This window comes from Hemitrygon akajei, chromosome 15, assembly GCF_048418815.1.
Source record: "Hemitrygon akajei chromosome 15, sHemAka1.3, whole genome shotgun sequence".
Classification (NCBI taxonomy): Eukaryota; Metazoa; Chordata; class Chondrichthyes; order Myliobatiformes; family Dasyatidae; genus Hemitrygon; species Hemitrygon akajei.
This window is the reverse complement of record NC_133138.1, coordinates 2,584,046-2,832,949: the sequence shown is the minus strand read 5'-3', so window position 1 is coordinate 2,832,949 and position 248,904 is coordinate 2,584,046. Positions and strand designations below refer to the sequence as shown.

The following is a 248,904-nucleotide window of genomic DNA, read 5'->3' as shown; positions in this document are numbered from 1 at the left end:
TTCATTACATAACACCCAATCCAATGTAGCTGATCAGCTAGCAGGCTCAATGACAAACTGCTGTAAAAACCCATCTCTTAAGCCATCAACAAACTCACTCTCTTGAGTTCCATTACCAACCTGATTTTCCCAATCGACCTGCATGTTAAAATCTCCCTTGACTATCATTGCCCTTTTGACACACCTTTTCTATTTCCTGTAGTAATCTGTGATCCACCTCCCAGTCACTATTGGGAGACCTATATTTAACTGCCATCAATGTCCTTTTACCCCTGCCTTTTCTTAACTCAAGCCACAAGGATTCAACATCTTTCAATCCTATGCCATGTCTTTCTACTGATTTGATGCCATGGAGGCAGGGCCTCCAGGATTGTGATCTCAGGTTTGCTATCCATGCCACGTGCTAGTGAGGCCAGAACTAGGAAGATTATACAGTTTAATACGTGGCTAAGGAGTTGGCGTCGGAACGAGGGCATAAGATTTCTGGATCCTTGGGCTTTCTTCCAGGAAAGGTGGGACCTGTACGTAGGGGACAGTTTGCATCTGAACTGGAGGGGGACCAATATCCTAGTGAGATGATTTGTTAATGCTGCAATGTGCGGTTTGAACTAGAGTTGCAGGGGGATGGGAAACAGAGTACCGGAACAGATAGTGGAGAGGTTATGGAGACATGTTATTAACCCTAGATACAAGGTCAGGAATCAAACGTTTGAGCATGGTGCGAATAATGTCCTCAGCTGCCGATATTTCAATGCAGGAAGTATTGTTGGAAAGGCAGAGGAGCTCAGATCTTGGATCAATACATGGAATCATGATATTGCAGCCATTGGTGAGACTTGGTTACAGGAGGGGCAGGACTGGCAGCTCAGTACTCTGGCATTCTAGACATGACAGAGCAGGAGGGAGGCACTACTAGTTGTGGAAAATGACACGACTGTGCTCATTCAGGACAGACTGGAGATCTCGTCTAGGGTGGTGTTATGGGTGAAACTGAGGAATAAGAAAGGTATGACCACGTTAGTGGGGCTATATTATAGACCTCCCAACAGTAGGAGGGATTTAGAGGAACAAATTTGTAGACAGATCTTAGACTGTTGCAGGAAACATAAGGTTGTGATAGGTGATTTTAACTTTCCACATATTGACTGGGACTCACATACTTTAAAACAGCTTAATCAGTACGTAGGAATCCCAGTAGAGAGAGTATGATTTTTCTCTGGTGAGGAAGTCCACCCCTCCTCCAAAAGACCAGGTGCTGTGTCTCACCGTGGCCGATGTGAGGAGAACCCTGTGCAGGGTCAACCCACGGAAGGCTGCTGGACCAGACAACATCCCTGGTAGAGTGCTTGGAGAATGTGCAGACCAGCTAGCAGATGTTCTCACTGACATCTTCAACATCTCCCTGAGCAGCGCCACCGTTCCAACGTGCTTCAAGGCCGCCACCATCATCCCCGTGTTGAAGAAGTCTTCAGTGTCCTGCCTGAATGACTACTGTCCCGTTGCACTCACATCCATCATCATGAAGTGTTTCGAGAGGCTCGTCATGAGGCATATCAAGACTCTGCTGCCCCACTCACTGGACCCTCTGCAGTTCGCATACCATCCCAACCTTTCAATAGACGACACCATTGCCATCACCTTCCACCTGGCCCTAACCCACCTGGACAAAAAAGACACGTACATTCGGATGCTGTTCATAGACTTCAGTTCAGCATTCAACACAATCATCCCCCAGAAACTGATTGGAAAGCTGAGCCTACTGGGCCTGAACACCTCCCTCTGCAACTGGATCCTAGACTTCCTGACTGGGAAACCTCAGTCAGTCCGGATCGGGAGCAGCATCTCCAACACCATCAGACTGAGCACGGGGGCTCCCCAGGGCTGCGTGCTCAGTCCACTGCCGTTCACTCTGCTGACCCACGACTGTACTGCAACACACAGCTCGAACCACATCATCAAGTTTGCCGATGACACGACCGTGGTGGGTCTCATCAGCAAGAACGACGAGTCAGCTTACAGAGAGGAGGTGCAACGGCTAACGGACTGGTGCAGAGCCAACAACCTGTCTCTTAATATGAACAAAACAAAAGAGATGGTTGTTGACTTCAGGAGGGCACGGAGCGACCACTCCCCGCTGAACATCGACGGTTCCTCAGTAGAGATCGTTAAGAGCACCAAATTTCTTGGTGTTCACCTGGCAGAGAATCTCACCTGGTCCCTCAACACCAGCTCCATAGCAAAGAAAGCCCAGCAGCGTCTCTACTTTCTGCGAAGGCTGAGGAGAGTCCATCTCCCAACCCCCCCATCCTCATCACATTCTACAGGGGTTGTATTGAGAGCATCCTGAGCAGCTGCATCACTGCCTGGTTCGGAAATTGCACCATCTTGTAGACTTGACTTGATAGAATGACTGATTGTTTGAGTAAGCTCGGGCTCTCTCTCTCTGGAGTGAAGGAGGATGAGTGGTGACTTGATAAAGGTGTACAAGATGATAAGAGGCAGAGATCGAGTGGACAGCCAGAGATGTTTTCCTGGGGTGGAAGTGGCTAATCTGAGGGTGATTGGAGGAAAGTACAGGAGTATGTCAGAGGTATGTAACTTCACACAGGGTGGTGGGAGTGTGAAACACCCACCGGGGTGCTGGTAGAGGCAGGTATATTAGGGACACTTAAGAGACTGTTAACTAGGCAGATGGGCGATAGAAGAATGGAGGGCTATGTGGATGGGAAGGGTTAGATTGATTTTCGAGTAGGTTAAAAGTTCCGAACAACATTGTGGGCGGAATGGCCTTTGCCATGCTGTTATGTTCTTTGCTTATTCTCTGGGAGGGATTACTCCGTTCAGAGTGACTTTGTTATGTGTAGACACGAGGAAATCTGCAGGTGCTGGAAACTCAAGCAACACACACAAAATGCTGGTGGAACACAGCAGGCCAGGCAGCATCCATATTAGTCCTGACGAAGGGTCTCGGCCCGAAACGTCGACAGTGCTTCTCCCTATAGATGCTGCCTGGCCTGCTGCGTTCCACCAGCATTTTGTGTGTGTTGCTTGTTATGTGTAGGATGGATTGTGAGTTTTCACTCAAGGCCCCATTCAGAGTTCATCGTTGTCAACTAGTAATGTCCTCGTCGTGCTTCGCTGGCCTGTGGAATAGACTGTCCCAGTGTGTGAGTCACTGATAGAATCCGAATCCGAATACTGTGTCTGTGTGCAAAACCAAGTCTTGCAAAACGAGAGCAAAATAAGAGAGAGAGTGAGGTTTTCTCTCTCCTTTTCCCCTTGCCTGCCTGCTGCCTCCTTCTGGTGCTCCTCCCCCCTCCCCCCTCCCCATACGTGTTTGGCACAGCTTTGTGGGCCGTTTCTATGTTTTCTTTCTTTCCCCTTCTCCATTCCTGTACCTCTTGCACCAATCAACTTCCCAGCTCTTCACTTCATCCCTCCCCCTCCTGGTTTCACCTCTCACCTGGTGTTCCTCTCTCCCCCCCCCCCCCCGCCCCACCACCTTTTAAATCTACTCCAGCTTTTTTTCTCCAGTCCTGCTGAAGGGTTTCAGCCCGAAACATCGACTGTACTTTTTTCCACAGATGCTGCCTGGCCTGCTGAGATCCTCCAGCATTTTGTGTGTGTTGCTTAGATGTCGAGCAGACTTTCTTGTTAGTGAGGTAGTGTTCATGGGTTCATTGTCCATTCAGAAATCTGATGGTGGGGGGGGGGGGAAGAAGCTGATCCTGAAATGTAGGGTGAGTGCCTTCAGGCTCCTGTACCCCCTCCCTGATGGTAGTAATGAGAAGAGGGGCCTTCAGGCTCCTGTACCCCCTCCCTGATGGTAGTAATGAGAGGAGGGGCCTTCAGGCTCCTGTACCCCCTCCCTGATGGTAGTAATGAGAGGAGGGGCCTTCAGGCTCCTGTACCCCCTCCCTGATGGTAGTAATGAGAGGAGGGGCCTTCAGGCTCCTGTACCCCCTCCCTGATGGTAGTAATGAGAGGAGGGGCCTTCAGGCTCCTGTACCCCCTCCCTGATGGTAGTAATGAGAGGAGGGGTCTTCAGGCTCCTGTACCCCCTCCCTGATGGTAGTAATGAGAGGAGGGGTCTTCAGGCTCCTGTACCTCCTCCTTGATGGTAGTAATGAGAAGAGGGGTCTTCAGGCTCCTATTCCTCCTCCCTGGTGGTAGCAATGGGAAGAGGGGTCTTCAGGCTCCTGTCCCTCCTCCTTGATGGTAGCAATGGGAAGAGGGGCCTTCAGACTCCTGTACCTCCTCCCTGATGGTAGCGATGGGAAGAGGGGTCTTCAGGCTCCTGTACCTCCTTCTTGATGGTAGCAATGGGAAGAGGGGTCTTCAGGCTCCTGTACCTCCTTCTTGATGGTAGCAATGGGAAGAGGGGTCTTCAGGCTCCTGTACCTCCTCCCTGATGGTAGCAATGAGAGGAGGGGTCTTCAGGCTCCTATACCTCCTCCCTGGTGGTAGCAATGGGAAGAGGGGTCTTCAGGCTCCTGTACCTCCTCCCTGATGGTAGCAATGAGAGGAGGGGTCTTCAGGCTCCTATACCTCCTCCCTGGTGGTAGCAATGGGAAGAGGGGTCTTCAGGCTCCTGTACCTCCTCCCTGATGGTAGCAATGAGAGGAGGGGTCTTCAGGCTCCTATACCTCCTCCCTGGTGGTAGCAATGGGAAGAGGGGTCTTCAGGCTCCTGTACCTCCTCCCTGATGGTAGCAATGAGAGGAGGGGTCTTCAAGCTCCTATACCTCCTCCCTGGTGGTAGCAATGGGAAGAGGGGTCTTCAGGCTCCTGTCCCTCCTCCTTGATGGTAGCAATGGGAAGAGGGGCCTTCAGGCTCCTGTACCTCCTCCCTGATGGTAGCGATGGGAAGAGGGGTCTTCAGGCTCCTGTACCTCCTCCTTGATGGTAGCAATGAGAGGAGGGGTTTTCAGGCTCCTATACCTCCTCCCTGGTGGTAGCGATGGGAAGAGGGGTCTTCAGACTCCTGTACCTCCTCCCTGATGGTAGCAGTGGGAAGAGGGGTCTTCAGGCTCCTGTACCTCCTCCCTGATGGTAGCAATGAGAGGAGGGGTCTTCAGGCTCCTGTACCCCCTCCCTGATGGTAGCAATGAGAGGAGGGGTCTTCAGGCTCCTGTACCTCCTCCCCGATGGTAGCAATGAGAAGAGGGGTCTTCAGGCTCCTGTACCTCCTCCTTGATGGTAGCGATGAGAAGAGGGCGTGTCCTGGGTGATGGGATCCTTGCTGATGGATGCCATCTTTTTGAGTCATCGACTTTTGAAGGTGTCCTGGATGCTGGGGAAGCGAGTGTCTATGATGGAGCTGACTGAGTTTACAACTTTCTGCAGCTTTATCTGATCCTGTACAGATGCACCCAGTTAAAATGCTCTCTGTGGTACATCTATTAAAATTTGTGAGAGTCTTTGGTGACATACCAGTCTTCTCAGTGTGTGTTGGTGTACCTCGCTCAGCCATACACCTATAGCCTGTGGAAGAGACTGTGTGAATATCTGACTGCTCTGTTACAGGATAAACAAGGAGCGTTCATGGTGAGGGACTCGCGACAGCCTGGGATGTACACCGTTTCCGTGTTCACCAAAGCCAGCAGGTGAGGCCACGGCACCAGCGGTTCACCCACTGTCTCTCGGGCAGGGACTGTAACCCCGCATGCCGAGGTGACCAGACCCTTGAAGGATGATTCCTTAAGACCATAGGACATAGGAGCAGAATGAGACCATTCAGCCCATTGAGTCTGCTTCACCATTCCATCATGGCTGATTTATTATCCCTCTCAATCCCATTTTCCTGCCTTCTCTCTGTAACCTGTCTTCCCGATAGGTTTCAATGAGATCACCCCTCATTCTTCTAAACTCCAGCAAGTTTTGATGTCCCTCTTTTCTGAGGCTGTTCTCTCTGCTTCAAGACTCACCTACTATAGGAAACATCCTCTCCATATCCACTTGTCAGTCTCTCTATATTTGATAGGTTTCAATGAGATCCCCCCCCCCCATTCTTCTAAACTCCAGGAGATTCAGGCTCAGGTCCATCAAACACTCCTCATATGTTAACCCTTTCATTCCCCGAATAATCCTCGTGAATCTCCCCTAGACCCTCTCCAATGTCAGCACATCCTTTCCTAGATAAGGGGCCCAAAACTGCTGACAATGCAAGTGTGGTCCGAGCGATGCCTCATAAAGCCTCAGCATTAAATCCTTGCTTTTATATCCTAATCCGCTCAAACAGAATGCTAACATCACATCTGCCGTCCTCACCACTGACTCAATCTACAAGTTAACCTTCAGGGAATCCTGCACAAGGACTCACAAATCTCTTTGCAGCTCAGAGTTTTCAAACTTCTCCCCATTTAGAAAATAGTCTACGCCTTTATTCACTCTGCCACATTGCATGACCACACACTGTATTCCATCTGTCACATCTTTGCCTGTTCTCTCGATCTGTCTAAGGCCTCCTGCAGACGCCGAGCAAGAAAGTGAAACTCTAGGAAGTACGTGGTGGAGCTAGCAGAATATGATGATAATCACAGCGGCAGTGAGGGGTCCCCAGTCATCTGACATTCCATGCCACTGGACCCTGACCCTGATCTGTTAAGGGTTGTGTGATGGCTCCCCATGTTAATCAAAGTTACGCACGGGCATTCTCCATTAAGGGAATCCACCCCAACAGCTCATCAGCTAGCAATGGACAACTCCTTCGGAGAACATCGACTCAACTCAAGTGATCACACAACTACATCTTTGATAATAAATTAACTTTGACTTTGAGAAGGACTGGAATCAGAATCAGGTTGAATATCACTGGCATATTTCATGAAGTTTGTTCTTTAATGATGGCAGAACATTGAGATGCATAATAAAAAACTAAAAATTACAACATGAAATACTAAATACATGTACATAGGAACATAAGAAATAGGAGCAGGAGTCGGCCATCGAGCCTGCTCCACCATTCAATAAGATCATGGCTGATCTGGCCATGGACTCATCTCCACCTGCCTGGTCCTTCCCCAAAACCCTTAATTCTCCTACTATGCAGAAATCTACCCAACCTTGCCTTAAAGGTATTTACTGAGGTAACTTCCACTGTTTCATTGGGCAGAGAATTCCACAGATTCACCATCCTCTGGGAAAAGCAGTTCCTCCTCATCTCCTCTCTAAATCTACTCCCCCAAATCTTGAGACTATGTAAAAAAAGTTAATCAAATAAGGTGTGTGGTGAACTACATATACCTGTCTGGACTGCTCCTGTGGCTCCTCCCACAGACCCCTGTATAAAGGCGATTGAGGCCTGAGCCCGGCCTCATTCTCCAGGATGTAGTGTTGTTCATTCTTCCAGTCAATAAAAGCCGATATCTCGCTTCTTAAGGTGTACAAAAAGGGAGCAAAAAAAGAAAAAAATACATAGTAAGGTAGGCCTCGGGGGGGGGGGGGGGGGACGACGACTGGTGTCTGTTCCTTTGACTTCTCCTTCCTGAAATCCATAATCAATTCCTTGGTCTTACTGATGTTGAATGGAGAGCGTGTCCCAAGACCCCCCCCCCCCCCCCCCCCAATTCAAACCATGTCTGTACCCAAGATCCATCTAATCTTTATTTCTGGTTTCTGCTCTCTTCCTTTCCAATTGAAGGGACTCGGCCAAATCATCAACTGTTGATTCCTCCCTGTAGAATCTGCCCGAGTTGCTGAGTTCCTCCAGCATTTTGTGTGTGTTTCTCTGGATTTCCAGCATCTGCGGAATCTCTGGGGTTTATGATTCTTTATTTTACCCCTGACAGTGAGTGCAATGCCGGAGTCAAGCATTACCACATCAAGGAAATCATGGACACCCACAAACGCTATTACCTGGCCGAGAAGCACATCTTCGACACCATTCCAGAGCTTATCACCTACCACCAGCACAACGCAGCAGGTATGTCCCACACGTGACACCCTAACCCTAAACCTCTGGGTTAGGGTGAACCCAGTGAGTACTGCTTCCCACCGTCAGTTCCTCGGCCCTCCCCCACCCATACCTCCACATACCAGCCCTATCCCACCGCCATTCCGCTGGGGATGGTAGTGCTGAGCTCCGGGGCTGGTGTGCTGTAGAAACCATCTGGTCCCCCCTCAGAAAAATCAGAATCAGGTTTGATATCACTGACGTATGTTGTGAAATCTGTTGTTTTAAATTAAATTAAAACTGTTAATTACAATAAAATTTACACACACACACACACACACACACACACACACACACACACACACACACACACACACACACACACACACACACACACACACACACACACACACACACACACACACACACACACACACCTATATAGTAAAATTTATACATATATAAAGTAAATTAAAGTAGTTCAAAAAGAGAGGAACAAAAATAGTGTGGTGGAGTAAGTGGGCTGATTGTCCATTCAGAAATCTGATGGCAGAGGGGCAGAAGCTGTTCCTGAAATGTTGAGTGTGTGTCTTCAGGCTCCTGTACTCCTCGCTGATGGCAGAGGGGATGTCCTGGGTGATGGAGTCATTAATGATGGACGCTGTTTTTTGGGGCACCACTTTTTGGGGATGTCCCCGATGCTGGGAGGCTGGTGTCCATGATGGAGAAACTGAGTTTGCAACTTTCTGCAGCTTTGTCTGATCCTGGGCAGTGATCCGTCCTGTGCAGTTGCCCCTCCTGGGCAGTCCCCTCTCCTGGTCCGTATCAGGCCAGCGACTCACCCCCTCCACAGCCATATTCCTGACTCCCAGTCCCAAACTGTAGATCCTGGTCCTGTTCGCATTGAAAATGCTGGGGGTTTCATTCACCGCCTTCCCAGCCTGAAATCAACTTCTATTGGACAAATTAATCTCAAGGATCAAAGATCAACTTATTGGGCATAATCATTTCCGTGTATCAGGGTTTGCTGTGGTGTGTCGGTCAGAGTGCATCGAGCAACAAAATACAACATTCAACAATTATCCTGAATAAAGAATTCTATAAATTAAAGTGAGAAGATTCTTAAAAGGTAAAAGATTATCTTTATTGTCACATATATAATTGAAACACAGTGAAATGCATTGTTTGTCAACAACTGGGACAGTCCAAGGCTGTGCTGGGGGCAGCCCACAAGTGTCACCATGCTTCAAGCCCCAACATAGCACGCCCACAACCCACTAACCCCAACTCGTACGTCTTTGGAATGTGTGAGGAAACCAGAGCACCCGGAGGAAAAGCATGCGGTCATGGGGAGAACACACAAACTCCTTACAGACAGTGACAGGAACTGAACCCAGATCGCTGGTGCTGTAAAGCATTACACTAACTGCTACATTACTCTGTTGCCAGGCATTGCTATCTCTCTTGCTGCAGTAGGCAATGCATATAATCCCTCCTGGCAGGAGTAGACACCGTCTTGGTCGTCTGGATATTGACTAATTCAGTTCTTGTTTGTTGTAGGTCTGGTCACACGCTTGAGGTACCCTGTGTCTTCCTGGAGAGAAACAGCCCCCTCCACAGCAGGATTTAGTTACGGTACGTGTGTGTGCTCTGCTCTTACCCATTCCTCCCGCCACACTACCAGGGATAGGGTTCCTCTTGTCCTCACCTACCACCCCACCAGCCTCCGCGTCCAACATGCAATTCTCCGCAACTTCCGCCACCTCCAATGGAATCCCGCCACCAAACACATCTTTCCCTCTCTCCCCCCCTTTCTGCTTTCTGCAGGGATTGCTCCCTATGCAACTCCCTTATCCATTCGTCCCTCCCCACTGATCTCCCTCCTGTCACTTATCCTTGCACACAGGACAAGTGGTACTTCTCCCTCACTACCATTTAGGGCCCAAACAGCCCTTCCAGGTGAGGCGATACTTCACCTGTGAGTCTGTTGGGGTCATATACTGTGTTCGGTGCTCTCGGTATACCTCCTGTATATCAGTGAGACCTGACATAGATTGGGAGATCGCTTCACCGAGCACCTGCGTTCCGTACACCAGAAAACGCGGGATCTCCCACTGGCCACCCACTTTAATTCCACTACCCGTTCCCATTCCCATATGACCATCCATGGCTTCTTCCACTGTCGTGATGAGGTCACACTCAGGTTGGAGAAGCAACACCTTGTATTCCATCTGGGTAGCCTCCAACCTGATGGCATGAACATTGATTCCTCGAACTTCCCACCATTACACATCCCCTTTTCCCTCTCTCACCTTACCTGCTTGCCTGCGTATCTCCGCCTCCTGATGCTCCTCCCCCTTTTCTTTTTCCCATGGCCTTCTGTCTGCTTCTATCAGACTCCCCCCTTTCCAGCCCTGTATCTCTTCCACTAATCAACTTCCTAGCTCTTTACTTCATTCCTCCTCCTTCAGGTTTCACCTTGTGTTTCTCTCTTCCCTGTCCCCACCTTTTAAATCTACTCCTCAGCTTTTTTTCTCCAGTCCTGCCGAAGGATTACAGCCTGAATGTCAACTGTACTCTTTTCCACAGATGCTCCCTGGCCTGCTGAGTTCCTTCAGCATTTTGTGTGTGTGGCTTGGATTTCCAGCATCTGCAGATTTTCTCTTCTTTGTGAATGTATTTCACTGTATATTTCAAGGTTTCGATGTACATTGTGACATATAAAGCTCATCTTCTGACTGTTTCCTTATTTTCATGTGCCGGCTCGAGCCAGTGTATCCAGCTGGCCTCTGAGAGCTGTGCCGGCTCGAGCCAGTCTGACCAGTGTATCCAGCTGGCCTCTGAGATCCGTGCCGGCTCGAGCCAGTGTATCCAGCTGGCCTCTGAGAGCCAGTGTATCCAGCTGGCCTCTGAGAGCCAGTGTATCCAGCTGGCCTCTGAGAGCTGTGCTGGCTCGAGCCAGTCTGACCAGTGTATCCAGCTGGCCTCTGAGAGCTGTGCCGGCTCGAGCCAGTGTATCCAGCTGGCCTCTGAGATCCGTGCCGGCTCGAGCCAGTGTATCCAGCTGGCCTCTGAGAGCTGTGCCGGCTCGAGCCAGTGTATCCAGCTGGCCTCTGAGAGCTGTGCCGGCTCGAGCCAGTCTGACCAGTGTATCCAGCTGGCCTCTGAGATCCGTGCCGGCTCGAGCCAGTGTATCCAGCTGGCCTCTGAGAGCTGTGCCGGCTCGAGCCAGTGTATCCAGCTGGCCTCTGAGAGCCAGTGTATCCAGCTGGCCTCTGAGATCCGTGCCGGCTCGAGCCAGTGTATCCAGCTGGCCTCTGAGAGCCGTGCCGGCTCGAGCCAGTGTATCCAACTGGCCTCTGAGATCCGTGCCGGCTCGAGCCAGTGTATCCAGCTGGCCTCTGAGAGCCGTGCCGGCTCGAGCCAGTGTATCCAGCTGGCCTCTGAGATCCGTGCCGGCTCGAGCCAGTGTATCCAGCTGGCCTCTGAGAGCCGTGCCGGCTCGAGCCAGTGTATCCAGCTGGCCTCTGAGATCCGTGCCGGCTCGAGCCAGTGTATCCAGCTGGCCTCTGAGAGCCGTGCCGGCTCGAGCCAGTGTATCCAGCTGGCCTCTGAGATCCGTGCCGGCTCGAGCCAGTGTATCCAGCTGGCCTCTGAGAGCCGTGCCGGCTCGAGCCAGTGTATCCAGCTGGCCTCTGAGATCCGTGCCGGTTCGAGCCAGTGTATCCAGCTGGCCTCTGAGAGCCGTGCCGGATCGAGCCAGTGTATCCAGCTGGCCTCTGAGAGCTGTGCCGGCTCGAGCCAGTGTATCCAGCTGGCCTCTGAGAGCCAGTGTATCCAGCTGGCCTCTGAGATCCGTGCCGGCTCGAGCCAGTGTATCCAGCTGGCCTCTGAGATCCGTGCCGGCTCGAGCCAGTGTATCCAGCTGGCCTCTGAGAGCCGTGCCAGCTCGAGCCAGTGTATCCAGCTGGCCTCTGAGAGCCGTGCCGGCTCGAGCCAGTGTATCCAGCTGGCCTCTGAGATCCGTGCCGGCTCAAGCCAGTGTATCCAGCTGGCCTCTGAGATCCGTGCCGGCTTGAGCCAGTGTATCCAGCTGGCCTCTGAGATCCGTGCCGGCTCGAGCCAGTGTATCCAGCTGGCCTCTGAGATCCGTGCCGGCTCAAGCCAGTGTATCCAGCTGGCCTCTGAGATCCGTGCCGGCTTGAGCCAGTGTATCCAGCTGGCCTCTGAGATCCGTGCCGGCTCGAGCCAGTGTATCCAGCTGGCCTCTGAGATCCGTGCCGGCTCAAGCCAGTGTATCCAGCTGGCCTCTGAGAGCCGTGCCGGCTCGAGCCAGTGTATCCAGCTGGCCTCTGAGATCCGTGCCGGCTCAAGCCAGTGTATCCAGCTGGCCTCTGAGATCCGTGCCGGCTCGAGCCAGTGTATCCAGCTGGCCTCTGAGATCTGCAGCAAGAAATTGCATTTACCTGCCTGCTGTGAAACGCACCCAGGGACCCACAGAGGGTACTCTCGGACATGGTGGGACAGGACAAGTGACCAGGGAGGGGGTTTCAGAGAGGAGAGAGTTATTTATTTATTTGGAGATACAGTGTGGCCCAATGAGCCACACTGCATCTCACTGATTTAACCCCAGTCTAATCACAGGACAGTTTACAAAGACCAATTAACTGACTAACCGGTACGTCTTTGGGCTGTGGGAGGAAACCAGAGCACCCAGAGGAAACCTACCCACACATGGGAAACTTGCCAACACTGACACTGGAATTGAACTCTGAACTTTGACACCCCAAGCTGGAACTGTATCACACTATCTGCTGCATTACCATGGCACCCCAGTGAGGAGGGGTGACGGGTGCGTGGGTCTCGGAGGGATGGGTGGGGAGCTGGACTATCCATTGGGTCACCACAATTAACCGTTTGGTCTCTTCCATCCATCAGAGATATTTATCCAGAGTGCTGCACACACAGGCATTTGGCATTGTCACTGATCCCTCCCATTTGTCCAACAGTCTCTTTGGCCTCCTACCATCGTGCAGGAGATACCATAACATTGGGACAAAGACTGTTAGGGTGGGAAACAGTTTCGTCCCCCAGGCTGTGAGACTACTGAACTGCCAGTCACCACCCTGGTCTCATCACGTGTGGAGTGCCAGTAGCGTTATACCAATGACTTTTTAACTTCTGTTGGAAATGTACCTTATTATTTGTTACTTTATTTTAGGTGATATTACATTATGTCTTATGTATGTGAGTTATATATACTGTGTTGTGCACCCTGGTCCAGAGGAACATTGTTTCGTCCGGTGATACAGTATAGTGTGTACAATTGTGAGTTATATGTACTGTGTTGTGCACCCTGGTCCAGAGGAACATTGTTTTGTCCGGTGATACAGTATAGTGTGTACAATTGTGAGTTATATGTACTGAATTGTGCACCCTGGTCCAGAGGAACATTGTTTTGTCCGGTGATACAGTATAGTGTGTACAATTGTGAGTTATATGTACTGAATTGTGCACCCTGGTCCAGAGGAACATTGTTTTGTCCGGTGATACAGTATAGTGTGTACAATTGTGAGTTATATGTACTGAATTGTGCACCCTGGTCCAGAGGAACATTGTTTTGTCCGGTGATACAGTATAGTGTGTACAATTGTGAGTTATATGTACTGAATTGTGCACCCTGGTCCGGAGGAACATTGTTTCATTTGGTGATACAGTATAGTGTGTACAATTGTGAGTTATATGTACTGAATTGTGCACCCTGGTCCGGAGGAACATTGTTTCGTCCGGTGATACAGTATAGTGTGTACAATTGTGAGTTATATGTACTGTGTTGTGCACCCTGGTCCGGAGGAACATTGTTTCGTCCGGTGATACAGTATAGTGTGTACAATTGTGAGTTATATGTACTGTGTTGTGCACCCTGGTCCAGAGGAACATTGTTTCGTCCGGTGATACAGTATAGTGTGTACAATTGTGAGTTATATGTACTGTGTTGTGCACCCTGGTCCAGAGGAACATTGTTTCGTCCGGTGATACAGTATAGTGTGTACAATTGTGAGTTATATGTACTGTGTTGTGCACCCTGGTCCAGAGGAACATTGTTTCATCCGGTGATACAGTATAGTGTGTACAATTGTGAGTTATAAGTACTGTGTTGTGCACCCTGGTCCGGAGGAACATTGTTTCGTCCGGTGATACAGTATAGTGTGTACAATTGTGAGTTATATGTACTGAGTTGTGCACCCTGGTCCAGAGGAACATTGTTTCATCTGGTGATACAGTATAGTGTGTACAATTGTGAGTTATATGTACTGTGTTGTGCACCCTGGTCCAGAGGAACATTGTTTCATCCGGTGATACAGTATAGTGTGTACAATTGTGAGTTATAAGTACTGTGTTGTGCACCCTGGTCCGGAGGAACATTGTTTCGTCCGGTGATACAGTATAGTGTGTACAATTGTGAGTTATATGTACTGAGTTGTGCACCCTGGTCCAGAGGAACATTGTTTCATCCGGTGATACAGTATAGTGTGTACAATTGTGAGTTATATGTACTGTGTTGTGCACCCTGGTCCAGAGGAACATTGTTTCATCCGGTGATACAGTATAGTGTGTACAATTGTGAGTTATAAGTACTGTGTTGTGCACCCTGGTCCGGAGGAACATTGTTTCGTCCGGTGATACAGTATAGTGTGTACAATTGTGAGTTATATGTACTGAGTTGTGCACCCTGGTCCAGAGGAACATTGTTTCATCCGGTGATACAGTATAGTGTGTACAATTGTGAGTTATATGTACTGTGTTGTGCACCCTGGTCCAGAGGAACATTGTTTCATCCGGTGATACAGTATAGTGTGTACAATTGTGAGTTATAAGTACTGTGTTGTGCACCCTGGTCCGGAGGAACATTGTTTCGTCCGGTGATACAGTATAGTGTGTACAATTGTGAGTTATATGTACTGAGTTGTGCACCCTGGTCCAGAGGAACATTGTTTTATTTGGCGGTATACATGCATTCAGTTAAGTGACAAGGAACTGAACTTGTTTGCTGTGTCTTAGGGGCCTGGGAGATCTCAGCCACTGCCCTGACGTTCATGGAGGAGGTGGGTTGTGGTCAGTTCGGAGTGGTGCACATGGGCTACTGGAGGAATCAACACAAAGTGGCCATCAAGACCATCCGTGAGGGAGCCATGTCTGAGGAGGACTTCATCGAGGAAGCTCAGATCATGATGTGAGTTACTGGGGTGGGGCGGAGGGTGGAGAATGGGGGCTTCATTCTGCTACATTCCCTGAAAACCCAGAACTGTGGGAGGGAGAGCAGCAGAGTGGGCTCAAACACTGCCTTCTCTGGGGAGGGCAGGTCACCAGCTGCAACAGGGGGAATCCTGACATCTGGCCAGAGACATTGACACCTGCCCACATACACTGACATCTGGCCTCATCTGACCATCAGCATAGTCACCAGCATCTGGCCAGAGACATTGGCATCAGCTCACTGGCCACAGGGACATCTGGCTATGGGTTTTGTGGTGGGGCGGCATGATAGAGTAGTGGTTAATGTAATGCTATTACAGTGCCAGTGACCCATGTTCAATTCCTGCTGCTGTCCGTAAGGAGTTTATATGTTCTCCCCATGATACCTGGCCGTATGCACTCACAATTGGGCACATCTGGCCAGCTGTGTGTCTTACCTTGTCTCCTTCCTCCATCGCCCCCCACTCTGTCACCTCCTCATCAGTCCGAGTGTAGCCATCACCCCCTGCCCTGGCACGGCGTGTTTGGTGAAGCTGACCATTAGGATTTGGATTCACGTTTATCAATCACGTGTATGTTGAAACGTTCAGGGAAATACGTGGTTTGTTTTAACAACCAACACACGGGAGGATGTCCTGGGGGAAGTCCACAAGTGTTGCCACACGTTCCGATGCCAATGTAGCACGTTCCCAACGTTCAGCAGAACGACACAAACAGCACCAAGGTGGTTAGGGTGCCACTGCTATTGCTCAGGGTACTGGAGTTCGGAGTCTGTTTCCAGTATGCCCTGGAAGGAGCTTGTACGTTCCTTCCTGTGTTTGTGTGTGGGTTCCCTCCCACAGTCCAAGCATGAACTAGTTAGTAGGTTAATTAGTCATTATAAGTTGTCCAGTGATTAGGCTGGAGTTTAGTCGGTGGGTTGCTGGGTGGTGAGGCTCGGTGAGCTGAAAGGGGCTGTTCTGTGATGTATCTCCAAATAAAACAAAACACAACACAGAACAGAAAGCAACACAAGCAGCAACAACAGCGAAATAAAGCCCCAAAACACACTCTCACACACACACTCACGCACTCACACTCGTGCATACTCACATGCACACTCACATGCGCACACACTCATGCATACTCACACACACACACTCACTCATTCACACACTCACACACATACACACACTCATACACACTCACACACGCATACTCACATGTGCGCACTCACACACTCACTTGCCCACTCACTCACACACTGTCACACACGTACACACACTTGTACACACTCACACACATGCTTATGCATGCACACTCACACATGCACACACTCTCACACATGCACTCATGCACAGACACACAGACACACTCACACACACTCACGCACTCACACTCGTGCATACTCAAATGCACACACACACACACACACACACACACACACACACACACACACACACACACACACACACACACACACACACACACACACACACACACACACACACACACACACACACACACACACACACACACACACACCAGCTCTGGGCCTGCAGTCCTCAACCCCTCACAGATACTGGACATCCGAGCTCAGCCTCTGGGCTGTTCAGAAACTGGCCGCGGCAGTTCTGACATTCCAGCTGTGACCGGGCCGGGCCGGGCCGCCCGAATCGGGGCTGTGTGCTGCGGGTGACGTTGCTCTCTGCTTTTCTGCAGGAAGCTTTCTCATGAGAAGCTGGTGCAGTTGTACGGCGTGTGCAACCAGGACAGCTCCATCTTCCTGGTCTTCGAGTACATGGAGCATGGCTGCCTGTCGGAGTACCTGAGGAACAACCGGGGCTCGTTCAGTCGGCACACGCTGCTGGGGATGTGCCAGGACGTGTGTGAAGGCATGGAGTATCTGGAGCACAACAAGTTCATTCACAGGGACCTGGTAACGACTCTCCTCTGCCTCTCTGCTCAAAGGCTGTGTTGTGCGATGTCTGAGCTGCTTCTACTGCGATCCAGCTCAGGACATCGCAGCAGAATTAGGCCTTTCGGCCCGTTGAGTTTGCTCCACCATTCCACTGTGGCTAATTTATTCTCCCTCTCAACCCCATTCCCCTGTCTTGTCCCTGTAACCTTTGACACCCTGACTAATCAAGAACCTAAATATACTCAAATATATACTAAATATACTCAATTACTTGGCCTCCACAGCCCTCTGTGGCAATGAATTCCACAGATTCACCTCCTCCGGCTCAAGAAATTCCTCCTCATTTCTGTTCTAAATGGACGTCCCTCTATTCTGAGGCTGTGCCCTCTGACCCTAGACTTCCTCTGTCTAGGAAACTTCCTATCCTTATCCAGTCTATCTAGGCCTTTCACCATTCAATAGGTTTCACCTCATGATCCCACCTCATTCGTCTAAATTCCAGTGTGTACACTCCTCTTGTTAACCCTTTCACGCCTTGGATCATTCTCAGGAACCTCTAGACCGTCTCCAATGAGATTACGTCCCTCATTGACCCTTGGGTGTTGGGTTTGAAGAGTTCAGTTACTGGAGGGGGCACGTTTTGTTTTCTCTGCAGAGAATGATAAAACCATGAGAGGGATAGATGAGACAGATGGTCAAAACATTTTTCCCATCAAGAAATAGGCGCCTCTGTGGTGGTTCAGTCTGCCTGATTTCCACCTCTCCTGTCCATGTATCTATCGAGACAGCTTTTAAACTTTGCTAATGTGCCCATCTCAATCACTATTTCTGGCAGCTCATTGCAAATATGCACCTTTGTATGAATAAGCTGCCCCCTGATGTCCTTTTAAATCTCTCACCTCTGACCTTAAATCTCCACTATGGGGAAAAACGATGTGCTTCACCCTGTCTATGCCACCCATAACCCTGTAGGGATCCTCCATGGTGGTGGCGTCTAAGGGGAGATTTAAGGATAGAGAGAGGGAGATGGAATGTAGAACACAAACAGGAAACAATCCTCCTAATGAGCAAATTAAACTAGTAATTAAATCTCTAACTAAACTAATCCCTTCCTCCTACACAAAGTCCATATCTCCTCATTCCCTACACATCCAAGTGCCTGTAGATTTGAAAACCATCTGCTATTCTTCCTTGTATCGGAGTAGAGGTTGGACTCGGTATTCTGGTGGGAAGCAGCTGGCCTCCTCTCTGGCCAATACCAGGGTGTGTTTCAGTTACATACCAGGCTTTAAAATGCTGAAGAGTTCTCTATTTGGGCGACCTTATCGTTTTCTATCAAGGCATTGAGCATCACAGTAGCGTAGCAGATAGTGTAACACTATTACAGCACCAGTGATTCCCACACCAGACTGTCAGGAGTTTGTACGTTCTCCCTGTGACCGCGTGGGATTCCCCCGGGTTCAATTCCCACACCAGACTGTCAGGAGTTTGTACGTTCTCCCTGTGACCGCGTGGGTTTCCCCCGGGTTCAATTCCCACACCAGACTGTCAGGAGTTTGTACGTTCTCCCTGTGGCCGCAGTTTCCCCCGGGTTCAATTCCCACACCAGACTGTCAGGAGTTTGTATGTTCTCCCTGTGACCGCGTGGGTTTCTCCCGAGTTCAATTCCCACACCAGACTGTCAGGAGTTTGTACGTTCTCCCTGTGACCGCGTGGGTTTCCCCCGGGTTCAATTCCCACACCAGACTGTCAGGAGTTTGTATGTTCTCCCTGTGACCGCGTGGGTTTCCCCCGGGTTCAATTCCCACACCAGACTGTCAGGACTTTGTACGTTCTCCCTGTGGCCGCAGTTTCCCCCGGGTTCAATTCCCACACCAGACTGTCAGGAGTTTGTACGTTCTCCCTGTGACCGCGTGGGATTCCCCCGGGTTCAATTCCCACACCAGACTGTCAGGAGTTTGTACGTTCTCCCTGTGACCGCGTGGGTTTCTCCCGAGTTCAATTCCCACACCAGACTGTCAGGAGTTTGTACGTTCTCCCTGTGACCGCGTGGGATTCCCCCGGGTTCAATTCCCACACCAGACTGTCGGGAGTTTGTACGTTCTCCCTGTGACCGCGTGGGTTTCTCCCGAGTTCAATTCCCACACCAGACTGTCAGGAGTTTGTATGTTCTCCCTGTGGCCGCGTGGGTTTCTCCCGAGTTCAATTCCCACACCAGACTGTCAGGAGTTTGTATGTTCTCCCTGTGGCCGCGTGGGTTTCTCCCGAGTTCAATTCCCACACCAGACTGTCAGGAGTTTGTATGTTCTCCCTGTGGCCGCGTGGGTTTCTCCCGAGTTCAATTCCCACACCAGACTGTCAGGAGTTTGTACGTTCTCCCTGTGGCCGCAGTTTCCCCCGGGTTCAATTCCCACACCAGACTGTCAGGAGTTTGTATGTTCTCCCTGTGGCCGCGTGGGTTTCTCCCGAGTTCAATTCCCACACCAGACTGTCAGGAGTTTGTACGTTCTCCCTGTGACCGCGTGGGATTCCCCCGGGTTCAATTCCCACACCAGACTGTCGGGAGTTTGTACGTTCTCCCTGTGACCGCGTGGGTTTCTCCCGAGTTCAATTCCCACACCAGACTGTCAGGAGTTTGTACGTTCTCCCTGTGGCCGCGGTTTCCCCCGGGTTCAATTCCCACACCAGACTGTCAGGAGTTTGTACGTTCTCCCTGTGACCGCGTGGGTTTCTCCCGGGTTCAATTCCCACACCAGACTGTCAGGAGTTTGTACGTTCTCCCTGTGGCTGCGGTTTCTCCCGGGTTCAATTCCCACACCAGACTGTCAGGAGTTTGTACATTCTCCCTGTGGCCGCAGTTTCCCCCGGGTTCAATTCCCACACCAGACTGTCAGGAGTTTGTATGTTCTCCCTGTGGCCGCGTGGGTTTCTCCCGAGTTCAATTCCCACACCAGACTGTCAGGAGTTTGTACGTTCTCCCTGTGGCCGCGTGGGTTTCTCCCGAGTTCAATTCCCACACCAGACTGTCAGGAGTTTGTACGTTCTCCCTGTGACCGCGTGGGTTTCTCCCGGGTTCAATTCCCACACCAGACTGTCAGGAGTTTGTACGTTCTCCCTGTGGCTGCGGTTTCTCCCGGGTTCAATTCCCACACCAGACTGTCAGGAGTTTGTACATTCTCCCTGTGGCCGCAGTTTCCCCCGGGTTCAATTCCCACACCAGACTGTCAGGAGTTTGTATGTTCTCCCTGTGGCCGCGTGGGTTTCTCCCGAGTTCAATTCCCACACCAGACTGTCAGGAGTTTGTACGTTCTCCCTGTGGCCGCGTGGGTTTCTCCCGAGTTCAATTCCCACACCAGACTGTCAGGAGTTTGTACGTTCTCCCTGTGGCCGCGTGGGTTTCTCCCGAGTTCAATTCCCACACCAGACTGTCAGGAGTTTGTATGTTCTCCCTGTGACCACGTGGGTTTCCCCCGGGTTCAAATCCCACACCAGACTGTCAGGAGTTTGTATGTTCTCCCTGTGGCCGCGGTTTCCCCCGGGTTCAATTCCCACACCAGACTGTCAGGAGTTTGTACGTTCTCCCTGTGACCGCGTGGGTTTCTCCCGAGTTCAATTCCCACACCAGACTGTCAGGAGTTTGTATGTTCTCCCTGTGACCGCGTGGGTTTCCCCCGGGTTCAATTCCCACACCAGACTGTCAGGAGTTTGTATGTTCTCCCTGTGACCGCGTGGGTTTCCCCCGAGTTCAATTCCCACACCAAACTGTCAGGACTTTGTACGTTCTCCCTGTGGCCGCAGTTTCCCCCGGGTTCAATTCCCACACCAGACTGTCAGGAGTTTGTATGTTCTCCCTGTGGCCGCAGTTTCCCCCGGGTTCAATTCCCACACCAGACTGTCAGGAGTTTGTATGTTCTCCCTGTGGCCGCAGTTTCCCCCGGGTTCAATTCCCACACCAGACTGTCAGGAGTTTGTATGTTCTCCCTGTGGCCGCAGTTTCCCCCGGGTTCAATTCCCACACCAGACTGTCAGGAGTTTGTATGTTCTCCCTGTGACCGCGTGGGTTTCCCCCGGGTTCAATTCCCACACCAGACTAGCAGGACTTTGTACATTCTCCCTGTGGCCGCGGTTTCCCCCGGTTGCTAAGGTTTCCTCCCACAGTCGAAAGACGGGCAGATTAGGGTCAGTAAGTTGTGGGCATGCTGTGTTGGCCCTGGAAACATAGTGACCCTCGTGGGCTGCCCCAGCACATCCTTGGAGGGTGTTGGTCGTTGACATAAACAGCATGCTCCACTGTATGTTTGATTTACATGAGACAAATAAAGGAAATCTTTGTCTCTCTTTTCTCTTATCTAAGAGCCTTTCAAACACCTCTGTCATACCACCTGGGCGGTATATTCCAGGCTCCTACCACTCTCTATGTAAAAAAAACTCGCCCCTCACATCTCCTTTGAAATGCACGCCCTCTGGTATTAGGCATTCCAATCCTGTGGAAAAGATTCTGTCTGTCTACTCGATCGATGTCTCCTTACAATCTTATAAACCTCTATCAGATCTTCCCTCAACTTCCACCACTCCAGAGAAAACAACCCACGTTTGTCCATCCTCTTGTTATAGTTCATGCCCTCTAAACGAGGCAGAATCCTGAATCTGTGGTGGAGTTCCCCCCCCCTTCCACCAAGGGCATGGAATCAACAATGCACTGCCTGAGGGGCATTATTGTAAGATGTATCTGGATGAGAACTTGAATCAGCCCAGAAGTCTTGGTAAGGTAAATGGGAAAAGTACAGTAGGGATTTGATGGGCTGAAAGGTCTATGCTGTGTGACCATGGACAAAACCCTGAGACACCAGCATTAATCTTACCAGGGTCTGACTATGTCCAGCTCAGCTGGAAGGGGTCTGAGTTTAAACCCCTGACCCCTCCTTGCAGGAGGTGGGAGTAAGGGATTCCATTTCCTTATGCCCAGGGTCTGACACCTGCAGTATACACAGCCCCCACTGTCCCAGTGAGAGCAGCCAGGACCCTACACTGAACCCGCACTCCATGAGGCCCTGTCCTCTGTTCCCACCGTACTCCGTCAGCTATTTCCTCCAGACAGAACATAGAACTTGGAACATACTGTAGAACAGTACAGGCCCTTCGGCCCACAATGTTGTGCTGACCTTTCAGCCTATTCTGAGATTGGTCTAACCCTTCCCTCCCACACAACCTCCATTTCTCTATCATTCACGTCAAAATCAAATTATCAAAGTGCACATATGTCAAAGTGCAGTTTTGTTAAATATGTAAATTTATCAAAGTGTATATATGTCAAATATTTAAATCTATCAAAGTGCAGATTTGATTTCTAGTATGCATTTACAGGAAAATAGAGTATAATAGAATTTATGAAAAACTATACATAAACTTTGACCCTGATGTACCTGCCTCTACCACCACCCCTGGCAGGGTGTTCCACACACCCACCACTCTGTGTGTAAAAAACCCACCTCTGGTGTCCCCCACATATTCTCCTCCAATCACCTTAAAATTATGTCCCCTGATATTAGGCATTTTTGCCCTGGGGAAAGATGTGGGATGGGTTGGGTTTCGTAAGTAGGGTTATAGAGAGCGTAGAGCACATGGAGTGGGGAGAGAGGGTGGTTAGGATTCCATCACAACCAGAACCCGGTTTAATGACACTGGCAGACATATGTATATGGTGAAAGTTGCTAGCAGTACACTGTAAAACTATGAATTACAACAAGAAATAAGAATCTATATATTTAATTAAGTAGGTAGTGCAGAAAAAGAGGGAAAATAGTGAGGTGGTGTTCATGGGGTCATAGACCATTCAGAAATCCGATGGTGGAGGGGAAGAAGCTGTTCCTAAATCATTGAGTGTGGGTCTTCAGGCTCCGGTACCTCCTCCCCAGTGGCAGCAACAACAGGGCATGTTCTGGGTGATGGGATCCTTCATGATGGATGCCACCTTTTTGAAGGTGTCCATGATGCTGGTGAAACCATTGCCCATGATGGAGCTGGCTGGGTTTACAACTTTCTGCAGTTTTTTCTGATCCTGTGCAGTGGACCTTCCACACCAGACGGTGATGCCAGCGGTTACCAGTTGCTGGGTTCTGACTCACAACCATTTGAGTTTACAAACGGCTCTCAGGACAGGACCTGGGGAAGACGGGCACCCCCTCTCCACCCCTGACACACTGCATGCTATTGGGATGTGAGAGCAAACAGGAGTCACAGGTTCATAGACTCTACAGGCTCTTCAGCCCACCTGGATCATACTGAACTGTTAATCTGCCTAATCCCATCGTCTGCACCCAGACTGTAAGCTCTCCATACCTTCCCATCCATGTACCTACCCAAACTTCTCTTAAATATTGAAATCAACCATTTCCACTGGCAGCTCGTTCCACACTGTCACCACCCTCTGAGTGAATAAGTTTGCCCTCATCTTCCCCTTAAACATTTAACTTTTCACCCTTGACCCATGACCTCTGGTTGCAGTCTCACCCAACCTCAGTGGGAAAAGCCTCCCTGTCTATACCCCTCATAATAGAATAGTAAAGCACAGTGCAGGCCCTTCAGCCCACAATGTTGTGCTGACCCTTAAACCCTGCCTCCCACCTTAAATTCCTCCATACACCTGCCTAGTAGCCTCTTAAATTTCAGTAGTGTACCTGCCTCCACGACTGACTCAGGCAGTGCATTCCATGCACCAACCACTCTCTGAGTAAAAAACCTTCCTCTAATATCCCCCTTGAACTTCCCTCCCCTTACCTCAAAGCCATGTCCTCTTGTACTGAGCAGTGGCGCCCTGGGGAAGAGGTGCTGGCTGTCCACTCTGTCTATTCCTCTTAATATCTTGTATACCTCTATCATGTCTCCTCTCATCCTCCTTCTCTCCAAAGAGTAAAGCCCTAGCTCCCTTAATCTCTGATCATAATCCATACTCTCTAAACCAGGCAGCATCCTGGTAAATCTCCTCTGTACTCTTTCCAATGCTTCCACATCCTTCCTATAGTGAGACGACCAGAACTGGACACAGTACTCTAAGTGTGGCCTAACCAGAGTTTTATAGAGCTGCATCATTACCTCTTAAACTCTATCCCTTGACTTCTGAAAGCTAACACCCCATAAGCTTTCTTAACTACTTATCTACCTGTGAGGCAACTTTCAGGGATCTGTGGACATGTACCCCCAGATACCTCTGCTTCTCCACACTACCAAGTATCCTGCCATTTACTTTCTGCTCTGCCTTAGAGTTTGGCCTTCCAAAGTGTACCACCTCACACTTCTCCCGGTTGAACTCCATCTGCCACTTCTCAGCCCACTTCTGCATCCTATCAATGTCTCTCTGCAATCTTCAACAATCCTCTACACTATCCACAACACCACCAACCTTTGTGTTGTCTGCAAACTTGTCAACCCACCCTTTTACCCCCACATCCAGGTTGTTAATAAAAATCACAAAAAGTAGAGGTCCCAGAACTGATCTTTGTGGGACACCACTAGTCACAACCCTCCAATCCGAATGTACTTCCTCCACCATGGCCCTCTGCCTTCTGCAGGCAAGCCAATTCTGAATCCACCTGGCCAAACTTCCCTGGATCCCATGCCTTCTGACTTTCTGAATAAGCCTACTGTCTATAATTTTGTGTACGTCATTCAAATCTCCCCTCAGTCTTCTACATTCCTGGAAATTGAGTTCTAACCTATTCCACCTTTCCCTATAACTCAGGACCTCAAATTCTGGCAACATCCTTGTAAATTTTCTCTGCTCTCTTTCAAATTGTATTGATACCTTTCCTATGGGTAGGTTACCAGAACCACACACAGTACTGCAATACCCAGGGGAAACCCACACAGTCACGGGGAGAGCATGTAGCTTCACCCAGTCAGTGCTGGAGGTCGGAATTTGACCCAGGTCTCTGGTGCTGGGTGCAGCACGTCTACACACTGCACCACTGGACTGCCTGGTTGACCAGTGTTTTCTGTCCGTTGTTGAAGACCATTGCAAGCGTTGGGGATCTGGAATTGTGAACCATTCAGGGAGTGCACAATGGAGAAGTAACCTCTCTCTGCTGTCGTTACAGGCAGCTCGGAACTGTCTCGTTGGAGATTCGCTCATCATCAAAGTATCAGATTTTGGAATGACAAGGTAATGAGAGATTCACAGTGGGTAAGGTCGTCTGCTTCTTTAGCCAAGGGATGGGAAATATCGTTAGACAGAGAATTCATGGATCTACACAAGATTCATATTTATTTGCATCAACAAAACAACAGCAACACAAGTTGAGATTGTTTAACGTCCCGTTCATGGGTTCATTGTCCATTCAGAAATCTGACCACGGAGGGAATAGTGTAGCAGTGCTCATGGGTTCATTGTTTATTCAGAAATCTGATGGTGGAGGGGAAGAAGCTGTTCCTGAATCATTGCGTGTGTTTCTTCAGGCTCCTGTACCTCCTCTCTGCTGGTGGCAATGAGCAGAGGGCATGTCCTGGGTGATGCGGGTCTGTAATGATGGATGCCACCTTTATGAGGCATCGCCTTTTGAGGATATCCTTGATGCTGGGGAGTCTAGTGTCCATGACGGTGCTGGCTGAGTTTATAACTTTCTGTAGCTTTTTCTGACCCTGTGCAGTGGCCCCTCCATACCAGACACGGAGACAACTAGTCAGTGCTGACCAATCATGCACCCTCCCCTCTGCCTCTGTATCTCCCCTTACCCCTCAGTGTACCACTGAGCCACCAGTGTGGGGGGAGAACAGGAGCATCTGGGGAAACCCCACTGTAACAGGGAGAACGTGCAAACTTCACACAGAGGATGGGATCAAAACCGGCTCCCTGTCACTGAGGTACCCTGATTCTACAGCTGGAGGTTCCTGACCCATGGGCCAGAGTGCTCGTTCTTGGCCAACGTTCCACCTGGTGGTGTGGCCTCAGGGGAAAGCAGGTGATACAGTTATTGCTGTGTTGCGGTCTGTGGGATCTTTACATTCCCTGTCGCAGGCTGGCCCAGGAGTGTAGTGCTTAGCATAACTCTATTACAGAGCTAGCGACCCGTGTTGACAGATCAGCAATACAGGCCCTTTGGCCCACAATGTTGTGCTAGCCTTTTATCCTACTCCAAGCCCTTCCCTCCCACTCAGCCCTCCATTTTTCCATCATCCTTGTGCCTATCTGAGTTTCTCAAGGGTGCCATGGTGGTGTAGCGGGTAGCATGATACTACTGCGTCTCAGGGCTTCGGAGCTCGAAGATCAATCATGGCATCCTCTGTAAGGAGTTTGTACGTTCCTCTCAGTTTCCTCCCACAGCCCAAACATTCAGTAGGTTTGTATGTTGCTGTAAACTGTCCTGTGACTAGTGTAGGCCTGTATCAGTGGCTGCTGTATGGGCCGGAAGGGCCTGCTCCACACTTTATCTCAATGAATACATTTGTAAGAAGATGTCCCTAATGTATCTGCTTCGACCGCCACCCCTGGCAGAGCATTCCCACACCCGCCACTCTCTGTTAAAAACCTACCTCTGACATCCCCTCTACACTTTCCTCCAATCACCTTAAAGTTATGTCCCTGTGTGTTAGACATTTCTGCCCTGGGAAGAGGTTTCTGCAGCCCACTGCCCCTCACTCTCTAGGTTTGACCATAACATACAGGAGCAGAATTAGGCCATTCAGCCCATCAAATCTACTCTGCTATTCTATCATGGCTGATTTATTATCCCTCTCAACCTCATTCTCCTGCATTCTCCCCGTAACCATTGACACCCTGACTAAGCAAGAACCTATCAACCTCTGCTTTAAATATACCCAGTGATTTGGCATCCACAGCCATCTGTGGCAATGAATTCCACAGATTCACCACCCTCTGGCTACAAAAATTCCTTCTCATCTCTGTTCTAAATGGACGTCCCTCTATTCCGAGGCTGTGCTGTCTGGTCCCAGACTCTCCATAGCCATCTATCTCGGCCTTTCGATATTTGACAAGTTTCAATTAGATTCCCCGTCACTGTTCTAAACTCCAGTGAATACAGGCCCAGAGACATCAGACGCTCCTCATACGTTAACCTTTCATTCCTGGAATTGTTTGTTTGCCTGAAGGTTTGTCCTGGATGACCAGTACACCAGCTCCTCTGGCTCCAAATTCCCCGTCAAGTGGTCAGCTCCTGAAGTTTTCCGGTATTCCAAGTTCAGCAGCAAGTCCGACATCTGGTCATTTGGTGAGAAGCTCCTGGACCCGGATGGGGGATGTGCAGTGTTGAAGAGGATGTGGGACTTGCGGACAGATTAGGAGAATGGGCAAGAGAGGGCAGATGGAATGCAACATTGGCAGGTGTATGGTCATGCACTCTGTAGAGGGAATAAAAGTGAGAAATGAGGAGAAAATTCAGTATTTAAACCTGAAATTGATAGGTTGTTGATTAGTCAGGGTGTCAAAAGTTAAGGGAGGAGGCAGGAGAATGGGATTGAGAGGGATAATAAATTAGCTGTGATGGAATGGTGGAGCAGACTTGATGGGCCAAATGGCCTAATTCTGCTCCTATGTGGGCATGGGGGGAGGGAGTGGGGCTGGGATGTAGGCAGTGGAGGGGATGAGAAAAGGTTTGAAGGGGAGGGGGAACAGAATTGAGAGGGAGGATGAGGAGGGTGCAAGAAGCTGATGGAGGGGTGTGTAATGGAGCAATGGAGGGGTGTGTAATGGGGCAGTGGAGGGGTGTGTAATGGAGCGATGGAGGGGTGTGTAATGGGGCAGTGGAGGGGTGTGTAAAGGGGCGATGGAGGGGGTGTAATGGGGCGATGGAGGGGGGTGTAATGGGGCGATGGAGGGGGGTGTAGTGGGGCGATGGAGGGGGGTGTAGTGGGGCAGTGGAGGGGTGTGTAATGGGGCGATGGAGGGGGTGTAATGGGGCGATGGAGGGGGGTGTAATGGGGCGATGGAGGGGGGTGTAGTGGGGCGATGGAGGGGGGTGTAGTGCTCTCAGCGGTGGGAGAGCTGCTATTTACCCTCTGGGTGTCTGTCTACAGGGGTACTGATGTGGGAGGTATTCACTGAGGGGAAGATGCCTTACGATAATTGCTCCAACGCAGAGCTGGTGGAGGAAATCGCGGCTGGATTTCGTCTTCACAAGCCGAAGCTGGCCTCCTGCTCTGTCTACAACATGATGACCTGCTGCTGGTTTGAGGTTCATATTGTTTCACTTATTTATTCACAAATGCAACCTTCGGCCCATCCACCTGTACTCTCCAGAAGCCCCGATTTAACCTGAGTCTAGTGACAGGACAGTTTATAATCAGCACATCTTTGGACTGTGGGAGGAAACTGGAGCACCTGGAGGAAACCCACATATACATGGGAAGGAACATAAAAACTTGTTTATACGGGACACTAGATTTGAACTCCGAACTCTGATGTGCAGAGATGTAATAGTGTTGTGCTCAGCACTATGTTACTGTGGTGCCCTGGTGTTGTGAGCAGTAACTCCCTGTCTCCGGGCAGGGAGCAGAGACTCTGTCCTGGGCGTCAGTAGGTGAGACTGAATCTCACATGGTTCACAATTTAGCACTTGGAACATGGAACTTGGGGCAGACTATAGGACAGGATGTACTATAGGACATAATATTACAGCACAGTGCAGGCTCTTTGACCTACAATGTTGTGCCAAACTTTTTAACCTACTCTAAGATCAATCAAACCCTTCCCTCCCACATAACCTCCATTTTTCTATCATCTGTGTACTTATCTAAGAGTTTCTTAAATGTCAATAATGTATCTGCCTCTACCACCTGGCGGGGTGTTTCACACACCCACCACTGTCTGTGTGAAAAAAAAACCTACCTCTGACATCCCCCTAGACTTTCCTCCATTTCCACCCCGGGAAGATGTCTCTGATCTTTGCCTCTTACCATCTTGTACACCTCTAGCCAGTCACCTCATCCTCCTTTGCTCCAAAGAGAAAGCCCTAGCTCGCTAAACCTTTCCTTTGTGTCTGGCATCTTCTCCCTTCCTTTCCAGTCCTGAAGAAGGGTCTCAGCCCGAAACATTGTCTGTTCATTCCCTTCCATAGACGATCCTCTAGCATTGTGTGTGTTGCTCTGGATTTCCAGCATCGGCAGAACCCCTTGTGTTTATGAGCAGAGTTTTCTTCGCCTTTCTCTGATGCCCACCGCCAGGTTAAAGGAACCAGTGCCCGAGGAGGTGCCCTCTCATCCCCACGCATGCTGCAATGCAGCCTGGCCCAGTGCAGCAAGAGTCTGCAAGGCTGCAATGTGAAGTTAATGGGCGGTTCCAGGTGATGAGGGGGTTTTGCTGTGCGCTCTGATGTTTCCTGTGGTTTTGTGCTCTGCTCACACGTAAGCTTTTCACACAGGAAGGCCACTCATTTGGTGAGCAGTGGAAAGTCCCACAGAGTGCGGCGCGACACCCGAAGGTGACAGCGGTGAATAGCGCCTCTCCCTGGTGCGTCAGGCAATGGGTGTGGGAACAGATCCAGAGCGAACGCCTCAGCACCAGGATCCCTGCCCAGTGTGCTCACCCCTCCCTGGCCCAGAGCCTTGCTTTATTTCAGACAGCCATAAAATTTAACTTGAGACTGTCTGCAGAGAGGCTGCCCAGACCACTGATAAAGTCATTGTTCCAAATTTACAGCACCTGCAGTGCCATTTCGTCGCCACCAGCAGGGTCCCTGCTCCCTTCCTCCCACCACTGGGGTGGGGGTGTAGGTGTCATGGTCAGCTGCTCCCATCATAGGAGGTCGCCACGGTCTGGTCCTCCCACCAGAGTGGGCACCACGGTCTGGTCCTCCTACCAGAGTGGGCACCACAGTCTGGTCCTCCCACCAGAGTGGGCACCACAGTCTGGTCCTGCCACCATATGGGTGGAGCTGACACAGCTCCCAGTCCTCCCATCATGGGGGCACTGTGGACCCCCGCCCTGCTGAGGATAGTCTGGGAGGGGGAGGTGAGGGTGGCTAGAGAGGACCCGATTGGGATAAACAGCATTAGGGCAGAGAATGGGAATTTCATACCCCACACACCCAGAGTGGAGGTATCTGTGAAGCAGAGTGAGGATACTTGGTGTGTGATAGAATGATAGAACACTACAGGCCCTTCAGTCCATCTAGTCTGTGCTGAACTGTTATTTTGCCTAGTCCCGTTGACCTGGACCTAGGACCTTCACAACCCATCCATGTACCTATCCAAACCTCTCTGAAATCAAACTCACATCCACCAGTTCCACAGGCAGCTCGTTTCACATTTCACACCCACTGGTGAAGATGTACCCCTCAGATTCCCCTTAACCATTTCACCTTTCACCCTTAGCCCATGACCTCTTGTTCTAGTCTCACCCAAACTCAGTGAAAAGGCCTTCTTGTATTTACCCTATCGACACCTCTCATAATTTTACCCATCACGGGTCTCGGCCTGAAACATTGACTGTACTCTTTCCCATAGATGCTGCCTGGCCTGCTGAGTTCCTCCAGCATTCTGTGCGCTTGTTGTTTAGATTTCCAGCATCTGCAGAATTTCTTGTCCCCCTCATAATTTTGTATACCTCTATGAAATCTCCCCACATTCTCAGAAATAAAGTCCTCACCCATTCAACTTTTCCCTGTAACTCAAGTCCTGGCAACATCCTTGTAAATCTCTGCATTCTTTCCATCTTCTGGCAGCTTTCCTGTAGGTAGGTGACTAGAACTGCACACAGTACTCAAAATTTGGTTTCAATTGAGGATCTGAGAAGGAATGCTTTCATTGGGGGACGGGCTGGTATCCTGAACACACAGCCTGTGGGGTGGGGTGGCTGAGACTCCCACAATATTTGTATCTGCATGAACGTTTGGAGACCTTGTGTAGATTCTGCAAGATGACAAACGTGTCCATGTGGTGTGAGCCTGTCACCTCCAGGACACTGTGACCCACCAGTACATCTAATCTTTCATTTTATCTCCTCGCTCAGAGACCTGAAGAGCGGCCATCGTTCTATGAACTGCTGAATGAGATAAGGGAGCTCTCTGAACGCGAGGACTTGTAAGCAGACAGCGGAGATGGCCTGGCCGCAGAATGGACAGCGCAGTTTGGCTACAGGAACACTCTGAATTCTGGGCGACAGTTACTAAATATTTATTTATTATGTATTAAAATAATTTTGACTTGGGGAATGCTCTCCCGTGGAGGTAGAGCTCTCTGGAGATTTCGGACACAATATCGGTAATGGCGATTGGTAATCTTGGTAGATATCCCATTTGTTACTGAACCTGACTGGTACTGAGGCCAATTGCAGACCCAGAGTGTCCACCAGAGCTGAGCATCGGGAATAAGACCATAAAACATAGAAGCAGAATGAGGCCATTCAGCCCACTGAGTCTGTTGTACCGTTCCATGATGGATGATTCATTCTCCCTCTCCACCCCATTCTCCTGCCTCCTCCCTGTAACCTTTGTTGCTCTGACTAATCAAGAACATATCAAGCCCCATTTTAAATATTCCCAATGAGTTGTCTGTGGTAATGAACTCCAGATTCACTACCCTCTGGCTAAAGAAATTCCGCCTCATCTATTCTAAGGCCGGGCCCTCTGGTCCATTCTCTTCATATCCACTCTATCAAGCCTTTCAATATCTGGTAGGTTTCAACAAGATTCCCCCAAATTTTTCTAAACTCCAGCGAGTACAGGGCCAGAGACATCAAATGCTACTCATACATTAACCCTTTCATTCCCAGAGTCATTCTCAAGAACCTCCTCTGGACCCTTTCCATATTCTCTTAGATAAAGGGCCCAAAATTGCTCCACAATACTCCAAAAGCAAGCAAGTGGACATACTCTGAATCAATTGACAGCCAGACAAAGCAGAAATGATTGCTGACCATTTCCATCCCAGTGACTACATTCCACCCTCCGACTGTAGTGACCAAATGTTCACACTTTGAATAATAAACAGGCCAGTAGATAGAAGTTTGCTTCTGTCGGTCCAGGCATTGAGTATGTGTCCAGTTCTGGGTGGCCCACTATAGGAAGGATGTTGGATAGATTTTTGCACAGTAGGGGAATTAAGGGTTATGGGGACAAGGCAGGTAGTTGGAGATGAGTCCATGGCCAGATCAGCCATGATCTTATTGAATGGCAGAGCAGGCTCAACAGCCAGATGGCTGACTATAGTAGTGATTAACGGGTCCCTTTTGGAATGGCAGGCTGTGATCAGTGGGGTACCGCAAGGTTCGGTGCTGGGACTGTAGCTGTTTACATTATACATTAATGATTTAGATGAAGGGATTAAAAGTAACATTAGCAAATTTGCTGATGACACAAAGCTGGGTGGCAGTGTGAAATGTCAGGAGGATGTTATGAGAATGCAGGGTGACTTGGACAGGTTGGGTGAGTGGGCAAATGTATGGCAGATGCAGTTTAATGTGGATAAATGTGAGGTTATCCACTTTGGTGGCAAGAACAGGAAGGCAGATTACTATCTAAATGGAGTCAAGTTAGGAAAAGGGGAAGTACAATGAGATCTAGGTGTTCTTGTACATCAGTCAATGAAAGCAAGCATGCAGGTACAGCAGGCAGTGAAGAAAGCTAATGGCATGCTGGCTTTTATAACAAGAGGAATTGAGTATAGGAGTAAAGAGGTCCTTCTGCAGCTGTACAGGGCCCTGGTGAGACCCCACCTGGAGTATCGTGTGCAGTTTTGGTCTCCAAATTTGAGGAAGGACATTCTTGCTATTGAGGGAGTACAGCGTAGGTTCACAAGGTTAATTCCCGGAATGGCGGGACTGTCATATGTTGAAAGATTGGAGCGACTGGGTTTGTATACACTGGAATTTAGAAGGATGAGAGGGGATCTGATTGAAACATATAAGATTATTAAGGGATTGGACACACTGGAGGCAGGAAGCATGTTCCCGCTGATGGGTGAGTCCAGAACTAGAGGCCACATTTAAGAATAAGGGGTAGGCCATTTAGAACAGAGATGCGGGAAAACTGTTTCACCCAGAGAGTGGTGGATATGTGGAATACTCTGCCCCAGAAGGCAGTGGAGGCCAAGTCTCTGGATGCATTCAAAAGAGATTTAGATAGAGCTCTTGTAGATAGCAGGGTCAAGGGATATGGGGAGAGGGCAGGAACGGGGTACTGATTGTGTATGATCAGCCATGATCACAGTGAATGGTGGTGCTGGCTAGAAACCTGCACCTATTGTCTATTGTCCTGCTCCTATTTCTTATGTTGAGGATTTGGAGAGGGTGCAGAGGAGGTTTACCTGGCTGCTGCCTGGGTTAGAGGGCAGGTGCTATACCAAGTTGTTTTCTCTGGAGCAGCAGAGGCTGAGGGGACATCTGACAGAGGGTTATAAGATTGCGAGGCATAGATAGAGTAGACAGGCAGTATCTTTTTCCCAGGGTGAAAATGTCTAATACCAGAGGGCATGTAATTAAGATGAGAGGGGGTAATTTCACAGGAGATACGAGAGGCAAGTTTTTTTTTACACAGATAATGTGAAGGCAGAAGAGATTTAGTCTAATTTGGCATAGTGTATAGTACAGTGATTGTGGGCTGAAGGGCCTTTCTGTTCTGTTCTATTCTGTGTACCTGAGCTCCCAGAGATGAACCATACAGTGAACCCCCATCATTATTGGAATGAACAAAGTCTATCTGAGATTTTTTTAAACTAGACTATTTTTCAGATTTCCATAACATCTTGAGTAGGAACTTCTTCACTCGGGGTGGTGAGAGTGTGGAACGAGCTGCCAGTGGAAGTGGTGGATACAGATTCTATTTCAACATTTAAGATTAGTTTGGATAAGTACATGGATGGGAGGGGTTTGGACGGCTATGGTCCAGGATTGGGTCGATGGGACAAGGCAGAATAAGAGTTTGGCACAAATCAGCTGCAGCAGGGAGGTCAGACAACACTGACAGGACTCGGTGAGCTGGGTGACGCTAAGCAGCTCTGCAGTAAATCCAGAGATAACTCCAATCGTGTACGGAGTGACCCACAGCTACAGGGCAACAATGATCAAAGCTTGACATCTCCCAGCAGTGTCCAGGGGAAGAGAGATCCCAAAGCAAGGTTAAAATTTACAATTCTGCAGCGCAACAGGACCCTAAGACCATAGCAGCAGATTAGTCCATTCAGCCCATTGAGTCTGGTCCACCATTCCATCATGGCTGATTTATTATCCCACTCAACCTCATTCTCCTTCTTCTCTCTGTGATCTTTGATACCCTAACTAATTAAGAACCTATCACCTCCACATTAAATATACCCAATGACTTGGCCTCCACAGCTGTCTGTGGCAATGAATTCCACAGATTCACCACTCTCTGGCTAAAGAAATTCCTGCTCACTCCAGCCTTGACTCCCCCACTATAGGAAACATCCTCTTCACACCCACTCTATCCAGACCCTTCAATATCAGTTGGTTTCACTGAAATCCTACTCATTCATCTAAACTCCAGTGTGTACAGGCCCAGAGCCATCAAATGCTCTTCGTACATTAACTCTTTCATTCTCAGTTTAATTCTCGTGAACTCTCTCACACCTTCTCGTGAACGCCAGCACACCTTCTCTTAAAGAGCCCAGAATTACTGTTCAATGTCCTATAGGCTGTATTGGGATGGGAGGGGGCCAAAGACATCCAACAGTGGATTGACCAGACTAATGGTGAAATTGATCAAATCAGTGGACAGGTGGGTGAAAATTTTGGTGCTGATGCAGCATGGGAACTGAACATGGAGTTGGTTAAACAAGGGCAAACCCATCAACACAAGAGATTCTGCCGATGCTGGAAATCCAGAGCAACACACACAAAATGCTGGAGGAACTCAGCAGGTCAGGCAACATCTAGGGAAATGAATAAACAGTTGATGTTTCGGGCCGAGACTGGAAAGGAAGGGGGATGAAACCCAAATAAGGTGGAGTGTGCAGGAGCTGGTGGGTGAGAGCTGAGACCGGGGGAGGAGAGTGAGAGGTGAGACCAGGTGAGGGGGAAGGTGGGTGGGTGGGGGAGAGGGGGGGATGAAGTGAGACACTGGGAGGTGATAGGTGAGACCAGGTGAGGGGTAAGGTGGGTGGGGAGGAGGATGAAGTGAGACACTGGGAGGTGATAGGTGAGACCAGGTGAGGGGTAAGGTGGGTGGGGAGGAGGATGAAGTGAGACACTGGGAGGTGATAGGTGAGACCAGGTGAAGGGGAAGGGTGGGGAGGAGGATGAAGTGAGACACTGGGAGGTGATAGGTGAGACCAGGTGAAGGGGAAGGTGGGTGTGTGGGGAGGGGATGAAGTGAGACACTGGGAAGTGATAGGTGAGACCAGGTGAGGGAGAAGTTGGGTGGGTGGGAGGGGGATGAAGTGAGACACTGGGAGGTGATAGGTGAGACCAGGTGAGGGGTAAGGTGGGTGGGGAGGAGGATGAAGTGAGACACTGGGAGGTGATAGGTGAGACCAGGTGAGGGGGAAGGTGGGTGTGTGGGGAGGGGATGAAGTGAGACACTGGGAAGTGATAGGTGAGACCAGGTGAGGGAGAAGTTGGGTGGGTGGGAGGGGGATGAAGTGAGACACTGGGAGGTGATAGGTGAGACCAGGTGAGGGGGAAGGTGATGAAGTGAGACACTGGGAGGTGATAGGTGAGACCAGGTGAAGGGGAAGGGGATGAAGTGAGACACCGAGAGGTGATGGGTGAGACCAGGTGAGGGAGAAGTTGGGTGGGTGGGAGGGGATGAAGTGAGACACCGGGAGGTGATAGGTGAGACCAGGTGAAGGGGAAGGTGGGTGGGTGGGAGGGGATGAAGTGAGACACTGGGAAGTGATAGGTGAGACCAGGTGAGGGGGAAGATGATGAAGTGAGACACTGGGAGGTGATAGGTGAGACCAGGTGAAGGGGAAGGTGGGTGGGTGGGAGGGGGATGAAGTGAGACACTGAGAGGTGATGGGTGAGACCAGGTGAGGGAGAAGTTGGGTGGGTGGGAGGGGGATGAAGTGAGACACCGGGAGGTGATAGGTGAGACCAGGTGAAGGGGAAGGTGGGTGGGTGGGAGGGGGGATGAAGTGAGACACTGGGAGGTGAGAGGTGGATGAGGTAAACAGCTGAAGTAGAAGGAATCTGATAGGAGGGGACAGTGAACCATGGGAGAAAGGGAAAAGAGGAGGGGAGCCAGTGGGAGGTAATGGACAGGTGAAGAGAAGACGAGGGTTGAAAGGGGAACTAGAATGGGGAATGGAAAAAGGAGGGATGGAGGCCGAAATTACCTTAAGTTGGAGGAACCGATGCCGTCAGGTTGGAGACTAGTCAGACAGATATGAGGCACTGCTCCTGCAACCTGAAAGTGGCCTCATTGTGGCACGAGGAACTGTGGACAGATGTGCTGGAATGGGAATGGGGAGTGGAATTGAAGTGGGAAGCCACCGGGCTTCCTGCCTAAGCTGTCTGAGAAGGGTCTAGGGAGGGGTGGGAAGTCTACAGTTCTGTGTTACCACCCTTTGTACTAATGGAGCCTTTCATGCTTGAGAGAGAGGGACAGCAGAGAAAGCCTCGTGTCTGAGGTGGGAAGATCAGACCAGGGTAGTTGAACATTCTGCATCTACAGAAGTCAGTCACCTGGTACAGGAAATATCCAACTATCCTGTAACTGTTACTATTTCAAATGTCTTCTATTATTAATGAAAGTATTTGTGTATTAAGAGATGAATGAAAAAGTTTGTAAAATGTTTTACGCATTCTGTTCACATTGAAGCATACAGTGAAATGTGTCATTTGCATTAACAGCCAACATTCTGGCACCATGCCGGAGGTTACCCCCAGGACACGAAACACTGTCTAACACTGTTGGGTGTACAGAATGGTGCCCCTGCAGACGTTGCCAGGAGCCTGCGTCCAAAAATCTTTCCTTATAACTCAGGTCCTTCAGTCCTGGCAACATGCTTGTAAATTTTCTCTGTACTCTTTCAAACTTGGTTACATCTTTCCTGTGGGCTGGTGAACAAAACTGCACACAGTACTCCAAATTCAACCTCAACAACTGTGGGAGGGGCTGTCAACCAACCTGCACAGCAAGATCCAGGAGGCAATCATCCTCAGGGTGGTAATCGTGGTCTTTCCTCAACCTAGTGTCTTCACCACTGCCCCTCCTATAGTGACCTTACCTCAGTACTGCCCCTCTTAAAGTACTACCGGCCCTCAGTAACGCCCCTTCCACAGTGCGACCCTACCTCAGTACCTCCCCTCTTAAAGTACTACCCTCCCTCAGTACCGCCCTCCCACAGTGTGACCCTCCCTCAGTACCACCCCTCCCACAGTGCGACCCTCCCTCGGTACCACCCCCACCACAGTGTGACCCTCCCTCAGTACCAAACCCCACAGTGTGACCCACCCTCAGTAGCACCCCTCCCACAGTGAGACCCTCCCTCAGTACCGCCCCTCCCACAGTGTGACCCTCCCTCAGGCCTACCCCTCCCTCAGTCCCGCCCCTCCCACAGTGTGACCCTCCCTCAGGCCTACCCCTCCCACAGTGTGACCCTCCCTCAGGCCTACCCCTCCCTCAGTCCCGCCCCTCCCACAGTGTGACCCTCCCTCAGGCCTACCCCTCCCTCAGTCCCGCCCTCCCACGGTGTGACCCTCCCTCAGGCCTACCCCTCCCTCAGTCCCGCCCCTCCCACGGTGCGACCCTCCCTCAGTCCCGCCCCTCCCACAGTGTGACCCTCCCTCAGGCCTACCCCTCCCTCAGTCCCGCCCTCCCACGGCGCCGCGCAGCGCTCCCTCAGTGCGGGGGTTGTCTGGCCGCCCGGGCCCCGGGTCGAGGGGAGGGAGCGCGTTCCGGAGACGCTTCGCTCGGCGCTGCGGCTGCGGAGCGGGGCGGGGCGGCCATCTTTGGCTTTGTGTGAAGCGGCGGAGAGTGGCAGATCCGCGGGACAGAGGTGAGCCCGCAGCCCGGTACCCGGGCATCCGGAGACCCGCATCCGTACCGCAACCTACCCGCTTACCGTTTGCCCCGGTTCGCATCCCATCCGCAGCGGTCCTGCAACAGCTCCGCGTCCCGATCAACCTGCACCTGACCCATCCGCATCCGCAGCCGCAACCCTCTTGTTTACGCAGTCAATGCGGTTCCCTACATCCCCGGGAAACGGACCGATACTGCGTCCCCAGCACATCAACATCTCGGCACCCCCCATCCACATTCACTTGCATTCCCGTCCTCTCACCTCTCCTGTCATGTGCTTCATCTCATTCCCTCCTACCCCGACCACCTCCCCTATCCCGTCCCCAGTCTCCCTTCTCCTCCACCCCTCCCTCCTCCTGGTGTAGGGTCCAGAGGGGGGCTCACAGAGACGGGGAGGGGTGTAGGGTCCAGAGGGGAGCTCACAGAGACGGGGAGGGTGTAGGGTCCGGAGGGGGCTCACAGAGACGGGGAGGGGTGTTGGGGCCAGTGGGGGGTCACAGAGATGGGGAGGGGTGTAGCGTCCGGAGGGGGCTCACAGAGATGGGGAGGGGTGTTGGGGCCAGTGGGGGCTCACAGAGACGGGAAGGGGTGTAGGGTCCGGAGGGGGCTCACAGAGACGGGGAGGGGTGTAGGGTCCAGAGGGGAGCTCACAGAGACGGGGAGGGGTGTAGGGTCCGGAGGGGGCTCACAGAGACGGGGAGGGGTGTTGGGGCCAGTGGGGGCTCACAGAGACGGGGAGGGGTGTAGGGTCCAGAGGGGAGCTCACAGAGACGGGGAGGGGTGTAGGGTCCGGAGGGGGGCTCACAGAGATGGGGAGGGGTGTAGGGTCCGGAGGGGGCTCACAGAGACGGGAAGGGGTGTAGGGTCCAGAGGGGAGCTCACAGAGACGGGGAGGGGTGTAGGGTCCGGAGGGGGGCTCACAGAGACGGGGAGGGGTGTAGGGTCCGGAGGGGGCTCACAGAGACGGGGAGGGGTGTAGGGTCCGGAGGGGGCTCACAGAGACGGGGAGGGGTGTAGGGTCCAGAGGGGAGCTCACAGAGATGAGGAGGGGTGTAGGGTCCGGAGGGGGCTCACAGAGACGGGGAAGGGTGCAGGGGTTACAGGGACAGGGTGGGGTGTAGGGGCTGGGGATGTGGGGTCATAGAGACAAGGAGAGTTTAAGGGGCCAGAAAAGAAAGGAAACTATAGGCCAGTTCCACTGACCTCAGTGGTGGGGAAGATGCTGGAGTCGATTATAAATGATGTGGTTTTGTGTTTCTTGGAGGCACCTAGTCAGCCGTAGTCAGCATGGTTTCTTCAGGGAAAAATCTGCCTTGACAAATCTGTTGGATTCCTTTGAAGAAATAACAAGCAGGATAGACAAAGGAGAATCATTAGATGTGCTGTACTTGGATTTTCAGAAGGCCTTTGACAAGGTGCCACACATGAGGCTGTTTAGCAAACTGTGAGCCCATGGGATTACAGGAAGGATTCTAGCAAGGATTAAGCAGTGGCTGATTGGCAGGAGGCAAGGAGTGGGAATAATGGGAGCCTTATCTGGTTGGCTGCCAGTGACTATTGGCATTCCACTGGGGTCTGTGTTTGCGACTGGTTCGTTTTACATTGTGTCAGTGATTTCAGTTTTTGAGAAATTGCAGAGGCTACTGAAGGATTTAGACAGTTTAGGAGAATGGGCATAGAAGAGGCAGATGGAACACAGTGTGGGGAAGTGTACGGTCATGCACTTTGGTAGAAGTTAAAAGGTTGATCATTTTCTAAATGGAGAGAACATTCAAAAAAACTGAAGTGCAAAGGGACTTGGGAGTCCTTGTGCAGGATTCTAAAGGTTAATTTGCAGGTTGAGTCTGTGATGAGGAAGGCAAATTAAATGTTAGCATTCATTTCAAGAGGACTAGAATATAAAAGCAAGGATGTAATGTTGAGACTTTACAAAGCACTGGTGAAGCCTTTCTTGGAGTATTGTAGGCAGATTTGAGCCCCTTTTCTTATAAAGGATATGCTGAAATAGAGAGGGTTCAAAGAGGTTCACGAAAATGATTCCAGGATTGAATGGCTTGTCATATGAAGAACGTTTGATGGTTCTGGGCCTGTATTCACTGGAATTTAGAAGAATGAAAGATGACCTCATTGAAACCTATTGAACAGTGAAAGGACTTGATAGAGTGGATGAGGAGAGGATGTTTCCTATGGTGGGGAGTCTAGGACCAGAGGACACAGACAGAGTGGATGTGGAGAGGATGTTTCCTATAGTGGGGAGTCTAGGACCAGAGGACACAGATAGAGTGGATGTGGAGAGGATGTTTCCTATAGTGGGGGAGTCTAGGACCAGAGGACACAGATAGAGTGGATGTGGAGAGGATGTTTCCTGTAGTGGGGGAGTCTAGGACCAGAGGACACAGATAGAGTGGATGTGGAGAGGATGTTTCCTGTAGTGGGGGAGTCTAGGACCAGTGGACACAGATAGAGTGGATGTAGAGAGGATGTTTCCTATGGTGGGGAGTCTAGGACCAGAGGACACAGATAGAGTGGATGTGGAGAGGATGTTTCCTATAGTGGGGGAGTCTAGGACCAGAGGACACAGATAGAGTGGATGAGGAGAGGATGTTTCCTATTGTGGGGGAGTCTAGGACCAGAGGACACAGATAGAGTGGATGTGGGGAGGATGTTTCCTATAGTGGGGGAGTCTAGGACCACAGATAGAGTGGATGTGGAGAGGATGTTTCCTATAGTGGGGGAGTCTAGGACCAGAGGACACAGATAGAGTGGATGTGGAGAGGATGTTTCCTATAGTGGGGGAGTCTAGGACCAGAGGACACAGATAGAGTGGATGTGGAGAGGATGTTTCCTATAGTGGGGGAGTCTAGGACCAGAGGACACAGATAGAGTGGATGTGGGGAGGATGTTTCCTATAGTGGGGGAGTCTAGGACCAGAGGACACAGGTAGAGTGGATGAGGAGAGGATGTTTCCTATAGTGGGGGAGTCTAGGACCACAGATAGAGCGGATGTGGAGAGGATGTTTCCTATGGTGGGGGAGTCTAGGACCAGAGGACACAGGTAGAGTGGATGAGGAGAGGATGTTTCCTATAGTAGGGGAGTCTAGGACCAGAGGACACAGATAGAGTGGATGAGGAGAGGATGTTTCCTATAGTGGGGGAGTCTAGGACCAGAGGACACAGATAGAGTGGATGTGGAGAGGATGTTTCCTATAGTGGGGGAGTCTAGGACCAGAGGACACAGATAGAGTGGTTGTGGAGAAGATGTTTCCTATAGTGGGGGAGTCTAGGACCAGAGGACACAGATAGAGTGGATGTGGAGAGGATGTTTCCTATAGTGGGGGAGTCTAGGACCAGAGGACACAGATAGAGTGGATGTGGAGAGGATGTTTCCTATAGTGGGGGAGTCTAGGACCAGAGGACACAGATAGAGTGGATGTGGAGAGGATGTTTCCTATAGTGGGGGAGTCTAGGACCAGAGGACACAGATAGAGTGGTTGTGGGGAGGATGTTTCCTATGGTGGGGGAGTCTAGGACCAGAGACACAGCCTCAACATAGAGGGGTGCCCTTTCAGAACAGACAAATCTCTTTAGCCAGAGAGTGGTGAATCTGTGGAATTCATTGCCACAGAAAGCCATGGAGGCCAAGTCCTTATGTATATTTAAGACAGTGGTTCTTAATTGGTCAGAGGAGGAGTGTTAGGACCGGAGAGGATTACAGAGGTGGGTAGGGATGTAGGGACTGGAAAGGATTACAGAGACAGGGAGGGGCGGAGGGGTTGGGGGGGTTACAGAGACAGGGAAGGGTGTTGGGGTCAGGGGGGTTACAATGAGAGGGGTGTAGAGGTGAGAGGGGGTGTAGGGGTCAGAGGGGTTACAGTGAGAGGGGTTCTAGAGAAGATGAGAGGGTAGAGGAGTCAGAGGGGGTTACAGAGAAGATGAAAGGGTGAAGGAGACAGAGGTGCTTATAGAGAGGGAGGAGTACAGGGGTTATAGGGACATGAGGGTTTTGATTGGTTTTTACTGATATGGAGGGTTGTAGGAGAGGGAAGGGTATCACAGTTTGGGACAAGCTACAGAATGATTTGAAAGCATCAATATTCTGGGGTGAATCGAGCAGTGGTGGGGGGTGGTTGAAAGGGGAAGTGTTGACTTGAGTTTTCTCAAAATAACCATATGATGGTTTATTTCTGCCGATTAAACCCTGAGCAACTTCGTCACATGTCAGTGTCAGAGCAGTGGAGCTGCCGGCAATGATCACTCTGTCTCTAATGGTCAGTCACTGGTCTGACCAGTCAGGCGACGGACTGGTCTCACCATCTCCCAGCTGTTGCTGATGTGGGGGTCAGTTTAGATTTAGGGTTAGATTTCCCTTCGTCTTCCCCCTTCTCCCACGGTCACTCTTCCTCCGGTCAGATTCCTTCCTCTCCAGCCCTTTACCTTTTCCACCTGTCACCTCCCAGTGTCTCACTTCATCCTCCCTCTCCCCCACCAAACCACCTTCCCCCTCACCTGGTCTCACCTGTCACCTCCCAGTGTCTCACTTCATCCTCCCTCTCCCCCACCAACCCACCTTCCCCCTCACCTGGTCTCACCTAGCACCTCCCAGTGTCTCACTTCATCCTCCCTCTCCCCCACCCACCCACCTTCCCCCTCACCTGGTCTCACCTATCACCTCCCAGTGTCTCACTTCATCCCCCTCCCCACCCACCCACCTTCCCCCTCACCTGGTCTCACCTATCACCTCCCAGTGTCTCACTTCATCCTCCCTCTCCCCCACCCACCCACCTTCCCCCTCACCTGGTCTCACCTATCACCTCCCAGTGTCTCACTTCATCCCCCTCACCTGGTCCAACCTATCACCTCCCAGTGTCTCACTTCATCCCCCTCACCTGGTCCAACCTATCACCTCCCAGTGTCACACTTCATCCACCTTCCCCCTCACCTGGTCTCACCTATCACCTCCCAGTGTCTCACTTCATCTCCCTCCCCCACCCACCCACCTTCCCCCTCACCTGGTCTCACCTATCACCTCCCAGTGTCTCACTTCATCCCCCTCCCCCACCCACCCACCTTCCCCCTCACCTGGTCTCACCTATCACCTCCCAGTGTCTCACTTCATCCCCCTCCCCCACCCACCCACCTTCCCCCTCACCTGGTCTCACCTATCACCTCCCAGTGTCTCACTTCATCCCCCTCCCCCACCCACCCACCTTCCCCCTCACCTGGTCTCACCTATCACCTCCCAGTGTCTCACTTCATCCACCTTCCCCCTCACCTGGTCTCACCTATCACCTCCCAGTGTCTCACTTCATCTCCCTCCCCCACCCACCCACCTTCCCCCTCACCTGGTCTCACCTATCACCTCCCAGTGTCTCACTTCATCCCCCCTCGCCCACCAACCCACATTCCCCCTCACCTGGTCTCACCTATCACCTCCCAGTGTCTCACTTCATCCCCTCCCCACCCACCCACCTTCCCCCTCACCTGGTCTCACCTATCACCTCCCAGTGTCTCACTTCATCACCCACCCACCCACCTTCCCCCTCACCTGGTCTCACCTATCACCTCCCAGTGTCTCACTTCATCCCCCCTCGCCCACCAACCCACATTCCCCCTCACCTGGTCTCACCTATCACCTCCCAGTGTCTCACTTCATCCCCTCCCCACCCACCCACCTTCCCCCTCACCTGGTCTCACCTATCACCTCCCAGTGTCTCACTTCATCACCCACCCACCCACCTTCCCCCTCACCTGGTCTCACCTATCACCTCCCAGTGTCTCACTTCATCCTCCTTCTCCACCCACCCACCTTCCCCCTCACCTGGTCTCACCTATCAACTCCCAGTGTCTCACTTCATCCCCCTCCCCACCCACCCACCTTCCCCCTCACCTGGTCTCACCTATCACCTCCCAGTGTCTCACTTCATCCCCTTCCCCCTCAACTGGTCTCACCTATCACCTCCCAGTGTCTCACTTCATCCTCCTTCTCCACCCACCCACCTTCCCCCTCACCTGGTCTCACCTATCACCTCCCAGTGTCTCACTTCATCCTCCTCCCCACCCACCCACCTTCCCCCTCACCTGGTCTCACCTATCACCTCCCAGTGTCTCACTTCATCCTCCTTCTCCACCCACCCACCTTTCCCCTCACCTGGTCTCACCTATCACCTCCCAGTGTCTCACTTCATCCCCCTCCCCACCCACCCACCTTCCCCCTCAACTGGTCTCACCTATCACCTCCCAGTGTCTCACTTCATCCCCTCCCCACACACCCACCTTCCCCCTCACCTGGTCTCACCTATCACCTCCCAGTGTCTCACTTCATCCTCCTCCCCACCCACCCACCTTCCCCCTCACCTGGTCTCACCTATCACCTCCCAGTGTCTCACTTCATCCTCCTTCTCCACCCACCCACCTTTCCCCTCACCTGGTCTCACCTATCACCTCCCAGTGTCTCACTTCATCCTCCTTCTCCACCCACCCACCTTTCCCCTCACCTGGTCTCACCTATCACCTCCCAGTGTCTCACTTCATCCCCCTCCCCACCCACCCACCTTCCCCCTCAACTGGTCTCACCTATCACCTCCCAGTGTCTCACTTCATCCACCTTCCCCCTCACCTGGTCTCACCTATCACCTCCCAGTGTCTCACTTCATCCCCCTCCCCCACCCACCCACCCATCTTCCCCCTCACCTGTTCTCATCTATCCCCTCCTAGTGTCTCACTTCACCCCCTCCTTCACTTTCTTGTTCTGTCTCCTGCCAACTTCCTTTCCAGGTCTGAAGAAGGGTCTCATTTTGAAATGTCGACTGTTTATTCATTCCCATAGATGCCGCCTGACCTGTTGAGTTCCTGTGGCATTTTGTGTGTGTTGCTCTGGATTGCCAGCATCTTGTGTGTTATCGATGTTTATTTAACTTGTTAGTGGGATCTTGCTGTGCATGGTTGCCTCCCATTTGTCAGCAGACTTTCTTGCCTGGGGTCGAGTGATGCTGGACAAGGTGTGGTGTCCAGGTTAACCCTACTCCTGTCCCTGAGCCGTGCTTCCTCACAGTACCTACCCTTGCTCTCATGTCAGGTACCCTGGAGTTGAGCAGCTAGTCCACAGCCCATCCCTGACACTCTCAGGTTTACCCGCATGTTGTCTGGACTCCTGAGGCCTGTCACCCTTACTGGGGCATAGGCTGCTGGTAGCAGCTCGCCAGAGTCCTCTGTCCTGGGCCGAAGGTGACCAGACCCACGGCTTCTGCTTTCTCCACACCACTGTTCATGCTTTCTGAGTGAAGATCCTTCCTGTCCCAGGGAGCTTCAGTAGCTCTGGATTGTTACGGGATGGGGTTGCAAGCCCCACGTCCAACCCTCTACCTTTCAGAGCTGGCCTTGGGACTGTCCATGTCAGAGTTACAGATTGCCACATCAACAGAACTTGTTCCTCACGAGTGACGGAGTTGAAGTTTTCAATTTGTTGTGTCTGGATCTTCTCCCTGCCTTTTCCATGGAGCTGTCACATAGTAAAGATCCGGCCTTCAGCTGGAGCCTGGGATGAGGAACATGAATTGGTTGTCAGGGTGGTTATCACTGACATATGTCCTGAAATGTGTTCTCTTTTTTGCAGCTGGGATTTGGACTGTCCATGGCGTTTCCCTTGGACTTTAGGGGTCTGATTTACAAGGAGACGCTACATAAGCTAGGAATTTATTTGCTGGAGTGTAGGAGATTGAGGGGTGACCTGACAGATCACAAGGGGTACAGAGTCTTTTTCCCAGGGAGGGGTGCTAAAAACAAGAAGACATCCTGTAGATTTAAGATCAGATGAGAGATTTGCCTCTCTAGTGTTAGGATGGCACAATAACGCAGGGGTCACCAACCTTTTTTGACACAGTGGACCGGTTTAATATTGACAATATTCTTGCTGACAGGCCAACGGGGGGTGTTAAACACAACTAGAATACAGCGATACTCGAAGCAGGTTCCTTATGTTCAGTCTATTCCGCAATTTAGTTTTCGTGGCTATCAGCTCTTGCTTCTGTCCCACTTGCTCATAAAACTCAACAACGGGTTTGTCTGTAAGTTCAGGGTGCTTGGACTCAAGGTATCAAAGCAGCTTTGAGGCAATGAGGCTTCATTACCTTATTAGTCAGCCTCCGGGCCCGAACTCCAGCCTCCCGCCCGCCTGCTCGCCACCAGACGCCTTGGCCAGGTGTGGCTGGTCATGGGTGGGGTGAGAGGACAAGGTCAGGGCTGGACATCCCCGTACCGGGGCCGCGGCGGTCGCAGTCCAGAGAGCGACCAACTAAGCAAGGAGTGCGACAGGGTGCCCCCCCCGCCCCCGTAGGTAGGTAGGATCTATCGGCCAACAAAAGTTTGGCTCGAGGGATGACTTTCAGTAGATCGCAGTGAGGTAGCTGCTCTGCTACTTACGAAACCCTGAGCCTGAATTAGGTCGTCTGCGAATATTTTAGCACCGGGTTCCCCACAAACATTCGGTGTGCTAAACAGGTTTAGAGGCGGCGCCGATCTGTCCGCGCTCCAGGCCAGTAGCAACGGCACTTCTCACCGGCCACCTGAGGCCAACCAGTGATCCCTGGCGCGAGGGTATCACTGTGTTTAGGTGACTGATGACCTCGTGTACGTTCAAGTTCAACAGTGGGCATGACAGGGAATGAGGAAAGGTGCAGCGGACTCATATCGTTTCATATCGCCAAATCATATCGTTTCCTCACGGCCTGGTGGCACATGCTTTGCGGCCCGGTCTTTGGGGACCGCTGTGATAACGTAGCGGTTAGCGTGCCTCTTTACACCGCTAGCGACCGGGGCTCCATTCCATCTCCTGTCTGTAAGGAGCTTGTGCACTCTTCCCGTGACTGCATTTCCTCCCACATTCCAAAGGGTTAGTAGGTTCATCGGCCACATGGGTGTAACTGGGTGGCAGGGGTTTGTTACTATGCGCTATCTCTAAACAAAATAAAGTTAAAAATTTCAAAGGGGGTATTGGGTGCTGTATATTTGGAATGAGCTGTCAGAAACACTGGCTGTGGTGTACGTGTTGGCAATGTTTAAAACCCATCTTAATAGCTATAGGTAGTCTCCAACCTGATAGCATCTACCTTGGTTTTTCCTTTGGGTAATTTTTCTTCCTCTTCCTTCCCTTTTCTTCAATTCCCCACTCTGAACTCTTCTTCTCACCTGCCTGTCACCTCCCCCAGGTCCCCTTCTCCTTCCTTTTCTCTCATGGTCCACATTCCTCTCCTATCAGATACCTTCCTCTCCATCCCTGACCTGTCCCACCCACCTGGCTTCACCTATCACTTTCCAGCTAATCTTCCATCCCTTCCCCCACTTTCTTATTCTGGTGTCTTCTCCCTTCTGTTCTGGTCCTGAAGAAGGGTATTGGCCAGAAACATTGACTGTTCCTTTCCATAGATGCTGCCTGACCTGTTGAGTTCCTCCAGCATTTTATGTGTTGATCTGGATTTCCAGCATCTGCAGAGTCTCTGTTATAGATAACTGGGTGGATGGGGAAGGGGTGGGGGTTTCAAGGGACTTTGGGCCAAATGCATGCAGATGGGACCGACTGACAGGGCAGCACAGTCAGCATGGATGAGATGGGCTGAATGGCCTGTTTTTGTGCTGTGTAACTCGTTAACTACTCCACACTTCTGCCCCTCAAACCATCTCGACCTGTCCCATTGATCTCGCTGGCCTCAGCAGATATTGCTTGACTTGCTTGTTTTCTTACCTATCAGTCACTCCTCATTGAATCTGTTCATTATTTTCCATCTTCCCGTCCACTGTCTGCCGACCTCCCCCACTCTCTGTGTCCCCCGCACCCAGTACTGTAAATATATTTCTCCCTGTGCTGAGATAGTGACCCTGCGTAAACCTCTGGACACTGACCTCCCCCCCCCCACCCAAGCCGAGGACCACCAGTCCCTGATGGTCAGTTTTCCATCTGGTCACCAACGCCTAAACTAACAAATTACCTACTGTCCCCCCCCCCCCCCCCAATGTTGTGTCACAGAGTGGGATAGCACAGTTACAGGCCCTTCAGCCACCACGTCCCACTACGCCCATCTTATTTGCAGACATTAGGACCGTATCTCTTTACACCTAATAAATGTAGAGTACTACAAATTAGTACGGGCCCTTCGGCCCACAATGTTGTACCAACCCTTTAACCTGCTCTAAGATCTAACCCTTCCCTTCCACGTAACCCTTCATTTTTCTATCAGGCATGTGTCTGTCTAAGAATTTCGTAAATATCCCTAATTTTCTGCCTCTACCACCATCCCTGGCAGGGCATTCCACACACCTACCACTCGGTGTAAAAACAAAGCTACCACTGATATCCCCCTATACTTTCCTCCAATCACCTTAAAATTATGCCCCCTCATATCAGCCATTTATACTCTGGGAAAAAGTCTCTGACTGTCCACTTGATCAGTGCCTCTTATCATCTCAACTCTATCAAGTCACCTTCATGCTCCTTTGCTCCAAAGAGAAAAGTCCTGGCTTGCTTACCCTATCCTCATAAGATGGGCTGTCTAATCCATGCAGAAGCTTGGTAAATCTCCTTTGCAGCTTCTCTAAAGCTTAGCTATTTTGATGTCTGTCTAAATGTGTCTGTATGTATCTGATTGCACCAGCTCCTCTGGCAGTGAGTTTCAGATAACGCCCTCTCTCTGTGTGGAAAAACTCACTCTTCAGATCCCCTTTAAACCTTCTTCCTCTCACCTTAAACCCACACCCTCCTGTTTTTGGTAAACCTCACCTGCACCCACCTTACAGTGTGCTGGTCAGAAATGCACACAACTCTGCACGTCTGGCATAATCATAAGACATAGGCACAGAATGAGGCCATTCAATCCGTTGAGTCTGCTCCACCATTCCATCACCACGGCTGATTTATTATCCCTCTCAACCCCATTCTCCTGCCTTCTCCCTGTAACCTTTGACACCCTGATTAATCAAGATTTTATCAACCTCCACTTTAAGTTACCCAATGACTTGGCCTCCACAGCCATTTGTGGCAATTATTTCCACAGATTCTCTTCCCTCTGGCTAAAGAAATTTCTCCTCATTTCCTAAATGGATGTTTCTCTATTTTGGGGCTGTGCCCTCTGGTCCTAGATTCCCCCACTATAGGAAACATCCTCTCCACGTCCACTCTATAGAGGTCTTTCAATATTTGATAGGTTTCAGTGAGATCCCCCTCATTCTCCAATGAGAACAGGCCCAGAGCCATCAAACACCCCTCATATGTTAACCCTTTCATTCCTGGAATCATTCTCATGAACGTCTTCTGGACCCTCTCCAACGTCAGCACATTCTTTCTTAGAAGAGGGGCCCAAGATTGATCACAATATTCCCAATGCCTTATAGAGCCTCAGCACTACGTCCTTGCTTTTACATTCTAGCCCTTTGGAAATGAATGCTAACGCTGCATTGCCTTTGTGACACCTGACTGAACCTGTAATTTAACCTTTAGGGAATCCTGCACAAGGACTTCCACACCCCTTTGTACCTCCGTTTTTAAAATTGTTTTGAAGTTGCAACATGATGTCCCAAGTCTTATATTCTGTGCCTGAATCTATAAAGGAAAACATGTCACGTGCATTCACCACCTGCTCCACCGGTTTCATCTCCAGGGATTGAGGGGTTTTCATGTGGTCAACATTCCTCTGTGTTCACACCGCCCTGACTGCCTGAAATGCATCGTCTTGTACAGATCAGATTATATCTCACCCACCAATGCTGCATCTGATCTACATCCTGCTGAGGTCTTGGTCAACCTTCACATTCAGAATCACTGGCATATGTCATGAAATATGTTGTTTTGTGCCAGCAGTACATTATATATAAAGAAATAAATTAAATATGTCATGCAAAAATAAAGAAAACAAACAGGAAGTGTTCATGGGTTCATTGTCCATACAGAAATCGGATGGCAGAGAGGAAGAAGCTGTTCTGGAATCATTAAGTCTGTGTTTTCAGGCTCCTGTACCTCCTCCCTGATGGTAGTAATGAGAAGAGGGCATGTCCTGGGTGAGGAGGTCCTTGATGATGGATGCTGCCATTTTAAGGCATCACCTTTTGAAGGAGTCCTCAGTGCTGGGGAGGCCAGTGCCCGTGATGGAGCTGGCTGAGTTTACAACTTTCTGCAGCATTTTTCAATCTTGTGCAGTGGCCTCTCCATAGCAGACGGTGATGCACCCATTTAAAATGCTCTCCATAGTAGAAATTTGTGAGCGTCTTTGGTGACATACCAAGTTTCCGCAAACTCCTAATGAAATATATCCTCAATGTGTTGGGCCCAGGATAGATCCTCAGAAATGTTGATACCCATGAACTTGAAACTGATGGTGACCCTTCAATGAGGATGGTGTGTGTTCCCTTGACTTCCCCTCCCTGAAGAACACAGTCAATCCCTTGGTCTTACTGACGTTGAATGCAAGGCTGTTGTTGGGAATGACTCACCCAGCTGATCTATCTCACTCCTTGTCACCATCTGATATCCTACCAATGATAGTTGTGTCATAGAACAGTACAGCACAGGAACACCATTCGGCCCATAAGGTGCAAACGGTTAAAAAGCAAATCAAAAACATTAATCCCTCCTACCTCCACCACGTCCATCTCCCTTTGTCTTCCATGTGCTTCTCCAAATGCAACTTAAAAGTCTCTATTTGCCTCTACCACCTTACCAAGTAGCGCATTCCAGGTATCCACCACTCTCTGAGTAAAATACTTGCCCCCCCCACAACCCCCTTGAACTACTCCCTTCCACCTTCAATGCATGTCCTCTGGTAAGAGACATTTTAGCCTTGGGAAACAGATACTCCCTGTCGACTATCGATGCCTCTTATAATCTTATAAATCTTGATCAGATCTCCCCTCGGCCTCTGGTGCTCCGGGAGGGAAAGATGCCCCTTGTCCTCACCTACCACCCCACCAGCCTCCAGGTCCAACGTATAATTCTCCGTAACTTCCACCACCTCCAACGGGATCCCACTACCAAGCACATCTTTCCCTCCCCCCCTCTTTCTGCTTTCTGCAGGGATCACTACCTACGCGACTCCCTTGTCCACTCGTCCCCCCCCCATCCCTTCCCACCGATCTCCCTCCTGGCACTTATCCTTGTAAGCGGAACAAGTGCTACACCTGCCCTTACACTTCCTCCCTCACCACCATTCAGGGCCCCAGGCAGTCCTTCCAGGTGAGGCGACACTTCACCTGTGAGTCGGCTGGTGTGGTATACTGCATCCAATGCTCCCAGTGTGGCCTTTTATATATTGGTGAGACCCGACGCAGACTGGGAGACACTGAACACTTAACGCTCGGTCCGTCAGAGAAAGCAGGATCTACCAGTGGCCACACATTTTAATTCCACATCCCATTCCCATTCTGATATGTCTATCCATGGCCTCCTCTACTGTCAAGATGAATGCAAACTCAGGTTGGAGGAACAACACCTTATATACCAGCTTGGTAGCCTCCAACCTGATGGCATGAACATTGACTTCTCTAACTTCTGTTATTGCCCCTCCTCCCCTTCTTACCCCATCCCTGACATATTTAGTTGTTTGCCTGTTCTCCATTTCCCTCTGGTGCTTACCGCCCCCCCCCCCTTTCTTTCTCCTGAGGCCTCCCGTCCCATGATCCTTTCCCTTCTCCAGCTCTGTATCACTTTCGCCAATCACCTTTCCAGCTCTTAGCTTCATCCCACCCCCTCCGGTCTTCTCCTATCATTTCGCATTTCCCCCTCCCCCCACTACTTTCAAATCTCTTACTATCTTTCCTTTCAGTTAGTCCTGACGAAGGGTCTCGGCCCGAAACATCGACAGTGCTTCTCCTTATAGATGCTGCCTGGCCTGCTGTGTTCCACCAGCATTTTGTGTGTTGTGTGACAAATTTATAGATGGTGTTTGAGTTGTGTTGTGGGTTTAGTGGGGGAAGAGCAATGGTTAAGGAGTGTGATCAGTAAAATAACTTTTATGTTATTAATGTATACCACAGACAGCAAGGTTTTAGCACTCTATGGCATACCACTGGTCACTTTCAACCGGAAATCACCCTTCCACCATCTCCTCTCACCAGCGGCCCAGTTTACCAACCTGCCTTGGATAACAAATGCCTTAACGCCTCAGGACCATCAACACAAGAGATTCTGTGGATGCTGGAAATCCACAGCAACACACACAAAGTGCTGGAGGAACTCAGCAGGTCAGGCAGCATCTCTGGAGAGGAATGAACAGTAGATGATTCAGGCCAAGTCCCTTCATCAGGACTGGAACGGAAGGGGAAGAAGCCAGAATAAGGAGTGGGGCAATGGGAGGAGTACATTTGGCATGTGATAGGTGAGACCAGGTGAGGGGGACGTTGGGGAGGTGAGAAAGGGGGATGATTGGTGGAAAGGGTAAAGTGCTGAAGAAGAAGGAATCTGGTTGGAGAGGAGAGTGGACCATGGGAGAAGAGGAAGGACGAAGAGAACTTGAGGAAGGTGATGAGAAAGTGAGGAGAAGAGAATGGGTAATAGGAGAACCAGAATGGGGAATGGAAAAAGAGAGAAGGAGAAATTACCAGCTGAGAGTTTGGGTCACCAACCTTTCATACAGGATTTAGTGTTTTTAAAGTCGTCGCAGACAATGTCTACCACTGTCACCATCAATCTTTCTTACTTCCTCAAAAAATCTCGTGCAGTCAGTAAGATATAATTTCTCACACACAAAGCCGTGTTGACAATACCCAAAACTCAACTTTCCAAAATCTCGTGTGGTAATTTATCTAAAGTCCAGACACACCACATTCACTGCACTCTCTTATCTATTCTGTCAGTTACAACCTCAGAAACTTTTGGCAATTTGTCAAGCACAACTTCACTTCCGAATGTCCACGTTGACACTTCTACCACATTCTTATCATCAATTCTCTCCTGCTGACGCCAGCTCCTTTCTCTCTCCCTCAGTTCTGGGTTCCCCCAACTCCACCAACACCTCAAGCTCCAAGGATTCAGCTCACCTAGACCCGGGAATTAATCTGATTTCCCCATTACTGCTTCTTGGAGCTTCTCATTCACTGCCTCAAGACAGCCAATCCGGACCTGGGCCAGCCCGAGGGCCACCAATCAGGACCCGGGCCAGCCCGAGGGCCACCAATCAGGACCCGGGCCAGCCCGAGGGTCACCAATCCGGACCCGGGCCAGCCCGAGGGTCACCAATCCGGACCCGGGCCAGCCCGAGGGCCTCCAATCAGGACCCGGGCCAGCCCGAGGGCCACCAATCCGGACCCGGGCCAGCCCGAGGGCCACCAATCAGGACCCGGGCCAGCCCGAGGGTCACCAATCAGGACCCGGGCCAGCCCGAGGGCCTCCAATCAGGACCCGGGCCAGCCCGAGGGCCACCAATCCGGACCCGGGCCAGCCCGAGGGCCACCAATCAGGACCCGGGCCAGCCCGAGGGTCACCAATCAGGACCCGGGCCAGCCCGAGGGTCACCAATCAGGACCCGGGCCATCCCGAGGGCCACCAATCCGGACCCGGGCCAGCCCGAGGGCCACCAATCAGGACCCGGGCCATCCCGAGGGCCACCAATCAGGACCCGGGCCATCCCGAGGGTCACCAATCAGGACCCGGGCCAGCCCGAGGGTCACCAATCAGGACCCGGGCCAGCCCGAGGGCCACCAATCCGGACCCGGGCCAGCCCGAGGGTCACCAATCAGGACCCGGGCCAGCCCGAGGGCCTCCAATCAGGACCCGGGCCAGCCCGAGGGCCACCAATCCGGACCCGGGCCAGCCCGAGGGTCACCAATCCGGACCCGGGCCAGCCCGAGGGTCACCAATCCGGACCCGGGCCAGCCCGAGGGTCACCAATCAGGACCCGGGCCAGCCCGAGGGTCACCAATCCGGACCCGGGCCAGCCCGAGGGTCACCAATCAGGACCCGGGCCAGCCCGAGGGTCACCAATCCGGACCCGGGCCAGCCCGCGGGTCACCAATCAGGACCCGGGCCAGCCCGAGGGTCACCAATCCGGACCCGGGCCAGCCCGAGGGTCACCAATCAGGACCCGGGCCAGCCCGAGGGTCACCAATCCGGACCCGGGCCAGCCCGAGGGCCACCAATCAGGACCCGGGCCAGCCCGAGGGCCACCAATCCGGACCCGGGCCAGCCCGAGGGCCACCAATCAGGACCCGGGCCAGCCCGAGGGCAGCACACCTGGAGGGATGAGGCTCAAAACGACCAAATGGAATGTGAGCTGACACACAAGACCAATGTCAAAGTAAAATTTATTATCAGAGTACTGTACGTACGAGTCTTTTTCTGCAGGCATACTTAGCAAATCTATAGAACAGTAAGTAACTGAACTGGATCAATGGACTGTACAAATGCAGATATAAATAACTAGTAATAAATAACAAACATGAAATAACACGATGAGTGTAGCTTATCCCCTTTTGTTCAAGAGCCTGGTGGCTGAGGGGTAGTAACTGTACTTGAACCCGGTGGGGTGAGTCCTGAGGCTCCTCTACCTTCCACCTGATGGCCACAGCAAGTACAGAGCGTGGCCTGGGTCGGGTTGGCTTCTGTAGACTGAGGTCAGTCCTGGTGCAGTGCCTGTGCAACCCTGAGTTTCCTGCCTCATTCTCTCAGTGATAGGATTCATTGGCCCTCAACACCGACTTCACCCCCACCCCCACCCCATCCTCCACCCTCCCCATCCCCCACCCCATCCTCCACAAACCCATCCCCCACTTCACCCCCACCCCATCCCTTTCTTCCTCATCCCCATCCCCCACCACCCCACCCCATCCTCCACAATCCCCATCCCCCACCACCCCCACCCCATCCTCCACAAACCCATCCCCCACTTCACCCCCACCCCATCCCTTTCTTCCTCATCCCCATCCCCCACCACCCCACCCCATCCTCCACAAACCCATCCCCCACTTCACCCCCACCCCATCCTCCACAAACCCATCCCCCATTTCACCCCCACCCCATCCCTTTCTTCCTCATCCCCATCCCCCACCACCCCACCCCATCCTCCACAATCCCCATCCCCCACCACTCCACCCCATCCTCCACAAACCCACCCCCCACTTCACCCCCACCCCATCCCTTTCTTCCTCATCCCCATCCCCCACCACCCTCCCCATCCTCCACAATCACCATCCCCCACCACCCCACCCCATCCTCCACAATCCCCATCCCCCACCACTCCCACCCCATCCTCCACAAACCCATCCCCCACTTCACCCCCACCCCATCCCTTTCTTCCTCATCCCCATCCCCCAACACCCTCACCCCATCCTCCACAATCCCCATCTGCCACTTCACACCCCATCCCCCACTTCACCCCATCCCTTTCTTCCTCATCCACATCACCACCCTCCCCATCCCCCACCACCCCCACCCCATCCTCCACAATCCCCATCCCCCACCACCCCTCCCCATCCTCCACTTCATCCCTTCCCATCCCGCACTTCATCCCCACCCCATCCCTTCCACACCTCAACCCCATCCCCCATCCCACTCCAACGCCACCACCTCCACCCCACCCCAGGGTGAGCTTGGTATTGCACCCAGTGCTGGCTGTACCCAGTTCACTGACAGGTTGTGGTGTTACACCCAGTGCTGACTGTACCCAGTTCACTGACAGGTTGTGGTGTTACCCCCAGTGCTGGCTGTACCCAGTTCACTGACAGGTTGTGGTGTTACACCCAGTGCTGGCTGTACTCAGTTCACTGACAGGTTGTGGTGTTACCCCCCAGTGCTGACTGTACCCAGTTCACTGACAGGTTGTGGTGTTACCCCCAGTGCTGGCTGTACCCAGTTCACTGACAGGTTGTGGTGTTACCCCCAGTGCTGACCGTACCCAGTTCACTGACAGGTTGTGGTGTTACCCCCAGTGCTGACCGTACCCAGTTCACTGACAGGTTGTGGTGTTACCCCCAGTGCTGACCGTACCCAGTTCACTGACAGGTTGTGGTATACACTACCATTTACCTATTGCCACAGGAGGTTTATGGTGGATGGGTTTCTCAATGGCTGTCCACTCGGCCTTGGATGACCTGGACAGTAGAAATACCAGTGTAAGGATGCCGTTTATTGATTACAGCTCAGCATTTAACATTGTCATTCTGACAGTTCAGCTTGAAAGGTCCCAGAACGTGGGCCTCTGTACCCCCCCCCCCCCTCTGCTATTGGATCCTTGTCTTCCTCGCCAGAAGACCACAATCTATGGATTGGTGATATCTCCTCGCAGACAATCAACACTGGACCACCTCGGGTGTGTGCTTAGTCCAACTGCTCTGCTCTCTCCACACCCACGAATGTGTAGAGGTTACCATCCATAAATCTGCTGATGATACAGCCATTGTTGGCAGAATTTCAGATGGTGACGTGGGTGTACAGGAGCGAGATTTGTCAGCTAGTTGAGTGGTGTCGCCGAAACAACCTTTTGTACTCAATATCTGTAAAAGGCCAAAGAGCTAGTCGTGGGCTTCAGAAAGTGTAAGATGAGGGAACACACACCAGTCCTCATAGAGGGATCAGAAATGGAGAGAGTGAGCAATTTGAAGTATCAGGGTGTAAATATCTCTGAGGATTTAAACTGGACTCAACATGTTGATGCAATTACACAGAGGGCACATCAGCAGCTCGATTTCATCCGGAGTCTGAGGACACACACGTTTCCGGTGGGAATATTCAAACCGGCTACATCACGTTCTGGTATGCGGAGGGCTACTGCACACCATTGAAGGAAGTTGCAGAAAGCTGTGAACTTTGTCCTTTCCATCATGGCAACTAGCCTCTGTGGTATCCAGAATATCTTCAAGTAGCGATGCCTCGGAGAAGTGGCATCGATCTAGAAGACCCCCATCTCCCAGGACCTGTCCTCTTCATATTGTTACTGTCCCGAAGGAGGGATCCTGCAGGCTGAAGGCGATTCTTCACCTCTCACCTCCGAATTCTGAATGGGCAATGAACCCATTAACACAAACTCCTGGCTCTCCTTGTTCAATTTAACAAAAATATACAAATACTTCCAGTTATGATGTACTGCATTCCACTGCTGACGCAAAGTGAGCCAATTTCACCACATGCCAGTGATGTGAAACATGATTTGATTATGGTGAGGGTGGGACTGGTAACCGGTTGGTGACTGGGTGGGACTGGTAACCGGTTGGTGACTGGGCGGGACTGGTAACCGGTTGGTGACTGGGTGGGACTGGTAACCGGTTGGTGACTGGGCGGGACTGGTAACCGGTTGGTGACTGGGCGGGACTGGTAACTGATTGGGGCTGCTGCCTGATCTACTTATGGGATCTCTGGTGTGGTGACTGATCGGTTCTCCCAGAGTGTCTAACAGCAGCCAGGGGACGATGGATGATCGGGGTGGGGGGTGATGAGGTGAGTGAATATGATGGAGTAAAGGGTTGTCAGACAGGGTGACAATGAAGAGATAATGTATGAAGAGCATTTGATCGTTCTGACCTATTTTCACTGAAGTTTAGAGGAATGAGTAGGGAATCTCATTGAAACGTACTGAATATTAAAAGATGTCAATAGAGTGTACGTGAAGAGGATGTTTCCTGTAGTGCGAGAGTCTAGAAACATTGGGTACAGCCTTAGAATAAAGAGACGTCCATTTAATAGAGGTGGAGGAATTTTTTTAGCCACCGGGTGGTGAATCTGGGGAATTCATTGCCACAGACAGCTGTGGAGGCCAAGTCATTGGGTATATTTAAAACAGAGGTTGATAGGTTCCTGATTCGACAGGGGGTCAAAATTTACGGGGTGAAAGCAGGAGAATAAGGTTGAGATGGAAAATAAGTCAACTATGATGGAGTGATGGAGCAGACTGAAAGCCCTAATTCTGCTCCTATTTCCCATGGGTGTTGCTGGGGAAGGAGAGGATTCGTCAAAGGCTGAAATGTGGAGGAGGAAGGGGGAGCCAAGGCCCCGGGCTCTGGGGAGTGAGCAAAGCGTGAGTATGGTGGTGTGGCTGATCTTGGCTGTGACGGGGAGCGGAGGTACGACCCCCCCTCCCCTCCACCTCCACTTGATGGCAGAGGGCTTTTACCTCAGTACTTGCCCCCTCTCACTCATGTTTGAGTTTCTGCTGGAGGTTACAGCTCGGAAATGCTTTGTCAAGCATCTTTGCTCTATCCGCAAAAAGCTGAATTTCCCAGTGGGCAAACACTTTAATTCCTATTCCCGTCCCACCATGTCCGTCTGTGGTCTTTGATGTCACAATGAGACCACCCATAGGTTGGAAGAGCAACACCTCGTATTCTGACTGTGTGGCGCGAACATCAATTTCTCCAACCTGGTTAGTTTTCTCCCCTCTTCAATTCCCCACTCTGGTGTTTTACTTCTCTCCTCAACTGCCTATCACCTCTCCCTGGTTCCCCTCCTCCTTCCCTTTTCCCCATGGTCCACTCTCCTTCCCATCACATTCCTCCTCCTCCTTACCTATCACCTGCCAGTTTCTTACTTCATTTCCATCGCCACTCACCTACCTTTCCCCTCACCTATCGCCTGCCAGCTTGTCCTTCCTCCCCCTCCCTTTCTGTCCGGTCCTGATGAAGGGTCTCGGCCCGGAACTCCGACTGTTATGCTCCTGACCTGCTGAGCTCCTCCAGCTGTTTGAGTTTGCAGCTCGGAGACTTCCTCTCTTCGAACCCCACCCACCCCAGTGATGGCACCTGTGGTGCTAAGACTTCCTTCCTCCTTCCAACGGTTCAGATCACTGCCTGGCCCCTCGTGAGCCTACATCTGAACGAAGGGGAGTGCTGGAGTCTCTCTGTGGATGAGGGTCCCAGCTGTTGCTGTCTTCCCCCTTCACCCTCCCGCTGTTAGACTTCGCCACCCTCTGTCACCCAGCAGCCTCCTCCTACTTCCTGCCCTCCCTCTGGTTTCCTGTTGCTGTTTGTCGGCAGGTCGATCTGAGATCCGGAGTGAGTTCCATCGCTGTATACCTCTCTCCTCGCCTCCCCCTGGCAAAACACCCCCCTCCTTCTCCTTGTCTGTCTGGAATGGGGTGAGAAGAATGGGATGTGTCAGGGACAGCAGCACAGAACAGAGGGGCTGAATTACCTTGTTTTAGAGTGGTTCAGTGAGGCCTAGACATGCTGAGAGAGAGGGACGGGGAAGGAGGATGACAGAGAGGGCGAGAGAAAGAGGAAGAGAGGGGTGTGGGAGAGGGGGAGGGGAGGATGGGATAGGTGGAGGGAGTGAATCTGAGGAGAGATCAGTGAGAGGGAGAGGGAGGGGAGCTGGAAGAGATAAGTACTGCAAGTTGGAGAGGGGAGGGAGAGGAAGGAGACTAGGGGGTGTATTGCAGCAGATGTTTCCTGGTTGGTTCTGGGACAACCTGGTTCCTTACTTTCCCCCTCCTTTTCTCCATCTCTACCTGACCACAACTTTCCACCTGATGCCCTCTTCGACGCCCATCTCCACAAGAGGAGATAGGCTTGCAGTTTGCTCTGGGGATCTGCACACTTACCGGCCAGTGATATGTCCGAGTAGAGGGAGATTCCCTGTGGGCGGAGCCTGTGTAAAGGCGGGGTGGGTGGGAGTGGAGCCCAGCCGTGGTGAGGTGATCCGGACAGTGGAAGGAAGATGTGGGGGTGGGTGTGCCTCCCATCCTCTGATGGTTGTATCTCTCCTCCCTCAGGGATCTCTCCGTCTGACAAGGACCCGTCTCCTCAGCGCGGGGATTCGGACCGCAGCCATGACCACACACGTCACGCTGGAGGATGCCCTGTCCAATGTGGACCTGCTGGAGGAGCTGCCCCTCCCGGACCAGCAGCCCTGCATTGAACCTCCACCCTCCTCAATCATGTACCAGGTACTGTACATCCAGCTGGGGGTGGGGGGGGCGTGTCCTCGGGGATCTTCATTATACCCCACTCGCTGCCAGTGGACCCAACATGTTTGAAGGGTCTGTCCCAAATCATGGAATTTAACGTCCCCCCACAGCACTAAGTTGTTGATCTGTGTCTGTCTGGGGAATGGCATATCCCCGGATTAAACTCCCACCGTACGGGATGGGCTGGGAAGGGTCAGACTCCCACTGTACGGGATGGGCTGGGAAGGGTCAGATTCCCACTGTACAGGATGGGCTGGGAAGGGTCAGATTCCCACCATACGGGATGGGCTGGGAGGGGTCAGATTCCCACTGTACAGGATGGGCTGGGAAGGGTCAGATTCCCACCATACGGGATGGGCTGGGAAGGGTCAGATTCCCACTGTACGGGATGGTCTGGGAGGGGTCAGATTCCCACCGTACGGGATGGGCTGGGAAGGGTCAGATTCCCACCGTACGGGATGGGCTGGGAGGGGTCAGATTCCCACCGTACACAATGGGCTGAGAGGGGTCAGATTCCCACCGTACACAATGGGCTGGGAAGTGTCAGATTCCCACATTACACAATGGGCTGAGAGGGGTCAGATTCCCACCGTACACAATGGGCTGGGAAGGGTCAGATTCCCACATTACACAATGGGCTGAGAGGGGTCAGATTCCCACCGTACACAATGGGCTGGGAAGGGTCAGATTCCCACATTACACAATGGGCTGGGAGGGGTCAGATTCCCACCGTACAGGATGGGCTGGGAAGGGTCAGATTCCCACCGTACGGGATGGTCTGGGAAGGGTCAGATTCCCACCGTACACAATGGGCTGGGAAGGGTCAGATTCCCACCATACGGGATGGGCTGGGAGGGGACAGATTCCCACTGTACAGGATGGTCTGGGAAGGGTCAGATTCCCACCGTACGGGATGGTCTGGGAAGGGTCAGATTCCCACCATACGGGATGGGCTGGGAGGGGTCAGATTCCCACCGTACACAATGGGCTGGGAGGGGCTTCATTTCTTTCAGGAAGCTTCTCACTTGTCATTTGTTGTTAGGCGAACTTTGACACCAACTTTGAGGATCGAAATGCATTTGTAACTGGGATCGCCAGGTACATCGAGCAAGCCACCGTCCATTCTAGCATGGTGAGTATTCTTGTTTGGAGAGGCAATGCTCTAGTGGGCAGGTGAACTTCCTGACCACCACGGGGTGTCCATGTGGAAATGGTGAGTGTCCTGGAGTCTGTGGAGAGATCTTGTTATGGTCACAAAGCGAGGACCTAAAGGAATCTAGTTATGCCTGTTGGTCTCCAAGGCAGTGAAGGCTGAGTGGCTGGTCCTGGTCCTGGTCCTGGTCCTGGTCCTGGTCCTGGTCACTAGGGTTGGTGCAGATGGTAATAATGTTTAGTCTGGAATTGCTTTGTGCTTTACAACCCAGTACCAATCTGGGGCACAAGCTTGTACCAGGCAGCTGTCTGGTCATCCTCTCCCTGGGTTTCCCGGTAAGATTGATCACAGGGAGAAGTGAACAGAGTACAGAAAGAAGCCACTCAGACCTCAAGGCCATCCTGTCTTTTAGAGGCCGTGCCTGACCCCTTGCACCCACCATTACTTAGACCCAGTCACACCATTGCTTGACCAACTCCAATGTTCCCAGATTTCCTCAGCTCCTGCCTGAGGGTCGTGGAGATGCCTTCTTCAGTCCATTGCCCCTATCGGGGCATCGGCCGCCACAGCAGATCGCCAGAGTCCTCTGTCCTCTGGTCTCCTTCAGTCCATCGCCCCTACCGGGGCATCGGCCACCACAGCAGATCACCAGAGTCCTCTGTCCTGTGGTCTTCTGCTTACACCTCACCACTTCAGATGATTTCAAGACAAAGATCCTTCCTCTTTCAGGGATGAGGTCTTTGGAGCTTCTGTTGGCATTTCTGTAGCTCTGGGATGGAGTTGCTAGCCCTATGCCCAACCCATCTCCTTTCGCAGACGGGTTTGTGGCTGCCCATGGTGGAGGTATGGAGAAGTCTGCCCTTGTCCACCCCTCTCTCACTCCCAGTGGGTCAAACTAGACTAGCTCAGGGAGACATGAATGAGTTGGGCCGAAGGGCCTATTCTCACACTGTGGGGCTCACTGACTCCATCCTTCTGGGATCCTTCCAGGAGAGAAGCACTTCACTGTACCCTCGACAGTTTGAAGTCGGAGGCCCTGCACTGGTCAGGTGTCTCTGTGATATGCAGGGTAACATGATGCGGAGGGCAAGCTGTTGCCCGCACAGCTGATGAAGCGAAGGAACAGCAGAGACTGATACCGTTTGGCACCAGCGGCATCAGATGAGTTGCCAGTCAGTTTTGAACTCAATGTAGGACTGGCTTAGGGACTCCAGCTCTGAATTTTTCCCTCGGGGTTTACTCCCAAAGCCTTCCCCGTGAATGGGTGTAGCCACAAAGCAGTGGAGGTCTGAGATCAGTTTTCCTTCTTCGAGGTGAGCTGCCAACCAGGGCTGACGAGCCCCATCTACCTGGTCAATTTAAACCCCTCCCAACATTGAAAAGGTCTGTGGGTGAGCTGCTGGGGCTACGGGCCAGGTGCAGGTTGATGGGAGTAGGCAGTTTAAATGGTTTTGGCATGGACTGCTGAGAAATTTGGGCTACGGGCCAGGTGCTGGTAAACAGTTGCTGATGGTGGGTCTGCAATATATTCTGGGTGTGCTGGGTATTAACGGTCTGTCTCTTGCTTCAGAATGAGATGCTGGACGAAGGTCACGAGTACGCAGTGATGCTTTACACGTGGAGGAGCTGTTCACGGGCCATCCCTCAGGTAAGTCTGGTCCCAGCACTGACCCCTGTCACAGTCACTCAGACAAACACATTCATTCCCTCGACTTCTGTTCTGCCTGTTGGCTCCCTGACCCTGTCAGCCCCTCCCCTCCAACCCACTGTGTAACAATTCCGAGTACTAATCTCTGACTGTACATATATACAAACAAATGGAATATGTTCCTCTGGACTTTGAAACATACAGTATGTCACACACAGCACATAAGCTGAAATATTATCATAAATATGTTGTTAAAATAGATTTCAAAATGTATGTAGTGCACAGCACTGTAAATGGTAAACAGTGAGGCTTGGTTCAAGAGAAATGTCAGCATGAAACACTGTTGTGTCACTCTGACTGAGAGTGGTGTGTAACACTTGTGACACTGATTGAGGCTGTCAACACTGTAAAATGCTGTTGTGTCACTCTGAATGATGCTCCTGACGCTGAGAAACACTGTCGTGTCACTGACTGAGACCGATGACACTGTGAAATGCTGTCGTGACATTCTGACTGAGACAGTTGACACTGTGAAACGCTGTTATGTCACTCTGACTGAGACAGTTGACACTGTGAAACGCTGTTGTGTCTCTGTGGCTATCAACACTGTGAAATGCTGTTGTGTCACTCTGACTCAGACAGTTGACACTGAGAAACACTGTTGTGTCACTCTGACTGAGACAGTTGACACTGTGAAACACTGTTGTGTCACTCTGACTGAGACAGTTGACACTGAGAAACACTGTTGTGTCACTCTGACTGAGACAGTTGACACTGTGAAACGCTGTTGTGTCTCTGTGGCTATCAACACTGTGAAATGCTGTTGTGTCACTCTGACTCAGACAGTTGACACTGAGAAACACTGTTGTGTCACTCTGACTGAGACAGTTGACACTGAGAAACACTGTTGTGTCACTCTGACTGAGACAATTGACACTGTGAAAAGCTGTTGTGTCACTCTGTGGCTATCAACACTGTGAAATGTTGTTGTGTCACTCTGACTGAGACAGTTGACACTGTGTAACACTGTTGTGTCACTGACTGAGACAGTTGACACTGTGAAATGCTGTTGTGTCACTCTGACTGAGACAGTTGACACAGAGAAACACTGTTGTGTCACTCTGACTGAGACAGTTGACACTGTGAAAAGCTGTTGTGTCACTGTGGCTATCAACACTGTGAAATGTTGCTGTGTTACTCTGACTGAGACTGTTGACACTGTGAAACACTGTTGTGTCACTGACTGAGACAGTTGACACTGTAAAATGCTGTTGTGTCACTGACTGAGACAGTTGACACTGTGAAATGCTGTTGTGTCACTGACTGAGACAGTTGACACTGTGCAACACTGTTGTGTCACTGACTGAGACAGTTCACACTGTGAAACACTGTTGTGTCACTCTGACTGAGACAGTTGACACTGTGAAACACTGTTGTGACACTCTGACTGAGACAGTTGACACTGTGAAAAGCTGTTGTGTCACTCTGTGGCTATCAACACTGTGAAATGTTGTTGTGACACTGACTGAGACAGTTGACACTGTGAAACACTGTTGTGTCACTCTGACTGAGACAGTTGACACTGTGAAACACTGTTTTGTCACTGACTGAGACAGATGACACTGTGAAACACTTGTGTCACTCTGACTGAGACAGTTGACACTGTGAAAAGCTGTTGTGTCACTCTGTGGCTATCAACACTGTGAAATGTTGTTGTGTCACTCTGACTGAGACAGTTGACACTGTGAAACACTGTTGTGTCACTGACCGAGAAAGTTGACACTGTGAAATGCTGTTGTGTCACTCTGACTGAGACAGTTGACACTGAGAAACACTGTTGAGTCACTCTGACTGAGACAGTTGACACTGTGAAAAGCTGTTGTGTCACTCTGTGGCTATCAACACTGTGAAATGTTGTTGTGTCACTCTGACTGAGACAGTTGACACTGTGAAACACTGTTGTGTCACTGACCGAGAAAGTTGACACTGTGAAATGCTGTTGTGTCACTCTGACTGAGACAGTTGACACTGAGAAACACTGTTGTGTCACTCTGACTGAGACAGTTGACACTGTGAAAAGCTGTTGTGTCACTGTGGCTATCAACACTGTGAAATGTTGTTGTGTCACTCTGACTGAGACAGTTGACACTGTGAAACACTGTTGTGTCACTGACTGAGACAGTTGACACTGAGAAACACTGTTGTGTCACTCTGACTGAGACAGTTGACACTGTGAAAAGCTGTTGTGTCACTCTGTGGCTATCAACACTGTGAAATGTTGTTGTGACACTCTGACTGAGACAGTTGACACTGTGAAACACTGTTGTGTCACTCTGACTGAGACAGTTGACACTGTGAAACACTGTTGTGACACTGTCTGAGACAGTTGACACTGTAAAATGCTGTTGTGTCACTGACTGAGACAGTTGACACTGTGAAACGCTGTTGTGTCACTGACTGAGACAGTTGACACTGTGCAACACTGTTGTGTCACTGACTGAGACAGTTGACATTGTGAAACACTGTTGTGTCACTGACTGAGACAGTTGACACTGAGAAACACTGTTGTGTCACTCTGACTGAGACAGTTGACACTGTGAAAAGCTGTTGTGTCACTCTGTGGCTATCAACACTGTGAAATGTTGTTGTGACACTCTGACTGAGACAGTTGACACTGTGAAACACTGTTGTGACACTCTGACTGAGACAGTTGACACTGTGAAACACTGTTGTGTCACTGACTGAGACAGTTGACACTGTGAAACACTTGTGTCACTCTGACTGAGACAGTTGACACTGTGAAACACTTGTGTCACTCTGACTGAGACAGTTGACACTGTGAAACAGTTGTGTCACTCTGACTGAGACAGTTGACACTGTCAAACTCTGTTGTGTCACTGACTGAGACAGTTGACACTGTCAAACACTGTTGTGTCACTCTGACTGAGACTGTTGACACTGTGAAACACTGTTGTGTCACTCTGACTGAGGCCATTGACACTGAAACACTGTTGTGTCACTCTGAGGCCATTGACACTGAAACACTGTTGTGTCACTCCGACTGAGACAGTTGACACTGTCAAACGCTGTTGTGTCACTCTGACTGAGACAGTTGACACTGTGAAACACTGTTGTGACACTCTGACTGAGACAGTTGACACTGTGAAACGCTGTTGTGTCACTCTGACTGAAACAGTTGACACTGTGAAAAGCTGTTGTGTCACTGACTGAGACAGTTGACACTGTGAAACACTGTTGTGTCACTGACTGAGACAGTTGACACTGAAACACTGTTGTGTCACTCTGACTGAGACAGTTGACACTGTGAAACACTGTTGTGTCACTGACTGAGGCCATTGACACTGAAACACTGTTGTGTCACTCTGACTGAGACAGTTGACACTGTCAAACACTGTTGTGTCACTCTGACTGAGACAGTTGACACTGTGAAACACTGTTGTGACACTCTGACTGAGGCCATTGACACTGTGAAAAGCTGTTGTGTCACTGTGGCTATCAACACTGTGAAATGTTGTTGTGTTACTCTGACTGAGACTGTTGACACTGTGAAACACTGTTGTGTCACTGACTGAGACAGTTGTCACTGTAAAATGATGTTGTGTCACTGACTGAGACAGTTGACACTGTGAAATGCTGTTGTGTCACTGACTGAGACAGTTGACACTGAGAAACACTGTTGTGTCACTCTGACTGAGACAGTTGACACTGTGAAACACGTGTCACTGACTGAGACAGTTGACACTGTGCAACACTGTTGTGTCACTGACTGAGACAGTTCACACTGTGAAACACTGTTGTGTCACTCTGACTGAGACAGTTGACACTGTGAAACACTGTTGTGTCACTCTGACTGAGACAGTTGACACTGTCAAACGCTGTTGTGTCACACTGACTGAGACAGTTGACACTGTGAAAAGCTGTTGTGTCACTCTGTGGCTATCAATACTGTGAAATGTTGTTGTGACACTGACTGAGACAGTTGACACTGTGAAACACTGTTGTGTCACTCTGACTGAGACAGTTGACACTGTGAAATGCTGTTGTGTCACTGACTGAGACAGTTGATACTGTGCAACACTGTTGTGTCACTGACTGAGACAGTTCACACTGTGAAACACTGTTGTGTCACTGACTGAGACAGTTGACACTGAGAAACACTGTTGTGTCACTCTGACTGAGACAGTTGACACTGTGAAACGCTGTTGTGTCACTCTGACTGAGACAGTTGACACTGTCAAACGCTGTTGTGTCACTCTGACTGAGACAGTTGACACTGTGAAAAGCTGTTGTGTCACTGACTGAGACAGTTGATACTGTGCAACACTGTTGTGTCACTGACTGAGACAGTTCACACTGTGAAACACTGTTGTGTCACTGACTGAGACAGTTGACACTGAGAAACACTGTTGTGTCACTGACTGAGACAGTTGACACTGTGAAATGCTGTTGTGTCACTGACTGAGACAGTTGATACTGTGCAACACTGTTGTGTCACTGACTGAGACAGTTCACACTGTGAAACACTGTTGTGTCACTGACTGAGACAGTTGACACTGAGAAACACTGTTGTGTCACTCTGACTGAGACAGTTGACACTGTGAAACGCTGTTGTGTCACTCTGACTGAGACAGTTGACACTGTCAAACGCTGTTGTGTCACTCTGACTGAGACAGTTGACACTGTGAAAAGCTGTTGTGTCACTCTGTGGCTATCAACACTGTGAAATGTTGTTGTGACACTGACTGAGACAGTTGACACTGTGAAACACTGTTGTGTCACTCTGACTGAGACAGTTGACACTGTGAAACACTGTTGTGACACTCTGACTGATTCAGTTGACACTGTGAAAAGCTGTTGTGTCACTCTGTGGCTATCAACACTGTGAAATGTTGTTGTGACACTGACTGAGACAGTTGACACTGTGAAACACTGTTGTGTCACTCTGACTGAGACAGTTGACACTGTGAAACACTGTTTTGTCACTGACTGAGACAGTTGACACTGTGAAACACTTGTGTCACTCTGACTGAGACAGTTGACACTGTGAAAAGCTGTTGTGTCACTCTGTGGCTATCAACACTGTGAAATGTTGTTGTGTCACTCTGACTGAGACAGTTGACACTGTGAAACACTGTTGTGTCACTGACCGAGAAAGTTGACACTGTGAAATGCTGTTGTGTCACTCTGACTGAGACAGTTGACACTGAGAAACACTGTTGTGTCACTCTGACTGAGACAGTTGACACTGTGAAAAGCTGTTGTGTCAATGTGGCTATCAACACTGTGAAATGTTGTTGTGTCACTCTGACTGAGACAGTTGACACTGTGAAACACTGTTGTGTCACTGACTGAGACAGTTGACACTGTGAAACGCTGTTGTGTCACTCTGACTGAGACAGTTGACACTGTCAAACACTGTTGTGTCACTGACTGAGACAGTTGACACTGTGAAACACTGTTGTGTCACTCTGACTGAGACAGTTGACACTGTCAAACACTGTTGTGTCACTCTGACTGAGACAGTTGACACTGTGAAACACTGTTGTGACACTCTGACTGAGGCCATTGACACTGTGAAAAGCTGTTGTGTCACTGTGGCTATCAACACTGTGAAATGTTGTTGTGACACTCTGACTGAGACAGTTGACACTGTGAAACACTGTTGTGTCACTCTGACTGAGACAGTTGACACTGTGAAACACTGTTGTGACACTCTGACTGAGACAGTTGACACTGTGAAACACTGTTGTGTCACTGACTGAGACAGTTGACACTGTGAAACACTTGTGTCACTCTGACTGAGACAGTTGACACTGTGAAACACTGTTGTGTCACTCTGACTGAGACAGTTGACACTGTGAAACAGTTGTGTCACTCTGACTGAGACAGTTGACACTGTCAAACTCTGTTGTGTCACTGACTGAGACAGTTGACACTGTCAAACACTGTTGTGTCACTCTGACTGAGACTGTTGACACTGTGAAACACTGTTGTGTCACTCTGACTGAGGCCATTGACACTGAAACACTGTTGTGTCACTCTGAGGCCATTGACACTGAAACACTGTTGTGTCACTCCGACTGAGACAGTTGACACTGTCAAACGCTGTTGTGTCACTCTGACTGAGACAGTTGACACTGTGAAACACTGTTGTGTCACTCTGACTGAGACAGTTGACACTGTGAAACACTGTTGTGACACTCTGACTGAGACAGTTGACACTGTGAAACGCTGTTGTGTCACTCTGACTGAAACAGTTGACACTGTGAAAAGCTGTTGTGTCACTGACTGAGACAGTTGACACTGTGAAACACTTGTGTCACTCTGACTGAGACAGTTGACACTGTGAAACACTGTTGTGTCACTCTGACTGAGACAGTTGACACTGTGAAACACTGTTGTGTCACTGACTGAGGCCATTGACACTGAAACGCTGTTGTGTCACTCTGACTGAGACAGTTGACACTGTGAAACACTGTTGTGTCACTCTGACTGAGGCCATTGACACTGAAACACTGTTGTGTCACTCTGAGGCCATTGACACTGAAACACTGTTGTGTCACTCTGACTGAGACAGTTGACACTGTGAAACACTGTTGTGTCACTCTGACTGAGGCCGTTGACACTGTCAAACACTGTTGTGTCACTCTGACTGAGACAGTTGACACTGTCAAACACTGTTGTGTCACTGACTGAGGCCATTGACACTGAAACGCTGTTGTGTCACTCTGACTGAGACAGTTGACACTGTGAAACACTGTTGTGTCACTCTGACTGAGACAGTTGACACTGTGAAACACTGTTGTGTCACTGACTGAGACAGTTGACACTGTGAAACACTGTTGTGTCACTCTGACTGAGATAGTTGGCACTGTGAAACACTGTTGTGTCACTGACTGAGACAGTTGACACTGTGAAACACTGTTGTGTCACTCTGACTGAGACAGTTGACACTGTGAAACACTGTTGTGTCACTGACTGAGACAGTTGACACTGTGAAACACTGTTGTGTCACTCTGACTGAGACAGTTGACACTGTCAAACACTGTTGTGTCACTCTGACTGAGACAGTTGACACTGTGAAACACTGTTGTGACACTCTGACTGAGGCCATTGACACTGTGAAACACTGTTGTGTCACTCTGACTGTGACAGTTGACACTGTCAAACACTGTTGTGTCACTCTGACTGAGACAGTTGACACTGTCAAACACTGTTGTGTCACTCTGACTGAGGCTGTTGACATTGTTCACGGTGAGGGTCTGTGGAAGGTCGTGGTGAAGTGCGGATACCCACGGAAATTAATCACCAAGGTTCAGCAGTTCCACGATGGCATTGCAAGCTGGAGATAAAGTAAATCTATTGTCAAACTACTTCTAATGTCACCGTGTACAACCCTGATACAAACAGGAGAGAATCTACAGGAGCTGGAAATCCGAGCAACACACACAAAATGCTAGAGGAACTCAGCAGGCCAGGCAGCATCTATGGAAAAAAGTACACAGCTCCCCCTCCCACACTGGCAAAAATAAGCATTGGCACCCCCCACCGAGCACTGAAGTGTGCAGCAAAGCATCAATAAAGACACAGGCTTGTGGTATCCCAAAGACTACTCGTTCACCCCGTATTCAACGTACCACAAACTCTCTCTTCCTAGTAAGGGAGAAGGAGGTGCCTCGGTTTCACAGTGAGAGGGGAGACGTAACAAACAACTCACTGATTTACGATGTTAAAAGTCCGCTGCATCACTTTTTCCTATCACACAGCCGGAGATCTTCCATCTCCCACAACACACTGATTTCCTGCTGGGACACCAACCTTCAGTCCGCCCGTCTCCAGAACCCCGAGATCCTGGAACTCCGAAGGCGGGCTGAGTTCTTAGGCATGTCGGATAACAGCCAGTCGTGACACCCCGAGAGCGGGTCACCTTCCCGCAAAGATCTGAAGTCAGGCCAGGGTTTCCATCAGGATTGGAAAGAAAGTACAAGCTGGCAGGTGATAGGTGAGACCAGGTGAGGGGTGTGGGTGGAGATGAGGTAAGAAGCTAGCAGGTGATAGGTGAGACCAGGTGAGGGGTGTGGGTGGAGATGAGGTAAGAAGCTAGCAGGTGATAGGTGAGGGGTGTGGGTGGAGATGAGGTAAGAAGCTAGCAGGTGATAGGTGAGGGGTGTGGGTGGAGATGAGGTAAGAAGCTGGCAGGTGATAGGTGAGGGGTGTGGGTGGAGATGAGGTAAGAAGCTGGCAGGTGATAGGTGAGACCAGGTGAGGGGTGTGGGTGGAGATGAGGTAAGAAGCTAGCAGGTGATAGGTGAGACCAGGTGAGGGGATGAAATAAGAAGCTAGGTGGTGATTGATCGAGAGAAGAGGGAATCTGAACGGTGAAGGGAGTGGGCCATGGGAGAAAGGGAGGGGCACCACAGGGAGTGATAAGTAAGAAAACAGAAGGGAAGGGGTAAGATGACAGCTAAAAATGGGGAATGGAAAAGGAGAGAAAGGGAGGTGGAGAAATTACCTCAATTTGAGGAAATCTGTGTCCAAGCTGTTACGTTGGAGACTACCCAGAACTGTTGCTGCTTCACCCTGGGTGTGGCTGCAGAAGAAGAGGCCGTGGAATGATTTGTCGGAATGGGAATGGGAATGGTTGGCCACTGGAAAATCTTCCCTGCTGCGGATGGAGGCCTTCTTCTGAGCATACCTCTGATTTAATGATTCGCACAATCCCCTGATTCAGCACATTGTTTAGGGTTGATGTACAGCCCCACAAGTGATTCTGCCCCAGGAGGACCTTACACTTGCTGTACTCATCAGTTTCTGGAGCTAATTGCTTTCCCTATGTGCTACCCAGGTCAAGTGTAACGAGCAGCCAAACCGGGTGGAGATCTACGAGAAGACGGTGGAGGTGCTGGAGCCTGAGGTCACCAAGCTAATGAAATTCATGTACTTCCAGGTAAAGGGAACCAGGGGAGCCTCACCCCTCCAACAGAACCGCCCCTCCCTCAGTACCGCCCGCCCACAGTGTGACCCTCCCACAGTACCGCCCCTCCCACAGTGTGACCCTCCTTCAGTCCTACCCCTCCCACAGTGTGACCCCTCCCTCAGTACCACCCTCCCACAGTGACTCTCCCTCAGTAGCACCCCTCCCTCAGTGTGACCCACCTTCAGTACCGCCCCTCCCACAGGTTGATCCTCCCTCAATATCGCCCCCCCACAGTGCGACCCTCCCTCAGTCCCACCCCTCCCACAGTGTGACCCTCCCTCAGTACTGCCCCCCCACAGTGTGACCCTCCCTCAGTACCACCCCCCCACAGTGACTCTCCCTCAGTAGCACCCCCCCCACAGTGCGACCCTCCCTCAGTCCCGCCCCTCCCACAGTGCGACCCTCCCTCAGTCCTGCCCCTCCCACAGTGCGACCCTCCCTCAGTAATGCCCCTCCCACAGTGTGACCCTCCCTCAGTACCGCCCCCCACAGTGCGACCCTCCCTCAGTCCCGCCCCTCCCACAGTGTGACCCTCCCTCAGTACCGCCCCCCCCACAGTGCGACCCTCCCTCAGTCCCGCCCCTCCCACAGTGTGACCCTCCCTCAGTACTGCCCCCCACTCAGTGTGACTCCCTTACTGCCCACCTCTACATGTAGCCCTGGTGTGGTTCTGTATGTGTCCATTGGGGTGAACCGTGACCTGTGTTTCCTCCTGACCCCAGCGCAAGGCGATCGAGAGATTCTGCAGCGAGGTGAAGCGTTTGTGTCATGCTGAGCGTCGAAAGGATTTTGTCTCCGAGGCGTACTTGCTGACCCTCGGCAAGTTCATCAACATGTTCGCCGTGCTGGACGAGCTGAAGAACATGAAATGCAGTGTCAAGAATGACCACTCTGCTTACAAACGGTCAGTCAGCAGCCCCAGGGCCACTCAGCCTGTCAACACTCACACAGATATAGATGGAGGCTTTTCAGCCCATTGCCCATCACATTGACCGCGAGTCCATAAGACATAGGAGCAGAATTAGGCCATTCAGCCCATCGAGTCTGTTCTGCCATTCCATTTTGGCTGATTTATTTCCCCTGTCAACCCCATTCTCCTGATTTCTCCCGTAACCTTTGACTAACCAAGAACCTATCAACCTCTGCTTTAAATATACTCAATGACAAGGTCTCTACAGCCATCTGTGGCAGTGAATTCCACAGATTCACCATCCTCTGGCTAAAGAAATTCTCATCTCTTGTGTAAACAGATGCTTCTCTATTTTGAGGCTGTGCCCTCTGGTCCTCATCTCCTTCACTATTGGAAACATGCTCTCCACATCCACTCTACTGAGTGCTTTCAATATTCAGTAAGTTATCAGGCCAGTGAGTACAGGCTCAAAGCCATGAAATGCTCCCGGGATCGTTCTCGTGAACCTCTTGTAGACCCTCTCCAATGCCAGAACATCTTCTGTTAGATAAGGGGCCCAAAACTGCTCACAACTTCTATACATCCAACACAAAATCCGAAATGCCTATGGCATTCCCAGCTCTTCTGTGAGAAGAGATTCCCAGGCAGACAGAGGAAACGTGTGCTCAAAGACTGACAGCATCCCCACTGGGAATGTGCGTCCTTCACCCCCTCTCAGTGGAGGCGTGATTAGGGATCCTGGAGGCTGGGCGACTAGAGTCGAGGCCAGTGAGTGAGCCACAATATTCCAACTAATGAAGGGCAACTCATCTCTGCACCGTCTCCTCATCCTCCTTATAATGAGGTGACCAGACTGAACACGACACTCCTAGTGTGGTCTGGCCGGTGTGTTGTAGTGCCAAGTCGAGCAAAGTTTAGCTATATACGTGTGTATATATATATAAAATGTTTATAACCATATAGCGTATGTAGAGACAAGTCAACGATTCTTCAAACCAGGTGTAAAGCACAGTAGTACACATGACACACATAACACAGGATAACTTATGAAGGCAAGGATAAAATCTACAGGTGAATCGCACAGAAATACCAAACTAAAGTGCATTAATGTTAAATACTGTAAGTTACGGAACAGATAAACCAGTGACATTTCAAATACGATGCAACCGGGAGTTCAGAAGCCTAATGGCCTGAGGTAAGAAACTGTTTCCCATCCTGACCGTTCTTGTCTTTCTGCATCGGAGTCTCCTGCCTGATAGTAGAAAGTCGAAGAGGATGCTGGATGGATGGGTGGGATCCTTAATAATAATAGAGCTGCAACATTACCCTGTAGCTCTTGAACTCAATCCCCTGACTAATGAAGCCAACACACCATCCACTTTCTTAATCGCCCTGTCAATGCATGCAAACTTTGAGGTATCTATGGATGTGGACCCTAGATTCCTCTGTTCTCCCACACTGCCAAGTCTCTTGCGTTTAGCCTTGTATTCTACCTTGAAATTAGACTGTTCAAAGTAAATCACTTCACACTTTTCTGGATTTAACTCCATCTGCCACATCTCAGCCCAGCTCTGCATCCTCTCAATGTTCTGTTGTAAACTACAACAACCTTCTACACGATCCACAATCACACAAACCTTCATGTGATCTGCAAATTTACTAACCCACCCTTCCACTTCCTCATCCTGGTTATTTATAAAAACCACAAAGAGCAGGGGTCCCAGAACAGATCCCTGCAGAACACCAGTGGTCACCAACCTCCAGAATACACTCCATCTACCACCAGCCTCTGCCTTCTGTGGGCAGTCAGTTTTGAAGATGCTGCCAATTAGGTCCCTCTGAAACCTTTCCCCTCTCACCCCAAATCTATGTCCTCTGGTTTTCTGTCGTCTCCATGGTGTACTCACACACAGCACATCAACTAAGATATTACCATCATTAAGCTAAAAAAATATAATTCAAAATGCATACAGGTAAACAGTAAACCAGTGACCAGACCCTGGTGATGACAGCCTGGGGGAAGAAGCTGTTTCCCAGTCTGGCAGCCCTAGTCCTGATGCTCCTGTACCTCCTTCCTGACAGTGGTGGGTCAGAGAGATTGTGGGATGGGTGGTAGGGATGCTTCAGGTTCTTCACCTGCAATGCTCTTGGGGAATGTGACAAATAGTGAGTGGGGGCTGGGGTAGATCCTGGTGATCTGCCATCCTCTGCGGGATCCTGTGGTCCGATTCCTTGCAGCTTGCGTTCCACACATCGATGCTCATCCCTGCTCGTTTCCATCGGTCAGGTGTAAATATCCAAAAGTTTGCAGCTCACCCTCAGACTCAAACACACCAGTGAATAACGACCAAGTCTGCCAAACCTCTCCCGAGAACTCCATCGAATCCCAGCAACATCCTCAGAAATCCTTCCAAATTCATGATGTCCTTCCTGATGATGAGAAACACAGACCAGGAACAGGCCCTTCAGCCCTGAATGCTGTGTTGAGCCAATTAAATTAGTCATCAAATGGCCAACTAAACTAATCCCTCTGCCTACACAATGTCCACATCCCTCCATTTTCCTCACATTCATCTGCCCATCTAAACTTCTTTGGAAAGTTTCTAATTTATCTGTCTCCACCACACCCCAGGCAGCATGTTCCAGACACCCATCACTCTCTGTGTAAAACAACTTGCCCTTCACTCCTCCTTTGAAATTACCCGCCTCACCTTAAATTCAAGTCCTCTGGTATTAGACATTTGAACCCTGGGAAAAAGCTATTGATTGTCTACTCTAGCCATGCCTCTTATAAACCTCTATCTGATCTCCCCTCAGCCTCTGCTATTCCACAGAAAACAACCCCAGTTTGCCCAACTTCTCCTTACAACACATGCCATCTAACCCTGGCAACATCCTGGTGAACCTCTCCTGTAATGGGGTGACTAGACTAACTGTGTACAACACTCCAGGTGTGGACTAAGTAAAATTTTATAATGCTGCAAGATAACTTCCTGACTTTTGAACTCAATGCCTGAATAATAAAAGTATGCGTTCCATAAGCCTTAACCACCCCATCGACCTGTGCCACCAATTTCAGGGAGCTGTGACCCTCTGCTCATCGGTACTGTTAAGGGTCCTGTGTTTGTCTCGGGGAGGGGGTGTGCGTGACCACTGCGAGATGTACTGTGGGTGGTGCCCGCACACTGACTGACCAGCTTGCCCTCCAACTCCTCAGGGCCGCTCAGTTCCTGCGGAAAATGGCCGACCCTCAGTCGATTCAGGAATCTCAGAATCTCTCCATGTTCCTTGCCAACCACAACCGCATCACCCAGGTGGGCAGGGAGGGAGGGGCTGAGAGGGTGGGGGATATGGTGAGGGTGGGGCTGGCGGGGAGGGTAAGGGAGATGGAGAGGAAGGGGAGGATGGGGAAAACAGGAGAGGGAGAAGAAGGGGCTGACGGGCAGGGTGGGGCTGATGGTTAGGGTGGGGGCAGAAAGGGTAGGGGTAATGGGTGAGGGGTGGGGGCAGTGACAGTGGGAATGGTAGTGGTTTATCCTGAAGTCAGGTGTTGTAGAAGAATGACTCTCTTTGGCAGGAGACAGTGAGGGTCTGAGGAGGTGACAGTGAGGGTGGGGTCCCACCGATCTCCCCCTTCCTCAGTGTGTGAGAGTGGGGGAGATGGGGAATGTGGGTTTGACAGTGTGGGTAGGGGAGACAGGGAGTGTGGGGGTGACAGTGTGGGCGGGGGAGACCGGGAGTGTGGGGGTGACAGTGTGGGCGGGGGAGACGGTGAGTGTGGGGGGTGACAGTGTGGGCGGTGGAGACGGGGAGTGTGGGGGTGACGGTGTGGGCGGGGGAGACGGGGAGTGTGGGGGGTGACGGTGTGGGCAGGGGAGACGGGGGGTGTGGGGGTGACGGTGTGGGCGGGGGAGACGGGGAGTGTGGGGGTGACAGTGTGGGCAGGGGAGACCGGGAGTGTGGGGGTGACAGTGTGGATGGGGGAGACGGGGAGTGTGGGGGTGACGGTGTGGGCGGGGGAGACGGGGGGTGTGGGGGTGACGGTGTGGGCGGGGGAGACAGGGGGTGTGGGGGTGACAGTGTGGGTGGGGGAGACCAGGAGTGTGGGGGTGACAGTGTGGATGGGGGAGACGGGGAGTGTGGGGGTGACAGTGTGGGTGGGGGAGACGGGGAGTGTGGGGGTGACGGTGTGGGCAGGGGAGACAGGGAGTGTGGGGGTGACGGTGTGGGCGGGGGAGATGGGGAGTGTGGGGGTGACGGTGTGGGCGGGGGAGACGGTGAGTGTGGGGGTGACAGTGTGGATGGGGGAGACCAGGAGTGTGGGGGTGACAGTGTGGGTGGGGGAGATGGGGAGTGTGGATGTGGGAGACGGGGAGTGTGGGGGTGACGGTGTGAGTGGGGGAGACGGGGAGTGTGGTGGTGACAGTGTGGATGGGGGAGATGGGGAGTGTAGGGGTGACAGTGTGGGTGGGGGAGACCAGGAGTGTGGGGGTGACGGTGTGGATGGGGGAGACGGGGAGTGTGGGGGTGACGGTGTGGATGGGGGAGACGGGGAGTGTGGGGGTGACAGTGTGGGCGGGGGAGATGGGGAGTGTGGGGGTGACAGTGTGGGCGGGGGAGACGGGGAGTGTGGGGGAGACGGGGAGTGTGGGGGTGACGGTGTGGATGGGGGAGACGGGGAGTGTGGGGGTGACAGTGTGGGCGGGGGAGATGGGGAGTGTGGGGGTGACAGTGTGGGCGGGGGAGACGGGGAGTGTGGGGGTGACAGTGTGGGCGGGGGAGACGGGGAGTGGGGGGGGTGACAGTGTGGGTGGGGGAGACGGGGTGTGGGGGTGACGGTGTGGATGGGGGAGACGGGGAGTGTGGGGGTGACAGTGTGGGCGGGGGAGACGGGGAGTGTGGGGGTGACGGTGTGGGTGGGGGAGATGGGGAGTGTGGGGGGTGACGGTGTGGATGGGGGAGACGGGGAGTGTGGGGGTGACAGTGTGGGCGGGGGAGACGGGGAGTGTGGGGGTGACGGTGTGGGTGGGGGAGACGGGGAGTGTGGGGGTGACGGTGTGGATGGGGGAGACGGGGAGTGTGGGGGTGACAGTGTGGGCGGGGGAGATGGGGAGTGTGGGGGTGACAGTGTGGGCAGGGGAGACGGGGAGTGTGGGGGTGACAGTGTGGGTGGGGGAGACGGGGAGTGGGAGGGTGACAGTGTGGGTGGGGGAGATGGGGAGTGTGGATGGGGGAGGCGGGGAGTGTGGGGGTGACGGTGTGAGTGGGGGAGACGGGGAGTGTGGGGGTGACGGTGTGAGTGGGGGAGATGGGGAGTGGGGGGGTGACAGTGTGGATGGGGGAGATGGGGAGTGTGGGGGTGACAGTGTGGATGGGGGAGACGGGGAGTGTGGGGGTGACAGTGTGGGTGGGGGAGACCAGGAGTGTGGGGGTGACAGTGTGGGTGGGGGAGATGGGGAGTGTGGGGGTGACGGTGTGAGTGGGGGAGACGGGGAGTGTGGGGGTGACGGTGTGGATGGGGGAGACGGGGAGTGTGGGGGTGACGGTGTGAGTGGGGGAGACGGGGAGTGTGGGGGTGACAGTGTGGATGGGGGAGATGGGGAGTGTGGGGGTGACAGTGTGGATGGGGGAGGCGGGGAGTGTGGGGGTGACAGTGTGGATGGGGGAGACGGGGAGTGTGGGGGTGACAGTGTGGGTGGGGGAGACCAGGAGTGTGGGGGGTGACGGTGTGAGTGGGGGAGACGGGGAGTGTGGGGGTGACGGTGTGGATGGGGGAGACGGGGAGTGTGGATGTGGGAGATGGGGAGTGTGGGGGTGACGGTGTGGGTGGGGGAGACGGTGAGTGTGGGGGTGACGGTGTGGGTGGGGGAGACGGTGAGTGTGGGGGTGACGGTGTGGGCGGGGGAGACGGGGAGTGTGGGGGGTGACAGTGTGGGCAGGGGAGATGGGGAGTGTGGATGGGGGAGATGGGGAGTGTGGATGGGGGAGACAGAGAGTGTGGATGGGGGAGACCAGGAGTGTGGGGGTGACGGTGTGGGTGGGGGAGACGGGGAGTGTGGATGGGGGAGATGGGGAGTGTGGGGGTGACGGTGTGGGTGGGGGAGACGGGGAGTGTGGGGGTGACAGTGTGGGCAGGGGAGACGGGGAGTGTGGGGGTGACAGTGTGGATGGGGGAGACGGGGAGTGTGGGGGTGACAGTGTGGGTGGGGGAGACGGGGAGTGTGGGGGTGATGGTGTGGATGGGGGAGACCGGGAGTGTGGGGGTGACAGTGTGGATGGGGGAGACGGGGAGTGTGGGGGTGACGGTGTGGGCGGGGGAGACGGGAGTGTGGGGGTGACAGTGTGGGCGGGGGAGACGGGGAGTGTGGGGGGTGACGGTGTGGATGGGGGAGACGGGGAGTGTGGGGGTGAAGGTGTGGGCGGGGGAGACGGGGAGTGTGGGGGTGACAGTGTGGATGGGGAGACAGGGAGTGTGGGGGTGACAGTGTGGGCGGGGGAGACGGGGAGTGTGGGGGTGACGGTGTGGGTGGGGGAGACGGGGAGTGTGGGGGTGACAGTGTGGGCGGGGGAGACGGGGAGTGTGGGGGTGACAGTGTGGATGGGGGAGACGGGGAGTGTGGGGGTGACAGTGTGGATGGGGGAGACGGGAGTGTGGGGGTGACAGTGTGGGCAGGGGAGACGGGAGTGTGGGGGTGACAGTGTGGGCAGGGGAGACGGGAGTGTGGGGGTGACGGTGTGGGCAGGGGAGACGGGAGTGTGGGGGTGACGGTGTGGGCAGGGGAGACGGGGAGTGTGGGGGTGACAGTGTGGATGGGGGAGACGGGGAGTGTGGGGGTGACAGTGTGGGTGGGGGAGACGGGAGTGTGGGGGTGACTGTGTGGGCAGGGGAGACGGGGAGTGTGGGGGTGACAGTGTGGATGGGGGAGACGGGGAGTGTGGGGGTGACAGTGTGGGTGGGTGAGATGGGGAGTGTGGGGGTGACGGTGTGGGTGGGTGAGACGGGGAGTGTGGGGGTGACAGTGTGGATGTGGGAGACGGGGAGTGTGGGGGTGACAGTGTGGGTGGGGGAGACAGGGAGTGTGGGGGTGACGGTGTGGATGGGGGAGACGGGGAGTGTGGGGGTGACGGTGTGGGCAGGGGAGACGGGGAGTGTGGGGGTGACAGTGTGGGTGGGGGAGACCAGGAGTGTGGGGGTGACGGTGTGGATGGGGGAGATGGGGAGTGTGGGGGGTGACGGTGTGGATGGGGGAGACGGGGAGTGTGGGGGGTGACGGTGTGAGTGGGGGAGATGGGGAGTGTGGGGGTGACAGTGTGGGCAGGGGAGACGGGGAGTGTGGGGGTGACAGTGTGGATGGGGGAGACGGGGAGTGTGGGGGTGACGGTGTGGGCAGGGGAGACGGGGAGTGTGGGGGTGACGGTGTGGATGGGGGAGACGGGGAGTGTGGGGGTGACGGTGTGGGCGGGGGAGACAGGGAGTGTGGGGGTGACGGTGTGGGCAGGGGAGACGGGGAGTGTGGGGGGTGACGGTGTGGGCGGGGGAGACAGGGAGTGTGGGGGTGACAGTGTGGGCAGGGGAGACAGGGAGTGTGGGGGTGACAGTGTGGATGGGGGAGATGGGAATATGGATGGGGGAGACGGGGAGTGTGGGTGGGGGAGACAGGGAGTGTGGATGGGGGAGATGGGGAGTGTGGATGGGGAGACGGGGAGTGTGGGGGGACGGTGTGAGTGGGGGAGATGGGGAGTGTGGATGGGGGAGATGGGGAGTGTGGATGGGGGAGACAGAGAGTGTGGATGGGGGAGACCAGGAGTGTGGGGGTGACGGTGTGGGTGGGGGAGACGGGGAGTGTGGATGGGGGAGATGGGGAGTGTGGGGGTGACGGTGTGGGTGGGGGAGACGGGGAGTGTGGGGGTGACAGTGTGGGCAGGGGAGACGGGGAGTGTGGGGGTGACAGTGTGGATGGGGGAGACGGGGAGTGTGGGGGTGACAGTGTGGGTGGGGGAGACCGGGAGTGTGGGGGTGACAGTGTGGGCAGGGGAGACGGGGAGTGTGGGCGGGGGAGACAGGGAGTGTGGGGGTGACAGTGTGGGTGGGGGAGATGGGGAGTGTGGGTGGGGGAGATGGGGAGTGTGGGGGTGACGGTGTGGATGGGGGAGACGGGGAGTGTGGGGGTGACAGTGTGGGTGGGGGAGATGGGGAGTGTGGGGGTGACGGTGTGGATGGGGGAGACGGGGAGTGTGGGGGTGACAGTGTGGATGGGGGAGACGGGGAGTGTGGGGGTGACAGTGTGGGCAGGGGAGACAGGGAGTGTGGGGGTGACGGTGTGGATGGGGGAGATGGGGAGTGTGGGGGTGATGGTGTGGATGGGGGTGACGGGGAGTGTGGGGTTGACGGTGTGGGTGGGGGAGACAGGGAGTGTGGGGTTGACGGTGTGAGTGGGGGAGGCAGGGAGTGTGGGGGTGACGGTGTGGGTGGGGGAGACGGGGAGTGTGGGGGTGACGGTGTGAGTGGGGGAGATGGGGAGTGTGGGGGTGACAGTGTGGGTGGGGGAGACGGGGAGTGTGGGGGTGACAGTGTGGGCAGGGGAGACGGGGAGTGTGGGGGTGACGGTGTGGGTGGGGGAGACAGGGAGTGTGGGGTTGACGGTGTGAGTGGGGGAGGCAGGGAGTGTGGGGTTGACGGTGTGGGCGGGGGAGACGGGGAGTGTGGATGGGGGAGACGGGGAGTGTAGGTTTGACGGTGTGGGTGGGGGAGATGGGGAGGGGGTGAGGGAGATGGGGAGGGGGTGAGGTGATAGTGTGACTGCTGCCCCACTCCTTCCCTAGTGCCTGCACCAGCAGCTGGAGGTGATTCCTGGGTACGAGGAGCTGCTTGCCGACATCGTCAACATCTGCGTCGATTATTATGAGAACAAAATGTACCTCACGCCCAGTGAGAAACACATGCTACTCAAGGTCAGCCATGGCGAATGAGGGTGCTGGTGGCAGGGGTCGCAACAAAGAACGTGCTCGGGATGCACTGGGGGGGGTGTGGGGATTTGCTGTGTAGGTGTGGGGATTCACTGGGGTGGTGTGGGGATTTGCAGTGTGGGTGTGGATTCACTGGGTGGTGTGGGGATTTGCTGTGTGGAGGGTGGGATGTGTGGATCGCTGGGTTCGGGGGTATGACGATTCGCTGGGTGGATGTGGCGATTCACTGGGTGGTATGACGATTCGCTGGGTGGGTGTGGAGATTCACTGGGTGGGTGTGGGGATTTGCAGTGTGGGTGTGGATTCACTGGGTGGTGTGGGGATTTGCTGTGTGGAGGGTGGGATGTGTGGATCACTGGGCTCGGGGGTATGACGATTCGCTGGGTGGGTGTGGGGATTCACTGGGTGGTGTGGAGATTCACTGGGTGGTATGACGATTCGCTGTGTGGGTGTGGGGATTCACTGGGTGGGTGTGGGGATTCACTGGGTGGTATGACGATTCGCTGTGTGGGTGTGGGGATTCACTGGGTGGTGTGGGGATTCACTGTGTAGGTGTGGGGATTTGCTGTGTGGAGGGTGGGAGGTGTGGATTGCTGGGTTGGAGGGTGTGACGATTTGCTGTGTAGGTGTGGAGATTCACTGTGTGGGTGTGGGGATTTGCTGTGTGGGTGTGGATTCACTGGGTGGTGTGGGAATTTGCTGTGTGGAGGGTGGGATGTGTGGATCGCTGGGTTGGGGGGGTGTGATGATTTACTGGGCAGGTCTGGGGATTCATTGGGGAATGTTTTGAGGTCAGTTGTATCCAGGGGGTCTGTGAGTGGACAGGTTGAGTGGGGAGTTCCCACTGCCCTCACCGAACCCTAGGGACAGAAGCAAGGAAGTGCATAGGTAGGGAGAGAGAGAGACGGAGGAAGAGGAATGGATGAAGAGGAAGACACATGGAGTGCGGAGGAGAGAGGGAGGGAGGGACAGATGGGTGGAGGGAGAAGTTCCATGAGTGGAACTGATGGTGGAGGGTGGGGGGGTGTCTCCAGACGGGTGCTAACTCTGCCCCTCCCTCTTGCCAGGTGATGGGTTTTGGCCTCTACCTCATGGACGGCAACATCAGCAATATCTACAAACTGGACGCCAAACGTCGCATCAACTTGAGCAAAATTGACAAGTTCTTCCGGGTGAGGCAGGGGGCAGCTGACACCCTCCGGACGCAGGCATTCCAAGGCCCAGGCACCCACAAGAAGAGATTCCTCCCCCCACCACCCGAATCTCCCTCTCTCCCCCACCACTCTCCTCCTCCACTCCCACCAGGGTTCACTGCTTGATAATCGGGGACAGCAAGATCCCATTGTTGTTCACTGACCCTGTGGTGGGTGGGAGCAGTAGGGGAGGTAAATTCCAGGAGTCCCCACCCCCTTTCAAGGGACTGAGGGTTCTGACCCAGGGGTGGAGGGAGTGGGAGGGCTTCTTCAGGAGCTTGAGGCAATTTGGTATGTCACCAAAGACTTCTGCAAATTTCGACAGGTGTACCGTGGAGAGCATTCTGACTGGCTGCATCCCTGTCTGGTATGGAGGGGCCACTGCACAGGATCGGAAAAAGCTGCAGAAATTGTAAACTCAGTCAGCACCATCATGGGCACTAGCCTCCCCAGCACTGAGGACATCCTCAAAAGGCGATGCCTCAGAGAGGCTGCATCTATCATTAAGGACCCCTCCACCCAGGACGTGCCCTCTCTGCTGCCATCAGAGAGGAGGTACAGGAGCCTGAAGACATACATTCAGAGTTTCAGGAACAGCTTCTTCCCCTCCACCTTTCTGAATGGACAGTGAAACCACGAACACCACCTTACTACTTTTTTCCTCTCTGCATTACCATTTAATTTAATTTGTTATGTCTAGTGTTTCTTATTGTAATTTGTAGTTTATTATCGCAATGTACTGCTGCCACAAAACAACTATTTGACAACATCTGCCAGTGATACGAAACCTGATTCAGATTTGAAGGGGACAAGCGGGTGGGTGGGAGGGAGAGTGGAACGCCTGACGAAGAAGAGGACAGTGAGTTAAATCCCCAACACCTCGCTCACTGCCAGCTTGGCAGACCAAGTTTCCGGACTGGTTAATGTCATTTCCAGTGCACACGTGTAAACTGTTACTCTGGATCTAAAGGGGCACAAAAACACCTGATAAGATAAAGAACACAATGGTAAAAAAAACCACAGTAAATATAAAAATATAAGATAGCTTATATACACAGATTGTATGTCTATAAAGTGACACTAGGCTCAGGAGTGTCTGACAGGAAATGATAAAGTAGTGGTGTTTGGGTGGGTTAGTGGGTGGAGGTGTTGATCAGCCTCACTGCTTGGGGAGAGTCACTGATTTTGAGTCTGTTGGTCCTGATGTGGATGCTATGTGGCCTCCTCCCTGATGGGAGTGGGGCAAACAGTCCATGAGCAGGGTGGGTGCAATCCTTCATGATGTTACTGGCCCCTTTCTCTACATTTGACCTTGAAGGCAGGTAAGCTGGTGCTGGTGATGCGTTGGGGAGTTTTGACAGCCACGTTGCAGTTTCTGTCCCCTGTGGTGTGTTTGGATGTGTGCATTCACTGGGTGGGAGGTGGATGGAACTGGCGGCAGCTGAAGCGAAGAAACACTCAAGGGGCCGAGTTGCCTCATTTGAGTGGTCTGCGACAACAGGCCTGGAGACTGAGACCAGGGGGTCTGCGATCCATCCAGAGTTTGGGGAAGCCTTCCTCTGCCGGTCAGAATCGGGTTTATTAACGCTGTCCGACAGCTCATGAAATTTGTTATTTGGTGGCAACAGTACAGTGCAAAGACTTAAAAATCATTAAAAGTCACAAAAATTAATAAATAGCACTAAAAAGGAACAATGTGATCCAATGACGAAGGGAGGATGCTGTTCCTAAAACAATGAGTGTGATTTCAGAATCAGAATCAAAATTCAGTCTTGGATTTCAAATTCAGAAATCAGGTTCAAAATCAAAATCAGGTTTATTGTCATTGACAAATGTAAAAATTTGTTGTTTTACGGCATCAGTACTGTGTAGTACGTGCAAAAGTACTATAAGTTGCAATTAGAAATATAAAGAATTAAATAAGTGGTGCAAAAAGGGAGCAAAGTAATGAGGACGTGTTCGTGGGTTCATTGTCCATTTAGAAAGCTGATGGCCGAGGGGAAGAAGCTGTTCCTGAATCGTTGAGTGTGCGTCTTCAGGCTCTTGTACCTCCTCCTCAATGGTAGTAATGAGAAGAGGACACGTCCTGGTTAATGGGGGTCCTTAATGCTGGGTGCTGCCTTTTTGAGGCATCTCCTTTTGAAGGTGTCCCTGATGCTGGGGAGGCCAGTGCCCAATGAAAGAGCTGGCTGAGTTTACAACTTTCTGCAACTGTTTCTGATCTTGTGCAGTAACCTCACCGTATGAGACAGGAATGTAGCCAGTCAGACTGCTCTCCACAGTACGTCTGCAGACATTTACGAGAGTCTTTGGTGACATACAAAATCCCCTCAGACTCCTGACTGCGCTTTGCTGGGGTGTTCGGTGAGGTACAAACGAATTGGTTTTGAACACAGCAGGTTGTGCAGACGGGAGAGATGAGGAAAACCCTCTGCGAGGGAGGAGGCAAGATCCCGTGGAGTGGAGTTTAGGGGAGCCGGTGGGAAGGGGGAGCGTAGCCTGGTTTGTGCCGGTCCCCGGTGTGACGAGTCGGGGGATCCCTCGGGGGTGGTACAGGGCTCTGTGGGGGCCGAGGTCGGTGCGTTTCACCCCCTCCCCTCTCTCCTCTGTTGTAGCAGTTGCAGGTGGTGCCGCTGTTTGGAGACATGCAGATAGAGCTGGCCAGATACATTAAGACCAGTGCTCACTATGAGGAGAACAGGTCCAAGTGAGTGCAAGCCCTAATGTACCCTGTGCCTCAGCCCTCGCCGCCGCGCCAAGGAGGGGGGAGGAGCAAAAGCCCTAATGTACCCTGTGCTGCTGCACCGAGGCCCCCATCCTACTCCATCTCACCCACTCACACGATTCCCAGTGGGAGGCCTTTTGGAGCAGGAAGGGGCCGAGGTCGGACTCCCTCCTTCAGCTGAGCGTCTTGTCTGTCCTGTTGCTGAGATGTTGGAGCGAGGTACCGCAGATGAGAAGGTGTGTCAACGAGTGGGTCAGACCAAGGGCTTCTGAAGGGCCCCAGTGCCCTCCTCAACTGGGGTGGGAACTCCCCACCTCAATCCTCCCCGCAGACATTCGGCTCCCAACAGTCAAAACATTCCTCACATTCGCAAGTCTCACAGCCCACAGACATTCTCCCCCCACCCACTGAATCCCCTCCCACAACCCATGGAAACTCTCCCCATCACTGACTCTCCCCACCCACTGAATCCCCTCCCACAACCCACAGACACTCTCCCCATCACTGACTCCCCCCACCCACTGAATCCCCTCCCACAACCCACAGACACTCTCCCCATCACTGACTCCCCCCACCCACTGAGTCCCCTCCCACAGCCCACGAAAACTCTCCCCATCACTGACTCTCCCCTCCCACAGCCCATGGAAACTCTCCCCATCACTGACTCTCCCCACCCACTGAATCCCCTCCCACAGCCCATGGAAACTCTCCCCATCACTGACTCCCACCACCCACTGAATCCCCTCCCACAGACACGAGAACTCTCCACCGTCACCGACTCCCCCTTTCACAGCTCATGGACACTCTCCCCCATCATTGACTCGCCCCACCCACTGAATCCCCTCTCACAGCCACGGACACTCTCCCCCTTTCACAGCCCATGGACACTCTCCCCCATCACCGAGTCTCCCCAACCCCCTGAATCCCCTCCCACAGCCCGTGGATATGTGCCGCATCTGCCAAAACAACGCCCACAGCCCACGAACACACCCCTGAAGTTTCCTGCTTCCACTGATGTCCCGGGTTATGTGGGGGTGTGCTGCGTTGACAGAACTCTCTGTGATTTGTGAGCTGACAGAGAGACATCCCTCTCTCCATCCCCTCAAGTCAAGGCCTGTAATTAGTATGTTTGCCTGCACTGTGTAACAGGCCCATTCTCCCACCCTGTGTAACATCATCTGTCTGCCGGCCCCACTCCTGGCCTGTGTAACACAGTTTGTCTGCTGGTCAGTTCTCCTGGTCTGTGCAAAGCTGTGTCCGCCGGCCCATGCTCCCAGCCTGTGTAACACTGCCTGTCTGCCAACCCGTACATCCGGTGGGTAATATTGTCCGCTTGCCTGTGTTCCAGCTTGTGTAATGCTGTCTGTCCACTGGCCCACACTCCTGGACTGTGTAATACTGTCTGCTGGCCTATGTAATATTGCCTGTTCACTAGCCCACACTTTAGGCCTGTGTAACACTGTCTGTCTGCCGGCCCGTACTCCTGGCCTGTGTAACGCTGTCTGCTGGCTGGCCAGTGCTTCCAGCCTGTGTAACACTATCTGCTGGCTTGTGCACCCAGCTTGTGTAATGCTGTCTGTCCACTGGCCCGTTCTTCTGGCCTGTGTAACGCTGTTGGTCTGCCGACCCACACTCCTGGCCTGTGTAACACTGTCTGTCCCCTGGCCTGTGTAATGCTGTCTGTCCACTGGCCCGTGCCCCTAGTCTGTGCAACTAGCCCGTTTTCCTGGCCTATGTATCACTGTCTGTCTACCAGCTCGTTCTCCTGGCCTGCATAACACTGTTCCCCAGTCTGTGTAATGCTGTCTGTCCACTGGCCCGTGCTTCCAGCCTGTGTAACACTGTCCGCTGGCCCGTGCTCCTGGCCCTTGTAACACTGTCTGTTGACCTGTGTAACACTGTCTATCCACGCAGGTGGACGTGCACACAGGCAAGCAGCAGCCCGCAGTACAACATCTGCGAACAGATGGTTCACATCCGCGACGACCATATCCGCTTCATCTCTGAGCTGGCGCGGTACAGCAACAGCGAGGTGAGTGACCGCCACGCCCCGTTCCCCCGGCCAGACCACAGCCCAGTCGGCTGTCCTGTCCACAACACCTGTGTGTTTTATTGGTGACCTGTCACCCCACTCTCACCCCACCCCTCTCAAATGTTTCCCTGTTCAAACAGAAGAACAGGCTTTTCAGCCCAGTCATTCAAACTGATTCCATCTGCTTGTATCCTTGCTCAAAGTACATTCACGAATAAAGTATTCACCCTCTCTCTGCAGGTGGTGACGGGCTCTGGGCTGGACAGCCAGAAGTCCGATGAGGAATACCGGGAATTGTTTGACCTGGCACTGCGGGGTCTGCAGCTTCTCTCCAAGTGGAGCACCCACGTCATGGAAGTGGTGAGTGTTGTGTCAATCCCACACCCTTCCCTCCACTGCAGCTCCTCAACCCCCACACCGGATCTCACCCCCCACAAGGGATTTCATCACCCCCAAACCGGATCTCATCACCCCCACACCGGATCTCACCCCCCACAAGGGATTTCATCACCCCCACACCGGATCTCATCACCCTCACACCGGATCTCCCCCCCACACCGGATCTCACCCCCCTCAAGGGATTTCATCACCCCCACACTGGATCTCATCACCCCCACACCGGATCTCACCCCCCACAAGGGATTTCATCACCCCCACACCGGATCTCATCACCCTCACACCGGATCTCACCCCCCACACCGGATCTCACCCCCCACAAGGGATTTCATCACCCCCACACCGGATCTCACCCCCCACACCGGATCTCACCCCCCACAAGGGATTTCATCACCCCCACACCGGATCTCATCACCCTTACACCGGATCTCACCCCCCACACCGGATCTCACCCCCCTCAAGGGATTTCATCACCCCCACACTGGATCTCATCACCCTCACACCGGATCTCACCCCCCACAAGGGATTTCATCACCCCCAAACCGGATCTCATCACCCTCACACCGGATCTCCCCCCCACACCGGATCTCACCCCCCTCAAGGGATTTCATCACCCCCACACTGGATCTCATCACCCTCACACCGGATCTCCCCCCCACACCGGATCTCACCCCCCACAAGGGATTTCATCACCCCCAAACCGGATCTCATCACCCTCACACCGGATCTCCCCCCCACACCGGATCTCACCCCCCACAAGGGATTTCATCACCCCCACACTGGATCTCATCACCCTCACACCGGATCTCACCCCCCACACCGGATCTCACCCCCCACAAGGGATTTCATCACCCCCACACTGGATCTCATCACCCTCACACCGGATCTCACCCCCCACAAGGGATTTCATCACCCCCACACCAGATCTCATCACCCTCACAAGGGATTTCATCACCCCCACACCGGATCTCTCCCCCCCACACCAGATCTCTCCCCCCACACCGGATCTCATCACTCCCACACCGGATCTCTCCCCCCACACCGGATCTCACCCCCCCCACACCGGATCTCACCCCCACACCGGATCTCACCCCCACACCGGATCTCATCAACCCAACACTGGATCTCATCACCCCCACACCGGATTTCTCCCCCCACACCGGATCTCACCCCCCACACCGGATCTCATCACCCCCACACTGGATCTCTCCCCCCACACCAGATCTCATCACCCTCACACCGGATCTCTCCCCCCACACCAGATCTCATCACCCCCACACCGGATCTCATCACTCCCACACCGGATCTCATCACCCCCCACACCGGATCTCATCACCCCCACACCGGATCTCATCACCCCCCACACCGGATCTCATCACGCCCACACCGGATCTCATCACCCCCCACACCGGATCTCATCACCCCCACACCGGATCACATCACCCCCACACCGGATCGCTCCCCCCACACCGGATCGCTCCCCCCCACACCGGATCGCTCCCCCCCACACTGGATCTCATCACCCCCACACAAGATCTCTCACCCCCACAAGGGATCTCACCCCCCAGAAGGGATCTCATCACCCCCCACACCGGATCACATCACCCCCACACCGGATCTCATCACCCCCACAAGGGATCTCATCATTCCCACACTGGATCTCACCCCTCACACCGGATCTCTCCCCCCCACACCAGATCTCTCCCCCCCACACCGGATCTCATCACCCCCACACAGGATCTCATCACCCCCACACCGGATCTCACCCCCACACCGGATCTCACCCCCACACCGGATCTCATCACCCCCACACCGGATCTCATCACCCCCACACCGGATCTCACCCCCCACACCGGATCTCACCCCCCACAAGGGATCTCATCACCCCCACACAGGATCTCATCACCCCCACACCGGATCTCACCCCCCACAAGGGATCTCATCACCCCCACACAAGATCTCTCCCCCCACACCGGATCTCACCCCCCACAAGGGATCTCATCACCCCCACACAGGATCTCATCACCCCCACACCGGATCTCTTACCCCACACCGGATCTCACCCCCCAGAAGGGATCTCATCACCCCCACACCAGATCTCTCTCCCCACACATCGGATCTCACCCCTCACACCGGATCTCACCCCCCACAAGGGATCTCATCACCCCCACACATCGGATCTCACCCCTCACACCGGATCTCTTGCCCCACACCGGATCTCTCACCCCCCACAAGGGATCTCATCACCCCCACACTGGATCTCTCACCCCACACCGGATCTCACCCCCCACAAGGGATCTCATCACCCCCACACAGGATCTCATCACCCCCACACCGGATCTCTTACCCCACACCGGATCTCACCCCCCAGAAGGGATCTCATCACCCCCACACCAGATCTCTCTCCCCACACATCGGATCTCACCCCTCACACCGGATCTCACCCCCCACAAGGGATCTCATCACCCCCACACATCGGATCTCAGCCCCCACACCGGATCTCTTGCCCCACACCGGATCTCTCCTCCCACACATTGGATCTCACCCCCCACACCGGATTTCATCACCCCCACAAAGGATCACTCCCCACACAAGGGATTTCATACCCCCCACACAGGATCTCTCACCCCCACACCGGATCTCATCACCCCCCACACCGGATCTCACCCCCCACACTGGATCTCTCCCCCCACACCGGATCTCACCCCTCACACCGGATCTCATCACCCCCACACTGGATCTCTCCCCCCACACCGGATCTCTCCACCCACACTGGATCTCATCACCCCCACACCGGATCTCTCCCCCCACACCGGATCTCATCACCCCCACACCAGATCTCACCCCTCACACTGGATCTCAACACCTCCACGCTGGATCTCATCACCCCCACACAGGATCTCACTACCCCCACACAGGATCTCTCACCCCACAAGGGATTTCATACCCTCCACACCGGATCTCTCACCCCACACATCGGATCTCACCCCCCACACCGGATCTCTCCCCCCACACATCGGATCTCTCACCCCACGCCGGATCTCTCACTCCACACCGGATCTCTCCCCCCACACATCGGATCTCACCCCCCCCACACATCAGATCTCACCCCTCAGAAGGGATCTCATCACCCACAAGGGATCTCATCACCCCCACACATTGGATCTCACCCCTCACACCGTATCTCTTGCCCCAGACCGGATCTCAACCCCACAAGGGATCTCATCACCCCCACACCGGATCTCTCCCCCCACACACTGGATCTCTCCCCCCACACATCGGATCTCACCCCTCACACCGCCCACACCGGATCTCTCACCCCACACCGGATCTCTCCCCCCACACATCGGATCTCACCCCCCACAAGGGATCTCATCACCCCCACAAAAGATCACTCCCCCCACAAGGGATTTCATACCCCCCACACAGGATCTCTCACCCCACACCGGATCTCATCACCCCCACACCGGATCTCACCCCTCACAAGGGATTTCATACCCCTCACACAGGATCTCATCACCCCCACACAGGATCTCATCACCCCCACACCGGATCTCTCCCCCCACACTGGATCTCATCACCCCCACACCGGATCTCTCCCCCCACACCAGATCTCACCCCTCACACTGGATCTCTCACCCCACACCGGATCTCATCACCTCCACGCCGGATCTCATCACCCCCACACAGGATCTCTCACCCCACACCGGATCTCATCACCTCCACGCCGGATCTCATCACCCCCACACAGGATCTCTCACCCCACAAGGGATTTCATACCCTCCACACCGGATCTCTCACCCCACACATCGGATCTCACCCCCCACATCGGATCTCTCCCCCCACACATCGGATCTCACCCCTCACACCGGATCTCTCACCCCACGCCGATCTCTCACTCCACACCGGATCTCTCCCCCCACACATCGGATCTCACCCCCCAACACATCAGATCTCACCCCTCAGAAGGGATCTCATCACCCCCACACCGGATCTCTTCCCCCCACACATCGGATCTCACCCCTCACACTGGATCTCACCCCCCACAAGGGATCTCATCACCCCCCACACATCGGATCTCACCCCTCACACCGTATCTCTTGCCCCAGACCGGATCTCACCCCCCACAAGGGATCTCATCACCCCCACACCCGGATCTCTCCCCCCACACATCGGATCTCACCCCCCAACACATCAGATCTCACCCCTCAGAAGGGATCTCATCACCCCCACACCGGATCTCTTCCCCCCACACATCGGATCTCACCCCTCACACTGGATCTCACCCCCCACAAGGGATCTCATCACCCCCCACACATCGGATCTCACCCCTCACACCGTATCTCTTGCCCCAGACCGGATCTCACCCCCCCACAAGGGATCTCATCACCCCCACACCGGATCTCTCCCCCCACACATCGGATCTCATCACCCCCACACTGGATCACATCACCCCCACACCGGATCGCTCCCCCCACACCGGATCGCTCCCCCCCCACACTGGATCTCATCACCCCCACACAAGATCTCTCACCCCCACAAGGGATCTCAACCCCCAGAAGGGATCTCATCACCCCCCCACACCGGATCACATCACCCCCACACCGGATCTCATCACCCCCACAAGGGATCTCATCATTCCCACACTGGATCTCACCCCTCACACCGGATCTCTCCCCCCCACACCAGATCTCTCCCCCCCACACCGGATCTCATCACCCCCACACCGGATCTCATCACCCCCACACAGGATCTCATCACCCCCACACCGGATCTCTTCCCCCCACACATCGGATCTCACCCCTCACACTGGATCTCACCCCCCCACAAGGGATCTCATCACCCCCACACCGGATCTCATCACCCCCACACCAGATCTCACCCCTCACAAGGGATTTCATACCCCTCACCACAGGATCTCATCACCCCCACACAGGATCTCATCACCCCCACACAGGATCTCATCACCCCCACACCGGATCTCTCCCCCCACACTGGATCTCATCACCCCCACACCGGATCTCTCCCCCCACACCAGATCTCACCCCTCACACTGGATCTCTCACCCCACACCGGATCTCATCACCTCCACGCCGGATCTCATCACCCCCACACAGGATCTCTCACCCCACACCGGATCTCATCACCTCCACGCCGGATCTCATCACCCCCACTCAGGATCTCTCACCCCACAAGGGATTTCATACCTTCCACACCGGATCTCTCACCCCACACATCGGATCTCACCCCCCACACCGGATCTCTCCCCCCACACATCGGATCTCACCCCTCACACCGGATCTCTCACACCACGCCGGATCTCATCACCCCCACACAGGATCTCACTACCCCCACATAGGATCTCTCACCCCACAAGGGATTTCATACCCTCCACACCGGATCTCTCACCCCACACATCGGATCTCACCCCCCACACCGGATCTCTCCCCCCACACATCGGATCTCTCACCCCACGCCGGATCTCTCACTCCACACCGGATCTCTCCCCCCACACATCGGATCTCACCCCCCCCACACATCAGATCTCACCCCTCAGAAGGGATCTCATCACCCACAAGGGATCTCATCACCCGCACACATTGGATCTCTCCCCTCACACCGTATCTCTTGCCCCAGACCGGATCTCAACCCCACAAGGGATCTCATCACCCCCCACACCGGATCTCTCCCCCCACACACTGGATCTCTCCCCCACACATCGGATCTCACCCCTCACACCGCCCACACCGGATCTCTCACCCCACACCGGATCTCTCCCCCCACACATCGGATCTCACCCCCCACAAGGGATCTCATCACCCCCACAAAAGATCACTCCCCCCACAAGGGATTTCATACCCCCCACACAGGATCTCTCACCCCACACCGGATCTCATCACCCCCACACCGGATCTCTCCCCCCACACATCGGATCTCACCCCCCAACACATCAGATCTCACCCCTCAGAAGGGATCTCATCACCCCCACACCGGATCTCGTCCCCCCACACATCGGATCTCACCCCTCACACTGGATCTCTCCCCCCACACTGGATCTCATCACCCCCACACCGGATCTCTCCCCCCACACCAGATCTCACCCCTCACACTGGATCTCTCACCCCACACCGGATCTCATCACCTCCACGCCGGATCTCATCACCCCCACACAGGATCTCTCACCCCACACCGGATCTCATCACCTCCACGCCGGATCTCATCACCCCCACACAGGATCTCTCACCCCACAAGGGATTTCATACCCTCCACACCGGATCTCTCACCCCACACATCGGATCTCACCCCCCACATCGGATCTCTCCCCCCACACATCGGATCTCACCCCTCACACCGGATCTCTCACCCCACGCCGGTTCTCTCACTCCACACCGGATCTCTCCCCCCACACATCGGATCTCACCCCCCAACACATCAGATCTCACCCCTCAGAAGGGATCTCATCACCCCCACACCGGATCTCACCCCTCACACCGTATCTCTTGCCCCAGACCGGATCTCACCCCCCACAAGGGATCTCATCACCCCCACACCGGATCTCTCCCCCCACACATCGGATCTCACCCCCCAACACATCAGATCTCACCCCTCAGAAGGGATCTCATCACCCCCACACCGGATCTCGTCCCCCCACACATCGGATCTCACCCCTCACACTGGATCTCACCCCCCACAAGGGATCTCATCACCCCCACACATCGGATCTCACCCCTCACACCGTATCTCTTGCCCCAGACCGGATCTCACCCCCCCACAAGGGATCTCATCACCCCCACACCGGATCACATCACCCCCACACCGGATCGCTCCCCCCACACCGGATCGCTCCCCCCCACACTGGATCTCATCACCCCCACACAAGATCTCTCACCCCCACAAGGGATCTCACCCCCCAGAAGGGATCTCATCACCCCCCACACCGGATCACATCACCCCCACACCGGATCTCATCACCCCCACAAGGGATCTCATCATTCCCACACTGGATCTCACCCCTCACACCGGATCTCTCCCCCCCACACCAGATCTCTCCCCCCCACACCGGATCTCATCACCCCCACACCGGATCTCATCACCCCCCACACCGGATCTCTTCCCCCCACACATCGGATCTCACCCCTCACACTGGATCTCACCCCCCACAAGGGATCTCATCACCTCCACGCCGGATCTCATCACCTCCACGCCGGATCTCATCACCCCCCACACAGGATCTCTCACCCCACACCGGATCTCATCACCTCCACGCCGGATCTCATCACCCCCACTCAGGATCTCTCACCCCACAAGGGATTTCATACCTTCCACACCGGCTCTCTCACCCCACACATCGGATCTCACCCCCCACACCGGATCTCTCCCCCCACGCCGGATCTCTCACTCCACACCGGATCTCTCCCCCCACACATCGGATCTCACCCCCCAACACATCAGATCTCACCCCTCAGAAGGGATTTCATCACCCCCACACCGGATCTCTCCCCCCACACATCGGATCTCACCCCCCACAAGGGATCTCATCACCCCCACAAAAGATCACTCCCCCCACAAGGGATTTCATACCCCCCACACAGGATCTCTCTCCCCACACCCGGATCTCATCACCCCCACACCGGATCTCACCCCTCACAAGGGATTTCATACCCCTCACACAGGATCTCATCACCCCCACACAGGATCTCATCACACCCACACCGGATCTCTCCCCCCACACTGGATCTCATCACCCCCACACCGGATCTCTCCCCCCACACCAGATCTCACCCCTCACACTGGATCTCTCACCCCACACCGGATCTCATCACCTCCACGCCGGATCTCATCACCCCCACACAGGATCTCTCACCCCACGCCGGATCTCATCACCCCCACACAGGATCTCTCACCCCACAAGGGATTTCATACCCTCCACACCGGATCTCTCACCCCACACATCGGATCTCACCCCCCACACCGGATCTCTCCCCCCACACATCGGATCTCACCCCTCACACCGGATCTCTCACCCCACGCCGGATCTCTCACTCCACACCGGATCTCTCCCCCCACACATCGGATCTCACCCCCCCCCCACACATCAGATCTCACCCCTCAGAAGGGATCTCATCACCCACAGGGGATCTCATCACCCCCACACATTGGATCTCACCCCTCACACCGTATTTCTTGCCCCAGACCGGATCTCAACCCCACAAGGGATCTCATCACCCCCACACCGGATCTCTCCCCCCACACACCGGATCTCTCCCCCCACACATCGGATCTCACCCCTCACACCGCCCACACCGGATCTCTCACCCCACACCGGATCTCTCACCCCACACCGGATCTCTCACCCCACACCGGATCTCTCCCCCCACACATCGGATCTCACCCCCCACAAGGGATCTCATCACCCCCACACCGGATCTCTCCCCCCACACATCGGACCTCACCCCTCACACCGCCCACACCAGATCTCTCACCCCACACCGGATCTCTCACCCCACACACCGGATCTCTCCCCCCATACATCGGATCTCACCCCCACCACCGGATCTCATCACCCCCATAAAGATCACTCCCCCCACAAGGGATTTCATACCCCCCACACAGGATCTCTCACCCCACACCGGATCTCATCACCCCCACACCGGATCTCACCCCTCACAAGGGATTTCATACCCCTCACACCAGATCTCTCCCCCCACACCGGATCTCATCACCCCCACACCGGATCTCTCCCCCCACACCGGATCTCACCCCTCACACTGGATCTCATCACCTCCACGCCGGATCTCATCACCCCCACACAGGATCTCACTACCCCCACACAGGATCTCTCACCCCACAAGGGATTTCATACCCTCCACACCGGATCTCTCACCCCACACATCGGATCTCACCCCCCACACCGGATCTCTCCCCCCACACATCGGATCTCACCCCTCACACCGGATCTCTCACCCCACGCCGTATCTCTCACTCCACACCGGATCTCTCCCCCCACACATCGGATCTCACCCCCCCCACACATCAGATCTCACCCCTCAGAAGGGATCTCATCACCCACAAGGGATCTCATCACCCCCACACATTGGATCTCACCCCTCACACCGTATCTCTTGCCCCAGACCGGATCTCAACCCCACAAGGGATCTCATCACCCCCACACCGGATCTCTCCCCCCACACACCGGATCTCTCCCCCCACACACTGGATCTCTCCCCCCACACATCGGATCTCACCCCTCACACCGGATCTCTCACCCCACGCCGTATCTCTCACTCCACACCGGATCTCTCCCCCCACACATCAGATCTCACCCCTCAGAAGGGATCTCATCACCCCCCACACATTGGATCTCACCCCTCACACCGTATCTCTTGCCCCAGACCGGATCTCAACCCCACAAGGGATCTCATCACCCCCACACCGGATCTCTCCCCCCACACCAGATCTCACCCCTCACACTGGATCTCTCACCCCACACCGGATCTCATCACCTCCACGCCGGATCTCATCACCCCCACACAGGATCTCTCACCCCACACCGGATCTCATCACCTCCACGCCGGATCTCATCACCCCCACACAGGATCTCTCACCCCACAAGGGATTTCATACCCTCCACACCGGATCTCTCACCCCACACATCGGATCTCACCCCCCACACCGGATCTCCCCCCCCACACATCGGATCTCACCCCCCCCCACACATCAGATCTCACCCCTCAGAAGGGATCTCATCACCCACAAGGGATCTCATCACCCCCACACATTGGATCTCACCCCTCACACCGTATCTCTTGCCCCAGACCGGATCTCAACCCCACAAGGGATCTCATCACCCCCACACCGGATCTCTCCCCCCACACACCGGATCTCTCCCCCCACACATCGGATCTCACCCCTCACACCGACCACACCGGATCTCTCACCCCACACCGGATCTCTCCCCCCACACATCGGATCTCACCCCCCACAAGGGATCTCATCACCCTCCCCCCACAAGGGATTTCATACCCCCCACACAGGATCTCTCACCCCACACCGGATCTCATCACCCCCACACCGGATCTCACCCCTCACAAGGGATTTCATACCCCTCACACAGGATCTCATCACCCCCACACAGGATCTCATCACCCCCACACCGGATCTCTCCCCCCACACTGGATCTCATCACCCCCACACCGGATCTCTCCCCCCACACCAGATCTCACCCCTCACACTGGATCTCTCACCCCACACCGGATCTCATCACCTCCACGCCGGATCTCATCACCCCCACACAGGATCTCTCACCCCACACCGGATCTCATCACCTCCACGCCGGATCTCATCACCCCCACACAGGATCTCTCACCCCACAAGGGATTTCATACCCTCCACACCGGATCTCTCACCCCACACATCGGATCTCACCCCCCACACCGGATCTCTCCCCCCACACATCGGATCTCACCCCTCACACCGGATCTCTCACTCCACACCGGATCTCTCCCCCACACATCGGATCTCACCCCCCAACACATCAGATCTCACCCCTCAGAAGGGATCTCATCACCCCCACACCGGATCTCTTCCCCCCACACATCGGATCTCACCCCTCACACTGGATCTCACCCCCCACAAGGGATCTCATCACCCCCACACATCGGATCTCACCCCTCACACCGTATCTCTTGCCCCAGACCGGATCTCACCCCCCACACCGGATCTCATCACCCCCCCACACCGGATTTCTCCCCCCACACCAGATCTCACCCCTCACACCGGATCTCTCACCCCATACTGGATCTCATCACCTCCACGCCGGATCTCATCACCCCCACACAGGATCTCACCACCCCCACACAGGATCTCTCACCCCACAAGGGATTTCATACCCCCCACACATCGGATCTCACCCCCCACACCGGATCTCTCCCCCCACACATCGGATCTCACCCCTCACACCGTATCTCTTACCCCACACCGGATCTCACCCCCCACAAGGGATCTCATCACCCCCACACCGGATCTCTCCCCCCCACACATCGGATCTCACCCCTCACACCGGATCTCTCACCCCACACCGGATCTCTCCCCCCACACATCGGATCTCACCCCCCAGAAGGGATCTCTCCCCCCACACACCGGATCTCTCCCCCTCACACTGGATCTCACCCCCCACAAGGGATCTCATCACCCCCACACATCGGATCTCACCCCTCACACCGTATCTCTTACCCCACACCGGATCTCACCCCCCACAAGGGATCTCATCACCCCCACACCGGATCTCTCCCCCCACACATCGGATCTCACCCCTCACACCGCCCACACCGGATCTCTCACCCCACACCGGATCTCTCACCCCACACACCGGATCTCTCCCCCCATACATCGGATCTCACCCCCACACCGGATCTCATCACCCCCACAAAAGATCACTCCCCCCACAAGGGATTTCATACCCCCTACACAGGATCTCTCACCCCACACCGGATCTCATCACCCCCACACCGGATCTCACCCCTCACAAGGGATTTCATACCCCTCACACCGGATCTCTCCCCCCACACCAGATCTCTCCCCCCACACCGGATCTCATCACTCCCACACTGGATCTCTCCCCCCACACCGGATCTCATCACCCCCACACCGGATCTCACCCCTCACACCGGATCTCTCATCCCACACCGGATCTCTCATCCCACGCCGGATCTCTCATCCCACGCCGGATCTCACCCCCCACGCCGGAGTTTTGGTTTGTCACGGAAAACACCGGAAAACTTTTATCGATGTACCATGGAGAGCATATTCTGACAGGCTGCATCACTGTCTGTTAAGGGAGGAGTTGGCGAGGGGCTACTGCACAGGACCGAAAGAAGCTGCAGAAAGTTGTAAGATTAGTTAGCTCCATCTTGGGGTATTAGCCTCCGTAGTGTTCAAGACATATTCAAGGAGCTGTGCTTCAGGAAGGCGACATCCATTATTAAGGACCTCCAGCACCCAGGACAAGCCCTTTTCTCACTGTTACCATCAGGGAGGAGGTACAGGAGCCTGAAGGCACACACTCAGCGATTCAGGAACAGCTTCTTCCCCTCTGCCGAACGATTCCTAAATGGACATTGAACCCTTGAACACTGCCTCACTTTTAAAAAATATATATTATTTCTGTTTTTGCTCCATTTTCAATTTAACTATTTAATATACACATATATACTTTAATGATTTACTGATTTACGTATTTATTTCCCGCTATTATGTATCGCATAGTGCTGCTGCTGCAAAGCTAACAAATTTCACGACATATACCAGTGATATTAAACCTGATTCTGATTGCCTCCCACATAACCCTCCATTTTTCTATCATCCATGTGCATATCTCAGAGTGTCTTACACGTCCCTAATGTATCTGCCTCTCCCACCGCCCCTGGCAGTGTGTTCCGCACACCCAGCACTCCGTTTAAAAAAACATACTTCTGACATCCCCTGATACTTTCCTCCAATCATCTTCAAGTTATACCCCTCAATGAAGTATCTGGTGGATGGTGTGAGAGGTGTTGGGAACCCTTTTACCCCACTCTTGCAGTGTCCCCAGGCAGGTGGGTGTGGAGGGAGTGAGTGTCTGCCCCTGTACAGAAACCCACTAGCCACAGGTCGTTGGTGTTTGTCTCTGTCTTGGTGAGTAATGCATCTCCTTTTCCAGTATTCTTGGAAGTTGGTTCACCCCACGGATAAATTCTGCAACAAGGACTGCCCGGGCACGGCGGAGGAGTACGAACGAGCCACTCGCTATAACTATACCAGCGAGGAGAAGTTTGCGCTGGTCGAGGTAATGGTGATGATGGACTGGGTACAGATACTGACAGCGAGTCGATGGAGTCCCCAAACTCCACTTCCACTAATTCCCTCAGGTTTCCCCTTCAATGTTTCCATTCTGACCCCTCCCCCTCCCTCTCCCCCTGCAAACCCCTCCCCTCAGCCTCTCCTCCATCCCTTTCCCCACCCTCTCTCCCTCTCCCCTCTCCTTCTGCAGCCCTCTCCCCTGCAACCCCCTCCTCCAGCCTCTCCCCCTGCATCCCTCTCCCTCTTTCTCCCCCTCCCTCCTTCTCCCTCCTTCTCCCCCCTTCCTTCTCCCCCTCCCTCCTCCCCCTCTCCCTCCTCCCCCTCTCCCTCCTCACCCCCTATGTACACAATTTGCCCATCTCTCATGGCCCTCCTATCCTCAGTCATCTCACCACTGCCTCTCGGGTCCCATACTCTCTCTGTTCACCAATCTATTTCCCATCACTCGGGCCCCCTCCGTGCCTGAGAACTCCCCCATTCCTGAGAGCCTCTCATTCCTGAGAACACCAGCTGCTCCCGAGACCCCCGTTCCCAACCCCCCATTTCCGAGACCCCCGTTCCCAACCCCCCTGTTCCCAACCCCCCATTTCTGAGATTCCCGTTCCCAACCCCCTATTTCCAAGACCCCCGTTCCCAACCCCCCATTTCCGAGACCCCCGTTCCCAACCCCCCATTTCTGAGACCCCCGTTCCCAACCCCCCTGTTCCCAACCCCCCATTTCCGAGACCCCCGTTCCCAACCCCCCATTTCTGAGACTCCCGTTCCCAACCCCCCATTTCCAAGACCCCCGTTCCCAACCCCCCATTTCCGAGACCCCCGTTCCCAACCCCCCATTTCTGAGACCCCCGTTCCCAACCCCCCATTTCCGAGATCCCCGTTCCCAACCCCCCATTTCCGAGACCCCCGTTCCCAACCCCCCATTTCCGAGACCCCCGTTCCCAAACCCCCATTTCCGAGACCCCCGTTCCCAACCCCCCATTTCTGAGACCCCCGTTCCCAACCCCCCATTTCCAAGACCCCCGTTCCCAACCCCCCATTTCTCCCGTTCCCAACCCCCCATTTCCGAGCCCCCGTTCCCAACCCCCCATTTCCGAGACCCCTGTTCCCAACCTCCCATTTCCGAGACCCCCATTCCCAACTCATTTCCGAGACCCCAGTTCCGAACCTCCCATTTCCGAGACCCCCATTCCCAACTCATTTCCGAGACCCCCGTTCCCAACCCCCCATTTCCGAGACCCCCGTTCCCAACCCCCCATTTCCGAGATCCCCGTTCCCAACCCCCCATTTCCGAGATCCCCGTTCCCAACCCCCCATTTCCGAGCCCCCGTTCCCAACCCCCCATTTCCGAGCCCCCGTTCCCAACCCTCCATTTCCGAGACCCCCGTTCCCAACCCCCCATTTCCAAGACTCCCATTTCCAACCCCCCATTTCCAAGACCCCCGTTCCCAACCCCCCCATTTCCGAGACCCCCGTTCCCAACCCTCCATTTCCGAGACCACCGTTCCCAACCCCCCATTTCCGAGACCCCCGTTCCCAACCCTCCATTTCCGAGATCCCCGTTCCCAACCCCCCAATTCCGAGACCCCCGTTCCCAACCCCCCATTTCCGAGCCCCCGTTCCCAACCCTCCATTTCCGAGACCCCCGTTCCCAACCCCCCATTTCCGAGACCCCCGTTCCCAACCCTCCATTTCCGAGATCCCCGTTCCCAACCCCCCATTTCCGAGATATCCGTTCCCAACCCCCCATTTCTGAGACTCCCGTTCCCAACCCCCTATTTCCAAGACCCCCGTTCCCAACCCCCCATTTCCGAGACCCCCGTTCCCAAACCCCCATTTCTGAGACCCCCGTTCCCAACCCCCCTGTTCCCAACCCCCCATTTCCGAGACCCCCGTTCCCAACCCCCCATTTCTGAGACCCCCGTTCCCAACCCCCCATTTCTGAGACTCCCGTTCCCAACCCCCCATTTCCAAGACCCCCGTTCCCAACCCCCCATTTCCGAGACCCCCGTTCCCAACCCCCCATTTCTGAGATCCCCGTTCCCAACCCCCCATTTCCGAGACCCCCGTTCCCAACCCCCCATTTCCGAGACCCCCGTTCCCAACCCCCCATTTCCGAGACCCCCGTTCCCAACCCCCCATTTCTGAGACCCCCGTTCCCAACCCCCCATTTCCAAGACCCCCGTTCCCAACCCCCCATTTCTGAGACTCCCGTTCCCAACCCCCCATTTCCGAGCCCCCGTTCCCAACCCCCCATTTCCGAGACCCCTGTTCCCAACCTCCCATTTCCGAGACCCCCATTCCCAACTCATTTCCGAGACCCCAGTTCCGAACCTCCCATTTCCGAGACCCCCCATTCCCAACTCATTTCCGAGACCCCCGTTCCCAACCCCCCATTTCCGAGACCCCCGTTCCCAACCCCCCATTTCCGAGATCCCCGTTCCCAACCCCCCATTTCCGAGACCCCCGTTCCCAACCCCCCATTTCCGAGATCCCCGTTCCCAACCCCCCATTTCCGAGACCCCCGTTCCCAACCCTCCATTTCCGAGACCCCCGTTCCCAACCCCCCATTTCCAAGACTCCCATTTCCAACCCCCCATTTCCAAGACCCCCCGTTCCCAACCCCCCCCATTTCCGAGACCCCCGTTCCCAACCCTCCATTTCCGAGACCCCCGTTCCCAACCCCCCATTTCCGAGACCCCCGTTCCCAACCCTCCATTTCCGAGATCCCCGTTCCCAACCCCCCAATTCCGAGACCCCCGTTCCCAACCCCCCATTTCCGAGATATCCGTTCCCAACCCCCCATTTCCGAGATCCCCGTTCCCAACCTCCCATTTCCGAGACCCCCGTTCCCAACCCCCCATTTCCGAGATCCCCGTTCCCAACCCCCCATTTCCAAGACCCCCCGTTCCCAACCCCCCATTTCCGAGATCCCTGTTCCCAACCTCCCATTTCCGAGACCCCCCGTTCCCAACCCCCCATTTCCGAGACCCCCGTTCCCAACCCCCCCATTTCCGAGATCCCCGTTCCCAACCCCCCATTTCCGAGATCCCCGTTCCCAACCCCTCATTTCCGAGATCCCCGTTCCCAACCCCCCATTTCCGAGAACCCCCGTTCCCAACCCCCCATTTCCGAGATCCCCGTTCCCAACCCCCCATTTCCGAGATCCCCGTTCCCAACCCCCCATTTCCGAGATCCCCGTTCCCAACCCCCCATTTCCGAGACCCCCCGTTCCCAATCCCCCATTTCCGAGATCCCCGTTCCCAACCTCCCATTTCCGAGTCCCCCGTTCCCAACCTCCCATTTCCGAGACCCCTGTTCCCAACCCCCCATTTCCGAGACCCCCGTTCCAAACCCCCCATTTCCGAGACCCCCGTTCCCAACCCCCCATTTCCGAGATCCCCGTTCCCAACCCCCCATTTCCGAGATCCCCGTTCCCAACCCCCCATTTCCGAGACCCCCGTTCCCAACCCCCCATTTCCGAGATCCCCGTTCCCAACCCCCCATTTCCGAGACCCCCCGTTCCCAACCCCCCATTTCCGAGACCCCCGTTCCAAACCCCCCATTTCCGAGACCCCTGTTCCCAAGAGCCCGTTCCTGAGAACACCCCCCCACCTTGTCCTGAGAGCGCACACTGTTCACTCGATCTCCTGTTCCCGATAACCCCTCCATTCCAAGATTTACTGTTCCCAACCCCCCCATTTCCGAGCCCCCCATTTCTTAGAGCAACCCCATTCCCAAGGACCTCCATGTCCAAAAACTGCTCCCATTCCTGACCCCACACCCCTGTTTTTGAGACAAGCCTTGTTCTTGAGACCCTCTGTTGCAGAGACATCCCCATTTTGAGAGCCTCATTCTCGACTCCCGAAACGTCCCATTCCTGAAACCTTCTTTCCAGAGACATCCCATTTCTGAGGGCCCCATTCCCAAGGCACCCTCATTTCTGAGACATCATCCACGTTTCCAAGACTCCCCCCGTTCCTGAGAAACCCCACCCCTTTCACAAGACCCGTTCCCATTCAGAGCCTTCCCCATTCCCGAAAAAAACCTCCCCTGTTCCCAAGAACCCCTACCCCCTTTCCCAAGAACCCCCATTCCTGAGAAACCCCTCTGTCCTTCAGAAAACTCTTCCTATTCTCTAGAACCACCTCCCCAGTTCCAGGGAATTTCACCTCATTCCCAAGAAACCACATTTCCGAGACCCCTCCCAGTTCCCGAGAATACCTCTCCATTCCTGAGAACCTCTCCCTGCTCTAGAGAAACCCTTCCCCTTTCACTGGCCCCTCCTTTTGGAGACCCTTTTGTGTTCAGAGACCCTTCTCCATTCCTGAGCACCCCATTCTCAAGAAATGCTCCCTGTTCCCGGGCCCCTATCCCATTCCCGAGTAAACCTCACTGTTCCTGAGAACCCATTGCACCGGAGACTCCCTATCCCATTCCCAAGGATCCACCCCCATTCTCAAGCATCGCCCCTGTTTCCGATAACCCACCTGTTCCTGAGAAACCCTCCACCCATTCCTGAGAAAACTCTCCCTGCTCCCAAGACCCTCACTGTTCCTGAGAATCCCGCCACCTCCCGAGAATCCCACTCAGTTCCTGAAACACCCTATTCCCAAGAACCCACACCATTCCTGAGGAAACTCCACCTGCTGGTCCTCAGAATCTTTCCCAATACTATCTCTCTCCCCATCCTGACCATCACTGTGCTCCTGACTGTGGGCATGACAATGCCCCATTTGTGGGCATGACGGTGCCCCTGACTGTGGGCATGACAGTGCCCCTGTCCGTACCCCTGACTGTGGCTATGACAGTACCCCTGACTGTGGGCATGACAGTGCCCCTGACTGTGGGTATGACGGTGCCCCTGTCTGTACCCCTGACTGTGGGTATGACAGTGCCCCTGACTGTGGGCATGACAGTGCCCCTGTCCGTACCCCTGACTGTGGGTATGACAGTACCCCTGACTGTGGGCATGACGGTGCCCCTGTCTGTACCCCTGACTGTGGTATGACAGTGCCCCTGACTGTGGGTATGACAGTGCCCCTGACTGTGGGTATGACGGTGCCCCTGTCTGTACCCCTGACTGTGGGTATGATGGTGCCCCTGACTGTGGGCATGACGGTGCCCCTGTCTGTACCCCTGACTGTGGGTATGACAGTGCCCCTGACTGTGGGCATGACAGTGCCCCTGTCCGTACCCCTGACTGTGGGTATGACAGTACCCCTAACTGTGGGCATGACGGTGCCCCTGTCTGTACCCCTGACTGTGGTATGACAGTGCCCCTGACTGTGGGTATGACAGTGCCCCTGACTGTGGGTATGACGGTGCCCCTGTCTGTACCCCTGACTGTGGGTATGATGGTGCCCCTGACTGTGGGCATGACGGTGCCCCTGTCTGTACCCCTGACTGTGGGTATGACAGTGCCCCTGACTGTGGGCATGACGGTACCCCTGACTGTGGGTATGACGGTGCCCCTGTCTGTACCCCTGACTGTGGGCATGACAATGCCCCGTCTGTGGGCATGACGGTGCTCCTGACTGTGGGCATGACGGTGCCCCTGTCTGTACCCCTGACTGTGGGTATGACAGTGCCCCTGACTGTGGGCATGACGGTACCCCTGACTGTGGGTATGACAGTACCCCTGACTGTGGGCATGACAGTGCCCCTGACTGTGGGTATGACAGTGCCCCTGACTGTGGGCATGACAGTACCCCTGACTGTGGGTATGACGGTGCCCCTGTCTGTACCCCTGACTGTGGGTATGACAGTGCCCCTGACTGTGGGTATGACAGTGCCCCTGACTGTGGGCATGACAGTAACACTGACTGTGGGTATGACGGTGCCCCTGACTGTGGGCATGACGGTGCCCCTGACTGTGGGCATGACGGTACCACCTGACTGTGGGTATGACAGTACCCCTGACTGTGGGTATGACGGTACCCCTGACTGGGTATGACGGTGCCCCTGACTCTGGGCATGACGGTGCCCCTGACTGTGGGCATGATGGTACCCCTGACTGTGGGCATGACGGTACCCCTGACTGGGTATGACGGTGCCCCTGACTCTGGGCATGACGGTGCCCCTGACTGTGGGCATGACGGTACCCCTGACTGTGGGTATGACGGTGCCCCTGACTGTGGGTATGACAGTGCCCCTGACTGTGGGCAAGACGGTGCCCCTGACTGTGGGTATCACAGTACCCCTGACTGTGGGCATGACGGTGCCCCTGTCTGTACCCCTGACTGTGGGTATGACGGTGCCCCTGACTGTGGGTATGACGGTGCCCCTGTCTGTACCCCTGACTGTGGGCATGACGGTGCCCCTGACTGTGGGTATGACAGTGCCCCTGACTGTGGGCATGACGGTGCCCCTGACTCTGGGCATGACGGTACCCCTGACTGTGGGTATGACGGTGCCCCTGACTGTGGGCATGACGGTGCCCCTGACTGTGGGCATGATGGTACCCCTGTCTGTACCCCTGACTGTGGGTATGACGGTGCCCCTGACTGTGGGTATGACGGTGCCCCTGACTCTGGGCATGACGGTGCCCCTGACTGTGGGTATGACGGTACCCCTGACTGTGGGCATGACAGTACCCCTGACTGTGGGCATGACGGTGCCCCTGACTGTGGGCATGACGGTGCCCCTGACTGTGGGTATGACGGTGCCCCTGACTGTGGGCATGACGGTGCCCCTGACTGTGGGTATGATGGTGCCCCTGACTGTGGGTATGATGGTGCCCCTGACTGTGGGTATGACAGTGCCCCTGACTGTGGGCATGACGGTGCCCCTGACACTGGGCATGACGGTACCCCTGACTGTGGGTATGACGGTGCCCCTGACTGTGGGCATGACGGTGCCCCTGACTGTGGGCATGATGGTACCCCTGTCTGTACCCCTGACTGTGGGTATGACGGTGCCCCTGACTGTGGGTATGACGGTGCCCCTGACTCTGGGCATGACGGTGCCCCTGACTGTGGGTATGACGGTACCCCTGACTGTGGGCATGACAGTACCCCTGACTGTGGGCATGACGGTGCCCCTGACTGTGGGCATGACGGTGCCCCTGACTGTGGGTATGACGGTGCCCCTGACTGTGGGCATGACGGTGCCCCTGACTGTGGGTATGACAGTGCCCCTGACTGTGGGCATGACAGTACCCCTGTCTGTGGGCATGACAGTACCCCTGACTGTGGGCATGATGGTGCCCCTGTCTGTACCCCTGACTGTGGGTATGATGGTGCCCCTGACTGTGGGTATGATGGTGCCCCTGACTGTGGGCATGACGGTGCCCTTGACTGTGGGCATGACGGTACCCCTGACTGTGGGTATGATGGTGCCCCTGACTGTGGGCATGACGGTGTCCCTGACTGTGGGTATGACAGTGCCCCTGACTGTGGGTATGATGGTGCCCCTGTCTGTACCCCTGACTGTGGGCATGACGGTGCCCCTGACTGTGGGCATGACGGTGCCCCTGACTGTGGGTATGACGGTGCCCCTGACTGTGGGTATGACAGTGCCCCTGACTGTGGGCATGACGGTGCCCCTGACTGTGGGTATGACAGTGCCCCTGTCTGTACCCCTGACTGTGGGTATGACGGTGCCCCTGACTGTGGGTATGACGGTGCCCCTGACTGTGGGCATGACGGTGCCCCTGACTGTGGGTATGACGGTGCCCCTGACTGTGGGCATGACGGTGCCCCTGACTGTGGGCATGACGGTGCCCCTGACTGTGGGTATGATGGTGCCCCTGACTGTGGGCATGACGGTGCCCCTGACTGTGGGTATGACGGTGCCCCTGACTCTGGGCCTGACGGTGCCCCTGACTGTGGGTATGACGGTGCCCCTGACTGTGGGCATGACGGTGCCCCTGACTGTGGGTATGACGGTGCCCCTGACTGTGGGCATGACGGTGCCCCTGTCTGTACCCCTGACTGTGGGTATGACGGTGCCCCTGACTGTGGGCATGACGGTGCCCCTGACTGTGGGCATGACGGTGCCCCTGACTGTGGGCATGACGGTGCCCCTGACTGTGGGTATGACAGTGCCCCTGACTGTGGGCATGATGGTGCCCCTGACTGTGGGTATGATGGTGCCCCTGTCTGTACCCCTGACTGTGGGTATTACGGTGCCCCTGACTGTGGGCATGACGGTGCCCCTGTCTGTACCCCTGACTGTGGGTATTACGGTGCCCCTGACTGTGGGTATGACGGTGCCCCTGACTGTGGGTATGATGGTGCCCCTGACTGTGGGTATGACGGTGCCCCTGTCTGTACCCCTGACTGTGGGTATGATGGTGCCCCTGACTGTGGGTATGACGGTGCCCCTGTCTGTACCCCTGACTGTGGGTATGACGGTGCCCCTGTCTGTGGGTATGACGGTGCCCCTGACGGTGCCCCTGTCTGTGGGTATGACGGTGCCCCTGACTGTGGGTATGACGGTGCCCCTGTCTGTGGGTATGACGGTGCCCCTGTCTGTACCCCTGACTGTGGGTATGACGGTGCCCCTGTCTGTGGGTATGACGGTGCCCCTGACGGTGCCCCTGTCTGTGGGTATGACGGTGCCCCTGACGGTGCCCCTGACTGTGGGTATGACGGTGCCCCTGTCTGTGGGTATGACGGTGCCCCTGACGGTGCCCCTGTCTGTGGGTATGACGGTGCCCCTGACGGTGCCCCTGACTGTGGGTATGACGGTGCCCCTGTCTGTGGGTATGACGGTGCCCCTGTCTGTACCCCTGACTGTGGGTATGACGGTGCCCCTGACTGTGGGCATGACGGTGCCCCTGACTGTGGGCATGACGGTGCCCCTGACGGTGCCCCTGTCTGTGGGTATGACGGTGCCCCTGACGGTGCCCCTGACTGTGGGCATGACGGTGCCCCTGACTCTGGGCATGACGGTACCCCTGACTGTGGGTATGACGGTGCCCCTGACTGTGGGCATGACGGTGCCCCTGACTGTGGGCATGATGGTACCCCTGTCTGTACCCCTGACTGTGGGTATGACGGTGCCCCTGACTGTGGGTATGACGGTGCCCCTGACTCTGGGCATGACGGTGCCCCTGACTGTGGGTATGACGGTACCCCTGACTGTGGGCATGACAGTACCCCTGACTGTGGGCATGACGGTGCCCCCTGACTGTGGGTATGACGGTGCCCCTGACTGTGGGCATGACGGTGCCCCTGACTGTGGGTATGATGGTGCCCCTGACTGTGGGTATGATGGTGCCCCTGACTGTGGGTATGACAGTGCCCCTGACTGTGGGCATGACGGTGCCCCTGACACTGGGCATGACGGTACCCCTGACTGTGGGTATGACGGTGCCCCTGACTGTGGGCATGACGGTGCCCCTGACTGTGGGCATGATGGTACCCCTGTCTGTACCCCTGACTGTGGGTATGACGGTGCCCCTGACTGTGGGTATGACGGTGCCCCTGACTCTGGGCATGACGGTGCCCCTGACTGTGGGTATGACGGTACCCCTGACTGTGGGCATGACAGTACCCCTGACTGTGGGCATGACGGTGCCCCTGACTGTGGGCATGACGGTGCCCCTGACTGTGGGTATGACGGTGCCCCTGACTGTGGGCATGACGGTGCCCCTGACTGTGGGTATGACGGTGCCCCTGACTGTGGGCATGACAGTACCCCTGTCTGTGGGCATGACAGTACCCCTGACTGTGGGCATGATGGTGCCCCTGTCTGTACCCCTGACTGTGGGTATGATGGTGCCCCTGACTGTGGGTATGATGGTGCCCCTGACTGTGGGCATGACGGTGCCCTTGACTGTGGGCATGACGGTACCCCTGACTGTGGGTATGATGGTGCCCCTGACTGTGGGCATGACGGTGTCCCTGACTGTGGGTATGACAGTGCCCCTGACTGTGGGTATGATGGTGCCCCTGTCTGTACCCCTGACTGTGGGCATGACGGTGCCCCTGACTGTGGGCATGACGGTGCCCCTGACTGTGGGTATGACGGTGCCCCTGACTGTGGGTATGACAGTGCCCCTGACTGTGGGCATGACGGTGCCCCTGACTGTGGGTATGACAGTGCCCCTGTCTGTACCCCTGACTGTGGGTATGACGGTGCCCCTGACTGTGGGTATGACGGTGCCCCTGACTGTGGGCATGACGGTGCCCCTGACTGTGGGTATGACGGTGCCCCTGACTGTGGGCATGACGGTGCCCCTGACTGTGGGTATGACGGTGCCCCTGACTGTGGGCATGACGGTGCCCCTGACTGTGGGTATGATGGTGCCCCTGACTGTGGGCATGACGGTGCCCCTGACTGTGGGTATGACGGTGCCCCTGACTCTGGGCATGACGGTGCCCCTGACTGTGGGTATGACGGTGCCCCTGACTGTGGGCATGACGGTGCCCCTGACTGTGGGTATGACGGTGCCCCTGACTGTGGGCATGACGGTGCCCCTGTCTGTACCCCCTGACTGTGGGTATGACGGTGCCCCTGACTGTGGGCATGACGGTGCCCCTGACTGTGGGCATGACGGTGCCCCTGACTGTGGGCATGACGGTGCCCCTGACTGTGGGTATGACAGTGCCCCTGACTGTGGGCATGATGGTGCCCCTGACTGTGGGTATGATGGTGCCCCTGTCTGTACCCCTGACTGTGGGTATTACGGTGCCCCTGACTGTGGGCATGACGGTGCCCCTGTCTGTACCCCTGACTGTGGGTATTACGGTGCCCCTGACTGTGGGTATGACGGTGCCCCTGACTGTGGGTATGATGGTGCCCCTGACTGTGGGTATGACGGTGCCCCTGTCTGTACCCCTGACTGTGGGTATGATGGTGCCCCTGACTGTGGGTATGACGGTGCCCCTGTCTGTACCCCTGACTGTGGGTATGACGGTGCCCCTGTCTGTGGGTATGACGGTGCCCCTGACGGTGCCCCTGTCTGTGGGTATGACGGTGCCCCTGACTGTGGGTATGACAGTGCCCCTGTCTGTACCCCTGACTGTGGGTATGACGGTGCCCCTGACTGTGGGTATGACGGTGCCCCTGACTGTGGGCATGACGGTGCCCCTGACTGTGGGTATGACGGTGCCCCTGACTGTGGGCATGACGGTGCCCCTGACTGTGGGTATGACGGTGCCCCTGACTGTGGGCATGACGGTGCCCCTGACTGTGGGTATGATGGTGCCCCTGACTGTGGGCATGACGGTGCCCCTGACTGTGGGTATGACGGTGCCTCTGACTCTGGGCATGACGGTGCCCCTGACTGTGGGTATGACGGTGCCCCTGACTGTGGGCATGACGGTGCCCCTGACTGTGGGTATGACGGTGCCCCTGACTGTGGGCATGACGGTGCCCCTGTCTGTACCCCTGACTGTGGGTATGACGGTGCCCCTGACTGTGGGCATGACGGTGCCCCTGACTGTGGGCATGACGGTGCCCCTGACTGTGGGCATGACGGTGCCCCTGACTGTGGGTATGACAGTGCCCCTGACTGTGGGCATGATGGTGCCCCTGACTGTGGGTATGATGGTGCCCCTGTCTGTACCCCTGACTGTGGGTATTACGGTGCCCCTGACTGTGGGCATGACGGTGCCCCTGTCTGTACCCCTGACTGTGGGTATTACGGTGCCCCTGACTGTGGGTATGACGGTGCCCCTGACTGTGGGTATGATGGTGCCCCTGACTGTGGGTATGACGGTGCCCCTGTCTGTACCCCTGACTGTGGGTATGATGGTGCCCCTGACTGTGGGTATGACGGTGCCCCTGTCTGTACCCCTGACTGTGGGTATGACGGTGCCCCTGTCTGTGGGTATGACGGTGCCCCTGACGGTGCCCCTGTCTGTGGGTATGACGGTGCCCCTGACTGTGGGTATGACGGTGCCCCTGTCTGTGGGTATGACGGTGCCCCTGTCTGTACCCCTGACTGTGGGTATGACGGTGCCCCTGTCTGTGGGTATGACGGTGCCCCTGACGGTGCCCCTGTCTGTGGGTATGACGGTGCCCCTGACGGTGCCCCTGACTGTGGGTATGACGGTGCCCCTGTCTGTGGGTATGACGGTGCCCCTGACGGTGCCCCTGTCTGTGGGTATGACGGTGCCCCTGACGGTGCCCCTGACTGTGGGTATGACGGTGCCCCTGTCTGTGGGTATGACGGTGCCCCTGTCTGTACCCCTGACTGTGGGTATGACGGTGCCCCTGACTGTGGGCATGACGGTGCCCCTGACTGTGGGCATGACGGTGCCCCTGACGGTGCCCCTGTCTGTGGGTATGACGGTGCCCCTGACGGTGCCCCTGACTGTGGGCATGACGGTGCCCCTGACTCTGGGCATGACGGTACCCCTGACTGTGGGTATGACGGTGCCCCTGACTGTGGGCATGACGGTGCCCCTGACTGTGGGCATGATGGTACCCCTGTCTGTACCCCTGACTGTGGGTATGACGGTGCCCCTGACTGTGGGTATGACGGTGCCCCTGACTCTGGGCATGACGGTGCCCCTGACTGTGGGTATGACGGTACCCCTGACTGTGGGCATGACAGTACCCCTGACTGTGGGCATGACGGTGCCCCTGACTGTGGGCATGACGGTGCCCCTGACTGTGGGTATGACGGTGCCCCTGACTGTGGGCATGACGGTGCCCCTGACTGTGGGTATGATGGTGCCCCTGACTGTGGGTATGATGGTGCCCCTGACTGTGGGTATGACAGTGCCCCTGACTGTGGGCATGACGGTGCCCCTGACACTGGGCATGACGGTACCCCTGACTGTGGGTATGACGGTGCCCCTGACTGTGGGCATGACGGTGCCCCTGACTGTGGGCATGATGGTACCCCTGTCTGTACCCCTGACTGTGGGTATGACGGTGCCCCCTGACTGTGGGTATGACGGTGCCCCTGACTCTGGGCATGACGGTGCCCCTGACTGTGGGTATGACGGTACCCCTGACTGTGGGCATGACAGTACCCCTGACTGTGGGCATGACGGTGCCCCTGACTGTGGGCATGACGGTGCCCCTGACTGTGGGTATGACGGTGCCCCTGACTGTGGGCATGACGGTGCCCCTGACTGTGGGTATGACAGTGCCCCTGACTGTGGGCATGACAGTACCCCTGTCTGTGGGCATGACAGTACCCCTGACTGTGGGCATGATGGTGCCCCTGTCTGTACCCCTGACTGTGGGTATGATGGTGCCCCTGACTGTGGGTATGATGGTGCCCCTGACTGTGGGCATGACGGTGCCCTTGACTGTGGGCATGACGGTACCCCTGACTGTGGGTATGATGGTGCCCCTGACTGTGGGCATGACGGTGTCCCTGACTGTGGGTATGACAGTGCCCCTGACTGTGGGTATGATGGTGCCCCTGTCTGTACCCCTGACTGTGGGCATGACGGTGCCCCTGACTGTGGGCATGACGGTGCCCCTGACTGTGGGTATGACGGTGCCCCTGACTGTGGGTATGACAGTGCCCCTGACTGTGGGCATGACGGTGCCCCTGACTGTGGGTATGACAGTGCCCCTGTCTGTACCCCTGACTGTGGGTATGACGGTGCCCCTGACTGTGGGTATGACGGTGCCCCTGACTGTGGGCATGACGGTGCCCCTGACTGTGGGTATGACGGTGCCCCTGACTGTGGGCATGACGGTGCCCCTGACTGTGGGTATGATGGTGCCCCTGACTGTGGGCATGACGGTGCCCCTGACTGTGGGTATGACGGTGCCCCTGACTCTGGGCATGACGGTGCCCCTGACTGTGGGTATGACGGTGCCCCTGACTGTGGGCATGACGGTGCCCCTGACTGTGGGTATGACGGTGCCCCTGACTGTGGGCATGACGGTGCCCCTGTCTGTACCCCTGACTGTGGGTATGACGGTGCCCCTGACTGTGGGCATGACGGTGCCCCTGACTGTGGGCATGACGGTGCCCCTGACTGTGGGCATGACGGTGCCCCTGACTGTGGGTATGACAGTGCCCCTGACTGTGGGCATGATGGTGCCCCTGACTGTGGGTATGATGGTGCCCCTGTCTGTACCCCTGACTGTGGGTATTACGGTGCCCCTGACTGTGGGCATGACGGTGCCCCTGTCTGTACCCCTGACTGTGGGTATTACGGTGCCCCTGACTGTGGGTATGACGGTGCCCCTGACTGTGGGTATGATGGTGCCCCTGACTGTGGGTATGACGGTGCCCCTGTCTGTACCCCTGACTGTGGGTATGATGGTGCCCCTGACTGTGGGTATGACGGTGCCCCTGTCTGTACCCCTGACTGTGGGTATGACGGTGCCCCTGTCTGTGGGTATGACGGTGCCCCTGTCTGTGGGTATGACGGTGCCCCTGACTGTGGGTATGACGGTGCCCCTGTCTGTAGGTATGACGGTGCCCCTGTCTGTACCCCTGACTGTGGGTATGACGGTGCCCCTGTCTGTGGGTATGACGGTGCCCCTGACGGTGCCCCTGTCTGTGGGTATGACGGTGCCCCTGACGGTGCCCCTGTCTGTGGGTATGACGGTGCCCCTGACGGTGCCCCTGACTGTGGGTATGACGGTGCCCCTGTCTGTGGGTATGACGGTGCCCCTGACGGTGCCCCTGTCTGTGGGTATGACGGTGCCCCTGACGGTGCCCCTGACTGTGGGTATGACGGTGCCCCTGTCTGTGGGTATGACGGTGCCCCTGTCTGTACCCCTGACTGTGGGTATGACGGTGCCCCTGACTGTGGGCATGACGGTGCCCCTGACTGTGGGCATGACGGTGCCCCTGACGGTGCCCCTGTCTGTGGGTATGACGGTGCCCCTGACGGTGCCCCTGACTGTGGGTATGACGGTGCCCCTGTCTGTACCCCTGACTGTGGGTATGACGGTGCCCCTGACTGTGGGCATGACGGTGCCCCTGACTGTGGGCATGACGGTGCCCCTGACGGTGCCCCTGTCTGTGGGTATGACGGTGCCCCTGACGGTGCCCCTGACTGTGGGTATGACGGTGCCCCTGTCTGTACTCCCATCCGTTCCCATGACTGTGCCCCTGGTTGCCCCCTCCTGCACAGGTGATTGCGATGATCAAGGGTCTGCAGGTGCTGATGGGCCGAATGGAGAGTGTCTTCAACCAGGCTGTGCGCAACACCATCTACGCTGCCCTGCAGGACTTTGCCCAGGTCACCCTGAGGGAGCCACTGCGACAGGCCACACGCAAGAAGAAGAATGTCCTCATCAGGTGCTGGAGGGGAGTGCGGGAGAGGACAGGAGGGGGAGTGAGAAGGGTGAAGGGAGGGTGGGGTAGGGAGGAGAAAATGCAGGGGAGGTAAGGGACACTTGGATTTGAGGTGAGGGGAGATGGGTGAGGGGTTGGTTGGGGGAGGGAGGGGTGGGATGGAGTGAACTGAGGGACCAAAGAGGGAGGATAAAGTGTGGACAAAGGTGGGGTAAAGGACATGGATAGAGGAGGAGAGAGGGGATGAGGAAGTTGAGGGCCAGGAGAAGGAGGTAGTGATGGGAAGGGATTGGGATAGGATGGAGGAAAGGGGAGGAATTGGGAGGGAGTTCATGGGGGGGCAGTGGTTTAGAGACAGAGGGAGAGGAGTGGGGTTAGGGAGGGAGGAGAGTTGTGTGGAGGAGGTATAGGGGAGAGAAGGAGAAGAAGGGAGATGAGGAGAGGTAGGTAGGGAGTCGAGGGCTAGTCCCTCATGTAGCTATGGGTCTGTAGCTGTGAGGTTGTCATAGGAGGGTTGAGGGAAGATGGGAGCACTGAAGGTGAAGAGGGAGGTGAATTGAGGTGGATGAGGTGGTTGGAGTCAGCTGATCTGGTGTGCTTAACCAGCCCCTCCTGGGGTTCAGTCTGAAGGCCCATGTGGGAGGCAAGAGGGGGGGGTCTGGTCAATGAGGGAGGGGCTCCCACGTTCACAGTGACCATCTGTGAGCACAGCTGCTAATTGGGGCCCTGGGTGGGATTGAGGGAGGATGCAGAACGTGATGGGACGTGCTCTGAGTCTGACACCCCTACATGTCACCCACCCCCTTAGCGTGCTGCAGGCAATCCGCAAGACCATCTGCGACTGGGAGAGTGGCCGGGAGCCCCCGAACGACCCTTGCCTCAAGGGCGAGAAGGACCCCAAGGGGGGTTTTGACATCAAGGTGCCCCGGCGAGCTGTCGGACCCTCGAGCACTCAGGTTTGTTTCTGGACAGCGTGCTCGGCACAGCTTGTGGGGAAGGCAGGGTAAACGGGACTGGGGTGGCCCTTTGCCCTGAGAGCATCACTCAGGGGCTGTCAGCCTGACTGTGGAGAGGGAGCAGAGCAGATCAGGAGACCAGATGGAGCTGAGAGTGCAGTCCTGATCACTGGATTATGTATAGCTCACCGGGTAACAGGGAGGCTGCAGAAATTTACAGGGGGCCCACATCAGCAACCAGAACAGACGGGGTCTCCTTCCCACAGAGGAGAAATGCCTTGTCTCTAGGGAATGGCCAGACCCAGAGAACACTGTTCCAAGAAATTCCACAAGGAATTCAGGAGGGACTTAGACCACACGGTATAGGAACTGATATTAGGCCATTCAACCCATCAAGTCTGCTCCATTCCATCATGGCTGATTTATTATCCCTCTCAATCCATTCTCCTGCCTTCTCCCCATAATCTTTGAAACTTTGACTAATCAAGAACCTATCAACCTCCACTTTAAATATACCCAGTGACTTGGCCTCCACAGCCGTCTGTAGCAGTGAATTCCACACATTCACCATCCTCTTCTTAAAGAAATTCCTCCTCATCTCTGTTCTAAATGGATGCCCCTCTATTCTGAGGCTCTGCCCTCTGGTCCTAGATTCCCCCACTATAGGAAACCTTCTCTGCACATCTAGTCCTTTCAATATTCGATAGGTTTTAATGAGATTGCCTCCTCAATTTTCTAAATTTCCAGCAAGTACAGGCCCAGAGCCATCAAACTCTCATATGTTAAGCATAGCTTCTGTCTCCCAGGACGGTGGGGATGTGGGACCAGGAGTGGGTGGGAGTGTTTGGACACACTCAGGGGGGCGATCATACCAACAGCTTCCCAGGGGGTGGTGGCTTGAGTGGATGGTAAATGTCAGCAGAGGATGGCAGGGCTGGATGGCCTTTGGCTGTACTGCACCCTCATCTCTGCCTGCCTGTGGCCGTGTGCTGTTGTGGCTGGGTGGAGGGTTTTACCCAATGTGGCAGTGGGAAAAATGGGCTGCAAAAGGCAGATGGCATCTAATGTGGACATGTGCAAGGTGTTGTACTTTGGTAGGTCTGACACAGTGAACGGTGGGGCGCTGAGGAGTGCGGTAGAACAAAGGGATCTGGGAATACAGGTCCGTAATTCATTGAAAGTGGTGTCACACGTAGATAGGGTTGTTAAGAAAGCTTTTGATGATCGAGTAAACAGATGGGATGTTATGTTGGGGTTGTGTAAGACATTGGTGAGGCCTAATTTGGAGTAATGTGTGCAGGTTTGGTCATCTACCTACAGGAAAGATGTAAATAAGATTGAAAATTCAAAGAAAAGTTGATTATCAGAGTACATATGAGTCACCACATACAACCCTGAGATTCTCTTTCTGCGGACATACTTAGCAAATCTATAGAACAGTAACTGAACAGGATCAATGAACAACAAACTGTACAAATGCAGATGCAGATAACTAGCAATAAATAACAAGCATGAAATAACAGGATAATAGAGTTCTTACATGAGTGTAGTTATCCTCTTTTGTTGAAGAGCCTGATGGCTGAGGGGCAGTAACCGGGGGTGGGGTGAGTCGTGAGTCTCCTCTACCTGCCACCTGATGGCAGCAGTGGGAAAAGAGCATGGCCTGGGTGATGGATGCTGATTTTCAAAGGCGAAGTTTTTCGTAGATGTACTCAATGGTTAGCGGGGCTTTACCCATGACGTGCTAGGCTGAATCCACTACCTGTTGTTGGATTTTCCATTCAAAGGCGTTGGTGTTCTTTTGAGCAGAAAATCCTACAAAAAGTAGATTGAAAGAATGCAGAGAAAACTTACAAAGGTGTTGCTGAGACTGGAAGACCTGAATTATCAGGGAAGATTGAATAGGTTAGGAATTTAATCTCTGGAGCACAATACAGAATGATGAGGGGGTATAGATAAGGTAAATGCAAGCAGGCTGTTTCCACTCAGGCTGGCTGGGACTACAACCAGAGGTCATGAGTTAAAGGTGAAAGGTGAAATGTTAAAGGGGAACCTGATGGGGAAGCCTTCACTCAGAGGGTGGTGAGAGTGTGGCGTGAGCTGCCACCCGAAGTGGTGGATGCGGGTTTGATTTCAACATTTGAGAGAAATTTGGATAAGTTCATGGATTTGGAGGGGTAAGGAGGGCCAGTATCGGGGTGCTGCTAATGAATGGTTTGGCTTGGACTGGACGGCCGAGGGCCTGTTTTGTGCCGTAGTGCTTCACGCCTGCACGGTCTCTTCTCCCGTTACCCAGCTGTACATGGTGAGGACCATGCTGGAGTCACTCATCGCGGACAAGAGCGGGTCCAAGAAGACGCTACGCAGCAGCCTGGATGGTCCCATTGTCACAGCCATCGAGGACTTCCACAAACAGTCCTTCTTCCACACGCACCTCCTCAACTTCAGCGGTACAGAACTTTCCTCGGGTTGGGCGGGGCAGGTACAGGGCACACTGGAACTGGGACATGGGGGAGTGTGCTGGGACGGAGCAACTACAGATTGCTGTGGAGCTGCAGTCCAAGTGCAGGGTCAGTGATGGTTTAACCCAGAAAAGTGTAAAATTCCAAACAAAGGCTGAACACTGGGTTAATGGCAGGAGTCCAGGCAGTACAGAGGAACAGAACGACCTCGTGGTCCAAGTTGGTGACCGGTTGGGGCGGGGGGGGGGGGGGGTAGTCCGCACACTGGGGGAGGGGATTCAGTGACAGGGGAGAGTGTCTGCACACTGGGGGAGGGGATTCAGTGGGTGGGGGGGTCGATGATGGAGAGTGTCTGTGAGCTGTGGGAGGGGATTCAGTGGGTGGGGGGGAGAGTGTCTGTGAGCTGTGGGAGGGGATTCAGTGGGTGGGGGGAGAGTGTCTGTGAGCTGTGGGAGGGGATTCAGTGGGTGGGGGGAGTGTCTGAGCTGTGGGAGGGGACTCAGTGGGTGGGGGGAGAGTGTGAGCTGTGGGAGGGGATTCAGTGGGTGGTGGGAGAGTGTCTGAGCTGTGGGAGGGGATTCAGTGGGTGGGGGGAGAGTGTCTGAGCTGTGGGAGGGGACAGTGGGTGGGGGGAGTGTCTGAGCTGTGGGAGGGGACTCAGTGGGTGGGGGGAGAGTGTGAGCTGTGGGAGGGGACTCAGTGGGTGGGGGGAGAGTGTCTGTGAGCTGTGGGAGGGGATTCAGTGGGTGGGGGGAGAGTGTCTGTGAGCTGTGGGAGGGGATTCAGTGGGTGGGGGGAGAGTGTCTGTGAGCTGTGGGAGGGGATTCAGTGGGTGGGGGGAGAGTGTCTGTGAGCTGTGGGAGGGGATTCAGTGGGTGGGGGGAGAGTGTCTGTGAGCTGTGGGAGGGGACAGTGGGTGGGGGGAGAGTGTCTGTGAGCTGTGGGGAGGGGATTCAGTGGGTGGGGGGAGTGTCTGAGCTGTGGGAGGGGACTCAGTGGGTGGGGGGAGAGTGTGAGCTGTGGGAGGGGATTCAGTGGGTGGGGGGAGAGTGTCTGAGCTGTGGGAGGGGACTCAGTGGGTGGGGGGAGAGTGTCTGTGAGCTGTGGGAGGGGATTCAGTGGGTGGGGGGAGAGTGTCTGTGAGCTGTGGGAGGGGACAGTGGGTGGGGGGGAGTGTCTGTGAGCTGTGGGAGGGGATTCAGTGGGTGGGGGGAGAGTGTCTGTGGGCTGTGGGAGGGGACTCAGTGGGTGGGGGGAGAGTGTGAGCTGTGGGAGGGGATTCAGTGGGTGGGGGAGAGTGTCTGTGGGCTGTGGGAGGGGATTCAGTGGGTGGGGGGAGAGTGTCTGTGGGCTGTGGGAGGGGATTCAGTGGGTGGGGGGAGAGTGTCTGAGCTGTGGGAGGGGACTCAGTGGGTGGGGGGAGAGTGTCTGTGAGCTGTGGGAGGGGATTCAGTGGGTGGGGGGAGAGTGTCTGTGAGCTGTGGGAGGGGACAGTGGGTGGGGGGAGTGTCTGTGAGCTGTGGGAGGGGATTCAGTGGGTGGGGGGAGAGTGTCTGTGGGCTGTGGGAGGGGACTCAGTGGGTGGGGGGAGAGTGTGAGCTGTGGGAGGGGATTCAGTGGGTGGGGGAGAGTGTCTGTGGGCTGTGGGAGGGGATTCAGTGGGTGGGGGGAGAGTGGTCTGTGGGCTGTGGGAGGGGACTCAGTGGGTGGGGGGAGAGTGTCTGTGGGCTGTGGGAGGGGATTCAGTGGGTGGGGGGAGAGTGTCTGTGAGCTGTGGGAGGGGATTCAGTGGGTGGGGGAGAGTGTCTGTGGGCTGTGGGAGGGGACTCAGTGGGTGGGGGGGAGAGTGTCTGTGGGCTGTGGGAGGGGATTCAGTGGGTGGGGGAGAGTGTCTGTGGGCTGTGGGAGGGGACTCAGTGGGTGGGGGGAGAGTGTCTGTGGGCTGTGGGAGGGGACTCAGTGGGTGGGGGGAGAGTGTCTGTGGGCTGTGGGAGGGGACAGTGGGTGGGGGGAGAGTGTGAGCTGTGGGAGGGGATTCAGTGGGTGGGGGAGAGTGTCTGTGGGCTGTGGGAGGGGATTCAGTGGGTGGGGGGAGAGTGTCTGTGGGCTGTGGGAGGGGATTCAGTGGGTGGGGGGAGAGTGTCTGTGGGCTGTGGGAGGGGACTCAGTGGGTGGGGGGAGAGTGTCTGTGGGCTGTGGGAGGGGACAGTGGGTGGGGGGAGAGTGTGAGCTGTGGGAGGGGATTCAGTGGGTGGGGGAGAGTGTCTGTGGGCTGTGGGAGGGGATTCAGTGGGTGGGGGGGAGAGTGTCTGTGGGCTGTGGGAGGGGGATTCAGTGGGTGGGGGGAGAGTGTCTGTGGGCTGTGGGAGGGGATTCAGTGGGTGGGGGAGAGTGTCTGTGAGCTGTGGGAGGGGATTCAGTGAGTGGGGGGGAGAGTGTCTGTGAGCTGTGGGAGGGGATTCAGTGGGTGGGGGGAGAGTGTCTGTGGGCTGTGGGAGGGGACTCAGTGGGGTGGGGGGAGAGTGTGAGCTGTGGGAGGGGATTCAGTGGGTGGGGGGAGAGTGTCTGTGGGCTGTGGGAGGGGATTCAGTGGGTGGGGGGAGAGTGTCTGTGGGCTGTGGGAGGGGATTCAGTGGGTGGGGGAGAGTGTCTGTGAGCTGTGGGAGGGGATTCAGTGAGTGGGGGGAGAGTGTCTGTGAGCTGTGGGAGGGGATTCAGTGGGTGGGGGGGAGAGTGTCTGTGAGCTGTGGGAGGGGATTCAGTGGGTGGGGGAGAGTGTCTGTGGGCTGTGGGAGGGGACTCAGTGGGTGGTGGGGAGAGTGTCTGTGGGCTGTGGGAGGGGATTCAGTGGGTGGGGGAGAGTGTCTGTGGGCTGTGGGAGGGGACTCAGTGGGTGGGGGGAGAGTGTCTGTGGGCTGTGGGAGGGGACTCAGTGGGTGGGGGGGAGAGTGTCTGTGAGCTGTGGGAGGGGACTCAGTGAGTGGGGGGGAGAGTGTCAGTGAGCTGTGGGAGGGGATTCAGTGGGTGGGGGGGAGAGTGTCTGTGAGCTGTGGGAGGGGACAGTGGGTGGGGGGAGAGTGTCTGTGGGCTGTGGGAGGGGATTCAGTGGGTGGGGGAGAGTGTCTGTGGGCTGTGGGAGGGGACTCAGTGGGTGGGGGGAGAGTGTCTGTGGGCTGTGGGAGGGGATTCAGTGGGTGGGGGAGAGTGTCTGTGGGCTGTGGGAGGGGACTCAGTGGGTGGGGGGAGAGTGTCTGTGGGCTGTGGGAGGGGACTCAGTGGGTGGGGGGAGAGTGTCTGTGAGCTGTGGGAGGGGACTCAGTGGGTGGGGGGGAGAGTGTCTGTGGGCTGTGGGAGGGGATTCAGTGGGTGGGGGAGAGTGTCAGTGAGCTGTGGGAGGGGATTCAGTGGGTGGGGGGGGTCAGTGATGGGGCGAGTGTCTGTGAGCTGTGGGAGGGGATTCAGTGGAGACACTACACGTGTAAGGGGAAGATGTGATAATGTACAGTTGCTGTGCTGTTGGTATATTTGCTATGGTGACTGTGGCCACTCTGAGGAATGTCTCTCCTGTTCCGATGTCAGAGTCCCTCCAGCAATGCTGTGACCTTTCCCAGCTCTGGTTCCGTGAGTTCTTCCTGGAATTGACGATGGGCCGCCGCATCCAGTTCCCCATTGAGATGTCAATGCCGTGGATTCTGACTGACCACATCCTGGAGACCAAGGAACCCTCAATGATGGAGTAAGTGTGTACCGGGGACCTGGAGCTGAAAACCAGCTGGCACTGCACGTCTCTCCTCCAAAGCTTTTGATGAAACTCCGAACACAGGATGGTTCCAAACCTGATTCGGATTCTGATGTTGTGAGAGTGATTCTGATGTTGTGGCTGTTATTGTTTCAGATACGTGCTCTATCCACTCGACCTGTACAACGACAGTGCCTACTACACGTTAACCAAGTTCAAGAAGCAGTTTCTCTACGACGAGATTGAAGCCGAGGTGAGCTCTCCACATTTGTTCCTCGGAGGTGACAGCGTGAGGGTCGGGCCAGCCCTCTCGACTCTACCAATTGGCCTGGAAATGGCAGGCTATCAGGAGGTTGGGAACACTGCTGATAAACCGTACGTCCCAATCTCTGGCTCTTCCACAGCACCACACCCTCCTTCCTTGGTCAGACCCCTCCCCAGGCTGGGACACCCTGGGTTAGAAACAAAAGAGTCTGTAAGATCATCTTCATTTGCCACACGTAGAGTGAAGTGCCTCCTTTTAGTCAATAAACAACAGTGTGAGGCTATGCTGGGGGCAGTGTGTAGAAGTCAGTACATTCCCTGTGACCTGACCCTGGGTGGGGCTGTGGGGAGATGTGACCTGACCCTGGGTGGGACTGTGGGGAGATGTGATCTGACCCTGGGTGGGACTGTGGGGAGAAGTGAGAGGACCCTGGGTGGGACTGTGGGGAGATGTGATCTGACCCTGGGTGGGACTGTGGGGAGATGTGACCTGACCCTGGGTGGGGCTGTGGGGAGATGTGACCTGACCCTGGGTGGGACTGTGGGGAGATGTGATCTGACCCTGGGTGGGGCTGTGGGGAGATGTGACCTGACCCTGGGTGGGACTGTGGGGAGATGTGATCTGACCCTGGGTGGGGCTGTGGGGAGATGTGACCTGACCCTGGGTGGGACTGTGGGGAGATGTGATCTGACCCTGGGTGGGACTGTGGGGAGATGTGAGATGACCCTGGGTGGGACTGTGGGGAGATGTGACCTGACCCTGGGTGGGGCTGTGGGGAGATGTGACCTGACCCTGGGTGGGACTGTGGGGAGATGTGATCTGACCCTGGGTGGGGCTGTGGGGAGATGTGACCTGACCCTGGGTGGGACTGTGGGGAGATGTGATCTGACCCTGGGTGGGACTGTGGGGTGATGTGAGAGGACCCTGGGTGGGGCTGTGGGGAGATGTGAGCCTTCCCTGGGTGGGGCTGTCAGGCGAGAACTCCCCACCCACATGCTTAACGCTGCTGATTTGTCTTCTAGGTGAACCTTTGCTTCGATCAGTTTGTTTACAAGTTGGCAGATCAAATTTTTGCTTACTACAAGGCGATGGCAGGCAGGTAGGGAACTGCTCATCTTGTTCAGAAATGTTGCAACTCCTTCAGCAACAACTGAGAGACTGCATTTGATGTTCAAATGAAGCAACGCCACCGGATTTAATTCGGCCCAAAGATACTCGGTTAGCCCTCCTGTCAGTCCCCCAGCCTTTCGTCTCTTTGGAGCACTGGAACGGTCCGCTGGCTCCAGTGTGCCCCTGTTGACGGTTTTGCCTGTCTACACCAACCCCAATTACCGAATCCCTGTCCACCGAGCCGTACTCCTGTGAGTGGGTAGAGGCGGGAGGGTGAACTGAGAAGCTGAGAGGTGAGGGGGAAGGTGGGTGGGTGGGGAGGGGGATGAAGTGAGAATCTGGGGGTTGATAGTTGGATAAGGCTGGAGAGGAAGGAATCTGATGGGAGGAGAGAGTGGACTGTGGGAGAAAGGGGAGGAGGAGGAGAACCAGAGGCTGCTGAGGGATGTCCTTCCCTTCCCCTGGCTTCTTTCTCTAGCTTCTGCCCCCTCCCTTTCCAGTCCTGATGTTGGGTGTCAGCCCAGAACACTGATTGTTTAGACACCCTCCCTAGTTCTCTGACCTGCGGAGTTCCTGCAGTATTTTGTGTGTTACTGCAGAGGGATTCTGCTCCCTGTTGGACCAGATGAGGATCCTTTCTACTACAGTCCATGTACAGTGGCCCTGTGTGTCTGTGCTACCCCCACCCCTGTTTCGTGCTCCCCACTCAACCCCGACCTCTGTTCCTGTACCTTTAACCCTCTGTCATCTCAGTTGCCTCCCTGATCCCCCACGAGGCCCAGAATGGTGCGTGTGAACTGTGGTCCATCCGCAAGCCCCAGAAACACACTGTGGTGTGTGTGACACACGGTCCTCTCCGCAAGCCCCAGAAACACACTGTGGTGTGTGACACACGGTCCTCTCCGCAAGCCACAGAAACACACTGTGGTGTGTGTGACACACGGTCCTCTCCGCAAGCCCCAGAAACACACTGTGGTGTGTGTGACACACGGTCCTCTCCGCAAGCCCCAGAAACACACTGTGGTGTGTGTGACACACGGTCCTCTCCGCAAGCCCCAGAAACACACTGTGGGGTGTGTGTGTGACACACGGTCCTCTCCGCAAGCCCCAGAAACACACTGTGGTGTGTGTGACACACGGTCCTCTCCGCAAGCCCCAGAAACACACTGTGGTGTGTGTGACACACGGTCCTCTCCGCAAGCCCCAGAAACACACTGTGGTGTGTGTGACACACGGTCCTCTCCGCAAGCCCCAGAAACACACTGTGGTGTGTGTGACACACGGTCCTCTCCGCAAGCCCCAGAAACACACTGTTGTGTGTGACACACGGTCCTCTCCGCAAGCCCCAGAAACACACTGTGGTGTGTGTGACACACGGTCCTCTCCGCAAGCCCCAGAAACACACTGTGGTGTGTGACACACGGTCCTCTCCGCAAGCCCCAGAAACACACTGTGGGGTGTGACACACGGTCCTCTCCGCAAGCCCCAGAAACACACTGCGGTGTGTGTGACACACGGTCCTCTCCGCAAGCCCCAGAAACACACGGTCCTCTCCGCAAGCCCCAGAAACACACTGGTGTGTGTGACACACGGTCCTCTCCGCAAGCCCCAGAAACACACGGTCCTCTCCGTGAGCCCAGAAACACACTGTGGTGTGTGACACACGGTCCTCTCCGCAAGCCCCAGAAACACACTGTGGTGTGTGACACACGGTCCTCTCCGCAAGCCCCAGAAACACACTGTGGTGTGTGTGTGTGACACACGGTCCTCTCCACAAGCCCCAGAAACACACGGTCCTCTCCGTGAGCCCAGAAACACACTGTGGTGTGTGACACACGGTCCTCTCCGCGAGCTCAGAAACACACTGTGGTGTGTGTGACACACGGTCCTCTCCGCAAGCCCCAGAAACACACTGTGGTGTGTGTGACACACGGTCCTCTCCGCAAGCCCCAGAAACACACTGTTGTGTGTGTGACACACGGTCCTCTCCGCAAGCCCCAGAAACACACTGTTGTGTGTGTGACACACGGTCCTCTCCGCAAGCCCCAGAAACACACTGTGGTGTGTGTGACACACGGTCCTCTCCGCGAGCTCAGAAACACACTGTGGTGTGTGACACACGGTCCTCTCCGCAAGCCCCAGAAACACACTGTGGTGTGTGTGCCACACGGTCCTCTCCGCAAGCCCCAGAAACACACTGTGGTGTGTGTGACACACGGTCCTCTCCGCAAGCCCCAGAAACACACTGTGGTGTGTGTGACACACGGTCCTCTCCGCAAGCCCCAGAAACACACTGTGGTGTGTGTGACACACGGTCCTCTCCGCAAGCCCCAGAAACACACTGTGGTGTGTGACACACGGTCCTCTCCGCAAGCCCCAGAAACACACTGTGGTGTGTGTGACACACGGTCCTCTCCGCAAGCCCCAGAAACACACTGTGGTGTGTGACACACGGTCCTCTCCGCAAGCCCCAGAAACACACTGTGGTGTGTGTGACACACGGTCCTTTCCGCAAGCCCCAGAAACACACTGTGGTGTGTGTGACACACGGACCTCTCCGCAAGCCCCAGAAACACACTGTGGTGTGTGTGACACACGGTCCTCTCCGCAAGCCCCAGAAACACACTGTGGTGTGTGTGACACACGGTCCTCTCCGCAAGCCCCAGAAACACACTGTGGTGTGTGTGACACACGGTCCTCTCCGCAAGCCCCAGAAACACACTGTGGTGTGTGTGACACACGGTCCTCTCCGCAAGCCCCAGAAACACACTGTGGTGTGTGTGACACACGGTCCTCTCCGCAAGCCCCAGAAACACACTGTGGTGTGTGACACACGGTCCTCTCCGCAAGCCCCAGAAACACACTGTGGTGTGTGTGACACACGGTCCTCTCCGCGAGCTCAGAAACACACTGCGGTGTGTGTGACACACGGTCCTCTCCGCAAGCCCCAGAAACACACTGTGGGGTGTGTGACACACGGTCCTCTCCGCAAGCCCCAGAAACACACTGTGGTGTGTGTGACACACGGTCCTCTCCGCAAGCCCCAGAAACACACTGTGGGGTGTGACACACGGTCCTCTCCGCGAGCTCAGAAACACACTGTGGTGTGTGTGACACACGGTCCTCTCCGCAAGCCCCAGAAACACACTGTGGTGTGTGTGACACACGGTCCTTTCCGCAAGCCCCAGAAACACACTGTGGTGTGTGTGACACACGGTCCTCTCCGCAAGCCCCAGAAACACACTGTGGTGTGTGTGACACACAGTCCTCTCCGCAAGCCCCAGAAACACACTGTGGGGTGTGTGTGTGACACACGGTCCTCTCCGCGAGCCCCAGAAACACACTGTGGTGTGTGACACACGGACCTCTCCGCAAGCCCCAGAAACACACTGTGGTGTGTGTGACACACGGTCCTCTCCGCAAGCCCCAGAAACACACTGTGGAGTGTGTGACACACGGTCCTCTCCGCAAGCCCCAGAAACACACTGTGGTGTGTGTGACACACGGTCCTCTCCGCAAGCCCCAGAAACACACTGTGGTGTGTGTGACACACGGTCCTCTCCGCAAGCCCCAGAAACACACTGTGGGGTGTGACACACGGTCCTCTCCGCAAGCCCCAGAAACACACGGTCCTCTCCGTGAGCCGAGAAACACACTGTGGTGTGTGTGACACACGGTCCTCTCCGTGAGCCCAGAAACACACTGTGGTGTGTGTGACACACGGTCCTCTCCGCAAGCCCCAGAAACACACTGTGGGGTGTGTGTGTGACACACGGTCCTCTCCGCAAGCCCCAGAAACACACTGTGGTGTGTGTGACACACGGTCCTCTCCACAAGCCCCAGAAACACACGGTCCTCTCCGTGAGCCGAGAAACACACTGTGGTGTGTGTGACACACGGTCCTCTCCGCAAGCCCCAGAAACACACTGTGGTGTGTGACACACGGTCCTCTCCGCAAGCCCCAGAAACACACTGTGGTGTGTGTGACACACGGTCCTCTCCGTGAGCCCAGAAACACACTGTGGTGTGTGTGACACACGGTCCTCTCCGCAAGCCCCAGAAACACACTGTGGTGTGTGTGACACACGGTCCTCTCCGTGAGCCCAGAAACACACTGTGGTGTGTGTGACACACGGTCCTCTCCGCAAGCCCCAGAAACACACTGTGGTGTGTGACACACGGTCCTCTCCGCAAGCCCCAGAAACACACTGTGGGATGTGTGACACACGGTCCTCTCCGCAAGCCCCAGAAACACACTGTGGTGTGTGTGACACACGGTCCTCTCCGCGAGCTCAGAAACACACTGTGGTGTGTGACACACGGTCCTCTCCGCAAGCCCCAGAAACACACTGTGGTGTGTGTGACACACGGTCCTCTCCGCAAGCCCCAGAAACACACAGTCCTCTCCGCAAGCCCCAGAAACACACTGTGGTGTGTGACACACGGTCCTCACCGCAAGCCCCAGAAACACACTGTGGTGTGTGTGTGTGACACACGGTCCTCTCCGCAAGCCCCAGAAACACACTGTGGTGTGTGTGACACACGGTCCTCTCCGCAAGCCCCAGAAACACACTGTGGTGTGTGTGACACACGGTCCTCTCCGCGAGCTCAGAAACACACTGTGGTGTGTGTGACACACGGTCCTCCTCCGCAAGCCCCAGAAACACACTGTTGTGTGTGACACACGGTCCTCTCCGCAAGCCCCAGAAACACACTGTGGGGTGTGTGACACACGGTCCTCTCCGCAAGCCCCAGAAACACACTGTGGGGTGTGTGACACACGGTCCTCTCCGCGAGCTCAGAAACACACTGTGGTGTGTGTGACACACGGTCCTCTCCGCAAGCCCCAGAAACACACTGTGGTGTGTGACACACGGTCCTCTCCGCAAGCCCCAGAAACACACTGTGGTGTGTGTGACACACGGTCCTCTCCGCAAGCCCCAGAAACACACTGTGGGGTGTGTGACACACGGTCCTCTCCGCGAGCTCAGAAACACACTGTGGTGTGTGTGACACACGGTCCTCTCCGCAAGCCCTAGAAACACACTGTGGTGTGTGTGACACACGGTCCTCTCCGCAAGCCCCAGAAACACACTGTGGTGTGTGTGACACACGGTCCTCTCCGCAAGCCCCAGAAACACACGGTCCTTTCCGCAAGCCCCAGAAACACACTGTTGTGTGTGACACACGGTCCTTTCCGCAAGCCCCAGAAACACACTGTGGTGTGTGACACACGGTCCTCTCCGCAAGCCCCAGAAACACACTGTGGTGTGTGTGACACACGGTCCTTTCCGCAAGCCCCAGAAACACACTGTGGTGTGTGACACACGGTCCTCTCCGCAAGCCCCAGAAACACACTGTTGTGTGTGACACACGGTCCTTTCCGCAAGCCCCAGAAACACACTGTGGTGTGTGACACACGGTCCTCTCCGCAAGCCCCAGAAACACACTGTGGTGTGTGTGACACACGGTCCTCTCCGCAAGCCCCAGAAACACACTGTGGTGTGTGTGACACACGGTCCTCTCCGCAAGCCCCAGAAACACACTGTGGTGTGTGTGACACACGGTCCTTTCCGCAAGCCCCAGAAACACACTGTGGTGTGTGACACACGGTCCTCTCCGCAAGCCCCAGAAACACACTGTGGTGTGTGACACACGGTCCTCTCCGCAAGCCCCAGAAACACACTGTGGTGTGTGTGACGCACGGTCCTCTCCGCAAGCCCCAGAAACACACTGTGGTGTGTGTGACACACGGTCCTCTCCGCAAGCCCCAGAAACACACTGTGGTGTGTGACACACGGTCCTCTCCGCAAGCCCCAGAAACACACTGTGGGGTGTGTGACACACGGTCCTCTCCGCGAGCTCAGAAACACACTGTGGTGTGTGTGACACACGGTCCTCTCCGCAAGCCCCAGAAACACACTGTGGGATGTGTGACACACGGTCCTCTCCGCAAGCCCCAGAAACACACTGTGGGGTGTGTGACACACGGTCCTCTCCGCAAGCCCCAGAAACACACTGTGGGATGTGTGACACACGGTCCTCTCCGCAAGCCCCAGAAACACACTGTGGGGTGTGTGACACACGGTCCTCTCCGCGAGCTCAGAAACACACTGTGGGGTGTGACACACGGTCCTCTCCGCAAGCCCCAGAAACACACTGTGGGGTGTGTGACACAGGGTCCTCTCCGCAAGCCCCAGAAACACACTGTGGGGTGTGTGACACACGGTCCTCTCCGCAAGCCCCAGAAACACACTGTGGGCTGTGTGACACACGGTCCTCTCCGCAAGCCCCAGAAACACACTGTGGGGTGTGTGACACACGGTCCTCTCCGCAAGCCCCAGAAACACACTGTGGTGTGTGTGACACACGGTCCTCTCCGCAAGCCCCAGAAACACACTGTGGTGTGTGTGACACACAGTCCTCTCCTCAAGCCCCAGAAACACACTGTGGTGTGTGTGACACATGGTCCTCTCCGTGAGCCGAGAAACACACTGTGGTGTGTGTGACACACGGTCCTCTCCGTGAGCCCAGAAACACACTGTGGGATGTGTGACACACGGTCCTCTCCGCGAGCCCCAGAAACACACTGTGGTGTGTGTGACACACGGTCCTCTCCGTGAGCCGAGAAACACACTGTGGGATGTGTGACACACGGTCCTCTCCGCAAGCCCCAGAAACACACTGTGGGATGTGTGACACACGGTCCTCTCCGCGAGCCCCAGAAACACACTGTGGTGTGTGTGACACACGGTCCTCTCCGCAAGCCCCAGAAACACACTGTGGGATGTGTGACACACGGTCCTCTCCGCGAGCCCCAGAAACACACTGTGGTGTGTGTGACACACGGTCCTCTCCGTGAGCCGAGAAACACACTGTGGTGTGTGTGACACACGGTCCTCTCCGTGAGCCCAGAAACACACTGTGGGATGTGTGACACACGGTCCTCTCCGCGAGCTCAGAAACACACTGTGGGGTGTGACACACGGTCCTCTCCGCAAGCCCCAGAAACACACTGTGGGGTGTGTGACACACGGTCCTCTCCGCAAGCCCCAGAAACACACTGTGGGGTGTGTGACACACGGTCCTCTCCGCAAGCCCCAGAAACACACTGTGGGGTGTGTGACACACGGTCCTCTCCGCAAGCCCCAGAAACACACTGTGGGATGTGTGACACACAGGCCTCTCCGCGAGCTCAGAAACACACCACAGTGTGACTGACTGTACTAACTCTCTCGGCCCTTCGGCTCACCCCTCATGTTGATTTGGGCAGTCCAGTGTGGGGCCGTTCAGACCTGCATTGTCCTCCCCCTGCACTGCTCCCACCCCCTTTAGACCCTAGTAGCGCTCTTTGGTTAGGTTTGAGGGAGAGTCAGGGACTGCCCCACACTAGCCCCTCCTGTTTCCCTGGTCAGCTTTGTATGCATGAAGATATAAGGTGCAAGCTGAACCAAGAGTTAAAATTGGCGTGTGGCAAAGGTAATGCTACGGTTGTTATGGGGAATTTCAACATGCAGGTGGACTGGGAAAATCAGGTTGGTACTGGACCCCAAGGAAGAGAGATTGTGGCGTGCCTGCAAGATGGATTCTTAGAGCAGCTTGTACTGGAGCCTACCAGGGAGAAGGCAATTCTGGATCTAGTGTTGTGTATTGAACCAGATTTGATAAGGGAACTCGAGGTAAAGGAGCCATTAGGAGGTAGTGACCATAATATGATAAGCTTTAATCTGCAGTTTGAGAGGGAGAAGGGAAAATTGGAAGTGTCATATTACAGTTGAACAAAGGGGACTATGGAGCCATGAGGGAGGAACTAACCAAAGTTAACTGGAAGGATACCCTCGCAGGGATGACAGTGGAACAACAATGGCAGGTATTTCTGGGAATAATTCAGAAGGTGCAGGATCGGTTCATTCCAAAGAGGAAGAAAGATTCTAAGGGGAGTAGGGGGTAACTGTGGCTGACAAGGGAAGTCAAGGACAGTATAAAAATAAAAGAGAAGTATAACATAGCAAAGATGAGTGGGAAGCCAGAGGATTGGGAAACTTTTAAAGAGCGATAGAAGATAACTAAAAAGGCAATACGGGGAGAAAAGATGAGGTACGAAGGTAAGCTAGCCAAGAATATAAAGGAGGTTAGTAAAAGCTTCTTTAGGTATGTGAAGAGGAAAAAATTAGTTAGACCAAAGTTGGGCCCTTGAAGGCAGAAACAGGTGAATTTATTATGGGGAATAAGGAAATGGCAGACGAGTTGAACAGGTACTTTGGATCTGTCTTCACTAGGGAAGACACAAACAATCTTCCAGATGTAATTGTGGCCAGAGGACCTAAGGTAACGGAGAAACTGAAGGAAATTCACATCAGGCAGAAAATGGTGTTGGGTAGACTGATGGGACTGAAGGCTGATAAATCCCTAGGGCCAGATGGTCTGCATCCCAGGGTACTTAAGGAGGTGGCTCTAGAAATCGTGGATGCATTGGTAATCATTTTCTAATGTTCCATAGATTCAGGATCAGTTCCTGAGGATTGGAGGGTAGCTAATGTTATCCCACTTTTTAAGAAAGGAGGGAGAGAGAAAACGGAATTATAGACCAGTTAGCCTGACATCAGTAGTGGGGAAGATGCTGGAGTCAATTATAAAAGATGAAATAACGGCACATTTGGAAATCAGAAACAGGATCGGTCCGAGTCAGCATGTATTTACGGAGGGGAAATCATGCTTGACTAATCTTCTGGAATTTTTTGAGGATGTAACTATGAAAATGGATAAGGGAGAGCCAGTGGATGTAGTGTACCTGGACTTTCAGAAAGCCTTTGATAAGGTCCCACATAGGAGATTAGTGGGCAAAATTAAAGCACATGGTATTGGGGGTAGGGTATTGACATGGATAGAAAATTGGTTGGCGGACGGGAAACAAAGAGTAGGGATTAACAGGTCCCTTTCAGAATGGCAGGCAGTGACTAGTTGGGTACCGCATGGCTCGGTGTTGGGACTGCAGCTATTTACAATGTACATTAATGATTTAGATGAAAGGATTAAAAGTAACATTAGTAAATTTTCAGATGACACAAAGCTGGGTGGCAGTGTGAAATGTGAGGAGGATGTTATGAGAATGCAGGGTGACTTGGACAGGTTGGGTGAGTGGGCAGATGCATGGCAGATGCAGTTTAATGTGGATAAATGTGAGGTTATCCACTTTGGTGACAAGAACAGGAAGGCAGATTACTATCTAAATGGTGTCAAGTTATTAAAAGGGGAAGTACAATGAGATCTGGGTGTCCTTGTTCATCAGTCACTGAAAGTAAGCATACAGGTACAGCAGGCAGTGAAGAAAGCTTCATAACAAGGGGAGTTGAGTATAGGAGCAAAGAGGTCCTTCTGCAGTTGTACAGGGCCCTGGTGAGACCACACGGAGTATTGTGTGCAGTTTTGGTCTCCAAATTTGAGGAATGACATACTTGCTATTGATGGAGTGCAGCGTAGGTTCACGAGGTTGATTCCCGGGATGGCAGGACTGTCATATGTTTAAAGATTGGAGCAACTGGGGTTGTATACACTGGAACTTAGAAGGATGACAGGGGATCTGATTGAAACATATAAGATTATTAAGGGATTGGACACGCTAGAGGCAGGAAACATGTTCCAGATGTTGGAGGAGTCCAGAACCAGAGGCCACAGTTTAAGAATAAGGGGTAGGCCATTTAAAACGGAGTTGAGGAAAAACTTTTTCACCCAGAGAGTTGTGGATCTATGGAATGCTCTGCCTCAGAAGGCAGTGGAGGCCAATTCTCCGGGTGCTTTCAAGAAAAAGTTAGATGAGCTCTTGAAGATAGCAGAGTCAAGGGATATGGGGAGAAGGCAGGAACGGGGTACTGATTGTGGATGATCAGTCATGATCACATTGAATGGAGGTGCTGGCTCGAAGGGCCGAATGGCTACTTATTGTCTATAAGATCCGCTCCATCCTCTTCCCTCTCGGCCTTGCTATCCCCCATACCTTGCGTCTCTCCAGCTGGTTTTGAGTGTGACGGGGACGGCTCATTGTGATTAAATTTCCCCTCGCTCTCCCAGTGTGCTGCTGGACAAACGATTCCGGGCCGAGTGCAAAAACTACGGAGTGATCATTCCTTACCCTCCCTCCAATCGCTACGAGACGCTACTGAAACAACGGCATGTGCAGGTATGGCTACAAGGCTGGGACTGGCCTGGCCTGGTCACTGGCCAGTGCCCGTGGATATGGGCACAACTGCAGGGTGAGGGCTGGCATGGTCACTGACCAGTGCCCGTGGATGTGGGCACAACTGCAGGGTGAGGACTGGCCTGGTCACTGACCAATGCCCGTGGATGTAGGCACAACTGCAGGGTGAGGACTGGCCTGGTCACTGACCAGTGCCCGTGGGTGTGGGCACAGCTGCAGGGTGAGGGCTGGCATGGTCACTGACCAGTGCCTGTGGGTGTGGGCACAGCTGCAGGGTGAGGGCTGGCATGGTCACTGAACAGTGCCCGTGGATGTGGGCACAACTGCAGGGTGAGGGCTGGCATGGTCACTGACCAGTGCCCGTGGATGTGGGCACAACTGCAGGGTGAGGGCTGGCATGGTCACTGACCAGTGCCCGTGGGTGTGGGCACAACTGCAGGGTGAGGACTGGCCTGGTCACTGACCAGTGCCCGTGGATGTGGGCACAACTGCAGGGTGAGGGCTGGCATGGTCACTGACCAGTGCCCGTGGGTGTGGGCACAACTGCAGGGTGAGGACTGGCCTGGTCACTGACCAGTGCCCGTGGATGTGGGCACAACTGCAGGGTGAGGGCTGGCATGGTCACTGACCAGTGCCCGTGGATGTGGGCACAACTGCAGGGTGAGGACTGGCATGGTCACTGACCAGTGCCCGTGGATGTGGGCACAACTGCAGGGTGAGGGCTGGCATGGTCACTGACCATTGCCCGTGGGTGTGGGCACAACTGCAGGGTGAGGGCTGGCATGGTCACTGACCATTGCCCGTGGGTGTGGGCACAGCTGCAGGGTGAGGGCTGGCATGGTCACTGACCATTGCCCGTGGGTGTGGGCACAGCTGCAGGGTGAGGGCTGGCATGGTCACTGACCAGTGCCCGTGTGGGGATGGGATTGACTTTTTGTGGTGGGGAGGGAGAGTGGGTGAGGGGGAGTGGGTGAGGGGATGGGATTGACATTTTGTGGAGGGGAGAGAGTGTGTGAGGGGATGGGATTGACTTTTTGTGGAGGGGAGGGAGAGTGCATGAGGGGATGGGATTGTCATTTTGTGGAGGGGAGGGTGAGTGTGTGAGGGGATGGGATTGAATTTTTGTGGAGGGGACGAAGGGTGTATGAGGGGATGGGATTGAATTTTTGTGGAGGGGAGAGAGTGTGTGAGGGGATGGGATTGACTTTTTGTGGAGGGGAGAGAGTGTGTGAGGGGATGGGATTGAATTTTTGTGGAGGGGAGGAAGGGTGTATGAGGGGATGGGATTGACTTTTTGTGGAGGGGAGGGAGAGTGTATGAGGGGATGGGATTGTCATTTTGTGGAGGGGAGGAAGGTGGGTGAGGGGATGGGATTGTCATTTTGTGGAGGGGAGGAAGGTGGGTGAGGGGATGGGATTGACTTTTTGTGGAGGGGAGGGAGGGTGGGTGAGGGGATGGGATTGACTTTTTGTTGAGGGGAGGGAGGGTGTGTGAGGGGATGGGATTGAAGGGGGATGGTGAGTGTGTGAGGGGATGGGATTGACTTTTTGTGGAGGGGAGGGAGGGTGGGTGAGGGGATGGGATTGAAGGGGGATAGTGAGTGTGTGAGGGGATGGGATATTGATCTATTACTCTCTTGTTTTAGCTCCTGGGGAGGTCCATCGATCTCAACAGGCTGATCACTCAGCGCATCTCAGCGGCCATGTACAAGTCTCTGGATCACGCCATCAGCCGGTTTGAGAGTGAAGACCTGACCTCCGTTGTGGTAAGGAGAGCTGATCCCAAACCCTCTGTCCACTCTGAATGAGGTTCTCTGGGCGAAGCAGGGTTGGGCATGGCCAGGGGAGCTATCAGTTGGGCAGAGGGCCCGAAAGATAGAATCAGAATCAGGTCTAATATCACCGGCATGCGATGTGAAATTTGTTAACTTGGCAGTAGCACTTCAATGCAATACATAATCTAGCAGAGAGAAAAATATAATAAATAAAATAAAACATAACAATAAATAAACAAGTAAATCAGTTACATATATTGAATAGATTACAGGTGTTCCCCGCTTTACGAATGTTTGCTTTTCGTCACTTTTAACCTGTTTTCACATGACAAAGAGGATTTTCGATTTTACAAAAAATTTTCCCATATTAATTAATGGTTCTTTGCTTTATGCAATTTCATCTTAAGAAAGGTTTCATGGGAACACTCTATCTTTGTAAAGGGGGGGCACCTGTATTTAAAAATGTACGAAAAGATGTACTGTATATTAAAAAAGTGAAGTAGTGTCCAAAGCTTCAAAGTCCATTCAGGAATCGGTTGGCAGAGGGGAAGAAGCTGTTCCTGAATCGCTGAATGTGCGCCTTCAGGCTTCTGTATCTCCTCCCTGATGGTAACAGTGAGAAAAGGGCTTGCCCTGGGTGCTGGGGTCCTTAATAGTGGACACTGCCTTTCTGACACACCACTCCCTAAAGAGTCTCCGGGTACTTTGAGGCCAGTGCCCAAGATGGAGCCGACTACATTTACAACCCTCTGCAGCTTCTTTCAGTCCTGTGCAGTAGCCCCACCCCCATACCAGACAGTAGAAATAGATTTTACAGCCTTTCTGAGGGAACAAAAAGAGGAACAACACGGGGTGGCAGATTGGAACAGCGGATCGTGCTACTGCCTCCGTGGCAGAGACCCGAGTTCCATCCCGACATCCAGTACTGTCTGTGTTCTTCCTCTAATCGTGGAGTTTCCCCCGAGTGCTCCAGTTTCCTCCCACATTCTGGCAACATGCAAGTCGGTGAACAAAGATGAATGAACTTTGCAACAGAGTACAGGCTCGTTGGCCTCTGATGTTGTTTATTTATCTATTTATTGAGATTCACGGTGGAACAGACCCTTCCAACCCTTCGAGCCTTGTAGCCCAACAACCCCCAGTTTAACCCTGGCCTGATCATGGAACAATTTACAATGAACAATTAACCCACCAACCGGTACGATGTTGGACTGTGGGAGGAAACCAGAGCACGTGGAGGAAACACACATGGTCACAGGAATAACATACAGATTCCTTACCGACAACAGCGGGAATTGAACCCTGGTTGACGGTACTGTGCTAACCTTTACACTACCATGCCACTGACCTTTGAACCTACTCTAAGATCAATCTAACCCATCCCTCCAACATAGCCCTCCATTTTTTTTTTATCATCCATGTCTCTAAGAGTCTCTTAAATGTCCCCAATTTATCTGCCACCAACCCTGGTTTGGTGGGTTCTACACACCCACCACTCTCTGTGTTAAAGTCCTCTCTCTGACATCCCCCTATACTTTCTTCCTAACACCTTAAAATTATGTCCCTTCATATTAGTCATTTTCACCCTGGGAAAAGTCTCTGGCTGTCCTCTCAATCTGTGTCTCTTATCATCTTGTACACCTCTGCCAAGTCACCTGTCATCCTCCCTCACTCCCAAGAGAAAAGCCTGAGCTCACACAATCTATCATGACAAGCTCTCTAATCTAGACGGCATGCAGGTAAATCTCCTCTGCACCCTCCTGAAAGCTTTCACGTACTTCCTATAATGAAGTGACCGGATCTGAAGACAAGAACAAGGATTTTATTGAGTTACAACATTACATCTCATCTCTTGAACTCAATTTGCCAACTAATAAGACCTTAAGTCCAAAAGATATAGGAACAGAATTAGGCCATTAGGCCCACTAAGTCTGCTCCACCATTTCATCATGGCTGATCCATTTTTCCTCTCAGCCCCAGTCTCCTGCCTTCTCTCTGTATCCTTTCATGCCCGGACCCATCAAGAATCTATTAGCATCTGCCTTAAATATTCATAAAAATTTGGCCTCCACAGCTGCCTGTGGCAATGAATTCCACAGATTCACCACTCTCTGGCAGAAGAAATTCTTTTCCATCTCTGTTCTTAAAGGACGCCCCTCTATTCTGAGGCTGTCCTCTGGTCTTAGACCAAAGGAAACATCCTCTCCACATCCACTCTGTCAAGTCCTTTCACCATTCGATAGGTTTCAATGAGGTCACCCTCATTCTTCTGAATTCCAGTGAATACAGTCCCAGAGTTATTAAATGCTCTTTGTATGCAAGCCATTCAATCCTGGAATTGTAATTGTGAACCTCCTTTGAACCCTCTCCAGTTTCAATACATTCTTTCTAAGACAAGGGGCCCAAAACTGCCCACAATACTCCTTGAGGCCTCACCAGTGTTTAAAAAAAAGCTTAAACTTTTCACACCACATGCCGGTGATAATAAACCTGATTCTGATTATATTCTAGTCCTCTTGAAATGAAATGCTAACATTGCATTTGCCTTCCTCACCACCAGCTTAACCTGCAAATTAACCTCCATTTAAAAAAATAGTCAACTCTTTCATTTCTTCTACCAAAGTGCATGACCATAGACTTCCCGACACTGTATTCCATCTGCCATTTCATTGCCCATTCTCCTCATCTGTCTAATTCCTTCTGTATGCTTCTACTTCCTCAAAACCATCTCTCCCTTCACCTACCTTCATATCATGTGAAGCATTGCAACAAAGCCATCAATTCCATCATCCAAATCATTAACAGAAACATAAAAAGAATCAGTCCCAACACAGACCCCTGTGGAACACCACTAGTCACCGGCTCCCTTCATTCCCACTCATTGCCTCCTGCCAATCAGCCACTGTTTTATCCATGCCTGAATCTTTTCTGTAATATGGGCTCATATCTTGTTACAGCTTCATGTGTGGCACCTTGTCAAAGGCCTTCTAAAAATCTAAGTACACAACATCAACCAATTCTCCTTTGTCTATCCTGCTTGTTATTTCTTCAAGGAATTCCAACAGATTTGTCAGGCAAGATTTTCCCGTGAGGAAACCATGCTGACTATGCCCTATTTTATCCTGTGCCTCCAAGTACCCTGAGACTCATCCTTAACAATTGACTGCAGCATCTTCTCAACCTCTGAGGTCAGATTAACTGGCCGAGAGTTTCCTTTCTTTTGCCTCTCTCCCTTCTTGAAGAGTGGGCGATGTTTGCAATTTTCCAAACTTCCAGAACCATTCCAGAATCTCAGGATTCTTGAAAGATAATTACTCCACAATCTCTTCATCTACCTCTTTGGTATCTTCTTTTGTATTATTGGCTAGCTTACTTGTGTATTCCATCTTTACCACCTTAATAACTTTTTTAGTTGCCATCTGTTGGTTTTTAAAAGCTTCCCAATTCACTAACTTGCCAGTAATTTTTGCTCTATTATATGTCCTCTCTTTGGCTTTTATGTTGGCTTTGACTTCTCTTGTTGGCTATGGTTATGTCATTTTGCCTTTAGAATACTTTCTCTTTGGGAAATGTCTATCCTGTGCTTCCAGAAATTCCAGTCATTGCTGCTCTGCCTTCATCCCTGCCTGTGTTGCTTTCCAATCAATGAAGGCCAACACACTTAGCCAGTCTGTCAGCTTTGCTAGTAACTTTTAGGGATCTATGAATGTGGACTGCAAGACCCCAGTATCCCTCTGTTTCTCCATACTGCTGTGAATTCCGCTATTAATCCTGTATTCTGTCTTCAAATTCAACCTTCCACGGTAAATCGCTTAACATTTCCTGGAGTGAATTCCATCTGCCACTTCACAGCCCAGTACCACGATAACCTTCTTACACTATCCACAACTCGACCAACCTTTGTGTCATCTGCAAACTTACTACCCACCCTTCCAGCTCCTCAGCAGTGGGGCAGCCCTGCTACTCGCTTACTACCCACCCTTCCACCTCGCTTACCACCCACCCTTCCACCTCGCTTACTACCCACCCTTCCAGCTCCTCAGCAGTGGGGCAGCCCTGCTACTCGCTTACTACCCACCCTTCCACCTCGCTTACCACCCACCCTTCCACCTCGCTTACTACCCACCCTTCCACCTCGCTTACTACCCACCCTTCCAGCTCCTCAGCAGTGGGGCAGCCCTGCTACTCGCTTACTACCCACCCTTCCACCTCGCTTACTACCCGCCCTTCCACCTCGCTTACTACTCACCCTTCCACCTCGCTTACTACCCCGCCCTTCCACCTCGCTTACTACCCACCCTTCCACCTCGCTTACTACCCGCCCTTCCACCTCGCTTACTACCCACCCTTCCACCTCGCTTACTACCCGCCCTTCCACCTCGCTTACTACCCACCCTTCCACCTCGCTTACTACCCGCCCTTCCACCTCGCTTACTACCCACCCTTCCAGCTCCTCAGCAGTGGGGCAGCCCTGCTACTCGCTTACTACCCACCCTTCCACCTCGCTTACTACCCGCCCTTCCACCTCGCTTACTACCCACCCTTCCACCTCGCTTACTACCCACCCTTCCACCTCGCTTACTACCCGCCCTTCCAGCTCACTTACTACCCGCCCTTCCACCTCGCTTACTACCCGCCCTTCCACCTCGCTTACCACCCACCCTTCCACCTCGCTTACTACCCGCCCTTCCACATCGCTTACTACTCACCCTTCCACCTCGCTTACTACTCACCCTTCCACCTCGCTTACTACTCACCCTTCCACCTCGCTTACTACCCACCCTTCCACCTCGCTTACTACTCACCCTTCCACCTCGCTTACTACCCGCCCTTCCACCTCGCTTACTACTCACCCTTCCACCTCGCTTACTACCCACCCTTCCACCTCGCTTACTACCCACCCTTCCACCTCGCTTACCACCCACCCTTCCACCTCGCTTACTACTCACCCTTCCACTTCACTTACTACCCGCCCTTCCACCTCGCTTACTACCCGCCCTTCCACCTCGCTTACTACCCGCCCTTCCACCTCGCTTACTACCCGCCCTTCCACCTCGCTTACTACCCGCCCTTCCACCTCGCTTACTACCCGCCCTTCCACCTCGCTTACTACCCGCCCTTCCACCTCGCTTACTACCCACCCTTCCACCTCGCTTACTACTCACCCTTCCACCTCGCTTACTACCCACCCTTCCACCTCGCTTACTACCCACCCTTCCACCTCGCTTACTACCCACCCTTCCACCTCACTTACTACCCACCCTTCCAGCTCACTTACTACCCACCCTTCCACCTCGCTTACTACCCGCCCTTCCACCTCGCTTACTACCCGCCCTTCCACCTCGCTTACTACCCGCCCTTCCACCTCGCTTACTACTCACCCTTCCACCTCGCTTACTACCCGCCCTTCCACCTCGCTTACTACCCACCCTTCCACCTCGCTTACTACCCACCCTTCCAGCTCCTCAGCAGTGGGGCAGCCCTGCTGCTCGCTTACTACCCACCCTTCCTGCTCCTCAGCAGTGGGGCAGCTGTGCTGCTGAGCAGGTCGAGAAGGGCTCGGTTCTCTGCCTTTAGTTGGACACCTTGCTCTCAGGGTTGAGCTAGTCATCCTGTCAGGAGGGAACAGCCTCCAGTCTGGAGTTTACAAGGATGGGAACTCGAGTCGATAGCCAGACCAGTGACATGGCTTTGAACACTGGGCCAGCCTCAGACAAGACTGAGAGAAGTTCTTCACTCTGGGTCTGCATGGGCATGATCCACACTGAAATCTGCAGGCTCTTATTGTTCCAGGAGTTTATGGAGATGGGCAGCTGGTAAGACCAAAGGTTGGGCCACGAAAGTTTAGAGTGCTAGAGGGACCAAATGGGTGAGAGAATCCCTCGATAGTGTCAGGATACTGGAGGAAGAAGAATAACTTCCCCCTCTGGGCTGATCTCTACTAATGTCAGTCAGTGGGGGCATTGTCTGTAGCCTGGTCACCTTGGGAACTCGGAATCAAGCTGTGACCAAACCGTGCTTGGGTTGTGACACCTCAGGATGTAAGGGTGTGGAGAGTAGAAGGCGTACTCCACACACTGGATATGTGGGACAGGTGTGGGCAGTGGAGGACTCAAGTCTGATATTGCCCTCTCCACAGGAACTGGAGTGGCTGTTCGAGGTGAATAAACTCACTCACCGCCTCCTCTCCAAACATATGACGCTGGATAGCTTCGATGCCATGTTCCGTGAAGCCAATCACAACGTCTCCGCTCCCTACGGACGCATTACACTTCACGTCTTCTGGGAACTCAACTTCGACTTCCTTCCCAATTACTGTTACAACGGCTCAACCAATCGGTTAGTGTGACACAGCTTGAGGGTCCTTGCACCGCAAGTGTGTGAGGGGACGGTGTGGAGGGAGCTTCATTCTGTGTCTGACCCCGGGAGTGTGTGATGGGGCGGTGTGCAGGAGGTTTCACTCAGTGTCTGACCCCGGGAGTGTGTGATGGGACAGTGTGGAGGGAGTTTCACTCTGTGTCTGACCCCAGGAGTGTGTGATGGGACAGTGTGTGGAGGGAGATTCACTCTGTGTCTGACCCCGGGAGTGTGTGAAGGGACGGTGTGTGGAGGGAGATTCACTCTGTGTCTGACCCCGGGAGTGTGTGATGGGGCGGTGTGCAGGAGGTTTCACTCAGTGTCTGACCCCGGGAGTGTGTGATGGGACAGTGTGGAGGGAGTTTCACTCTGTGTCTGACCCCAGGAGTGTGTGGAGGGAGATTCACTCTGTGTCTGACCCCGGGAGTGTGTGAAGGGACGGTGTGTGGAGGGAGATTCACTCTGTGTCTGACCCCGGGAGTGTGTGATGGGGCGGTGTGCAGGAGGTTTCACTCAGTGTCTGACCCCGGGAGTGTGTGATGGGACAGTGTGGAGGGAGTTTCACTCTGTGTCTGACCCCAGGAGTGTGTGATGGGACGGTGTGGAGGGAGATTCACTCTGTGTCTGACCCCGGGAGTGTGTGATGGGGCGGTGTGCAGGAGGTTTCACTCAGTGTCTGTCCCCGGGAGTGTGTGATGGGACGGTGTGGAGGGAGTTTCACTCTTTGTCTGACCCCGGGAGTGTGTGATAGGACGGTGTGGAGGGAGTTTCACTCTGTGTCTGACCCCGGGAGTGTGTGATAGGGCGGTGTGCAGGAGGTTTCACTCTGTGTCTGACCCTGGGAGTGTGTGATAGGACGGTGTGGAGGGAGATTCACTCTGTGTCTGACCCCGGGAGTGTGTGATAGGGCGGTGTGCAGGAGGTTTCACTCAGTGTCTGACCCCGGGGGTGTGTGATGGGACGATGTGGAGGGAGTTTCACTCTTTGTCTGACCCCGGGAGTGTGTGATAGGGCGGTGTGCAGGAGGTTTCACTCAGTGTCTGTCCCCGGGAGTGTGTGATGGGACGGTGTGGAGGGAGTTTCACTCTTTGTCTGACCCCGGGAGTGTGTGAGGCGACTGTGTGGAGGGAGTTTCACTCTTTGTCTGACCCCGGGAGTGTGTGATGGGACAGTGTGGAGGCAGTTTCACTCAGTGTCTGACCCCGGGAGTGTGTGATGGGACGGTGTGGAGGGAGTTTCACTCTTTGTCTGACCCCGGGAGTGTGTGAGGCGACAGTGTGGAGGGAGTTTCACTCAGTGTCTGACCCCGGGAGTGTGTGATGGGACGGTGTGTGGAGGGAGTTTCACTCTTTGTCTGACCCCGGGAGTGTGTGAGGCGACAGTGTGGAGGCAGTTTCACTCTGTGTCTGACCCCGGGAGTGTGTGATGGGGCGGTGTGCAGGAGGTTTCACTCAGTGTCTGACCCCGGGAGTGTGTGATGGGACAGTGTGGAGGGAGTTTCACTCTGTGTCTGACCCCGGGAGTGTGTGATAGGACGGTGTGGAGGGAGTTTCACTCTGTGTCTGACCCCGGGAGTGTGTGATAGGGCGGTGTGCAGGAGGTTTCACTCTGTGTCTGACCCTGGGAGTGTGTGATAGGATGGTGTGGAGGGAGATTCACTCTGTGTCTGACCCCGGGAGTGTGTGATAGGGCGGTGTGCAGGAGGTTTCACTCAGTGTCTGACCCCGGGGGTGTGTGATGGGACGATGTGGAGGGAGTTTCACTCTTTGTCTGACCCCGGGAGTGTGTGATAGGGCGGTGTGCAGGAGGTTTCACTCAGTGTCTGTCCCCGGGAGTGTGTGATGGGACGGTGTGGAGGGAGTTTCACTCTTTGTATGACCCCGGGAGTGTGTGAGGCGACGGTGTGGAGGGAGTTTCACTCTTTGTCTGACCCCGGGAGTGTGTGATGGGACAGTGTGGAGGCAGTTTCACTCAGTGTCTGACCCCGGGAGTGTGTGATGGGACGGTGTGGAGGGAGTTTCACTCTTTGTCTGACCCCGGGAGTGTGTGAGGCGACAGTGTGGAGGGAGTTTCACTCAGTGTCTGACCCCGGGAGTGTGTGATGGGACGGTGTGTGGAGGGAGTTTCACTCTTTGTCTGACCCCGGGAGTGTGTGAGGCGACAGTGTGGAGGCAGTTTCACTCAGTGTCTGACCCCGGGAGTGTGTGATGGGACGGTGTGGAGGGAGTTTCACTCTTTGTCTGACCCCGGGAGTGTGTGAGGCGACAGTGTGGAGGGAGTTTCACTCTTTGTCTCACCCCGGGAGTGTGTGATAGGGCGGTGTGCAGGAGGTTTCACTCAGTGTCTGTCCCCGGGAGTGTGTGATGGGACGGTGTGGAGGGAGTTTCACTCTTTGTCTGACCCCGGGAGTGTGTGATAGGGCGGTGTGCAGGAGGTTTCACTCTGTGTCTGTCCCCGGGAGTGTGTGATGGGACGGTGTGGAGGGAGTTTCACTCTTTGTCTGACCCCGGGAGTGTGTGAGGCGACGGTGTGGAGGGAGTTTCACTCTTTGTCTGACCCCGGGAGTGTGTGAGGCGACAGTGTGGAGGGAGTTTCACTCTTTGTCTCACCCCGGGAGTGTGTGATAGGGCGGTGTGCAGGAGGTTTCACTCAGTGTCTGTCCCCGGGAGTGTGTGAGGGGACGGTGTGGAGGGAGCTTCATTCTGTGTCTGACCCCGGGAGTGTGTGATGGGACAGTGTGGAGGGAGTTTCACTCTGTGTCTGACCCCGGGAGTGTGTGATGGGACGGTGTGGAGGGAGATTCACTCTGTGTCTGACCCCGGGAGTGTGTGATGGGGCGGTGTGCAGGAGGTTTCACTCAGTGTCTGTCCCCGGGAGTGTGTGATGGGACGGTGTGGAGGGAGTTTCACTCTTTGTCTGACCCCGGGAGTGTGTGATAGGACGGTGTGGAGGGAGTTTCACTCTGTGTCTGACCCCGGGAGTGTGTGATAGGGCGGTGTGCAGGAGGTTTCACTCTGTGTCTGACCCTGGGAGTGTGTGATAGGACGGTGTGGAGGGAGATTCACTCTGTGTCTGACCCCGGGAGTGTGTGATAGGGCGGTGTGCAGGAGGTTTCACTCAGTGTCTGACCCCGGGGGTGTGTGATGGGACGGTGTGGAGGGAGTTTCACTCTTTGTCTGACCCCGGGAGTGTGTGAGGCGACAGTGTGGAGGGAGTTTCACTCAGTGTCTGACCCCGGGAGTGTGTGATGGGACGGTGTGGAGGGAGTTTCACTCTTTGTCTGACCCCGGGAGTGTGTGAGGCGACAGTGTGGAGGGAGTTTCACTCTTTGTCTCACCCCGGGAGTGTGTGATAGGGCGGTGTGCAGGAGGTTTCACTCAGTGTCTGTCCCCGGGAGTGTGTGATGGGACGGTGTGGAGGGAGTTTCACTCTTTGTCTGACCCCGGGAGTGTGTGATAGGGCGGTGTGCAGGAGGTTTCACTCTGTGTCTGTCCCCGGGAGCGTGTGATGGGACGGTGTGGAGGGAGTTTCACTCTTTGTCTGACCCCGGGAGTGTGTGAGGCGACGGTGTGGAGGGAGTTTCACTCTTTGTCTGACCCCGGGAGTGTGTGAGGCGACAGTGTGGAGGGAGTTTCACTCTTTGTCTCACCCCGGGAGTGTGTGATAGGGCGGTGTGCAGGAGGTTTCACTCAGTGTCTGTCCCCGGGAGTGTGTGATGGGACGGTGTGGAGGGAGTTTCACTCTTTGTCTGACCCCGGGAGTGTGTGATAGAGCGGTGTGCAGGAGGTTTCACTCTGTGTCTGTCCCCGGGAGTGTGTGATGGGACGGTGTGGAGGGAGTTTCACTCTTTGACCCCGGGAGTGTGTGAGGCGACGGTGTGGAGGGAGTTTCACTCTTTGTCTGACCCCGGGAGTGTGTGAGGCGACAGTGTGGAGGGAGTTTCACTCTGTGTCTGACCCCGGGAGTGTGTGAGGCGACAGTGTGGAGGGAGTTTCACTCAGTGTCTGACCCCGGGAGTATGTGATGGGACGGTGTGGAGGGAGTTTCACTCTTTGTCTGACCCCGGGAGTGTGTGATAGGACGGTGTGCAGGAGGTTTCACTCAGTGTCTGTCCCCGGGAGTGTGTGAGGCGACGGTGTGGATGGAGTTTCACTCTTTGTCTGACCCCGGTAGTGTGTGATGGGACGGTGTGGAGGGAGTTTCACTCTTTGTCTGACCCCGGGAGTGTGTGAGGCGACAGTGTGGAGGGAGTTTCACTCTTTGTCTGACCCCGGGAGTGTGTGATGAGACGGAGTGGAGGGAGATTCACTCTGTGTGACCCCGGGAGTGTGTGATGGGACGGTGTGGAGGGAGTTTCACTCTTTGTCTGACCCCGGGAGTGTGTGAGGCGACAGTGTGGAGGGAGTTTCACTCTTTGTCTCACCCCGGGAGTGTGTGATAGGGCGGTGTGCAGGAGGTTTCACTCAGTGTCTGTCCCCGGGAGTGTGTGATGGGACGGTGTGGAGGGAGTTTCACTCTTTGTCTGACCCCGGGAGTGTGTGATAGGGCGGTGTGCAGGAGGTTTCACTCTGTGTCTGTCCCCGGGAGTGTGTGATGGGACGGTGTGGAGGGAGTTTCACTCTTTGTCTGACCCCGGGAGTGTGTGAGGCGACGGTGTGGAGGGAGTTTCACTCTTTGTCTGACCCCGGGAGTGTGTGAGGCGACAGTGTGGAGGGAGTTTCACTCAGTGTCTGACCCCGGGAGTGTGTGATGGGACGGTGTGGAGGGAGTTTCACTCTTTGTCTGACCCCGGGAGTGTGTGAGGCGACAGTGTGGAGGGAGTTTCACTCTTTGTCTCACCCCGGGAGTGTGTGATAGGGCGGTGTGCAGGAGGTTTCACTCAGTGTCTGTCCCCGGGAGTGTGTGATGGGACGGTGTGGAGGGAGTTTCACTCTTTGTCTGACCCCGGGAGTGTGTGATAGGGCGGTGTGCAGGAGGTTTCACTCTGTGTCTGTCCCCGGGAGCGTGTGATGGGACGGTGTGGAGGGAGTTTCACTCTTTGTCTGACCCCGGGAGTGTGTGAGGCGACGGTGTGGAGGGAGTTTCACTCTTTGTCTGACCCCGGGAGTGTGTGAGGCGACAGTGTGGAGGGAGTTTCACTCTTTGTCTCACCCCGGGAGTGTGTGATAGGGCGGTGTGCAGGAGGTTTCACTCTGTGTCTGACCCTGGGAGTGTGTGATAGGACGGTGTGGAGGGAGATTCACTCTGTGTCTGACCCCGGGAGTGTGTGATAGGGCGGTGTGCAGGAGGTTTCACTCAGTGTCTGACCCCGGGGGTGTGTGATGGGACGGTGTGGAGGGAGTTTCACTCTTTGTCTGACCCCGGGAGTGTGTGAGGCGACAGTGTGGAGGGAGTTTCACTCAGTGTCTGACCCCGGGAGTGTGTGATGGGACGGTGTGGAGGGAGTTTCACTCTTTGTCTGACCCCGGGAGTGTGTGAGGCGACAGTGTGGAGGGAGTTTCACTCTTTGTCTCACCCCGGGAGTGTGTGATAGGGCGGTGTGCAGGAGGTTTCACTCAGTGTCTGTCCCCGGGAGTGTGTGATGGGACGGTGTGGAGGGAGTTTCACTCTTTGTCTGACCCCGGGAGTGTGTGATAGGGCGGTGTGCAGGAGGTTTCACTCTGTGTCTGTCCCCGGGAGCGTGTGATGGGACGGTGTGGAGGGAGTTTCACTCTTTGTCTGACCCCGGGAGTGTGTGAGGCGACGGTGTGGAGGGAGTTTCACTCTTTGTCTGACCCCGGGAGTGTGTGAGGCGACAGTGTGGAGGGAGTTTCACTCTTTGTCTCACCCCGGGAGTGTGTGATAGGGCGGTGTGCAGGAGGTTTCACTCAGTGTCTGTCCCCGGGAGTGTGTGATGGGACGGTGTGGAGGGAGTTTCACTCTTTGTCTGACCCCGGGAGTGTGTGATAGAGCGGTGTGCAGGAGGTTTCACTCTGTGTCTGTCCCCGGGAGTGTGTGATGGGACGGTGTGGAGGGAGTTTCACTCTTTGACCCCGGGAGTGTGTGAGGCGACGGTGTGGAGGGAGTTTCACTCTTTGTCTGACCCCGGGAGTGTGTGAGGCGACAGTGTGGAGGGAGTTTCACTCTGTGTCTGACCCCGGGAGTGTGTGAGGCGACAGTGTGGAGGGAGTTTCACTCAGTGTCTGACCCCGGGAGTATGTGATGGGACGGTGTGGAGGGAGTTTCACTCTTTGTCTGACCCCGGGAGTGTGTGATAGGACGGTGTGCAGGAGGTTTCACTCAGTGTCTGTCCCCGGGAGTGTGTGAGGCGACGGTGTGGATGGAGTTTCACTCTTTGTCTGACCCCGGTAGTGTGTGATGGGACGGTGTGGAGGGAGTTTCACTCTTTGTCTGACCCCGGGAGTGTGTGAGGCGACAGTGTGGAGGGAGTTTCACTCTTTGTCTGACCCCGGGAGTGTGTGATGAGACGGAGTGGAGGGAGATTCACTCTGTGTGACCCCGGGAGTGTGTGATGGGACGGTGTGGAGGGAGTTTCACTCTTTGTCTGACCCCGGGAGTGTGTGAGGCGACAGTGTGGAGGGAGTTTCACTCTTTGTCTCACCCCGGGAGTGTGTGATAGGGCGGTGTGCAGGAGGTTTCACTCAGTGTCTGTCCCCGGGAGTGTGTGATGGGACGGTGTGGAGGGAGTTTCACTCTTTGTCTGACCCCGGGAGTGTGTGATAGGGCGGTGTGCAGGAGGTTTCACTCTGTGTCTGTCCCCGGGAGTGTGTGATGGGACGGTGTGGAGGGAGTTTCACTCTTTGTCTGACCCCGGGAGTGTGTGAGGCGACGGTGTGGAGGGAGTTTCACTCTTTGTCTGACCCCGGGAGTGTGTGAGGCGACAGTGTGGAGGGAGTTTCACTCTTTGTCTCACCCCGGGAGTGTGTGATAGGGCGGTGTGCAGGAGGTTTCACTCAGTGTCTGTCCCCGGGAGTGTGTGAGGGGACGGTGTGGAGGGAGCTTCATTCTGTGTCTGACCCCGGGAGTGTGTGATGGGACAGTGTGGAGGGAGTTTCACTCTGTGTCTGACCCCGGGAGTGTGTGATGGGACGGTGTGGAGGGAGATTCACTCTGTGTCTGACCCCGGGAGTGTGTGATGGGGCGGTGTGCAGGAGGTTTCACTCAGTGTCTGTCCCCGGGAGTGTGTGATGGGACGGTGTGGAGGGAGTTTCACTCTTTGTCTGACCCCGGGAGTGTGTGATAGGACGGTGTGGAGGGAGTTTCACTCTGTGTCTGACCCCGGGAGTGTGTGATAGGGCGGTGTGCAGGAGGTTTCACTCTGTGTCTGACCCTGGGAGTGTGTGATAGGACGGTGTGGAGGGAGATTCACTCTGTGTCTGACCCCGGGAGTGTGTGATAGGGCGGTGTGCAGGAGGTTTCACTCAGTGTCTGACCCCGGGGGTGTGTGATGGGACGGTGTGGAGGGAGTTTCACTCTTTGTCTGACCCCGGGAGTGTGTGAGGCGACAGTGTGGAGGGAGTTTCACTCAGTGTCTGACCCCGGGAGTGTGTGATGGGACGGTGTGGAGGGAGTTTCACTCTTTGTCTGACCCCGGGAGTGTGTGAGGCGACAGTGTGGAGGGAGTTTCACTCTTTGTCTCACCCCGGGAGTGTGTGATAGGGCGGTGTGCAGGAGGTTTCACTCAGTGTCTGTCCCCGGGAGTGTGTGATGGGACGGTGTGGAGGGAGTTTCACTCTTTGTCTGACCCCGGGAGTGTGTGATAGGGCGGTGTGCAGGAGGTTTCACTCTGTGTCTGTCCCCGGGAGTGTGTGATGGGACGGTGTGGAGGGAGTTTCACTCTTTGTCTGACCCCGGGAGTGTGTGAGGCGACGGTGTGGAGGGAGTTTCACTCTTTGTCTGACCCCGGGAGTGTGTGAGGCGACAGTGTGGAGGGAGTTTCACTCTTTGTCTCACCCCGGGAGTGTGTGATAGGGCGGTGTGCAGGAGGTTTCACTCAGTGTCTGTCCCCGGGAGTGTGTGATGGGACGGTGTGGAGGGAGTTTCACTCTTTGTCTGACCCCGGGAGTGTGTGATAGAGCGGTGTGCAGGAGGTTTCACTCTGTGTCTGTCCCCGGGAGTGTGTGATGGGACGGTGTGGAGGGAGTTTCACTCTTTGACCCCGGGAGTGTGTGAGGCGACGGTGTGGAGGGAGTTTCACTCTTTGTCTGACCCCGGGAGTGTGTGAGGCGACAGTGTGGAGGGAGTTTCACTCTGTGTCTGACCCCGGGAGTGTGTGAGGCGACAGTGTGGAGGGAGTTTCACTCAGTGTCTGACCCCGGGAGTATGTGATGGGACGGTGTGGAGGGAGTTTCACTCTTTGTCTGACCCCGGGAGTGTGTGATAGGACGGTGTGCAGGAGGTTTCACTCAGTGTCTGTCCCCGGGAGTGTGTGAGGCGACGGTGTGGATGGAGTTTCACTCTTTGTCTGACCCCGGTAGTGTGTGATGGGACGGTGTGGAGGGAGTTTCACTCTTTGTCTGACCCCGGGAGTGTGTGAGGCGACAGTGTGGAGGGAGTTTCACTCTTTGTCTGACCCCGGGAGTGTGTGATGAGACGGAGTGGAGGGAGATTCACTCTGTGTGACCCCGGGAGTGTGTGATGGGACGGTGTGGAGGGAGATTCACTCTTTGTCTGACCCCGGGAGTGTGTGAAGGGACGGTGTGTGGAGGGAGCTTCACTCTGTGTCTGACCCCGGGAGTGTGTGATAGGACGGTGTGCAGGAGGTTTCACTCAGTGTCTGTCCCCGGGAGTGTGTGATGGGACGGTGCAGAGGGAGATTCACTCTGTGTCTGACCCCGGGAGTGTGTGAAGGGACGGTGTGTGGAGGGAGCTTCACTCTGTGTCTGACCCCAGGAGTGTGTGATAGGACGGTGTGCAGGAGGTTTCACTCAGTGTCTGTCCCCGGGAGTGTGTGTTGGGACGGTGCGGAGGGAGATTCACTCAGTGTCTGACCCCGTGAGTGTGTGATGGGACGGTGTGGAGGGAGTTTCACTCTTTGTCTGACCCCGGGTGTGTGTGATGGGACGGTGTGGAGGGAGTTTCACTCTTTGTCTGACCCCGGGAGTGTGTGATAGGGCGGTGTGCAGGAGGTTTCACTCAGTGTCTGTCCCCGGGAGTGTGTGATGGGACGGTGTGGAGGGAGTTTCACTCTGTGTCTGACCCTGGGAGTGTGTGATAGGATGGTGTGGAGGGAGATTCACTCTGTGTCTGACCCCGGGAGTGTGTGATGGGACGGTGTGCAGGAGGTTTCACTCAGTGTCTGTCCCCGGGAGTGTGTGATGGGACGGTGCGGAGGGAGATTCACTCTGTGTCTGACCCCGGGAGTGTGTGATGGGACGGTGTGGAGGGAGTTTCACTCTTTGTCTGACCCCGGGAGTGTGTGATAGGGCGGTGTGCAGGAAGTTTCACTCAGTGTCTGTCCCCGGGAGTGTGTGATGGGACAGTGTGGAGGGAGATTCACTCTGTGTCTGACCCTGGGGGTGTGTGATGGGACGGTGTGGAGGGAGATTCGCTCTGTGTCTGACCCCGGGATTGTGTGATGGGACGGTGTGCAGGAGGTTTCACTCAGTGTCTGACCCCGGGAGTGTGTCATAGGGCGGTGTGCAGGAGGTTTCACTCAGTGTCTGTCCCCGGGAGTGTGTGATGGGACGGTGCGGAGGGAGATTCACTCTGTGTCTGACCCTGGGAGTGTGTGATGGGACGGTGTGGAGGGAGATTCACTGGGTCTGACCCCGGGAGTGTGTGATGGGACGGTGTGGAGGGAGCTTCACTCAGTGTCTGACCCCGGGAGTGTGTGATGGGACGATGTGGAGGGAGTTTCACTCTTTGTCTGACCCCGGGAGTGTGTGATAGGGCGTTGTGCAGGATGTTTCACTCAGTGTCTGTCCCCGGGAGTGTGTGATGGGACGGTGCGGAGGGAGATTCACTCTGTTGCTGACCCCGGGAGTGTGTCATAGGGCGGTGTGCAGGAGGTTTCACTCAGTGTCTGTTCCCGGGAGTGTGTGATGGGACGGTGTGGAGGGAGTTTCACTCTTTGTCTGACCCCGGGAGTGTGTGATAGGGCGGTGTGCAGGAGGTTTCACTCAGTGTCTGTCCCCGGGAGTGTGTGATGGGACAGTGTGGAGGGAGTTTCACTCTGTGTCTCACCCCTGGAGTGTGTGATAGGACGGTGTGCAGGAGGTTTCACTCAGTGTCTGTCCCCGGGAGTGTGTGATGGGACAGTGTGGAGGGAGATTCACTCTGTGTCTGACCCTGGGGGTGTGTGATGGGACGGTGTGGAGGGAGATTCACTCTGTGTCTCACCCCGGGAGTGTGTGATAGGACGGTGTGCAGGAGGTTTCACTCAGTGTCTGTCCCCGGGAGTGTGTGATGGGACGGTGCGGAGGGAGATTCACTTAGTGTCTGTCCCCGGGAGTGTGTGATGGGACAGTGTGGAGGGAGATTCACTCTGTGTCTGACCCTGGGAGTGTGTGATGGGACAGTGTGGAGGGAGATTCACTGGGTCTGACCCCGGGAGTGTGTGATGGGACGGTGTGGAGGGAGCTTCACTCAGTGTCTGACCCCGGGAGTGTGTGATGGGACGATGTGGAGGGAGTTTCACTCTTTGTCTGACCCCGGGAGTGTGTGATAGGGCGTTGTGCAGGATGTTTCACTCAGTGTCTGTCCCCGGGAGTGTGTGATGGGACGGTGCGGAGGGAGATTCACTCTGTTTCTGACCCCGGGAGTGTGTCATAGGGCGGTGTGCAGGAGGTTTCACTCAGTGTCTGTTCCCGGGAGTGTGTGATGGGACGGTGCGCAGGGAGATTCACTCTGTGTCTGACCCTGGGAGTGTGTGATGGGACGGTGTGGAGGGAGATTCACTGGGTCTGAGCCCGGGAGTGTGTGATGGGACGGTGTGGAGGGAGCTTCACTCAGTGTCTGACCCCGGGAGTGTGTGATGGGACGGTGTGGAGGGAGTTTCACTCTTTGTCTGACCCCGGGAGTGTGTGATAGGGCGGTGTGCAGGAGGTTTCACTCAGTGTCTGTCCCCGGGAGTGTGTGATGGGACAGTGTGGAGGGAGTTTCACTCTGTGTCTGACCCCTGGAGTGTGTGATAGGACGGTGTGCAGGAGGTTTCACTCAGTGTCTGTCCCCGGGAGTGTGTGAGGCGACAGTGTGGAGGGAGTTTCACTCTTTGTCTGACCCCGGGAGTGTGTGATGAGACGGAGTGGAGGGAGATTCACTCTGTGTGACCCCGGGAGTGTGTGATGGGACGGTGTGGAGGGAGATTCACTCTTTGTCTGACCCCGGGAGTGTGTGAAGGGACGGTGTGTGGAGGGAGCTTCACTCTGTGTCTGACCCCGGGAGTGTGTGATAGGACGGTGTGCAGGAGGTTTCACTCAGTGTCTGTCCCCGGGAGTGTGTGATGGGACGGTGCAGAGGGAGATTCACTCTGTGTCTGACCCCGGGAGTGTGTGAAGGGACGGTGTGTGGAGGGAGCTTCACTCTGTGTCTGACCCCAGGAGTGTGTGATAGGACGGTGTGCAGGAGGTTTCACTCAGTGTCTGTCCCCGGGAGTGTGTGTTGGGACGGTGCGGAGGGAGATTCACTCAGTGTCTGACCCCGTGAGTGTGTGATGGGACGGTGTGGAGGGAGTTTCACTCAGTGTCTGACCCCGGGTGTGTGTGATGGGACGGTGTGGAGGGAGTTTCACTCTTTGTCTGACCCCGGGAGTGTGTGATAGGGCGGTGTGCAGGAGGTTTCACTCAGTGTCTGTCCCCGGGAGTGTGTGATGGGACGGTGTGGAGGGAGTTTCACTCTGTGTCTGACCCTGGGAGTGTGTGATAGGATGGTGTGGAGGGAGATTCACTCTGTGTCTGACCCCGGGAGTGTGTGATGGGACGGTGTGCAGGAGGTTTCACTCAGTGTCTGTCCCCGGGAGTGTGTGATGGGACGGTGCGGAGGGAGATTCACTCTGTGTCTGACCCCGGGAGTGTGTGATGGGACGGTGTGGAGGGAGTTTCACTCTTTGTCTGACCCCGGGAGTGTGTGATAGGGCGGTGTGCAGGAAGTTTCACTCAGTGTCTGTCCCCGGGAGTGTGTGATGGGACAGTGTGGAGGGAGATTCACTCTGTGTCTGACCCTGGGGGTGTGTGATGGGACGGTGTGGAGGGAGATTCGCTCTGTGTCTGACCCCGGGATTGTGTGATGGGACGGTGTGCAGGAGGTTTCACTCAGTGTCTGACCCCGGGAGTGTGTCATAGGGCGGTGTGCAGGAGGTTTCACTCAGTGTCTGTCCCCGGGAGTGTGTGATGGGACGGTGCGGAGGGAGATTCACTCTGTGTCTGACCCTGGGAGTGTGTGATGGGACGGTGTGGAGGGAGATTCACTGGGTCTGACCCCGGGAGTGTGTGATGGGACGGTGTGGAGGGAGCTTCACTCAGTGTCTGACCCCGGGAGTGTGTGATGGGACGATGTGGAGGGAGTTTCACTCTTTGTCTGACCCCGGGAGTGTGTGATAGGGCGTTGTGCAGGATGTTTCACTCAGTGTCTGTCCCCGGGAGTGTGTGATGGGACGGTGCGGAGGGAGATTCACTCTGTTGCTGACCCCGGGAGTGTGTCATAGGGCGGTGTGCAGGAGGTTTCACTCAGTGTCTGTTCCCGGGAGTGTGTGATGGGACGGTGTGGAGGGAGTTTCACTCTTTGTCTGACCCCGGGAGTGTGTGATAGGGCGGTGTGCAGGAGGTTTCACTCAGTGTCTGTCCCCGGGAGTGTGTGATGGGACAGTGTGGAGGGAGTTTCACTCTGTGTCTCACCCCTGGAGTGTGTGATAGGACGGTGTGCAGGAGGTTTCACTCAGTGTCTGTCCCCGGGAGTGTGTGATGGGACAGTGTGGAGGGAGATTCACTCTGTGTCTGACCCTGGGGGTGTGTGATGGGACGGTGTGGAGGGAGATTCACTCTGTGTCTCACCCCGGGAGTGTGTGATAGGACGGTGTGCAGGAGGTTTCACTCAGTGTCTGTCCCCGGGAGTGTGTGATGGGACGGTGCGGAGGGAGATTCACTTAGTGTCTGTCCCCGGGAGTGTGTGATGGGACAGTGTGGAGGGAGATTCACTCTGTGTCTGACCCTGGGAGTGTGTGATGGGACAGTGTGGAGGGAGATTCACTGGGTCTGACCCCGGGAGTGTGTGATGGGACGGTGTGGAGGGAGCTTCACTCAGTGTCTGACCCCGGGAGTGTGTGATGGGACGATGTGGAGGGAGTTTCACTCTTTGTCTGACCCCGGGAGTGTGTGATAGGGCGTTGTGCAGGATGTTTCACTCAGTGTCTGTCCCCGGGAGTGTGTGATGGGACGGTGCGGAGGGAGATTCACTCTGTTTCTGACCCCGGGAGTGTGTCATAGGGCGGTGTGCAGGAGGTTTCACTCAGTGTCTGTTCCCGGGAGTGTGTGATGGGACGGTGCGCAGGGAGATTCACTCTGTGTCTGACCCTGGGAGTGTGTGATGGGACGGTGTGGAGGGAGATTCACTGGGTCTGAGCCCGGGAGTGTGTGATGGGACGGTGTGGAGGGAGCTTCACTCAGTGTCTGACCCCGGGAGTGTGTGATGGGACGGTGTGGAGGGAGTTTCACTCTTTGTCTGACCCCGGGAGTGTGTGATAGGGCGGTGTGCAGGAGGTTTCACTCAGTGTCTGTCCCCGGGAGTGTGTGATGGGACAGTGTGGAGGGAGTTTCACTCTGTGTCTGACCCCTGGAGTGTGTGATAGGACGGTGTGCAGGAGGTTTCACTCAGTGTCTGTCCCCGGGAGTGTGTGATGGGACAGTGTGGAGGGAGATTCACTCTGTGTCTGACCCTGGGGGTGTGTGATGGGACGGTGTGGAGGGAGATTCACTCTGTGTCTCACCCCGGGAGTGTGTGATAGGACGGTGTGCAGGAGGTTTCACTCAGTGTCTGTCCCCGGGAGTGTGTGATGGGACGGTGCGGAGGGAGATTCACTCTGTGTCTGACCCCGGGAGTGTGTGAAGGGACGGTGTGTGGAGGGAGCTTCACTCTGTGTCTGACCCCGGGAGTGTGTGATGGGACGGGGTGCAGGAGGTTTCACTCAGTGTCTGTCCCCGGGAGTATGTGATGGGACGGTGCGGAGGGAGATTCACTCTGTGTCTGACCCCGGGAGTGTGTGATGGAACGGTGTGGAGGGAGTTTCACTCTTTGTCTGACCCCGGGATTGTGTGATGGGACAGTGTGGAGGGAGTTTCACTCTTTGTCTGACCCCGGGAGTGTGTGATAAGGCGGTGTGCAGGACGTTTCACTCTGTGTCTGACCCTGGGAGTGTGTGATGGGACGGTGTGGAGGGAGATTCACTGGGTCTGACCCCGGGAGTGTGTGATGGGACGGTGTGGAGGGAGCTTCACTCAGTGTCTGACCCGGGGAGTGTGTGATGGGACGGTGTGGAGGGAGTTTCACTCTTTGTCTGACCCCGGGAGTGTGTGATAGGGCGGTGTGCAGGAGGTTTCACTCAGTGTCTGTCCCCGGGAGTGTGTGATGGGACAGTGAGGAGGGAGTTTCACTCTGTGTCTCACCCCTGGAGTGTGTGATGGGACGGTGTGGAGGGAGTTTCACTCTTTGTCTGACCCCGGGAGTGTGTGATAGGGCGGTGTGCAGGAGGTTTCACTCAGTGTCTGTCCCCGGGAGTGTGTGATGGGACGGTGTGGAGGGAGTTTCACTCTGTGTCTCACCCCGGGAGTGTGTGATAGGGCGGTGTGCAGGAGGTTTCACTCAGTGTCTGTCCCCGGGAGTGTGTGATGGGACGGTGCGGAGGGAGATTCACTCTGTGTCTGACCCCGGGAGTGTGTGAAGGGACGGTGTGTGGAGGGAGCTTCATTCTGTGTCGGACCCCGGGAGTGTGTGATAGGACGGTGTGCAGGAGGTTTCACTCAGTGTCTGTCCCCGGGAGTGTGTGATGGGACGGTGCGGAGGGAGATTCACTCAGTGTCTGACCCCGTGAGTGTGTGATGGGACGGTGTGGAGGGAGTTTCACACTTTGTCTGACCCCGGGTGTGTGTGATGGGACAGTGTGGAGGGAGTTTCACTCTGTGTCTGACCCTGGGAGTGTGTGATGGGACGGTGTGGAGAGAGTTTCACTCTGTGTCTCACCCCGGGAGTGTGTGATAGGACGGTGTGGAGGGAGATTCACTCTGTGTCTGACCCCGGGAGTGTGTGATGGGAAGGTGTGCAGGAGGTTTCACTCAGTGTCTGTCCCCGGGAGTGTGTGATGGGACGGTGCGGAGGGAGATTCACTCTGTGTCTGACCCCGGGAGTGTGTGATGGGACGGTGTGGAGGGAGTTTCACTCTGTGTCTCACCCCGGGAGTGTGTGATAGGACGGTGTGCAGGAGGTTTCACTCAGTGTCTGTCCCCGGGAGTGTGTGATGGGACAGTGTGGAGGGAGATTCACTCTGTGTCTGACCCTGGGGGTGTGTGATGGGACGGTGTGGAGCGAGATTCGCTCTGTGTCTGAACCCAAGAGTGTGTGATGGGACGGTGTGCAGGAGTTTTCACTCAGTGTCTGACCCCGGGAGTGTGTCATAGGGCAGTGTGCAGGAGGTTTCACTCAGTGTCTGTCCCCGGGAGTGTGTGATGGGACGGTGCGGAGGGAGATTCACTCTGTGTCTGACCCTGGGAGTGTGTGATGGGACGGTGTGGAGGGAGATTCACTGGGTCTGACCCCGGGAGTGTGTGATGGGACGGTGTGGAGGGAGCTTCACTCAGTGTCTGACCCCGGGAGTGTGTGATGGGACGATGTGGAGGGAGATTCACTCTGTGTCTGATCCCGGGAGTGTGTCATAGGGCGGTGTGTAGGAGGTTTCACTCAGTGTCTGTACCCGGGAGTGTGTGATGGGACGGTGCGGAGGGAGATTCACTCTGTGTCTGACCCCGGGAGTGTGTGATGGGACGATGTGGAGGGAGTTTCACTCTGTGTCTCACCCCGGGAGTGTGTGATAGGACGGTGTGCAGGAGGTTTCACTCAGTGTCTGTCCCCGGGAGTGTGTGATGGGACAGTGTGGAGGGAGATTCACTCTGTGTCTGCCCCCGGGAGTGTGTGAAGGGACGGTGTGTGGAGGGAGATTCACTCTGTGTCTGACCCCGGGAGTGTGTGATAGGACGGTGTGCAGGAGGTTTCACTCAGTGTCTGTCCCCGGGAGTGTGTGATGGGACGGTGCGGAGGGAGATTCACTCTGTGTCTGACCCCGGGAGTGTGTCATAGGGCGGTGTGCAGGAGGTTTCACTCAGTGTCTGTCCCCGGGAGTGTGTGATGGGACGGTGCGGAGGGAGATTCACTCAGTGTCTGACCCTGGGAGTGTGTGATGGGACGGTGTGGAGGGAGCTTCACTCAGTGTCTGACCCTGGGAGTGTGTGATGGGACGGTGTGGAGGGAGCTTCACTCAGTGTCTGATCCTGGGAGTGTGTAATGGGACAGTGTGGAGGGAGTTTCACTCAGTGTCTGACCCTGGGAGTGTGTGATGGGACGGTGTGGAGGGAGCTTCACTCAGTGTCTGATCCTGGGAGTGTGTGATGGGACGGTGTGGAGGGAGCTTCACTCTGTGTCTGACCCTGGGAGTGTGTGATGGGACGGTGTGGAGGGAGCTTTACTCTGTGTCTGACCCCAGGAGTGTGTGATGGGACGGTGTGGAGGGAGATTCACTCTGTGTCTGACCCCGGGAGTGTGTGATGGGACGGTGTGGAGGGAGATTCACTCTGTGTCTGACCATGGGAGTGTGTGAGGGGACGGTGTGGAGGGAGCTTCACTCAGTGTCTGACCCCGGGAGTGTGTGATGGGACGGTGTGGAGGGAGCCTCACACTGTGTCTGACCTTGGGAGTGTGTGATGGGACGGTGTGGAGGGAGTTTCACTCTGTGTCTGACCCTGGGAGTGTGTGATGGGACGGTGTGGAGGGAGTTTCACTCTGTGTCTGACCCTGGGAGTGTGTGATGGGACGGTGTGGAGGGAGATTCACTCTGTGTCTGACCCTGGGAGTGTGTGATGGGACGGTGTGGAGGGAGTTTCACTCTGTGTCTGACCCTGGGAGTGTGTGATGGGACGGTGTGGAGGGAGTTTCACTCTGTGTCTGACCCTGGGAGTGTGTGATGGGACGGTGTGGAGGGAGTTTCACTCTGTGTCTGACCCTGGGAGTGTGTGATGGGACGGTGTGGAGGATGCTTCACTCAGTGTCTGACCCCTGGAGTGTGTGATGGGACGGTGTGGAGGGAGATTCACTCTGTGTCTGACCCTGGGAGTGTGTGATGGGACGGTGTGGAGGGAGCTTTACTCTGTGTCTGACCCTAGGAGTGTGTGATGGGACGGTGTGGATGGAGCTTTACTCTGTGTCTGACCCCGGGAGTGTGTGAGGGGACAGTGTGGAGGGAGCTTTACTCTGTGTCTGACCCCGGGAGTGTGTGAGGGGACAGTGTGGAGGGAGTTTCACTCTGTGTCTGACCCCGGGAGTGTGTGATGGGACGGTGTGGAGGGAGCTTTACTCTGTGTCTGACCCCGGGAGTGTGTGAGGGGACAGTGTGGAGGGAGCTTTACTCTGTGTCTGACCCCGGGAGTGTGTGAGGGGACAGTGTGGAGGGAGCTTTACTCTGTGTCTGACCCCGGGAGTGTGTGATGGGACGGTGTGGAGGGAGCTTTACTCTGTATCTGACCCTGGGAGTGTGTGATGGGACGGTGTGCAGGAGGTTTCACTCTGTGTCTGACCCTGGGAGTGTGTGATGGGACGGTGCGGAGGGAGATTCACTCTGTGTCTGACCCCGGGAGTGTGTGAAGGGACGGTGTGTGGAGGGAGCTTCATTCTGTGTCGGACCCCGGGAGTGTGTGATAGGACGGTGTGCAGGAGGTTTCACTCAGTGTCTGTCCCCGGGAGTGTGTGATGGGACGGTGCGGAGGGAGATTCACTCAGTGTCTGACCCCGTGAGTGTGTGATGGGACGGTGTGGAGGGAGTTTCACACTTTGTCTGACCCCGGGTGTGTGTGATGGGACAGTGTGGAGGGAGTTTCACTCTGTGTCTGACCCTGGGAGTGTGTGATGGGACGGTGTGGAGAGAGTTTCACTCTGTGTCTCACCCCGGGAGTGTGTGATAGGACGGTGTGGAGGGAGATTCACTCTGTGTCTGACCCCGGGAGTGTGTGATGGGAAGGTGTGCAGGAGGTTTCACTCAGTGTCTGTCCCCGGGAGTGTGTGATGGGACGGTGCGGAGGGAGATTCACTCTGTGTCTGACCCCGGGAGTGTGTGATGGGACGGTGTGGAGGGAGTTTCACTCTGTGTCTCACCCCGGGAGTGTGTGATAGGACGGTGTGCAGGAGGTTTCACTCAGTGTCTGTCCCCGGGAGTGTGTGATGGGACAGTGTGGAGGGAGATTCACTCTGTGTCTGACCCTGGGGGTGTGTGATGGGACGGTGTGGAGCGAGATTCGCTCTGTGTCTGAACCCAAGAGTGTGTGATGGGACGGTGTGCAGGAGTTTTCACTCAGTGTCTGACCCCGGGAGTGTGTCATAGGGCAGTGTGCAGGAGGTTTCACTCAGTGTCTGTCCCCGGGAGTGTGTGATGGGACGGTGCGGAGGGAGATTCACTCTGTGTCTGACCCTGGGAGTGTGTGATGGGACGGTGTGGAGGGAGATTCACTGGGTCTGACCCCGGGAGTGTGTGATGGGACGGTGTGGAGGGAGCTTCACTCAGTGTCTGACCCCGGGAGTGTGTGATGGGACGATGTGGAGGGAGATTCACTCTGTGTCTGATCCCGGGAGTGTGTCATAGGGCGGTGTGTAGGAGGTTTCACTCAGTGTCTGTACCCGGGAGTGTGTGATGGGACGGTGCGGAGGGAGATTCACTCTGTGTCTGACCCCGGGAGTGTGTGATGGGACGATGTGGAGGGAGTTTCACTCTGTGTCTCACCCCGGGAGTGTGTGATAGGACGGTGTGCAGGAGGTTTCACTCAGTGTCTGTCCCCGGGAGTGTGTGATGGGACAGTGTGGAGGGAGATTCACTCTGTGTCTGCCCCCGGGAGTGTGTGAAGGGACGGTGTGTGGAGGGAGATTCACTCTGTGTCTGACCCCGGGAGTGTGTGATAGGACGGTGTGCAGGAGGTTTCACTCAGTGTCTGTCCCCGGGAGTGTGTGATGGGACGGTGCGGAGGGAGATTCACTCTGTGTCTGACCCCGGGAGTGTGTCATAGGGCGGTGTGCAGGAGGTTTCACTCAGTGTCTGTCCCCGGGAGTGTGTGATGGGACGGTGCGGAGGGAGATTCACTCAGTGTCTGACCCTGGGAGTGTGTGATGGGACGGTGTGGAGGGAGCTTCACTCAGTGTCTGACCCTGGGAGTGTGTGATGGGACGGTGTGGAGGGAGCTTCACTCAGTGTCTGATCCTGGGAGTGTGTGATGGGACAGTGTGGAGGGAGTTTCACTCAGTGTCTGACCCTGGGAGTGTGTGATGGGACGGTGTGGAGGGAGCTTCACTCAGTGTCTGATCCTGGGAGTGTGTGATGGGACGGTGTGGAGGGAGCTTCACTCTGTGTCTGACCCTGGGAGTGTGTGATGGGACGGTGTGGAGGGAGCTTTACTCTGTGTCTGACCCCAGGAGTGTGTGATGGGACGGTGTGGAGGGAGATTCACTCTGTGTCTGACCCCGGGAGTGTGTGATGGGACGGTGTGGAGGGAGATTCACTCTGTGTCTGACCATGGGAGTGTGTGAGGGGACGGTGTGGAGGGAGCTTCACTCAGTGTCTGACCCCGGGAGTGTGTGATGGGACGGTGTGGAGGGAGCCTCACACTGTGTCTGACCTTGGGAGTGTGTGATGGGACGGTGTGGAGGGAGTTTCACTCTGTGTCTGACCCTGGGAGTGTGTGATGGGACGGTGTGGAGGGAGTTTCACTCTGTGTCTGACCCTGGGAGTGTGTGATGGGACGGTGTGGAGGGAGATTCACTCTGTGTCTGACCCTGGGAGTGTGTGATGGGACGGTGTGGAGGGAGTTTCACTCTGTGTCTGACCCTGGGAGTGTGTGATGGGACGGTGTGGAGGGAGTTTCACTCTGTGTCTGACCCTGGGAGTGTGTGATGGGACGGTGTGGAGGGAGTTTCACTCTGTGTCTGACCCTGGGAGTGTGTGATGGGACGGTGTGGAGGATGCTTCACTCAGTGTCTGACCCCTGGAGTGTGTGATGGGACGGTGTGGAGGGAGATTCACTCTGTGTCTGACCCTAGGAGTGTGTGATGGGACGGTGTGGATGGAGCTTTACTCTGTGTCTGACCCCGGGAGTGTGTGAGGGGACAGTGTGGAGGGAGCTTTACTCTGTGTCTGACCCCGGGAGTGTGTGAGGGGACAGTGTGGAGGGAGTTTCACTCTGTGTCTGACCCCGGGAGTGTGTGATGGGACGGTGTGGAGGGAGCTTTACTCTGTGTCTGACCCCGGGAGTGTGTGATGGGACGGTGTGGAGGGAGCTTTACTCTGTATCTGACCCTGGGAGTGTGTGATGGGACGGTGTGCAGGAGGTTTCACTCTGTGTCTGACCCTGGGAGTGTGTGATGGGACGGTGTGGAGGGAGCTTTACTCTGTGTCTGACCCTGGGAGTGTGTAATTGCTGTCCTTGACTACTGAAGCTCTTAATACAAAGTGTTCTGCTCTGTTTGTCCAGGTTTGTCCGCACTGCTATCCCATTCACCGACGAGCCTCAGAGGGACAAGCCGGCCAGTGTCCAACCCTACTACCTGTATGGGTCAAAGGTGAGTGAAGCTGGAATCACTGGGTTGGTCACCCTGTAACAGGTTGTTGACAGTCTGCCAAATCCCTTACTTGAGTGGGGCTGGAATCACAAGGCCTGTCATCCAACCCATAGATCCCTTAACCTGCACCTCCCATTTTCTACCTCCTACCCAAGATCCACAAACCTGACTCTCCAGGTAGAGCCATTGTTCTGCTTACTCCTGCCCCACAGAACTCATATCTGCACACCTCAGCTCTGTTTTATGCCCCTGGTTCAGTCCCTTCCCACCTACATCCATGACACTTCACGTGCTCTGGATCCTTTCAATGACATTAAGTTGGCTAGCCATGGATGTCCAGTTTGTATACACTTCCCTGCCCCATCAGGATGGCCTTAAAGCTCTCTGCTTCTCTCTGGACAACAGACCCAACCAGTTCCCCTCTCCGTCTGGCAGAACTGGTCCTCACTCACAATAATTCTCCTTCTGCTCCTTACATCTCTTTCAAGCAAAAGGGGTAGACATGGGCACTCGCATGGGTCCCAGCTATGCCTGCCTGTCTGTCGGCTGTGTGGAGCAGTCCACGTTCCAAGCCTACACTGGTGCCCATCCCTGCCTACACTGGAATCTCTCTCCAACTTTTCCTACGCTACAGTGACAACTGCATAGGTGAAACTTCCTGTACCAATGCTGAGCTCGTCGACTTCACTGACTTTGCCTCCAACTTCAAATTTCCAACACCTCTCTCCCCTTTCTCGCTCTCTTGTCTCCATCTCTGAAGACCTCCTGTTATCTTTTATGAACCACTGATTCTCACAGCTACCAGGACTGTACCTCTTCCCACCTGTCACTTGTAAAATGGCCATCCCCTTCTCTCAGTTCCTCCACGTCTGCTGTCAGGATGTCGCTTCCCATACTGAGGTGCCCTCCTCTTCGAAGAAATGGGCTTTCCTTCCTCCACCATCAACGCTGCCCTCAACCGCATCTCTTCCATTTCATGCACATCTACCCTCACCCCATCCTCCCTCACCCTACCAGGGATTAGGGTTCCTCTTGTCCTCTGTTACCACCCACCAGCCTCCACGTCCAGCACATCATTCTCCAGGGCTTCCAGCATCTCCAGTGGGATCCCACCACCAAGTGCATTTTTCACTACCCCCCCCCCCCCACTTTCTGCTTTCCTCAGGGATCACTCCCTTGTTCATTTGTTCCTCCCCACTGATCTCTCTCCTGATGCTTTTCCTTTCATCCTTTCAGGTGGAGCATGCCACACCTGCCCCTACACCTCCTTTCTCATTCAGGGCCCTAAACAGTCCTTCCAGGTGAGGGACTTTGAAGCGATGAGGTGACGCTTCACCTGTGAGTCTGTTGGGGTCAGCTGCTGTATCTCGTGCTCCCGGTGTGGCCTCCTGTATATCGGTGAGACCCGACGTAGATTGGGAGACAGCTTCGCCGAGCACCTTCGCTCCGTCTGCCACAAAAAATGGGATCACCTGGTGGCCATCCATTTCAATTCTACTTCCCATTCCCACTCCAACACGTTAGTCCGTGGCCTTGTCTACTGTTACACTGAGGCCACACTCAGGTTGGAAGGGCAGCACCTTATATTACATCTGGGTAGCCTCCGAACTGATACTATGAACATCAATTTCCCCAACTACTTCTGGTAATTGCCCCCCCACCTCGCCCCATCTCCTTCATCATCCCCCATTCCTGTTTTGCTCTCTCACCTCATCTGCTTACCTGCCCACTGCCTCCCTCTGGTGCTCTTCCCCTTCCCTTTCTTCCATGGCCTTCTGTCCTCTCCTGTCCGATTCTCCCTTCTCTAGCCCTCTATCTCTTTTACCTATTGACTTCCAGCTCTAAATCCCCTCGTCCAGCTTCACATTGCACCTGCCATCTTCTGCACCTTCCTCCCCTTTTCCCACCTTATTAGCCTGACTTATTTCCTTCCTTTCTAGTCCTAATGAAAGGTCTTGGCCCAGAATGTCAACTGTTTACTCTTTTCCGTAGCTGTTGCCTGACCTGCTGAGTTCCTCCAGCACTTTGTGTGTGTTGCTCTGGATTTCCAGCACCAGCAGAGTTTCTTGTGTCTGCCGACTCTGTCAAGTGAGGCTGGTGTAACTGGTTTGGTCACTCTGTGTGAGGTCATTCACAGTCTGCCAACTCTCGAATGCCAGTGAGGCTGGAATGACCCATTCGGCTGGCCTGTGAGAGGCTGCTGACAGACTCTGCCACCTCTCTGGTGTGACTCGGATGTCATTCCAATGCTTTATAGCAACACACACAAAATGCCAGAGGAGCTCAGCGGGTCAGGCAAGAACTATAAAAAACAGTTGATATTTCGGGCCGAGAGCCTCCATCAAGACTGGAGAGGAAGGGGGAGGGGAGGAGTACAAGCTGGGAGGTGAGGGGTGAGACCAGGTGAGGGAAGGAAGTAAGGATCTGGGAGGTGATTGGTGGGAAAGGTAAAGGGCTGGAGTAGAAGATAGGAGAGGTAAGTGGACCTTAGCAGAAAGGAAAGGAGGGAGTGCACCAGGGGGAGGTGACAGGCAGGTGAGGAGAAGAGATAGGAGGCCAGAGTGGGAAATGAAGAAGAGGGAGGGGTAAGGGGAAAATTACCAATATTGTTCAATAGTTCTATTTAATATCAGAGAATGTACATAAAACACAAACTGAAACTCCTGTTCTTCCGACATCCACAAAAACAGAAATGCCCTAAAGAATGAGTGACAGTACAAACGTTACAACCCTAAACTCCCCCACATCCATGCCAACAATGTCCATCGGAGCCAGTCCCCTTTACCCACATTCACCCCTAAACCAGGGCTTCCCAACCTTTTTTTATGCCATGTCTGGCATTAACCAAGGGGTCTATGGACCCCAGGTTGGGAACCACTGTTCTAAACCTTTTCTCTCCACGTACCTGTCCAAGTGTCTTTTAAATGGTACCCACCTCTACCACTTCCTCTGGCAGCTCGTTCCATGTCCCAACAAGAAGTGGTGGATGCAGGTTCAATTGTAACATTGAAGACACGTTTACAGTCCTGGATGGGTTGAAGGGCCTGTTCCTAAGCTGCAGTGCTCTATGACTCCATGATTCTCGAGCAGAATTAGGCCATTCAGCCCATTGAGTCTGCTCTGCTATTCCATCATGTCTGATTTATTATTCCCCTCAACCCCATTCTCCTGCTTTCTCCCTGTAACCTTTGATGACCCGACTAATCAAGAACCTCTGCTTTAAAGACGTCTACTCAATGACTTGGTCTCCACAGCCGTGTGTGACAATGAATTCCACAGATTCACCACTCCTCAGAGATGAGATGTTCAGAATGGATGTCCCTCTATTCTGAGGCTGTGCCCTCTGGTCCTGGACTTCCACACCCCTCTCCGCATCCACTTTATTTAGGCTTTTCAATATTCAATAAATTTCAATGAAATCCCCCTCATTCTGCAGTGAGTACGGGCCAGAGACACGAAATGCTTCTCATGCGTTAACCCTTTCATTCCCAGGACCGTTCTCGTGAACCTTTCCCAGCACGTCCCTCCTTAGATAATGGGTTCCCCGGGTTTAAGACTGATTCCCTATCTGATTAGTAATTCACCATGTGACTCTCTTTTTGTATAGCCACTGAACATTGCCTTCACCCACATCTATAGCGTCTTCCGCAACTTTGTGGGGCCCCCTCACTTCAAGACCATCTGCCGTCTCCTTGGATACCAAGGCATCGCTGTGGTGATGGAAGAGCTGTTGAAAATCGTCAAAAGCCTGGTAAGTATTGAGGGTGGATGCACACACTCGGCAAAGGGCCTGGGGGTGGGGGCTCCTTCCCTCCTCCCCCCAGTCTGAAATAAGAGAGGATCTCAGTTGGGTAGATACCCTCTCTACAGCTGGTTGCAGTTTGATTACAGGTTGCAGGTATCACTGAGTGGTATGGAGGGACCACTGCACAGGGTGAGAAAAAGCTGCAGAAAGCTGTAAACTCAGCCAGCTCCATCGTGGGCCCTGGCCTCCCCAGCATCGTGGACACCTTCAAAAGCAGTGCCACAAGAAGGTGGAATCCATCACTAAGGACCCCCATCACCCAGGCTGTGTTCTCTTCTCTTTGGGAAGGTAGTGAAACCTGAAAACACTCACTCAACAAGTAGGAACAAGCTTCTTTCACTCAAAATATATTTGTTACTGGAATGTATAGTTTTTTATGATAGCTGGAGGAGCAGGTAGTGTTGAGGAAACAGAGGTCCTACAGAGAGACTTAGATAGTTTTGGGAAATGGGCAGGAAGTGGTAAATGAAATACATTGTTGGTAAAGTGTGTGGTCATGCACTTTCGTGGAAGAAATAAATGGGCAGTTTATTATTTAGATGGGGAGAGAATTCAAAATGCCGAGATGCAAAGGACTTGGGGGTCCTTGTGCAGGATACCCTAAAAGTTAACCTCCAGGTTGAGTTGGTGAAGAAGGCGAATGCAATGTTGGCATTTATTTCTAGAAGTATAGAATACAAGAGCAGGGATGTGAGGTTGAGGCTCTATAAGGCACTTGTGAGACCACACTTGGAGTACTGTGTGCAGTTTTGGGCTCCTTATTTTACAAAAGAATATACTGACATTGGAGAGGGTTTAGAGAAGATTCACGAGAATGATTCCAGGAATGAAAGGGTTACTGTATGAGGAACGTCTGGCAGCTCTTGGGCTGTATTCCCTGGAGTTCAGGAGAATGAGGTGGGGGATATTCTCGTGAAATATTCTGAATGTTAAAAGGCCTGAACAGATTAGATATGGCAAAGTTATTTCCAATGCTAGGACAAGAGGGCATGATTTCAGGATTGAAGGACATCCATTTAGAACAGAGATGCGGAGAAATTACTTTAGCCAGAGGGTGATAAATCTGTGGAATTTGTTGCCACGAGAGGCTGTGGAGGCCAAGTCATTGGGTGTATTTAAGGCAGAGATAGATAGATTCTTGATCAGCCAGGGCATCAAAGGGTATGGGAAGAAGGCAGGGGAGTGGGGATGGCTGGAAGAATTGGATCAGCTCATGATTGAATGGTGGAGCAGACTTGTTGGACTGAATGGCCTACTTCTGCTCCTATATTTTATGGTGTTATGGTCTTATTTGATAAGGTTCCCCATGCGAGGCTCCTTCAGAAAGTAAGGGGGCATGGGATCCAAGGAGACCTTGCTTTGTCGATCCAGAATTGGCTTGCCCCCCAGAAGGCAAAGGATGATTGTAGACGGGTCATATTCTACATGGAGGTCGGTGTTCCGCAGGGATCTATTCTGGGACCCCTGCTCTTTGTGATTTTTATAAATGACCTAGATGAAGAAATAGAAGAGTGGGTTAGTAAGTTTGCTGATGACACAAAGGTTGGGGTTATTGTGGATAGTCTGGAGGTTTGTCAGAGGTTAAAGCGGGACATCGATAGGATGCAGAACTGGGCTGAGAAGTGGCAGATGGAGTTCAACCCAGATAAGTGTGAAGTGGTTCATTTTGGTAGGTTGAATTTGAAGACAGAATATAATATAAATGGTAAGACTCTTGGCAGTGTGGAGGATCTGAGAGATCTCGGAGTCCATGTCAATAGGACAGGTTGACAGTTTTGTTAAGAAGATGTATGGTGTGTTGGCATTCATCAATTATGGGATTGAGTTCAAGAGCCGTGAGGTAATGTTACGGCTATATAAGACCTTAGACCCTACTTGGAGAACTGTGTTCAGTTCTGGTCACCTCACTACAGGAAGGATGTGGATACTTTAGAAAGAGTGCTGAGGTGTTTTACAAGGATGATGCCTGGATCAGGGAGCATACCTTATGAGAATAGGTTCAGTGTACTTGGCCTTTTCCCCTTGGAGCGACGAAGGATGAGAGGTGACCTGATAGAAGTGTAAAAGATAATGAGGAGTATTGATTGTGTGGATAGTCAGAGGCTTTTTCCCAGGGCTGAAATGGCTAGCATGAGAGGACACAGTTTTAAGATGTTTGGAAATAGGTACGGGGCATATGTCAGGGGTAAGTTTTTCACACACAGAGTGGTGGGTGGGGTAGTGCACTACCAGCAGTGGTGGTGGAAGCGGATAAAATAAGGTCCTTTAAGAGCATCTTAGATAGGTACATGGAGCTTCGAAATATAGAGTGCTATGCGCTAGGGAAATTCTAGGCAGTTTCTGAAGTTCCATGCTCGGCACAACATTGTGGGGTGAAGGGCCCGTAAGTGCTGTAAATTTCTATGTTCTATGTGTTCATGGACCATTCCGAAATCTGCTGCTGGAGGGGAAGAAGCTGTTCCTGAATCGTAGAATGTGTGTCTGCAGGGTTTGAATAAAACCCTTAATGGTAGATCATAACATCAGACCATAAGACATAGGAATAGAACCAGGCCATTCAGTCCATCGAGTCTGCTCTACCATTCCATCACAGCTGATTCATTTCCCTCCCAACCCCATTCTCCTGCCTTCACCCCATAACTTTTGACGCCTTGTCTAATTGAGAAGCTATCAACCTCTGCCTAAAGAAATCCCTCCTAATCTCTGTTGTGAATGGACGTCTCACCCTCTATTTGGGGCTGTGCCCTTTGATCCCAGACTCACCCCCCAAAAGAAACATCCTCTCCACATCGACGCTACCTAGGCCTTTCAATGTTTGATAGGCTTCAATGAGATTCACCCTCATTCTTCTAAATTCCAGTGAGTTCAGGCCCAGAGCTATCAGTCACTTCTCAGATGAAAACACTTTCATTCCCGAAATCACTTTTGTGAACCTCCTCTGAACCGTCCCCACTGTCAGCACACCAATGACAAGAGGAGATATCGTGGGTGATGAGTGTCTTTCATGATGAATGCCGCCTTCTTGCGTCACCACCTCTTGAGGATTTCATGGCCAGTGCCCATGACAAGTCCTGGATCCAGAGGTCAGGCACCCTGGCTCCTGGGTTGGAGAAGTGTGGGTGGGAGTGGCTGGTTTTGGGGAAGTGTGTGGGTGGGAGTGCCTGGTTTTGGGGAAGTGTGTGGTGGGAGTGCCTGGTTTTGGGTAAGTGTGTGGGTGGGAGTGTCTGGTTTTGGGTAAGTGTGAAGTGGGAGTGGCTGGTTTTGGGGAATTGTGTGGGTGGGATTGCCTGGTTTTGGGGAAGTATGTGGTGGGAGTGTCTGGTTTTGGGTAAGTGTGAAGTGGGAGTGGCTGGTTTTGGGGAAGTGTGTGGGTAGGAGTGGCTGGTTTTGGGGAAGTGTGTGGGTGGTAGTGGCTGGTTTGGGGGAAGTGTGTGTTGGGAGTGTCTGGTTTTGGGGAAGTGTGTGGGTGGGAGTGGCTGGTTTTGGGGAAGTGTCTGGTGGGAGTGGCTGGTTTTGGGGAAGTGTGTGGGTAGGAGTGGCTGGTTTTGGGGAAGTATGTGGTGGAAGTGGCTGGTTTTTGGGAAGTGTGTGGGTAGGAGTGGCTGGTTTTGGGGAAGTGTGTGGTGGGAGTGGCTGGTTTTGGGGAAGTGTCTGGTGGAAGTGGCTGGTTTTGGGGAAGTGTGTGGTGGAAGTGTCTGGTTTTGGGGAAGTGTGTGGGTGGGAGTGGCTGGTTTTGGGGAAGTATGTGGTGGGAGTGTCTGGTTTTGGGTAAGTGTGAAGTGGGAGTGGCTGGTTTTGGGGAAGTGTGTGGGTAGGAGTGGCTGGTTTTGGGGAAGTGTGTGGGTGGGAGTGGCTGGTTTTGGGGAAGTGTCTGGTGGGAGAGGCTGGTTTTGGGGAAGTGTGTGGGTGGGAGTGGCTGGTTTTGGGGAAGTGTGTGGGTGAGAGTGGCTGGTTTTGGGGAAGTGTCTGGTGGGAGTGTCTGGTTTTGGGGAAGTGTGTGGGTAGGAGTGGCTGGTTTTGGGGAAGTGTGTGGGTAGGAGTGGCTGGTTTTGGGGAAGTGTCTGGTGGGAGTGTCTGGTTTTGGGGAAGTGTGTGGGTGGGAGTGGCTGGTTTTGGGGAAGTGTCTGGTGGGAGTGGCTGGTTTTGGGGAAGTGTGTGGGTAGGTGGCTGGTTTTGGGGAAGTATGTGGTGGAAGTGGCTGGTTTTTGGGAAGTGTGTGGGTAGGAGTGGCTGGTTTTGGGGAAGTGTGTGGTGGGAGTGGCTGGTTTTGGGGAAGTGTCTGGTGGAAGTGGCTGGTTTTGGGGAAGTGTGTGGTGGAAGTGTCTGGTTTTGGGGAAGTGTGTGGGTGGGAGTGGCTGGTTTTGGGGAAGTATGTGGTGGGAGTGTCTGGTTTTGGGTAAGTGTGAAGTGGGAGTGGCTGGTTTTGGGGAAGTGTGTGGGTAGGAGTGGCTGGTTTTGGGGAAGTGTGTGGGTGAGAGTGGCTGGTTTTGGGGAAGTGTCTGGTGGGAGTGTCTGGTTTTGGGGAAGTGTGTGGGTAGGAGTGGCTGGTTTTGGGGAAGTGTGTGGGTGAGAGTGGCTGGTTTTGGGGAAGTGTCTGGTGGGAGTGTCTGGTTTTGGGGAAGTGTGTGGGTAGGAGTGGCTGGTTTTGGGGAAGTGTGTGGGTAGGAGTGGCTGGTTTTGGGGAAGTGTGTGGGTAGGAGTGGCTGGTTTTGGGGAAGTGTCTGGTGGGAGTGTCTGGTTTTGGGGAAGTGTGTGGGTGGGAGTGGCTGGTTTTGGGGAAGTGTGTAGGTAGGAGTGGCTGGTTTTGGGGAAGTGTCTGGTGAGAGTGGCTGGTTTTGGGGAAGTGTCTGGTGGGAGTGGCTGGTTTTGGGGAAGTGTGTGGGTGTGAGTGGCTGGTTTTGGGGAACTGTGTGTTGGGAGTGTCTGGTTTTGGGGAAGTGTGTGGGTGGGAGTGGCTGGTTTTGGGGAAGTGTCTGGTGGGAGTGGCTGGTTTTGGGGAAGTGTGTGGGTAGGAGTGGCTGGTTTTGGGGAAGTATGTGGTGGAAGTGGCTGGTTTTTGGGAAGTGTGTGGGTAGGAGTGGCTGGTTTTGGGGAAGTGTGTGGTGGGAGTGGCTGGTTTTGGGGAAGTGTCTGGTGGAAGTGGCTGGTTTTGGGGAAGTGTGTGGTGGAAGTGTCTGGTTTTGGGGAAGTGTGTGGGTGGGAGTGGCTGGTTTTGGGGAAGTATGTGGTGGGAGTGTCTGGTTTTGGGTAAGTGTGAAGTGGGAGTGGCTGGTTTTGGGGAAGTGTGTGGGTAGGAGTGGCTGGTTTTGGGGAAGTGTGTGGGTGGGAGTGGCTGGTTTTGGGGAAGTATGTGGTGGGAGTGTCTGGTTTTGGGTAAGTGTGAAGTGGGTGTGGCTGGTTTTGGGGAAGTGTGTGGGTGAGAGTGGCTGGTTTTGGGGAAGTGTGTGGGTGAGAGTGGCTGGTTTTGGGGAAGTGTCTGGTGGGAGTGTCTGGTTTTGGGGAAGTGTGTGGGTAGGAGTGGCTGGTTTTGGGGAAGTGTGTGGGTGAGAGTGGCTGGTTTTGGGGAAGTGTCTGGTGGGAGTGTCTGGTTTTGGGGAAGTGTGTGGGTAGGAGTGGCTGGTTTTGGGGAAGTGTGTGGGTAGGAGTGGCTGGTTTTGGGGAAGTGTGTGGGTAGGAGTGGCTGGTTTTGGGGAAGTGTCTGGTGGGAGTGTCTGGTTTTGGGGAAGTGTGTGGGTGGGAGTGGCTGGTTTTGGGGAAGTGTGTAGGTAGGAGTGGCTGGTTTTGGGGAAGTGTCTGGTGAGAGTGGCTGGTTTTGGGGAAGTGTCTGGTGGGAGTGGCTGGTTTTGGGGAAGTGTGTGGGTGTGAGTGGCTGGTTTTGGGGAACTGTGTGTTGGGAGTGTCTGGTTTTGGGGAAGTGTGTGGGTGGGAGTGGCTGGTTTTGGGGAAGTGTCTGGTGGGAGTGGCTGGTTTTGGGGAAGTGTGTGGGTAGGAGTGGCTGGTTTTGGGGAAGTATGTGGTGGAAGTGGCTGGTTTTGGGGAAGTGTGTGGGTAGGTGGCTGGTTTTGGGGAAGTATGTGGTGGAAGTGGCTGGTTTTTGGGAAGTGTGTGGGTAGGAGTGGCTGGTTTTGGGGAAGTGTGTGGTGGGAGTGGCTGGTTTTGGGGAAGTGTCTGGTGGAAGTGGCTGGTTTTGGGGAAGTGTGTGGTGGAAGTGTCTGGTTTTGGGGAAGTGTGTGGGTGGGAGTGGCTGGTTTTGGGGAAGTGTGTGGGTGAGAGTGGCTGGTTTTGGGGAAGTGTGTGGGTAGGAGTGGCTGGTTTTGGGGAAGTGTGTGGGTGGGAGTGGCTGGTTTTGGGGAAGTGTCTGGTGGGAGTGGCTGGTTTTGGGGAAGTGTGTGGGTGGGAGTGGCTGGTTCTGGGGAAGTGAGGAAGGGACGTGCTTGATGCCTTGTGTCTGATCCTGCTATCCCCAGCTGCAGGGCACCATCCTGCAGTATGTGAAGACCCTCATTGAAGTTATGCCCAAGATCTGTCGTCTGCCTCGACATGAGTACGGCTCTCCAGGTTAGTGACTCGTGGGAAGTTAGGGATGCTGGAGGTGAGAGCTGGAGTGGGGGGGGGGGGTGTTAAAGCACCATCTCTTGGGACATCTTGCCTATCGAACCCATAGCCCTGTGAACTGTCCTAGTCCCAGTCTGCAGCTCGTTATTTGGTTATTGTGTGTGATTCCTGCCCTGAGAGAGGCTTGGGGGAGCATAGAGACCCCACCCCATTGCCATCGAGCCTCATATTTCCTCAGGCTGAGTGGGCAGACGGTGTACCCGGGCCAGCATGATGAGAGAAATGGTGACCTGGATGTTGGGAGTGTCCAGGAGAGGCTGGGTGGGTACAGGTGACAGAGAGGGGTATCTGGGAGAGGGTGGGTAGCTGTTGGTGACAGAGAGGGGTGTTTGGGTGTTGGTGATGTAGAGGTGTTGGGCTGGGAGTTGAAGGTGCGGGGGTGCAGGTTAGACAGCTGGAGTGTTTTGGAAGTACAGCTAGATTTGCATTTGTATAGCACCTCAAACTGCAGTGCAGGAAATGTTAGGCTGGAGGCCTCTCCCCTGGCTTCCCGTGGGGATGGGTCCCGTGGACTGGTCCTCCCGTGGGGATGGGTTCCGTGGACTGGGCCTCCCGTGGGGATGGGTTCCGTGGACTGGGCCTCCCCGGAGCATCAGTGGGAATAGATGTACAGACAGATCACAAATCGACTGGACGTCTCAGATTACCCTCACTATGTCAAGGATGAGCTTCTTTCCCTGCCCGGACACCAACCTCTGATTCCCCAACTCCAGAGCCACGAGATCTCGGCCCTTCGAAGGCGAGCTGATCTCTTAAGCCACGCCCTTGGCATGTCAGATAACGGCCAGTCATAATACCCAGAGAGCGGGTCCCATTCCCACAAAGAACCGTAGACAGCGTGTAACTCTAGGTCAGGGTTTTCAACGAACCCTGAAAGGGAAAAATAGAGATATTAAAGATGGAAATAGAGCTGTTTCTGAAGATGCAAGCAAAGGTGCTGCTGTTCAGTGCCAGAAATCCTCCTGAACTCCTCCTCTGTCTCCAAGTGGAGAAGATGTTCAGGCAAATCTTCAGACTTCCACTGCTGCAGTCAGATGTTCCCGTCTGCTTCAAAAGCAACAGGGACCTTTGCCGATCACCACAATATGTCTACAGTGGGTGCTGTCTCCAGCTCTCCACTCAGCCTTGGACGCACCGGGACAATTGTAATATCAACATCAGGCTGCTGTTTATTAACTACAGCTGCACATTCAACACAATCACCCTCCATTCTAATCAACAAACTCCAAAACTGTACCTCCATCTGTTATGGTTAGCAAGATAGTGCCAGTGTCCAACAGTGATGTATAGCAGAACACTGACAAAACGACTGGATAGTCTCGACGATACACAGACAGATCACAAATCGACTGGATAGTCTCGACGATACACAGACAGATCACAAATCGACTGGATAGTCTCGACGATACACAGACAGATCACAAAATCGACTGGATAGTCTCGAAGATATACAAACAGATCACTAAACGACTGGATAGTCTCGGAGATTCACAGACAGATCACAAATGGACTGGATAGTCTCGAAGATACACAGACAGATCACAAATCGACTGGATAGTCTTAGAGATACACAGACAGATCACAAATCGACTGGATAGTCTTGGAGATACACAGACAGATCACAAATGGACTGGATAGTCTTGGAGATACACAGACAGATCACAAATCGACTGGATAGTCTGGGAGATACACAGACAGATCACAAATCGACTGGATAGTCTCGAAGATATACAGACAGATCACAAATTGACTAGATAGTCTCGAAGATATACAGACAGATCACAAATTGACTGGATAGTCTTGGAGATACACAGACAGATCACAAATGGACTGGATAGTCTCGAAGATATACAGACAGATCACAAATCGACTGGATAGTCTTAGAGATACACAGACAGATCACAAATCGACCGGGTAGTCTGGGAGATACACAGACAGATCACAAGTCGACTGGACGTCTCGGAGATACACAGACAGATCACAAATCGACCGGGTAGTCTGGGAGATATACAGACAGATCACAAGTCGACTGGATAGTCTGGGAGATACACAGACAGATCACAAATCGATCAGGTAGTCTGGGAGATACACAGACAGATCACAGAATGACTAGATAGTCTCGGAGATATACAGACAGATCACAAATCGACTGGATAGTCTTAGAGATACACAGACAGATCACAGAATGACTAGATAGTCTCGGAGATATACAGACAGATCACAAATCGACTGGACGTCTCGGATCACAAAGACACACCCTCACTATGTCAAGGATGAGCTTCTTTCCCTGTGCCAACAGATTTCTGAATGGACAATGAATCCATGAACTCTGTCTTGGAATTTTTTTCTCTTTTTTTGCACAGTTTGCTCAGTGTTTTTTACATATAGTTTCTTACTGTAATTTACAGGTTTTGTTTCACGACGTTTGTCAGTGATATTGGACATGATTCTGTTTCTGAAACAGGCGGGTGGTGAGACAGGGTGGGCTTTGCCCAGGTACTGACCGAGGGTGTGACCTCTGCCCTGTGCTCTCGTCCTGCAGGAATCCTGGAATTCTTCCACCACCAGCTGAAGGACATCATCGAGTACGCAGAGCTGAAAACAGATGTGTTTCAGAGTCTGAGGGAGGTGGGCAACGCCATCCTCTTCTGTCTGCTCATTGAGCAAGCCTTGGTAAGCTGCCCTTAGCTTCATCACACCCCTGGAACATTCTGGAAAGGGGCATGTGGTTATAAAGTGGCCGCAGTCCCTGCTGAATGGCCTTCTGGGGATGATGTTTCGGGGGTGAGGAAGAAGCTGCTTCGCAATCCGAGTCCTGACTGCGCTGATATCTCCTCTGCCGTACAGTCTCAGGTCTCATACTGTGGCTGAGATCGAGTACAGGTGTCAGTCCAGCATCCGGCTATTTCCAAAAAGGAAAGGAGTGGTGTGGAATGAGGGGCCGTAGGGCCAGGGACAAACATTCCATGCAAGAGGCAACGAGAGTCTGCGAATAACGGTGAAAGCAGAGAGGAAATATTCCTAAGTCCCAAACTGGCAGCCTCACCCCGAGGAACAGGAGCGCATCAGACCATAAGATACTGAAGCCAGAAACAGGCCATTCAGCCCATCAAATCTGCTGTACCATTCCATCATGGCTGATTTATTACCCCATTCTCCTGACTTCACCCTGTTACCTTTGTACCCTGACTAATCAAGAAATTATTAACCTTTATATTCTCAGTGACGGCCCCTGTGACAATGAATTCACTGCCCTCTGACCTCTGACTAAAGAAATTCCTCCTCTGTTCTAAATGGACATCCCTCTATTCTGAGGCTGTGCCCTCTGGTCCTAGACTCCCCCACCATAGGAAACATCTTCTCCACATCCACTCTATCCTGACCCTTCAATATTCATAGGTTTCAATGAGGTTTTACCCCTCAATCTTTTACACTCCAGTAGTGAATACCGGGCCGGTTGGTGGTGTAGTGGCATCGGCTCCAGACTTCGATCCAGAGTTCGAATCTGTCCGGGTCCTAGCCTGGGCAGTAGCAGGATCTGTGGGGAAGAAAGGGCAACTTGCCATATAAACTCTATGGACAGCTTAAAGGGTTCATATGATAGGGTCAATAACAACTCGACCAACAGAGAATACAAATGTTCCCCTTACATTAACCCTTTCATTCCTCGGATCGTTCTCATGAACGTCCCCTCATGTAGTGAGCCTAATGAGTTGTTAAAGGAAAGTGTCAGCTCTGGAGTCAGCGGGGACTGAGGTGGAGCTGGAAAAGAATGGGGGCGGTGCCTCTTGGAAACGGATGCTAAGGTTAAAGAATGGCCGCAGTCCCTGCTGAATGGGGAGTGATGGGCTGGTGTGTGAGGAGGAAGCTCCTTCAGAATCTGAGCCCTGACCGCGTGATATCTCCTCTGCTTTACAGTCTCAGGAAGAAGTCTGTGACCTTCTGCATGCGGCACCCTTCCAGAACATTCTACCCAGGGTCTACATTAAAGGTTAGCTTTTTTCACAAAACTATAAAGGTTTATTTACATCACATATACACAAGGCACGGACATTCAGTATTTACAAGACAGTAAGCACACTCTGATTAAAATATTGTCACTACCGTCTATAAAACAGTCAATACCACTGAGGGACGACCTCTCACAGAAATCCCCCAGTGTACCCGTTGTGACTGTGTGCTCCCTCTCCAAGGACAGCCGGGCACAAACGTATCCTCGGAAAAGGAGCAAGCAGTCGGCCCGGGCAGTGCCCTCCACCTCGACTCGTTTATGACAGTCTTGGCCAGGCCCAGGACCGACCCACCAGGAGATCGTCCTCATGACCCACCCCCTTCTGAACTGGGTGTCCATATATGAGGAGTATGGGACTCAAGTCAGCCAGAAACTCAGCAGCAGCTCTCTGAGAAACTCAAAGAGCGGCTGCAACCTCTCACATTCCATGAAAGCATGGTGCACTGACTCCTCCTGCCCACAGAATGGACAGGTGGACGGGGTGTCAGTGAACCTGCTCGAGAACCTATTGTACCGGGAATGCCCGAGGCAGCAACTTCCACCCCAGGTCCCACTGTACTGGGGAAGCACCTGTACGTAAAGGGACTTCCACTGGGGACCTCCTCCGCTGCCGGACAGTAACGCGGGCTGCCAAGGTGAGTCCGGTCGGCAGACGAAGGCAGGGAAGTGGAAGGTGAACGGGAGTGTTTCAGAGCTTCCAGGAACCACACAGTGGGCAACCCCGCGAGACGGCTCACGATGTGCGGGACCCTCTCCCATGTGGTCTCCCAGCCGGAACCTCGCCACTTCCTCAAGTCCCCGTGACACCCACTGTACTCGGAGTGGGACTGGCTCCCCAGCGGCACAGGAGCACTCTGCCCTGACGAGGCCAGAGACCAGACCCTGCACAGTTCCGGTAGGTCCCTCAGAGTGACACGGCTGATGTCGTCTGCCGAGATCCGCGTGCCCTCCTGCAGGCAGGGTCCCCAGCGGAGAATGGTCACGGTGCAGGGTCCGGGGCAGAGAGCCGTCAGCTGGGTGCACACGCACACCAAGGACTGACCGCGATCAGATGACTGCAGACCCAATGCCTCCTGTTTCCCCAGAAGAAGTTCAGCAGCCTCCTCTGGGTCCTGCACACAAACGCCGCGAGTGAGACCAGTGCAGGCAGCCTGGAGGTAACCGGCCGGTACCCTTCCCCGGTACAAGATCACACAAAGAAGGCCCGACCAGCGTCCCAGAAGGGCAGAGATCTTCGTCTCCAAATCCCGCCAGTTCACCAGCCAGGCCTCCTCCATCGAGTCAGGTAGACCCCCACGAAGAGGAGGTGAGTGGGGCTCCACGCAAATGGCCTCAACCTCTCCGGCCCACCAAGAGGCCGTGCTCTTCTCCCAGTCGACCCTGTGGCCAAGAAGACCTGTTCACACTGACTGCACCGAGAGACCATGTGCCTCTGGTGCTGCACTGCACGCGCATGTGTGTGTGTGTGTGTGTATGTCTGTGGGTATGTGTCTATGTGTGTGTGTTTGGACATGGGTATGTGTGCGGGGAGTGTGTGGGTATGTGTGGACTTGTATCTGTGTGTAGACACGTGTCAGGGTTTGTGTGCGGGTGTGTGAGTGCGAGTGTGTATGGATGTTCGTGTGTGTGTGTATATGGGTGTGTGTGTATGTATACACGTGTCAGGGCCTAACCCTGTGTGTTGTTGACAGAGGGAGAGCGTCTGGAGGTGTGTGTGTGTGTGTGTGTGTACACACACGTGTCAGGGCCTAACCCTGTGTGTTGTTGACAGAGGGAGAGCGTCTGGAGGTGTGTGTGTGTGTGTGTGTGTGTGTGTGTGTGTGTGTGTGTGTGTGTGTGTGTGTGTGTATACACGTGTCAGGGCCTAACCCTGTGTGTTGTTGACAGAGGGAGAGCGTCTGGAGGTGAGGATGAAACGACTGGAGGCAAAGTATGCCCCCCTACACCTGGTGCCTCTGATCGAAAGACTTGGCACCCCACAGGTAAGAGTTTCCTGCTCTCCCCAACCCATCCTCAAATATCACCCCCCCATCCCATCACCTCAGAGACCCTACGGGAGTCACCCGGACCGTTTCCTCTCCCACAGAGGTCAACCATGGATGGGACCCTCTCCTGTGACGCAGCGCCCAGCGGACACTGTTCTGTTGTCCTGACTGGACATTGTGCTTCCCTCAATTTTCCACTCCCTCCCGTCCTCCCCACACCCACCTCACCCAAACCCTCCCATCAATCACCATGGCAAACAACCCCCCGCCCCACCCTGCTGTAGAATGTGGCCCCCACCTTCCTCCCCGACCACCACGCCATCGGGGGGGGCATTTCTCCTTCCCCAGGTACTGGTGTCCACCAGCACCACTCCCTGATGGACAGTCTCGTTTCCCCTCCCAAACTGCCCTTTACCCTCGGTCTCCCACATTCTCTTCCCTTTTCCTCCGTGAACACTAGGTGGCCGAAACTCACACCGACCTCTCCCACCCCCCACCCCCGTCGATCACTCCCTCTTCCTCGCCCGTTGCTCAGTGTTGATGCCTTGGAGGTATATGGCTCCGTGCAAAAGCAGGATGTTGTTTAGCCTGGACGCGGACGAGGGGTGGGGATGGGGAGTGGGGTTGGTTGTGACCGTGAGGACCCTGGGACACCGGCGATGGACAGTGAGCCCTCACCTGCACCCTGAACAGCTCGACCTTTGTACTTTGAACTCTGCCTAAGCCGTCACTGGGGCTGAGCAGTGGAGAGAGCGCCGGCCTCTGACGAGCTTCCGTCCTAAACGAAGACTGTTTTACCCCCCCAGAACCTATCGCTGCCATGGGAGGGGAATCTACCAGTCAGTGTAAGTAAATCCAACGAAGCATTAGTTCACATCTTCGCCAAGATATTGGCAGGGTGAGGGGTCGTGGTATCCCTCTGCATGAGGTCCTGTCCCCTGTGAGGGTCAGTGTGTGTGTGGGACTGTCCCCCTGTGAGGGTCAGTGTGTGTGTGGGACCGTCCCCCAGTGAGGGTCAGTGTGTGGGTGGGTCTGTTCTCCAGTGAGGGTCAGTGTGTGTGTGGGACTGTCCCCCAGTGAGGGTCAGTGTGTGTGTGGGACCGTCCCCCTGTGAGGGTCAGTGTGTGTGTGGGACTGTCCCCCAGTGAGGGTCAGTGTGTGTGGGACCGTCCCCCTGTGAGGGTCAGTGTGTGTGGGACCGTCCCCCTGTGAGGGTCAGTGTGTGTGTGGGACCGTCCCCCAGTGAGGGTCAGTGTGTGTGGGACCGTCCCCCTGTGAGGGTCAGTGTGTGTGTGGGACCGTCCCGCAGTGAGGGTCAGTGTGTGTGGGACCGTCCCCCTGTGAGGGTCAGTGTGTGTGTGGGACCGTCCCCCAGTGAGGGTCAGTGTGTGTGGGACCGTCCCCCTGTGAGGGTCAGTGTGTGTGTGGGACCGTCCCCCAGTGAGGGTCAGTGTGTGTGTGGGACCGTCCCCCAGTGAGGGTCAGTGTGTGTGGGACCGTCCCCCTGTGAGGGTCAGTGTGTGTGGGACCGTCCCCCTGTGAGGGTCAGTGTGTGTGTGGGACCGTCCCGCAGTGAGGGTCAGTGTGTGTGTGGGACCGTCCCCCTGTGAGGGTCAGTGTGTATGTGGGACCGTCCCCCTGTGAGGGTCAGTGTGTATGGGACTGTCCCGCAGTGAGGGTCAGTGTGTGTGGGACCGTCCCCCTGTGAGGGTCAGTGTGTATGGGACCGTCCCCCTGTGAGGGTCAGTGTGTGGGATCATCCCCCAGTGAGGGTCAGTGTGTATGGGATCATCCCCCAGTGAGGGTCAGTGTGTGTGGGATCGTCCCCCTGTGAGGGTCAGCGTGTGTGTGGGACCGTCCCCCTGTGAGGGTCAGTGTGTGTGTGGGACTGTCCCCCAGTGAGGGTCAGTGTGTGTGGGACCGTCCCCCTGTGAGGGTCAGTGTGTGTGGGACCGTCCCCCTGTGAGGGTCAGTGTGTGTGTGGGACCGTCCCGCAGTGAGGGTCAGTGTGTGTGTGGGACCGTCCCCCAGTGAGGGTCAGTGTGTATGGGACCGTCCCCCTGTGAGGGTCAGAGTGTGTGTGGGACTGTCCCGCTGTGAGGGTCAGTGTGTGTGTGGGACCGTCCCCCTGTGAGGGTCAGTGTGTATGGGACCGTCCCCCTGTGAGGGTCAGTGTGTGTGTGTGGGACTGTCCCCCTGTGAGGGTCAGAGTGTGTGTGGGACTGTCCCGCTGTGAGGGTCAGTGTGTGTGTGGGACCGTCCCCCTGTGAGGGTCAGTGTGTATGGGACCGTCCCCCTGTGAGGGTCAGTGTGTGTGTGGGACTGTCCCCCTGTGAGGGTCAGTGTGTGTGTGGGACCGTCCCGCAGTGAGGGTCAGTGTGTGTGTGGGACCGTCCCCCTGTGAGGGTCAGTGTGTATGGGACCGTCCCCCTGTGAGGGTCAGTGTGTGGGATCATCCCCCAGTGAGGGTCAGTGTGTATGGGATCGTCCCCCAGTGAGGGTCAGTGTGTATGGGACCGTCCCCCTGTGAGGGTCAGTGTGTGTGTGGGACCGTCCCGCAGTGAGGGTCAGTGTGTGTGTGGGACCGTCCCCCTGTGAGGGTCAGTGTGTGTGTGGGACTGTCCCCCAGTGAGGGTCAGTGTGTATGGGACCGTCCCCCTGTGAGGGTCAGTGTGTGTGTGGGACCGTCCCGCAGTGAGGGTCAGTGTGTGTGTGGGACCGTCCCCCTGTGAGGGTCAGTGTGTGTGTGGGACCGTCCCCCAGTGAGGGTCAGTGTGTGTGGGACCGTCCCGCAGTGAGGGTCAGTGTGTGTGGGACCGTCCCCCTGTGAGGGTCAGTGTGTGTGGGACCGTCCCCCTGTGAGGGTCAGTGTGTGTGGGACCGTCCCCCTGTGAGGGTCAGTGTGTGTGTGGGACCGTCCCGCAGTGAGGGTCAGTGTGTGTGTGGGACCGTCCCCCTGTGAGGGTCAGTGTGTATGGGACCGTCCCCCTGTGAGGGTCAGTGTGTGTGGGTGTGGGACCGTCCCCCTGTGAGGGTCAGTGTGTGTGTGGGACCGTCCCCCTGTGAGGGTCAGTGTGTGTGGGACCATCCCGCAGTGAGGGTCAGTGTGTGTGTGGGACCGTCCCCCTGTGAGGGTCAGTGTGTGTGTGGGACCGTCCCCCTGTGAGGGTCAGTGTGTGTGGGATCATTCCCCAGTGAGGGTCAGTGTGTGTGGGACCGTCCCCCTGTGAGGGTCAGTGTGTGTGTGGGACCGTCCCCCTGTGAGGGTCAGTGTGTGTGGGACCATCCCCCAGTGAGGGTCAGTGTGTGTGTGGGACCATCCCCCAGTGAGGGTCAGTGTGTGTGGGACCGTCCCGCAGTGAGGGTCAGTGTGTGTGGGACCGTCCCGCAGTGAGGGTCAGTGTGTGTGGGATCATTCCCCTGTGAGGGTCAGTGTGTGTGTGGGTCTGTCCCCCTGTGAAAGGTCAGTGTGTGTGTGGGTCTGTCCCCCTGTGAGGGTCAGTGTGTGTGGGATCATTCCCCAGTGAGGTTCAGTGTGTGTGGGACCGTCCCGCAGTGAGGGTCAGTGTGTGTGGGATCATTCCCCTGTGAGGTTCAGTGTGTGTGGGACCGTCCCGCAGTGAGGGTCAGTGTGTGTGGGATCATTCCCCAGTGAGGTTCAGTGTGTGTGGGACCGTCCCGCAGTGAGGGTCAGTGTGTGTGGGATCATTCCCCAGTGGGGGTCAGTGTGTGGGTGGGTCTGTTCTCCAGTGAGAGTCAGTGTGTGAGTGGGGTCCGTCCCCCAGTGAGGGTCAGTGTGTGTGTGGGTCTGATCCCAGTGAGGGTCAGTGTGTGTGTGGGACCGTCCCGCAGTGAGGGTCAGTGTGTGTGTGGGATCGTCCCCCAGTGAGGGTCAGTGTGTGTGTGGGACCGTCCCGCAGTGAGGGTCAGTGTGTGGGATCATCCCCCAGTGAGGGTCAGTGTGTGTGTGGGACCGTCCCCCTGTGAGGGTCAGTGTGTGTGTGGGACCGTCCCCCAGTGAGGGTCAGTGTGTGTGGGACCGTCCCCCAGTGAGGGTCAGTGTGTGTGTGGGACCGTCCCCCTGTGAGGGTCAGTGTGTGTATGGGACCGTCCCCCTGTGAGGGTCAGTGTGTGTGTGGGACCGTCCCCCAGTGAGGGTCAGTGTGTGTATGGGACCGTCCCCCAGTGAGGGTCAGTGTGTGTGTGGGACCGTCCCCCTGTGAGGGTCAGTGTGTGTATGGGACCGTCCCCCAGTGAGGGTCAGTGTGTGTGGGACCGTCCCCCAGTGAGGGTCAGTGTGTGTGTGGGACCGTCCCGCAGTGAGGGTCAGTGTGTGAGTGGGGTCCGTCCCCCAGTGAGGGTCAGTGTGTGTGTGGGTCTGATCCCAGTGAGGGTCAGTGTGTGTGTGGGACCGTCCCCCAGTGAGGGTCAGTGTGTGTGTGGGGTCCGTCCCCCAGTGGGGGTCAGTGTGTGTGTGGGGTCCGTCCCCCAGTGAGGGTCAGTGTGTGTGTGGGTCTGATCCCAGTGAGGGTCATTGTGTGTGGAACAATGATGGAAGTGGAGGTCAGGACATGTTTGTGTACCAGTGTGATATGAAGTGACCCCCAGGGGTGAGTGTGTGCCATGTTTTCAAGGGTGGATGTTACAGCCGCGGTGTGGGGCAACCAGGAACAATGCCAGTGGAGGGGACAGCGAGAGGGTGAGTGGGTGGTCTCGGCCACCCTGCAGACGAGTGAGGAACTCGTCATTAAATCAGTATCAGGCCTAATCTCACAGGCATATGGTTGTTTTGTGGCAGTATCACTTCGCAATACATAACAATAAAAAACTGTCAATCACTGTAAGAAACAAGAGAGAATCTGCAGATGCTGGAAATCCGAGCAACACACAAAATGCTGGAGGAACTCAGCACACCAGGCAGCACCTATGGAAAAGAGTACAGTCGACGTTTCAGGCCGAGACCCGTCAGCAGGGCTGCTGTTTTTATGTATGTACACTTATTGTTTGACTACTCTTTTCCATAGATGTTGCCTGGCCTGCTGAGTTTCTCCAGCAGTTTGTGTGCTGCAAAACCAGAGAGAATGGGTTCAATGTCCATTCACAACTCTGACGATGGAGGGGAAGAAGCTGTTCCTGAAATGTTGTGTGTGTGTTTTCAGGCTCCTGTACCTCATCCTTAATGGTAGCCATGAGATGAGGGTGATGGGGTCCATAATGATGGAAGCTGCCTTTTTGAGGCATCAGCTTTTGAAGGTGTCCATGATGCTGGGGAGGCCAGTGCCCATGATGGAGCTGACTGAGTTTACAACTTTCTACAGCTTTTTCCGATCCTGTGCAGTGGCCCCTCCATACCAGACGGAGATGTAACCAGTGGCACATCTGTAGAAATTTGCTAATGTCTTTGTGGACGTACCGGTCAGACATGCAGGGTTGGTGGGAACAGACCACAGTTCAGCCGGTGCCGACAGTGACCGCATTTCCTCTCCCGGCACTCACTGGCTACTTCTGTCCCGACAGCAAATCGCCATAGCCCGTGAGGGAGACCTACTGACCAAGGAGCGTCTGTGCTGCGGCCTCTCCATGTTCGAGGTGATCTTGACACGTGTCAGGAATTATCTGCAGGACCCTGTGTGGAAGGGTCCTCCGGCCACCAACGGGGTCATGCACGTGGATGAGTGCGTGGAGTTTCACCGCCTCTGGAGCGCCATGCAGTTTGTCTACTGCATTCCCGTCGGGACACACGAGTTTACGGCTGAGTGAGTATCCTAAAGGGAGTTGGAGTATGTGCATCTGTGGTCTTATCCCAGTGTCCCTCAGTGACCCTGATGCTCAGACTAGTCAAAAACCTATCAACCTCTATTTCAGATACACCCAATGATTTTGCCTCCACAGCTGCTTATGGCAATGAATCCCACAGATTCAACAACTTTAGGCTGAAGAATTTTCTGTTCTAAATGGACATCCCTCTCAAATTTCAATAAGTGGCACTGCTGATCAGGGATAGTGTCACAGATGCAGAAAAGGAGCAAGTCATGTTGGGATTGTCTAAGGAGTCTCTGTGGGTGGAAGTTAGGAACAGGAAGGGGTCAATAACTCTACTGGGTGTTTTTTTATAGACAACCCAATAGCAACAGGGACATCGAGGAGCAGATAGTGAGGCAAATTCTTGAAAGGTGTAATAATAACAGGGTTGTCGTGGTGGGAGCTTTTAATTTCCCAGATATTGATTGGTATCTCCTGAGAACAAGGGGTTTAGATGGGGTGGAGTTTGTTAGTTGTGTTCAGGAAGGTTTCTTGACACAATATGGAGATAGGTTTACAAGAGCAGAGGCTGTACTTGATCTGGTATTGGGAAATGAACCTGGTCGGGTGTCAGGTCTCTCAGAGCATTCTGGAGATAGTGATCACAATTCTATCTTCTTTGCCATAGCATTGGAGAGGGACAGGAACAGACAACTTAGAAAAGTATTTAATTGGATTAAGGGGAAATATGAAGCTATCAGGCAGGAACTTGGAAGCATAAATTGGAAACAGATGTTCTCAAGGAAATGTATGGCAGAAATGTGGCAAATGTTTAGGGGATATTTGTGTGGAGTTCTGCATAGGTACATTCCAATTAGACAGGGAAAGGATGGTAGGGTACAAGAACTATGGTGTACAAAGGCTGTTGAAAATCGAGACAAGAAGACCCTGTGGGAGAGATCGAGAATCTTGATGGTCTGTTGTCTCCCTGGTGCCAGGGTCTGCGATATCTCAGATCGAGTTCTCGGTATTCTCAGGACGGAGGGTGAGCAGCCGGATGTCGTGGTCCATGTAGGGACCAATGATGTGGATAGGAAGAAGGAGGAGGTCCTGCAAAGAGAGTTTAGGGAGTTAGGTGCAAAGTTGAAGGACAGGCCCTCCAGGGTTTCAATCTCAGGATTGCTCCCTGGGCCACGTGCTAGTGAGGCCAGAAATAGGAAGATAATGCAGCTAAATAAGTGGCTAAGGAGATGGTGCAGGAGGGAGGGCTTTATGTTTCTGGACAATTGGGCTTTGTTCCAGGGAAGGTGGGACCTGTTCTGATGGGACGGTTTGCACTTGAACTAGAAGGGGACTAACATCCTTGCGGGTAGGTTAGCTAGTGCAGCTCTAGGGGGGTTTAAACTAGATTTGCAGGGTAAGGGGAACCAGAGCGTTAGAGCAGATAGTGAGGTGGAGGAGGATAAAGCTCATGCGAGGACTGCTTGTGTGGACAGAAACCAAAGGTTTGTATGTGATAGAAATGTTCTTAGGTTCCAAACTGAAGAGACTGGGGAAGAGGCATCTGGCTCTCAAATAGAGAAAGATAGGAGACAGCGTGTGAGGGAGGATAGACAGGTGATAGAGAAGGGACACGCTCAGACCAAAGGTTTGAGATGTATCTATTTTAATGCAAGGAGTGTTGTGAACAAAGCGGATGAGCTTAGAGTGTGGATCAGTACTTGCAGATATGATGTGGTGGCCATTACAGAGACTTGGATGGCTCAGGGACAGGATTGGTTACTTCAAGTGCCGGGTTTTAGATGTTTCAGAAAAGATAGGGAGGGAGGCAAAAGAGGTGGGAGTGTGGCACTGTTGATCAGAGGTAGTGTCACAGCTGCAGAAAAGATGAACGTCATGGAGGGATTGTCTACAGATTCTCTGTAGGTGGAGGTTAGGAATAGGATGCGGTCAATAACTTTACTGGGTGTTTTAATTTCCCAAATATAGATTGGCATCTCCCTAGAACAAAGGGTTTAGATGGGGTGGAGTTTGTTAGGTGTGTTTAGGAAGGTTTCCTGACACAATATGTAGATAAGCCTACAAGAGGAGAGGCTGTACTTGATTTGGTATTGGGAAATGAACCTGGTCAGGTGTCAGATCTCTCAGTGGGAGAGCATTTTGGAGATAATGATCACAATTCTATCTCCTTTACAATAGCATTGGAGAGAGATAGGAACAGACAGGTTAGAAAAGTGTTTAATTGGAGTAAGGGGAATTATGAGGCTATGAGGCAGGAACTTGGAAGCTTAAATTGAAAACAGATGTTCTCAAGGAAAAGTACGGAAGAAATGTGACAAATGTTCAGGAAATAATTGTGTGGAGTTCTGCATAGTTACATTCCAATGAGACAAGGAAGTTATGGTAGGGTGCAGGAACGGTGGTGTACAAAGGCTGTAACAAATCTGGTCAAAAAGAAAAGAAAAGCTTACAAAAGGTTCAGAGAGCTAGGTAATGTTAGAGATCTAGAAGATTATAAGGCTAACAGGAAGGAGCTTAAGAAGGAAATTAGGAGAGCAAGAAGGGGCCATGAGATGACCTTGGCGAGCAGGATTAAGGAAAACCTCAAGGCATTCTGCAAGTATGTGAAGAGCAGGAGGATAAGATGTGAAAGAATAGGACCTATCAAATGTGACAGTGGGAAAGTGTGTATGGAAACGGGAGAAATAGCAGAGATACTTAATGAATACTTTACTTCAGTATTCACTATGGAAAAGGATCTTGGTGATAATAGTGACTACTTGCAGCAGATTGAAAAGCTTGAGCATGTAGATATTAAGAAAGAGGATGTGCTGGAGCTTTTGGAAAGCATCAAGTTGGATAAGTCACCAGGACTGGATGAGATGTACCCCAGGCTACTGTGGGAGGCGAGGGATGAGATTGCTGAGCCTCTGGCGATGATCTTTGCATCATCAATAGGGACGGGAAAGGTTCCAGAGGACTGGAGGGTTGCGAATGTTGTTCCTTTATTCAAGAAAGGGATTAGAGATAGACCAGTGAGTCTTACCTCAGTGGTTGGTAGATTGATGGAGAAGATCCTGAGAGGCAGGATTTATGAACATTTGAAGAGGTATAATATGATTAGGAATAGTCAGCATGGCTTTGTCAAAGGCAGGTCATGCGTTACGAGCTGATTGAATTTTTTGAGGATGTGACTAAACACATTGATAAAGGTAGAGCCATAGATTTAGTATATATGGATTTCAGCAAGGCATTTGATAAGGTACCCCATGCATGGCTTTTTGAGAAAGTAAGGAAGCACGGAATCCAAGGGGCCATTGTTTTGTGGATCCAGAACTGACTTACCCACAGAAGGCAAATAGTGGTTGTAGATGGGTCATATTCTGCATGGAGGTCGGTCACCAGTGGGGTGCCTCAGGGATCTGTTCTGGGACCCTTACTCTTCGTGATTTTTATAAATGACCTGGATGAGGAAGTGGAGGGGTGGGTTAGTAAGTTTGCTGATGACACTAAGGTTGGGGGTGTTGTGGATAGTGTGGAGGGCTGTCAGAGGTTACAGCGGGACATTGATAGGATGTAAAACTGGGCTGAGAAGTGGCAGATGGAGTTCAACCTAGATAAATGTGAAGTGGTTCATTTTGGTAGGTCAAATATGATGGCAGAATATAGTATTAATGGTAAGACTCTTGGCAGTGTGGAGGATCTTGGGGTCTGAGTCCATAGGACACTCAAAGCAGCTGTGCAGGTTGACTCAGTGGTTAAGAAGGTGTACGGTGTATTGGCCTTCATCAATCGTGGAATTGAAGTTAGGAGCCGGGAGGTAATTTTGCAGCTATATAGAACCCTGGTCAGACCCTACTTGGAGTACTGTGCTCAGTTCTGGTCGCCTCACTACAGGAAGGATGTGGAAGCCATAGAAAGGGTGCAGAGGAGATTTACAAGGATGTTGCCTGGATTGGGGAGCATGCCTTATGAGAATAGGTTGAGTGAACTTGGCCTTTTCTCCTTGGACTGACAGAGGATGAGAGTTGACCTGATAGAGGTGTATAAGATAATGAGAGGCATTGATCGTGTGGATAGTCAGAGGCTTTTTCCCAGGGCTGAAATGGTTGCCACAAGAGGATACAGGTTTAAGGTGCTGGGGAGTAGGTACAGAGGAGATGTCAGGGGTAAGTTTTTTACTCAGAGAGTGGTGATCGCCGTCTACCTGTCCTTGGGGAATTGGGGAGTGTTTCTGGGGATGTATCTGTCTGACCTTGGGGAATTGGGGAGTGTTTCTGGGGATGTATCTGTCTGACCTTGGGGACTGGTTGGGGTGTTTTTTGGGATCTCCCTCTGATGCTCCTGTCTGTTTCTCTTCCCCCAGGCAGTGTTTTGGAGACGGGTTGAACTGGGCGGGATGCTCTATCATGGTGCTATTGGGCCAGCAACGGAGATTCGACCTGTTTGATTTCTGTTATCACCTCCTGAAAGTGCAGAGACAGGATGGCAAGGACGAGATGATCAAAAATGTGGTATGTATCTCGTCACCCTGCAACAAGCAGGATGGGGTTGTCCTCAAATACTTCCTCTCACTCTCTCTCCCCTCCTCTCCTCCATCCCACCTCCTACTGCCCCATTCTTCCCTCACCCCACTCTGGGCAGAGCTCCAGAGGGATGAGAGGAGCTTTTTCCATGCCTCCCCATCCAGTTCATACTCCTTCACTCAGCCCATAACCTCTCCTGCTCCCCTCATCCAGCTCCTTCCCACACACTATCCACAAGACATGGAACAGAATTAGGCCATACAGCCCATCACATCTACACCACTATTCCATCGTGACTGATTTACTATCCCTCTCAACCCATTATTTGTCCTTCACCTTGAAACCTTTAACCCTGACTAGTCAAGAATCTATCAACTTTCTCTTTAAATATACTCAATGTCATGGTCTCCACAGCTGTCTGTAGCAATGAATTCCACAGATTCACCACACTCTGGCTAAAGAAATTCCTCCTCATCTCTGTTCTAAGTGGATGATCCTCTATTCTGAGGCTGTGCCATCTGGTCCTGGACTTCCCCACTACAGGATCTGCCCTCTCCACATCCACTCTATCCAGCCCTTTCAATATTTGACAAGTTTCAATGAGATCCCTCACTCATTCTTCTAAACTTCAGCAAGTACGGGCCCAGCACCATCAGCCGCATTGCTGACCCCATCCCCTTTGACCTGCCTCCCTTCACTCTCTCACACTCCTCCCTCACCCCTGTCACCTCTTCCCAGTCACCCACACATGAATTCACCTGAGGAGGCAGTGAATCCAGGCCACGTCACTTCTAGGATCAGACAAAGCAGAGCACGGTGAGGGAGTGAATGGTTGGGGGTGGGGGAATGCTGGATCAGTGAATGGTGGAGGGGGTAAATGTTGGAGGGTTTGGGTGGGGTGAATATTGGAGGGGTGAATGTTGGACCGGGTGAATGTTGGAGGGGTGAGTATTGGAGGGGTTGAGTGTTGGAGCGGGTGAACATTGGAGGAGAATATTGGAGGGGTGAGTGTTGGAGGGGTTGAGTGTTGGAGGGGTGAGTATTGGAGGGGTTGAGTGTTGGATGGATGAACATTGGAGGAGAATATTGGAGGGGTGAATGTTGGACTGGATGAATGTTGGAGGGGTGAGTATTGGAGGGGTTGAGTGTTGGATGGATGAACATTGGAGGAGGTGAATATTAGAGGTGTGAGTGTTGGAGGGGTTGAGTGTTGGAATGGGTGAATGTTGAAGAGGTGAGTGTTGGAGGGGGTGAATGTTAGAGGGTTGAATGTTGTTAGGGGTGAGTGTTGGAGGGGTGAGTATTGGAGTGAATATTGGAGGAGTTGAGTGTAGGATGGATGAACATTGGAGGAGGTGAATGTTAGAGGGGTTGAGTGTTGGAGCGGGTGAGTGTTAGATGAACATTGGAGGGGTTGAGTGTTGGAGGGGTGAATGCTAAAAGGGTGAATTTTGGACAGGTGATTGTTGGAAGGGGAGAATGCTGGTGATGGGGTGAATGGTGGAGGAGGGAATGGGAGATGTTGGAGGGGTGTGTGGGGGAGTGGGAGATGTTGGAGGGCTGTGTGGGGGAGTGGGAGATGTTGGAGGGGTGTGTGGGGGAGTGGGAGATGTTGGAGGGCTGTGTGGGGGAGTGGGAGATGTTGGAGGGGTGTGTGGGGGAGTGGGAGATGTTTGAAGCCGTGAATGCTGGTGATCGGGAAACCATGCACAATGACTGGGTTCTGACTGCTCTGTGTCCCCACAGTCCCTGAAGAAGATGGCGGACCGGATCAGGAAGTATCAGATCCTCAACAACGAGATCTTTGCCATGCTCAACAAGTACCTAAAGTCGGTGGAGAACGAGAGCTCGACAGTGGAGCACGTGAGGTGCTTCCAGCCACCAATCCACCAGTCACTGGCTACCACCTGCTGAGAGGCTGGGGTACACCCAAGCTCATCGTTCACCGCCCTGCTGCGTCCTGTGTGTGTGGTTACCTGTGTTTCTCTTGTCGATACTGACCCTCTGATACCAGCCGTGGAGTTCTCTCCCTGCCCTTCCAAAGACCATAAGGCATCGGAGCAGAATTAGGCCTCTTAGCCCATCAAGTTTGTCTGCCATTCCATCATGGGTGATTTATTATGTCTCTCAACCCAATTCTCACGCCGCTTCCCTGCAACTTTTGTCACTCTGACTCATCTGCAACCTCCTGTGGTGGTGAATTCCACAGTTTCACCACCTTCTGGCTAAAGAAATTCCTCCTCATCTTTGTTCTGAAGGGACGTCCCTCTATTCTGAGGTAATGCCCTCTGGCCCTAGACTTACCCACTATAGTATTTTGGACAATATCTTCTCCATATTCATTCTGTCTGGGCCTTTCTATTATATTCTAGTCCTCTCAAAATGAATGCTAACATTGCATTTGCCATCCTTACACCGACTCAACCTGCAAGTGAACCTTTAACAAATTTGCATGAGGACATCCAAGTCCTTTTGCACCCAGGATTTTTAAATTTTTGCCCAGTTTAGAAAATAGTCTACACTTTTTTTCCTTCCTCAACAGTGCAGGACCATTCCCTTCCTTATGCTGTATTCCATCTGCCCCTTCTCCTAATTATTGGGGAGGGTCAGAGGAGATTTACGAGAAGGATTCTGAGAATAAAAGTGTTAACGTGTGAGGAGCTGGGGTTTATCTGTTGGGCAGGGCAGGTCAATGCGCTCCTGAAAAATCGGGTGCCTCTGGTGAAGGAAGTTCCTGTCGGAGCCAGGGAAACCCCGATTCCCATGCGGGCCACAAATCACACAGAATCCCTCCTGTGGAACCCCATGGCTTCTCTCAGCACCTGACACCGAGCCACAGCCAGTTGCAGCTCCTTGGTGAAAAGCAAGATCCCAGGGGATTGGAAGTTGTGTGGAGGTGATCTGGATGTCCAAGGGGAGACTATTCCCAGCAGAGAGGATGGGGGCACACATCTCTCTCGGAGCACGGAGGACTGAGATTAACGACCATGTCTTGGATTCCCCAAGGTTAGCAGACTCGATGGGCTGAATGGCCACGCCCTGCCCCTATGTCTTATGGTTAGCTGCAGAGGCGAGCGGCTGTTTGTTTGCAGCAGGAGCACTGGGAGGAATGCGGTGGTGGAGAGGTGTGGGAGTATTGAAAGTGTCGATTGGCTATGTGGAATGACCAGTCTTCTCGGCCTCTGTCCATATGGAATATTGATTGGATGTATTTCAAATCCAGGGAATGTTTCCAGTCATTATCAACTCATTGACAGAGTTGAGGGGTGTAAATCCACCAGCACCTTGCGTCCTCAACCCTGACAAACAACCAACTTGTGCTCTCAGGAGAAACTTCTTCTTAAACAGAATAATAATATATAATATTTATCGTCCAGTCGGAAAGTACAGGGAAGACAGAACATAGAGAGATGTAATGTGCTAATGTAACCTGTGTGTGGAATGTGAATTTTTAATTTAAAATGTGAAACTGTTCCTCGGGCTCTGGACAAACTGGACTCGGTCTTTCCCAACATGGCCCCAGCCAGTAACATTACCAGTTGGTCAGTAAACTGGAATAGTGGCTGCTGCAGTCTCAGGACTGAGGGACGTGGGGCACAATCAGTGCCCTGTACGCTGTCTGGCCCATTTGCTGCCCGGTGTTTGCGAGCTGTTGTATTGTGTCCAATCCACAGTGTGATAAATATTGAAAATGAAACACACGTGGCTGAAGCTTCTTCCTGAGGGTCTGAGAGATGGATCGGGTGCTGGAATGGCAACAGTGTGAGGTCATGCAGCTCCCATGCAGGGCAATGCAGTTGGCAGACGACGACCACCCCCTCCATCTCAGCGATGAGTTGATGCTCTGTCACTGGTGAGATTCTTCACCTACCTGGTGGGAGGAGGGCACCAGGACTGACCCTTGTCCTACACTTGAACTTTGGATCCACGTCCTGACACCCGAGTTCTCGGACTGACCCGTGTATTGTCACTGTGATCTCACGGTGAGGGGCTTATCCAGTGACAATGGGAGATACCTGGGCCGCGTGAGAGTCTGCAGGTATCGGTGTTACCAGCCACCCCATACCTAATGCATCACTACCTCTCCCTCACCTCCAGGATCCCTCGCCTTGGGGAGGGTCATATCCTCGCTGTCCCAGATCCCAGTTTTGGGGAAGGTAGAAGGTTGCAGGAGAACAGTAGGCAAGGTGTGGAATGGGTCCTGGGGGTTGGGTGGGGGGCTGACGTTCTGTGGTGCAATACCAGAATTCACAGGTGGATACTGGCAGGGTGGGCAGCCTGGTGGTTCCTTTGCCTCGTAGTACTCTTAACAGGAGTCAGACCTGGGACAGGCTCAGTCTCAGGACCTCTATCCACTCTGTACCCGAGATCATAAGACATAGGAGCAGAATTAGGCCATCTGGCCCATCGAGTCTGCTCCGCCATTCAATCATGGCTGATCCTTTTTCTCCTCCTCCTCAGTTCTCGGCCTTCTCCCTGTAACCTTTGATGCCATGTCCAATCAAGAACCGATCAATCTGTGCCTTAAATACACCCAATGACCTGGCCTCCACAGCTGCATGTGGCAACAAATTCCACAAATTCACCACCCTTTGGCTAAAGAAATTCCTCTGCATCTCTGTTTTGAAAGGGCATTGCTTCAACCTGAGACTGTGCCCTCTTGTCCTGGACTCTCCCACCATGGGTAAAAATCCTTTAGAATCTACTGTGTCGAGGCCTTTCAATATTCAAATAAGATCCCCTCTCATCCTTCCAAATTCCAGCGAGTACAGACCCAGAGCCACAAAACGTTCCTCGTATGATAACCCTTTGATTCCTGGAATCACCCTTGTGAACCTCCTCTGGTGCCTCTCCAATGCCAGCACATCTTTTCTAAGATGAGGGGCCCAAAACTGTTCACAGTACTCAAGGTGAGGCCACAGCAGTGTCTTATAAAGCCTCAGTGTCACATCCTCGCACTTGTATTATAGACCTCTTGAAATGAATGCTAACATGGCATTTGTTTTCCTCGGTACCGACCCAACCTGCAAGTTAACCTTTAGGTTGTTCTGCACAAGGACTCCCAAGTCCCTTTGCATCTCAGATTTTTGGATTTTCTCCCTGAGTGTTGTGAACAAAGCGGATGACCTTAGAGCATGGATCAGTACTTGGAGATATGATGTGGTGGCCATTACGGAGACTTGGATGGCTCAGGGACAGGAATCGTTACTTAAAGTGCCGGGTATTAGATGTTTCAGGAAGGACAGGGAGGGAGGCTAAAGAGGTGGGAGTGTGGCACTGTTGATCAGAGGTAGTGTCACGGCTGCAGAAAAGGTGGACGTCATGGAGGGATTGTCTACGGAGTCTCTGTGGGTGGAGATTAAGAACAGGAAGGGGTCAATAACCTTACTGGGTGTTTTTTATAGGCCGCCCAATAGTAACAGGGATATCGAGGAGCAGATCGAGAAATAGATCCTGGAAATGTGTAATAATAACAGAGTTGTCGTGATGGGAGATTTTAATTTCCCAAATATTGATTGGCATCTCCATAGAGCAAGGGGTTTAGATGGGGTGGAGTTTGTTAGGTGTGTTCAGGAAGGTTTCTTGACACAATATGTAGATAAGCCTACAAGAGGAGAGGCTGTACTTGATTTGGTATTGGGAAATGAACCTGGTCAGGTGTCACATCTCTCAGTGGGAGAGCATGTTGGAGATAGTGATCACAATTCTATCTCCTTTACCATAGCATTGGAGAGAGATAGGAGCAGCCAAGTTAGAAAAGCGTGTATTTGGAGTAAGGGGAGTTATGAGGCTATCAGGTGTGAGCCATGGTGGCAGGGCCTCTGGCACTGAGTCTAACCCTGTGGTGCAGAAGGATGGGACGGAGAAGAGGAGAGCTGTCGTCATTGGAGACTCTATAGTTAGGGGAGCAGACAGGAGATTTTGTGGACGTGAGAAGGACACCCACATGGTTTGCTGCCTCCTGGGTGCCAGGGTCCAGGATGTCTCTGACTGGGCGCATGACATCCTGGTACGAGAGGGAAAGCAACCAGAAGTCATGATACATGTTGGGACCAACGACATAGGCAGGAAGAGGGATGAGGTCCTGAAGTGTGAGTTTCGGGAACTAGCAGAAGTTCTAAGATGGTGGCCTTCTAAGATGACCTCAAGGGTGGCGTTCTCAGGATTGCTGCCAGTACCACGTGATAGTGATGGTAAGAATTGGAGGAGATGGCAGTTGAATGCGTGGCTGAGGAGTTGGTGCAGGGGGCAGGGTTTTAGATTTTTGGACCATTGGGATCTCTTCTGGGGAAGGTGGGACCTGCGCAGATTAGATGGGTTGCACCTGAACTTGAGGGAGAGCAATATCCTTGCAGGTAGGTTTGCTAGCATGGTTCGGGAGGGTTTAAACTAATTTGCAAGGGGGATGGGACCCGGAGCGATAGAGCAGTGAAAGAAGTGAATGGAGTAAAGCCAGATCTAACATATAGAGAGGCTTTGAGGAAAGAGAAGCAGAATAAAGGGTGTAAAGGTAGTAAGGTAGAAGGGCTAAAGTGTGTGTACTTCAATGCAAGAAGCATCAGGAACAAGGGTGCTGAACTGAGAGCGTGGATACATACATGGAATTATGATGTAGTGGCCATTACGGAGACTTGGCTGGCACCAGGGCAGGAATGGGTTCTCAATATTCCTGGATTTCAGTGCTTTAAAAGGGATAGAGAGGGGGGGAAAGGGGGAGGAGAGGTGGCATTACTGGTCAGGGATACTACTACAGCTGCAGAAAGGGTGGGTAATGTAGCAGGATCCTCTTTTGATTCAGTATGGGTGGAAGTCAGGAACAGGAAGGGAGCAGTTACTCTACTGGGGGTATTCTATAGGCCCCCTGGTAGCAGCAGAGATACAGAGGGGCAGATTGGGAGGCAGATTTTGGAAAGGTGCAAAAATAACAGGGTTGTTATCATGGGTGACTTTAACTTCCCTAATATTGATTGGCACTTGATTAGTTCCAAGGGTTTAGATGGGGCAGAGTTTGTTAAGTGTGTCCAGGATGGATTCCTGTCACAGTATGTTGACAGACTGACTAGGGGGAATGCCATACTAGATCTAGTATTAGGTAACAAACTGGGTCAGGTCACAGATCTCTTAGTGGGTGAGCATCTGGGGGACAGTGATCACCACTCCCTGACCTTTAGCATTATCATGGAAAAGGATAGAATCAGAGAGGACAGGAAAATTTTTAATTGGGGAAGGGCAAATTATGAGGCTATAAGGCTAGAACTTGCGGGTGTGAATTGGGATGATGTTTTTGCAGGGAAATGTACTATGGACATGTGGTCAATGTTTAAGGATCTCTTGCAGGATGTTATGGATAAATTTGTCCCGGTGAGGAATATAAAGAATGGTAGGGTGAAGGAACCATGGGTGACAAGTGAGGTGGAAAATCTAGTTAGGTGGAAGAAGGCAGCATACATGATGTTTAGGAAGCAAGGATCAGATGGGTCTATTGAGGAATATAGGGTAGCAAGAAAGGAGCTTAAGAAGGGGCTGAGAAGAGCAAGAAGGGGGCTTGAGAAGGCCTTGGCGAGTAGGGTAAAGGAAAACCCCAAGACATTCTTCAATTATGTGAAGAACAAAAAGATGACAGGAGTGAAGGTAGGACTGATTAGAGATAAAAGTGGGAAGATGTGCCTGGAGGCTGTGGAAGTGAGCGAGGTCCTCAATGAATACTTCTCTTCGGTATTCACCACTGAGAGGGAACTTGATGACGGTGAGGACAATATGAATGAGGTTGAAGTTCTGGAGCATGTTGATATTAAGGGAGAGGAGGTGGAGTTGTTAAAATACATTAGGACGGATAAGTCCCCAGGGCCTGAGGGAATATTCCCCAGGCTGCTCCACGAGGCAAGGGAAGAGATTGCTGAGCCTCTGGCTAGGATCTTTATGTCCTCGTTGTCCACGGGAATGGTACTGGAGGATTGGAGGGAGGTGAATGTTGTCCCCTTGTTCAAAAAAGGTAGTAGGGATAGTCCAGGTAATTATAGACCAGTGAGCCTTACGTCTGTGGTGGGAAAGCTGTTGGAAAAGATTCTTAGAGATAGGATCTATGGGCATTTAGAGAATCATGGTCTGATCAGGGACAGTCAGCAAGGCTTTGTGAAGGGCAGATCATGTCTAACGAGCCTGATAGAGTTCTTTGAGGAGGTGACCAGGCATATAGATGAGGGTAGTGCAGTGGATGTGATCTACATGGATTTTAGTAAGGCATTTGACAAGGTTCCACACTGTAGGCTTATTCAGAAAGTCAGAAGGCATGGGATCCAGGGAGGTTTGGCCAGGTGGATTCAGAATTGGATTGCCTGCAGAAGGCAAAGGGTCGTGTTGGAGGGAGTACATTCAGATTGGAGGGTTGTGACTAGTGGTGTCCCACAAGGATCTGTTCTGGGACCTCTACTTTTTGTGATTTTTATTAATGACCTGGATGTGGGGATAGAAGGGTGGGTTGGCAAATTTGCAGACGACACAAAGGTTGATGGTGTTGTAGATAGTGTAGAGGATTGTCGAAGATTGCAGAGAGATATTGATAGGATGCAGAAGTGGGCTGAGAAGTGGCAGATGGAGTTCCACCTGGAGAAGTGTGAGGTGGTACACTTTGGAAGGACAAACTCCAAGGCAGAGTACAAAGTAAATGGCAGGATACTTGGTAGTGTGAAGGAGCAGAGGGATCTGGGGGTACATATCCACAGATCCCTGAAAGTTGCCTCACAGGTAGATAGGGTAGTTAACAAAGCTTATGGGGTGTTAGCTTTCATAAGTCGAGGGATAGAGTTTAAGAGATGCGATGTAATGATGCAGCTCTATAAAAATTCTAGTTAGGCCACACTTGGAGTACTGTGTCCAGTTCTGGTCGCCTCAGTATAGGAAGGATGTGGAAGCGTTGGAAAGGGTATGGAAGAGATTTACCAGGATGCTGCCTGGTTTATAGAGTATGGATTATGATCAAATATTAAGGGAGCTAGGGTTTTACTCTTTGGAGAGAAGGAGGATGAGAGGAGACACGATAGAGGTATACAAGATATTAAGAGGAATAGACAGAGTGGACAGCCAGCGCCTCTTCTCCAGGGCACCACTGCTCAGTACAAGAGGACATGGCTTTAAGGTAAGAGGAGGGAAGTTCAAGGGGGATATTAGAGGAAGGTTTTTTACTCAGAGAGTGGTTGGTGCGTGGAATGCACTGCCTGAGTCAGTAGTGGAGGCAGATACACTAGTGAAGTTTAAGAGACTACTAGACAGGTATATGGAGGAATTTAAGGTGGGGGTTTATATGGGAGGCAGGGTTTGAGGGTCAGCACAACATTGTGGGCCAAAGGGCCTGTAATGTGCTGTACTATTCTATGTTCTAAATTGGAAGCTTAAATTGGAAACAGATGTTCTCAAAGAAAAGTACGGAAGAAATGTGACAAATGTTCAGGGGATATTTGTGTGGAGTTCTGCATAGGTACATTCCAATGAGACGGGAGTTATGGTCGTGTGCAGGAACCGTGGTGTACAAAGGCTGTAATAAATTTGGTCAAGAAGAAAAGAAAAGCTTACAAAAGGTTCAAAGAGCTAGGTAATGTTAGAGATCTAGAAGATTATAAAGCTAACAGGAAGGAGCTTAAGAAGGAAATTAGGAGAGTCAGAAGGGGCCATGAGAAGGCCTTGGCAGGCAGGATTAAGGAAAACCTCAAGGCATTCTACAAGTATGTGAAGAACAGCAGGATAAGACGTTGAAGAATAGGACCTATCAAATGTGACAGTGGGAAAGCGTGTCTGGATACGGAGGAAATAGCAGAGGTACTTAATGAATACTTCAGTATTCACTATGGAAAAACCTCTTGGTAATAATAGTGACGATTTGCAGCAGATTGAAAAGCTTGAGTATGTGGATATTAAGAAAGAGGATGTGCTGGAGCTTTTGGAAAGCATCAAGTTGGATAAGTCTCTGGGCCCGGATGAGATGTACCCCAGGCTACTGTGGGAGGTGAGGGAGGAGATTGCTGAACTTTTGGCGATGATCTTTGCATCATCAATAGGGATGGGAGAGGTTCCAGAGGATTGGAGGGTTGCGAATGTTGTTCCTTTATTCAAGGAAGGGATTAGAGATAGACCAGGAAATTATAGAGCAGTGAGTCTTACCTCAGTGGTTGGTAAGTTGATGGAGAAGATCCTGAGAGGCAGGATTTATGAACATTTGGAGAGACATAATATGATTAGGAATAGTCAGCATGGCTTTGTCAAGGGCTGGTCGTGCTTTATGAGTCTGAATTTTTTGAGGATGTGACTAAACACATTGATGAAGGAATAGCAGTAGATGTAGTGTATATGGATTTCAGCGAGGCATTTGATAAGGTACCCCATGCAAGGCTCTCGCCTCCCTTTTACTCTTTATATTACTGAAAAAACTTTTGGTATCCTGCTTTAAGGAGGCATGGGATCCAAGGGGGCATTGCTTTATGGATCCAGAAGTGGCTTGCCCACAGAAGGCAAAGAGTGGGTGTAGACGGGTCATATTCTGCATGGAGGTCTGTCACCAGTGGAGTGCTTCAGGGACCGTTCTGGGACCGTTACTCTTCATGATTTTTATAAATGACCTGGATCAGGAAGTGAAGGGATATGTTAGTAAGTTTGCTGATGACACAAAGGTTGGAGGTGCTGTGGATAGTGTCGAGGTCTGTCAGAGGTTACAGCAGGACATTGATAGGATGCAAAACTAGGCTGAGAAGTGGCAGATGGACTTCAACCCAGATAAGTGTGAAGTGGCTCATTTTGGTAGGTCAAATATGATGGTAGAATATAGTACTAATGGTAAGACTCTTGGCAGTGTGGAGGATCAGAGGGATCTTGGGGTCCAAGTCCAAAAGATGCTCAAAGCAGCTGCGCAGGTTGACTCTGTGGTTAGGAAGGTGTACGGTGTATTGGCCTTCATCAATCATGGAACTGAATTTAGGAGCCGAGAGGTAATGTTGTAGCTATATAAGACCCTGGTCAGACCCCACTTGGAATACTGTGCTCAGTTCTGGTCACCTCACTACAGGAAGGATGTGGAAGCCATAGAAAAGGTGCAGAGGAGATTTACAAGGACGTTGCCTGGATTGGGAAGCATGTCTTATGAGAATAGGTTGAGTGAACTCGGCCTTTTCTCCTTGGAGTGATGGAGGATTAGAGGTGTATAAGATGATGAGAGGCATTGATCGTGTGGATAGTCAGAGGCTTATTCCCAGGGCTGAAATGGTTGCCACAAGAGGACACAGGTTTAAGGTGCTGGGGAGTAGGTACAGAGGAGATAGATAGATAGATAGATAGATAGATAGATACTTTATTCATCCCCATGGGGAAATTCAACTTTTTTTCCAATGTCCCATACACTTGTTGTAGCAAAACTAATTACATACAATACTTAACTAATGTCAGGGGTAAGTTTTTTACACAGAGAGTGGTGAGTGCATGGAATGGGCTGCCGACAAAGGTGGTGGAGGTGGATACGATAGGGTCTTTTAAGAGACTTTTAGATAGGTACATGAGCTTAGAAAAATAGAGGGTTACGGGTAAGCCTAGAAATTTCTAAGGTAGGGACATGTTCAGGACAACCATGTGGGCCGAAGGGCCTATATTGTGCTGTAGGTTTTCTATGTTTAGAAAATAGTCTGCACATTTATTTCTACTGCTGGATGGACAGCAATGAATGTTCCGGTCTCTTACTTTCTGTGAATCCCACCATCTGGAATCTGGAGGAACTTATGGGTTGGTCAGCATCTGTGGAGGGAATTGCACAATCGACGTTTCAGGTGAAGACCCTTCTTTGTGACACAGATCATTGTATTAGGCTTCTCCTTAGGAGACATTGGGCAGGGGTGAGATCAGAAAGCACGATTTGCCAAGCATAAATAATGAGGAATTCAGCAGGTCAGGCAGCATCTATGGAGGGGAATATGATGTCGGCATTTCAAGCCATGACGCTTCATCAGGACCGGAAATGAAAGGGGAAGGAGGCTGAGTATAAGCTGGGAGGTGATAGGTGAAACCAGGGGAGGAGGAAGATGAAGTTAGAAACTGAGAGATAATAGGTGGAAAAGGTAAAGGGTTGAAAAAGAAAGAATGTGATAGAGGCGGAGCACAGAAGAAAGGGAAGGATGAGGGGAACTGGAGGGAGGTGATCGGCAGGTGAGGAGGAGGGGAGGGGTGAAATTACTAGAAGTTCGAGATGTTTATCCCATCAGGTCGATGGAATAACCCAGATGGAATATGAAGCGTTTCTCTTCCAACCTGAGGGTGGTGTTATCGTGGAGGAGCAGGAGGCCATTGACTGGAAATGGGGAGTCAGGAAATCCGGATCTTTGTGGAGGACAAAGCGAATGTGCTGAATGAAGTCGTCCCCCAATCTACGTCGGGTCTTACTGAAGCAGATTCTGAGTTCCTCCGGCATTTTGTGTGTTTTGCTCGAGGTTTCCAGCGTCTGCAGAATCTCTTGTGTTTAGAACTTGCCCAGGGTAAAATGAGTGTCCGAACACAGGGCGCTGGTGTAAGGCACCTGGGTAGCTTAGCGGTGAGCACGACGCCATTACAGCTCAGGGTGTCAGAGTTGAGAGTTCGATCCTAGTGCAGTCCTGGAAGGAATTTTTATATTCTCCCTGTGACCTGCAGTTCCCTCCCACAGTCCAGAGGCATACCGATTAATAGGTTAATTGGTCATTGTAAACTGTCCGGTGATTAGGCTAGGGTTAAATAGGTGGGATGCTGGGCGGTGCGGTCATTGGGCCGGAAGGGCTTGTTCTACGCTGTAAATCAAAAGAAACATAAACTCAATGAAACACATTATTTGCGTCTACAACCTAAAGATGAACCCATTCACATCCATTTCATTTCACTACCCCGCACATCACCACAAGCTCCCACCAGTTTCCACCCGTCACCCACACACTGGGGAATAATAAATAGTGACCCAGCACATTGCTAGGATGTGGGAGGGAACCTACATGGTCACAGGGAGAAGATGCGAACACCACACAGTCAGGATGGAACCCGGGTTTCTGAAGGCTGAGCAGCCGGTCTGCTATAACCCAGCACTGCTGAGACAAGCTAATGGTGTCTTTGCCAAGTGACATCGGCTGGACTCTGGGGCTGCGTGTGTTTCTGCCCTCCAGGTGAAGTGAAATGACCAACCCATCAGCCCTCCCACCATCCCACAGTGGCCATGTTCTGGTCTGCTGACTCCGGACATCAGGAAAGTTTCATTAAGCTTGTGCACTGAACATGGAACGCACTGGAACAGGCCCTTTAGACCTCAATGTGCTCAACCAATTAAATGAACAATCAAATGGCCAACTAAACTAATCTCCTCCGCCCACACAATGTCCATATCCTTCTACTTTCTCACATCCATGTGCCTATCTAAACATCTCTGAAAAGTCTCTAGTGTATCGGCCTCTACCCCCACCCCAGGCAGTGCAATGCAGGAACCCACCACTCTCTGTCTAAAACAACTTGCCCCTCACATCTCCTTTCAAATTACCCCCTCTCACCTTGAAGGCATGGCCTCTGGTATTAGACACTTCAATCCGGGAGAAAAGATACTGTCTGTCTATTCTACCTATGCCTCTCACAATCTTATAAACCTCGATCAGCTCTCCTCTCAGCCTCCGCTGCTCCAGAGAAAACCCAAGTTTTCCAGCCTCTCGTGATAGCACATGCCCTCTGATTCAGGGAACAGCTTGGTAAACCTCTTCTACGCCATTTCCAAAGACTCGACATCCTTCCTATAACGTATCGATCAGAACTGTATGTCAGACACACCAGCATGTGACTCTCCAATCTCCACTGGACACAAGTGAGGGAAGTGTGGAACTCCCCACACCTCTATCACACTCGGGCAACTCCCCCAAAACAATCAGACAACTCAGCAACCCTGACCCTAATGTGAGGGCAAAACTGAGCAGCTCTCCCCCTCCCTAAGTCGCTCAGGCAACTCAACACCAAAGTGAGCAAATCTGGGCACCCTCCCCCCACCAAATCCCTCAGGCAACTCAACATCATCCAGGGCAAAGCTGGGCACCCTCCCCCCACCAAATCCCTCAGGCAACTCAACATCATCCAGGACAAAACTGGGCACAGTCCCCCCACCAAATCCCTCAGGCAACTCAACACCATCCAGGGCAAACCACTGCCCCCTCCCAAACCACTCAGGCACCATCTACAAAACACACCACAGACTGGCCCAGGTCACCCCTGCAGCTTCTCCCAAACCCACACCCTCCCATCACTGACCAGGGACAAAGGCTACAGGCATAGAGGAGCACCACTTCCTGGACGTTCCCTCCCACTCACACTGCACCCACACTTGCACATCAATCTTCATTCCTTCCCCGTTCACTGGATCTAATTTGGAGTATTGTGTGCAGTTTTGGTCACCTACCTACAGCAAAGATGTAAATAAGATTGAAAGAGTACAGAGAAAATTTACAAGGATGTTGCCAGGACTGAAGTTATTAGGAAAGATTGAACAGGTTACGAATTTATTCCTTAGAATGGAGAATACTGAGGAGAGAGAGAGAGTTCTACAAAATGGGGGTACGTAGATAGGATAAGTGCAAGCAGGCTCCTTTCGCTGAGGTTGGGAGGGACTACAATCAGAGGTCATGGATTAAGGGTGAAAGATGAAAAGTTTAAGGGGAACACGAGGGGAAACTTCTTCTCTCAGAGGGTGATGAGAGTGTGGAACGAGCTGCCAGCGGAAGTGTTGCATGTGAGCTCGATTTCAACATTCAAGAGAAGTTTGGACAGGGACATGGATGGTAGAGGTATAAAGGGCTATGGTCCGGGTGTAGGTCAATGGGACTAGACAGTTTAAATTGTTTGACTGAACTAGATGGGCTGAATGGCCTGTTTCTGTTCTGTACTTTTCCATAACTCTCACTAAAGATATCAGCCCCGTCAGTGAATTGTCCTGTCGGAAGGATGGTGGAGCCAATAGAATTCTCACCAAACTGACCCAGTGGTTGTGTTATTTGTCAATTTCTCCACTTCATGATACAGTGCCCAGAGTGTCATCCTCAACACAGGGAGGCAAATGTACAAGGTCCATCGACTGATTAAAGCCCACTCCCAGTTCTGGAGAGGTCGGTCTTCTCTCCAGGAACAGCTGGGTGAAAGGCAAAGAAGAGGGGGATGGATGAAAACAGGTGAGTAGGGATGATTGACGGATGGGTAGAGGTGAGTGGGGATGATTGACGGATGGTGAGAGGTGAGTGGGGATGATTGACGGATGGGTAGAGGTGAGTGTGGATGATTGATGGATGGGTAGAGGTGATTGGGGATTATTGACGGATGGGTAGAGGTGAGTGGGGATGATTGACGGATGGGTAGAGGTGAGTGGGGATGATTGAAGGATGGAGAGAGGTGAGTGGGGATGATTGACGGATGGATAGAGGTGACTGGGGATGATTGACGGATGGAGACAGATGAGTGGTGATGATTGACGGATGGAGAGAGGTGAGTGGGGATGATTGACGGATGGATCGAGGTGACTGGGGATGATTGACGGATGGAGACAGGTGAGTGGTGATGATTGACGATAGAGACAGGTGTGTGGGGATGATTGACGGATGGAGAGAGGTGAGTGGGGATGATTGACGGATGGGTAGAGGTGAGTGGTGATAATTGACGGATGGGGCCAGGTGAATGGTGAAGATTGACGGGTGGGGACAAGTGAGTGGGGATGATTGACGGATGGAGAGAGGTGAGTGGGGATGATTGACGGATGGGTAGAGGTGAGTGGTGATAATTGACGGATGGAGACAGGTGAGTGGTGATGATTGACGGGTGGGGACAGGTGAGTGGGGATGATTGACGGATGGAGAGAGGTGAATGGGGATGATTGACGGATGGGTAGAGGTGAGTGGGGATGGTTGACGGATGGAGACAGATGAGTGGTGATGATTGATGGAGGGATAGAGGTGAGTGGGGATGATTGACGGATGGGGACAGGTGAATGGGGATGATTGACGGATGGAGAGAGGTGAGTGGGGATGATTGAAGGATGGAGACAGGTGAGTGGGGATGATTGACGGATGGAGACAGATGAGTGATGATGATTGACGGATGGAGAGAGGTGAATGGGGATGATTGACGGATGGAGACAGGCGAGTGGGGATGATTGACGGATGGAGAGAGGTGAGTGGGGATGATTGACGGATGGAGAGGTGAGTGGGGATGATTGACGGATGGAGAGAGGTGAATGGGGATGATTGACGGATGGAGACAGGCGAGTGGGGATGATTGACGGATGGGTAGAGGTGAGTGGGGATGATTGACGGATGGAGAGAGGTGAGTGATGATGATTGACGGATGGAGGTAGGTGAATGCGGAATGTCGATAGACGGGAACCATGAGTGCAGATGATTGGTGATGATGTAAATACGGTAGAGGTGGAGATTATCTCACTATCATTCAGAAGCACCGGGAGAGGACATCCCGTGGCGCACCGTTAATGAGACCACATGGATTGAATTTTGAAATAAGCGAGGGGCTCAGTTTGCTACTATTATACAGTCAGAATCCCCTTGCCGGGATGATAGAGTCACCTCCCCCGAACACCCCCCCCCCCCACCTGCCTTCTCAGGAGCTCTCCAAGCAGACCCAATGCCTGTCTCTCCCCACAGCTTGTGGATTCTCACACTCCCGCTCACCGGGGTCTCCCTCCCTCATATTTGTGACATTTACTGGGACTAAGGGCCCACTACCGTCAGGAAGGAGGTACAGGAGCATCAGGACTAGGACTGCCTGACTGGGTAACAGCTTCTTCCCCCGGGCTGTGAGACGAGTGAATAGCCGGCAACCTCCGACCTCTGGTCACTCGGACCGCGAGCTGTTCACTGTTTACCGGTGCTGTGCACTGCATGCATTTTGAATTATATTTTATTCATTTATTGACGGCAATATTTTGTTTTATGTGCTGTGTGATATGTTTTGTGGGTGCACCGTGGTCCGGAGGAGCGTTGTTTCGTTTGGCTGTACAGACAGATGTCAGTAATCTTGAGTGGGTTGGTGGCCGGAGTTTGTAAAAGCCCGGAGGGGCTGCGGGGTTACACTGACCGGACCCCCACCACCCCCTCCCTCTTCCTGTGCTGTGATGGAAAAGCTTTCCCATTCTTGGCGGCTCCGTTTCCGTGTTCTGGTTGAAACCTGAATCCGGTTGCTCCTGCTCCCGGGAGGTGGGGCTGCCCCGGAGCCGCAGAACCTGTTCTGTCTGTACCCTGGGAGGGGCGGAGAGCGTAACCAGAGGAGGTGACACATCGCTGGCCCTTCTCGGGGCGGGCACTGACCGTGATACGGCGTCCGGACACAGGCAGCACGACTCCTGCCCGGACCGGACCGGCGCCCCACTGCCCCGGCTCACGGGAGGTTATCTCGGGGCGAGAGGAGGAGGAGGCGGCGGCGGACATGGAAGAGGCCAACTGCTCGGAAGGTGAGTGTTGGACAGCCGTGTGGAGATCCGGAGGAGAGTGGAGGAAGAGGCGGGTAAGGCTGAAGGTGAGAGAGATGGAGGTGGAGAGGGTGAGGGGGTCGATCAGTGTCGGATCGGACGGCCAGCTGGTTTCCGCTCCAGCCTGGACGGACAACAATCCGCCGCTTGGACCGATTGCTTGGAAAGTGCTTTTGCCGAACTCGGTAAACCGAGTCTGCAGGGAGAATCCAGACCGGGATATTATGACCACCCCCTCCCTCACTCCTACTCCCCCCTCCCTCACCCCATCGCTCCTCCTCCACCTCCTCTGTCCCCTTCTTTCTCACCCCACCCCCTCTCCCTCCCTCACACTTCACCCTCTCCCCCTCTCCTCGTCTTCCAATGAAATTTAACCACTGGTGAGTTTTCTTCGTGTTTGCCTATCAGTTTGTTGGGTCCATGATAGATCTTTGTTGCCATTCCAGGCCTCTACCCCCAGCCATCGCTCCCAGTGTGCGTAGCCTCACACAGATTAGGCTGAAATTCCATCTGCCCAATCTACCAACAGATCGATGTCGTTCTGTACCCAAAGCTATTCTCTCTGTCAACAAACCATTCATTTTCACGTAATCTTCAGAACTACTAATCACACCTCCTACACTCAGATCCACGGAGTTAACGCACTTAGCAACAAGGAAACCTCATATACCAGGTGTCTGGTCACCCAGCAGCCCTCTACCTTCAGAATCAGGTTTGATATCAAACAACAGAAAATCTGCAGAGGTCCAAACAACATACACAAAATGCTGAAGGAACTCAGCAGGCCAGGCAGCATCTGTGGAAAAGAGTTACAGGCCGAGACCCTTCATCAGGACTGGAAAAAAGATGAGGAGTCAGAGTAAGGGAGGGGAGGGGAGGAAGAAACACAAAGTGATAGGTGAGAGGTTCCCTTTGCCCTCACCTCCCATAAAACCAGCACATAATTCTGCCATCTCCACCGGGATCCCACCACCAAGCACATCTTTCCCTTCCTTCCCCACTTTCTGCTTCCCGCAGGGATCACTCCCGATCTGACTCCCTTGTCCATTCATCCCTGCCCACTGATCTCCCTCCTGGCACTTATCCTTGCAAATAGAACAAGTGCCTCACCTGCCCCAATACCTCCTCCCTCACTACCATTCTAGGCCCCAAACAGTCCTTCCAGGTGAGGCGACACTTCACCTTTGAATCTGCTGGGGTCATCTACTGTGTCCAGTGCTCCCGGTGTGGCCTCCTGTATATCGGTGAGACCCGATGTAGATTGAGAGACAGCTTCGCCGAGCATCTATGCTCCGTCTGCCAGAAAAAAGCGGTATCTCCCAGTGTCCACCCATTTTAATTCCACTTCCCATTCCCATTCCGATATGTCTGTCCATAGGCTCCTCTACTGTCGGGATGAGACCACACTCAGGTTGGAGGAACAACAGGCTCCATGACAGCTTCTTTCTCTAGGTCATCAAACTGATTAATTCACGCTGATGCCGTTGAATTTCTATGCTGTATTGACTGTCCTGTTGTACATAATATTTATTACAAATTATAAACGTTGTACTATAAACTGCACATTGCACATTTAGACAGAGATGTAACGTAAAGATTTTTACGCCTCATGTATGTGAAGGATGGAAGAAATAAAGTCAATTCAATTCATTTAAACACCTTGTACTCCATCTGGGAAGCCTGATGGCATGATCATCGATTTCTCAAACTTCCGGGAATTTCCCTGCACTCCACCCCATCTCCTTCACCATTCCCCATTCCTGTTTCACTCTCTCACCTTACCTGTTTACCTGTCCACCACCTTGTCTCCTTGCCTGCCCAACACCTCATCTGCTTACCTGCCCATCACCTCATCTGCTTACCTGCCCATCACCTCATCTGCTTACCTGTCCACCACCTCGTCTCCTTGCCTGCCCAACACCTCATCTGCTTACCTGTCCACCACCTCGTCTCCTTGCCTGCCCATCACCTCATCTGCTTACCTGTCCACCACCTCGTCTCCTTGCCTGCCCAACACCTCATCTGCTTACCTGCCCATCACCTCATCTGCTTACCTGCCCATCACCTCATCTGCTTACCTGCCCATCACCTCATCTGCTTACCTGCCCATCACCTCATCTGCTTACCTGTCCATCACCTCGTCTCCTTGCCTGCCCAACACCTCATCTGCTTACCTGTCCACCACCTCGTCTCCTTGCCTGCCCATCACCTCATCTGCTTACCTGTCCACCACCTCATCTCCTTACCTGCCCATCACCTCATCTGTTTACCTGCCCATCACCTCATCTGCTTACCTGCCCATCACCTCATCTGCTTACCTGCCCATCACCTCATCTGCTTACCTGCCCAACACCTCATCTGCTTACCTGCCCAACACCTTATCTGCTTACCTGCCCATCACCTCATCTGCTTACCTGCCTACCACCTCCCTCTGGTGCTCCTCCCCCTTCCCTTTCTTCCATGGCCTTCTATCCTCTCATATCAGATTTTCTCCTTCTCCAGCCCTTTATCTCTTTCACCTATCAAATGCCCAGCTCTTTACTTCACCTCCCTACCCTACCCCCGCCCCTCTCGGTTTCACCTATCACCTTGGGTTTCTCCCTCTCCTCTGTCCCACCTTCTAACTCTGACTCCTCATCTTTTTTTCTCTCCAGTCCTGATGAAGGGTCTTGGCCTGAAATGTCAATTTTGCTCTTTTCCATAGATGCTGCCTGACCTGCTGAGCTTCTCCAGCATCTTGTGTGTTCACTGGCCTATAATTATAATTACCTGGTTACACATACAAATTGCTGGAGGAACTCAGCATGTCATGGCTACGTCTATAGAGGGAAATGAACAGTTGACGTTTTGAGCTGAGACTCTTCATCAGGACTTGGCCCAAAACATTAACTGTTTATTCCTCTCCGTAGACGTTGCCTGACCTGTGGAGTTCCTCCAGCATTTTGTGCGTGTTGCTCTAGATTTCCAGTATCTGCAGAATTTCTTGTGGTTTTGAATTACCTGTTTTCTCTGTGGCTCTTATTGAGCAAAGGGACAGGATTTCCTGTCCTCCGGTCACTGACTTCTCACCTGCGGTCAGCAGATATTAAAAAATCTCCCTCTCCGTCCCTTGGCAGTCTGGGCTCAACTCATCAGACCCGGTGGATCCACCTGTATTGAACTTGTTAAGCAGGTTAAGACCTACAAGTATCTGGGAGTACAGTTAGACGAGAAGCTAGACTGGACTGCCAACACAGATGCCTTGTGCAGGAAGGCACAGAGTCGACTGTACTTCCTTAGAAGGTTGGCGTCATTCAATGTTTGTAGTGAGATGCTGAAGATGTTCTATAGGTCAGTTGTGGAGAGCGCCCTCTTCTTTGTGGTGGCGTGTTGGGGAGGAAGCATTAAGAAGAGGGACGCCTCACGTCTTAATAAGCTGGTAAGGAAGGCGGGCTCTGTCGTGGGCAAAGTACTGGAGAGTTTAACATTGGTAGCTGAGAGAAGGGCGCTGAGTAGGCTACGGTCAATTATGGATAACTCTGAACATCCTCTACATAGCACCATCCAGAGACCGAGAAGCAGTTTCAGCGACAGGTTACTATCGATACAATGCTCCTCAGACAGGATGAAGAGGTCAATACTCCCCAATGCCATTAGGCTTTACAATTCTACCGCCAGGACTTAAGAACTTTTTAAAAGCTATTATTAATGCTTTTTGAGATAGTGATTTAGATGCATATCATATTTTTTACTGAGTTAAGTATTGTATGTAATTAGTTTTGCTACAACAAGTGTATGGGACATTGGAAAAAAAGTTGAATTTCCCCATGGGGATGAATAAAGTATCTATCTATCTATCTATCTATCTATCTATCTATCTAGTAGTTTCTCCTTTTAAATCTCAACATGCTCTAGAATTTCACCACCACACCTTCCCCAGAGTTCTCCAACAAGAATAGTTTCCTGCTTAGAGAATGGGGCCGAGATGTGTTAATGTAACCTCTTGCCCATTGTTTCTTCCTTTGGTTGCAGACGATCTCCTCTTACCTTCTTACTTTTGATATACTTAGACTCAAAGAATTATAGAAATAAACCTTTGAGCCATCTAGTCCATGCCAAGCTATTGCCTTGCCTGGACCCGAGCCCTCCATACCCCTCCCTTCTATGTACCTATCCAATTTTCTCTTAAATGTTGAATTGAACCCACATCCCCCACTTCCACTGGCAGCTTGTTCCACTCGCTCACCGAGCTCTGAATGAAGAAGTTCCCCCTCAGGTTCCCCTTAACCTTTTCACCTTTCATCCTTAACCCATGACCTCTATTATTGTTGGTATTCATTTCAAGAGGACTAGTATATAAAAGCAGGGATGTAAAGTTGAGACTTTACAAAGCACTGGTGAGACCTCACTTGGAGAATTGTGAGCAGATTCTTATCTTAGAAAGGATGTGCTGAAACTGGAGAGGGTTCAAAGAAGGTTCATGAAAATGATTCCAGGATTGAACAACTTGTCAAAAGAAAAGGGTTTAATGGCTCTGGGATTGTTTTCACTAGAACTCAGAAGAATGAGGGGTGATCTCATTGAAACCTATAGAATGGTGAAAGGCCTTGATAGAGTGGATGTGGAGAGGATGTTTCCTATAGTGGGGGAGTCTAGGACCAGAGGACACAGATAGAGTGGACGTGGAGAGGATGTTTCCTATAGTGGGGGAGTCTAGGACCAGTGGACACAGCCTCAGAATAGAGGGGTGTCCTTTTAGAATGGAGATGAGGAGGAATCTCTTTAGCCAGAGAGTGGTGAATCTGTGGAATTCTTTGCCACGGGCAGCTGTGGAGGCCAAGTCTTTATGTATATAAGGCAGAGGTTGATAGATTCTTAAGGGGTCAGGTCATTGAGGGATTTGGGAGAAGGCAGGAGATTGAGGCTGAGAGGAAAATTTGATTGTCCATGATGAAATGACAAAGCAGACCCAGTGGGCCAAATGGACTAATTCTGCACCTATATTTTATGGTCTCATGTACAGTATGTCTCAATTTTCAACCCTGAGATTAACTTTCTTATGGGCATACAAAGCAAATGCGAAGAAACACAACAGAATCTGTGGAAGTCCTGTGGTGAACTAGATATACCTGTCTGGACTGCTCCTGTGGCTCCTCCCACAGACCCCTCAGCGTGAGTTATTGATGGTGCATCAAGTCCACACCCAACAAGACAGAAAAACAACCGGTGTGCAAAAGACAACAAACTATGCAAATACAGTAATAATAATAACTGCAATATTCAGTGACGTGGTGACTGAAGTTATCTCACTGGTTCAAGACCCTGGTGGTTGAGGGGTAGTGACTGTTCCTGAAGCTGGTGGTGTGGGTCCTGAGGCTCCTGTACCCTCCTCCTCAATTGCAGCAGTGAGAAGAGAGCATGGCCTGGGTGGTGGGGGTCCCTGATGAGGGATGCTGTTTTCCTGTGAAAGCACTCCTTGTAGATGTGCTCAGTGGTGGGGAGGGCTTTACCCGTGATAGACTGGGCTGCATCCAGTACTTTTTGTAGGATTTTCTGTTCAAGGGCATTGGTATTTCCATATTAGGCTGTGATGCATTCAGTCAATATTCTCTCCACTACCTATCTATAGAACTTTTTCAAAGGTTTAGATGTCACGTTGAATATTTACAAACTTCTCAGGAAGCAGAGGTGTCGTCATTCCTCCTTTGTGATTTCTTTTATGTGCTGGGCCCAGGAAAGGTCCTCCAAACCGAGGAATGTAAAGTTATTGACCATCTGCACCTCTGATCCTCCGGTGAGGACTGGCTCACTGGGTCGCTCATCCTGAGATCAATAGTCAGCTTCTTGGTTTTGCTGACGTTGAGTGAGAGGTTGTTGCTGTGGCGCCACTCAGCCAGATTTTCAATCTTCTTCCTATATGCTGACTCGTCACCACCTTTGATTTGGCCAATAAAGGGTTGTCATCGGCAGATTTAAATATGGCATTGGAGCTGTGCTAAGCCTCACAGTCATAAGTATAACGTGAGTAGAGCAGAGAGCTAAGCACACAGCCTTGTGCACCTGTGCTGAGGGAGATCATGGAGGAGATGTTGTTGCCAATCCAAACTGACTGGGGTCTGCAAGTGAGGAAATTGAGGCCAAGGTCTTGAAGCTTATTGATTAGTTTTGAGAGCATCTTGATGTACACATCTTTGCTCTCCAGATGTTCAGGGCTGAGTGGAGCCAGTGAGATGGTTTCTGTTGTACCGGTCCCATGAAGCCCTGCTGGGACGATCTACCTCCTTGTTTGGAAGCACTTAAAAAATTCCACCCCTTCTAAGCCTTTCACATGAAGTTAATGTTGAGGAAGTTGAAACCCAAGCACTCTGTCCTGATGATCCATTGATATACAGTCCTCTCCATCTCCTGCTGATGGGCAAGAAGCCTGTAGTGATCATTCCCTTTTTTGTTCCTGAACTCTATCCATGTGGCCTCGTTTGAAGACATATCTAGGACATCGTGCCTCCTAATTGCAGTAAATCAATATCCCCCACCCCACCTTCCCTAACACCCCCCTCCCCAGACTTTCCTCGAGCCAGCTTCCGCTCCACCTCTCCTTCAACCCGTTTACTCACAGCCAGCCAGCACTGTATGTCATGAAATTCGTTTTGTGGCAGCAGTATATTGCAAAATATAAATAATAAAAAATATATAAATTCAAATGACAAAATACACAGTATATAAAAATTATATCAGTAGTGCAAACAGAGCAAAAACAAAATCAGGGAGTGTACTTGGGTTCAGAAAACTGACGTTTGAGGGGAAGAGGCTTCCATCTTCCTTTCCAGTCCTGACGAAGGGTCTCGGCTGTTTATTCCCTTCCATAGATCCTGCCTGCCTTGCTGAGTTCCTCCAGCATTTTGTGTGTGTGCTCACAATGCCACCTCACCTTTCACATGCCCAAGCCACTCCTGAGAGTTCTATACCTAGGGGTGTTGTGTTGCAAATCCTGCCTGACGTCTCAGTAACAACAACATCACATTGTAATGTACACATCCACCCTCTCATTCATCAGCCTTGTCATCATTCTGAGGAGACTGGAGGGAAGTATGGGGTGATGTCAGAAGTAGAGTTTTTACACGAAGTGGCGTGTCTGTGGAAAGTGCTGCCAGGGCTGGTGTTCGACACGTAGAACAGAGTCTCAGACAGGCACGTGGGTGAAGGAAAAATGGAGGACTATGTGGGAGGGAAGGGTTAGGTTGATCTGGGAGTAAGTAAAAGGTTTGGCACTACTTTGTGGGCTGAAGGGCCTGTACTGTGCTGTAATGTTCTAACAATCAGATTTCTAACATTAAATTTGATGCAATTTGGCTTTGCATTCCTCCCATGTGCCCGATCACGCCCATGTCCGCCTGATCACGCTCACGTCTGCCCAATCACGCCCATGTCCACCCGAGCATGCCTGCTGGGCTGACTTAGTATTCCCTCTATATGTGACTGTAAATGTAAAGCCTTGCCAAAAGCATCGGTAAACCTCCTGGTAAAGGATGGTGGATCAGGCACAGTTGAAGTGTAACTGTTGCACATTTGCACAGATAACTGACCTGCTGTGGTATGTGAGCAGTCGCCTGGAGCCAAGATACCCTATTACTCTGGGACGGTACAGGGAGATAAGGGAATGGATCAGATGGGACAGGAGAGAGGGTGACTGGCCACCATAAACCTTTAAGCAAAGTTCATAGTTCAAAGTAAAACTTATTATTAAAATATATACTCTTTTCTTTTCTAAAATATATACTCTTTTCTTTCCTCTTAAGCCCATCACCCCTACTGGGGAACAGGCCACCAAATGCAGCTTGCCAAAGCCCTGTGTCCTGATCCAAAGGTCAACTGGCCTGAGGCACTGCTTTCACCACACAATGTCGTGTGTCTTCCAGGCGAAGATCCTTCTTCTCCCAGGGATGGGGTCTTTGGACCTTCTGTTGATGTTTCTGTAGCTCTGGGTTGTTGCTAAGCCCATACTAATCCTCCTCCTCCCACAGCTGGGCTTGGGAAGTCCATCATTGCCGGAGTACAAGGTATTCTACCTTGGAATTCATTTTCATGCCGGCACTTACAGGGAAATGAAAAAATACAACAGAATTCATGAAAATAAACGACATAAACAAAGACTGACAAACAACAAATGTGTATAAGGAGATAGATTGTCCAGATACAGGAAAGAAACAAATAATAATCATAAATAAATAATAATATGAACGTGTGATGTCGAGTCCTTGAAAGTGAGTCTGTAGATTGTGGATTCTGTTCGGTGTCGGGGTGAGGGAAGTTACGCATGCTGGTTCAATAGCCTGATAGTTCAGGGGTAATAACTGTTCTCAAACTTGGTGGTGTGAGTTCTGAGGCTCCTGTAGCTCCTGCCCAGTGGTAGAAGCGAGAAGAGAGGATGGCTTCAGTGGTGGGGTTCCTTGATGATTGATGTTGCTTTCCTGTGACGACACTCCACGTAGATGTGTCCAGTGGTGGTGAAGGCTTTACCCATGATGGACTGAGCTGTATTCACCACATCAAACCTGCATCGATAGATGCGACCGGTCAGGACAGGCTCCAACCTGCATCGATAGATGTGACCGGTCAGGACACGCTCCAAACTGCAACGATAGATGCGACCGGTCAGGACACGCTCCAACCTGCATCGATAGATGCGACCGGTCAGGACACGCTCCAACCTGCATCGATAGATGCGACCGGTCAGGACACGCTCCAACCTGCATCGATAGATGCCACCGGTCAGGACACGCTCCAATCTGCATCGATAGATGCGACCGGTCAGGACACGCTCCAACCTGCATCGATAGATGCCACCGGTCAGGACACGCTCCAACCTGCATCGATAGATGCCACCGGTCAGGACATGCTCCAACCTGCATCGATAGATGCGACCGGTCAGGACACGCTCCAACCGGCATCGATAGATGCGACCGGTCAGGACACGCTCCAACCTGCATCGATAGATGCGACCGGTCAGGACATGCTCCAATCTGCATCGATAGATGCGACCGGTCAGGACACGCTCCAACCGGCATCGATAGATGCGACTGGCAGGACACGCTCCAACCTGCATCGATAGATGCGACCGGTCAGGACACGCTCCAACCTGCATCGATAGATGCGACCGGTCAGGACACGCTCCAATCTGCATCGATAGATGCCACCGGTCAGGACACGCTCCAATCTGCATCGATAGATGCCACCGGTCAGGACACGCTCCAACCGGCATCGATAGATGCGACCGGTCAGGACACGCTCCAACCGGCATCGATAGATGCGACCGGTCAGGACACGCTCCAACCGGCATCGATAGATGCGACCGGTCAGGACACGCTCCAACCGGCATCGATAGATGCGACCGGTCAGGACACGCTCCAACCTGCATCGATAGATGCGACCGGCAGGACACGCTCCAACCTGCATCGATAGATGCGACCGGTCAGGACACGCTCCAACCTGCATCGATAGATGCGACCGGTCAGGACATGCTCCAACCGGCATCGATAGATGCCACCGGTCAGGACACGCTCCAACCTGCATCGATAGATGCGACCGGCAGGACACGCTCCAACCTGCATCGATAGATGCGACCGGCAGGACACGCTCCAACCTGCATCGATAGATGCGACCGGCAGGACACGCTCCAACCTGCATCGATAGATGCGACCGGCAGGACACGCTCCAACCTGCATCGATAGATGCGACCGGTCAGGACACGCTCCAATCTGCATCGATAGATGCCACCGGTCAGGACACGCTCCAACCTGCATCGATAGATGCGACCGGTCAGGACACGCTCCAACCTGCATCGATAGATGCGACCGGTCAGGACACGCTCCAATCTGCATCGATAGATGCGACCGGTCAGGACACGCTCCAACCTGCATCGATAGATGCGACCGGTCAGGACACGCTCCAATCTGCATCGATAGATGCCACCGGTCAGGACACGCTCCAACCTGCATCGATAGATGCGACCGGTCAGGACACGCTCCAACCGGCATCGATAGATGCGACCGGTCAGGACACGCTCCAATCTGCATCGATAGATGCCACCGGTCAGGACACGCTCCAACCTGCATCGATAGATGCGACCGGTCAGGACACGCTCCAACCGGCATCGATAGATGCGACCGGTCAGGACACGCTCCAACCGGCATCGATAGATGCGACCGGTCAGGACACGCTCCAACCTGCATCGATAGATGCGACCGGTCAGGACACGCTCCAACCGGCATCGATAGATGCGACTGGCAGGACACGCTCCAACCGGCATCGATAGATGCGACCGGTCAGGACACGCTCCAATCTGCATCGATAGATGCGACCGGTCAGGACACGCTCCAACCTGCATCGATAGATGCGACCGGTCAGGACACGCTCCAACCTGCATCGATAGATGCGACTGGCAGGACACGCTCCAACCTGCATCGATAGATGCGACCGGTCAGGACACGCTCCAATCTGCATCGATAGATGCGACCGGTCAGGACACGCTCCAACCTGCATCGATAGATGCGACCGGTCAGGACACGCTCCAACCTGCATCGATAGATGCGACTGGCAGGACACGCTCCAACCTGCATCGATAGATGCGACCGGTCAGGACACGCTCCAACCTGCATCGATAGATGCGACCGGTCAGGACACGCTCCAACCTGCATCGATAGATGCGACCGGTCAGGACACGCTCCAACCTGCATCGATAGATGCGACCGGTCAGGACACGCTCCAACCTGCATCGATAGATGCGACCGGTCAGGACACGCTCCAACCGGCATCGATAGATGCCACCGGTCAGGACACGCTCCAACCTGCATCGATAGATGTGACCGGTCAGGACACGCTCCAACCTGCATCGATAGATGCCACCGGTCAGGACACGCTCCAACCTGCATCGATAGATGCGACCGGTCAGGACACGCTCCAACCTGCATCGATAGATGCGACCGGTCAGGACACGCTCCAACCTGCATCGATAGATGCGACCGGTCAGGACACGCTCCAACCTGCATCGATAGATGCGACCGGCAGGACACGCTCCAACCGGCATCGATAGATGCGACCGGTCAGGACACGCTCCAACCTGCATCGATAGATGCCACCGGTCAGGACACGCTCCAACCTGCATCGATAGATGCGACCGGCAGGACACGCTCCAACCTGCATCGATAGATGCCACCGGTCAGGACACGCTCCAACCGGCATCGATAGATGCGACCGGTCAGGACACGCTCCAACCGGCATCGATAGATGCCACCGGTCAGGACACGCTCCAACCGGCATCGATAGATGCCACCGGTCAGGACACGCTCCAACCGGCATCGATAGATGCGACCGGTCAGGACACGCTCCAACCGGCATCGATAGATGCCACCGGTCAGGACACGCTCCAACCGGCATCGATAGATGCGACCGGTCAGGACACGCTCCAACCTGCATCGATAGATGCCACCGGTCAGGACACGCTCCAACCGGCATCGATAGATGCGACCGGTCAGGACACGCTCCAACCGGCATCGATAGATGCCACCGGTCAGGACACGCTCCAACCGGCATCGATAGATGCGACCGGTCAGGACACGCTCCAACCGGCATCGATAGATGCGACCGGTCAGGACACGCTCCAATCTGCATCGATAGATGCGACCGGTCAGGACACGCTCCAACCTGCATCGATAGATGCGACCGGTCAGGACACGCTCCAACCTGCATCGATAGATGCGACCGGTCAGGACACGCTCCAACCTGCATCGATAGATGCGACCGGTCAGGACACGCTCCAACCTGCATCGATAGATGCGACCGGTCAGGACACGCTCCAACCTGCATCGATAGATGCGACCGGTCAGGACACGCTCCAACCTGCATCGATAGATGCGACCGGTCAGGACACGCTCCAACCGGCATCGATAGATGCGACCGGTCAGGACACGCTCCAACCTGCATCGATAGATGCGACCGGTCAGGACACGCTCCAACCGGCATCGATAGATGCGACCGGTCAGGACACGCTCCAACCTGCATCGATAGATGCGACCGGTCAGGACACGCTCCAACCTGCATCGATAGATGCGACCGGTCAGGACAGGCTCCAACCGGCATCGATAGATGCGACCGGTCAGGACACGCTCCAACCGGCATCGATAGATGCGACCGGTCAGGACAGGCTCCAATTGATTTTGGTGACAAGGTGACAAGTTGACAAGGTGCTCACATCCGTTACTCCATCTCTGCTCTCTCCACAGGGGTGTCCATGGCACTGGAATGCTCCTTGGATTCCTGTCAGGAGCTGTGCAGTGCGGTCCAGGTGAACCACCCGAACGTGACGCTGGCTCACCTGCCTTCCTGGAGGGATCCAGACTTTTACATTGGCCTCGCCCTGGCCACCGTCTCCAGCATCCTGATCGGGGTCAGTGTCATCCTCAAGAAAAAGGGGCTGCTGCGGCTGGCTGGCGACGGCAGAGTTAGAGCAGGTGAGGGGGGAGTCTCTGCCTCCAGAGTGACCGTCCCCAGTGTGAGCTCCCTCAGTCCTACCCGTCCCACAGTGTGACCATCCCTCAGTACCGCCCCTCCCACAGTGTGACCATCCCTCAGTACCGCCCCTCCCACAGTGTGACCCTCCCTCAGTGTGAGCTCCCTCAGTACCGCCCCTCCCACAGTGTGACCATCCCTCAGTACCGCCCCTCCTACAGTGTGACCCTCCCTCAGTGTGAGCTCCCTCAGTACCACCCCTCCCACAGTGTGACCCCTCCCTCAGTACTGCCCCTCCCACAGTGTGACCATCCCTCAGTACCGACCCTCCCACAGTGTGACCCTCCCACAGTGTGACCCTCCCTCAGTACCGCCCCTCCCACAGTGTGACCCTCCCACAGTGTGACTCCCTCAGTACCGCCCCTCCCACAGTGTGACCCTCCCTCGGTACCGCCCCTCCCACAGTGTGAGCTCCCTCAGTACCGCCCCTCCCACAGTGTGACCCCTCCCTCAGTACCCGCCCCTCCCACAGTGTGACTCCTTCAGTACCGCCCCTCCCACAGTGTGACCCTCCCTCAGTACCCGCCCCTCCCACAGTGACCCTCCCTCAGTACCGCCCCTCCCACAGTGTGACCCCTCCCTCAGTACCGCCCCTCCCACAGTGTGACTCCCTCAGTACCGCCCCTCCCACAGTGTGACCCCTCCCTCAGTCCTACCCCTCCCACTGTGTGACTCCTTCAGTACCGCCCCTCCCACAGTGTGACCCTCCCTCAGTACCGCCCCTCCCACAGTGTGTCCCTCCCTCGGTACCACTCCTCCCACAGTGGGACCCTCCCTCACTACCACCCCTCATACAGTGTGACCCTCCCTCAGTATCACCCCTCCCACAGTGTGACCCTCCCTCGGTACCTCCCCTCCCACAGTGTGATCTTCCCTCAGTATCACCCCTCCCACAGTGTGACCCCTCCCTCAGTACCCGCCCCTCCCACAGTGTGACCCTCCCTCAGTACCGCCCCTCCCACAGTGTCACCCCTTCCTCAGTACCGCCCCCCCCCACAGTGACCCTCCCTCAGTACCGCCCCTCCCTCAGTCCTACCCCTCCCACAGTGCGACCCTCCCTCAGTACCGCCCCTCCCAGTGTGACCCTCCCTCAGTCCTACCCCTCCCACAGTGTGAGCTCCCTCAGTACCGCCCCTCCCACAGTGTGACCCTCCCTCAGTCCTACCCCTCCCACAGTGCGACCCTCCCTCAGTACTGCCCCTCCCACAGTGTGACCCTCCCTCAGTCCTACCCCTCCCACAGTGTGACCCTCCCTCAGTTCTACCCCTCCCACAGTGTGACCCTCCCTCAGTCCTACCCCTCCCACAGTGCGACCCTCCCTCAGTACCCGCCCCTCCCACAGTGTGACCCTCCCTCAGTCCTACCCCTCCCACAGTGACCCTCCCTCAGTCCTACCCTTCCCACAGTGTGACCCTCCTTCAGTACCGCCCCTCCCACAGTGACCCTCCCTCAGTCCTACCCCTCCCACAGTGTGACCCTCCTTCAGTACCGCCCCCCCACAGTGTGACCCTCCCTCAGTACCGCCCCTCCCACAGTGTGACTCTCCCTCAGTACCCGCCCCTCCCACAGTGACCCTCCCTCAGTCCTACCCCTCCCACAGTGTGACCCTCCCTCAGTACCACCCCTCCCACAGTGTGACTCTCCCTCAGTACCACCCCTCCTACAGTGTGAGCTCCCTCAGTACCACCCCTCTCACAGTGTGACCCTCCCTCAGTACCGCCCCTCCCAGTGTGACCCTCCCTCAGTACAACCTCTCCCACAGTGACCCTCCTTCAGTACCACCTCTCCCACAGTGTGACCCTCCCTCAGTCCTACCCCTCCCACAGTGTGACCCTCCCTCAATACTGCCCCTCCCACAGTGACCCTCCCTCAGTCAAACCCCTCCCACAGTGTGACCCTCCCTCAGTACCGCCCCTCCCACAGTGACCCTCCCTCAGTACCACCCTCCCACAGTGTCACCCCTCCCTCAGTACCACCCTTCCCACAGTGTGACCCCTCCCTCAGTACCCGCCCCTCCCACAGTGACCCTCCCTCAGTCCTACCCCTCCCACAGCGTGACCCTCCCACAGTGTGAGCTCCCTCAGTACCGCCCCTCCCACAGTGACCCTCCCTCAGTCCTACCCCTCCCACAGTGTGACCCTCCCTCAATACTGCCCCTCCCACAGTGGCCCTCCCTCAGTCCTACCCCTCCCACAGTGTGACCCTCCCTCAGTACCACCCCTCTCACACTGTGACGCTCCCTCAGTACCACCCTCCCACAGTGTGACCCTCCCTCAGTACCACCCCCCACAGTGTGACCCTCCCTCAGTGTGAGCTCCCTCAGTACCCGCCCCTCCCTCAGTGTGACCCTCCCTCAATACTGTCCTTTCTGTGTTGTGGTGCCTCCGTATTCCCAAGTGCAATATTCCCTGATCCTCACATTCCCTCATTGCCCAGAAGTCTCTTCTTTGTCACCTTGATCCAGAGTCTCTGTTCTCAGTAAAAAAAAAACAATATCATGGAGAGACTGTTTAAGCATGGAGTATCCCTATATCTGAACTGTTATCCAAGGACTTTGCAAACACCTCTTAACCTCCCTGCATCCAAACCGAAACCACCCCCACACTAAATCCGCTTCCCCACCTGAAACCTTAACCCAAATCTATACTCACACATCTTCCTTAACCCGAGTCACCTAGACAGAAATCAGAGGTGCAAAGGGACTTGGGAGTCCTCGTGCAGGACTCCCTGAAGGTTAATTTGCAGGTTGAGTCAGTGGTGAGGAATGCCAATGCAATGTTAGCATTCATTTTGAGAGGACCAGAATATAAAAGCAAAGATGTGATCTTAGGCTGGACTGCACTTGGAATATTGTGAGCTGATTTGGGCCCCTTATCTGAAAAAAGATGTACTGGCATTAGAGAGGGTGCAGAGGAGGATCACAAGAATGATTCTGGGAATGAAAGGGTTAATGTTTGAGGGACATCTGAAGTCTCTGGGCCTGTACTCATAGAACATAGCAATCCCTTCGGCCCACAATGTTGTGCTGACCATGTAACCTACTCTAGAAACTGCCTAGAATTTCCCTAGTGCATAGCCCTCTATTTTTCTAAGCTCTATGTACGGTACTTATCTAAGAGGCTCTTAAAAGACCCTATTGTATCCACTTCCACCACTGCAACTGGCAGTGCATTCTACACACCTACCACTCCTTGTGTGAAAAACCTACCCTTGACGCCCCCTCAGTATCTATTTCTAAAAACCTTAAAACCGTGCCCCTTTGTGTTAGCCTTTTCAGCCCCGGCTCTCCACACGGTCAATGGCCTCTCATCATCTTGTACACCTCTATCACACTGCTCCAAGGAGAAAAGGCCAAGTTCACTCAACCTACTCTCATCAGCTACGCCTCCAATCCAGGCAACATCCTTGTAAATCTCCTCTGCCCTCTCTCTACAGTATCCACAATGGAGTTTAGAAGAATGAGGAGGGATCTCATAGAAACCTATTGAATATTGAAAGGTCTACATAGAGTGGATGTGGAGAGGATGTTTTCTGTAGTGAGAGAGTCTAGGTCCAGAGGGCACAGCCTCAGAATAGAGGGATGTCCCTTTAGAACAGAAATGAGGAGGAGGAATTTCTGTAGCCAGAGGAGATAGGTCTGTGGAATTCATTGCCACAGATGGCTGTGGAGGCCAGGTCATTGGGTATATTTAAAGTAGAGGTTGATAGGTTCTTGATTCATCAGGGTGTGAAAAGTTATGGGGAGACAGCAAGGGAATGGGGTTGAGAGGGATAATATATTAGCCATGATGGAATGGCATAGCAGATATGATGGGCTGAATAGCTTCATTCTTTTCCTATGTCTTATGGTTGGAACCAAACCCCTCCCTGACACACTCCCTCACCTGAATCCCCTCCCTCTCTCACAGCTCCCAACCCTAACACCAGCACAATGACTCCCCACCACCTCGGAGTTGAGACTGAGCTTTGACCGTAGCTGTTTGTACGTTACAGGAGACGGTGGCCATGGTTACCTGAAGGACTGGATGTGGTGGGCTGGCCTGCTAACCAGTGAGTAAAAACGCTGCTGACTGTGCTTTCTTCCAGCTAATAAAAGCTGATGTGTAAGAGTTTGGAGTTCAGTTCCAGCGTCCTCTCTAAGGAGTTTGTGTATTCCTTCCCATGTGCATGCGGGTTGCCTCCGGGTGCTCTGGTTTCCTCCCACAGTCCAAAGACGTATCGGTAAATGAGTCACTGACATTAGGCTCTGGTTTAATCAGGCGGAGCGGCTCGTTGTACAGGAAGGGCCTGTTCTGTGCTGTGTTTCTAAATGATTAAAATAAAATGAATGTTTTTCCAGATGTAATGCAGCAAAAAACCACAGGATAATAATTTAAAACCGGGTCAAGAACCTTCATCGGGACGGGAAAGGAATAGGGACGGCACCAGAATAAGAAGATTGGGGGAGAGGAAGGTGACAGGTGAAGCCAGGCGCGTGGGAAAGGTGAGGAGCTGCAGAGGAAGGAATCGGAGAGTGGAACACAAGAGGGAGGGAAGGAAGAGGGACCCGGGGAAGCTGATCGGCCAGTGAGGAGGAGAAAAGGGCTGAAAGAGGACCAGAATAAGGAATGGAAAAAGAGAGGTGGGGGGGAAGCTAGCTGGCAGTTCGGGAAATCGATGTTCCTGCCATCAGGCTGGAGGCTACCAGCCAGAATACAAGGTGTTGCTCCTTCACGCTGAGCGTGGCCTCACCTTGGCACAAGAGGAGTCCGTGGACTGACATGTCGGAACAGGAATTCTGCTTTTTGCTGATGGAGGGGAAGTGCTTGACAAAGGTGTCCCCCAATTTACATCGGGTCTCAGCAATGTAGGGCAAGCTGCACTGTGAGCAGCAACGATAGACAACTCCGACAGACTCACAGGCGAAGTGTTTCCTCTCCGAGTGGAGGCGAGTGGGCAGATGCTTGCAGGGATAGGTGCAGGAGGGAGATTGGTAGGTACAATACATAGGATAGCTTATACACACGGATTGATTGTGTGTCCACAAAGTGATGTTAGGCACAGGAGTGTCTGTACCTAAGGTGACTCTGGCAGGAAATGCTGTTGTTGAATGTAGACTCTCCCTCCAAAGGCGTAACATCCTCTCCTCGTCCACTCTATCAGTGGATGCAATGAGATTGCCTCATTCTTTGCTGCCTGTCTTGGGCGACGTGGCGTGGTTGTGTCCCGGTTAGTGTAATGCATTACAGTGCCAGTGACCAGGGTTCAATTCCCACCAGTAACACCTTCATGCATAACCAGACAGTAATGACAGCAAGCCAAGCTGTCGATGTTCGTTCAGACATTTTCCACTCTCTGTATGAAGAGGGACGGTCCCAAGTATTGGCTGCAAAAGGGGGAGGGTTGAGCTTGCAGCTAGCAACCCCTCCCTGTAAAAACCCAGAGCTATAGAAACGCTAACTGAAGCTCCAAATACCTCGTCCCTGGGAGAGGAAGGATTTGAAAGGAGAGATGTGGCTGTTCCTGACAATGACTCTGTCAGTTCTGTCGTGCCCAAGGCTGCCCACAGGGCTGCTTGAACAAAGCTGCCTTTTCTTGCAGAGGAAATTTAATCCAGGTGTTCCTACTCAGTGAACAGGTGAGGGAAGGATCAGAAACAGCCTACTGCCCCTCCGAGTGGAATCAACGCAATGTGCGGAGGGAGGCCGAGGTCGGGAGGGGGACTGGGTGTATTGTAGGAGAGAGCACCATGGGCTCCTCCTCAGAACAGAGATGAGAAGGAGCTTCTTTAGCCAGAGGCTGATGAGTTTGTGGAATTCATCGCCACAGACGGCTCTGGAGACTGTCATCGGGTATATTTAAAATGGAGGTTGATAGGTTCTTACATAGTCAGGGTGTCAAACATTACAGAGAGAAGGCAGGATAATGGGGTTGAGAGGGATAATAAATCAGCCATGATGGAATGGAGGAGCTGATTCTTGTAATCTTATGGTTCTTCACACGGAAACCCTCAAATGCATTGTGCTGATCCTATGACATTTAATTACCTTCAATTTACTGAATTATTGAATCATGGGGGATAATATTACAGCTCACCTCGTGACACTCTGCAGCTCCAGTTCTTTGACCAGAAATACTTCTCTTCTTTGAAACTGAGGCAAATAATTTACATCTGTGACATAGGTTGCTGGATTTAAGTGAAATAATGTTACTATCCTTAATTTTTCTTGCTCCATTCAGTTTGAAATTTCTTCTTGAAGCTGTTTTCACAGTCTGGACACTTGTTGTTTTTTCAATTTAATTCAGAGCCACTTCTAAGTGGTGCTTTTAAGTGGAAGGAACTCAGGTTTGCTGGAGAGATACCTTCAACAATGGTAGGAGTGGTGAATCTCCCTGGAATGTGAAACACAAATAGTTGGGTGGGTTCACATTGTTCAGACTGCCAGCAGGGACAGAGAGAAATTCTTCCTGCTGTTTGGAGTGTCTGGGACGAGGAGTAATAATCTACACATTCCGGTCAGATATTTTAGGAATGCATTTATGGAACTCTTTCTCACAGTGAGTAGTAGAAAATTTATCCCACTGTTTTTCAAAGTTTAAAAAGTTTGAAGTAAATTTATTACCAAAGTACTTGTACATATATGTCATCATATACAACCCTGAGATTCATTTTCTTGTGGGCATTCATAGTAAATACAAAGAAACAACAAAAAGCAAGCAAAATAATAATAATAAATATCGAGAACATGCGATGAAGCATCCTTGAAACTGAGTGCATATGTTGTGGGAAGTGTTCAGTGATAGGGTGAGAGAAGTTAAACCCTTTGGTTCAAGAGGTCGATGGTTGAGGGGTAGTAACTGGTGGTGGGGGGTTTGTTCCTTCATAATGGATGCTACTTTCTAATGAAGGATATGGGGCACTACCTACCACACAGAGAATTGTAGAAAAGTGCATCTCCTTCCCACTGTTTGTGGTTGGTGAGAGAGATAAATATGGAATTGAAATTGGTTTATTATTGTCACATCTACTGAAATACAGCGAGAACTTTCCTTGCATTGTCAAGTCAAGTCAAGTAATAATAAATAATAAACAAGACAATAGGCTCAGTAGAGGGCAGTAAGTTGGTGTCAGTCCAGTCTCTGGGTATTGAGGAGTCTGATAGCTTGGGGGAAGAAACTGTTGCATAGTCTGGTCGTGAGAGCCCGAATGCTTCGGTGCCTTTTCCCAGATGGCAGGAGGGAGGAGAGTTTGTATGAGGGGTGCGTGGGGTCCTTCATAATGCTGTTTGCTTTGTGGATGCAGCGTGTAGTGTAAATGTCCGTGATGGCAGGAAGAGAGACCCCGATGATCTTCTCAGCTGACCTCACTATCCGCCGCAGAGTCTGAGCTCCGAGATGGGCAATTTCCAAACCAGGCAGTGATGCAGTTGCTCAGGATGCTCTCAATACAACCCCTGTAGAATGTGATGAGGATGGGGGGTGGGAGATGGACTTTCCTCAGCCTTTGCAGAAAGTAGAGACGCTGCTGGGCTTTCTTTGCTATGGAGCTGGTGTTGAGGGACCAGGTGAGATTCTCCGCCAGATGAACACCAAGAAATTTGGTGCTCTTCACGATCTCTACCGAGGAGCTGTCGATGTTCAGCGGAGAGTGGTTGCTCTGTGCCCTCCTGAGGTCAACAACCATCTCTTTTGTTTTGTTCACATTCAGAGACAGGTTGTTGGCTCTGCACCAGTCCGTTAGCTGCTGCACCTCCTCTCTGTAAGCTGACTCGTTGTTCTTGCTGATGAGACCCACCACGGTTGTGTCAACGGCGAACTTGATGATATGGTTCGAGCTGTGTGTTGCAGCACAGTCGTGGGTCAGCAGAGTGAACAGCAGTGGACTGAGCACGCAGCCCTGGGGAGCCCCAGTGCTCAGTGTGATGGTGTTGGAGTTGCTGCTCCCGATCTGGACTGACTGAGGTCTCCCAGTCAGGAAGTCTAGGATCCAGTTGCAGAGGGAGGCGTTCAGGCCCAGTAGGCTCAGCTTTCTGATCAGTTTCTGAGGGATGATTGTGTTGAATGCTGAACTGAAGTCTATGAACAGCATTCAAACGTTCTGTCCATACGGAGGGAGATAAGCTTCTTTCTTACTTAATGAAGCCCATCACACCTCTTGGAGCATATACTGTTGGCCGTAGCTCACCAGAGTCCTCTGTCCTGGGCCAGTCTTTCAGGTTGTCCCCAGGTTTAACCCATCTTTGAAGATCCTTCCTCTCCCAGAGATGAGTTCTTTGGAGCCTCTGTTGGAATTTCTGTAACTCTGGGTTTTTAAGGGATGGGGTTGTGAGCCCCATGCCCATTCCTACTCCTTTCAGAAGGGACCCTCCCTCTTCATACAGAGGGAGGTAAATGTCTGAACTAACATTGATGGTTTGGTTTGGTGTGACAACTACACCAAACTGCATCAGCCATTACTGTCTGGTTTCTGTGTCAACGTGTTAATGGTGGGAATTGAACCCTGGATACTGGCACTGTTAGGCGTTACACTAACCACAACACTATGGTGCTGGGCCAAGACAGGAGGTGAAAAATAGGGGGATCTCATTGAAACCTATCAAATGGAGACAGACTAACCCCTATTGACGTCAATGGACCTGGGGTTGAGAGGGTAAACAGCTTCAAATTCCTTGGCATCCACATCACCGAGAATCTCACGGGGTCTGTACACACCAGCTGCACGGTGAAAAAGGCACAACAGTGTCTCTTTCACCTCAGACAGTTGAGGAAGTTTGGTATAGGCCCCCAAATCCTAGGAACTTTCTACAGGGGCACAATTGAGAGCATCCTGACTGGCTGCATCACTGCCTGGTATGGGAACTGTGCCTCCCTCAATCACAGGATTCTGCCCAGGGCATCTGTAGTTGTGAACTTCCCATGATTCAGGACATTTACAAAGACAGGTGTGTAAAAAGGGCCTGAAGGATCATTGGAGACCTGAGTCACCCCAAACACAAACTGTTCCAGCTGCTACCATCTGGGAAACGGTACCGCAGCATAAAAGCCAGGACCAACAGGCTCTGGGACGGCTTCTTCCACCAGGCCATCAGACTGATTAACTCATGTTGATTTGAGTGTATTCTATGTTACATTGACTGTTCTATTTATTAGAGATTACTATGATTGCACATTTAGATGGAGATGTAACATAAAGATTTTTGCTCCTCGTGTACCTGAAGGATGTAAGAAATAAAGTCAATTCAATTCAAATTGTGGATGTGGAGAGGATGTTACATCTATACTGGGGGAGTCTGAGACCAGAGGGGACTGTCTCATTAACAGAGGGTCATCCACTTAGAACAGAGATGAAGAGGAATTTCTTTAGCCAGAGAAATACACAGATGGCCGTGGAGGCCAAGTCTGGGTATATTTAAGGTGGAGGTTGATAGGTTCTTGATTATTCAGGGCATCAAAGGTTACAGGAATCAGCTGTGCTCAAATAGCAGAGCAGACCTAATGGGCCAAAATGTCTAATTTTGTTCCTCCGTCTTACCCACAAGGGTGCCACTCCAGCGTGATGAAGGAGGTTGTCACAAGGACCAGAGGAATCAAGTGATCGTCTCTCATCAGCATTTATTCCGTGTCCCACTGCAGTGGGGTTTTCCTCTGGCGTGTACTCCTTACCAAAGTGCCCTACAGTTCTCCAACCACCACCAAGAAAGGGAAGGATAGCGGGTGTAGGAGAACACCGCCACACACAGGTTCCCTTCTGAGTCATAGAACACTAGAGCACAGAAATAGATCCTTCAGCCCATCTAGTCCATGCTGAACCATTAATCTGCCTCGTCCCATCAACCTGCACCCGGACCCTCCCATCCATGTACCTATCCAAATTTCTCCCAAGTGTTGAAATTGAAATCACATCCACCACTTCTGCTGGCAGCTGGTTCCACACCCTCACCACCCTGTTCCCCTTAAACAGCTCACCTTTTACCCTTAACCCATGACCTCTAGTTGTAGCCTCACGCAACCTTATTGGAAAAACCTGCTTGCATTTACCCTATCTATACTCCTCATAACCTTGTATACTGCTATCAGATCTCCCCTCAATCTTCTATATCCTGGGAAATTAAGCCCTCTCATTCTGGTCCTCTAGTCCTGACAACATCCTTGTAAATTTTCTCTGCATTCTTTCATTTTTATTGACATCTTTCCTGTAGGTAGGTGGCCAAAACTGCACACAATACTTCCAATTAGGCCTCACCAATGTCTTATACAACTTCAACATAACATCCCATCTCCTGTACTCAATACATTGATTTATGAAGGCCAATGTGCAAAAGCTTTCTTTATGATCCTATCTATGTGTGACACCACTTCCACTTAATATGGCCCTGTATTCCCGGATCCCTCTGTTCTACCGCACTCCTCAGTCTCAGCCCGACCGTTCACTGTGTAAATCCTACCCTGGCTGGTCCTACCGAAGTACAATACCTCACACTTGTCTGCCATTTTCAGCCCTTTTTTTCAGTGGGTTCAGATCCCACTGCAAGCTCTGATAGACGCTTTCCTCTGCGTGAGCACCACCTTTGCTCAGGTGGCTTGGGAGCACAGTGTGACACTTACAGCCCAGCGATCAAGCTTCAGTTCCTGCCGCTGTCTGTAGGGAGTTCAGACATTCCCCCAGTGACGGCGTGGGGTTTCTGTGGGTGCGAGGCTTGTACGGATTAGGGTTAGTGAGTTGTGGGCATGCCGAAAGCAACACTTACAGGCTGCCCCAGACAACCCATCTCACTCTGTGCTTTGATTTGTCGATGTACATGTGACTATGTTAATCTGAAGTTATCTCCTAATTTGGATAATTCCTTCTCTATTCTCCCCAACATGAGGAGAAAGTTCTTTATCAATAGGGCATCAAGAGTTACGGGGAGAAAGCAGGAGAATGGTGTTGAGAGGGGAAATAAATCAGCCATGATGGAATGGTAGAGCAGACTCAATGGGCTGAATGGCCTAATTCTGCTCCTGTGTCTTCTGGTCTTATTATCTGATGGTCAACAGCACTTTAATCAGGAGCACAGCATGTACAGGAATGTTCACAGGCGGTACAGCGTGAGCGGTGAATAGTGGAGTGTGAAGGATGAGGACTGGTGTTAAATTCTGCACTGATTCCTGCTCTACTGTCTCTTTCAGTGGGTGGAGGAGAAGCGATGAATTTTGCTGCATACGCCTTCGCTCCTGCGACTGTTGTCACCCCACTTGGAGCACTCAGTGTCCTTGTCAGGTACTGGTTTCCCTCAGTCCAGCTCCGGGATCACAGCGATCCCAATCCCGTACCCACCCACTTACCCCTCAGTCCACCCACTTACCCCTCAGTCCAGCTCCGGGATCACAGCGATCCCAATCCCGTACCCACCCACTTACCCTTCAGTCCAGCTCCGGGATCACAGCGATCCCAATCCCGTACCCACCCACTTACCCCTCAGTCCAGCTCCGGGATCACAGCGATCCCAATCCCGTACCCACCCACTTACCCCTCAGTCCAGCTCCGGGATCACAGCGATCCCAATCCCGTACCCACCCACTTACCCCTCAGTCCAGCTCCGGGATCACAGCGATCCCAATCCAGTACCCACCCACTTACCCCTCAGTCCAGCTCCGGGATCACAGCGATCCCAATCCCGTACCCACCCACTTACCCCTCAGTCCAGCTCCGGGATCACAGCGATCCCAATCCCGTACCCACCCACTTACCCCTCAGTCCAGCTCCGGGATCACAGCGATCCCAATCCCGTACCCACCCACTTACCCCTCAGTCCAGCTCCGGGATCACAGCGATCCCAATCCCGTACCCACCCACTTACCCCTCAGTCCAGCTCCGGGATCACAGCGATCCCAATCCCGTACCCACCCACTTACCCCTCAGTCCAGCTCCGGGATCACAGCGATCCCAATCCCGTACCCACCCACTTACCCCTCAGTCCAGCTCCGGGATCACTATAACCCGTCTTCAGGATCACCACACCTACCTACCCTCCAATCCGGCTTCCTAATTTCCTTCTGAGCTCCTTGCAAAGTGACCCTGGCTAACCTGTTAATATTCTTACAATATTTAACTTATGCACTACGTTTATTAGTGATAATTCATCTGTGGATTCTATCCTCACTTTCCTAAGTTATTGTGTGTTATGCATGCTATAGTGCTTTACACCCTGCTCTGGAGAAACGTCTCGTTTAACGATATACGAGGGGTGATTGATATGTTCGTGACCTAAGGTAGAAGGAGTCAATTTTTAAAAACCTAGCACATTTATTTTTCAACATAGTCCCCTCCTACATTTACACACTTAGTCCAGCGGTCGTGGAGCATACGGATCTTGGACCTCCAGAAAGTGTCCACAGATGGGTGATTGATAAGTTTGTGGCCTAAGGTAGAAGGAGATGAGTTATACAGCTCTCGTTACATGCAAATGTAGTTCAACTCTTTGAGTGATTATGCAGAAAGTTTGAAGTTAATAACTCATCTCCTTCTACCTTAGGCCACAAACTTATCAATCACCCCTGCTGTGGACACTTTCTGGAGGTCCAAGATCCGTATGCTCCACGACCGCTGGGCTAAGTGTGTAAATGTAGGAGGGGACTATGTTGAAAAATACATGTGCTAGGTTTTCTAAAATGGACTGCTTCTACCTTAGGCCACGAACCTATCAATCACCCCTCGTACTTGTATATAAAAGTGACTTGACTTAACAATTCTGAACCTAGACTCTCTATCCAGCTCTGGTATCACCACAATCCCAATCCCGTGCCCACCCACTGACCCCACAATCTGATTCACTCACTCACCCTTCAACCCCGGAATAACCACACACTGGCCGTACAATCTTCCTCCATTAATCACCACCTGGAGGAACTCAGCAGACCAGGCAGCATCTATGGAGGGAAATAAACAGCTGACATTTTGGTCTAAGGTCCTTCGTCAGGACCAGAGATGCAGTGGAAAGGAGATTTACCGGGATGCTGCCTGGATTAGAGAGCCTGTCTTACGAAGCGAGGTTGAACAAGCCAGTGCTGTTCTCTTTGGAGCGAAGGGGCATGAGGTGACCTGATAGAGGTGTGTAAGCTAGAGTGGGCAGCCTTGGACTTTAGAGGGAGATGCATAAGGGGCATTTAAAAAAACACTTAGATAGGCACATGGATGAAAGAAAAATGGAGGCTATGTGCGAGGGAAGTTCAGATTGATATTGGAGTAGATTAAAAGATTGGCACAACATCGTTTGTGGGCCAAAGGGTCTGGACTGTGCTGTAGTGGTTCATGTTCTGTGAAGTCCCTCCAACAGTTTGTGTGTATTGTTCAAGATTTCCAGCATCATCAGAATCGTTTGTGTGTTTAATCACGGCCTACTCTGCCTGGTCTCTCCTTGAAGCAGTTCCTCACCAGAGAACTGGTGCTGATGTTCAGTGTGATTTGTTGCCTGATTTTCCTTTGCCATCCAGGTAAGGGCAAAGGGGCATGAGATACCCCTGGCACATAAGGTAAAGGAGAATCCTAAAAGATTCTAAAAGCATATTAAAAACAATGAGAGAGAGAGAGAGAGAGAGCGAGAGAGAGAGAGAGAGAGAGAGAGAGAGAGAGAGAGCGAGAGAGAGAGAGAGAGAGAGAGATCCCTGTTATAATCAGTGTGTTCATCCATGTACGGAGACGCAGGAGATGGGTGAGGTGTTGAACTGGCAAGGGTTGTAAAGAAAGCTTTTGGCATGTTGGCCTTTGTAAATCAAAGTACTGAGTGCAGGAGATGGGATGTTATGTTGGAGTTCTGTATGATGTTGGTGAGGCCTCATTTGGCATATCATGCCCAGTTCTGGTCACCTACCTACAGGAATGATGTAAAGAAGCTTGAAAAAATTCAGAGATGCTGGGACTTGAGGAGTGAGCTCCAGCAAAAGGTCGAGTAGGTTAAGATTTCATTCCCTTGAACTGGAGATTTGAGGTGTACAATATTATGAGGGGTGTAGATCGGGCAAATAGGGCTCATCAGCCGTGGTTGGCAGCTCATCTAGGAGAAGGAGAACTCTGATCTCAAACCTCCGCTGCTTTGCGGCTGTATCCACTCACGGGGAAGGCTTTGGGAATAAACCCTGAGGGAAAAATCAGAGCTGCAGTCCCTAAGGCAGTCCTACATTAAGTTCAATGCTGACTGGCAACTCCTGCGACACTGCTGGTGCCAAACTGTATGGGTCTCTGCTGTTCCTTTGGGGTCATCAGGTGCATGGAGAGGGGGAGTTTGCGATATGGGCAACAGCTCACTCTCCATATTGTACTGCCCAGGCTTGTGTATCTAGACAGCTAGGATGCGATATCCATGGTCAACTCTGGCCAGCGGAGGCTGGAGTAATACAATCAGGCAGGTTGGGTGAGATGAGAACTAGAGGTCATGTGTTAAGGGTGAAAGGTGAGGTGCTTTAGGAGAACCTGACAGGGAAATCTCTTCCCTCAGAGGGTGTTGAGAGTGTGGAACGAGCTGCCACTGGAGGTGGTGGATGTGGGTTAATTTCAACACTGAAGAGAAGTTTGGATAGGTACATGGATGGGAGGGTATGGGGAGCTTATAGTCCAGGTACAGGTCAATAGGACTAGGTAGGACGATAGTTCAGCATGGACTCTACAGGCCAAAGGGCCTGTTTCTGTGCTGTAGTGTTCTATGAAACATTGAAAACCAACTGATCACTGCATGGTCACTAGCAGGTGAGAGGGAGGGTGGGTGGGAAAGAAGCTGGGAGGTGATAGGTGGAAATAATAAAGAGCTGAAGAAGAAGGAATCTGATTGGAGCATACAGTGAACTTTGATAGAAAAGGAATCAGGAGGGTAACTAGAGGGAGGTGATGGGTAGGTGGGGAAAAGAGTCTTGGCCCAAAATGATTTACACACCTCCATTGATGCTGCCTGATCTACTGAGATCCCCAGTATTTTCTGTGTGCTTCCCAAGATTTCTGGCATCTGCAGAATCTCTTGTGTGTAATTGTTTCCCCCATTCTCGTCTCCCTCGGCAGCGCGCTTCTGTCATCCTATCTTCTGCAGGAGAGCCTTAACCTGCTGGGGAAGCTGGGCTCTGTGCTCTGCATCCTGGGCTCCACCATGATGGTCATCCATGCCCCACATGAGGAGGAGGTGAAGACATTGGAGGAAATGGCCCAGAAACTGAAAGATCCAGGTCAGTTCAGGAGCAGGCAGCCACCTCGATTACTTCCAAACAAGCTCATGACCAGCATTGCTTCATGTCCTCTTATTGCTTGGTTACTACAACCCATCACCCCTGCTGGGGCACAGCAGCTTGCCAGAGTACTCTGCTCTGGGCCAGTCCTTCAACTCATTTCAGGTGTAGCCCATCTTCTCCTTCCTTTCCCAGGGGAAGTCTTTTGAGCTTCTGTCAGCATTTCTGTGGCTCTGGGTTTTTATGGGATGTAGTTGCTAGCCCCACGGTCAGCCCTCCTCCTTTCACAGCCGGGCCTGGGACCATCTATGGCGGAGTTCTGTATCGGTCAGCTCGGGCAAAGGCAACCACTAGAACCAACCTTAGTTTGTCAGGGGTGTGAGGTAATGTAGAATCCTGGTTAGACCACACTTGGAGTATTGTGTTCAGTTCTGCTCACCTCATTATAGGACGTTGATAAGATTGTTCAAAGGTGCATGGTGTGTCAGCCATCATTGAAATTTGTTATCTCATTATAGGAAGGACGTGGAAGCTTTAGAGAGGATGCAGAGGAGATTCACCAGGATGCTGCCTGGATTAGAGAGGGTGCAGAGGAGATTTACCAGGATGCTGCCTGGATTAGAGAGGGTGCAGAGGAGATTCACCAGGATGCTGCCTGGATTAGAGAGGGGGCAGAGGAGATTCACCAGGATGCTGCCTGGATTAGAGAGGGGGCAGAGGAGATTTTCCAGGATGCTGCCTGGATTAGAGAGGGTGCAGAGGAGATTTACCAGGATGCTGCCTGGATTAGAGAGGGTGCAGAGGAGATTCACCAGGATGCTGCCTGGATTAGAGAGGGTGCAGAGGAGATTGACCAGGATGCTGCCTGGATTAGAGAGGGTGCAGAGGAAATTTACCAGGATGTTGCCTGGATTAGAGAGGGTGCAGAGGAGATTTACCAGGATGCTGCCTGGATTAGAGAGGGTGCAGAGGAGATTCACCAGGATGCTGCCTGGATTAGAGACCATATCTTATGAGCTAGGGCTTTTTTTTTTGGAGTGAAGGAGAATAAGAGGTGACTTGATAGAGGTGTACAGGATGTAATGAGGTTTAGATAGAGTGGACAGTCAGAGAGTTTTTCCCAGGGCAGAAACGGCTTATATGAGGAGGCATAATTTAAGGTGATTGGAGGCAACAGATAGGCTTTTTTTTACACATGAAATGCCCTGCCAGGGGTGATGGTACAGGCAATACATTAGGGACATTGAATAGACTCAGAAAGGCACATGAATGATAGAAACATGGAGGGTTATGTGGGAGGGAAGAGTTCGATTGATCTTGGAGTAGTTTAAATAGTCAGCACAACATCGCAGGCCAAATGACAAGGAGCTGCTGACTTCTCTGCTAGGAGAGTGGACAGAGAACAGGTCCATGTCAAAGGGTTAAAGATCTAGTGTTACCTCAGGTGGAGAGAGGGGGAAATGAAGCTGGGGGCTGGTGAAGCATGCAGACTGCTGTTACCAGTGTAGAAATGTTTGGAACACTTCCCTTTCTTCCAAGGTCCTCTCTCCTCTCTCCTCAGAATCCTTCCTCTCAAGCCCTTTATCTTTCCAACCCACCTTCACTATCATCTTCCAGCTATCTCCACCCCCCCCCCCCCAACTTTTTGTTCTGGCTTCTTCCCCCTTCCTTTCCTGTCCTGACAAAGGGTCTCATCCTGAAATGTTGACAGTCTATTCATTTTCATAGATGCTGGCTGACCTGCTGAGTACCTCCAGCATTTTGTGTGTCTTGCTCTGCAGAATCTCTTTATGAATGTACTTAAACTTTAGACAATGACTTTACTGCTGTTGAATTGCAGGGTTTCTGGTCTTCGCCTGCCTTCTACTGATTGCCATACTGCTCCTCATCTTCTACGCGGCTCCCAGGTACGGGCACGCCAATGTCCTGGTTTACATCTCCATCTGCTCCCTCATTGGTGCTTTCTCCGTCTCCTCCGTGAAGGGTATTGACATTGCCATCAGAGCGTGTTTTGCCAACATGCCGGTTTATAGGCACCCGTTAACCTGGATCCTCACCCTCTCGCTGCTAGTCTCCATTGTCACTCAGGTCAACTACCTGAACAAATCCCTGGACATGTTCAACACCTCAGTGGTCTATCCCATCTATTATGTGTTCTTCACCACGGTGGTCATTACCACCTCCATCATCCTCTTCAAAGAGTGGTTCAGCATGTCTGCCGTGGACATTGTGGGCACCATCTCTGGATTTGGAACCATAGTCCTTGGTGTCTTCATGCTGCATGTCTTTAAGGACCTGAACTTCAGCCTCAGCAACCTGCCACATGCACTCAAGGTGCCGGAGAGGGTGTGTGCAACTCCTATGCTGAAATTAGATGACAAACACATCCTTGTGGAGAGTACAGACAACGCAGTGTTCACTGAGGATAAGTCAAGGGTCTTTGTCATCTATGGGTGAAGGGTTTGAGCTGCAGATTTGGGTTATAGATTTCAGGCCCTTTGGCCCACAACGAGTGGACTAGGAAACAAATGATTGTCACATTGAACATAGAACACTAGAACATACATAGCATATTACAGGGCTGTTGGCCCACCATATTGTACCAACCTTTTAACTTACTCTAACATCAATCTAACCCTTCCCTCCCACATAGCCCTGCAATTCTCTATCATTCATGTGCCCATTTAAAAGTCTTGTAAATATCCCAAATGTACCTGCCTCCACCCCCCAGCAGTGCGTCCCACACACCCAGCAATCTGTGTAAAGATAACCTGTGATGTTGCGGAGTATGCATTAAGTGTGATCATGGCCACAACAGTCACTGTGTCCGAGGTATAATGCCATGGCTGGGTACATTGCCACAAGCTGCTTACCCCGCAGCCACTGAAAAGCCTTTCTGTGTCTGGGGAAAACACAAAAATTAGATGTTTCATTTGTCACATTTACATCGAAACGTACAGTGAAATGTATCGCTTGCATCAATAACCAACTCAGTCTGGGGATGTGCTGGGGCCAGCCCACAAGTGTCGCCATGTTTCAGGTGCCAACATAGCATGTCCACAACTCACTAACCCCAACCTGTACAAGTTCAAGTTCAGTTTATTATCATTCAACCGTACACATGTACCACCAAAGAACAACGTTCCTCCGAACCAGGGTGCACAACACCGTACATATAACTCACACATAACTGTACACATGTACCACCAAAGAACAACGTTCCTCCGAACCAGGGTGCACAACACCGTACATATAACTCACACACAACTGTACACGTGTACCACCAAACGAAATAATGTTCCTCTGGACCAGGGTGCACAACACCGTACATATAACTCACACATAACTGTACACATGTACCACCAAAGAACAACGTTCCTCCGAACCAGGGTGCACAACACCGTACATATAACTCACACACAACTGTACACGTGTACCACCAAACGAAATAATGTTCCTCTGGACCAGGGTGCACAACACCGTACATATAACCCACACATAACTGTACACATGTACCACCAAAGAACAACGTTCCTCCGAACCAGGGTGCACAACACCGTACATATAACTCACACACAACTGTACACATGTACCACCAAACGAAATAATGTTCCTCTGGACCAGGGTGCACAACACCGTACATATAACCCACACATAACTGTACACATGTACCACCAAAGAACAACGTTCCTCCGAACCAGGGTGCACAACACCGTACATATAACCCACACACAACTGTACACGTGTACCACCAAACGAAATAATGTTCCTCTGGACCAGGGTGCACAACACCGTACATATAACTCACACACAACTGTACACGTGTACCACCAAACGAAATAATGTTCCTCTGGACCAGGGTGCACAACACCGTACATATAACCCACACACATAACACATAAAGTAATACAACCACGAATAAAGCAGATAATAATAAAGTCACGCATCTTTGGAATGTGGGAGGAAACTGGAACCCACGCAGTCATGGGGAGAATGGACACTGACCTGGGGTTGCGGACTCCGTAACGTGTCGTACTGACTGCTGCACTAGCATGCCACCGGTGACAGGAGTGTGACGGATACCCTGTCGTGACCTGGGTGAACACCGCTGTTATGTGATGGAAGAGGTAGTCACTAAGACCAGGCAGAGTTTGCCATTGGAGTGCTCCTCTGTCAAATGCCTTGCAGTTCTCCAGCTCACCCCCCCCACCCCACCAAACCCTTCCCAACACTGTGAAGACCACCACCAGCAAGAAGGAAAGTAGTGGCTGCTGGGGATGTCGCCACACACACACAGGTTCAAGTTGAAGTTTATTGTCGTCTGACAGTACATATATACAACCAAATGAAACGATGTTCCTCTGGACCACGGTGTAATGACAGTGTACACACGGCATATAAACCTAAATATTACCATAAACAAGTCACAGCATCAGAAAACAGTAAACAGCTTGCTGCCCTGGTAACAAAACCTCGGTGGTGACAGGGTATTTATTCACCGGTCTCTCAGTTTGAGGGAAGAAGCTGTTACCCAGTTGGGCAGCCCTAGTCCTGATGCTCCTGTACCTCATTCCTGACGGTAGTGGGTCAGACAGATTGTGGGATGGGTGGGTGAGAGGCATTGTGCCCTTTGTCGAGCTCCCGGTAAATGCAATCACAAAACATACAGAGATCCTAGTTATCTGAGGGTGCGAGAATCTGCGACCAGTGGGGAGAGAGCAGGTTCATGAATGTTTGACATGGTTTCAGGTTCAAGAGTGTCTGGACGAGACTCTGGGCTCACGAGGGTCTGGACGTGACTCCGGGCTCATGAGAGTCTGGACATGACTCTGGGCTCGAGGGTGGATGTGACTCTGGGCTCATGAGGGTCTGGACGTGACTCTGGGCTTGAGTGTGGACGTGACTCCGGGCTCACGAGGGTCTGGACGTGACTCCGGGCTCACGAGAATCTGGACATGACTCTGGGCTGGAGTGTGGACGTGACTCTGGGCTCACGAGGGTCTGGACGTGACTCCGGGCTAATGAGGGTCTGGACGTGACTTCTTGTACTGCAGCACTCCACCAGTTTCAGTACGCCAGATCTATGGATACTGACTTTGAAAAAGATGTTTAATCAGGTTTGTTATCACTAAAATACGCTGTGAATTTTTTTTTGTTTTGTGGTAGCAATGCAGTGCAATACATAAAAAATTACTGTCGGTTACAATATGAAGTATAAATTAATTAAATAAGTATTGCAAAGTAAAGAGCAAAAATAAAAAAACTTCAAGCTACAAAATACATTTAGAGTGCTGCAGAAAAGTGTCAGTGAGGTAGGGTACGTGGATTCATTGTCCATTCAGAAACCTGATTGTGGGGGGGGGGGGCGTGGAGGATGGAAAGAAGCTGTTCTTCACAAGTCAGTGTTGTGTCTTCAACCCGTACCTTACCCTCGAAGGTGGCATTAATGTCTTTCATGATGGATGTCACCGTTTTTGAATCATCACACGAGAGAGAGGCCCTAGATCGGACTGATATAAATTGGTTTGTATTTTTTATTGTAAATGTATTTTTATAATATCTTTTTACTGATTTATCCTGTACCTACTTATGCATTATGATTCCTTCAGTGCTGAGTGCATTTTAACGGTCAATTCTGTAGGACAGAGTCACACCGTGAATGGAACAGTAACAATGAATGTCTCTGACATGATGTTATTAAAATCTTTGGACAGCATAAAAATGTTCCTGGTTGTTTACTTAAAAATAAACGATTTACTGTCGATGGCAGCCAGCAGGTCTCCAAGACGTCTGAACATTGGCCATGGTTGGATGTTGCTGGGTTCCGTGGGATCCTCCATCATGGGGTTCGGGGGCCACTGCCCACGGCTCGTCATTTGTGTCGGGAACTTCAGAGTCAGGTTGATTAGCACTGGAGTTCCCGGTGTAGCAACATCAGAGTCAGGTTGATTAGCACTGACGTGCCATGAAGTGCAGCAATACATAGCATATTATGGATTATAATAAGAAACATATAAATAATAATCAGTACTGCAAAAAGAGAAAAATATTGAGGAAGTGTTCACGGGTTCACTGTCCATTCAGAAATCTGATGATGGAGGGGAAGAAGCTGTTCCTGAAACATTGAGTGTGTGTCCTCAGTGTTCTGTAACACCTTCTTGATGGCAGTAATGAGAAGAAGGCATCTTCTGGCCTTTCTTGAGGTATTGGGTTTGAAGATGTCCACAGTGCTGCGGAGGGTTGTATCTGGAGCTGGCTGAATCTGTAACCTGCAGCTTTTTCCGATCCTGTGCAGTGGGCCCTCCATACCAGACGGTGATGCAACCGGTTGGAATGCTCTCCGACATACATCTGTAGAAATTTGCTGAGGTCTACGGCATACCAAATCTCCTCCTAATGAAGTATAGCCACGGCTGTGCCTTCTCGTAATTGCATCATAGGATAGATCTTCAGAGATTCTGTCACCTGGAACCCTGGAGCTGCTCACCCCTCGATGAGGACTGTAGTGTGTTCCCTCGACTTCGAGCCCTTTGTCTTACTGATACTGGTTTAGCAGGCAGAGGTCATGGGGAGGGGCTAGCAATCTGGGGAGAAGGTGGGTCGGTGGGATAGTGTGTGGTTGGTTGGTGGGGATGGGGTTATGTGGGGTGAAGGTGGGTCAGAAATACAGGGGTGATATGGGGAGAAGGAGTTAAAGATTAAAGAGATTTTTAAAGATTAGCTTTACTTGTCACGTGGGGCGGCACGGTGGCAAAGTGGTTAGCACAATACTACAGTGCCAGCGGCCCGTCTTCAATTCCCATGCCTCCTGAAGGAGTTTGTACATTCTTGCCGTGACTGTGTGGTTTCCTCCAGGCACTCCCGTTTCCAAAGACATATCGGTTGTTAGGTAAATTGTCCTGTGGTTAGGCTCAGGTTAAATAGGGCGTTTGCTGGGTGATGTGACACAAAGGTCCATCGGGCCTGTTCCGCACTGTATCTCAGTCAATTAATGCATAAATGCAAAGAAATCCATCGTTTGCCTCAATGACCATCAGTGTGGGGATGTGCTGCCCCCCAGCTCCCAAATGGCACTGCCCACAGCTCACTAATCCGAACCCAAACACCTTTGGAATGTGGGAGGAAAGCCATGTGGCCACGGAAAGTGTTGGGAATTGACCCTGAGATCACCGGTGCAGTGGATCATTATGTAAACTACATAATGTTGTTGGGAATGTGAGAAGGTGGGTCTATGGAATTGGAGATTTGGGAAGAGAGGTGGGTGGGGTTATGGATTTGTGAAAAAGAGCATCAGGGGAAAGTTTATGGCGGATTGTTGGGCCAACGGGAGTGAGGTGTTATGGAGCTCAAGGTAGTGGCTGAGGATGGGAGATATGGCAGGGGTGTGGATGTGGCTGAAGGTGTGCTGGTGAGGATGGCAGAAATGGCAACTACACGAGATATGTTTGTGGGGACTGAGGGCACAGCCTCAGAATAGAGGGATGTCCATTTAGAATGGAGATGAGGAGGAGTTCTAGCCAGAGGGTGGTGAATCTATAGCACACTGTCATAGATGACTATAGAAGCTAAGATATTGGGTACTTTTAAAGTGGAGGTTGATAGGTTCTTGACTAGTCAGGGTATCAAAGGTTACAAGGAGAATGGCGTCAAGAGGGATAATAAATGAGCCATGGTGGAATGGTGGAGCTGACCAGATGGCCTGCACCTATGTCTTTTGGAATTATTATAGGCCTTCAGCACAGCTGTCTATAATTTGTTTCACAACTAAACATGGAAGGTTATCCTGTGTGTGTGCAGGTCTGTGTGTATCCTGAATGCACCAACTCCCACAGGACTGTGTGACCTGCAGCAAGCACATCATAAACAACTATCTACACATACTAAATCTCCACGGGCCACAATGATGATATTGTTTCCATCTTTACAAAATCCCATTTAAATAAACTTCTACACTTGGAGTTAGTGAGCTGTTGGCCCAAAGCATAGTGACACTTGTTGGTTGCCCCAGCGCAATCTTCACTGACTTGATTTGATGCAAATGATGCATTTCACTGCATGTTTTGTCATATGTGTGACAAATAAAACTAATCCTTAATCCTTCCAAACACGATCAATTCACCATAGAACATAGAATAGTACAGCACAGTACAGGCCCTTCAGCCCACAATGTTGAGCTGACCCTTAAACCCTGCCTCCCATATAACCCCCCACCTTAAATTCCTCCATATACCTGTCTAGTAGTCTCTTAAACTTCACTAGTGTATCTGCCTCCACCACTGACTCAGGCAGTGCATTCCATGCACCAACCACTCTGAGTAAAAAACCTTCCTCTAATATCCCCCTTGAACTTCCCACCCGTTACCTTAAAGCCATGTCCTCTTGTATTGAGCAGAGGTGCCCTGGGTAAGAGGTGCTGGCTGTCCACTCTATCTATGCCTCTTAATATCTTGTTCATCTCTATCATGTCTCCTCTCATCCTCCTTCTCTCCAAAGAGTAAAGTCCTAGCTCCCTTAATCTCTGATCATAATGCATACTCTCTAAACCAGGCAGCATCCTGGTAAATCTCCTCTGTACCCTTTCCAATGCTTCCACATCCTTCCTATAGTGAGGCGACCAGAACTGGACACAGTATTCCAAGTGTAGCCTAACCAGAGGTTTATAGAGCTGCATCATTACATCGCGATTCTTAAACTCTATCCCTTGACTTATGAAAGCTAACACCCCATAAGTTTTCTTAACTACCCTATCTACCTGTGAGGCAACTTCCAGGGATCTGTGGACATGTACCCCCAGATCCCTCTGCTCCTCCACACTACCAAGTATCCTGCCATTTACTTTGTACTCTGCCTTGGAGTTTGTCCTTCCAAAGTGTACCACCTCACACTTCTCTGGGTTGAACTCCATCTGCCACTTCTCAGCCCACTTCTGCATCCTATCAATGTCTCTCTGCAATCTTTGAGAATCCTCTACACTATCCACAACACCACCAACCTTTGTGTTGTTTGCAAACTTGCCAACCACCCTTCTACCCCCACATCCAGGTCGTTAATAAAAATCATGAAAAGTAGAGGTCCCAGAACAGATCCTTGTGGGACACCACTAGTCACAACCCACCAATCTGAATGTACTCCCTCCACCATGACCCTCTGCTTTCTGCAGGCAAGCCAATTCTGAATCTACCTAGCCAAACTTCCCTGGATCCCATGCCTTCTGACTTTCTGAATAAGCCTACTGTGTGGTACCTTGTCAAATGCCTTACTAAATCCATGTAGATCACATCCACTGCTCTACCCTCATCTATATGCCTGGTTACCTCCTCAAAGAACTCTATCAGGCTTGTTAGACATGATCTGCCCTTCACAAAGCCATGCTGACTGTCCCTGATCAGACCATGATTCTCTAAATGCCCATAGATCCTATCTCTAAGAGTCTTTTCCAACCGCTTTCCCACCACAGACGTAAGGCTCACGGGTCTATAATTACCTGGAATATCCCCACTACCTTTTTTTGAACAAGGGGATAGCATTCGCCTCCCTCCAATCCACTGGGTACCATTCCTGTGGACAACGAGGACATAAAGATCCTAGCCAGAGGCTCAGCAATCTCTTCCCTTGCCTTGTGGAGCAGCCTGGGGAATATTCCGTCAGGCCCCGGGGACTTATCCGTCCTAATGTATTTTAACAACACCAACACCTCCTCTCCCTTAATGTCAACATGCTCCAGAACATCAACCTCACTCATATTGTCCTCACCGTCATCAAGTTCCCTCTCAGTGGTGAATACCGAAGAGAAGGATTCATTGAGGACCTCGCTCACTTCCACAGCCTCCAGGCACATCTTCCCACCTTTATCTCTAATCTTTCCTACCTTCACTCCTGTCATCCTTTTGTTCTTCACATAATTGAAGAATGCCTTGGGGTTTTCCTTTACTCTACTCGCCAAGGCCTTCTCATGCCCCCTTCTTGCTCTCCTCAGCCCCTTCTTAATCTCCTTTCTATATTCCTCAATAGCCCCATCTGATCCTTGTTTCCTAAACATCATGTATGCTGCCTTTTTCCACCTGACTAGATTTTCCACTTCACTTGTCACCCATGGTTCCTTCACCCTACCATTCTTTATATTCCTCACTGGGACAAATTTATTCCTAACATCCTGCAAGAGATCCTTAAACATCGACAACATGTCCATAGTACATTTCCCTGCAAAAACATCATCCCAATTCACACCCCCAAGTTCTAGCTTTATAGCCACATAATTTGCCCTTCCCCAAATAAAAATTTTCCTGTCCTCTCTGATTCTATCCTTTTCCATGATAATGCTAAAGGTCAGGGAGCGGTGATCACTGTCCCCCATTTGCTCACCCACTGACAGATCTGTGACCTGAGCCGGTTCGTTACCTAACACTAGATCTAGTATGGCATTCCCCCTAGTCGGCCTGTCAACATACTGTGACAGGAATCCATCCTGGACACACTTAACAAACTCTGCCCCATCTAAACCCTTGGAACTAATCAAGTGCCAATCAATATTAGGGAAGTTAAAGTCACCCATGATAACAACCCTGTTATTTTTGCACCTTTCCAAAATCTGCCTCCCAATCTGCTCCTCGGTATCTCTGCTGCTACCAGGGGGCCTATAGAATACCCCCAGTAGAGTAACTGCTCCCTTCCTGTTCCTGACTTCCACCCATACTGACTCAAAAGAGGATCCTGCTCCATTACCCACCATTTCTGCAGCTGTAATAGTATCCCTGACCAGTAATGCCACCCCTCCTCCCCTTTTCCCCCCTCTCTATCCTTTTTAAAGCACTGAAATCCAGGAATATTGAGAATCCATTCCTTCCCTGGTGCCAGCCAAGTCTCCGTAATGGCCACTACATCATAATTCCATGTATGTATCCAAGCTCTCAGTTCAGCACCCTTGTTCCTGATGCTTCTTGCATTAAAGTACACAGACTTTAGCCCTTCTACCTTACTACCTTTACACCCTTTATTCTGCTTCTCTTTCCTCAAAGCCTCTTTATATGTTAGATCTGGCTTTATTCCATGCACTATACTTACAGCTCTCACATGACCTTTATCCTTCTCCACCTCACTATCTGCTCTAACACTCTGGTTCCCCTCCCCTTGCAAATCTAGTTTAAACCCCCCGGAGCAGCACTAGCAAACCTTCCCGCAAGGATGTTAGTCCTCCTCCAGTTCAGGTGCAACCTGTCCGATCAGAACAGGACCCACCTTCCCTGGAACAAGGCTCAATTGTCCAGAAACACGAAGCCCTCCCTCCTGCACCATCTCCTTAGCCATGTATTTAGCTGTATTATTTCCTGTTTCTGGCCTCACTAGCACGTGGCACTGGTAGCAATCCTGAGATTGCAACCCTGGAGGGCCTGTCCTTCAACTTTGCACCTAACTCCCTAATCTCTCTTTGCAGGACCTCCTCTTCCTTACTACCCACGTCATTGGTCCCTACATGGACCACGACATCCGGCTGCTCACCCTCCCTTTTGAGAATACTGAGAACTCGATCCGAGATATTGCGGACCCTGGCACCAGGGAGACAACGGAGCATCCGGGATTCTCGATCTCTTCCATACCTCCTATCTGTCCCCCTAACTATCGAATCCCCTATCACTACTGCTCTCCTCTTCTCCCTCCTTCCCTTCTGAGCTGAGGGTCCAGTCTCCGTGCTAGAGACACAACCACTGCAACTTGTCCCTGGTAGGTCATCCCCACCAACAGTATCCAAAACGGTATACTTATTGTTGATGGGAACGGCCACAGGGGTGCTCTGCTCTTCCTGTCTAATCCTCTTCCCTCTCCTGACAGGAGTCAGGAGGCAGGTAACTGGGTGACTGTCAGATTCTCTGCCGTTGCGTCTTACAGAATGAAGTTGGGACGGGGAGGTGAATTTATTTTTACTGGGATACTTTCTGTGGGTCTTGGAGTTCAGTGCAGGCAGGAGCCACAAGCGACAGTGAGTGCTGGCTATGATAGTTGGTGAGACTGGAGTTTGAAGCCGAGTGTCATGTCCTTATCCAGGGTCATCAGTTGCTGTCATCAGTGAGTCCTGGGGACATTGTAAATCTGGAGTTTGATGCCGAGTGTCACGTCCTTATCCAGGGGCATCAGTTGCTATCATCGGTGAGTCCTGGGGACATTGTAAATCTGGAGTTTGAGGCCCGACAGCCGGAGCCCGAGCGCTGATGCCTGTGAATCGGCGAGTCTGTCCGTCCTGGGGTTGGAACACTGTGTGGGTGGGAGGGGGCATTAGGGCAAGCTTCGCTGTCATTCCTTCGTTGCGTAAGCTGTGCGTTCTGCTGAACATTGTACGAAGGCTATGTTGGCACCAGAGTGTGTGCTGACACTTGCACCCAGAGTATATTGGTTGTTCGTCCCGGGTAAATATTCAGAAGGAACATGCGCAGTCCACAGCGACCGTAGAGGCATTCAGGGACGGTTGGGCTCCACGGGGGGGTTATTGCCATCATTGATAGAGATGGAAACATTTTGGTTTAATGTGTATTGTCTGTTTGTAGCGAAGTAATTGTGTTAGTCGCTGTTTTATATATATAACACTGAATTTGTAATAAAGATATTTTGCTCTTCCTTTGTAGCATATTGTTATTGTATGCTTAATTTTGCACTGTATTAATGCTCCTCATTGGGATTTGGGGTTTTTAATTTGTAAAATGTTTTGAAAAACTAATAAAAAAAAAGATATTTTGAATGGAAAAAAAGAGTGTATTGGTTGTCATTACGAATGTTCTGATGTGCATGTGATGGATGCTATGTTTCTGCAGCTAGAGGCATTTCCGAGTTCAATTCCGGCGTCGTTCTGTAAGGAGTCTTTGAACACACTCCATGTACAGTGTCTGGGTGTTCCCTGACTGTTCCATAACGAGTGTCTGTACACCCCCCTGTTGTGTAAGGACTCTCTGTACACCCCCCTGTTGTGTAAGGACTCTCTGTACACTGCCCTGTTGTGAAAGGAGTCTCTGTACACCCCCATTGTGTAACGAGTCTCTGTACACTCTCCTGTTGTGTAAGGAGTATCTGTACACCCCCCATTGTGTAAGGAGTCTGTGTACACCCCCCGTTGTGTAAGTAGTCTGTGTACAACCCCTGTTGTGTAACGAGTCTCTGTACAACCTCTGTTGTGTAAGGAGTCTGTGTACACTCACCTGTTGTGTAAGGAGTCTGTGTACAACCCCTGTTGTGTAAGGAGTCTGTGTACACTCACCTGTTGTGTAAGGAGTCTGTGTACACTACCCCCCACCCCCGTGTTGTGTCTGGGTGTTGCTATGTGCTCCGGTTTCCTCCTACATTCCCGAAATGTACCGGGTAGGTTAATTGGTCATTGTGCAGTTAATCGAGTTACTCTTAATCAGAGCTGGGGGAGTGTGACTCGAAGGGCAGGGAAGGCCTACTCCACGCTGTATCAATCAAGCTGAAATTTGACAAAACAAAGTGGTGGAAGAACTCA

At 53.1% G+C, this 248,904-nt stretch overlaps 3 protein-coding genes across 6 annotated transcripts; all 3 read left to right on the top strand.

Annotated features, from left to right (window-relative positions):
- Positions 1-5,529: 5,529 nt before the first annotated feature.
- Positions 5,530-34,594, top strand: LOC140739101 (tyrosine-protein kinase ITK/TSK-like). Its single transcript, XM_073067058.1, has 9 exons — positions 5,530-5,605; positions 7,790-7,923; positions 9,454-9,528; positions 14,956-15,127; positions 16,852-17,068; positions 25,144-25,208; positions 27,152-27,270; positions 28,076-28,233; positions 31,008-34,594. Exons 1-9 carry the CDS (start codon positions 5,544-5,546, stop codon positions 31,080-31,082), a joined length of 1,077 nt encoding a protein of 358 aa, XP_072923159.1. The 5' UTR covers positions 5,530-5,543; the 3' UTR covers positions 31,083-34,594.
- Positions 34,595-37,781: 3,187 nt separating this feature from the next.
- On the top strand, positions 37,782-193,910 carry LOC140739100 (cytoplasmic FMR1-interacting protein 2). 4 transcript variants are annotated; one of them, XM_073067053.1, is made up of 32 exons: positions 37,783-37,954; positions 59,652-59,825; positions 60,889-60,978; positions 62,570-62,647; positions 71,514-71,615; positions 72,368-72,549; positions 75,773-75,869; positions 81,379-81,507; positions 82,590-82,694; positions 85,331-85,422; positions 87,355-87,472; positions 87,713-87,832; positions 100,566-100,691; positions 115,714-115,880; positions 116,686-116,833; positions 119,130-119,283; positions 122,875-123,031; positions 123,191-123,287; positions 124,322-124,398; positions 134,478-134,586; positions 136,250-136,369; positions 142,518-142,717; positions 163,441-163,528; positions 167,136-167,279; positions 173,801-173,891; positions 176,491-176,621; positions 177,867-177,939; positions 179,848-179,942; positions 180,752-180,790; positions 185,463-185,701; positions 190,054-190,201; positions 191,960-193,910. In XM_073067053.1, exons 2-32 carry the CDS (start codon positions 59,709-59,711, stop codon positions 192,125-192,127), a joined length of 3,801 nt encoding a protein of 1,266 aa, XP_072923154.1. In that variant the 5' UTR covers positions 37,783-37,954; positions 59,652-59,708; the 3' UTR covers positions 192,128-193,910. The 4 variants fall into 4 exon arrangements, with proteins under 4 accessions (XP_072923158.1, XP_072923154.1, XP_072923155.1 ...); XM_073067054.1 differs by lacking the exon at positions 37,783-37,954 and adding an exon at positions 58,766-58,932; XM_073067056.1 differs by lacking the exon at positions 37,783-37,954 and adding an exon at positions 58,997-59,015.
- A 13,584-nt stretch (positions 193,911-207,494) lies between these two features.
- Positions 207,495-241,143, top strand: LOC140739099 (magnesium transporter NIPA2-like). The gene is made up of 6 exons (XM_073067052.1): positions 207,495-207,692; positions 219,968-220,195; positions 224,247-224,303; positions 231,402-231,492; positions 235,261-235,421; positions 237,262-241,143. Exons 1-6 carry the CDS (start codon positions 207,668-207,670, stop codon positions 237,876-237,878), a joined length of 1,179 nt encoding a protein of 392 aa, XP_072923153.1. The 5' UTR covers positions 207,495-207,667; the 3' UTR covers positions 237,879-241,143.
- Positions 241,144-248,904: the final 7,761 nt, after the last annotated feature.

Bases quoted from the DNA above. Each gene is read 5' to 3' on its own strand.
- LOC140739101 (XM_073067058.1), top strand. From the start codon at position 5,544: ATGGTGAGGGACTCGCGACAGCCTGGGATGTACACCGTTTCCGTGTTC. The intron at 5,606-7,789 runs GTGAGGCCACGG...TACCCCTGACAG, and splicing joins GTGTTCACCAAAGCCAGCAG to TGAGTGCAATGCCGGAGTCA. The intron at 27,271-28,075 runs GTGAGAAGCTCC...GTCTGTCTACAG, and splicing joins GTCCGACATCTGGTCATTTG to GGGTACTGATGTGGGAGGTA.
- LOC140739099 (XM_073067052.1), top strand. From the start codon at position 207,668: ATGGAAGAGGCCAACTGCTCGGAAG. The intron at 207,693-219,967 runs GTGAGTGTTGGA...CTCTCTCCACAG, and splicing joins AGAGGCCAACTGCTCGGAAG to GGGTGTCCATGGCACTGGAA. The intron at 231,493-235,260 runs GTACTGGTTTCC...CTCCCTCGGCAG, and splicing joins GCACTCAGTGTCCTTGTCAG to CGCGCTTCTGTCATCCTATC.
- LOC140739100 (XM_073067053.1), top strand. From the start codon at position 59,709: ATGACCACACACGTCACGCTGGAGGATGCCCTGTCCAATGTGGACCTG. The intron at 173,892-176,490 runs GTTAGTGACTCG...CTCGTCCTGCAG, and splicing joins ACATGAGTACGGCTCTCCAG to GAATCCTGGAATTCTTCCAC. The intron at 180,791-185,462 runs GTAAGTAAATCC...CTGTCCCGACAG, and splicing joins AGGGGAATCTACCAGTCAGT to CAAATCGCCATAGCCCGTGA.